Here is a 288,358-nt window from a genome sequence, read left to right on the forward strand (position 1 = left end):
TAATGACATAGCATTTTCATAAAAATATATTTGAAAAGTATCTGTTTATATTTTTTCAGACAACCTGAAATATGACATCCACCCTCTTGTGTTCAAGGTCTCTGAATTCCCTCAGAAATCTTGTTGTATATTCAACATCCAGCTCTGGGGGCCTCAGGACAGGAAGAATATTTACCTGTTGTAGCAAGTCCAGAGGAGGCCACCAAGGTAACTAGAGGAATGTAACACTTCTCCTGTGAGAAAAGGCTTAGAGGACCGAGTTTGTTCAGCCTGGAAAAGAGAAGGTTTCAGAGTGGCCTAATTGCAGTCTTCGAGTACCTAAAGGGAGCCTACAAGGAAGGTGGAGAGGGACTTTTTACAAGAGCATGTAGTGACAGGACATAGGAGGATAGATTCAAACTGAAATTATATTTAGACTGTGTATTAGGAAAAAATCCTTTACTGTGAGGGTGGTGAGACACACAAACAGGCTGACCAGAGAAGTTCAGGATGTCCCATCCGTGGAAATGGTTGGATGGGGGTCTGAGAAACCTGGTCTAGTGAAAGGTGTCCTTGTCCATGGCAGGGGTGTTGGAACTAGAGGATCCTTAATGTCCCTTCCAATCCAGGCTGTTCTGTGATTCAGTGATTTATTTCCTTGACAGTCCAAAGTCACTCAGATTGGCAATCATGTGGTAGCCCTAGAAGAGCTACAAAATGATAAGATTTTGCTTAAGTTAACATGGAAATGAATAACAAAATCAGACCAGTGTGTTTTTTATTCTTTTATTTTTATTGATGCAAGATTTTTTTATAATATACCATCTGCTGTGGGATAGTCTTAAAGATAACATCATGTGAATAACATTTTAAAAATTAAACTGAAAATATGTATTCACTGTTACAGAATTGCCACAAGAAGCCTAGAATTCTGGTGTTTGAGCCCATACTGGGCTCATACTCTGCTTATCATTAAGAAGTACATACAATTAATTTCAAAAGTAAGAGGGTCTCACTACAACAAATGGCAAGCTATTCTCTGTGAAAAGGATAGTTCCCACTTCTGCTGAGGCTCTGCTACTGCAGAGAGAATAGAGATTCATTGAACAAAAAATCTGTCAGCTCTTCTGTGTTGGAAGACACTGTTGCTGTCCCTGGCAGATGAGAGCTGTACCTTCCTTGAGTGCCTAAAATAAGTTCTTCATTCTTTCCTGTGACTATTCAACATAAAATGAGTCTGTCCTTAGAACAGGCCTGGGCCCCCTGATTTTCCCTCTCTGCCCTACGTACAGACTGGAACATGCAGCTACATTCCTGAAGCAATAGGCTTGGAACATCAGGTTAAGTATCTTGCTATAGGTTTTCAGCTTCTGATACTTCATGGATGGAGGGATGCCAGAGATGCCAAGATTAAAACCCCTTGGTGACGTATGGTATTTAAGACATACTTTTGTTGTCTTAAGCTTTGTGCCTCATCTTTTCTGCATAACATTTGCAGTGTTTGCCTCCATCACACAGAGTACTCCAGGGATCTTTTACATCTCCTCACTGAGCATATCATCCCAAGGAGTTTAGAGTTCCATGAACACAGTATTGAAACTGCAGGTAAGACTTCGGATTCCCTTGTTCCATCAGGCATAAAAAGATAAATCTTACCATGCCAAAAAGGAAGGAGCCTCAGTCTCTTTTTTAATAATGCCTCTATCCCCACAAAGCAGTAGGTTCATCAAGAGATGATAGTGTCCAGATTAAAAAAAATTAGCTTATGGCAATAAATATCTCTGTAGCTTTGCATATCTTCACTTCTGTGAGCAATAGAAAGTTTGTGAAGACTTGAATTTTGATATCTGAATTTGCAATAGGTTAAGTTCTTCTCAAAATGATAGACCTGCAGGTTTGCAAAATATCGTGGGTTCAGTTAAAGACAGGATAAATCCAAAGCTGCAACCAAGAAAAAATGAGACAGCAAAACTTTCAAACAGCAATGCTTCAATGAACATCTGACACCATATTAGCCACTACAGCTTTATAATCCAAGGAACATTTTGGAATATGAGTGCTTTTTCTGAGAAGGACAGTTACAAGACAACAGGACCTCTTCTATAACTCTCTTGATTCTTTCTTTAAGCATAGTCCATTTGGCTGACACACAGCTGTATATAGGTTGGTCTGTGCATAGTATAATTATACTCTGAAAAGAAATATTCGTATGAGAAAAGGAAACTGCCTTATTTAATTATGGTTGGAAATAATTAAGTAATGTCAGTGATAGGGAAAATTTTACAGCAAGAATTCATAACAGTGACAGGTTCATAGTGAAAGCTTTGACATAAAGCTTGTGTCACTGTTGGCTCAATAGAGGGTTAGTCACTCTGTATTAGTAAGCACTTGACTGTATGATTTCCTAACAGAAGATCCAGAACACGTATGGACAATTTTTAAAATAGCAAGAATTCCTTTTTCACGTTGTAGAGCCTTGATTCTTCCTGGAGGCAGGAGGGAACATGCAGTGCAAAGCATGATACTTTGCAGAAATACATATCGATACAGATATGTTTCTAATCTGTAGCTGCTGTCCAGCTCTGCTTTCATTAGCAGTCTGTCAGGCTTCTCCTAAAACTCTCTATGTTCATTCTTCATAGCTCAACCTCAGAAAAAATTTGTAACATTTGGGGAAAATCTCAGCCTCAGCATGGGTCTCACCTTACATTTAAACCAAATATTAAAAACAACACTTTAAAAAAAAATGAAAGAAAGACCACAAACATATTAAAGAGATGCACTGAATTCATAGAGAAAATACACGATTGACACAGAAGGCTAAGTTATATATTGTATGCTACATCTAGCACTCAGGTATTGAAACAATTTCCTACAGTAGACCATCTTCCCATGCTAACACTGTCTTCTTGTGTACACATGCAGTAAGGCTGAAATTGTGACTGGGTTGGGCACTAATTGTCCATCTGTGCCTGAGAGAATCTGATCTTTGCAGCTCAGTCTCCTCACCACTTACTACATACAGCTACATGCTGGACTACTCATTTTACAAGATCTTATGGTAAAGTAGATCTAGCAGATATAGGCAATTCATAGATAGTTCTACTATCCAGGTTTCTGATAAGCTGAAGTTTTTCCCAGGCTTGGGAAAGGGTAGAGGGAAAATGTAGCAGAAACTTGCCTTGACTAATGTATTCATCCGGAATTATATGCCATGAAATGTTGTTTCTGGGTCCTTCTCTTGGCTGTGCCTGAGCTAGAACCAGGGAAAGGAAGAAGTGGAGGCTATGCCAGCACCATCTTTATCAAATACCCCACCACACAAGTCCTCCCAGGTGAGCAGGTTCTATTTCTTTCACAGTGCCTGCCTGGCTGGTGCAAGAGGATGGAAGTAGACAGACCTACTTCGTCTTCTTATTCTACTGCAAAAACATACACTGCAGGGTTGCTGCATGCAGTACAACAGAGACGGGAAGAGTTCTTGTCAGTTTTCTTTCATCTCAAAAACAGTCCTCAACCTCAGTATCCTTAGGCACTTCTTAATGACACATCACTAATTAAAGAGAGATATCTTCCTCAAAACACGTGAACAAATTACATCAATCAGGCTGGTCATACTGTCATTGTAATGAAAAATAAAGGGCTGAGAGCATGGTACTCAGGGATCTACGGTTTATTGGACATAGATCAAGAAAAATTTCTTGAGCTGTAAGCTTCATAAGCTGCAGTGATTTAAGCTTTGTGCCTCATCTTTCCTGCAGAACATTTGCAATGTTTGTCTCCATTATATCCATAGATTTTCAGATAAGTTCTCCATATCTGTGCACTCTGATGGGAGCAGTGGAGCTGAGTCTACAGGGGATAAGAGTTCAGTTTGTACCTCAGTGAATGTTAGGCAAATTTGTTAATTTACATGATGGTTTACATACTGGGTTTTTTTAAAAAATAAATCCTTAATTGTAATTAAAATGTGTGTAATGCAGCACGAATTTACAGAAATATCCCAAGCTATTCAAGCAACCTTTTCACATGGCAACTAAAGATTTTACCTCTGTCTCCAGTAAAACGAGATGCTACTGACAGTTGAGAATTTTTTGCAAAAGCAGCTACTTTTGCTGCAAATACAGAGTGATAATGCCACAAAACATTACATTTAAATAGATACATATTTGTCTTTACATTTGAATAGATACTTATTTGACTGTGTCAGGGATTACAGCTTTAGCCACTGTTAGACTTTTCAGTTAATGTGGTTATCTTCAGTATCAGTCCATGACACCCAGTGGAATGCATCAGAGGTCTTCCTGCATCATGAACATATTCTAAAGAAGGAAAGCATAACCATATTTTCAATGGCTAGAATTATGATTAGGTCATCCAAGTGAGTGAATTATAGATGCTTCCAGAGAATTTAGCACTGCTTACTGATGTAAAAGAGGTACCTGGAAAAATTAAATCTCAATGACCATTTAAGAGGAGGCCTTCTTTTTGATGTATAGATGCAACTCAAATTTGCATGAATTAGAATTATTCTTGCATCATGAAAAAAAGTGACACACCGTGTGCAGGAAACTACCCAGCTAAAATATTGTGTAAAAATAAATAAAATATTTGTAACATTTAAAAGAAGACTGTTACCACATGGAACCATTGTGTCTGGTATATTTACACAATTTTCAACTAGCATTTTTTCTCTATTTTCAGAGATCATTATCAGAGAAAATACATCTGCTTGCTTACACCTGATTTTCTAATTGTAACACAGTTTCTGCCACGTTCACATACTTCAATCACTACATCTCTGTGGATGAATGATAGAGATGTACAATTTTTACACGGATGACTTAGGAGACACAGGACAGGAAACTTAGCTCAAGAGGGCCTGAGAAAAATGTTTAACATTAAGAAACTGTAACAATAGTGGATAAGGCAAGAACCCACTGCAGCTCACAGGTAGCTCCCTAGAGATCTCATACGTTGTTTTTCAGTAAAAAATTACTCCAGTCTACAATGCTTCAGCTACATCTCTCTCTAGTTGTGGATGCTATAAGAAAGGAACAACATAGAATGATTATAACATGTCCAGACTGCAATTTACACAATGAGGAATCCCTCAGGTTTCATTATGGAGACTTTTCACTCCATCATGGAGGCATTAAGAGCCACAGTGTATGGAAAAGGAATTCTTCTCAAAAGCATTTTTGTTTAAGGCAAGTTACAACAGATATCCAGGTGCTACATCCAAATTTCAAGCACTGACTCCCATGCAAGCTAACCACAGTGGAATTTCTGCAGTGACGATTGCATTCATAGCACTTAACCGAGATGTGAAATTGATAATTGTAAAAGAATTTGCTGCAGTTTTAGACTGTTGGTTAGAGTATTGTTTTCCTTGTTTGTTAAGCATATTTTATATTTTTATTCTTCTCTTTCCCCCAACTGCAACTAGAAGATGAAATGCCAAAGGCAAAAATGTTGCTCTTCCTGTATTTATGACTCCGACGTAACTCACAAAAAACCCCAAAAACAAAACAAACCAAACTTTTAGATTTTGTTCAAAAGAATTAAAACAATTTCAAAATACGGCTTTCTAAGCAATTTTCCAGCAATGTGAACATTTAAGAGTTTAGTCTTTATCTGAACTTTATGTAAAGCTGGCTCATATACCACACTGTAGCTGAAAATGGTGTTAATTGAAGGATCATCCAAAGAAATTAAATTTATATTTACTCCTAAACACAAAGGAATATGTCTAAGTTAAAACACAACAAGTTGTACTTCTATGGATGCACAGACCCTAATCACTTGCACAGGCTGAATACAGCATTTGTGGTTGGTTTAAACATGCATAAATTTAGACAAGGATATGAATTCTGTCTCCCCACAGTTCCTCATCAGATAGTTGATTACTCTGGTTTTGTGCCTTTGTTGTGAAAAGAGGACAGAAAACATGGGGGGCGCAAAAATTTATATCAACCATCATAATCAACTTCATAATGACTGTTACTTTTCCATGTCCGTATCAGTGTCAAGTGATGGGATTTAAAGATGTCAGATCAAATTAGTCTAAAAGAAGTATGGAAAATGAAGCTTTATTCCAACAGGCATGATACACTTCTGGGAAAAAAAAAGGAAGTTCAGCAATTGCTTGAAAAAAACGCACCCAGATTTCATTTCTGCCACATTGTGTTCTGTCTGGCAACATAATGCAACATATTTAGCAACATGTATGAAATACATGGCACGCCTCAAAATACCTTGCTATTTAGTTAAATGTATTAATATATATAAAGAAAAAGAAAAAATTCAAAGAGAGCATTTGTTTAGTGCTTTCCATTCAAAGAAAGCAGTATAAACATTATTATTATTATTAATAATAATACAGTAGATCTGATTTGCAAGCTAACTGCTGCAACAAAGAAGGGTCCAGCCTTCTTGCTAAAATATATTAAAGAGGCAAGTGCTATGAAAGCTGTTGAAGCTGTTGAGTGCATGACAATCAGCAAGTAACAGCATCTCCTCTTTTTTTCTACCTTTGTTTTAGTTTTCATTATGCTACTACTCCATAATCACAACTCCTATTCTTCAGAACTTGTTATAAATGCTGTTTGGGAATTCAGTGAATGGACATTCCTGTGCCAGGCAGCTGTTCCTGTGTCTGGGTTTTAGTGTCATGGCCACATCAACGGATTTAAAGTGCTGGCAGAGTGCCAGTTTCACATCTCAGTTTTTACTGCTATGTTTTTATATATGGTAGTATAGGAGGGAAAGGTGTTTTGTAAAAATGTAAGACAATTTTACAATGTTATATCCAAGTAAACTATAAGGAACTTTTCTTTACTCCCTTTCTCTTACTGTGCAAAATAGGTCATTTTTCGTAGTTGCTTTTCTAGATTTCAATCTCTCAGGCTGTTATCCTGCAAACACTCATGCATGTGATTAACTCTGACTACCCACATGTGTGAAGTGTTTTCAGGCTGGGAGCTTTAATTTGTTGTGACAATGTCATGGGGAAGGGAGCTAAGTGGCAATATGTGAGGAGAGCTGCATAACTGAGGCCATCAAGAGCAGGCTGCGTTAACCCTATAGTGGGCAAGATTTTGCTAATGACTCCTACATCTCCCCAGACCAGTAGTTCATGTTATAATGTGTTTTGTTCCTAGAGATGTCAGAATCACTATGAAGAAGCTCAAAGGAAAACAAAAGGAAGTTCATTGTTATGCAAATTTTTGTTTTGAAGAATTTTCTTTCCCAGTGCCTTTCTGTTACTGATTGACTTGAGATTTACCCTTAGGACTGTAATGGTTTTGCTTGCCTGTCTGGTATGGCAGGACAAAGACACATCCAGTGTTTGGCATTCCTGATGTACACATAGTGAACACTGTACCTTCTGCATTTATGCAGCTCAGTGCTATGGCCTCTCTCTCTGTCCATGACCTCTTGTACCAGAAGCACCTGGGCTGCAGATTAGGGTGACTCCATAGTTGTTTGCATGTATGACAGAAAGCAGGAGAGAAGCCACAGTCACACAGCGTGTGAGTTGTGTCCAGTACTCAGAGGAACCATGCTTTCCCTGATTGCAGTTTAATGCCAAAACAACATATAACTTGCTACAGGACTAGCCCCTACAATGTGAAGATGAGATATCACATGCAAAATAAAATGGTATCCCTACCAGGAAAAGATTACCATGTTATCTCATGTGCTAGAAATACTGATAACCTGACACTTACATATCCAATTCATTTTCAGTCATACCATTTTACAAAATGATGCCTTTTTTGAAATTCTGTGGGCTTTTTTGCCCTAGAAAATTGTATTATTACTGTTTGTTATGGTTTATAATTGTTGGATTCACCATACATGACTATCTCTTCTGTTTCAAATGAAAGTTCAGTATTACTTTCTTCATCTCAAACATTGCATGACAGAGTAATTTTTCATTTTAATCATAATGTAGTGAGCCTTGGTAGACAATGTTAAGGTAAACTTGTAAGAAAATATTGAAATGACACTAGGAGATGGAGAGAGAGTGGGCCACAAGCATTTCTTCCCGACATTCACTAACACAAGGAACTATAGCTTGCTGTTGTAATTTAATCAGAACAATTCTACAAGAGCAAAGAATATAACTTCTAGAAATATGATTAAGACTTATTTATCTAATAGGAATTGAGGAACAAAATGCAAACAGGTAAAATTTTAGCAAACCTCTTATATAACTCCCTGCTTCATTGGGCTGTGGGTGCCTGAGGATATTCTGTCATCACAGTGTATTATCAAGTGCTTTACCTGCATAGAAAGGAAATCAAAACTGCCTCTAAAATAATTTATTAATTCTGGAAGTGTCTCTCACAAAGATACAAGTAATGCCAGAAAGGACTGTCAGGTGTCAAACTGCAAACCAAAAGTTTCTAAGAAATATTTAAATTGCTGCTTAAGAGACTGAAAATAATTCAGGGCACTACCTCACAAGAACTGTGTTGCAATGAGAACCAAAGACATCAGCCTCCTCTGATATACAGTATGTCTACATATGCTCAAGTGTGCCATTGTATAATGTGATAAAAAATGAAGGATGCAGTTTGGCCTAATGTATCTCAGGTTATCCCATTTATGAAGAAGGGAAAATCTGAAAACTCTGTCTGATGGGTCTTACATTTTACAGGATTGAATCATAGAATATCCTGCGTTGGAAGGGACACACAAGGATCATCACAGTCCAGCCCATGCCCTGCCAGGACAGCCCCAATAATCCCATCATGTTCCTAAAACCATTGTCCAAACACATCTTGAACTCAGACAGGCTTGGAACTGTGACCACTTTCTTGGGGAGCCTGTTACAGTACCTGATCACTTTCTGAGTGAAAAGTGGAGTCGGTGAAAAATGTTTAGAATAGCTATGCTCTTTTAAATTGTTTTTGTCCCACTAGACATTCAGAAGCAGCTATAAGCCGGCCAGGTTTTGAATTTCCTTAATCTCTTATTTTGGATTTCCTTAATCTCTTATTTGGCCCATGGTAACAGGATCTGTTTATTGACAAAAGACAAAAAAATCCTTTCTTTTGGCCAGTCAGTACAGTTTTGCCAGATGAAGAGCTGTTATTCTCTTGTAGACTTTACATGAATAAAATGGGGTTATGTTCGCATTAAAGAAACAATTTAGCACATTCACATATAAATGAAGAATCTGTGATGCAAACAAATTCTCTGAATTTGATTTTAGAAAATCAAAATATTTTCTGTTTCAATTCTAAGAGTTTACTCCTTCTGAAGTCTTTTACTAATCTATTCCCGCAAAATTTGCTTGCAAAACTAGGCTACTTGTCCAAAGATTCAATTTGGACATTCAAATTCAGTCACTAAGTAGACATATTACATGATGCAGTCCAGGCCTGCATCATGATGTTACAGGTAAGGGGCAAGTTGGAACATTTACCTGATCCGACACAGATTAGATAACATGTGGCTTGAGGAGACACAGAGTTGCATTACTACGCTGCTACTACAACTAATCTACCTAACTTCTCTTTGCTGTTTAATTAGGGTGTAGTGCTGTGCTGACAGAGCAATTCTGCATCCAGTTCTGCAGTTAGTTTAGATACCTCTACCTGTCATTGAATTGGAGGGTGTACACTCGGCAAAATCATTTCTAGAGAATGTGATATTGTTCTGTGTTATTCTCTTCTTAAGTTCTAATTCATCAAAGCTCTTAGCATATGCTTAAATTCCAAGATGAAATCTTTTTTTTCCTTTGTCAGAGCCTTTTATCACTCAAACATAGAGACATAGGGAGATGAAACAGATTACCACATACCAGATTTATACCCTCCTACATGTTGCTTGGACAAATTACTTGAATAGCCAGCAATACTTGCCTAATAACAAAAGTAAAAGAAGATGGAAGAAGATGACTTTTCACATCTTGAAGTTTATAGTGCATCCCTTTGGGCCTTTTTACCCATTGCCCTTCCAAAAAGAAACCCAGTGAATATTTACACCACCTCTACTCAATCTACTGCCAATATTCCAGGCAGCATAACAGATACCCAGACAAAAAAACCCGAAACTAAAACAAAAACCCAAACAAATCCAAAACAAAGCAAACAAAAAACAAACACCTCAAAAGCCCCAATTTGTATCAAAAGTCTTTTGGGTTAAGTATTTAGGGTGGGCTTTGGGATATGTATAAGTTTACATCCTGAGTGCCCCATATGAAAGGCTTTCCCCTGAAGATGTTCAGACTCTGAGGATAACTGCTCCCCTGTAGAATATCTCTCCATAGTCATACCTCCAGGGCTATCATTTTCTTCTCTCCTCATCTTCTGAAAATAGGGATTTTAGTTAGATTTTTACTAAAATGTGTCCCCTGCACTGATATGAACACTGAAGACAGCATAAAACAAGCTAACTTGAAAGCGAATAAGTCAGCTAACTTCTGTGTACCTTAGGTCTTTTCCAGCACTAAGACTTAAGTTAGCTGGCTGAAATTAGCCAGTTTAAATTAGCCCATTTCTAAACTCCCTCACTGCCCCAAACACAATGATCATATCCCAAATGACTTTTGGGAATTGTCCTCAAATTGTGTTATTTCCCTTGCAATGGTCAGGTTTGGCCCAGAGATAACTGTCTTGGGTTAAAGTGTGCTCAAGTCTAATGATCTAACCGTATGAACAATCAAGTTTCAGTGCTCAGGACTGCTGCCTAGCACTTTTTAATTTAATTTTATACAGGAGTCCAACAATCTACCGCTGAGAACACAAACATCAAAACAGGTGTATTTACCTTGACTGTCTAACAGGGCTGAGCAGTCTGAACTGAGCTCTGTGGTGCAGCCACAGAACTGTTAATCAAATATTTAAAGACACTCTAAGCTTCTATTTTATAGATATGTCCTTATATCTTCCAATATATCTACTGTTCCCTATCAGAAAGGAAACTGCAAAGACACTGTGGCATGAGTGGCCCCCAAGACATCCTTCAGTCTGTACCCACAGCCTTCTCTAAACCTAAAGTGCCAAGTGCTATGCTGTATTACCTGACAGGAATGACACTGAAAGTCCTTCTGCAGTAGACTACATTAAATGTTCTTGATTCCAGATGAGATAAGGCTATCAGCAGAGGCTCAACCATTTATGTATTCTGATCATATAGGAGTGGCACAGTAACAGAGCAGTCCTGTGGAGACTGTTTAACACTTCAGATAGCTGTACTTTGTTACACAGCGGTACACAGTTAATACCATGGGCAATCTAGATAAACTATCAAAGAGGTCCTTTTGCAAGACTGCGATCAAACAGTGTTTCTATAAATACTTTAGTAGTCATCCCAGAGCTCTTTCTGCCCTAAATGTTAGTCATAGGGATGAGTTACTAAGTTATGCAGACTATGCCCTGCCACACACAATGGCCAGCATTAGACACCGCAAGAAAGAGGTCTGAGAAACACTGTTACAGGCAGTGGAAGAATAACTTCCACTCTCAGGTGATCATCAATTGACTCACATTCTAAAGCAGCAATCTTTATACCTCACCTGAAGAACATGCTATTTTTAATATTATTGTGGATTATTATGCTTGTACAAGAGCCAAGTGGCTTTTGAATTTTTTTCCAAGTCTGCTTCACTACATCTTTTGGCAAATAGTTTCCCAGGCTTAATACCTTTTCCTTTTTAATCTATGCTGCAATTTCAGTGTCACTGAATTCTCTCTCCATGGCATGTTCCTTGATTAGGAAACAGGACCACACAGTTTACTTTCACTCAACTACTTCTATCTCTACCATCTCCCTCTTATGGTTTTCTTGCCTAAGCGTTGATGACATTTTCCAAACTAGAAGGAAACTCTTTCAATAATACATACTTGTTAGGATATGTCATACACTCCCTGCAGCTCTACATCAAGAAGATTTGCATCATCTGTGTGGATTTATAAGCACCATCTGTGTGTACATCTCTAGAATTGTAATAATTTAGAAAGAATTTGGGATTTTAATCCAGGATTTTTGGGTTTCCTTTTTTATAAAGGATGAGAAATCTCACATTGAAGTTCAAAGAGATATATTGTTGGGAGAAATCTTATTTATGTTGTCTGCTCAATAATAATTGTAAGAAAAAACAATAACAGTAAAAACTAACAAAAATAGAAATTATCAAAGATCAGTCATGAGACAACAGAATGCTACCTCTGTCCACATGCATATGTTACACAATGTCTATCTTTATGCTTTAAAAGTCAATCTGAAGTGGAAAGTAAAGAGAATTCTTTTAAAAAAAAAATTATATATTCTGCCTGAGAACAAAATAAACACAGGGTGCTAGCATTGCTTTTTTTGTTTTCTTCTCTGTAAGCTTAGTGACAGAAATAACAAAGGCTGTAAACCCTGCTTGGATATAAACACTGAAGGATTTGCTGACACAGAGAAGTAACCTCAAACAGCTCCTCCACAAGAGGTGTTCTGTGACAAGTGCCTCTTTGAATGGTTATTTTGGAACTATTTCTCCAGGTACAGAAGCTTTTAAATGTCACTTTATTTCCTTTTATCCATCAACTTTAAGTGTAAACAGCGTAAGAATCCATGAAATACAAACACAAATATCTACTGTTGAAAGAATATGCTACCAGAGAATTCAGAATAATAGGCTAAAATTGGTCTTCCGGATCTAAATCTGGTCTCTAAGAAGTCAGCTTTAGATCATTTTCATAGCATAGCATAACTCTTTTCCCTACAAAGAAACATCAACATACCTGTTTTTAAAATAAAGAGGATTTACATGTAGGCATATTCTATATCTTTATTTTATAAAGAGCATTTATGAGGATCAGAATCTGGTCTTTGGTGAATATTGTTTATAAAGAGCTGGAAATATGTACATAGGTCCTTGGCAGAGAGTAATACCAAAGGAGAGGAGGCCTCTGGTAGGTAGAACCTCTTAAGAACATCTTGTAATGGAGGCTTCTGTTTAGGTCCTGTGGCTGCAAGCATTAATCTCTATCCCACTATAAATGTCTGAAGCTCCAGACCTCAGTCTGAAAACTCCATGCCTCAAACAATGAAGAAGAGTATCTTCTCGGACAAAAATCCCATGTATAGAGGACAAAGCAGGAGAGAGCATAACATGGCAAAGATAAATGCAGTGACCAAAGGCTGCTCCTGAAGTGGAACAAACATCACTTTAAATTCAGACAAAAAAAAAAAAAAAGAGACTTCTGCAAAAGTTCATGTCCCTGTAAAGTGAACAGAGCCATATAGAGAACTGGGAGATTTGGTGTATATAATATTATAACATATTGTAATATAATATTATTGTCTACTGTCAGGAACAAATTCACATTCAAAATACTGACAGTTCTTATTTCTAGAAGCCTTTTTTTTTTTTTTTTGAGACAAGTATTTTAAAACCTTCAACAGATAAGAAAACTTTCTGCCATGTTTTATATATGTTTTTGCAGAAAGAAAGTACAGAAAAGTCCAAACTACCAGAGAAAATTTCATGGTGATAATGGTTAATCAAAATGGAAGGGAGAAGATACAAGGGACAAAATAAACAATTTTTTATTGTTTAAGCAGAGAGGAAATGCCAATTTCAAATCTAAATTTCTAATTTCAAATGTATGAAATTTAATATAGAGATAGAGATAGAGAATGTTTGGAGATTATATGACTAATGACACCAACACTGTTGTTTTAAAGTAGGTATTTACATTTCTAGATTATTGGCCAAAGATTTTACACTGTTCTACCTATTTTACTCTGCAAGGTTTTGGCAGGCAGGATATGCATGGCTCTGAGGTCAATTTGAATCAACATACCACATATGCATAGGGATTTGTGTGTTTTAATTTCAGATTATTACATATATAAAACATATATACTATTGCATACATAAAACATATATATTATTACATACATATAAAAGTTCTACAGACCTCAAAGTCATACAAAAGTCAAAATTACTTATGCCCTCTTCCATGTTATGTGTTAAGCATTAGATCAGGAAAAGCACAAAGTCAGTGTCATTTTCCTTTTGAACCTCACACACACTCCCTCCTACTGAAAAGGCAGCAGCAGTACCACTGCTTAATAAGTGCCAGCAGAACAGAGCTCAGACTAATCACTGAATTACCAAGCACTCAGTAGTCTTGCAGTTCATACTGGGCTCTGTGCTATTGATATTCATATCAGGCAGTTTACACTACTTTGTTACAGTTACAAAAAAGGCAATATCAGCTTTACAGACTAATTACCAAAGTGTTAATACAACCAACCATCAGCATTTTCTGTAGGCTACGAGGTAACATCATCATCAAAATTCAGGTAGAAAACAAATGCAGTGCTACAGACTACTTAGCATGGCCTACAAAACTTCTGTGAGCCACAGGAAGCACTGATTGAAACACAACTCTGACTTAATTGATATTCTATGTGAATGGAAGAGTTGGAGGAACTGCAGAGATGGAAGATGGTATGTTGCACCAAAGTACTGCTGACAGAGCTTCTACCCTGTCAGCCAAAGGGCGTATCTGCATCTGGATCACTGAAAACAAATTGATTCTTTGTTTTTATTTGTATTTCTATACAAATGACTACTTTTTTTGTTTGCTTTCAATCATCCTTCCCAGTCTTTGTCAATAATTCATTTTATAGCAAAGTAGGGAAGTCTTTATCAAAGAGGTAGCAAATTGTGAAGGGTGCAATATATAAATAGAGCCATCTCTGGCCTATAGAAATCACTGTAAATTAGTGATAGTTTCAGGATTCGAGATGTATCAGCCTTTAATCCTGGGAAGATGAGAAAATGGGTCATCCTTTTCATGTTGTTCTACAGGGAGTAAAATCTGGTGAAATAACATGAGTTTGTTAGATTTAGTTGATAATTTCTACCCTCTTCACAAACTGTCAAATCAGTCAGCTGAAAAATGCAGTGCTAAGGGTATAAGAGAATAATGCAATCAGGGGAAAAAATACTGGAAGATATTTTTAGACAGCTCAATATAATGAGGAAAAAAGTCACTGTGTATTGTTGAATAGAAGTTACAGAAAATATGTCCATTCCCATATGGTGCTTGAAATCTATAGCAGAGACACCATGTGTTTTATGAGTAAATCACAAATGAATTTAACTTTTCATTACGGAAGGAATTTTTCAAAGGTGGTTGTTAAATGTAAATTTAAAAAATACAACACGTAACATTAAAGAAACTAATTGCCCAGCTCTTCATCTAGAGCAGCTATTTAAACTTCAGGTACATGAGACAAAGAAATTTGTTACCTCAAATATGTGGTGTTGCTTTAGAAACAAAAAGAAACCTGGAGAATAGACTAGGAACTACTAATCCTGAGGAACTCATAAATCTGTCAGTCTCGGTCAGACACAGTGCTTAGTTTTTCCTCTCTCTTTAGTGACATTTGAAATTATTTGAAATTAGAGGCCTATGAGATTTAATGAAATTTAATGAAATTTAAAAATAAAGATATTGCCCTTTTTTTGGTTCTTCCTGTATTTTAGTAAGTGATCAGAAGTCAGCTTAACCAGCAGCAACAAGCAAAACAGCTTCCAGGTGGCCTGATTTGTGGCCTGATTCCACAGCATCCAACAGATTGGAAGTGGCAGCACAGAACCGGAGCATAACAGCCCCCACACTAGATTACCCCCTAGATTACAGTTTTACCTGCAAGATGCTTCCTTTGCTATCAAATTATAGTTGAATTGTCTTAGAGTTGCCTCAGATGTGGCTTCTATACAGTAACCTTACTGGATTTTTTTTTTCGCATCCTGTCTTATGATATAAAGAAATCCCACTGTAGCTAGCAAGGAACTGTGCCTAGAAAGGTTGAGTATCTGAAGGGTGCCAGGCCTGATTTCAGTCCAAATAAGCAGTGTCCAGACTGTTTAAATAAAAGGGTGCATGCACTCCTGCATTAGATACTCACATTGTGTTAGCCCAGAACACAGCAATAAGATGTTCAATTACTTTGGGGGAGAACAAAAAGCTTATTAGCATATTTATCATTATACATAAAAATAAGATTGAATACTCGTTAAACATGCATAAAAGAATGTAAATGAAATTAAATTGTCACAGGCAATTTTCATACACAGAACTTCCCACTTCAACCAAAACCTTTTGCCACAGTGCTCTGTTGAAATTAAACATACATGTAAATGGAAGTTTTTCCACTGCCTCTGCAAAACAGCAATTACATTTGCAGTACTTACCTCCCCTTTTGACCCTGCTACCACCTTTTCATCTCTACTGGTCAGATGATATAAGTAGGCTACAGTCTCTTTCTAGTCCAGCTCTCTACAGCCTCCACTAATAGGTTGCTTTCAGTATCAATTCCTGAAATCATTAGGTATTCAATAAAATCTTCAATTTTTCCCTTTTGTGATTTAGAATCTATTCAGAGTAGTAAAGGGTGATTCAAAAAATCATGTTCCTTCTGTGTACTCATCTATGAATACCTTTGTTAAGGAGAACAAATTAATTGTGTTTTTTTTAATTACTGCATTTAGAAGCTAAATTTTTCCTGAGACTAACACCATGTATCAACAAAATAAAACAGCCTGTTGGTTTATTTGCCAAATTTATATTTTTATTATTTATTAGGTATACAGCTTCATTGATGAACAGAGTGCCTTAAACACAATTACAGATGAGTTCAGTTTTCCATTGGTTTGAGTTGTCACAGGAGTCTTGCATAATAAGTTCAAATGCACAGGTTCAAGCCCAGCTTACTCAAAAGCGGGAATTTTCCTTTTTAAATATCCCTAACTATGCTAAATTCGCATTGCAACTCTACAGTTTATATTTAGTAAGAGTATTCTTTAAACCTGCTGTATTCATCACTAGGAGTTTGTCTGGAGAATGATTGACTAAAAGCTGAGAATTTTTCACAATTTGGACTAATGTCAGTAAAGAACATTGAAGGAGTAATCCTAGCCCTGAAATAATCTCATTATCAAGTATGAAAGATAGAAAATGATGTTAGTTTTGCTCAGTTGGCACCATTTATGTCAAAAGAGTGGTTTGTTTATAGATTAAGAAATTAAAAATAGCCTCCCATTTGATAACATACAATATTCATTTAAATTGCAACTATAACTACAGAAAGGTGTAGAAAAAGACAGTGGTAAATAGGTCAGGGAAGGTGGAAAAGTACTGTATTGATGTTGCTGCTGTAAAGAATTACTTTACTGCGACACACTTCATTATTCATGCTGATGTTGGTTAGGCACAGGAGAACTGTCAAATATGTAAATTTGATCTAAAAAGCAAAGGCTAAATAGGAAGTAGCTTACATTTGCTTAATTAATGACTGTATTCCCGTACAAAACCAAAAAAAATTCAGGTTTTTTAGAAAGAAAATTATCAATATATTTGCAGTAATACTGTTAGAGAATGGATAATTCCATTAGAGCAGGATAATTCCAAAAGATTCAGACTACTAAATAACAGATGCATATACTGGACAGAACATGAAAACCATCTGTATTTTTACAGAAAAAATGATGTTACAGTAGATTTGACCTTGAAAATATAGTGTTTATTATCCTTGTTTTATTAGTATAATGCTTTTTATAAAACTCACAGCAGTGTTTCTTAAGTCTTTGAAATTCCTGATTTTATTATTTCAAAATATTAGGTAAAATAAATATCAAGTTTTTCTCCATAATGAAAGACTTAAAACTCAGTAGTAAGCAGGCAAATTCAATTAATATTCTGATTTTACTGCGAATGTTTATTTCATGTTTGAAACACTAAAATACAAAGATTAAATTTTTTTTTTAATTGCTTCAAAAAGTCAAGCCAGTAAAAAAGGTCCAAAGTAGTCTGAGGGGGAAATTTTGAAACAGATTGAAATGTTAAAATACTGAGCACTGAAGTGTTAAACCTTAGTAGTTTACCATAAGTGTGATCCACAGTCCCAAATTAAGCACAAGGAAAAAGTTCCTCTGAAAGCCTCTGCCAATCAGGCATAGAACTTTGCCAGACTCATCAACAAGAAATATTGAGAGGGAGAAGTGTTAAGCTTCATACTCCTAAAGGATTTGGATAACTTTCCCCAATTTTTCTTATCGGTTAGGAGGTCTGAAACTTCACTTCAAAGTAGCAGCCTTTCTCCCAAAACTTTACCAGTAGCTTCTCTCTCTGTGCCAGTAACTCAATGAACCAAGAAAATCCAGACTGTTGACCATCAATCCAGCAGCAGATATGTACCAAAGTCACATCTATCACAAGTTTTGTTTCTGAATTCAGCTGCCGAAGTTGTACCTACTGAAAAGGGGCTTCCCTTCTCCTTCTAAGAACAGTTTTATCCTTCACTAGCAGAAAGGTCTGTCAAGTACTAGTGTGGATTGGGTAAGCAAAAACTCTTCACAATAATACCGCAGCTCAGTGGAGCATGGTCCACCAGCATGGACTGTGTATAAATCTCCACACCTAATAATCCTTGAGCAGTCTATAACTAGAGAAGTTTGACAAGGCATGCCAGAAAATAGAGAAGGCTATTTCCAGACTGTGAAAGGATAACATTTACATCATATTATCTGACTGGCAGAAAGAGAAAAAAAACGTGCCAGACAGCATCCAGGAACATTATGCTTTTACAATTCAGTGTGGGATAATACTATACATAGCATTTACAAACCACATTTAGGTGGGAAAGATTGTTTAAGTTGTGATCTGGATCAGTATTAATCCAGTTCAAATACCAGCGAAGCAGAGCAGAGAATAAGACTGTGTTGTAGGCAAACAAATTCAGTGTTTTATGAGGAACTCCAGAGAGTTCAGATGAAGGGGAAGCCAAAGGGATGTGCATTCACATCAGAGCTGTGTGATTTCTTTGTAAGCAAACTAAAAAAACTAAGGAATAAAACACCAAAGAATCAGTTGAGATAGCAAGGAAAGCAGCTAATAAAGAAGCACAGAAGAGGTAGCATGCTTCTCAAGTCATCCTATATAGTAACAGGATGTACTGTATTAAATAACTAGATCTTTCTTAGAATCAAACCAAACCAACCAACAGACCAAAAAAAAAAAAAGAAAAAAAAGAAGGATTTTCTCATAAATTGCAGTAACTTGCTACTTTTCCTAGTGTTTAATATCCCACATTTCCCTATCAGAATGGATTGATACAGAGTTAACTATGTTTCCTGTACAATAACTCTAAAGTATCAGATTTGCTGGGCATGTGCAGTATTGTGTATTTGTTCATATTGTTCTCCCACTTGAACACTTGTAAAGGCTGAGCAGCTCTGATATAAGAAGATATTTCCTTTCTAAATTTAACAAGATTTTTGAAATTAATAATATAGCACTCCTTCAGCAGAAAAAAGAAATGGAGCCATGTTCAAATAGACTAATTTACATATAACTTGTGCTTTGGTATCGGAAGGACCAAAATATCCCAGGAGGCTTTGAAGATACAATCAGTACACTTAGCACAGGAATCAGCACAGAAAGGAAAATAAACTTATCAAGAATTTGCACCTGAGTGTGAATTTGAATAATTAGACAGGATTATTTGTATTAGAAGGACTAGTAAAAACTAGGAGAATTCATGAAACAGATCAGGTACAAGCAGCTATCATCACTTTCCACAGCTCAAAAAAGGCAAGCCTTATGCCTCACACGAGACAGTAAGTTTTGCAGTAGTTCTCACAGATTTTCAGAAGCAAAACTTTGATTCTTTGTTCCAGAGCTCCCCTACTGTATATTTAAGCCATGCTACTGGCATGGGAGAGGCATGGAGGGTATTCTTTGAAGTGTACTCCCAGGTGCTATGCATGAATGGAAATTCACACTTCAGAGGAAATGTTTAGAATTTTCCATTTGTTGCAAATTTAAAGTAAAAATACTCTAGATGTGGAATTGAAGGTTTCAGAGTTAGTGGCAGAGTCAGTAAGTTAACATAGATGGGCAGATGATCACCACTGCCTGTTCCGAGCAGCCTGAGTGCAAGCCAGCTCCATCCACAAGCTATATAGCTATACCATAGGTGTCCTTGTCAGGGTGTCCTTGGGATGACAGCTACAAGGACCAGATATGATTGCTTCTGACAGGCTTCAAGCAAAAGGAGTGTGAGCCCATCAGCTTCTGCCTGTGAAAGCATTTTCTCAAAAGTGGTATATCTGGACTTGATCATGCCTTTTATTTATGCTAATGGTTCACTGATCTTATTGGTGTCAAGCCATATCACCACTGAGATGTCTTATTCCCCAGGTCTGTGACCCTGTGGTCTATGTTCCCTACTTTGCCAGTGCCAGCAGCCTCTGTATCTTGGTCCAACAACAATCTCTGGCTTTTCTTCATCTCATGCCCTCTGCACAGGGTACCTATCCTGAATCGTTTTGCAAGCTTACTGTCCTGAAAACTCTAAGGTTCATTCCCTAGACACTTTTCTTTCACAATACCTCAACAATATTAGCAAACGGGACATTACATCTTAATTAGAATAAAACAACAAATAAACAAGCCCTCTTAACTGCATTATACCAAGCACCATCCCTTGCCAAGTGACCACATAATCTTATTGTTGTTTCTCCTGTCATTCCTCACCACCTTACTACCCAACAATTAGTTGGGTAGCCTATAATTAGTTCACACCGCTGCAACAGGAGATACTAACTCAACACCTTGAGACTGCCTGAACATTTCTAAAACCAGAAGGATTTTGCAGGGGACAGCAATGACTGGTGGCAACTGCTTGGAAAATCCCTCACAAGAAGTGGTCCCATGTCCTTTTGCTTCAGAAAGACACTTAGCATCCCTAGAAACCAACAGCACTAGCTGCATTCCTGCTATCTCAGGCCCTTACCTAATGAAATCTCTGGCAATAAATACATCTTCCCTTTTTCAGTGCAGTTCTCCTGGTATCAGTGGAACTGTTAAAAGTAACTCAGGTGAGCATGATTTGCTCATAATAAGCACCTAATATAATAAGGAATGTCTATTCCATTTAAATTAAGTAAAGATTTCACATCCCTTCACTTTTGAGAAGCATTCATCACAGACAGACATTCCTTCTTAAAATGAGACCAGTAAGTCAAGCTTGGCCAAAACGATAAAATTTCTTTACATTTCTTTATTGTTTTATTTAGAAAAGAAATTAAATGTGTGCTGCAATTTGCTGTGCAGTACCTGAAATACTACAAGTTTTTTCTTCTAAATATAACCTATAATCATGTTATGGATTTACTGGCATCAAGATAATATTAGGTAGAGTTATTCTACTTGTTCTCTGTGCCTGCTATAATCTTGCTTTGTAAGCATTCTTGAAAGCATGAGATTTAAAGGACTTAGAGCTTTATAGTTGGTTTACATCTGTTGACTAGTAGGAAATATTGGATAGCTGGTCCCTTCTCTCTAGTGATCTCACAAAGCCTTTTATAAGCATTATTGGAATTACAAACACAAAAATGTTCTTTTTTAGGCTATTAAAGACAGAATTAATTTAATAAAATTTCTAAACGTCTTTTAAGTGATAGACAATACACTGATTATATTTTACTCTATTTTCTAGTTTAACAAAGCCCAAATTGGTTCAAAACCACTATTTAAAAACCTCTGCAAATGAACATAATAAAAATTGCAATGTCCCATACTCAGCCTTAGGAAATGGTAGAACAAAGGTTATTTGTACACCATAAACTGGAAACATAATTACAGGATCACTATTTGTTTTTCTATGACCCTGGTTTCAATAAGACCACTGCATAAATCCACAGTTTGTGGAAAGAGTGAGTGTTAAGTAGAAAATGCCATGTCTGTTCATAGGATCCTTCCATGGGTTTGGTTGCTTTATAATTTCCCTCCACCAAAAGCAAGGTCATCAAGTTCCCTACTCTCCAGGTTCTGACTCTGAGACCTCAGGAATGTGATTAGGAAAAATGCTGAACAAGAAGAGGAGGATAAACAAATTCCCTCTGTACTCCGACTTACTTTTGCAAAATGGGTGTGTTAGTGTCTCTTGTCTGACATGCGTATTCCACAGAGCAATGTGTTAGTATCCAGGAAGAATTTGTGGAGTGGAAAACACTGCAGAAGAACCCTTAAATGCTAAGGAGATACCCTACGAAATCTTCAGCAATCCAGGTGTGAGCTGGATAGATACAGCACTGGTCAGAGCCAGCAGGGCTTTATGAGAGGAAAGGCCTACTTATCAAACCTGATTTCCTCTTATGGCAAGGTAACCCACGCAGTTGATCAAGGGAAGCCATTTGGTGTAATCTTTCTGGATTTCAGTAAAACTTTCAATAGTGTCTCTCACAGGATACTTCTGGACAAAATGTCCAGCACAGCTGGATAAACACATCATGTGGTGGGTGAGCAATTGGATCACGGGTCAAGCACAGGGGTAATGGTGAATGAGGTAACAATCAGACTGGTGACCTGTCACTAGTGGGGTTCCACAAGGCTCCATCTTGGGCCTTGTGTTATTCAACATCTTCATAAATGACTTGGATGCAGGACTGAAAGAGATACTGAGCAAGTTTGCAGATGACACAAAAGTGGGAGGAGCTACTGACTCCCTCGAAGTCAGGGAGACTCTGCAAAGAAACCTTGACAAAGGACTGAGCAATCACCAGCCATATGAAGTTCAACAAGGGAAAGTGCCAAACTCTGCACCTAGGACAGGATAACTCTGGACATATGGACAGATTGGGGAATGACATGCTGGATAGCAGTGCTGTGGAAAGGGACTGGGGAGTCCTGCTCAACAGCAAATTGAAAAAAAGTCAGCAGTGCCCTGGCAGCCAGGAGGGCCAACTGTGTCCTAAGGGTATCAGGCAAAGCTGGTCAAGGGAGATGAATATTGTGTGCAGTTTTGGTCACCACAACATATGAAAAAGATATTAAGCTATTGGAGACCTTCCAAAGGAGGGCAACAAAATGATGAAGGACCTTGAGGGGAAGCCATATGAGAAGCAGCTGAGGTGACTTGATGTGTTCAGCCTGGAGAAGAGGAGACTGAGAGGAGACCTCATTGCAGTCTACAACTTCCTTGTGAAGGGAAGAGGAGGGGCAAACACTGACCTCTTCTCTGTGGTGACCAGTGACAGGACCCGAGAGAATGGCCTGAAGTTGTGCCAGGGGAGGTTTAGGTTGGATATTAGAAAGAGGTCCTTCACCCAGAGGGTGGCTGTGTACCGAAACAGGTTCCCCAGGGAAGTGGTCAGAGCACCAAGCCTGACAGAATTCAAGAAGCATTTGGACCCTCAGGCACATGGTGTGACTTTTAGGGATGGTCCTGTGCAGCATCAGGAATTGAACTTAGTGATTATTATGGGTCCCTTCCAATTTGGCATATTCTGTGATTCTGTGAACATTTAAGAAGTGGGACCAGATCATGAGTCACAGAGAGAATAATCTACAGGCTCTCATTTTTGACATGACCCTTGTTTCATGTTGTTGTTACCCTTTTCAGGTAATTCTGTTTCCAATGCTCACATACCTCCTGGAAAACTGTTTAAGCCACCAACTACTTGTATGAACAAAATTTTTTTGATAACCTTAGCTGTGTGAGCCAGGAAACAGGAAGTTTATTGTTTTCTTTATTTAAGTTTGTCTCATTGAAGAATAGAAGTTTCTACTGCAGTTCTACATCTGAAACTGTAGGAAAAGGGAAAGCTGAGACAAAAGAAGCAATCTATTAAGAAGACACTAATTTCACTTACAGATAAATTAGAAAACAGAAGTTATTTATTTGGGTAGACAAATAAAAACAGTAACAATCAAAAAGTCAGAAAATAAACCATAGTAAAGTACGAGGACATGAGAAGCTCTTTCCATTGCAGGTAGCAATCCAGAACAGGTACAGCACACAAAAAGTCACTAATCACCATCACTGCTGAAAGTTTAGGCTCAGAAAATCAATGACTGGTTCTAAAAAGGGCACCCATACCTAACACATCCCAGGCAACAACCGCCATTTCCCTAGTCACCCCAAATACTCCACATAGTCCATGACCAGTCAGGAGCAACTTCATGGAAACAGGGTGTTTTAGTTGTCATGCCTGTTGTTTAGTCATTAGCCTTCTTTCCTCTGAAGACTTCCATCAAGGATACCAATTAATGCAAATGGCTTGTAATTAGCAGTGATGATTTTTGTAATGTGGATACCTTCTCAGTGTGAACAGGAATGAGCCACCAACTCATTTCACATGAGGCAACCTCAGGAGGTAAAGATTTGCAGTTAATAAAGGCCCATGTGAGAACGAAACTGGTGACTCAGAAGAGTAATGCATTGTCTTGCAGCACTGGTCCCCAGTGCTGGCACCACTAATCTAACTGGATCATTGTTTATCCTTTGTTTTAGTGAGAATGTGAAAATTTTCTAAACACTTACTTCACACATAATTTCCTCAGAGATGTATGTTGTATGTAATAAGGCTGCTGCCTCCTGACAGGGCATCTTCTCCATTACTTGGAGGGGAATTTAATCCCTCAGTATGCCTTCTGTTTTCACCTGTCCGGCTCCACTCCCGTCTCATGCCAGCACAATGCCTGTCTTCTGCCTTCTTTTGCACTGCTAATCCTCCTCTTGACCCACTTTGGCACCACTCTCCTGGCTCTCCTGGAAGCAGATGTACAAAGGCCACTAATAAATAAGTTCCAGTATCTCCCTTCTCTTCTCAGCTCCACTTAATGTGACCAGGGTCTAATTTTATTATGATTTTGAAGTTCTTCACTTGAGTCATTCCCTTTTGTTCCTTGATCCCTGCTACTGTCTTTTCTCTAGCCACAACACTCAGTATTTCACCTCTGGTCCATATTTGCATTTATCACCTGTAGAACATGCTGGCTGCCTTCTCTGTCTTCTGACATCCCCTTAAACACCTTTTTTTGACACAAAGTATGAAATAACACTGGAGCTTGCTCCACTGCCCCAAACATATGAGCTCCCACTCAGTCCTTCCTTCTCTTTTATTGGCTGATCATGGATCAGTTATCATGGATCAATAATCCCTTGTGGCTCCTAATTGCTATTTTTTTTTCTCCCTCACAGACCACTCTGCTTTCTCTCCTCAGCCCAGTGATGACTCTCTTGTCTGTGTAGCAAAGGTGGCTAAAAGCAGACCTCCCCCACTCCAGGTCCTATTGCAAGGGTACCTCGGACCTCCCTGCTCCAGGGTAGGAGCTCCCTGCTACTTGGACCTGCCCTGCTCGGACCCTGCTCCAGGGTGGCATCTACAATCAGAGCCACCCTTGGGCAGCCCCTGGATCCCTCTGGGCCTGCTGTGGGCCCTGCCTTGGACCTGCCTGCCACTGACTGTCTCCTGACTTGCTGCCATCATTTCCTTTACATGTTTGCTTTGAGGGAGGGTTCAAAATGGAGGCCTCTCTCTCCCAAGATTCCACCTCCACCAGCTCCAACCAACCCTCCCTCATGGTTCAATCCCAGGTCTCCCTCCCTGGAAGCATGGCTCTGCAGCACCTTCTCTTCCTCCTGTGTTTTGAGCTACTTCAATTTTTCCAGAACCCCTCTGTAAACTCAAGCTCCCACATACCTGGTCGTGCTATGACTCACCCTGCCAAGCTAACCTTCTAATTATTTGTAATTAACAATAACAAGAAGGAACTGACATGAAGTGGAGATGATCAGGTATGAGTATGAGTTCAGTGCAAATGCTTAGAGAGACACAAACAGTATCATATAAGACTGAATAATCCTATAATCATTCTGTGTACTTTCATCTTTCCATAACCACTGCCTGACACCATCATGCCCAGTGTCCTATCATGAAATACCTAGCCTTGATTTTAAGCAGAGGCCATCCACTTTTATATATACAGGTGCTCAACACTAAGAGAGAGGTCAGGACAACTGAAAATCAGGCTAGATTTTTTAATTTTCTATGTAGAACAACATCAAACATAACTGTTGCTGCCTGTGCTAATACATAATACAAGGCATTTCAATTACCTTGAGCTTGTCTCAGCTGCCTTGGATTTCCTGCACTAAAAAGTCCAGCCTTTCCTGTTCTATCCACTTATTGCACCTCTCATGCATCTTTTACTGCAGACATCCATAACTTAATGTAATGGCAGACGTAAGAATCTGGCCTTGAGGAAGATATGCAAATTGCTTTTTTTTTCCATAGAAGATTAAACTTGCTTTGATGGCACAACTTTGCTTCCTTTTTCCCACTCTCATTGACTTTCTTCCTCTGCCACAGTCTACTTCATAATGCAATATACTTTCCCCTTCTTCTCCCATCAGAATTCAGTTGTCTTAATCCACTGGAATCAGAAGCTCACTATAAAAGCCCTGTAATTTTCACTTCTCCAGTGAAGGTCATTCCAAACTCATAAAATGTCTTTGGAATTTATTTATTTATGGAAAAGAAGGAAAAAGTCTTATCATAATAAGTTATAAATTACAGACGCTACTGTATCAGCAGAAAATTTTATATGTGTAGAATTCTCATGAATTGTCAGAGTTTACTATTAATTTGATTATAATTTTTGTTTCTGTGAATCAGTGAAACATGACCAGGAGTAGGTGAGGTCCCCCTGAGCTGGTAGTAAAATTGGAAAAGCGACATCAAAGCTTCTTTTATTTATCTTAACACCATTGCTGTGTTGGTCATTTGATGTGAAATACTGTGAACTGAGTCCTTCAGAAGAAAGGTCCACAAGAATGTCCAAGGTGTTTGAGATGACCAGGTTTTAAAGGGGTTATTTGTATTACCATAGTGCTTTGGAGCATTTTGTTTAGGCAGACCTAGTTCTGTGATAGGTTATCAGACCCAAAGTTCTTAAATCCAGGTAAACAATTTACATGAGCTGGTCTCGTTCCCCAGGGTGAGGAATGAGACAAAAACCAGTCCACCCCTGCCTAAGATTCTCAGAGTATGGAAAGACACCCATGCACCCATTCGCTCACCCATGGAGAACACTTGTCCCACCTTTTCCTTTGTCTGACTTTTGAAACTGTCAACAGAAAATAAGCAGTCATTTTCATGATCACTCAGTATATGCAAGGGAGGCAGAGTGTGGATTAATCTTCATTTCTAGCCAGCCACATAAGGTCAGCCCCACAATCTGGCAAAGTCTGGGTGAGTTCATTCAGTTCTTCCACTCAGAATCCTTAGTGAAGGCAACAACGAAATGCCTTATTGCTTTTTAACCTCTGAAAAAAAGAGTTTAGAAACTGCTCAGCTGGGACAGTTTGGTACTAATAATGCCATTGTGTAAGGTACTGTTTCCATTAACTCTTGTATGTTTTCTTTATGACAAATCAAGGTGTTTCTTCAAATAGTAGGCAGAAAGGGCACTAAAATGATCAATCGGGATAACACCTTACTCCTGTTCTGGTCACATCTACTTGAGATAGATAATGGACAACGGATTTTTTCCCCATGATTTCACAGTAGAGGAAAAAAACAGTTTCAAATGTAGCTTATGCTATATCAGTACGACAGAATCTTTCAAATCAGTTTTGTTTCCATACTGAAGCTAATTTACATGGATAAATCCCGGAGGCTAAATCTTCACTTTCTATTATACTAATTTCCAAATAATCATGATCCATGATACTTGTCTCGAAATTTAAATGGATTTAAATATGTATATTTTAAGGGAGTTTAATCTCTTGATTTGTATGTATTGGTCTAACATTGTAGCAATTCAATCAAAGATATGTCTGCTGGTATTGATATTACTAAGGCATAGAGAGTATAAAACCAGACCAAAAAAAGAAAAAAAAAAGCTGTAGTCTGTGCCATGCATGATTCTAGTTGAATCCTTGGGTATGCTAGGGTTTACTTATAAGGACCTATAATTTTTTTTTAATTCACATTTACCTTTAGAATCCACTTAGTCAGGCACAAAATTCTCTGTTATTTATGGGCAGCTGAAGGATCCATATGACTATTTGCAGAAATAACAAAACAGCTTTAAAGTGACAGAATCTTTTCCTAGTTTCCTAAGTAACCTGGAGAACGTCGGAAACTTTGTTCAGTATTGCAAAGTACCGTACACTCAAGCTCTTTTTTTTTCATATATACATCACATAAAGTGATTTCATGAAATGGAATAATTTCAGAACCCTTAAAAGGATTACAGAATGCCCTAGAATATTTCAGTGACTAGTGGCATCACTGGGTAATATATTTTGTTAGTGTTGAATCATGACCTGTTTGAATAATTTTCTTGACTTATTTGCTACTGGTAAGTTAGTGCTCTGGGTCGTACAAGTATGTCTGTATATTTGCAAAATATATTTTAAAACTTCATAAAGATGTTTTGATGAGAGAGATTTGATAAAGGATTGTTTTTTTCCTTTTTTTCCCTTGGCAATGTCACTTCCTGTGCCCACCACTCACGCCAGAAAAACGTGTGTGCTAACTTTTACCTGATCTTTTAATCCCTACCTTTCCATTCAAGTACATATGCTCCCAAGCTAAAGTTTTATGCTGTGTTTTCTCTTCGTTTCAATAGAAAACATTAGAAGAATTGCCTGACAAGCACAAAATGCTGACCATGTAAGTGTCTTTCAAGAGAAGGTAGGACATTTGTCATATAGAGGATGCAGACAAATACCTTTCTAATATTAATCTTCCAATATGCAGAATTACAACAGGGATGTTATGTGTTTAAGTAAAAAATGTCAAGCAGTGCACCACAGTGTCTTATTTAAGACAGGATCCAACTTGGGAAAGAATTTGAGAACCTTTGTTCCTGATGCAAATTCTAATACTAAGAATTTTTAAGTGGTTTTCCCTCCTTGGGCTCAGAGTCTAGGGCAAAGGTGTACTTTCAAAAAGGTATTTCTCCTTAACCTGATCTAAACATCTTATTTTGCAATATGAAAATAAAAGCAAGGGAAGAATACAGAGCAGAAGCTGCACTAAGCATAAAGTTACATAAGGATTTAGAAACCACTCAGCACCCTGGTTGCAAACATAAACACTGCATACAAATAGCTGATCCACTTAACTTATTTTAGCGAGGTATATTTCAAATGTCCACAACCAACAAGCATCCTACAGCAGGATTTGGGGCCTTTACATTCAGTTTTAAAAATCCTACCTTTAAAGTCTGTTTATTTGCTTACACCAGCCTCAATTATAGCAACACAAACATGATTTTGGTACCCAAAGAAATTACAGTAGCTGAAATAAAGGTTTGTACTTTTTCCAGCACATAGACAATCAAACTAAAAATGCTTTTTCCATGTCAGGAAGTACTATAGCTCAAGTAAAATTTCTGTTTCAAATGCACATAAACTGTATGCTTATTGGTGTCATAAACAAAAAGGGAAATCTTACTTTGTAAGAGAAAAGGACTCAATGGCAGCTGTATGCATGCAGGACAGTTAGGAAAGTCATGGCCTCCCAGGAATAAAATCAGCCTTATCTCTTTAAGAAGGTAGACAGCTGGGAAGCTGAATCCTGCCCACTATAGCACGTATATATTTAACTTCACTGAACTGCCTAGAGTTACATTAACAAATCCATCTGAAGAACTCAATTGGGTCTTCCTGTCTAGACTTGAGAAGTAAATAAATATTACCTAATGCATGGTATTCAATACACCACCACCAATCACGTTTATACACACTTGCTGCAAGATCAAGCAAGCCAGTGATATAACTCCTCTACTCACTATTTTGTGTTGACATCTGTAGTTTGTTTAGTCTGCATTTTATTACTCTGCCTGTTCCTTGCATTCAGCTGCTTTGATCAATTCACTGATGGCAATTGATGTCTGCATTTAAGACCAGGCCCTCACTCTAAGTTGAGTAAGCAACTGAGCTACTGCTTGCTGTTGCATCAGAACAGTTACTTGAAGACTGCTATGTACTTATATATGTCTAGGAGATACGCAATATCTAAACAGAAATCAGTTCAGCTCCACAAGGAGTCATGAGTCCTCCCAAATCCTACCTCTTTGCATGGTTATAACTGACAAATGGCATTGCCTTCAGTTTTGGAAAGCAATTACTCTTTACTCTTTTAAGTATATGCTTAGCAGCGCTGGGAGGGCAGAAAATAGCAGGCTACCACTGTGTTGTTCACAGATATTTTGAGCTCCTTTACAGAAAACTTACTGCATACCATAAATCTTAGTTGCAGTTGTTTAATGGCATCAGTTGGGTAGAATAAGGCCAAATTTGACACTAAGTCACCCTTTAATCTTATTACCCTTTTAATTTTATTTTACTGGGTTTACTATTTGACATAGTAAAACACAATAGAGGGGCAGTGATAAGTATAGTCAATTCATTCTACCGTGGAGGTATCAGGATACTCACTTTTTGGTGGGTAAGAGCAGTGCTTCCACAGCAATTAGAAGGGAAAACTTACATAGTTCATTATCATAGCTACTATACACACCAAGTATTATCCTGAAGAAAGGAGTTCTTTTCAGTGTGAAACGTGAATGCTGAGAGGTAGCGTCTTGAAGAAATCCATGTTTTGGTTTTTAGCCTCTAGGACCATAACTAAGTGTGAAGGCCTACATCATCACCCTAGCAAGATCCACAAGCAGTTGCTTTAGGGGTGTAGTTAGAATTAATAGCAGTGTACTTGTGTTCATGAGGGCAAGTGGGCATAGAAACAGACAAGCTGTTCAGGGTAGCACCTGTCATCCATACCCTGACCCGTAGCAGACTTTTAAAAGATAGCATAAAGAAAGCAAAACCTGCAGCATTTTTTGTACTGCAAAAGCATGGTATGCTGCCTTATAGTGCAGAAAGAGTAGAGAGCGTTGCTTCAGATTTCTATTTTCTTTATTGCCAACAGATATTTAAAATGCCAAGGTCCAAAAAACATGTAATAAATACTTCACTTTAGGCTGTAATAAATTAAAAAAAATTAACAAGGAATGCACTTTGCCAGCCACAAGTGTGGGTATTTTTGAAAAGTAAAGGGGGGGAAAAAAAAGTATGGCCATAGTTCACAGTTAAGCAACCAGAAGCTGCTTGTTACAATTATCCCCAACAACGGAGCTCTCCCTTCCCTCCCTTTCCAGATGTGTATTTCACAGTTTAAATCCATCAGAGATGCTCTTTTGCAGAGCAAGCAGACACTCTCTGCTCCGAGTTCAAGTTAAATATATCTTGAACACACATGAAGCATGGAAAATCATGATCCAAAGAACTCCTTGTCACAACAGTTTAGTCCAAAAGTAGGTTTAGGCTTCCAATAGATGTGTGCCCAGCACACTAGGATAGTCAAGTTTTCGTACCACCACACATCCATCAATAGACTAGTTGCTCCATCATCTCCACTGTAGATTCACAGTGAACAAGAGGGTCCATTTGGTTTAACTGAGCCAGTGCCTTCAGTTATATCGCTGCAGCAGCATGTTCAGAGCATATTCCATTCTGTGTTTTAGTTCCAATGAACATCCAGAAACCAAAAGAGTTGTCAGACGAAACGTTGTTGACATCCTGTCTTCATTGATGTATGTAAGGAGATACTCCTCACTCTGATTGCAAATTATGACTTTTGTGTGATCATGATAGAAATTCACCTGCAAAAGAGAAGTGAGTTCCTGTTTGTATACTTTCTCTTCTCATTTTGAGACTTAGCTAGTTTTATTGCTAAAGTATTTTAAGAAATATTTTCTAGAGTGATGCTACCATACTTACTTGAAATGTGCCATCATTGAAGAGCATCATTAATGCTTTATCAGATTTGAGCCACTGTAAGAGATAAAGCCTAGGCCTGCGTACATCTGTTAGGCTAGGCAAGTCTCCTCCCTAGGAAAGCAAACAGCCTGTGTTAAGTACTCAGTTCACATTTAGTGTACTTTTACAGCTCAAGACCTAAAGGTGCTGAACTTACATCCATGAGGTTCTCCTCCATATAGTGAGAGAAATACTTCAGTACAGTTACTTGGCTAATGAACTGTTCAGGAGCCTCTGTGGCTGAGAAGACAGAGCATTGGCCCAGCTCAGCATAGTAGTGCACTGTCCTGGAAGAGAAGAAAATAAGGAGGTTAGAGATGAAAAACAAGTATTTCATGTCTAAACTGCCTTACCGAGTTGTTGGCTTTGTAATGATTCTTACTTTTTGTCTGGCAGAAGGCTCATATGTGCCCCATTGTTGAAAAGGACACCAACGGTGTGGTCTGACAGCTGGTACCCAAAGCCATACTTGTTAGAGTAGTCCACCCATTTTGTAACCCACTGGAAGGATGCTGTCAGCTGTTCTTTGGGAATGCTGTCTGCTTCTGGCATATTCTCCAGACATCCTCGCAATACCCTTGCAACTGTATCAGCAACACTTCCCATGGTACTGTCTTCCAGACCTGAAAAGGAATGGTTAATTATTAAACTGACAAGAGTAGATAGCAAATTTTAATTCTAAACTTCTCAGTTACCTAGATTTTAATTTTAAGAAGTTTAGCTTTTATGGCTTGCCAATTTTAAATTTTCAAAAATATTGGCTGTAAGGTTTAAAGCATAAAAAATAGGGGATGAAAGCAGACATTTGTTTCAAGCATTAGAGGTATGAAGAAAATTAAGGTGTGATTCAGAATCAGAGAATACATTTCGCTGCACTTACATTCGCTGCTACTGCTGCAGCTTCCTAAAGTTCCTCTGACTATCATCCGAATAGAGTCTCCAATCTGCTTAGTTTCTGGCAACGCTCCCGGCTTTGCTACTGTTGTGATAAGAGGCTGGATCTCCTAGAAGAGATGTCAGACATGTAAACATCAAACATAACACAAAGGCAAGGTTTATACACAAGTTTTGCATGGCTCTCCTGTTTCTCAACAAATGATAAATTATAGGGAAACTAGCATTAATGTTTCCAGCAAGTACAAAGAGCTGCTGTTAGACTGAGCTTAGACCAGCATGCCAGGTCTTTCCATTCTTTAGATCTTCAATTTGCATCTCACAGGCTATTAATCAGTTCTCTGCTCTCCTGCCCTAGCATGGGAACAGCTGTGTGCAGGTCTGAACACCAAATGGCATGAGTTAGATCTCAGCAATATATTCTTTTAAGAAGTCCTAGTTAATCATAAACTGAAGACCTGTATTTGGAATATTGAGAAAGAGCACCTGGCAGACAAGTTACCACATAGCCAACAATGGAGTCTAGGCAGATACTATAATTACTCAAAAGCCAAAATTTATAGTCTCCCTACAAAGGCTACCATACCTTGGAGATGCTTGGTTAAGCCCTCTTAGAGTAACTCGGTTAATCATTTAAGCTTGATTACACTGTGTACAGTCCCAGCTCTGATATACAAGTCAAATGTAATTTAATTATAGCTACTCCACCCAACTGTTACTGGATTTGAATCGAACTGAACTTGCGCATACCTCAACTGTTCTGTGTTTGGGGGGCTGCTGAGTTATTGAGGTCTTCTTCAAATCATGCCTGAGCCTGTAGATTTCTTCATCTTCTTTAGCTAGTTTGTCTGCAATACAGAAAAAAAAAAAACACTGAATTTGGAAGCGCTGTTCAGTTACAGAAGACATAACAAGTTACCTGCGGAAAAAACACTATCCCCCTTCAGTAGCTTCTTCTAAACATCCCACAGTCTCCAAGAATGGAGATGCCATTATACACAAGTCACTAAGAGAATAATCTTCAACACACAGTGCAAACTAACAGATGACCAATTTAGATTGTCAATATGCCATAAGAAGCATTCACTTATGTAAGCTGGCGTAGGTGGGCAGGCTACCATCTATACTTAAGAAAAAAGAGGTCAAAATAACCCACGAAAACTCTGAGACAGATGTAAGTGCTCCATTGGTATCTCATAGATGTATATTACCAACATGACCCTGATGCAATAGAGATAAGTTTTAGGTCTAACTAGAATCCACTTACTGTGTGTGTCAAAGTATCTGGCTTTATCCTTTTTACCACCAAAGAGAGCAGCAGCTGCTTTTTTGAAGAAATTTTTAGCAGGACTCGATAAATGGAAATCCGGAATGGTGTGACAACAGCTAGCAGAAAGTCTATCAGGAGTAAAGCCCTATGGAAATACAATACAAAAAAATTTTAGAACAGTGCATTTTTGTGTGGATACTTTTTCAGCTATAACACTACAGTACAAACCTGTAAAAAAAATTCATGTTGAATTATTTCATCTAAACTGGGCCGATCTTCAGGGTTTTTTGACAACATGCTAGCAATTAAATGTTTTGCAGGTGCCAAGAGAGATGAAGGCAGGCTGTATCTTGCTTCCCTTATACATCTGTATGTTTCTTTAAGATTTGTAGTCTCAAATGGGGGTCTTCCCAACAGCATTGTGTACCTGTTTAAAAGAAAATGAAAATTATTTTATTTTACACACCCACAGTACTTATCTACAACTACAAAAGATGCTTCATCTGTCTCCTACTATGAAGGAAAATTTCTGTACTTAGCCTACACATGTACAAAGGGCTGCAAATGGATGCAGTACTGCATTCCCTTTGAACTCTTAAAAGACTAAGCCAGTGATAGAAATATTTCATTTCAAAGGCAGTGAAGTACTTACATTACACAGCCTAAGGCCCAGATATCAGATTCACAGCCGTGCCCTTGTTTGTTGAGGACTTCTGGAGAGAGGTAATTTGGTGTACCACATATTGTTCTGGAAAAAAAAAAAAAAAAAATCAAAGAGGCCACAGAGCTGGTTAGTATTTCCAACAAAAAGAGGAGAGAAGCTATTTTTCATAAGGCAGGTTTTTCTCTCAAGTTCAGACATGAATTTAAGAGACTCCTAAAAAGGAGCTGTAGGAATTTCAATAGCATACATGTTTTCCATTGTGCTTTATGATACAGGAGGGACAGACTCATGCCTGCACTATTTGTCAGTCAGTGCCCAGCCTCTGGCATTTGCTACTATTTAAAAGTAGAAGTCAAAGCATAGAAGCCCATTTTCTTGACGGAAAAGTCTTAATCTCAGAAATAATTAGTTTTTGCTACGTAACAGGACTTCTCATTTCTTAAATGAATCTGGTTTCATTTACTACTAGACTATGCAGTTTTGATGCTCCTACCTCCTCCTGTGCTCCAGTGGTTCCAGCCTAGCTGCCAAGCCAAAGTCACCCAGTTTCAGTTCCATGTTCTCATTGATGAAGAAGTTACCTAGCAAACAGAGAAATACCATTTCTTGCAACGCAGTAATGCAAGAATTTGCCACAGGTGCTGAGTCATACTTTGTTCAAAGCCAGAAGCGAGCTAAGATTTTATTTTTTTTTCATTAGGAATGCTTAGTGTCATCCCTTAAGCACTCCAAGTTTCCACTGTAAAGACAGACTGAGCTGATTTTACTAATTAAGTTATCAACATACAAGAGTAAAATGCTATAATGCTGACAGAGCTGCAGGAGTGTTTTGAAGTTGGCAATGTGCAGAACTTACCTAGTTTAAGATCCCTGTGTAAGATTTCCTGTTCATGAAGATACTTTAGCCCTGACACAATTTGCCTGAGGTAGTATCGTACTTCTGGTTCTGTCAATACCTTCCTTGCTTTTAAGATGTGAGCCATTGACTGCAGAGAAAAAGCAAAGGCAGAAATGTCAGTGAACATTCATGCACAAGATTCACCTTAAACGAAAGTAAATGAATACATGGAGAAACAACAACTAAAGCCACAAAAAATACCTTTTACACATCACATATATAAATTAGTTGCAGATTCCACGTAAGTAAATACTGAATTTCTCCTAGTTGATGCTCACCCTTCTACTGCAGTATTCCAAAAGAATGTAAATATTCTCTCTGTCTTCAAAATAATGGTAAAACTGCACAACATGTCTATGATTAAGCATTCTGTGCAGCTCAATCTCTTTATCAATCTGAAAAGATAAGATAGGGGAACAAAAAAAGGTGTTAGCCTTACTTCCACAACGTTGAGCTGACAGCTCTATCAGAACAATTTCAGGAAAAGGGCTAGGCAATCTAGCACACAAAGAGTTTGAGAGAAAGAAAAAAACATTAATGCATACACACCTTCTCCCTTTGATGAGGTTTTGCTACTCTGCTGTGAGGAATGATTTTTGCAGCATAAACTTTATTTGTTGTTAAATCTGTCATTTCGTAACACTTGGCAAATCCACCCTAGAAAGACATAGGAGAAAAAGGCAATTAGAGCAGGTATGAAAGCAGTCCCGCACTTAGTCATTCACCAGCTCACGTATTAGTCAAGCAGGGCAACTTCCTTCGCACTGGTCAATTTGCTAAGTATCCTGGGTTCATCGTCTATCTGAAGGTTCACGCTCCCCACTCCGCAGCATGCAACACCTAAATCATTCCCGCGGCTCGCCCAAGCCGAAGGCACGATTCCTCTAGTATTTCGAGGCAGAGACGAATCGGGGGCAGGAAGGGCGGTCGGACCGGGCAGATCAGGGACGGCAGGTCGGCTCACTCCCGCTCGTCGCGGGAGCGCAGCCCCACAGGGACAGGAGAGAGCCCGCCCCACCGAGAAGGGCGGCGAGCCGGACACAGCGGCCGCCGCCCCGGGACGGCTCGGGGCCCGCCGCGGCCATTACCTTTCCGAGCACCTTGCCGCGGCAGTAGCGCTTCCCCGTCGTGGGGTCGGTTATAATCCGGGAGACCTCGGCGGCGGGGTGGCCGTGTTGGTGCGGCTCCTCCGCCTTCTTCCTGCGTGACTCGCCGCCGGCCGCCCTGCCCGCCGCTGCCTCGCAGCACTTGGCACCGCCGCCGCCCGGCGGGTGCGCGATAGTCCGTAGCAGCTCCATCACCGCGCCTCGCCTCGCCTCCGTCCGTCCGTCTTCTTCTATTCTGCTTCACCCACCGTGCCTTTACCTCCTCCAACCCTCCTTCCCGCCCCGCTCCGCACACAACTGATTGCTCTCCACCCCCCCGGCTCGCCTTTATAGTGCGGGTGGCGGCTCCGCCCCGGCACTGTGGGACGGCCCCCGCCGGGGCTCCGCTCCGCCCTCCCAGCTCGGCGGCCCGGCCCCGGGACGGCCCGAGGAGAGCGGGGCCGTACGGGGCTATAGTTCTGTGCTCTCCGTTGCCCTTGCGACGGGAGTGGGGTACCGCAGCCACGCTCTTGTTCCCCTGCATCTGCCGAGGCTCCTTTGACCGCGGCCGTCCCGAAGGGGAAGCTGGGCAAGGCGAGCTACATCACAAGCTGTGTTTTTCCTCACTCGAGGAGTGCTCCGTGCGGGATAGTGGGAGCTGGAGATGGACGACCCGAGCTGTGAGCCTGTTGCTGCACATGAGGAAGGGGTTTTTCTCACCTGTGCCGAAGCAGCTCCATCACAGCAGAGAGACGGGGCCATCATAGACTTGCTCAGACGGTGCAAGTCATCGGGGCACATGCCACAGGGGCCATCCTGTGCATCCTTTAGCAAGGAAAACCCATGCCTAGGGACATCCCAACCACCACCACCACCTCTCTGACAACTCTTTTGATAAGCAGAAACATCTCAAATGCAAATCAAGTTTGAAGACACCTGAAGGCAATTGAGGTAGTAGACCTCTGGTCTAGGTGTTTGTGTACAGACAGTTGTTGAATAGTGAAGTGTGTATCTGGGAGAAAAAGTAATAAAATGTGAAACAGTTTTGCATTTCTCCGTTCTGGAGATGCAAAAATGCTGGAATTCGTTACTTTCTTCGTGTGTTATGCATTTCTGAAGTAGTATTTGCTTGTTGGCACACACTAAGAACTTCTACCTACTTTCATTGTTGGTAAAAGTCAAAGACTAGTTGATTTAATAGGAATGGCTCTCAGAGCATATAAGTGTATAAATTATTTTAGTGTCAGTCTCTGAAAACCGATCATTTCAGATCTCAAACAGAAAAATATACTTATTTTACAGTGTCACCATCAGGATACATGCCTTATCAGAACACACATATACCACCCTCCCCTCCCCCCCAGCTAAAACCAGCAAAAGCATTGAATAACTATATTTGATTCCTTCCACTGGTATTGCAGTATGAAGATAACAGTGCTCAAAGGTTAAATATATTGGATAGTATACACTCTACTTCTACCCATCTGCAGTCTTTTACTGCTCATGTGCTTCTGCATTCAGGTATCTTCCTATCTCACTCTGCAAGGTCTAGTCAGGTTAGGTTAATATAAGCAGTGATTAACCATTGGGGTAGTGGTAAAAATAATAAGAACATAAAATTGGGAAATGCAGACACTGCTCAGTCCTGTCCCCCCTCACTCCTTAGCCTTACAAACATTGACTTCCTAGACAAATGTTTGTTCCCTCACGCATCTTTAACTTTTTCCAAATTAGTACTGGTTATTGCAAAATAAGTTACTTAACGTGAACGTGATTTCTCGACGCTTTGTTTACTGTCAGTACCTTCCAGCAGAAAGGCTTATGGGGAGAGTGGAATATAGTCAGAATAGAAGGGCAAGTTTTCCCTCCACTGGAAAGAAGTGGTATTGCACATGGTAAAAAGCAAATGTAAGAAAAACAAGCTTTGTCTGGTAAAGGTTTAGGGAAAATTGTTAAGCTTGACTTTAAGAGGACACAAGCACTTGGTTAAAGCTAAGTATACAAAGTGTCCTGCTAAGCAGGAGTGGGACTATTTGTTCTTACCTACTTCACTGAATCATAGAATCATAGAACTAACTGGGTTGGAAGAGACATCCGAGATCATCAAGTCCAATCCTTGATCCAGCCCCACTGAGATTACTAGATCATGGCACTCAGTGCCACATCCAGCCTCATCTTAAAACCTCCAGGGACAGTGAATCCACCTCCTCTCTGGGAAGGCCATTCCAATGCCTGATCACTCTCTCAGAAAAGAACTTCTTTCTAATATCCAACCTAAACCTCCCCTGGCAGACCTTAAGCCTGTGAAGAGACCAACCCCCACCTGGCTACAACCTCCTCTAAGGGAGTTGTAGAGAGTCATGAGGTCACCCCTGAGCCTTCTCTTCTCCAGATCAAATAACCCCAGCTCCCTCAGCCTCTCCTCATAAGACTTGTGTTCAAGTCCCTTCACCAGCCTGGTTGCTCTTCTCTGGACCTGCTCCAGCACCTCAATGTCTTTCCTGAACTGAGGGGCCCAGAACTGAACACAATACTCAAGGTGTGGCTTCACTAGCACTGAGTACAGGGGAAGGATCACTTCCCTGCTCCTGCTGGCCACACTGTTCCTGATCCAGGCCAGGATGCCATTGGCCTTCTTGGCCACCTGGGCACACTGCTGGCTCATGTTCAGCTTCCTGTTAATCAGCACTCCTAGGTCCCTTTCTGCCTGGCTGCTCTCCAGCCACTCTGTGCCCAGCCTGTAGTGCTGCAGGGGTTGTTGTGGCCAAAGTGCAGGACCTGGCACTTGGTCTTGTTGAACTTCATCCCACTGGAGTCAAACCAACTCTCCAGCCTATCCAGGTCCCTCTGCAGAGTCCTCCTCCCTTCCAGCAGGTCGACACTCCCTCCCAACTTGGTGTTGTCTGCAAATTTGCTTATGATGGACTCCATCCCCTCATCTAAATCACTGATAAAGATTTTAAACAGGACTGGGCCCATCACTGATCCCTGAGGAATACCACTAGTGACCGGCTGCCAGCTGGATGCAGCCCCGTTCACCAGCACTCTCTGGGCCCGGCCCTCCAGCCAGTTCCTAACCCAGCACAGAGTGCCCCTGTCCAAGCCATGAGCTGCCAGCTTTTCCAGGAGTATATGATGGCAGACAGTGTCAAAGGCTTTGCTGAAGTCCAGACAGACACATCCACAGCCTTCCCCTCATCCACCAGGTGGGTCACCTGATCATAAAAGGAGATCAGGCTGGTCAGACAGGACCTGCCCTTTCTAAACTCGTGCTGGCTGGCTCTGATCCCTTGTCCATCCTGTAGGTGCTGTGTGATTGCACTCAGGATGATCTGCTCCATAACCTTGCCAGGCACTGAGGTCAGGCTGACAGGCCTGTAGTTTCCCAGGTCCTCCTTCCAGGCCTTTTTGGGGATCAGCGTGACATTCACCAACTTCAATCATCTGGGACTTCCCAGTGAGCCAGGACTGTTGGTAAATGATGGAGAGCGGCTTGGCAAGCTCTTCTGCCAGTTCCCTCATCACCCTAGGATGGATCCCATCTGATCCCAAGGACTTGTGTGGATCCAGGTGGCTCAGTAAATCACTGACTATTTTCTCCTGGAACACAGGGGGGCTATTTGGCTTCCTGTCCCTGTCTACCAGCTCCAGAGGGTAGTTGTCCTGAGGGCCACCTGTCCTACTGGTGAATACTGAGGCAAAGTAGGTGTTAAGTACTACAACCTCCTCCTCATCCCTGTTAACTTTGTTTCCCCCCAAGTCCAACAAGGTAGCAAAGTCTCTAAGCTGTGTTTCCTCTGAGTTACAAGAGGCTGCCAGACTGCCCCATGCAGCAGTTACTCTAAGACTGCCTCTCCCAGTTTTGCATAGGGAGGATCATCACAGCTAGGCTTTGTGAATGAAGATTTGAGAAGGGCTCTACCCACACTTGCTACAGGCACGCTGATGGCTAAAAAGGCCAATGCGAGATAGACAAGTCCGGTTGCAGAAGGCACAGCAGAAAGACTCCCCAAGTGATATTGACGAGACGCGATTCTTTCTGCGTTGTCTTTTCTCCTCGAGTGTGTTCTCAAAAGCAGCAGCAGCGTTATAGATGGTGTGTCTCCAGGCCTCCCGATTGGAGGCCAGGGTAGACCAATTGTGATGATCGATATGGCTAAGGCTGAGGGATTGTTTCAGGCAGTCCTTGTATTTCCTCTTCGGGGCTCCTCTCTTGCAGCAGCCAGTGGCAAGTTCCCCATAGAGCACGATCTTAGGGAGGTGGCAGTCCTGCATCCTGGAGACAGTGGGGCGGCCTCATTTGGGGGGCTGCAGGTGGGCACTGCAAGGGGGAGCTTGTGGTGGTATGTTGGGGGATGAGGTTTGGGGTGGGTAGTGGGTTTCTCTGGGGTTGGGGGTTTTGGGTTGGGTAGGGGCTGTGAAGGGTGCCCAAGCCTTGGGTGGATGCAGGGACCTCTTACACGTGTGCCCGCCCTTGCCCAGGGGTATGCCGGGATCGCTTCTCTTCGGGCATTGATGCTGTGGGAGTGGGATATGATGGGCTTGGCTTGCTTGTGGCTTCTGCCCAGGAATGTCGTGTGTTTTTGTTGTTGTCATTGTCCTGTGGGTTGTGGGTTTTTGTGTGTGTTTTTTTTATAGGGAGGATATATTTATATCAAAATGCCAAGGTTAGGATACCATTTACTGTGAGGTTTTACAAAGCAAACTTTTTTCCTTCTACAAGTGGTCTCTGGGATGAAATAACAATACTGTAGAGGCTTGAAACTGACCCTTTTAAGTCTTCCAAGGGAAAGCCCTTGGCTTTCAGTGCTCTGTAATATCCCACTTTTACTTCCAAATTACATTAACAAAGTGCTGAAGCTTTCCTGCAGCATGGACAAGAAGCTCACGTCTAAGCTAGCTAAGAGAGCAGGAGGTCTGTAGCCAAATCAGTAAGCATCAGTGTAGTTACCCTGCCAAGAAACAGGACAAACCTAGCCCAAATTCTGGCTTCAGTCATGTGTTCTTTCTCTGTCTCCAGATAAAAGTAATCACTTAACCATACAGCTTCATTTTGACAGAAGTGTACAGCTGTTCATAAAAGCCTTATTATTGAGGGTCTGGGAAGCCTGGATGTGCATAAATTCCTGATTTAGGTGAGGAATGGAAATTTAACAAAATCATAAGCTGCCTAATTACAGGCTTATGGGAAGAAAGTCTTGGCAGGAACCACATTTTCTTACACTAACATAGGGAAAGTAAGGTGTTCAAAGATGTAAATCTCCAAAAAGAAGTGCATTAAGTCCTGGATGTCCAACTCCCTTCATACTACAGAGGCTTGGCACTGTGTTAGTGGCCATGATTTTGCCAGGGCAACCAAAGTTTTATGTGAAATCAGGATCAACACCATCTACCTGGTTTCCAGACTGACTCTCAGCTGACCTTCCTGAGTATTTGGTGCAATGAATATGCCTTTCCTTCCCCAGTATCCCAAACTGAGGTAATTCACTATGCTCCTACAGGCATACACAGCAATAACCCTGCAGTCCATACTGGGTTCAGGTGTCAGTCCACACAGGTTTGGCAAGCAGCCCTGACCTTTTACCTGGCTGACCTCATCCTTTGCTTTCTGCTATTAGAACATCTCTTTCCTGCCTCCTGTTAGCTTTTGATAGGACTGTGTTTTTCATTTAGCTGGTCATGGAGTGCCCTCAGCTGCTGAAGTGAAGTTATGTCAGTTTGTCCGAAAAGAAGCATATTCTTCTTAAAGATGGGACAGACTAATGAGTTCCACAAATAGCATCTTCACTTATAATATGTGTGAACATATATGGGTGATAAAAAATAAGGAGCTTACTTCTAGAACATCACCCTACAGAAATTATGTTATGGAAACTGTGGCTTTTACACAAAGTGCCTCATGACCTTTAGTGACTTGTCTTGAGAAACTATTGGTAATCTTACTTGACTTTAGATATTGACTAAGTCTCATTTCTCCCCTTGGCTTCTTCTCTGACTTATCCTCTTCATTTCCATTTCCCTACCAGCCTTTTCCCACCACCTGACATGGGTCTGTACTTTCTCTGGGTTTTTTTCGACACTTTCCCTGTTCTCCTGTGTTTCCAGTAAAGTACTGGAAACACATAGTCATCTTTAACAAAATATAAAACACATAAAAGCTGGACTAGATATAAACCTAAACATTTGCTCTGATGCTGCCATGCAGTTTTAGTCCGTCATTTCCCTGTGGGATTTTATTGTCATAGATTGTCCTTACACACAGGCATGATACCATTTTTTCTCCCTAAATCATTGCAGAGCTAATGTAAAGCACTTGTTTCTGCTATAATTCATGTATTTTAATTTCCTTTGTTTGAAGCTTGGCAAAGTTTCCAAAGACCTAAATTCTTTTGCAGTTTCATTTGAAGTGATCTTCTAATTAAAAAGCAGGCAGATTACCAAGAGCTTAAGGCAATCATATGTTTTCCCAGAAAGACCTCCAAAAAAAAGAAGAGGGTGCTTAGCCCAGTCGTCACACAGGCTGTGCTAGCTTTTGGTTTCTTCTAGAGTGAGGTCAAGGTCTGTTCCCACCCTGCCTGTCTGGTGTGAGTTCGCTGGGGCAGGAAGGCAGGGTTGCAGTTGTGGTGGTTATTGATCCTGTATTAGGTCTCCAAAAGACACAAAGCTCAATTACCTGGATTTTAATGCGTACTTACATGGTCAGGATTGATGGATGGCTCTGAAATGTGTTCCCCCAGTGCAATGATAGAATATGGAAAATAATATAGCTCCAGTCAAGTGTCAGTGTCAAGTGAAGACAGTGTCAGAGAGACTCAGTTTTCTTTTATCTCTCACTACTCTTGCCCTCCTTTCTGTGCTTCTTGGGTTGAGTAATGTCTCACAGCTTTATTTCAGGTAGTAGCCCCTGCACTCAGAAAGTGCAGTCACACCTTCATACAGCACCTGCTTCTAAAAGTGAAGTCAGATCACAGGTTTGCACACTGTGTTATTTTTCTCATTTTGTTTTTTCACACCTTGTCTTATTTTTCTTCCATATGCCAAAAGAAAGGTTATACTAACCTCAAAGTGAAGACTACTGCAAAAGTTAAAACTCTAAAGCCTTTGCCTTTACCTTTAAAAGTCAGCAATGTGTTTGCACAGAGAATACTGTCAGATACATAATTTCTTCAGAGAAAATATCTATGGCCTCTACTTGCCCCATTGCAATGCACTGAGGAGAAGAAAGAGTGTCAATTTTATTACCTATCCATAAGAAACCTAATGACCACAGACACATGCAAACACTTCATATTTGTGTCCCATAGGAACCACAATTACTCTGCCTCTGCCTGCAATGTGAATGCTCCTAAGTGCTCACTTAGTCAAAGAGCATCTGTCCATAAGGTATTTAGGGAGACATCCTGGTACCATCTGGTTTGCCAGTAGCAGCTTTTTGCAGATTCTGCCACTGTTTCTGGTGATTTTTGGTAATCCGTTTAAGGTGGTTGAAACTTTGTGAAACCGGGACTTGAGACAGCATGTGCCAGTGATGTAGTTGTTATGGTCAGAACTAGCCTGCCTCCCACATAAATGACCTCTAGACCTATTATGCAACTGCATCAATCATGCACTAGGAACAAAGATCTGTGTGATGGTAAAGCATCATGCCCAGTATTAGAGACACTTAATTTCAAACTTGAGGAACAATCGGCATAGTGTTTTGTGTGCCAAAAGAACTGTCTCAGTTCATTTGTGGGTGTTTATTTTTTGATTGGTTGGTTTTGGTTTTGGTTTGGTTTTCTTTATTTAGCCTTTCTCAATGCCCATATAAATGGCCTCACATACAAATCCTCCTTGTTAAAGGGAACAGTGTGAAAGGGTAGTCAAAATTCTCTAAACAGAACAAAGTCAGTACTTCAGTCAGTATGTTTCCTTTCCATTTTCAGTCTTCAACTACCGCAGGACACAGGACAGGAAAGTTTCATACCGGCTAGGTTAAGTGCTTATTTTCTTTCTATGGATAGGAATGTAGTTTTCTGAATCTTCAGAGCAGAACTCAGTTTTAATGGTGCTCTGATAACAGAGACAATACAGGAACAGTTATGAGATATATGATGCCAATGTTAAAAGATTATCTGTCTCCATGACACTAATTTCTGTCAAGAACAACCATATCTGTTTTTCATACACATGCTGCCAGTAACAAGATGTGCATAGGTGACTTCTGACTATGTATAACAAACACAAATCACAAAAGAAGAGAGAAAGTATTTAGGAGATTGAAAGCACTTGTTGTCTTGTTTTCTCTAATTAAACATGATTGCAGAACAAAACAGCTACAAAGAAATAAATGTTCTGGCAAACAGAAGTCATTATTCCTAATCCTCAATAGTTGAAGCTAATGTTCGAACTAAGCAAGACAATTATGCATGTGTTAAGCATGTTTAGGTTTAGAGGAACTCTGGGGAGTTAAAGTTGAAGATAGGAGAGTACAAAGTCTACAGAAAACTGAGTTACTGAGGAATTAGGTATAAGCCAGCACTTCCTTTCATCACTGTAGGTACAACAGAAGCTCATTGCTACCAAAGCAAGACATGCCAGAAGCAACCCTGATTAGAGCAGGAGAGAGAGTCTGCTCAGGGAGGGAAAGTGGACTGAAAACTGCTGTGGTCAAAGGTAAGTGAAGCAACTACCTCATCTATGAAAGAGGGGTATCCTGTGTTCTTTTGCTCATTGGGATTAGATTAAACTCAGATAACATTTATTATCTTTCCCAGATTTTTTCTATGCACCATTCTAACATCAAAACAATAGGATTAAAAAAGAACACATAGAAAGGAGACTTAACTACATATGTTACCATCAAAGTCACTGTTCATCAGACTTGACATGACAGAGGCATGTGTTCAGAGATTCTGAGGAAAGCTGAGAACCACACTTTTCAATAAGGTTTTTTGTTGGGGGAACTTTACAATATATAAAAAGATGTAGAAGTTGTAATGTTGTTTAAAGTGAACATGCTTCCAATATGGCTCTTGTAACTTGTGCAAACTCACCTTCTTCTTCCCAGGATTCTCAGTCTTCATCTCTACTTTGGAATGTCCTGAGAGATACCTGAAAGTCTTCCTATTGCTTGTTAACCCTTTGTTATCATTGGTTGGTTTGTAATACCTCTTGGGCTCCCAATGGTCACTCTGTAATCCCCCCCAAGAGCTATTTAAGCAATTACCCAGAACAATAAAGCTCTCTCTGCCTGCTCTCCCTGCTTGCTGCTGGTGCCCTGTGCCCTCTGCAAGGGCCATGAGACTCAGCGAGGTGGTGGGGGGAGGGGAAGGGCATGCCCCCCCCCCGGAGGTAGGGGTAAAGGGAAAAGCCTCCTGCCTGGGGTTCCCCCTCCCTATCCACCTTCAATGTTCGTCACAGTTTTTCCTGTCTTACATACATTAGAAGGGTTTATTTAACCTTAAGAAGTGTTTCTTACCTTGTTTTATTCATAGATCACTACTGTTTTTCCGTATAAGAGTACTTTCTACATTTATGTAAATATTTAAAACTGACTGGCACTATATTTAGTTTATTAGAATTGCACTTATCCTGACTGCTCATCTGAAGAGTTGAAGCATGTCATTAGTAAAGCTAGTGTACCAAGTAAAACTAGATCACATGCAAAAAATGGCCTCTAAGAAAACTTGAGGTATCTAGGAAACAGAGACATATAAAATCTGGTCTGCTGGCCTTTTTAAGAATAGAAATGAGAGCAGGTAGTAGTTAAGACAGGACAGATAGAAGAAAAGATGAGCAAAAGGATGCCCTAAATAGATAGTTGTTAAAGTCAAAATCCCCACTAGATTTTTTCCAGTAACTCACTTTTATCTTTTTGTTCTAGCATCCTTCTCTCATTAAAGCTATTTTTAATGACAGCTGCCAAGAGAAGGTAGGTAGACCAGTGCTGTAGTTTCCTTTTCCTGAGTTTTGTTGCATGGTCCATCAGTGGTCAAAGATCTTAAGCAGTTATTGGACATCTGCTTTTTAAACTAGGGAAGCCAATACCTTGAATAAAGCTACTCATCAGGGCAAATTAAAAACATAGGGGAATGTATTTGACACGTGCCAACAAAGCCAGAACTATGACCAAAAACCTGCTGGCAAAATGATAAATGCACTAGCCAGAAGGGTAAATGTTGCCATCTGAACATGGAATATCTGCCTGAGTGCAGTCACTGCACCTCCAGACTGGACACACACTGAGAAGTCAAAAATCTGTATGCCTCCAAGCACCATATCAGATGCTTTTCTGCACATCTGTGCTAAGAGGAGAGAGTCAGGAGTACCCAAAGGGATCAAAAGCTTTCAGTTACACAGCTACAGACTAACCCAAGAATTTTGTCCAGTATAGAGGGAATGTTTGGGGATAATTTAAGTTCTATTTCAAATTGATGCTTTAAGCAGGTTTGGGTTGTGGTTTCTCAATTGTCCTTTAATGTTCCGTATTACTTGACAAGAGGCAGTTGTTTTCAAGATTGAGAGCAGTTCAGATCACCTACCGCAAATTCATTATGTAACAAGTACACCACACTTTCATGTCTAAAGTGCCCAGACTAAAAGCAAAATAATGAAGAAAGATAATACTCAACAGAACTTACAACGAGGTAAAAATGTGAGCATAAATAGTTATTGAGCTCTGCAATGAAAAGAGGAGTTGTAGCATCTGGCAAAGGGGGCCCTAGGAAAAGAAGTGAAATGCAGCAAATACAAGTTTAGTATCAGCCTACAACATGGATTATTGGACTTTTGAGACAGGGCTGAGCTAATTTTAGGTCTCATTTCAAGTAAAGGAGAGCAGTTCTTTCAGTGAAAGAGTAGCAGTGACCTTCACAGTGAACTGTGAGGTTTCTCCTATCAAAGTCTGCATTTAGCTTTAAAATTTTCTGCTTCTATTTTAGACTTCCAGAAGGGCTGGTGTGCCGAAAGAGCTGTCACTTTTTTTAGATGCATCAACCTGAGTATATGAAAAATATTACCTCTCCCTTTCCTGGTTTATATATATCAATTCTCATGGCAGAGATTCTGTTACCAGAAGCTTCCTGATTTTTTTTTTAGTTAAGTTACTAAGTTACTGTTAGCCTTAAATTAGAGATTTAAGATTAGTTGAATCAGCAAACTCCTGACTTTACAAGGCATGGACAGTTTTCACTCATCTGTCAAACAGTGAAAAGGACTCATGGTTAGCATTCCAAATAATACCCACTTGGTAAGTAAAATGTAGGAACGAAATCCTCCAATATTAACTTGCACAAAATATACCTGTTTTTAAAAATTAGAACTTAGTTTTCCTGTCCTTTGGCTCCTTGGTGATGGTATTTCTCATTAGAAGTACAGTGCTGAAGGAAACATGGCTGGCTCTAGACAAGCAATGCTGATTGAGAGAGGCAAAGAGTTCCTGCCCTTGCAGCAGTAAGACAGGATGTTCACACTTGTATGTGTGTTGCAAAAAAAAAAAAAAAAGAAAAGATCACTGAAGTGGAAAACAATGTGGTGAGTGGTTTTTTTTAACTATCTTAGAGCGCTTTAAAAAGTGCCTTTGTGATTGGAACAAATGTTTTCAAACGCCATGCATCACTACAGGCCTGGGGAGGAGTGGCTTGGGAGCCGTTCAGAAGAAAGGGACCTGGCAGAATATGAACCAGTGTGCCCAGGTGGCCAAGAAAGCCAATGGCATCTTGGCCTGTACCAAGAATAGTGCAGCCATCAAGATTAGGGTAGTGGTCATCCCTTGTACACATAGCACTGGTGAGGCCTCACCTCAAACACCGTGTTCAGTTTTGGGCCTCCGATTTCAAAAAGGACATTGATGGGCTAGAGCCTGTCCAGTAAGGACAACAAGGCTTGAGAAGGGTCTAGAAAACCTGTCTTATGAGGAACAACTGAGGGAGCTGGGTTTCTTCAGTTTGAAGAAGAGGAGGCTCGAAGGAAACTCATTGCTCTCTACAGCTACCTGAAAGGAGGTGGTAGTGAGGTGAGGGCTGGTCTGTTCTGCCATGTCTACAGAGAGAGGACATGAGGAAATGGCCTTAAGAAGAGACAGAGGAAATTCAGATTAGATGTCAGGAAATTTTTTTCACTGTTAGGCTGGTCAGCATCGGAATAAGTTGCCCAGGGAGATGGTGGAGTCACCATGTGTCAAGGTGTTCAAAAAGCATCTGGAAATTTGCATTGGACTGACATGCATTCATTGTCGGTTGAGAAAGAGACTTAGCTGTTAAAACTTCTTTGGTAAATCTAATGGAAGAAAACTTCTGGAATAATGATTCTACTGCCTAATTTTTTCCTGCTTCCACCATCTTTGACTCCCTTTTGGAGGGGATGTCTTTTGGGTTTTGTTGGTTTGGGTTTGGGTTTTTTGGGATTTTTTTGGTTGTTTGGTTTTGTGTGTGTGTCTGTGTGTCTGTGTCATTTGCTTTTGGGGATTTTTTGTTTGGGGATTTGGGATTTTTTTTTTGATTGACTGTTTGGCTTTTTAATTTTTTTTTTCCTGCTTTTAATCTGGTTTACCTTCTCTTTTAATTTGGTTTACCTTCTCTTACCACTGTGTCCCTCTTATGATTTTTAGTTGGTTAATATTGTCTGCTTCAGTGATGTCTTAGCTAAGATGGCCTTCATGGGTCAGTCTCTCAGGTAGCTCTCAGACCCTCCTCTCCAGCCTAAAACTTCCTCAACAACTGCCTAGGGGTCTCTCCCGCTTGCATTAATTCAACATGTTCACTTTTCTCTGGGTAAAGTTTGAAAAGAAGCATCATCTTTTGGTGGAGAGATGTCACACTCAGAAGAGTCTTGGGAAAAAGCTCAAAACTGACTTTCCAAACATCCATAATTCTGATGTAATTACCTCCTTAACAGACATAATTTTCACAACGGAATATGTTTTTTTGAGACATAGCCTCCCACAGGTAAGTGAGAGATTCCAGTCCTCTCTGCTGAAGAGCTGGTTCCACCTCACCTCTCCTAACCCAAGGAATCCTCGCCTTTTCTCATATTTGGAAGAAACTATGCAGAAAGGCACAGTACTACGAAGACTTCCTATAGAAGTTTTATGTTTTCATATTCTCTCTAACTTCTTAGCATGGTGCCTTCGTACTGATCACTCACGCTATTATTTTTTGTCATGGGTTTGCTGACCAGCCCCCCTGGGTCTGAAAATAGTTTTTCCAGATGGATTTCCGAAGCAAAGCCAATCAAAAGTTTTAGTAACGCCTCTGCCAATTACACATTTAAGAAAACGGAAGAGAAGCTGTGGGGGCAGAAGAAATTAGGTGCCCCGTAGAGGGAGGAGGCAGGTCCCAGGTGTGGGCCAGGCCCCTCTCCTTCCCCCAGCCCTGGGCTAGGGCAGGTGTGGCACTGAAGCCCCCCCTGGCCGAGACACTAACAGAGTGGAGAAAGAACTCTAGAGAGAAACTGCCCGGATGGGACGTGCTGCAGAAGGAACACCAGGCAGAGAGATAGCACAGCCTCCAATATTAAAGGTGGTAGCTGGAGGAGATGCCTGAGGGGTAGCACAGGCTCCTTCTCTCCCTTCTCTCTCCCTTCAATAGGTAAAAGACTGAAAACTAAAAACCCCTGCCATCTGTGGAAGATTACTGAGTGAGGAGACCCCCTGCAGCTCATGAAGGAGCCCATCCTGAAGCAGGTGAATGCATGTGAGTGCACAAGAAGGCTGTGACCTGTGGGAGGCCTAAGGAGAAACAGATTCCTGCTGGAGACCTGAGGCCCATGGAGAGAGTGACCTACTCTGGAGCAAGTTGTCCCCACTAAGACTTGTGATCCCAGTGAGGGATCCATGCTGGTGCAACTGAATTTGTGACCCTAAGGGACAGCACAGAATGAAAGAACTGTTGCCCACAGGTGGACTCACGCTAGAGAGGTCCGTCAAGGACTGTCTCTCGTGAGGAGGCACCCTGCAAAAAACAGGGATGAACTCAAAAGCCATTACCCCTTGTATTTGTGCTGAAGACCATGGTCAGGTAAGTGTCCCCTTGCAGTCCATGGAGGACCCCACAAGGCCCAGGTAATCCAAAGCCTCTGATCTTAGCCTAGGAGGGGGTAGGCCCAGCCCTGAGGTCGACATAGAGAGGAGAGAGAGAGAGAGACAGTTCCAGCTGCGATGAATCGGAGCTGTCATCCTAGAGATAATAGAAGAGGAACTTTCAAGTGCTGCAAAATTATTTAGAAGACTTGTAGCTCTGGAAATGGAAAAGAGACTGCTTCTTCTCCTAAACTGATGAGGTGAGGAGGGATACTTCTGTAAATACATAGCACTTATGCCTAGTTAGAACTGTTGTATATATATAGTTCTTCAGTTTTTATCTTGCTAGTAATAAATCCTAATATTATTTTCCCCACATTAGATCTCTTTTGTCTGCATAAACCTTATAGCAATTGTGTCTGGAGTGACAGAAAATTGGCCCAAAGTAAACTCATGACATTTTTATATAGGTAAACTATAGCTGCAATAGATAATAACATATCTACATAAGTTTTAAGAAGTTAAACATTAAAATATTACCACAGGTGAATGTTAATTTTTAATTAAACTATATTTGTCACAGAGAGGATGTTGCCTTAATATCTTCTAAATCAAAGGAGAAGAAAACACAGCAGCTATTTATTTAGCAGCTGATTGACTATTCTTTTCCATTCAAATAAGAAACTAGTAAATGGTTTTAAATATGTCTGTACAAGGCTGTTTTTCTTAATAACAACTCTATTACACTCATATTGCATGTCTTGACTTGTCACATCATTGTTTGTAGGTAATAACGTATGTGTTTGAGTTTTCCATACTTTTGAAAGAAGGACTTCGTGAAAAGCAAATATTTACACTAAAATCATACACATATGTCCCAAAAGCAAGATGCAAAAGATTAATAGCCCTGTTAAGAGGGCTATTAACCATTAGTTCCAAGTTGCGTTATATCACTTCCTGATTTCAGCTTATTCGGTCATTGAAGATTGTGGTTTTTTCCTGCAGTATGCAACTATATACCTTTAACTATATATGAAAACATTTATTTTCCTCTTTATACTTGACAGTAGTTCCAAGTCACAACCATACTATTCAAGTCCCTCTATGATGTGCCATTTTTAATAAATAGCAAATTCTCAGTAAAAGCAAGAAGAGCTATTTTTCTCCTTACTCTCCTATGCTGCCCACAATTTGGAGCAGAACATTAAATACTGTCAGTGTTGAGTTCAATGTTTTCAGACATCCCTGAAGTGTGATGGACTATGGTGACAAACATTTTGGAAGAATTACAGAATCACAGAACGAGTCAGGTTGGAAGGTACCACAGTGGGTCATCTGGTCCAACCTCCCTGCTCAAGCAGGGTTATCCTAGAGCACATGGAACAGGATTGTGTCCAGATGGTTCTCGAATACCTCCAGGGAGGGAGACTTCACAACCACTCTGGTCAATCTGTTCCATTCTTAGTCACTTACACAGTAATGTACTTCCCCCTGTTCAGGTGAACTATAATTCTCAACTCACTCATTATACTCACCAAGATATAGCTTGATACATTCTAAGGGTTGTCTCACAGAGAGTGTAACTCCAGCACAGTGTCTTCCTGATGTGTCTCTCTTAAACAGCATTTAGCTCTTCATGACAACATTTCAGTCATGTGAGCTATCCCATCACGTTCACATAATAGCAACGAGCTCAAAGCCCTGTGACTGTCCACAGATCTCCAGTTCATGCTGTTTGCTCCCCATACTGTGTGCATTGGCATACAGGCACTTAATAGAAGTATTTAATGGTGTCAGTACCATTAAGGGCACAAGGTGATGCCCCACAATCCTGTCTAATGGTTGCATCTTTGGCTGCTTCCCTCTTAAGCTTTCTTTTGCTATTAGGGTGTTTCTCTGGTGTTTCCTTATTGGCTTCTATTATCTCAGGAGTCTTTGGCTTGTCTCTGTAAACTGCAGGTGGGCTCCTGCTATTGGCTATTACATCTCAGAGTCACCTGCAGAGGGTCCTGTCCCTCTAACTTTTTCATACTATCCCACAGTTTGCCAGGAACAAGCCTAATATTGTCTTCCTCCCCTATCATATCTAGTTTAAAGCTCTGCCAATGAGTCTCACTAGTTCCTGGGCAACAACTCTCCTTCATCATTGAGAAAAGTTGCTCCAGTCTGATGCAAGCATGCCTGGTACTAAATAGGCCATTCCATTGTCAAAACTCCCAAAATTTGGGTGGTAACATGAGCTGTGAAGACATGTATTAATAGACTCAGCCTGTCTGTTTCTTCCAATACTGTTGCTTTCCACTGGAAATATGGAGGTATCCTAGCTGGAGCAGCCAGGACCAGTTCATCACTGTGTGGGTGTAACCCAAACTGTGTATTCTACACCCTCCATGTCATTTCTCAGAAACTGTTAACAATAGACCATTTGCAGCAGCTGCTCAGAGCACACCTGACCCCTCAGGCTATAAGCTGGGTGTTAAGAAGCCTGTGAGATAGGAGGATGTTCCTGCTCTCACACCCATGACTCACAATCACCCATTGTGGAATGTGCCGCCCCGGGGGAGGTGCTGGGCATTCCTGCCTGAACCTGAGTGTATATAATCTTGGGGTCTTGGGGACTTCTGGTACTACTTCTGGGATCCAGAGGAGGACCAGAACCTCGACCAGACTGCAACCACCACTCCCAACCAGACTGCGATCGCCGCTTTCAACCAGACTGCAACCATCACTTGCACCAACAGGTTCTTCCTCTCCTTCTATTTTTGAACTCAGGGGACCCATGAGGAGCTCAGCATGGGAGCCAACAAATTACGAACGTTGAAGGTTGGATAGGGAGAGGGATTCCAGGCTAGAGGTTTCCTTTTATCTCTAGTCCTAGAGGGGACCGTGCACCCCACCCCCCTCCCCCCAACCACAAGGTCTCCACAGCCCCCGCAGAGACCACAGGACACAGCAGCGAGGAGAGAGGCAGAGAGAGTTTATTGTTCTGGGTAACCACTTAAATAGCTTTTGGGGGTATTATAAAGTGACCATTGGGAGTCCAGGAGGTCTTACTAACCAGTCAATGATAACAAAGGGTTAACAACCAACAGGGAGACTTTCAGGTATCTCTCAGGACATTCCAAAGTAGAGATTAGACTGAGACTCCTGGGAAGAAAAAGGTGAGTTTGAACAAAGACTGTAAAAAGCCATTTTGGAAACATGTTCACCTAACATTAAAAACCTCTGTTTTCTCTTATACCTAAAAACCCACTGCAACAAACAAACACCATTCTGTTGGTGCCCCATGGTACGGGGTTATACATCTGGTTTTTTGTGGGTTAAAACTAATTGTTCATCTGTATAATTGCATTTATTGTATTATTTTATTAAACTGTAATTCTGATATATAATCTCTTTTGAGTTGGGTTAATTTCTCCTGATGGTTTGCCTTTAAACCAGAACAGGAGGAGAAAAAAACCTGTGCCCCAGATTCACTTACAAAATGTCCCAAGGCCCTGAAATTCCTTTTTGATTGCTCTCAGACTATATGTTGCCACTTTCTCACCCCCTTACATGGAAGATCAGTAACAAGTCCATGGGCCTCACCAGGCTTGGAAGTTTCCTGGTGGCGTCCTTAACCCAAACCCCAGAGAGACCCCTATGGGTTAGGCCTAGTTGGCATATCGGGTCCTCTGTTCCCTTTAGCCTGGAATCTCCTACAGCTAAAACCCTTTTCTTTCTCTTGGAAGAGGTTGTAATATGGCTGGAGTGTGACATTTACTTTCTTACAGACCTCAGGCATGTCTTATGACTGCTATGGCCTTTCAAAGTTGGTTGAGAATGGTCTAGCAATGACACTCATGGATGTATCCCATCAGGGCCCATGGACTTGTGGATGTCAGGTCTCTAAATGGTCTCTAACCCAATCTTACTCAACAAAGGGAAAGTCTTCCTTACTCCAGACATTTTCCCTGGTTTTCTGAGTCAGAGACTCCCAAGGGCTGCCTTGTGGAAGCCCTCCCAAGGGCAGTGGAAACTGAAGCAAGGAAGGTGTCTCTGCAACCTCTTTTGAGAAGGACCATGTTCCATTCAGTTGTGAGCCACGTTTTCCCTGGTATTCTTTTTGTTACTGATGTATTAGTATGGGAATCTGGGGCACCAGTTATGATATCCTCTGTATTTCCAGTTGAAGGCAGCGAGATAGGAAGAAACAGATTGGCTGAATCTATGGTTCAGTCATGTTTCCATAGCTGGTGTTATCACCAAAATTTTGGGGTTTTCAAGAATGGAACGGCTCACTTTTCTCACTGAGGAAGGAGAGTCTTTGCTCAGGAACTAGCAGGACTCATTGGCAGAGCTTTAAACTAGATGGAGGAGGGAGAAAGTATCAGTCTTGCCCTTGGCAAACTGTGGGATGATATGCAAAAGTTAGAGGGAAACGGTGTTAGCAAGGGGGATGATATGCAAAAGTTAGAGGGAAACGGTGTTAGCAAGGGTCCTCTGTCTGACTGTGAAATGTGCTGGCCACACTGGAACATACTTGCAGTCTTACAGAGACGAGCCAGCAGCTCCTGTAGCAGAAGCCAATAGGGAAACACCAGGGAAATATCTCAAAGGAATTCTTCTCTAGGTAGCTGACATGGCTGACAGCACAGCTGAAATGCCTTTAAACGAATGCACACAGCACAGGCAACAAAAAAGAGCTAGAAAGGTGACCTTCCTGCCATTACTGACAGTTGGAGGGGCGAATCCCATGACTGTGTGACTGTTGATGGCTAGAGGTTGTTCAGAAGTGACAGGTAAGAAAGGAGAGGTGAAGGGCTTGCCCTCTACATTAAAAGTTGGATTGAGTGGGAAGAGTTGTTTCTGAAGAACAGAAGAGCACATCAAGAGCCTGTGGTAAGAATCAGAGACCAAGGCAGTAAAGGAAACCTTGTGGTTGGTGTCTACTACAGACTGCCTGACCAAGAGGAATCTACTGATGAAGCTCCAGCTACAGGATGCATTGCGCTTACAGGCCCTTGTACTGCTAGGGGACTTCAACTACCCTAACATCTGGAAAAGTAGCATGGTGAGCTGTAGGTAGTCCAGGAGACTCCTGGAATGAATGGAAGATAAATTCTTGATTCAGGTAATAGACAGCTCTACCAGAGAGGATATGTTACTGGATCTGTTGGTCACTAATGCAAGTGAGATAACTGGGGATATCAAGATTGGAGGCAGCTTGGGCTGCAGTGATCATACACTGGTGGAATCTGCAGTCCTGAGGAATGTGGGTCAGGTAAGGAGTAAAGTTAGGCCCCTAAACTTTAGGAAAGCAAACTTGAAGCTCTTCAGGGAGATAGTCAATGGGATCCCCTGGGAGACTGCCCTTTGGTGCAAAGGAATGGAACAGAGCTGGCAGATCTTTGAGGAATTCTTCCATAGAGAGCAAGAGCTAGCAATAGCCAGGAACAAGAAATTGGGCAAGGAAGGTAAAATACCAGCATGGATGAGGATGGAGCTACTGGAGAAACTAAAGAGAAAGAAGCAAATGCACAGGCAGTTGTAGCTGCGACAGGTAACCCGGGAAGAGTATAGAGATGAAGTCTGAGTAGGGGTGGGTCAAGAAGACCAAGGTGGAGCTGGAGCTGAGCTTGTAAAGGAATGTAAAGAATAATAAGAAGGACTTCTACAGGTAAGTTAACCAGAAAAGGAAGATCAAAGAAGAGTACCAACCCCTGTTAAACAAGGCTGGAAAACTGGTGACAAGAGATGAGAAGGCTGAGGTAGTTAGCAACTTTTTGCCTCAGACTTCAGTGCAAACCTCAGGATGGGGACTGAGGGAGCCAAGTCCCTCCCACTGTAAGTAAAGATCAGGTTCATGACCTCCTCATCATGATTCATCAGGTTCATGGCCAACACATAAGTCTATGGGACCTGACAAGCTGCATCCCAGAGTCCTGAAGAAATTGGCTAAGCCATTCTCCATGATATTTCAAAAGTCATGGTAATCAGGGTACGTTCCAGGTAACTGGTAAATGGGAGACATTGTACTAATCTTTTAAAAGTACCCTTTAAAAAGGGTAGGAAGGAGGACCATGGAAACTACTGACCTGTCAGCCTCATCTCTGTGCCTGGGAAGATCATGGAACAGATCCTCCTGGAAGCTGCACTGAAGCACATGAAGGATAGGAAGATGATTCAAGACAGTTAGCATGACTTCACCAAGGGTAAGTTCTGGCTGAACAACCTAGTAGCCTTTTATGATGGAGTGACAACATTAGCAGACAAGGGAAGAACTATGGATGTCTTGGACTTCTGTAAAGCCTTTGACATGTTCCCCCATAACATCCTTCTCTCTAAATGTGAGAGAAATGGATTTCATGAGTGGACTGTTAGATTCATAAGAAAGTGGCTGGACATTCGCATTCAAAGGATAGTGGTCAACAGTTGAGTCCCAGCAGACACCAGTGACAAGTGGTGTCCCTGAGGGGCTCATACTGGGACTAGTGTTATTTAATATCTTCATTAATGACATAGATGAAGGGATCAACTGCACCCTCAGCAAATTTACAGATGACACCAAAATGAGTGGTGCTGTTGAATGCCATTCAGAGGGACCTGGACAAGCTTGAGAAGTGGGCAAATGGAAATATCATGAAGTTTAACAAGACCAAGTGCAAGATGCTGCACCTGGGTAGGGCCAGCCATTGGTATGAATACAGGCTGGGGGATGAACAGCTCAAGAGCAGCTCTGCCAGGAAGGACTTGGGGTTGCTGGTGGGTGAGAGGCTGGCAGCCCAGAAAGCCAATTGTATCATGAGCTGAACCAGACGCAGCATGGCCAGCAAGTTGAAGGAGGTGATTCTACTCCTCTGCTCTAGTGAGATGCCTCTTGAGTGCTGCATCCCCAGCACAGGAAAGACACTGACCTGTTGAATGAGTCCAGAGGAGGACCACCAAGTGTAGAAAGATAGAGCACCTCTACAATAAGGAAAGGCTTAGAAGGTTGGAATTGTTCAGCTTGGAGGAGACAAGGCATGAGGGTGACCTAATTGTGACCTTCCAGTAGGTCACAATTTTGTCCTGAAAGAAGATAAGGATGAAAGAAGATGGAGAGAGCCATAGGAGAGGTCAGCTATAGAAAGCAAATGGGGTTTCTGTGTTTTCTTTAGCAGCGTGCTGGTGTGTAGTCTCAGGTAGATTGGGTTACATCTAAGATGAAAACTTTGAAGAAGAAAGAGAGTATGGTAATATTTTCCTCAGGCAAGTGAAGCTTGGAGTAAAAAGAAAAGCATTTCTGGGTAGATCCTAATCCTTGTCTAACAGTTTCTAAAGTGCTTTGTTTCTCAGAATGTACTAATACATGTTTTGTTTTTTTCCTTCTTTTGACGCAGGAGTGACTCATAATCTCTAAGAAGAGATGATGTTTGTATTCACGGTATTAGTGTGTACCCTGCATGCAAATAAACACGATAAAATAAGCTTTCTATTCTTCTGAATAGACAAGGTGTGAGGAGGAAAGCACAAAGAGAAAGATACATGCTTTATTAGTGACTTTTCCAGAATAGCTTGATTGTTTTTACTGTTACAGCCTAAGCACAATAACACAGTCAAACATGGGTTGGCTGTTTTGATAATATTAAGAAAAATCGAATATATGATGAGATTATACTGAACATATTTTAAAGGGACTAGAGATAAGACTTTCTAGCATCTAAATGAGATTGTGGAAAGAATTAAGCAGATTTTTTAAGTACCATCAGCACCTAGCAGGAAGGTTATATGTCTCAAAAATGGTTTATCTGTTGCCTTCTTCCAAAAGCCTAGCTGCCGACGGCCAGAAAACTAAGCAGTGCTCTGGGCAGCAGGATGGTACTTATAACAGGCAACACTCCCAGTTGCCAAGGATGAACCTGGAGGTCGGAAATCAATGAATTTTACTGTGAGGGAAATACAAACCTTGTTTTGAGCTAAAATGGTACTGGGTTTATTCTATCACCAATATTGCTATGTTGGCTGTTGAAGAATACATGTAGTGCAGGTAACTTGGTGTGCAGTTGCAGCTCTGGGTAGCAGGAGCCCGAGGCAAGAGGCCATGAACCATTTGTACAACAAAGGGCATGAGGACCTGTGACACCAGCCAGGGGACTGGACACTCAGAATCACAGCAAGAGCTGATGACTCCAGACTGTCCTGTGCTTGGACTGTGAGGGGGTCCTTTGTTCAGGGTTCCTCCTTGGATGCAGCAATTTGAGCTATTATTCTGGTTTTGCACCATGATTAAAATTACTTTACGGTTCCAGACATATGACACTCTGCAATGGGAAGCCTGGGGTTGAAGCTGATGAGGAAATGTTTCTGACTGTGTGAGTGTGCTGTGTGTGGAGTCAAGTGCTGTGTATAGGGAGTCAAGCTAAAAAGCAGCTTTGGTCCCAGTAGTTAAAGTCCCTGAAGTGTGACTGTCAGAGTGCCTCCTGGATGGTAAGACAGGAAAGTTTATTTACATGGCAATAGCATTGAGAGAGTCTCCCCAGAATGGCTGGGGGCTGCAGTCAGTGTCTTTCTTTCATACTTTACAGCATCATGATTTATTACCTATGGATGATGATGTTGAATCCAAGGGCAATTTTTTTTATGTGGTTTTTTTAGCAGGGTAATAGTGGGCACAGAATCATGGAATGGTTTGGGCTAGAAGCTGCTTTTAAAGGTCAACCAGTTCAACCTCCTTCTATGTGCAGGAACATATTCAAATAGACCAGGTTACTCAGAGCCCTGTTCAACCTGACCCTTAACACTTCCAGGGATGGGGCATCTAACAAGTTTCTGGGCATTGTGTTCCACTAAGGGTGTTTCATCACCCTCATAATGAAAAATCCCTTACTAATACCTTATCTGAATCTACCTTCTTTCGTTCAAAACCATTGTCCTCTTTCCTACCACAAATGTCTTTGCTACACAGTGAGTCCCAGTCTTTCTTATCAGCCCCCTTTAAATATTGAAAGACTGTAACTAGGCCTCCTTCAAGCCTTTTCTTGTCCAGGCTGAACAATCCCAACACTCTCAGACTTTCCTCACAAGAAAGATGCTTCTTCCCTCTAACCATCTTTATGGTATCCTCTGGACCTCCCTCGTCAAGTCCATGTCCTTCCTGTGAGAGGGACATCTCAGAACTGGATGCAGCACTCCAGGTGGGGTTTCATGAGAGCACAGTAGAGGAGAAGAATCACCTCCTTCAACCTGCTGGCCATGCAGCTTTTGATGAAGCCTAAGATACAGCTGACTTTCTGTGCTGCAAGTGCACATTGCCAGTCATGTCCACTTTTTCGTCCATCAGTATTCCTGTAAGTCCTTTCCTGCAGGGCTGCTCCCAATCCCTTCAGCCTCCAGCCTGTATTGAAACCTGACCCAGGCACAGCACCTTGCACTTGGCCTTGTTTCATCTAGTTTGTTTCACATGGGCCTAATTCTCAAGTTTTCCCATGTCTCTGTGGATGACAGGAACACCTGTGACTTTGTTCAGGAAAGCTTTCATTCAGGTGGGGAGTCTTGATTTGCTCAGTGCTTCAGAAGACGCCTCCATGTTACAGACCTTGATTCACGGCCTTTGCACCAGCTCTTCTTTTCAGAGAAGAAACAGCAATACATTGAGGTTTCTGTTTAAACTCAAGTGCTCTCATTCCTACCTCTTGCCCTGTTCAGGGCTTCTTCATGCTATTGCTTCAGGTTTGATGAGAATGCCCAAGGGTGCAACTTTCTCATAAAATGTTTTTTATTTCTTTTATTCAGAGTTGTAATTGTAGAAATTTTGTTATATGGTGTTATTATTTAAATGTCTTCCTTTTCTTAAAAATGGCAATATCACACATTCAAAAATAATAAAAGAAAACAAAGGTATGTTATGCTCCTGAATAGAATTTAAATGAACTGACTTAAGGACCAGATCTCATTTGTAGTCTGCTCACTAGAGGCCACCAAGAGAAGATTGTCTCCCAGTCTGAGATTTATGTCCATTTGTCTGGACTTCTCAGATAGGCTTCAACAGTTCATTTTCCTGCTCACCAGCAGGCATCATTAAAAAGACCTCCCTCTTGTTTTGGATTGGTAGAATAAAAAACATCTGATACAATGCATATAGCCCATTATAGCTCTGAAAATCAGAGCTGAATATAAAACAGATATCAGATATCTGATCTCTCCTTAAAAATTACTTTGCTCCCCATGAAACCTAATCTAGCCCCTATGGTATTCATCTTAAAGCAGCCCAAAATTATAAGAAGTGTACTTCATACATTATAGAGGTATGGTTGACTTAGACTAAGAAATCCTTATATAAAATCATGCTTCCTATGATGACTAAAGAATTAATATTTTAAGATTGCCAAGATTGCTTGGCATTTATTTTTACTGTTCTCAGCACTTCACAAAAATGACGGTTGTCTCACTGAGGACTGCTTTGACAGGTACAAGAGTGAAATGAAAGTTTGCAGGTTTCTAATGGATACTTCCCCAAGATAAGAAATTGGGTATGTGCAGAGACCATCAAGAACCCAGTGACAGAAGGGAGGGCCCCTTCCTATTTGACAATGCCAGGCTTTGTGACACCACCTGGCTAGCTCTCTCACACTTCCATTTTATGGTTCTCCTGCAGGAACAAGTTGTAAGGAAAGTCTTGATGCCACTTCAGGCAGTTAGTTAATTTTAGGATAGCAGTGGTTTGAGTGGCAGCTTGCACGCCTGGCAGCATTTGTCTGATATCTTCCAGTTCACCTCATAAAAAGTCATATATAAACAATACACTGTTTCATACTGGATCCACCATACTGGATTTGATGTTTTGGCCCTCTATAGGTGAAATTTGTTCAACCCAAATTAGGGTCAAATCATATCAGGTAGACCCACATTTATTTCAAAAACAGGGCAGGCTAAGGCTGAAGGGAAGAAAAAAGGGTTGTCTCACTGAATTTTGTACATCACAAAGCACACTGTTTGAACACAATAAACAAATCAGGGAAGAGAAGAAGGAATAACAAATTAATGTAGAAACTTAGGTTTCACTATGATGACAATATTTTGTTAACTAGTTTAGATTTCTACATACGTAATAACTTCGGCCTGAGATCAAGAGATGTCAAAGGGTTGTGTCCATAAGGCCCCTCCCCCTATATGGAACAAAACTCTTTGCTTGGTAAAAGCAGTCTACCTAAATGGTCTTAATTGGGTAGATAATGAAGGTTTCATTATCTGCCCATAACATAAGATGCACTGTACTTTAGTTAGGTATTATGTTTCATTTAGCAGAATTAGTAAGTGCCTTCTTAAACTTGTATTATTTAATTAAAGAAATAGGTAGATCATCAGGGAAAGATTTGCTAGAAGGTTCCAAAGCCTAACCTATTTTAAAATAAAGGGTAGTTCTCAAAGGGGGCTGACTAGAAAATTAAAAAGTAGAATATATGTGCTGCTGTAATCCTTTCAAATGCTTCAATTCTCCCCCATGCCCCTTTTTTAGGAATTGCAACATTTGATACTTTCCCTGAAGCCCTTCAACGGCAACAGGCCTCTTAAGAGAACCGTAACCTTTCCTGCAGCTTGGCTCCCTCCCAATTCCTTTTCCTAACATTCCTCAGCACCCTGGTCTTGCCAAATACCAGCCTTTCACAGCCAAACAGCTTATAAAAGAAAAAATTTTCTTTTACAGTGCCTGGTGATTCAGTTACCTACCCAAATCATACAGGTGCTGGTCATCAATGATATCTCTGTTGTTAGTCCTTTTCTAATGGTGGGAACTGGGTGATTTGCCAGTTCCTGATCTTCCTCCTAAAACACCCAGATGGTAAACCTCAAATCTCCTTCCTGATACACTTTCATGCTCTACAGTTAGCAGGCTGATCTGCAGCTCTTATGAAGAAAGTTTCTTCTTGTCTCAAGAAACTTTGTTAATTGTTTAAATATCTATGTCTGAGCTTTATTTGAAAGGATAAGCTCTCTTTAGGGGAAATTCTGAGCCCAGAAGAATTGGTGGCTTTGCTGATACAGGATGGATTCCTGATGCAGGGCTCTGTGGCTTACAATGGCTTAGCCGTTTATTCACAAGCAGCTTCCAAGTTTTAGATTACTTTGAAGTTACTGGCAACTATGAAACAAAATTAGAGGATATGAAATATTCAGATCTTCTATTTCCATTGTTTTGGGGTTTTTAACTAAACCCAGCAATGACCCAGATTCCTCATCAGATTTAGTGTTTGTTTTTGTTGCCTGAGAGCTGGAATAAAAATTGCAGCTGTCTGGTGCAAATCATGAGTCCTTTGCCTTGATTCTAGATGTCTAAAAAAGTTCTGACACCTTTCAGAAGCACTTCTGCAAATAGTGAGCAGTATAAATATGCCAATTCCATTCTCTGGTTTTCCTCGGCATATTGAGAAGAGTCAGTGATATTAAAATGCACTTCCATTTTTTCACCCTGGACATTCTGCAGACTTTCCTACATTTACATCTGCAGATGACATATGTTTGTTGTGATGCTGAAAGACATAAATGAGATTTTTATCTCCTCTTCTTATGGAAATATACAAAGAAATATTGGACAAAAGTGTGTTACCTGCTTTTGCTAGATAAAAATTTCAGTAGAGTATTTGAAGACTGTCCCAACTGTTTTGTTTTCTCAGTTTTTAATAAGATTACAAAGAGACTCTGATTTAGGTGGGACCAGTTCTGCGCATTTTGTGCCTCACCTAAAAAATCCACTGTGCAGACTCGAAGGACATATCCATATTTGTAAAGTCCTGTAGCAACAGGCCAGGTAAGTGATAAGGTGCAGTGGAAGCCACAGACCCAACCCTGCAGGGAGGTGGTTCAGGACATTGGTCACCTGAGACTGATCCCGGAGGTGACAGTCTTGTTCATCAACATCCTGAATGACCAAGCAGCCTTTTTCAAGGAGAGCACTGCTTATTCCACACAGAGAGGGACCTAACCAAAAGGTGGCCTAACCAAAATCTCATCTCCACTCTTCACCCCGTTGGTTAACCGTGGCCAACGGGCATCTTCTGTTACGGTCAAATAAAGAGACAAAGGCATACACCTGCCTCCAAAGGTGTGTTCAAATTGACACTCACATGCTGGAACATCAGAACCACCCTTGATACTGTGGATAGTGGACATCCTGAGCATCATTCTGCTCTAATTGCCCACGAACTGTCATGACTTAACATTGACATTGCTGCTCTCAGTGAAGTTCATCTCCATGAGGAAGGCAGCCTTAGAGAACATAGTGCTGGTTATACACCCTTTTGGTCAGGTAAACCCAGAACTGAAAGACATCTTTCAGGAGTTGGCTTCATGATTAAAAACTCTATTGTCTCTAAACCTGAAAATTTGCTGACAGGTCATTCCAATCACATTATCTCCTTACACCTCCCACTACACAACAAGCAACATGTTGTTCTCTTTAGTATATATACCCCAACTCTCCAAGCTGACCCTCCCAAAAAAGATAAATTCTACAACGACCTGTGCCGCTTTATCCAGAAGGTTCCTGCAGATGATAAGATCATTATCCTTGGTGATTTCAACACCAGAGTAGGAAAGAACTCTGAAGCCTGGAAAGGAGTACTAGGCAATCACGGGGCTGGAAACTGCAATGATAATGGTCGCCTTCTGCTAGAGTTTTGTGCGGAATAGCAGCTCACCATCACCAACACTATCTTTAAGCAGAAAGATAGTTTGAAGACAACCTGGATGCATTCTTGATCCAAACACTGGCACCTCACTGACTATGTGTGACAGAGAAATGTTCCCGATGTTTGTCATACCTGTAGGATGCCTAGTGCAGAATGTCAAACAGATCATCACCTTGTGCGTTCTAAACTTAACTTCCACTTTAAGCTCAAACCTAAAAGGGGTGGTATTCCAAGGAGGAGACTTCAATTTAACAATCTTCAAACAGCTAAAGTGAGAGACAGCTTCCAGGTAAATCTTCAAACTAGACTCAAAGATCATTCCTTTCCCAAAGCGCTTTGGCAACATATTAAAAATAGCATCCTGCAGTCCTTTGAAGAATCCTTAGGGTTCTATTTCAAGAAAAACAAGGACTAGTTTGATGAAAACAATCAAGAAATCCAGGAATTGTTGGTAAAGAAGAGAACTGCTCACCAAGCACATCTTGCTCAGACATCTTGCTATGTAAGAAAAGCAGCCTTTTGTCTTGCATGCAGTAAACTCCAACAGAAACTTCGAGACATCCAGAACAAGTGGTGGATCAATCTAGCAGAAAAGATTCAATTATGCACAGACTCAGGTGATTACAGAGGATTCTATAAGGCCTTGAAAGCAGAGTACGGACCAACGCACCAGGTTCAAAGCCCTGTACTAAGCGCACATGGTCAAATGCTTCTCACAGATAAAATTTCCACTCTGAATTGATGGTCTGAACATTTTCAGACTCTTTTCAGTACCAACCATGTAGATCAAGGCTCAGCAATTTAGTGTATTGCACAACAACCGTGAAAAATTAATTGGATATTGCCCCTACTATGGGAGAAACTCTTAAGGCCATACAGCAGGTGAAAACTGGCAAGGCAGCCAGGGTTGATGGAATTCCATCTGAAGTCTGGAAGCATGGAGGCCAAGCACTGCATGCTAAATTTCACGAGTTCGTGGTGCATTGTTGGGAACTAGGCGGTTTACCATCAGATCTTCGTGATGCAGTCATCATCACCCTGTATAAGAAGAAAGAGGATAAATCAGACTGTTCAAATTACCGAGGCATTACTTTGCTCTCCATTACTGATAAAATCCTTGAAAGAATACTTTTGAACAGATTAATACCTGCTATCACAGAAGAACTTCTACCTGAAAGCCGGTGTGGTTTCAGAGCCAATAGGGGTATCACAGACATGGTATTTGTTCTCAGACAACTGCAAGAGAAGTGTAGGGAACAGAACAAGGGACTCTAGGTGACTTTTCTCCAAAACTTTTGATACTGTGAGCAGAAAAGGTCTGTGGCAGATTTTGGAATGATTAGGATGTCCTGCCAAGTTCCTCAGAATGATCATTCTGCTTCATGAGGATCAGCATGGCCAAGTCAGATATGGCAATGCACTTTCTGAGCCCTTTCTAATAACCAATGGTGTGAAGCAAGGCTGCGCTCTTGCATGAACTTTACTTACAGTCTTCTTCAGCATGATGCTTGAAAAGGCCATGGTAGACCTCGATGAAGAAAACAGTATCTACATCTGATATAGTACCAATGGAAGCCTATTCAACCTAAGGCGACTGAAGGCCCATACTGAGACTTAAAATCATCTTGTCCATGAGCTGCTTTACGTTGATGATGCCACCCTCATCATCCACACAGAAGCAGCTCTGCAGCATTTAATGTCCTGCTTTGCAGAGGCTGCTGGGCTTTTCAGGCTGGAAGTCAGCTTGAAGAAGACAGAAGTTTTCTATCAACCTGCACCTCAGGAAGTCTTTCATCATCCCCATATTATCATTGGTGAATCAGAGCTCAAGTCAATCCAGCTCAGTCAATCCTATTTGGGAAGTATTATCTCCTCGAATGGTAAGATTGACAAAGAGATAGACAACAGGTTAGCAAAGGCATATAGAGCTTTCAGAAAACTCCATAAAAGAGTTTGGTGTAATAAACACCTGAAGAAAAGTACAAAGATCAGCATTTACAGAGCCATTGTACTGTCTACTCTTTTATATGGATCTGAATCATGGGTCATTTACCGCCACCACTTGCGTCTCTTAGAACGCTTCCATCAGCGCTGCCTCCGTACAATCTCAAACATCCACTGGACGGATTATGTGGCCAACATGTCTGTCCTTGAACAGGCAGCAGTCACAAGCATTGAGGCCATGCTGCTGAGAACACAGCTGCGTTGGGCAGGGCACGTCTCCAGGATGCAGGACTACCGCCTCCCTAAGATCGTGCTCTATGGGGAACTTGCTACTGGCTGCCACGAGAGAGGAGCCCTGAAGAGGAGATGCAAGGACTCCCTGAAACAATCTCTCAGCCTTGGCCATATTGGTCATCATCATTGGTCTACTCTGGCCTCCAATCAGGAGACATGCAGACACGCTATTTATAGCACTGCTGCTTCTTTTGAGAACACACATGCAGAATCATTCTTGAGAAGAAAAGACAAAAAGAAGGAGATTTCCAGCTGTGCTTTCTGTGACTGGACTTGTCTATTTCACATTGGCCTTTTTACCCATCAGTGCGTTTGCAGCAAGTGTGAGTAGAGTCCTTCTCAAATCTTCGTTTGCGAAGCCTAGCCATGATGATGAAAATGGGGGTAGGAGGGAAATAAAGAAAAGAAAGAAAAAAGAAGTGTCTGATTACCAAAAGCAAGCATGAATTTATATCCTTTCCCCTTGTGTCCTAATATAAGACCAGTTAAATAAACATCCCATTGTTTCATTTTCTGGTTTCAGAAAATGTACGTGTAGTATGAAAATCACAAAAAAGAACATTTTAGCCTGAAGACCAGGGACTGAAAGGACGATCAGTTATTACATATCTTCCACAGAACCCTTCACTATATGACAAGAACAATCCTGGTTGAACTCTGCGTTTTAGCAATTTGTCCCTTCCAGTCTCAACTGGTGAGTCACCCTTCTGAGAAATACAGAAATCTTTTTCCATGGTCTAGGGTATGAAATGCTGGGTGAAATGGAGGTTAAAGGAGGCAAGTAGTGACATTTTTAGTGTCAATGTATTCACACCATCTGCCATATGTAGGGCCCATTTCAAACTTGTGCTTTATGAGAGAGGTGTAGTTGGTAACATTGAACTAGAATTTGTTGCAATTAGGAAGAGAATCAATGACACCCAGGCTATTCTTTGCAGGTTACTGTCCATCCTATTCACAGACAGACATCATTAATGATTAGCCTTTATATTACAGCTTTCCTTGTGGTCAAAATTTTGCTGCAGTATAAGCCTATTAATCCCAATCCCATTTCTGGTGAATAGAGAGAATTTTTAATTTTTCTCTTTTTCATATATTTGAAGAGTGTTTTATTGTTTCCCAGTCTCTTCTTGGTTAAGTGAACTTAATTTTTTTTCCCTTCCTCACACAATTTCTATACCTTTGCCCATATTTGCTGTCTGGACCCCCCTGGATTCTTCCCCATTTGCCCAGAAGCAGGATCACCCTGTTAGGACTGCAACCGAAGCTCTGTAAATGTAGTATGCAATGGGAAGACTATGTGGTATGTCACCCAAGCTATGCCCTAGGTTTCATGTTTGAGCTGTTTCCTCTTGCTTCCTTTGAGCTCAGTGATTCAAAATACCTCTCTGTTTTTTTGGTGGTAATCATTTGGTACTGTTTATGCTCTGGATACTCTTCAGCAGCATGCAGCATAGTCAGTTCCACAATAAAGAGCCCACGATCTTTATTGCTCTTATTTCCAATTGTGGAAATTACTGCTTTCCCTTTACTCATTTAATCTTGTTTTTTCAGTTGACTCAATCCTGTTTGACTTACGATGTAGAGCAGAGGGAGGGGAAAAACTTTGCACAGTTTTCACAGCTGATATTTTCAATAGTCTAATTGGGAAAAAAAATCCTCTTTCATAACTTTGTTTTCTTGTATTAGGGCAATAAGCGGTAAATGCTAGAGAATTTACCACATGGGGAAAACCTGGGTGATATAGAGGAAAAGGCAGGAACAGGCACACACACCCTGTTAGCTCTATCTGTGGTGATGTTCCACACACGAACATGAAGATCACATCTCCAATTTAGATAGGATCTTTATACTCCAGAAATCCCTACCCACCAGAGAAACCACATGGCCTTCTGTATATGGTCGTTTGCGAAGAGTCCCATGCCTTTCCCAAGACTGTGCCTAGGCACTATCTAAAGGCTGCAGACTGGCTGTGCTGGGGAACATGCTAATACTTACGCACCTGGGATGGCCAGACCCCATTCCTGTGCTCAAGCCCACGCCTAGTTAGGCCTATTGCAAATATGTAGCTGCAGATTCCTTTGTTTTTTCTACCTTCCTTGCTGTTGCACTGTGCACTTATTATTCAACCTCCCTGATAATCATGACTAAGGAGCCGAACAGCTCTGAATCCTAGTTTTGGAAGGATAATATTCATCTACAGCGAAAATTCTTGTAGATAAAGTTGTGGTTGATGCTGGCTTATAAAGTCAGCTTGCTGTCCTGAGCTAGCCAGGACTGACAGTGACCTACAATGTGATAGCACGAGATAGATCTCTGCTTTGTTCTTAAATCAATTCAAAGGTTCAATGTCAATTCATCTGGCACTGGACTATTATAGGACATGCTTCTCCTTACATTTACAGGTGATGAAAATAGCCCATAGTGACTTGCTGGAACAGTGCACTTAGCAACCATTAGCCGTTTAAAATCCCAGAAATAGGTATAAGGTTATTATATCCCCTATCCTTTGCCAATTACTGTCACTTCCACTAAGAGCCATGGTGGTCATTTAGTTTCCAGAAAAGGCATTGTTAATTCAGCAGACATGCAGGAAAAAAGTCCAAGAAAATATCTACACTGAAATGACAAAAGTGTCATGACGGACAGAGCTACCAGATTGGAAAACCAGAATTTATTTAAATACATACATACATATAAATCCTTCACGTCATTTTGCTTGTGTTTTTTTGAAAGTAATTGTACTCATGAATAAGACAATTGTACTGAAACCTTTAGGGTTTCACATGGCCACTATAGTACCTTATTCATCTCTAAAGCATATGCTGATTTTTATCAACAGTTACTGCATTCAACAGGATTCTTTCTCTCCTTAAGAGTAGTCCTGAACAAGACTAACCAAAACATTTGATCAGAAACAAGAAATACTGGTTAAAATTAGCTTAACCTTTTAACCAGAAAATCTTTTCCAGCTAGGGGAACATTTAAAACAAGGTTGTCCTGAAAGGATCTAGTGGCTCAGAGCTGGTTGTTGTTTTCTTGTTGGGTATTGTTTCTTCAGGCAGTTTTGGGGCACTTTGTCCAAAGGCTGTCTCAGAGCAGCTGACAAGTAAGATTGCCATGTGTGAGAGTTTGCATTTATATTCCTTATACTAATGTCAATAATAATGACAAGAGATGAGCTGTAACTCTACCCTTTGACCTACAAAACATTTACATCAGACTTTTTCACTTTCGCATTTTGGGATGATGGATACTATGGGTTGTCTCAAAGTGAAATGAGTGCCATTCTCCCATCATATAACTGTGTGTACCATATATTAATAGCAGTTCACCTCCTGAAGCCTTCCTCCAATAGATAAACTCATGGATAATCTGCTTTGTGTCCCTGGGGTTTTCAATTTTTCCTAATTGTCTTCCTCCCTTCCTGCTGCTGGTCTCATATTTCAGCATTTTCTTATTGGTTTTTAGTCCAAAGAATGTCATTTAGTCTCTTCTTTCCTAAAAATAAAGATCAGAGAATTTTGCCTAGTGATATTTCATTAAGCCCTAACTAACTTTTGCTTGACCTACTGGTTTTCAGTCAATTTGTAAAGTCAACAGGTGATGATGATTGTTTTCAGCCACTTGGAATTCTTTGTATCTTGCTATCACTTTAAATGCTTAATTGTTTTTTCTGTTAATCTTGCATTATCTCCAATTTGATCTTTGATGACTTTGGCTTCAAACTTCTTATGTCTTGCCTTTCTCTACTATACCGAAATAATGTGCTACCATCAGCTGTCAGCAATATCTGCAGAGTGCAATGAAAGCATTCTTACCCTCTTTCTCCCAAGCTAAATCAATTAGGAGTTTGTCAACTGTTAAAAACAAACAAACAAAACCAAAACCAAACAAAACAAAAATCACCATCTAAAATAAAAACCACCCACAAACCACCACATTTTTTTGACATTTCTAAAAAAAAAAAGGTCTTCCAAATCCAGTGTAGTTCAGGGATATTAAAGATACAGGAAGGATATATAAGGGAGACCCATATATATAAAATATTTTGGTGAACTTACATGGTATGGCTCAGTCTCTGACCTTCCATATTACTCTGTCATATGTGGAATAGCACGAGCATATGATGTCACAGTACCCTTGTGCCAAAGGCTTCTTTGTATATTAAGACTGTCTAAAAGACGATAGACAGTGTCACCTTAAAAAGCCTGATGTTTTAATACTTTGAAAGCCTATGTTATGAGTTATTTTTAATATAATGACAGCATCTGCCACTAGAGGCCCTTCACGCCTAGGAGACTGGCTGAGCCAAGGTACTATATACTATTCTTCTGGCTTGATTTAGCACACTCAAAGGGGAACTATCAAAATGATAAACCACCCAGCTAAGAAGTGACATTCAGAGTGTCAGTGTTAGGTAGCTCTGAGAGGATTTCATCTCTTCTCAGCTTTTGTGTTAGTCCAAAAACACCCTTGATATTTAAGTCCCTTTACTCAGGCACATCTTTTCATTTCCATCTCTTCATCTTATTTTCTCAGTTGCTTAAATTGAAGTGTAATTGCTGATCTTTTACACTGCTTCTAGAGTTAGTCCTCAACACACCTTATCTTGAAAGCAGTAGGGGACTCTGAGATCCAGGTGGGAAAAGCAGGATCAAGGCCCATGTCACACTGCTGTATGTATATCCTTCCCCAGCAAAAAAAAATTAGATTGGATTTGTCACAAAATGGGTGTTCAAATCTGCAAATGTTTATTGTGAATGCTTAGATGGAAGAATAAGAGTCATGTCATGGCTCTTTCTGATTTACTCTTGGGAAAGGGGACACATAGTGAATTACAATTCTTTATGTTACTGCTGTGTCAGAGCTTCAATAGGAATTGGGGTTGTTTTTCATGCTGGATGCTTTTAAAATAATAACCTGTTTTGTTGGCTTATGATGCTGGTCCAATTTTAGCTCTAGAGGGTAGAGCTTGGGATGTACTGATATATTGAAAAAAGTGTTTGCCAGAAGAAAAATGATCCTTTGCCTTGTAAAATGACTAATACCTTCTCTAGATCTACTTCCTGAAGGCAAGTAGTGCCTGGTCCATTGTCTCTTTAACAACAACACACAAGTGACAAAGGAAAAACCTAGTGTGTCTCAGCTGCCACCTGTTAGGTTTTTTACTGTGCTTACCTCTATGGTAATTAATTATCATTGCTGTGGTCTTTAGTGTCATATTCATGTAAAAAATTAAAACAATAGGATCCCAGCTGCAGAAACAATGACTTTTCAAGATTTTAGTTAAGTGAAAGAGAAGTTCTTTCAAATGACTCCCACCTTGCTCAGGATCAAAATAACCCTTTGAAATAGCCCGGCAAAACTTTGAAAAGCTGGTGGACCAGAAGAGTCGTTGAGCTACTCAGACCAACAATAAGAAGCAGAAGGTCTATGTGTTATTGGGAATGTTATAACATATGAATGATAGAGTCATTTCTCACCATGCTAACACCACCACAAAAGAAAGCAGATCTGTGTGAAAGAAGGACACCAAGCTTCAGAAGGACTAGAAACACATTACTCAGTAACATTCTAAAACATTGTAAGGAGTCAACAATTCTGTTAAGTGTGGACAGACTGTGTGCTGTAAACAGTGTGATTAATATGGAGGGCCCGGTAGAGATCACCAGCTTTAGAGCTTTATAACAAACAAACCATTCTGTGATGAATATATGTGCCCAGCTTTGTGTTGTTCATTAGTCTGTATTCCTAGCCACAGAATGGACTTTGACTTGCCTAGAAATACTCACTGACTGAATGGAAAGCAGATTGCAAGTGACATGTAAACATGGGGGGCAAAAAAAAAAAAAAGCTACTTTAAACTTCCTAAACCCTAAACGTACAAGTAAAAATCATGGTGGAGGATACCTATTTTACTGCAACATACATGTATTCAGTGCAGATCTACCTTGATCTTTCTCCCTTTCCTTTATTATCCTTCCCTTTACATTTTTCTCCCAGATTATCATGGCCGGGCATAGTCAGAAGGAGGGCATTAAAGGGTTGAAGGTTACCAGCACTAAGTGTAGGAGCTGTCGCACATCAGCTTTAATGACCAGACATGGCACGGCCTGCATGTGAAATATGTCATGAGCTGAGAAATGTTGGTGTCTGAAGGGGAGTCCGTGGACTCCCAGAGAGGTCCTGGGGTTTGTATTGCAATGAAGGTAGGGGGAGCTCTGGTATTTATTCTTTGCTTTATTTAGCTGTGCCCTTCTGAGACCTTCTTTCCTCCTGGAAAATCAAATAAATGTGGCCTGATGAAAATTCAGGCCCCTAGGAGATGGAATGGACTTCATTTCTTTCTGTGTCATGATAAAACTTACCTGTGCCTTGTCTCTGCCGTGATTTTTCCAGTGCAGGCAGACATCATGCTGTGAAAGAAAGTGTGAGATAATTTTCTTCATTCCTTTCCATCTCTGTCCATTTGCCCTGTCCCAAGTGTGTCTGTGTGACATAAATGAGCACGGGTGTTTGAGGTCTTGGACAAATCTCCTCATTCCTTTGGACTCTCCTTTTTAAACACAAGTTGAGGTAAGGCATGTTAGTATTGGGCAGAAGAGCTAGGAAGACTACAGGTCTACAAGATCTCCTAGAATAGAGATGATAATATCTCATATAATATTTGCACAAAACATAGTCATCACTGTGAACGAGTGGAAAAGACCACCATTTCTCTGGAAATATCAATCTGTTTGGAGATCCAGTGTCTTCATGGATTATATTCTTCCAGATCAGCTTGTACAAATGCATATAGTTAGGAATTTTTACAATATCAAACTGCATGGAATGAGTACCAGAAAACATTATTAATAATACATGTCATATACGCCAAAATAATAAAATTGAGGCTGTCTATGCAATATAATTCAATCTCTTTGTGTGACTGTATTTTCGATAATCTTCTCCATTTCAGATTGCATGTGTTTTTTCTACTCTCTTTGCATAGGATAGGCATAGGCAGCACTCAATTATTATGAGCTTATATTTAGTAATTATTGCCCACATGTCAGAGTCTGCCCTGAGGATAATATTATGAATTTTCTCCTTGGTTTTCAATAGCTCTTGTCAAATACATGAACCTGAGAAACTTAAAAAAAAAGCTGGTAGAGTTTACTCATTCCCATTTTATAGCTAGTAGCAGAAGGTTTGGATAAGAGAATACGCACCTTTTTTTTTTTTTTTTTTTTTCTTGTATGCCCAACCCTAGATCTCTTGGATGTAACCTAGAGAAAAGTAGCAGCATTCAGTTCTTGTGACCTAAACAGTTTCATCTTGGGTCAGCTCTGCTGCTAAGCAGATCCTATATTTATGAACTTAACAGTGCTATTAGTAGATTTCATTCAGTTTTGAGAAAATCACAGTGTTACTGGAGGACACTGGATTTTTAATTACATTTTAACAGGAAAGTGTAAAATTATTTTGAGATATTTTCTGTCCACAGAAATGGGGCAGATCAAATTTCACAAAAATTAGAAGCTGATGACAACTGTCCAAAAATGGTGGGTGTCTGGCAGTGCTGGAATAAGCTGTGAGTCCCATTTCCTGCAAATGCAGGACTTGCTGTGAAGCAAAATGAAGATAGCTTCTTCCCTTCTCTCATTTTCTTTTTCATTGTAAGAAAAAAAAAAAAGGAATAGAAAAGGGGGGAAAAAAATCAAGAGTTTGATCATAAAAAATTCATTACACTTTTATCAAAATGTTGCCAAACCCTTTATGAGTAACTCGCACTTTGGACTTGCTACCTTTTATCAAAGCTATGACTGTTAGGAAGGAAACAATAGAAAGAGTTTTACTTCCCAGTTCCCAGTCTTCATCTCTTGAAATTGCTATAGCTGCTAGAACTGAACCTGGGAAACTCATGTCAGGCTCTTCAACTTTTATTGATGTCTGATCTTTAAGGCATTTCTTTTAAAAGCAATTTTCTTTACTTTATTGTGCTTTCCCCCAGGGCTCAAACGTACATTAGTTAACAGTTACTGAGGATGGTTTAATATGGAGCTGTGTTCCTGCATGCAGTAAAAATATACATAGTCTTTGTTGATAAAGTTATCATTTAATTGAATAATCTTTTAAGCAATGTATTTAATGAACAGTTAAAAAAAGTGATCAACAATAACTATTACAAAAATGAAAGTGTGTTTACTGTTCCCAAAATGCGAGTTAGAAAACAAAACCAGCCATTGCTTTGGAAAATTGTATGAAATGAATGGGGTTCAAATTCTTTTAGGTAGAAAAAAAAAATCTTTTTAGCCTATCTTTTAATTGTCTAAGTCTTCTGGCTTGCTAACATTATATATATTCTGGAGTGTTCTTTGTTTTCTTTTGTGACAAAATTCCTTGTCTTAAATTAAAATTCTTCATCAGTGTAAGTTAAAAAACCCAGGATTATCCACATGGAATAGAACTAATCACCTTTACCTTTTCAATTTTTTATGTCTGAGACCATCTCAGGATTGTTTAGTGGATGTGCAGTCTGCCTAACACAGAGTTAAAGTCTACTGATAATTAAGCTCTTTAATAACTGAAAAAGAATAAAGATAGCATGGGCTAGGCAAGATTGGCATTTTTTAAGTTATCAGATTAATTGTGCTGAGGAAATTAGGATGCAAAAAAAAAATTTTAATAAAAGGTATATTTACCTCCCCTGAAGGACAGGCACACAAGACAGTAGGAAGACTAGGTCTGTAAGTTAACAGAAATAAAAATAATAAATGGTATCAGTGTAAGGGGGATGAACATATGAAGAATATATGAAGACACCAGATGAATGGGGTCAACACTGGAAAAAGAAAGAAGTGATTGCAGTCAGTGAAATCTGGACTGACACGTCAGAAAAGGGCAGTGTTAAAAGAAAAGAAATTGTCTGCATGTCTGTAAAGAAATGATATTGACAGGAGCGAGAGCTCCCTGGATGAAGGTATCTTTGCATACGTGGGCATGAAAAGCATTCTCCTCTTCCAAGAGACTGTTATACCAAGCCAAATTTCAGTTCTTTGTTTAGGGATTGATCCAGAAGATGGAGTAATATTTTAGCAAGTATTATACCGGCAAAGCTCCCTGTGCACATTTAACTTCCAGTAAGAAATTAATAAACCCAGAAAATTTTTGCTAATAGATTTGTGAAAAATCAATCTCCTAACTAAGGATTCAGCAGTACAGTGATTACTGACAAAGGAGAAATGAGACACCAGACCACCTGCAACAGGAGAAATAGCAAATAGCTTCTTAGGTATCAGGTTGCTGCAAAACTAGACAGTTAAAAATAAATGAAGAAATTAAGAAACCCAGTCAGCATAGTCTTGGCTGATATGTTACCATATTTTCTCAGTTTGGAGTTTAATGCCACAGATTTTTTTACACATCAAATTTCTGTGTTGAGATTATTTTCTTACTTCCCTTTAACTACTACAGCAACACAGCCTTTAGAAAGGAGAACTGAGAAACACTGACAAATTGTTCATAGGACATAGAAACGCATACAAAACCGAGAACTCTTAAAATTGGATGGGATCAGAATTTGATGATCTGCTGAAAAAAATACTATGATGTGAAACATCTGTGAATACAAACTTCAGGTGAAATATTAACATGACAAAGAGATCAAAGATACAAGTGGTCCAGATGTCCACCCCCTCTGATTTTCACCTGGCTGCACAGTGTGGGATGGAGGAAGAGATTTTCCTTAGGGCTTTCCATCACCAAACTTGGGAAAAAGGGCAGCAAAGTTAAAAAACTGCCTGGGTGTATATTTAAAATGTGATGTGGTATCACAATACTAATATTAATCTTTTCATTAGCTCATAATGAAGAACTCTAAATGAGAATACTGGAAAATAATCTAAAGTAAATACTGGAGAATATTCTGAAGAAGAAAGCAACTTAAGTATTTGAAGGGTGCAAATGGTGCAAAGCTGTTGATGATCTCACTTAATTGTCATCAGACCTGAGTGTTTTGAGGGTAAATTTTCAAGAGAAGAACATTTGTTGAGTAGCTAAATGCAGTGAACACTACCAAATACACTAAAATTGTTTTGGAGATTAAGCTTTCGTTTAGAAAGTGTTTAATTTGAAACTATGTAAACAAGTTGGATAATGAGATTGAGTCAAATACAATGGGAGGTTGCAGGAAGCACTTATTTTCTCTTCTGTGCATTTGGGGATTTCTATGTCTTAGCTAACTCGTGTAAAGCCACAGAATGAGTTAGATAGGAATCCCTTGTGAACCAAATCCCTGTGGCTTCAAAGGGCAAACAACATCACAGAATCACAGAATCAACTAAATTGGAAAAGACATCTGAGATCATCAAGTCCAACCTATGAAGTAACCACCTTGTCAACTAGACCATGGCACTAAGTGCCACATCCAGTCTTTTCTTAAACACCTTCAGGGACAGTGACTCCATCACCTCTCTGGGCAGCCCATTCCAATGCCCAATCACCCCCTCTGTGAAGAAATTCTTTCTAATACCCAACCTAAACCTCCCCTGGCACAACTTAAGACTGTGTTTTCTTGTTTCCTGGGAGAAGAGACCAACCCACACCTGGCTACAACCTCCTTTCAGGTAGTTGTAGACAGCAATAAGGTCACCACTGAGCCTCCTCTTCTCCAGGCTAAACAGCTCCATCTCCTTCAGCCTCTCCTCATAGGACTTGTGCTCCAGACCCTTCATCAGCCTCATTGCCCTTCTTTGGACACACTCCAGCACCTCAATATCCTTCCTGAACTGAGGGGTCAAGAACTGGACAAAGAACTCAAGGTGGGGCCTCACCAGTGCCAAATACAGGGGAAGAATTACTTCCCTTGTCCTGGTGGCCACTCTATTCCTGATCCTGAAGGTCAGGATGCTACTTGCCACCTTGGCCACCTGGGCACACTGCTGGCTCATGTTCAGCTTCCTGTCAATCCCAGATCCCTTTCTACCTGACTGCTCTCCAGCCACTCTGTCCCCAGTCTGTGGTGCTTCATGGGGTTGTTGCCAAAGTGCAGGACCTGGCACTTGGCCTTGTTGAACCTCATCCATTGGATCTGGCCCATCTATCCAGCCTATCCAGGTCCCTCTGCAGAGCCCTCCTGCTTTCCAGCTGATCAAACTACCCCCCAGCTTGGTGTCATTTGCAAATTTGCTAAGGGTACATTCAATCTGCTCATCCAGGTTATCATTAAAATATTAAACAGGACTAGGCCCAGCACTGATCCCTGGGGGACATCATCAGTTGGATGCAGCATTGTTTACCACCACTCTCTGGGTCCGGCCATCCAGCCAGTTCTTAACCCAGTGGAGAGTGCACCTGTCCAAGCTAGGGGCTGCCAGCTTGTCTCAATTTAAATGAGACACAGGTGTTTAATTGAGGATGAGTTATGAGGAAGACCCAGATTCCTCCCTCTAAGCAACTGTAAATCTTAAATTAAGGGGAAATTGAGGGGAAAAAAATGTGTGGAAAAAAGAAAAGTGTGGAAAAAAGAAAAATAACAGCCCTTTATGAAAGATACATGTGTATTGGCAGAAACAATGAAAGAAAACAAGTAAGACAACCAAACAATACTCCTATACCCACAAATAATCCCCTTCAAAACAAATCAATAAAGAAACAAAAAAAAAAGTAAACAGTTCAGTTTGAGCCCTTTGGTGCAATTCTAACCACAGTCAACAGGGGGTGCTGTTGGATCACTGGAGATGCAGAGCCTGCAGTGCTTTGTGCTGGTCCACAGGGGGCACTATGGAATCACTGGTCCTTGCCACGTGGGATGACACCCTCTGGGGTGTATTGGAGAAACTGAAAATGGGTTTCCCTCCCATCCCACACACACTGGGAAAGGGGAGAGAGAGGAGGGAAAGAAACAACAAGAAAAAGTCCTGCCCAATGGGAAACTCACTCTGTCCTGCTGACCGAATCGTGCAGCACAGTTTTTCCCTCTCCCTTTGATGTACACAAGAACCACTGCTAAGGAAGAAACAAATGGAAAAACCTCCCAAAACAGTTCCTCTATGATGAAAATCCAAGCAGAATCCACAGCTGACAGCCAGGCTGAACTCTGAACCTTCATTCTGGCCTTGTTCCAGCTTCAGCAAGCACCTGAACTCCTCCCCCCTGTTTTCCAGGAGATGAGAGGGAAAAAAAAAGTAAAAAGGAACTCCTCCCCCTTCCCCAAAAGCAAGATTCTGAGGGTCATTAACTAGGAATGTAGCCTTACCAGCAGTTTCTTTTGTGTTTCTTAATTGCCCATTTAACAGTCCTCCACTTAGTGGGCAGGAGGAAGGAAAAAATTCCTGCTTAGTTTCTAAGAACCAGCAAAACCATGACACAGCTTTTCCAGGAGAATGTAGTGGGAGCATATGTCCATGAACAAGAACAACATGAATTCTATAAAATTATTCTGCATTCTATAAAAATTATTCTGATTAGAAGTAAAAAAAAAAAAAAAAAGAGATTCTGAGTCCATTTCAAAAAGTGCTGTTCAGTAGCAAAGATATGCTAAACTCATAGAAATTAGTGGAAAAACTATTGACTTTTATGGACCCAAAATTAATTCAGCTGCATATCTGAAGTAATTCTAGAACTAGCTGTAGCAGGGAGAATGCCAAAACTGAAACCAGTACACTGTTGAAAGCTAAACAAAACAATATTTACCACAAAGAAGTAGCCAACAAAAAAAGAAGCAAAGAGACTGGAAAAAGAAGGGAAATAAGCCCACAAGATAACCCCCTCACTCACTCAGGTGTTATTTATGAGGTTGTCTTACCAACCCCAGAATGCTTAAAATTACCCATAGCAGAAGCTGCATCCCTGGAGTGTTGGCAGGCTCACAAAATGGCAGGCGTCCCTGCAGAGGCAACATTGTCCTCCATGTGAAGCAGGAGTTCCACTCCCAGCAGGAGCTATATGCTTTTTATACAATTAACCTATGACATCTACCTGGGCAAGCACTGCCCAGCTACGGGCCTTTGGTCCCTCCCCTTGTTATGTAACATGCGTGTGTACATTGGAATTCCTCTGTACCTGTGTGCTACACCTTGGGGGTCTTTTCTAAATGAGTCTGGGGGCTTACTTCATCCTCCTCATTTTCTCCTTCAAATGTCCTTGGAGGGCCATCGGCCAGTAGTAAGGCCCCAGTTAATTTCAGTTTATACAAGGTGCTTCCTTTAAGGACGAACTTCTCGTTTAGCAGTGCTTGTTTTCTCATAACTTGCCAGGAAAAGAATAGACTCTCAGAGGTGGATGAGCCAAACACAGACCAAAAGTAGCATTTAATTAAGCATAAATACACTAGTTCAGAAGCAGAATGCCATATGCTTTTTAACACAACCTTATTAAGGGCATAATCTCTGCAACGTAAGCAAACCAAGTGTACTGAGGCATCTGAAAAGTCAAGGAACCTATTACACTAAAGGCATGTTCACAGCCATTGGCACTGATGATTTAAAATTCTGACAAATGTTCCAAAAGTATTTCTGGAAGAGCTTCTGACAAAAGAGCAAACTAGTAGCATGAGGAAGCAGTGCAAACTTTTAAAGTCCCAGATAGCTTAGTCTGAAAAGGGGAAATTCATTACTTCATTTAAATATACAATGCTAGCCCTCACAATAGGACTGTCAGCTTGCTAATTAAAAGCATTTGGATATTATGTTTAACTGCACAGTTTGAAACTGAGGAAAGACTGACTTACACTAGCATATGTAACCCAATCATAGAATGGTTTGGGTAGAAGAGACCTTTAAAGGTCATATAGTCCAACTCCACTGCAATAAGTGGAACCATCTTCCACTAGATCAGGTTGCTCAGAGCCCCATCGAACCTGACCTTGAGTGTTTCCAGTGAAGAGACATCTGCCACGCTCTGGGCAGCATAGTGTTTTATCACTAGATAGCCAAGCCAATATAGTTTAGCCTGTATAAACTAAGCATTCACTTAGCTTATAAAGACAGGATTTCTTGGGTGAAAATGTGCAAGCAAAGAAAAAAAAAGTTGTGTTTGGAAATCATAGTTGCACAGCAACTGAACATTATGTTCAGGATCCTAGAAAGAAGAAATTGAAGGAGGTCATCACTGAAGGATAATGAGATTAAAATACTCATGGATTTTTTTCCTCAATTTATCTCAGTTACTGGAGGAGAAATCTTCAGCAGAGGACATTTTGTAATGGCATAAATAATATCTGTTAACACAAACCAGGAGCTTACTTTAGCTGCTTATTATTTTCTTGTTCACTGGTTCAATCTATTTTCTTCTGTCAGTTACCAGAGAGTCCACTAAAGGAGATAGAGTAGTAGAGTTTGAGTTGCAGCCATCCAAGGCACAGTACAGATAAATATATTTGCTGGACATAATTACATGTGAGAATTCAATTCTGATTGCTTGGGGTCAATTATAGGTGAATGAAGTAATGATCTTGCTTGGTAATTTGCTGACAGTTCAGGTAATGCAGATTCAGACAAAATCACATAGTGTTCAAGAATGACAACAATAAGCTACCTTTTCATTTCCTGCCAGGTGAGAACATTTAAAGCAGCAGCACACATGATCCAGCATTGTCAAATTCCAATCTTTTTTTTTTGTACATGAGAAGACTTTTGCTGTTGACACTGTTCCTCCAGAGAAAGTCAATGAGAAAGAACTTGCCAGTTTTCCATTTGAAAGTAAACACAAATGTTTTCTGTTAGCAAATGGAGGAAGAGACAGTACAGGAAATGGAGTAATGAATCTGAGAGCTGCTTAAAGGAGCTATATCATTATATTAGCCAGCTCAGATGTGACATCAACCCTTACCAGAGTTCTAAGAAAGAGCTGGCAGGAAGGGAATGTATAGGATAAAGACTGTATTTTAAAGTATTTAAAAAAAAAAAAAAATTCTGCAATGCCCTCATGAGGTTTAAATAATCTTCAGTACTCTTTTTCAAAAGAATTAGGTTTTATATTAAAAAATTATACTGATACCACTCACATATTTATCACAGCATAATGGCTTGACTCTGACTTAAAATGAACACCCTTTTCCTGAGTCATCTATAATTATAACCTTAGTCAAAGTAATTCCAAAAGATAGGAAACATATATTTTATTGGTGTACACAGTAATTAAACACTGGCTTGCGTTAAACTGAAGTCAGTTTAAATTATACATAGTTAATGGTACTGTCTTTGTTATACCATAAACGCTAGCCAAAAAAACCAAAGAAATATCCTGTGATAACTACACATCTATTTTGAAAGATATTGCTGACTTGATGCTAATAGTAAGCAAAATTTTACTAATCTAGTATAAGCATTAATTTATTACCTTAAAACACAGACTTTTTTGATGCTTGTCTCTTGTGTGTGTAAGAGAAGACTTGATTTTCTTAATAGTTTGATCTTTGTCTTCAAGCAGTTGATATTGCAATGGATACACAATATACCTATATTTTCTAAATTTCCTATCATATAGGAAAATTATCAATGAACAGTTAAATGTTATTAATTGCCTTTTTTATTTCTGATTCTAGCACAGATGCTACAACCTACTACAGCATAAATACAGCACAACTACTAGCATTGCATAATAAAGAGCAGGGAAGTCTGACTTCTGTTACTTAAACTGATAACTGCAATGCTCAAATATGCAATATGAATGTAAATTAAAACCTCTATTTTGTCTGTTCACAATAATGTATGTGTGATCTAAGTCCAATTCTGCTTAGCACAGAGAAAAATTTCCCACATTAACTATGCCATTAGAGCTTAATTCTCTCTCTACTCAGTGCTTTTACCAAGAAGCTGATTATTAGGGAGAGATGACCTAGAGAAAATCATGAGGAAAGCTGAGAGACCATGGCAGGAATTTAATATCATGTAGGTCAAAGTTGCTGGAGGATAGTATTCACTCATTCTTCCTTTGTCAGCTGTGCTGCAATAGTAAATATCCTTTATTACTAAATGCACTCAACAATGTTGTCTACACTGCCCAGGGCCTGACGCATTGCTATGGAATTACATATTAAAACCTTATAGTGCTATAGTCCTATAGCCCCCAGAGCTAAGGACTAAGGAAAAGTGGAAGTAGTTTTATAGGAGCAAAAAAAAAAAAAAAAAAGCTGTGTAACTAGATTTGTTCTCTTATGAGAAGGTGTTGTGAAGTAGATGGCACTAACATAAGTATTTGGATTTGAATTTGAGATGGTTTTGCTAATGATGTGTGGCACTTACAAACTACGTTTGTTCTCAGCATCAGTTGGTCTTTTTTTATCCAGAAAGCATTAAAGATTCTACTAAAGAAGGATCCCGAGGGCATGAAGAGTTTGTAATAGCTTTTCTCTCTTGTGGTAATATGTGCAAAGTGCTCAACAGTCTGGGCAGTAATGTTTATTTCATTTCTTGCATTATCCCACCATCATCTCCCACCCAGATGCAGAAAGGCAAACATGATCAACTTCTGCATAAAGTCATTACAGAAAATCCATTTCCACTGATTGTCCACTTTTGCATGAATTTCCAGTGCCTCAGTTGCTGAAGTGTTGTTGAAATATGTGTGTTTCTCATTCTCTTGTTCATTGAGAGCCTGGGCACTGCACCACTGTACTTTTGTGAATTGTGGAGGCAGCTCAGGTAGGCTTCTTGAAATTCTTCCCTATGATAACCCTCTCTTTTGGTAAATACTGTTGCTGCAAATCCAGTAGAATATATAGCAACTTTCTACTGAAGAATAGGAGCAAGTGACATCTCTGTGATAAACCTCGACTCTGAATCCAGAAAACTTATCTTCTTAAAAACTGTTTGGCATGGCTGACTCAAGAGCTGCTACATATCTACAGAGATCAATACATCTGCTTTTCCTCAGTATAAGTGAAGCTCCTGTTGGCTCTAATCTTTACTTCCTGATGCATTGCTTTTAGAAAGCAACATTATGTTTCTTCCCTATGTAAAACCAACTGTTCATGTAGTGCAACTATGTCCATTTGAGAAGGACTTGCTGCAAAATTCATTAAGCATCACTGATAGAATATACATGGATGTAGCTTTCAGGTAGAATAATAGGTTCAGCCTTCTCATTATTTTCTGTAGAAATTAAATCAAAAAGTTTGAAAAACACATGGAAAACAAGTTTTCTGCTTAGTTACATTCCAAGCTTTTTGATACCAGATTTTTCAGATAAAATATAAAATATATGAGTTTTTTGTCAGGTTCTTTTAGCTAATAAACAAAAGGACAACTGGGTCTAAGAGATGACTTCTTTCTTCAGCTCAGTTCAAAGCAAGTCTTTGCCCTGGTTTCTTGCAAGCTATTAGAGCTCAGAGGTATGATGCTGTTGCAGTTTGGTTAAGGCTTGTCTGGAGCATAGGCCTGAAAAGGCCCCTGCCAGAAACAAGTCAGGGCTTGTCAGAACTAAGTTGGGACTGCTTAGACATTAAGGCTGTGCTGACCAAAAAGAAACAATAAGTCAAGCAGAACCGAGACAAGAAAAATTTGCAACTAGAGATAGGATGTAATCTGGTGGTGGGATTTAATTACACGATGTTTACAGTTAGGTAAATGGATTAATATTTGAATATAATCAAAGTGATATGTAAGTTTATGTTTAACTGCTATGTCTCCTGTGAAATGTAAAACCAATCATGTAACCTTGCTTGGAAAATAGTATAAAAGATGCGTTCAAAATGTGAGTCTTTGGGTACCTGTCTTGGGACAGGAGTCCACAGGGACCCCGGGCCCTGAATAAAGCACCGCATAAACTGACACTCTGTTAGTTTGTGTTCTCATTACGGGCAACAATGCCAAAAGACCAGTGTGTTTAAGTATGTGTTTCTCCGCTGAATGCATTTTTTCTCCCTCTTTACCAATGTCTGACAATGCAGGTTTGACCACTCTAAAAAATACATATTTCAACAGTAGCACTCTTACTGCAATGCTTTGCCTATGTGTCCTTAACCAGAGTGTTCATTGCTATTGTTGACTGACTGAACTCGTCATATATTTCAGTAGTATCATAGGGCTGGAATGATCTGTGATACTGGATGTCTAAAAAAAAAATGTTGCCATTACCACATTCCTTATGTTTTTACTTTACAAAGCTGATAGGTGAATAATTATGAAGGCAATCCTAGTGGCAAATCAGATTACTAGCCACAAATCTACATTTCACATTCTTGAAACTAAAGCCATATGACCTTGTTTTTGTGTTTCTAGCCAGATGAAAATAAAAATGTACTAAAATCTGAGGAAGCAGATACAGCCTTAAGTAAATCCTTCCTTGTGAATGTATCTAAACAAAGAACATAAAGAATGATTCATAAGCTGTCATTAATCATGTAGGGAAACTGCCAACCACTTAATATCTTTACTCTGGTGAACAAATTACTAGCTGCTTTTAAAGACTCCAAATATGTTTATGAAGTTGATCTGACATTTAAGGCTGAGCTGGGGCTCCTTTCTTAGTTTTGATTTTCAGTCTAAATCCTCAGACCTGAGAGAAGGTGGATGCCTCTAACTGAAAGCTAATGAGATCTACAGCATCTCACAGAATTACAACCTCACATCTGACCTCCAGAGGCTTATTTTTCATATACCTGATAAAACAGGACTGCTGTCTGAGTGATTGGTGTTTTAAGTACCTATGCAGAATAGAAAATCAAGCAATGATTCTTTTTCTTCCTGAGTCATTCATAGCTAAGGGATCCAAAAATAGCAATTAGGTTGTTTCATGCCACAACAGGCTCTTCTAACACAGCTGCAGAATATTCATGAGAAGTACTTGATAAAATCACCACGATATCATTAGCAGTAACTGTTCCTATCTTGAAATGATTCTCAGATGTGAAAAAGCAACTAAAATTAAACTATATATGAGCTAGATGTGAATATATTTGTTTCCTCCTTAATTTTTACATTTCTGGCTGAAAACTATATAATCTGACCATATGCAGTTCTTTTAACTAAATGTTTCTTCTTTTCACCTTTTTTTTTTTTTTTTTTTTTTTTTTTAAATTTCAATCTACAGTTACAATAGCAGAAACTTTGAAAACAAAATCTAGTGAACTGGAGAAGAATTAGTGTAGCAGTACCTGTTTCTGTAATTTCCATTATTATTGTAAGATTTATGCTAACATCATACTGAGGGAAGACAGACTAGTCGGATGCAAAATGAATAAACACAGCACTCCTAGAAGACTCCTTGACTGTGTGAATATCTGACGAAGCAGATAAGATTCTTGCTTTAACCAACTGGACTGTCATCAAGAGTAGAAAAAAAAAGCAGCCTCCTTGGTTTTAGAGCCTAAACCCCATTTTTTATGGTTTCTGCTTCCCTTGGCCATTCTGCAGAACTTTAAGCAGATTAATTCATTACACAGCATTTGCCACTATGATGTTTTAACAACTATTTTGGCAGTGCACAAATGATTTGACAGAGGGACTGTGTGAAAATTCCTACCAGAGCAGTAGTCCCAGAACCCCTCTTTCTTGATCTAATTGATCTAAATTGTTGTCAGCACTGAGCTGTTAATGTCATGGGGTGTATCAGAGACCCAACAAAATTATTTTGTTGGCCATATTTAAAAATTTTCATGCTTGATAGAAATTAATGCATGCTCTTCTCCACCATCAGAGCTTCCACTTGTCTAGGACAGATCTTGTGACAAAGAGGTATAGAAATGCATGGACAATAAAAGAACCATTTTTGAACATAGAGAAAATTTAGGATGATGATATTTCACCAGGAATAAAAGGCCTGTTGCAAAAGCATTAAATAAGCAATGCATTTGATATGTAATGTAAGGGTATTTTTTAATCTGATGGTGTGTGCACTGCTAGGAAATATCTCTACAGATATCGCACAGTTCCAAGAGTGCACTTTAATTCCATGAGCTCTATAACTCTTATAACCTGCCCATCGTGATGAATATACACCACTTTGAAGTCCTCTTGAACGGTTCGCAGGCTCTGAGCGTAAAGCCCTTGTTCAGGAAACAGCTGGGCAGACACTTAAAAAATTTGGAAGTTACCAAAATCTGTGTCAGAAGACATAGTACTGCCACCTGCAGCTCCAGCTGGCATTTTCTCCCCTACCTGAACAGGTCTCTGGACATGTAGATGCACAGTGGTATGAGTGCTCAGATCAGGTGGTGATATGTTAAGAGTAAGAGGTTTTTGTTCTTCAGCCCCAGGACACAGTATAGGGAGATGCCTTCAAAGGGAGGTGTGTGAAATGCCAGTTTGACCTCCACAGATTTGCATCACCTTACTGCAGACAAGAGTATTGTACTATACAATAGGAAATTAAAATCATAGCACAGAAAATCCCTTTTCTACATGCCAGTGAAACCATTGCAGAATACAAGGATGCAGGAAATATGATGGTCTATCTGGTGCTGTGACCCAGTAGCCATGGCAACAACAGTGCAAAGACAGATTACCCTGATGCTCGTTTCCATCAATGGCAAGTGATGCAGTGATTTATGCTGGCCCCTCATCCACAAAATGAAAAGCTGCATTTCTGTTTTATGTTACAATTCTAGTGGTAGCAAAGTTAAACAGGGAAGACACCAGTAGTATTTTCTATTCTGAGAATCAGAAGAAAAAAAACAACATCACTGACAGGAACCGTTTGGTTGTCCTTCATTGTAATGCAGACCTGTCAAATCTCATGTGATAAGTATCAGACTTGTTCTTTTAGCAACTGCTTTCTCATTCCCTACTGTGGCATCTCAAGTTCATGCATCAGCAGCGTGCTGTCATATGGCCTGATGTGCAAGCCTTGTCTGCTGGGATTTTAAGGATTTACAGAATTTGTCTAGGCCACAAACCCAAGTATCTATACAGCAGTGAAGCATCTTCATCTGCTGCAAATACAACTTCCATGGTTTACCCCATGACAAGATTCACTGTACTCTGTCTTCTAGCCTGAAAAGAAGTCCCCACAGACCTCAATGGGTGTGTATCTGAGATCTGTGCTTGAGACAGATTTTGTCTTTTTTCAGTGCCACATCTTCTGTCAACAGAATTTCTAGCTTCATTTTAGGACTGTATTTTGTTAATTTATGCTAGCCTTCTTGATGAAATAATGTTTAAAACTGGAAAGAAACTTTCCTGAGATCTTTGATCACCATTTTCTTGCTCCCTACACTTCCTGTTTACCTAGCTAAAAGATCCCATACTTTTTTTTTTTTAAAAAAAGGGAAAATCTCAATAAGGCATATCTCAATATTTACATTTTAAAATCATAATCCAGATTTGAAAATGTGGCAGACTGAGTCAGGGTGAATGGCCTTTATTCTTCATAAAGGACCCGTGATTCTCTTTTTTTTCTGTTCTCTGCATCCAAAGTCCAAGTCCAGGATTAGTCAAATGGCATGCAGGAATAAAATAAGTACTGTTTTCTGAAAGGTCAGCAGGAAAAAGAAAGCTATATGACATTAAGGAAGAGAACATGAGAGAAACCATTGTCAAGGGGTACAGATGTTTCAAAATGGCTGGCTTTTTTTTTTCTTTTTATCTAGCAAGCACCTTTATTTTCTTAAACCAAAAATGGTAAGGATTTCTAAATTAATCTAACAATTACAAAAAAGGAACTATGATCATTATTTAACTGCTTTTGTGTTATTATTCTCCATATTAACTCAGGTTTCTTCTACTTCTCAGTCTTACTTATTTGTGAATTTAACAGCATGGCCTACATTTTGAAAGTTTTGAAAGCACAGAAAATATTTACTCCTGATACACGCACTGAACTTGTGAAGTAAAAGTTACATTGTATTTGCATTATCTTTACTTATACAGACCTCCAGTGCAAACCTGAGAAACAGCTTTGTTAAATCTCCATCATTCCAGAATTCATGCATACAAAACAACTCTCTTGGTCACAAACCAGTCTCCTGTTACCTTTATTAATACAAGTTTTCTCATATTTCATATGGAGCTCTGAAAGTTATTGCTGTGTACTGCAGAATTAGTGTTTTGGGCAAAAAACAAACTGTGTTACAAAGATAGAAAAGTGTCATAAAAATCACACCGTTCTACATCTATATAAGTCAGATTGACTGTGCTAACTGTGTCACAGAAGTATGTTCATTCCAGGTTAGCTTTTGTGATGACTTACATTATTTGAATGACTATTTGCCACCACCTAAGAAGAATCAGTATTTCTCTTATTTTCTTTTGTTGAATTAGCAAATAGTAACTAACTTGTTCTGTGAATCTCATGATCCAGCATTTGGTATGAAAAAGAAAAAAAAAAATCAGTCCTGTGAGTGCTAGCAAATTAAAAGGAGGTAGTACAATCAATACAGCTGAAAATCTGATGTTCATAACTACTTCTGTGGTGTTCCTACCACTCCTGGTTAAATGAATTAGATATTATACTAAACTGGGTCCCTTGTATGTTAGAATTTGGTGAAAATAGCTGGCTCATACTAATTACATTTAAAAGGGAACTTCAAGTACACCATGCTCCAAAAATGTTAACATACTGTGACCCAGTGACTATTAATCAACAGAAACTCCTGCCTGATGAAAACGGTGCTCTGTGGACAGGATTATCACCACAGCATGACACTGGACTAAGATGTTTGAGGTAAAAAAGCTTACTTATCGCTAGCACCATACTATTTAGTTTCAATCCACTTCTTTCCAATGCCCTCTTCAAAAGCCTCTGAAGAAGATAGAAAGGAAAGGGTAAATTTTCTGCAAGACAACAAATAATAGACAAAAACTGAATAGTAAAAAACCACCTCACTATCATCTCTTCAATCAACACACAAAGAAAAATAACAGGGACAGGCTGGATGGAGCCCAGAGCACACTGGTGTAGTGAGTGCCATCCCTGCCCATGGCAGGGGTGTTGAAACCAGGTGATATCTAAGGGCCCTTCCAACACAAACCACTCTACGATTCTATGAAATTTCAGTGTTAATTGTGCATTCTTATGACTTCAACAATTATAGATATAGAAAAGTATTGTTTACGCAGATAAGCTGTTTGACATTTTCAGCATAAAAAAAAAAAGTCCATGCTTTACAGAAGGACATACAGCAACATAAAAGCAACACAGCTTTATATTCTATTGACAGTTCCCTGTATGGAGGTTTTAGGTGAGAGATTACTTCAAAACTTCAGTGCTGAGATAAATGCCAACATTTAAAATATGTGGAGGATCTTTGTCTTGGGATAAATTTCAGAACCTGGTATCATTTAGGTCTTGTAATTTTTAATGTGTCTGCAGACACCTACTTTAAAATTCGAATAGAATAATAAATCCATAGTACCCATTTTCTAAATTCTATAAACAAAAACTTGTCTGAATTCTTGAATACTTGAACGGGTCCAGAGAAGAGCAACCAGGCTGGTGAAGGGACTTGAACACAAGTCCTGTGAGGAGAGGCTGAGAGAGCTGGGGTTGTTTAGTCTGGAGGAGGCTCAGGGTTGACCTCATCACTCTCTACAACTCCCTGAAAGGAGGTTGTAGCCAGGTGGGGGTTGGTCTCTTCTCCCAGGCAATCAGCAGTAGGACAAGAGGGCACGGGCTTAAGGTCTGCCAGGGGAGGTTTAGGTTGGATATTAGAAAGAAGTTCTTTTCAGAGAGGGTAATCAGGCATTGGAATGGCCTGCCCAGAGAGGTGGTGGATTCACCGTCCCTGGAGGTTTTTAAGGTGAGGCTGGATGTGGTACTGAGAGCCATGATCTAGTAATCACAGTGGGATTGGATCAAGGGTTGGACTTGATGATCTCGGAGGTCTCTTCCAACCCAGTTATTTTTATGATTCTATGATTCTATGATCTACTCTTTCAAATATCTATTCAGCTAAGATTGAAAATTACATTCCAAAATGTGAAATGTTTTATGAAAAGCTATAGTTTAATATATTTAGGATTATATTATATATTTATAATACTTTCTAAAAACAAAACCTTATAAAACAAAGCTTTCACAGGAGAAGCTCTGTTTTTCCCTAACTGATTGATAATAACACAAATGATAAAACAAAAATGATAACACAAATTGATAAAAACACAAATGCCCTGCTCACAGAGGGAAATCGGTTGTTACTCATAATTTTTTCCATAGATATTCATCTAAAATCAATAGTAAGAATAAATTGCATGCATCAAATAATAAATCAACTCTTAGCTGTCCATACATGCATGCACACATACAGATAGCCTAAAATGCCGAGCAAATTCATGATTTACATGCCCACAATGGCAGAAAGAGCAACATTTCATGTTTCATGCAGGAAGGAGGAGTGAGCTGCAAAAAGAATGCATGAGGTCTTTAAAAAATACTCCACTTATTTCCTATTTTCATATTATAGTGGGGTAGGTATAAATAGCTGCAAATGAAATTAAAAACAGAGCTAGAATGAAATTTCTTCTGGCATCCACATTCATGTCTCTATTATGCAGTTTGCCCACGTCACAGCTCCCATGGGTGATTGACTTTATGCAATACCATGTGTACATAGAAGTGGATAACACACAGGGCAAGCTGTTGTTTCCATGCTGCCTCAGCCACTGTCCCTGCCCTTTCCTCTGTCTGGGATGTGACCAGCTCTCAAACCTTGGGCAGCCATTGCCAGAGTGAGTCACCCACACCTCATCTTTACCCTTTCATTAGAGCAGAATATGCCAAATCTTCAATTTGGCTGCAACACCCTTTATGCATTTTCCTACTCTCTATGGACCTGCACTTTTGGGCCAAAGGTAAATATGGGTTTTGCATTAGAAGATGGGGTTACATGAAAAGTGCCAAGAAGAGATTTAAAACATCATCTTGGACAATAAAAACCACCACTTCATAATGACCTTGCTACAGACATCAAAACTATTGCCACCCAGAAGCGATGGCCCCATGTCCACGGGGGGGTATTGCCATCGCACAGCAGCACGGCCCTGCCGTCTGCTCCTGTTTGTTCACCACCGCAGAAAATCCAAGCGAGGCAACAGACAGCAAGACATGGGGGTGCGATGAGGACGAGGACCAGGGACTGTCATTGTGCACAGCGCGGACATTGACGAGTCGAAGGGCGCTCGGCCTCGCACATCCCCAGTGCCGGCGGCGGGGCACGAGGCGCGGCCGGCGGAACGGGACCGGGATTAGGATAAAGAGCCCGGAGCGGGGATAAATGGCCGGCAACAGCCCCGTGGCACCGGCACTGCCGGCTCTGCCCTCCCCCGCCCGCAGAGGGCGCTGTGCAGCGCCGCGCCCGGGCCCGGCTGCGCCTTTCCCGCTGCATGGAGCGCCTCCGGCAGCCCTCTAGCGCCGCTGCCAGCGCTGCCCCGGCGGCAGCAGCCGGCCCGGAAAGGCAGCGGGACCGGCCCCCCCAGCTCCTTCCACGATCTCCGCCGCAGCACGGGCACAACGCGACATCCCTTCCCCACACCTAGACCAGCGCGCAAAGAGCCACGCGCGCCCCGCGGCCCCGCCCGCCCCACGGCCGGGCGCTGAGCACCCTGGGAGATGTAGTCCCTCCTCCCCGACCCGGCGGCGGCGGAGCCGGACAGGAGGACTACGACTCCCGGGGGCTCGAGGGGCGGAGGGCGGGGCGGGCAGGGGGCGGAGCGGGGACAGCTCCGGTGCTGACCGCGACGCGGGTTTGCCGGGAGAGCCCGGGCGGGCGGCGGCGGCTGCCGGCGGGCGGGTGCGAGTGGCGGCGTGCGGGCGGCGGGGCCGCGCCCGGCCATGAGGCACGAGGCGCCCATGCAGGTCGGTGCCCGGGGCGGAGCCGAGCGAGGGGAGCGGCGGGACGGGACAGGAACCTCTTCTCTCTTCTGCCGGGGGGAGAGGACGAGGACACCCCTGCCATGTCTCAGGGGTCCGTGCGAGGGGCCGTGTCCCCGTGAGGGCTCTGCCCGCCGCGGCGCGGGGGGGCGGCGGGTCCTCGGGCGGCACAGGCCGCGGGCGGGTTTCGAGGCACATTCGGGCACATCGGGCTCGCAGCTCTGCTGTGACTGGGTGTCAGTTGTTGGGTGTATCGAGGCCCTGTCGGGATGTGCAGAAAGTTGGCAGGACGCCTCCATCTGTTTATTAGAGGAGCACTTATCCATCTGCATCGGGCAGAGGTGGCTCTTGGCTAGAGCAGGGTGTAGCAAAAGAGGTGGCCCCTTTTCAGCAGTTTTTCTATTTATGGAAAGATATAACACCCCTCAGCACTGGAGTAGAAAGTGCTGTATAGATACAAGTTACATCACGCAGAGTTTTTAGCAGTTTCTAGATTGTTGACTCTAAACAGTTTATGCTGGTCAGCTGTACTTCAGTTATGAATTAGGACCTAGTTTGTAATCACATGTAGAAGCTCTGGAGCCCCCAGACTATACATTTGAACACATGACTGGTTTTTAGTAGAAAAGTGGATTGGTAACCATCATTTTGCAATCAAGTACAAAGAGCACTTTTGCAGTCTGCTGTGATTTAGGTGATGAACTGCAGCCCTGTCAGCTAATGTTTTTCATGCTGGATATCTACTCTGACATAATAAAATTTCTGTCTGAAGGGAAGATCTGCATCCTTTTGCATGCTGTGTGCATATATCAGAATTGTTTATGTAGTATTTTTTACTTATTCATGCATGTTTATTGAGCTACTGAAGACGTGTTTAGTGTGTATTGGTTTTGGAGAGCATTTCATTAAATGGAAATTTTGCTAGTAAAGGGTGAAAACTGTAGATTGGTCTCTACCATATCTGACATTTTTGTCAGGTTGTTGAATTCACTAAAGTTCTTAAATAGTTGTGGAAAAAAGTGGTAGTGCAACATTAAAACAGAATCTAAGGAAAGGAGAGTCCAAATATAAAAAAAAACCACAAAAATTGTACTTGACAACCAGAGAATGCCTTCTTGGCATTTTTATGGATTGTCAGAACAAGTGGAATTATTGTTAAACATAATTGAGTAAAAGTCAGTAGAAAACACAGCCTCAGTATAAAAAGAGACAGCAGAACTCTATAACCCTGCCTGTAAATTCTGTTTTTTCAAGACTTCTGACATTGTCAGAAGTCCTTTTTTAAGTGTCCTTTTTTAAGTATGTTTCATCCAAAATTATAATTATACTCGTCTGGATTCTTCCAAGATGTGAAAATGCAGTCTGGCAGAGAGAGAGTTTGATTTTCAGTTGTAGTTTTGAGGGTTTGTTTTTTTTTTGTTTCTACTACTTACACTATTCCTAGCATAATAAAATATTATTCCTGTAAAAGATTCCAGTAAGACAATTTTCTTTTGTGGATTCTTCTTAAGAATCTTGTTTTCCAGCATTAGGCTAACATGGTTGAACCTTTTTCAAATGGGCTTTAGACTGCCTGAACTAATTGCTTGATTCATCTCTTTTAGTTATGTGATTTCCTATTGCATGAAACAAATGTAGTTGCTTCTTTGCACACAACAGTATTATGAAACAGTCCGTTGCAGAGCTATCATCTCTGAATTGTAGAGCAAGGGAAAAAGTGTTCAAGTATATGTCTTTTGATCATGACAAAAACAACTTGGAGGAGAGTAAGCATTTTTTTCCATTTCCACCAAGCAATAATTTAAAAGAAAACTAAAATGTTAAAATATTTCAGTAGGATGAAAAAAACCCAGACTGAGTACTTTCTATATTTGTGAATTCTTTCAATTGCATTTCATGCTATTTCTCTGAAGACAGAAGTGGCCAGCAATTACCACAAAGGCAGTCCTTCCAAGAAAGAGTGGCCTAGTGTGAAAGTTTGCTGTTGTCATCTGCTTCATGTATATGGATCTGGGTCACAGCTGTGACTACTTTTCATTTTTCTAACCATTTTTTAAGAACAGATATCAGTCTTGGTAGTGCTTATGGTGGTGGAGAGGTCTTAAGAAGTCAAAAGTAATGAGTTCTCTTTTCTGTGAAACATTGAATTCTGTATGGTTTCTGCGTATTCTTCTAGGATTTGGTTTGAGTTACTTGAAATGTCTATGTATCTCTCAGTAGTTTCCCTAAGGGTTTCATGGTACTTTCAAAGGTGAAGGTTCAGTGGGAAATTCTCAGTGATTCACACACCCATTCACTGGCTTCTAGTTTCATTCCTTATCTGATTGTCACCATCATGGCTAGGCTTCACGAATGAAGATTTGAGAAGGGCTCTACCCACACTTGCTACAAGTGCGCTGATGGCTAAAAAGGCCAATGCGAGATAGACAAGTCCGGTTGCAGAAGGCACAGCAGAAAGACTCCCCAGGTGATATCAACAAGACGCGATTCTTTCTGTGTTGTCTTTTCTCCTCGAGAGTGATCCCGTGTGTGTTCTCAAAAGAAGCAGCAGTGTTGTAAATAGAGTGTTTCCATGTATCCCAACTGGAGGCCAGAGTAGACCAGTGGTGGTGATCAATATGGCCAAGGCTGAGGGATTGTTTCAGGCAGTCCTTGTATCTCCTCTTCGGGGCTCCTCTCTTGCGGCAGCCAGTGGCAAGTTCCCCATAGAGCACGATCTTAGGGAGGCAGCAGTCCTGCATCCTGGAGACGTGCCCTGCCCAGCGCAGCTGTGTTCTCAGCAGCATGGCCTCAATGCTCGTGACTGCTGCCTGTTCAAGGACAGACGTGTTGGTCACACAGTCAGTCCAGTGGATGTTTGGGATTGTACGGAGGCAGCGCTGATGGAAGCATTCTGAGACGCAAGTGGTGGCGGTAAATGACTCATGATTCGGACCTATATAAAAGAGTAGACAGTACAATGGCTCTGTAAATGCTGATCTTTGTACTTTTCTTCAGATGTTTGTTTCACCAAACTCTTTTATGGAGTTTACCAAAGGCTCTGTATGCCTTTGCTAACCTGTTGTCTATTTCTGCATCAATCTTACCGTCTGAGGAGATGATGCTTCCCAGATCATTAAACTGCTGGACTGACTTGAGCTCTGTTTCGCCAGTGGTGATATGGGGATGATGGGAGACTTCCTGAAGTGCAGGCTGATATAAAACTTCTGTCTTCTTCAAGCTGACTTCCAGCCCAAAAAGCTCAGCAGCCTCTGCAAAGCAGGATGTTATGGAGCTACTTCTGTGTGGGTGACGAGGGCAACATCATCTGATTGTAGCATGCAGATTTCCCACATACCTGCACTTTGCCAAAATACAAAAAGAACTGTAATTTGGATAACCTGTTCTTAGTATTTATTAGTGCATATGGACATCAATGGTAGAAGTTTGTAGAAAATGTAGATAATTTTTTCCTTAGCTTTTCATATCCTGTTGTCACTGGCAGTGGTTATGTAAGATAGATTTATAACAGACACATCCAAACACAATGGAGAAGGGCAATAACAAACAAAAAGGCTGCCTACAGATATTGAAGAAGTATTATAAAATTGTGATGGGAAAAACCAATCAAATCTATTAGATGCAAGAGTTTGCATGGCAATTCAGCTCCCATCACTCTGCAGAATTATTGGATATGTCAGTCTCAATTCAAATTAGAAGCACTGGAATACAAGAGCCTGCCAAGCCACTGACTCCACAGAAAAACTCATATACACCTTTTTGTTAACTGATTAAGCTGCATCTGGAGTCTGTAGTCCTTTTTCTGTCATTACCTACTTTTCGAAGTGTATTGTAGAAACTCACTCCCTTTCTGATTAGATACTTATTATTCTCCAGCACAGAGGCACTCGGGGCTAGTTTATACTCACTTATTAATGTCCGGTGTCTGCTTCAGTTTACACCAGTCCAAATAGTTCTCATTGCATGATGGCCAGATTACTATCTAGAGAAACAAGCTCATGTTTTGCTTTCTGTTTTTTGGACTTTTTGTTTCATTTGGTTTTGATTTTTTTTAATTATATTTATTTTTTTGTCATAAGGTAAGCTCTTCCTTCTTGTAATCTTTCTAATAACCTTTCTGTGTATTTTCCAAAGACAGATAATGGCCCAGCCTACATTTCTGCTTCCCTTGAAACATTTTTTGCAGTGATTTAGATTTTCCTGTTTGAAAACAGGTTTTGTAAATACATTTGACCAGAATTGTCACTAACACTGTCTCAACAGGGCCCTAGACAGTGGCATTAGTGTTTCACTTTGTCTCTTGGCCTGATGGAACTGCTCTGGCAAGTGAAAAGTTGCACAGTCTTTCCTAGTCTCATGCCCCTGAGTGCTGTACTAGGTGGAACAAATGACAGAAGCTTTAACCATCTTGTCTTCATTTTCTTTTATACCCCCTGGTAAATCCAAATTTCTCCTGGAGTACCTGGGCTGACTCAGCTTTTATTTTTTATTTTCAGCGCTGCACTATTTTGGTGGCCTCTGTGTTAGACTAACCTATATGGGACTATATCTTTGGTTTTGCCTCTATTTGGAAAACAGCCTTTTAATGTACTACCTAGACTGGTAACTAGAAATATGGTTCTTAAGCTACCCTTTTCATGGAGAAAGTAAATTTCCAGAACTGTTTTTTACTTACCCTAAATTCTGCTGTTCTGGGCAGCTGCTACCAGTGTGACCACATTCATGATAGTTCTGTTGATACGAAGCAAATAGAGCTTCTTTGAAGTGTTTTAGACCTCACCTTTCAGTATCTTTTTGGTATATCCCAACTTGGCATTTCAGCTACTTAAAAAAACCTTTGCATTTCTAACTACATGATTCAGACTGGGTAGTGGGATGTTTACAGATATACATGACTCTAACCTCATAATACCTTGAAGCAGATAAGCTTCTCCTGATGCTACCAACTACATTAGTTTACAAGCTGTGCTCTGCAGATGTCTGGCAATCAGCAAATTCCAAATAAGTGGCCGGTGCATTGTCTACTGAACTCTGTTAAGCCTTATTAATTGGTAAGTTAAAAAAAAGATAATAAGGATTTGTGAGAATTAGCTGTATTCTGCATCTGTGGATACTTATGTATTTGTTGAGATCCCACCAAAAGTACAGGAGGTTAATTAACTTGCCCAAGACGTAGAAGAGAAGAAAACAGAAGTCATAGGATGCCTCTGAAAGAGTTAAGAATAAAGTCCAATCTCTAGATTATTAGTCTGATATTTTAACTAGAAAATAATTAATTTCTTCATGATTGGGTTATATTGCCACAAGGTATGTGTGTGTGTATATATATATATATGTATGTGTATTTATATGTATATATATGTGTAAGAGTTTTGGAACATTTTAGCTACTTTGATGATGCAATTTGATCTACACATGAAAGACAACTAATGTGCAGTGTCACTCACTTGCACATCCTGTGTACAGTTTGGTGAATTACAGTCATCGAATTTTTCCATCGTATTTCATTGTTTCAATATCCATTTGTTATGTTTGACTAATCATATTTTACAAAGGCAGAAAGATCACCTTGCAAAAGGCTGCACGTACAGGGAACTCTTTTTTTATTAAAATACCAGGTAAAGTCAATTTCTTTTTAGAAGCAATAGAAATGTATATATCTACCGTGTTTCTAGAAAAGGACTGTTGCTCTTTCCACTGCAACCAAATTGTTCTAAAATAAACCTGCCATTTGTGTCTGGTCAATGTCATTTCACTTTAATCCAATTCCAAGGATCTGTTAAAAAGAACCTCAGTTACCCCTCCTTCAGGGATGGGTTGTAGCAACACTGTTTATAGGAAAGTGGTCTTGCTCTTTGAAAAACTGTAAATTACCTAGTCAATGTCTGTCTATCCTTATTGTAGATAGAAATAAGGCATTTTCCCTGGGCTTACTATTGATCTTTTCCTTTCAGACATGCCTGTTATTGGAGTTTTTAAAAGAAAACAGTATATTTGTGAAAGGCATATAGGAATGAATTTCAGTATTTTCAGTCTCAGGTTTTCTTGCCTTTTGCATCATATTTTCCAGGGGCAATTCATCCTGCATTAAAGCATCCATAGTGGAGTGCACATAAAAGTGCAAACTAAAGTCATGTGCACTCCAAGGAGGTCACAGCATGCTGCTGTGCTGAAAAGCTGTTCAAATTCTATCAAAGAATGAGGTCCTCTAAGGCATAAAGAATAACACGGCCAAATGTTTTGTTATGATTATGAAGGTGGCAGGTAAACACACAGTTTTTCAGACATTTGTCCTCAACTCTGTGTTTTCACCTCTTCTTTTGAGATCAAGGAAACAGCTGAGCATGCAACTTGAAAAGTATCTGGATGTGATGTAGAAAACTCTTCTTAATGATTAAACTTGCCTATGCCCATAAATAATCCTTATTAAAGGAATTTAGAGATGTACTGGAAGCAGGGGAGCACAAAAGCTATGTTTTTTTGTCCTTGCACCATATTCAAGCTGGCAACATACCTCCTTCCAGCTTTGATAAGGAACAGGCATGTCAGACTTCTTGACTGTAGGTTTTCTGTTTGTTGTCTTGAGATTAGATTTCCCAGTGGACTCTCACGTCTGTCCTAAGTCCTCTAGGAGGTGGCTTGAGACTGCATTTGTTACTAACACCCTGATGTATGTAGGGATATGAATAGGGACTCATTCTACAAAAAAACTCAAAACAAACCAAACAACCAAGTCTGCAATTTGCTAATGAAAATAACCTTATACATTTTCTCTTCAGTTTTACTAATAAGGACCAAATTGTACCGAAGAGAGAATTCAATGTGTTTAGTTGGAAGTAATGCTTTTTTGATATATTCATTTAATATTTGAAAAAATAACCTTGTCAAAATAAAGGTAAGAGTTTTGCTTTAATGGAAATATAATATTATTAGAGAGATTTATTTCGTTCTCATCTATGTATGTAATGTTTAAATAGAGGTCGGAACAGGACTTTTCTAGTGATTGTTTTCAGCATCGTTTTGAAAGGAGGAACGTAGCATCAGCACTTACTTCTTCACGTTTCTTTTACAAATGCCTCCAGTAGTAGCGACAAGCGCTGTTAGGAATGAACTGACATATTAATACATCAGGGAGTCGACTACAGTGCATTCCATATTTACTTTAAGTCAGCAGCTTTCATTTAAGAAGGAGAAGCACTTCTGGCTTATTCACAAAGCTTGAGAGGACCAAATACGTAGACTTCCCTTGCAGCAGAAAAATAGAGATTCCTCTGGAGTATTGTTCAGAATGGGAGCCTAATGTAAATTGTGCTTGGAAGAACATATCTCTTTGCTTACTACAAAATGAGTGAGTTTTGGAAGTAATGGCAAAGCCTTAGCACCTGTACGGAGTTTGATGTGTCTTGACACTAGTGTATGCACTAGTACTTTTCTAAAACTCATTTGGCCTTTGGACATAAGAAAGGATTATTATCCATAGTCTAGCGAGACTGGCTCTCTAGGCTAAAGTTAGTCTCTCCAAACAATTTGAATTGCTAACAATACCTCACTAATCCTGTTGGAGAAATTAGTCCTTTCTTATGCCTTTTTTTAAGAAATTTTAATCAAACTATTGCATGGATAGTGCACATAACCACATTAATTTAGAGGAGCTCTGAAGTTTCTCTGTAGGTGAAGTCTATGTTTAAAACTATCCATGGGAAGCACATTCTTATTCAGGAAGGCTACACAATGTATGAGATTTAGTAGGACTGTTATTAGATTCCAGATCTCCCTAGTTGTCTGCTCACTGAATCATACTGTTTCTGAAGTGTTAGGCATTAAAGTAAGTGGGGATGAATTGTAAGCCACATAGGACTGAGGGCAGCAAATAGAATGGAAGATAAAACCTCTTTTTGTAAATCTTAAGCAAGTTGAAGAAGCTACATGGAAGTCTTCTTAGGAGATAAAATCAAGAAAGAATATGATGCTCCTTCTTGTAACAAATGGTGACTCTTGGCTTCAGCTGCTGCATAGCAGAGAGAAGCCAGGAGGGTGATGAAACAGGCTACTGGGGCAAGGACACAGGTTGCAGACCCTGGCATCCACAGCCACTGCACTCTTTTGTCGGATGGACTTCATTGACTTGGTGTAAATTGTACGCAACCTTAGCATGGCCTTTACTGTTTTATAATCAGTTGTAATTAGACTGCTATAAACAGCATTTGATTTTCTCACATTCTCAGCAAAATATCCCCAAATAGTTATACATTAAGGGAGAGTAGTGAAGGTTTTTGTCTTTTCTATAGAAATCAGAAAGCTAAAAGATTAGCAATGTGTATGTTTGGTAATATGTAGGGTTTTGAACTAAAGCTTCTTTGTTGCATGCCTGTGGAAGAAGTGATTAAATTTCAAGGCCAATGCAAATACTCAGGTTGCAAGCATGTAGGTACCCAAGACTACATTTAATGAAGAAGGTAATTCTGAACTCAAAATCTGAAATCAAATGCTCACTACTGTATTATATATTAAATATATATCTTACACTGAATTTTTTTTTAAAAGCTTCCTACTTCCATTGTCTTCTTCAGGACTTTTTGTCCCTACTATTCCTATAAGCCTCTTCAGTAGTCCAAAGAAGCTGGCATACTGTTATTTGTGCTATGAAACAGCAGAATTAGCTCAGAAAATTTGTGCACTAATTAAAATTCTGATGAGAAGGTGCGTCAGTGTACAGCCGTCACCCTGGTTCTGGCTGTCCCTTCTGATTGCCCAAAAGGACTCTGAGATGCCTGACTTAGAAAGCTTTTACATGAACTGTGTTTCTGTAAACCTTTATGTTAGGATACGGTGGCTGTCCTTCTGTCTCAAATCAGTGTGTAAAATCACATTCAAAAAACTTAAGGTTTGCCTTAAGGATTTCAAAATACTTGAGATTTTTTTCTTAAAAACCACGTGAGGTGTCCCTGTGCATAACTGCCACTTATGATGATGTTGTATTAACACTGGAAATTCAAAAAACTGTAGAATATACTAGTACTAGAAAAAAGTCAAGACCTTATTTCAGATGTGTATACCCAACTCACTGTTCAATCGTATAATAATTAAAATCTGGTAAAGGCAAAATGCTTCGAGGCATGGAGAAGATAACAACATATTTACAGTAAAATGTTTCAAGAATTTTATTAAGTGTAAAACTTACTCAGCTTTTGCTTGGAAATACACCTACAATGTCATAAAGCTGCACTGATCTCTTATTTCGTTCTTGTACAATTGAAGTATCTTCATCTATACTCTGACCGTCTGTTTCATTCATCAAGTTTTCTGAAGTCAGATCTTTTTAGTTGTATACTCATAAACTTCCGTGCCCTGGATTTTTAGTATTATTGCTTTTTGTTTTGGTACTAGTCACCAGTGATGCTTACATCCTCTTTTGCTACCAGAACTATTACTACATAAATTAATTATAAAAGAAGAGTTAGACTTCTGTGAACTTCTTCTTGAAGTTTATATTGAAGTGTGCACATTAGTAATATTTCAAGTAGGTGTTCTTCTTGAACTTCATTGATACATGGTATGAAAAACTGCAATAAAATCTAAATGTCTCAAGTTTTGTATGATACAAGAAACCATAAACTGTTTCTTTTTATTTTGAATTACAGATGTCATCCGTTCAAGATTCCAAATATGGCCAGAAAGATACATCTGACCAGAACTTTGATTACATGTTCAAACTGCTCATTATCGGCAACAGCAGTGTTGGGAAAACCTCCTTTTTGTTTCGATACGCTGATGATTCCTTTACGTCTGCGTTTGTAAGCACGGTTGGGATCGACTTCAAAGTAAAAACAGTATTCAAAAATGAAAAAAGAATTAAGCTACAGATTTGGGTAAGCTAAAAATAATAATTCTGTGAATTAAGAAAGCTGTAGCAGTCTGATAGCATTTACGCTACTGCAGGTTTACATTGAATGTCATAACTTTATATATAGACAGCGAGAGAGCACAGTATTGGAAAAGCACTTAATTATTTCCTGTGTAATCTCTCTATCTTGAATAATAGAATACAGACAGTATTTTTAAGGTATTGAAGTAGAGTAATTATATATTCTGAATTAAATTCCTTTAGGAAATAAAACAGGTTGACACATATTGATATCTGTGAAGTGAGATACAAAGCACTGTGCAATATATATATTTCAATGTTATATTGAAATACCTTGAAATATCAGTTTTAGGTCTGGTGTATTCCCATAAAAAATTATGAATTCTTGTAGGAGCTATGATAATGAATGCGTAACAGAAGGTGTAATTTTTTGCTCTGTTAGTTATGTTTGTCATCCTGATCATCTGAAACATCTTCCTTCTTCAGCTGAGGAATAGTGCAAAGGTATAGTGTTGCTAAGGCATACAAAACCCATCATTCCTTGCCTACACCTTAGAGATGATAGAAGGATACCCAATGTAGAAAAGTGTGATGCTAGGGAATAGGTAAAATGAAATTATATCCAAAAATTATTTCATAAAATCATAGAATATTTTGAGTTGGAAAGGACCCTCAAGGATCATTGAACGCCTCACCTGGCCCTGCACAGAACAGCCCCAAGAGTCATGCCTTGTGCCTAAGCACATTGTTCAAACACTTCTTTCACTCAGACGGGCTTGGTGTTGTGACCACTTCCCTGGGAAGCCTGTTCCAGTGCTCAGCCACCCTCAGGATGAAGAACCTTTTCCTAATATCCAACCTAACCCAACCGACTCAGCTTCAGGCCATTCCCTCAGGTCCTGTCACTGGTCAATACAGAGAAGAGATCAGTGCCTATCCCTCCACTTCCCTTCGTGAGGAAGCTGTAGACTGCAATGAGGTCTCCCCTCAATCTCCTTTTCTCCAGGCTAAATACACCAAGTGCCCTCAGCTGCTCCTCATATGGTTTCCCCTCAAAGCCCTTTGACATATCGGTGGCCCTCCTTTGGAAGCTCTCTAATAGCTTTATGACCTTCTTATATGGAGGCATCCAAAACTACACACAATATTCAAGGGAGGCATCTAAAACTACACAAAAAACTACACCAGTGCAGAGCAGAGCTGGACAGTCCCCTCCCTTGTCTTGTCAGTGATGCTGGGCCTGATGCACCCCAGGATTTGACTGGATTTATGGCAGATTTGCTGATGCTTACATCTGCTAGCTCTTGGGTGAAACTCAGTAAAGGAGAGGGAGGAATAGCAGGGCATTTCATAATGTGAGACCTGGAGTTAAAGCTTCAGATCTTTACTATCTTCCTGGGGTGCTTGAAGATTTTGAGCAGTATTTCCTTGGTGAGACATTCATAACAGCCTTAAACCACACATTTTTTGTTTGAGTTATTTTTGGTTCATGAATACAAGTAATTTAAAATTCATTTAATGATGGGCAGTCATTAAATCTCAGAAAACCTGAGATCAAATCTGAGCAGTTCTTCTAACATTATTTGAACAGCAGATATATTATGTATCTTTTTAATATGGCACAAAGGAGAATTTTCCAGAGCTTACTAGGGTCTGTCTCATTCATGTTTTTTTAGATAGGCTTCAGCCCTTGGTACATCAATTTGTTGTTCTGTGCCCTCTAGGACCAAAGAATTTTGCTTCTCAATCTTTTTAAGCTTAAGTTATTGCTATTATCATTAGTGAAATAGCATTACATACTAGGTTACTGTATATCAAATGCATGGTTTCACTTTAGTAACGTGCTAGTTTCATTGTAGTAATGTTGGAGATAATGTCAACATTGCCATTTTTTTATAAAGGAGCAATTTAATTGTGTTCATATTATAGTCTTCACACAGTTCTTTAATCACCAAGTATCCACTACAATAGATTTTATTGTTCATGTCTCTCCTAGCAAGAGCAGCAACGCTAGATTATAATGTTGTAGTAATGTGATTAGCATACTTTTCATCTCTTCATGTCAGACTTCAAATGTGTGCTTGGTTCAAAGTTGTCCAGCGATCTAGATGTGTTCAGGTCTATCCACAGCATAGAGGGGATGTAGCAGTAGAAATCTTTCAAGCTGGACTGAACTTCCAGGTCTAGCAAAATCTTCATTTTGTTGTTCTTTGCATGATATTAACGTTCAGAGTCCAAGCAGGACTCTGACAGTCCTTGCCTGAAAAAACCTGCAACCAAAATGAGTGAAACAAACTCAAGAACTCCATGTCCCTTACAGAAGAGGAATGAGAGGCACAGAGCATAGAAGAGACCTTCCTGCTTCAACTTGAGGTGAAGAGTCACATACCAGGATGTAGGCACATGATGTAGGATTAGAAACAAGACTTCAGATCATACTTTCATGCTAAAGGTTTTTATCCTAGCCAGTGTTGTATCTTTCTTTGTGGTGGTGGTGGGGCGTTTCCCCCCCTAAATTTTTAATGCCAGTTCTTAAAAGGCCTTGTCATTGCCAAATCAACTCAAATTGCACAGCTCACTATAGCTGTTTAGATGGAGTATTTTGCATTGGAGCATTGTTTTGCAGTTAACCTTGCTAGTAAATTGGTTGACTGTTGCACTTCTGGGACCTTCAATAAAGTCAGTAAATAAGTAAAGAGTCTCAGAAAGCTATTCTAGTGCACAAAATCAGAAGTAGAGCACTATTATCCCATCTCATAAGTTATATCAACAGCAGTATTGTTCTTAATATCTATATATGTAACTTGTGTCTGTATTATATTATACTTTATTATTTTTCTTGCGTTATGCAGATACCTTTCTAAAACGAAGAGTACTCCTGTGATATCCATTTCAATTTCAAACTGCATGTTTGAAAGAGCATTTATATTAGATAAAATATAAAATTGAATGAGTCATAGTGAGTGTGATTTGATGTTAATGCTGAGTAGAACATGCATGAGGTTATAACACTTCCTTCAAAATCAGTGGCAAAGTATTTGATAACATCATGTGATAATGTATTCAGCATAAATGAAATAAAATATTATCAAAAATCCAACAGTTTTATATAGTCAGAAGAAACTGGAAGTGCAACTTTAAAATATGTTCTGAATGACAAGATCAGAACTGAATTACTTTGCCATACACTTAAGTGAAGGAATACATGGAATGATGCTGCTCTGATGTCCTTGCCTGGCAGTAGAATGCAAAAAGTGTAAATAGTAATGCTGTTAAGCCACTAAAATTCCCTAGCTAGAGCACAGTTAATCCAACATTTGTCCTGTTAAAATTTTTACATATTCCTCTAGGGTAGACATTTCAACTTCCTGTTTAATAGTGCTTTCAGCATGATACTTTGTCTTCAACGTGGAGTATGTTTCCAGAGAATAAGATTCTCATGTGCTTAGCAGGGAAGGATGCAAGTTTGTTGAAAAGTCAATATAGGCATTCAAGGAAGCAGAGTTATTTACTTATTAGTTAATTTCACAATGTGATTATCACAGATGAACTAGGAAGCGTTAACAGGTTGAAGGAGGTGTATTCTTTCATATTCAGATGCCCTGCAGATCTTTTGTTTGTTTGAGGTTTTTCTTGCTTGGAGGGAATGGTATCTTATTTTTGAAGTTAATTGTCTTCTTTCATTGTTCGAGTCAGGGAGGATGGGTCTCAATCTAGTCCTTGTTACATCTATTTCATATGGTCAGAAGGAGCCTGCTGGAAGCACTGTAACATTTGCTTGTTTTCCTCCTGATCCAAACACCTTCTTTCAAACAATATTTATTACTGGGTTTGAGAGAGGTACAGAGTTCAAGTACAATATTCATTAGTGATAGCACATTACCAAATCATAGGACCACCAGCAGGTTCTGAAATTTTGTTTAATTGCATATTATAAATGTGACAACCTGGTATGGATATTAGGAAGACATAATATTAACATATTTCTTACCTTTTAGAGGAGAGCAATCCATAAAAATTATGGGTTTACATCAAAAGGTATTGATTTCTCATTTGAAACTAAAGAAAAAACAAATTAAAGAAATTGTGTCTGGATGCAGCACATACATGCATAGGATAAAAGTCTACTAAAGAGCTTTAGGGTGCTTTACAGAGTCAAATAATAAGAAGCAATATATTTTCCCTCCCTTGAGCTAGTAATATTAAAGGAAAGGGATGGAACTAGAAGGCCGTAAGATTCTCTCACTTTAAAATGCTAGATTTCACATTATGTTGAATTTTAAAAAAAATATCAATACCAATTCAGACAAAATTGCACACTAAATAAAATTAATAAAAGATTGAAGAGGTGCAAATTAGAAAACAAAAACAAACTTAACCTTATAAATCTGTCACTGTACTAACTGTATAAATCCCTATGCTCAGTATATTCTGTAGCTGTGATTCTAGAAAGGTTTACATTACCTTTGTGAGCTCTGTCAATGGTATAATAGAAATAATAACCTGAAACAGCTTATGAAGAAAATACAGACTTATTTGAACAGTAGAATTTGTTAGCTACTGTGTCAAAATAAACCATAGAAAAGGGAGGGAAAAAAAAAAGAAAAATAAAGTCTGGTTCCTAGAAGAAAGAATAAGATTTACAAATACAGCACTAGCCTTAGACTTGAAGGACTAGGGGCAATGATCACACATATATCCTCCCAGAGAAGGCAGGGTAAGACCTGCTTGTGTCAGCATATCCTTCTTGGAAGTGTTTGTGATAGTTTCATTTGATACCCAAAATGTTGCTGCCTTCACATCAACAGTTTTCTATAAATTATCATAGGCCTTAGGGACTAAGTGACTACTAGGTTTTGTAAGTTGACTGAGGAAATCCAGTGTTATCATTCAATAATTAAAACTATAGTAGCTGTTAAAAAAATCAATAGGTGTTGGGCACCTGTTTTTTTTTCCCCTAAAGCTTCCTAGCAGCCCTTTATCAGCAAAAATAGTTCACTAAAAAGAAGAGTGTGTGTGTGTGTGTGTGTGTGTGTGTGTGTGTGTGTGTGTGTGTTAGAAGGGTGTGTAAGAGTACCAGTATCCACGAAAATTGCCTTGATACTGAAGTTTTTAAAAGTAAGTTACAAGTAAGCTACAAGTGTGGAGGCAGTAAAATATTGCAGAAATACCCTGTAACAGTGACTGGCTATAAGGATTAGTGCAAGAATCCCTAAATACACTGGTTCAGCAGAAAGGTGGTGGAAACTGAAGCAACAAAAGTGGAAATTAGAGTAACATGTGGAGACAATGGGTAGGGAATGTGGGAAGAGTTTCATAACTGAATTTTCAGGTCCTGACTTTGTCACATCTGACTCATCTAAGTGTTTTTAATTGGCATGACAGCCACTGCAAAGTTTATTTCATGAATTTATTTTATTTTTTAGTTTATTTTCAAAGTTTCTTTCTCAGCTGCTGGTCACAATGTGTAGCTGATACTTTGAATACATAGCCTTTTTAGATGAGGATAGTAAATGTCTAATATTGAAAATGAAATTTCCTCATCTCAGCATGAAAATCCAATGTGTATACTGTAATAGACAAAATAATTCCAAGTAGTGCAGAATCTACAGTAATACAGAACCATAGAATCAGAGAATATACTGAGTTGGAAAGGACCCATGAGGATCATCAAATCCAACTCCTGGCCCTGCACAAGATACCCCAGTTATCACACCATGGGCCTGAGAGTGTTGTCAAAATGCTTCTTGAACTCAGACAGGCTTAATGCTGTGACCACTTCTCTGCAGAGCCTGTTCCAGGGCTGAAAACTGCAGGGATTTGGGATTTCTTTGGATCCAGCTATATTAGTAAATTGAGCGTACCAAAACCCTCCTTTGGCATTGAATTCAGTTGGCATGGAATAGCTTTTGTTCATTTGTTTAAACTCTTTCAGTCTGTGAAAGAGGATGGACACATCCAAATCTGTCTTTAGGTAAGTCCTGGTCCCTCCCCAGGAAGTATTAGACATAGCGCTAGCAACCTGGGTCAAAACCATGCCAAAAAACATGCTAGCAATATCACAGAATAGACAAATTCAATAGCCTTGAAATGCTCCTTGGCACAACTGAATTTGCTGTTACAGACATGGCCTGAAAGGGCAGCAGCACCAGCCATGGGTAAGGGTGACCTGTTTGTTGTTTGATAAACAGTGCAACGTGTTCACAAATGTTGGTCTGTCATAAGGCCCTAAAGGAACCATTCCTGAGAAAAGATGGGTAATGAAGAATGTAGTTGTGACAGACACAATGCAATCTCTTTCTGGACTTTTCCTGTTAGCTGAAACAAGGTGAGATTCTGGGAAGCTTTTGTTTAATTTTAAGCTACCCATCAAGAGATGAATGTTACCCCAGTTGTAGTTGGATATAGTTTGCCTCAATTATTTCCTGTCTTCTCCTCTGCTTATTTCTACACAATACAAATCTTTAAAGAGTCTGAAAGTTTTGAGATAGGACCCTATTTTCATACTGCCGTATTATTTCATGTGGTGCTTCTTATATATTCATTGTGAGCAGTTCCACTTATGTACAAGTCATATTGGGCATACTTTATTTCTCAGATAAAGATTCATTAATCATTATTTTTCATTATTTTCCATTATTTTTCCATAATTGTTTTTTTCCTATTTTTCATAGCATCTGGAATTTTCAACAACAGATACTGAAGAGTTGTACAGCCAAAGGACAGCCTATTATAATATAGACAGTACTATTTTGTTCAGATCTCAGTCAGAGAACTGCCCTAAATTTTTAACCTTTGTAAGCTTGAGAGGACTCTTAGTTACTTCCAGAAGTTGTATGTTTCCTGAATTTAGGGATTTGTAGTGCTCTCTTTACCTTACCCTGTTTATACTGTTCTTGTTTTTCCATTTATATTAAAGTTACACACATGGATCAAATTCAGCTCAGATTTCCATTGTTTTAGGCAAGTAGCCAAGAAAAAAAATGGTTGAATGATTCATTCTCACCTATAAAAGTGGAAATGAACAGCTAGGAAAGGGAGATACTGCTTACCTAAAAAGCAGAAAAGACTGCTTGTCTTCTCTCTAAACTTTAGTAGATGCTAGTAATTTATATAATCTTTATAATCTAAATAATGTATAAAAATGTAAAGAATTTATGTAACTTAGATGTTAAAAGCATCAGAGCATAGGGAAATATAAGTAGAGACTGGAAGACAATATATGCACCGCTATTTGAAGTTTGACTGCAGTTGCTCATACAATGAGGCATGATGTGAGACAAAGCACTGAAGAGTGTGAGTGAAAATGGGACTAAGAATTTATGAGACAGGGCACCATAAATGGTGTAAAAATCAGGAAAAAACATAAAATAGTGTAAAAATACAGGAAAAAAACCCCTGCACTCATTGAAAGTTTTTTGCAAGAAATGCTGCCTTGGCATCTACTCAATGGGTAAAATATAGATGCATCCATTATAAACAAAACATGTCTTGTAAAACTAATTCTATTTCTTTTATAGAACCAGGGCTCGATCTGCAGTGTGAAGGAAGATTTTGTAAATGTGAAAGTCATGTTCATCTCAGACAGACTTCAGAGCAAAGAGTGCATGCTGTACACTTTGTGAAACAGGCCATGCTGGCCAGTGATGGCACTTTTAAAATTGGTATGGTTTTATTTGAAGTCTAGCACTGGTTGTTCAAATATTGATGAGATATGATTTTATTGCTATAAAAAGTGCCTGTCTTGAGGGTTTCATAACTGACTCTAAATCCAACTCAGAAAAAAGGACTGTGCCTATTAATTCAGCACCCTATCAAGAGAGCCCTGTGTCCTGATCCTATGTGCTTGCTCTAAAATACACATCAAAGTGGTTGCAAACTCCTGGCTTCACGTAGTTTGGAGAGGAAATGAGAGGTAAATGTGAGTTCTCTAACTGCAACCAGCATTAAATTCCCCTATTTTCTCAGATATGCCAATGGTTTTTTGAAAGCCTTCTATACTTTTTGGTCAAAGCTTTCACTCTTTTTTGAAGTTCTGTGCTTTACACAACCCTCCATTGCACATTTAAACAGTTTTGCTGCATAGCTGTGCTTGCAGCATAGAAATCTGGTCCCTGTGACCAACTTAGCACTATATATATATATATCATTGCTGGACTTTTAAAATATTCTCTGACAAAGACTCCTGTTATTAGTAAAATATGTCTGTATTCAAAGGCAAAAAATAATTGTAAAGAAAACGTGGCATTTAGCATAATTTAGATTCTACATAAGGCTTATCTCACTGTTGAAGTGGAAACTTACATGGGAATTCTTTAAAAGAAACTGAGCTAGTGCAAGATGCTTTCTAGAACACTTTTCTATAGTGTGTCTTAGGCAGTTTTCTTCATTGGACTCCTGGGAAATACATACTGCCATGATTTAGGCCAACAAATTATCAGACTGCCAGACCTCAAATAATAGCAGCTCCCCCTAACCTTTGACCAGGCAGTCTGGCATAACATTTTTTCAGCTGCCTTTGCCTTCCACATTGTTTTCCTTATTGTTCCACAATGATCCACATTGCCTTCCACATTCCACTTTGACTTTGGCAAGTCAGCAGCTTTTCGCATGCCAGGAAGCATATACCAGTGGAAGAACTGTAGTGATCCAGCACTTACATGTGTGCAAACATCGTGTGAATGCTACATAGGCTTCCTAAAAACTGGTGATGAGAAATGGAAAGATAAGATAGAGTGTTTCATACATGTGTACCTGAAGAGCAAGATCTTTGATATCGCTTGATGGGATTTTCCTTCTCATCCTTCCCAGTCAGAATGGGAAGGAAATAAGGAACAGAATGAGTTTGCTGTGACAGGGGTCTGAATCAAGAACAATAACATTGTATTGAATATGAAAAACAGTTAAGCTATTTTAACTGTTCAGGCTCTATAAAATCCAGAGAAATCTGACTGTATACTTTAAACTGTCAGTGTAGCTTATACTTACTAAGCTATCATTTTAAGAAGCAAAACTAAGCCTATTTCTAAAATTAAATTACTGTTGACAGCATTCCTTAAAGTGCAGTCAACGGTGCTGCCAGTTCCCCTGAATGTTAGTTATGATATCTGTACAGCTGCAGTGAATTGACAAAGAAAAAAAAAAAGTCCGTACAGGCTCTTTGCTGAATTTTAATAGGATTCGCGTTGTAGATTAGAGTGAAATGTTGCACTCTTACTGTGCATTTGCTTCTTTGAAGTCACAGGACCAGAGCCTTGGCCAGGAGGCATAATGTAAATATCATGAAAATAGGAGTGTAGAAATAGTATTTAAAACTCACTTTTGCCTTCTCCTGCTGCTCAGTACAAGCTATGATTGAACAGCTTGAAGTCAATCTGAAATTATGCTGGGTTGAAAGGGGCACGAGTGACTGAGGGAGGATGGTGGGGGTCGCATGAAAGCAACTCATTTTTATTTTATGTTACTCAATTTGCATTATGTTCTGGAAGTAAGCTTAAGTGCATTTTTTAAGAACCCAGAGCCATAAGGGGCTCTGTTGTAACATCAGAGTGTTTGTAGTAGCTTACATATTATGGCCAGTGCACACAGATTTTACAAATAAAATTATGATACTAAACAAAACAGCATCCCTGGACAGCTGAGCTCTGTATTGACATTGCTATTTCTTGGTTCAACTAAGAAAAATCAGTTAGGATATTAGTTGTATTTTTTTTCTAGTAGAGAAGTTGCTTTTTCCACTTTTACTTTCTTTCCAGTGTCATTGAAGGCTAATCTCCTTCAATTTTTTTCTGAATAAATATATTGTTCTTTTGTAATCATCCAGGTATTTTCTAGTTGAATCCAGACTGTTTTATTATTCACTGCTCATAAAAAATTATTTCCACAGTTTTTACCTGTTATGACTGTATTTATTCATTAGTTGCAATTTGAGAAATATAGAGAATTTTACCTCACTGAATTCAGTCAATAACACAAATGGAACTTGTAAGTGGTATAATTTGCTGACTTATTTACTCTTCAATTAGGATGGTACCTATATAGACAGTTCTTACTTTTCTGCCCATTAGGTTTTTATTTATGTGTATTTCTAAAAAGAAAAAGGAATTTCCTGTCTCAGGAAATCAGTTGTTCTGTTCTGACAGCAAGAATGATACTTGGTGGACATTTTTTGCCCTATATAGATTGGATAGTATTGGCTTTGGTTTATTGTATTTGGAAATAAAGCCAACTCTGCAGAAAGGAATATGAAGTAACTCTCACAGGGCTTTCTGGTTTTCTTTTCTAGGTGGTTTGTTCTGCCACACTGACTAGCCTATATTCATATTAATGAATGATTCTAGAATGAACTGAGCTAAAAAAAAAAAAAAGACCTGGATGTATAATATTTCATAATTCTATATTCACCTGTAATTAGGATGTACTTTCTGCAATGTCTTGAAATATTCTGGGATTGCTTATTTCTGACCTCTTCTCCAAAACATATTCAAATTCTAGTCACCTTACAAGACTTCCTAACAGCCATTAGTGCAATTTACCTCAACTGTAACTGCCTTGGAGAAATCTATGATGAGAGTTTCTAGACTTTAGTGGATATGATAACACATGAGATGGCATCACCTATGCTAACAGTGAACTAAAAAGGTAAGAGTAAAATGTGGAAGCATCCCAGTTGGCTGGAATTTTTTAACTGTGGGAACAAAAGGAACCAAGGTAATTTCCTGGAGAAGACTGAGTTTAGTAATTGGAAGAAGGGCGGATAAGGACCTAAGGACAAGCTGTTTTAAAAGTGAGAGGACATCAGAATTAGAATGCATTTTGAAAAGGTTTTAGGACTCAAATAGTGAACTTAATAAATAGTAGGTATATGCTAATAAAAGTTGTTAATGTTGAGAAGTCGCGAAGTATAGAAGAGGATCAGTATATCATACATTAAAAAAAGACTAAAGTGTCAGGTAAGAGGAATAGAATTCAATTGAATGGTACTAAATCAGGTTCTTTAGCAACAACAATAAGAAACTACTTTTTAAATTAGAGGTTATTTAGTTAGCAACAACTGAATAAAGGCACATCTGGGTATATGAGAAAATAAAAGGATTCTTACTAACCATCCAAGGAAAAACAGTTGATATGGCTCTTGCATCTGCCTGATAAAATATCTTTAGAGCAAATAGGACTTTTAATTACATTACGTACTGCACTGGAGTTATTTCATATGGAGAAAGGAACTTCAGCTGAAGGCAGATGCAGAAAAACTGTATTGTATTGCATAGAGGAACTAAAGGAAATAGAAGGAAACAAATTATGTGAGTTTTTTACTCTAGAAAACAAAGGCTTTGCTTTTTGATAAAGTTCTTTTTTCCCCAATAAAAACACTTAATTTTGTCCAAAATGCACAGTCCTCCTTTGAGAAACAGTTTGGATGAGAAAAAAATATGTAGACAGGCTTGTTATTTACCTGACATCAGTGTGCTGAAGAAACCTGTAACAAGTGAAAAGGATGGTCTCTTTAACAGACAAAGGCATTCATTGATTGGCTTAGAAAGCATGTTTGGAGTTGAGCTGACAAGTGGCGCTTGAACCTTTCTAAATGCTCTCCATTGTGTGTTTGTGCAATATTTTGAATGTAGTGGTGGTATTACATACAGTACCAAAAGAACTCAGGTATTTGTCTTGATTCTTGTCCAAGGGCCACTAACTTCTTATTTAAAACCAATTTGCTTTCAGAATGTCCGTCCTTTCAGTTACTAGTAATGGTTTTTTTCACAGTACTTCTTCCTTTAGGAATTTTGATGAACTGAGGGAGTCTGAAGAGTGTCTGTGCCTGCCTGCATCCCATAAGATAGAGTTGGTAGCATGTAGAAGAGTCATGACAGAAGTATGACTGAAGGGTGATCAAAAGGAAATCAATTAGGTTGCTGGACATGGTGGTCTGGTAGGCAAAGAAGCTCTTTAGACAGCAACTGAGCGTCAATGTTTCTGTCTACTGTGTTGCAGGGAGGATGTATCTATCAAGGCAGGAAGACATTAAAAAGATCATGTAATGGCAAAGGGGTTATAGTGCCTTTGGCTGGGAAATGGAAAGGCTGAGAAAGCCAGTATCGTGCTAATTAGAGGGGAAGAGAGGAAACAAAGAGTCCTGTGAAAATTAATGTCAACCTGAAGCAAGATAGTAATTATCAGTCTGAAGGATAAAAAGACCTCACAGAAAAGTCAGATAGTTCAGGAGAAATGCGTTTATGCTGAAATAATGAATACCATTATGATTGTGCAGTAACAGGAATCTTAAAAGCTAAATGGAAGATGCAATGATAGAAGATGGTATTTCTGTATAACACTCTTAACTGTACATCTGTCTGGGGATTAAACTCACATATATTTAGAGCTAAAATGAAGAGCATTTCTTGCTTTATTTGAAAGGCTAAGCCTCCCTAAATAAATTTCCTGCTGTAAACCAGCCATCATAAGGGCTGGTCTGTATGAGAAGAATGAGCCTGTGATTTTAAATGGGTAGAAAAAAAAAAACCTTGGAATTTTTCATGCATTCTGTCAGTCTCTTACATGTAGATAAGCAATGGAAGATCTTGATAAAAGTTTACATGAATTAAGAGAAGTCGGGGCAAACCCACTGAGATACTTAAGAGATATTCACTGAGCATATTTATTAGACATAGAAACTACTTCTAGCTCAGGAAACTATATAACTGCATATGGTTGGAAGTTGGGGGGATGTTTAAAAGAACGATCATATATATGTCCACCTTATTGCAATTTTCTCTAAATATTTAATCAACACTGTTGCAGAGGATATCGACTAGCTGTATTGTTTTTGATCTGACCCAACAAGGCTGTCCATACATATATGTTTATTTACCTGTAAAACAGATCAGTTCTTTGCCTTCTTCCAGGAAGGGCTTCCCTGCTTTTTACGAAGCTGTGTTTCCTAGCTAGAAAAGTGCAAGAAGAGTCAGTGACATCCATTTTAGTACTCAGACTCTGTCATGTACAAATGAGTCTTAATACTTTGAAAATAACAAGATCCAGGCAAGTAGGAATTTTACCTGCCTGTCCCTTACAACAAGTTTTTTTGGGAGCTATGTGGTAGGAGTACAGAAGTAATCACAGAAGAGGCTGAAGGTGAGGCAGGGCAGGACTGTAGTCTCCTTCTTCCACCATGATGAAGGATGCAGAGATGGGAATTGGGTGGATTCCAGGAAATCTTGTGGTAATACTTATGCTTTGATTCCCATTTTTAAATATTGCTAAGAGGATAAATTTTGTATACATATCTTGTAATTCTGTATAAATTACATAATAGCGCTTTTTTTCTAAATTATAAAATTTACCTTTTTTGATGTCTCAGATATCCCAGTCTACTTCTATCTGAACTCCTTTAGAAACCCTAGGCCCCAGTGCACTGGTTCTTAAGCATTTGTATTTGGGGAAAGCCATACATGGTCTGTGAAATGACTGCAAATATAAAATACATTCTCACACATATAAGCATGGAAACAAAATTATGGAAAATTAGTACTTTACATTAATAATAATAATAATAAATTAGCCCAACTAATACACAAATAGATAATACACTAGCCTAGTGTATTTGTCTAGAAATAAAACCTCTTGTGGGGCATCTCAGAAAAATAATTTGAGCAAGCTTGACTTATAAAACCCTGTTTTCCCTCTGCAAAGATAGGAGCACTACTGTCTCCTACCTACTTGCAGTGGCCATTCTCTCTTGAGCTCTCAGTTTCTTTTTTTCTTCCTTTGTATAAACTATGGGGTTCACTCTGATCACAGAACAGCCCTTGGGACTTAGTTTTTTAATATTTTCTGGTTTGTGTTGCCAGTTAGGAAGTGAAATGACATTGCATGACTTTCCTTTTCTGCATGTAAAATAAGTAAATAGGTACACCTTCTTTAAGAGTGGGAGATATTCATGGAAGACTGGCTTAGGTATGGATTAGGAGATTGTTGTATTTTTAGTGTATTCTGGCAGGGTGCTGGGAGCTGTCTCTGTTGGCAGTGATGAAGACACATTCGTCTAATACATCTTTTGTCTCAGTGCAATTGCTGTGCAAAGCAATGTTTCCAGCACACGTGCTGCCACAGGAAGGGTCTCAAACATGAAGCAATGAAATGGGAGCACAGCATGACAATCCTCCCATAATAGAAACTGAAGGTGTTTTTCTAAACTTTTTTAAGTTTGGGGACTTTTGCTTTTTGCTTTTTTTACCTGATTTACTTAAATGTAGCACAGTGAGAACATAAAGAGTACCCTGTGGTTGTCCATAATTTACTGCCCAACTCAGATAAATTGCAAATGCAGAAGTAAATTTTGGAGTTTTTGCCCTGTGTACAGGAGTTCTTAGAAAATAGGGATGTTCTCCACCCCAGGAGAACTCACTCCCTGCAGATGTTTCTTTCTGATCTTGCAGAAAGGGGTCTGTGTTAGTAATATGCCCAGGTATAACCTTCAACAGACTAAAATAAATGTATGCCTCTTGTGAGTTTTCAAAAGTAGAACTCACCTCTTACCATGGCATTTCTTTTGGAACCATATAGTTAAATCCACAGGTACAGTCCAGTAACACAGGAATATCTTCTTTACTGTAGTTGTAGACATGGCCTACATAGAATAGAAATACTGAAAGTTTCTTTTATTTTACAAATTTTTAAAAAGATGGATAGGGTCACTCACATAATATGTCCATTAGTATATTTTCCATTGTTTTGTGTCATTAAATATAACTACAAACCGATGTAATACAATATCAAAGGTTTACTTGTTCTAAAAAACCAAGCAGGGGATTTTTCTTTCCCCTGCATTGCTGTAAAAGAAAGATGTTGAACGAGGGAGGGTAGTTTGCCTTGGGTGATTGGCCCACACAAAAGAAGTAGACAACAGATCCACATTCCAAGCTGATGGCCCTTTGAAGACTGTGGGGAGGGGTGAGGAGGTTTTTTCTTCTCTACTTGGAAACAGAGGCACTTCACTTTTGCCATGAACTCAGGGAAGGTGTGTGTTGTAGGGGTCCAAGGTTCACTTAGGTTTTGACCTGGTCACCTAGCTATTTCTGGCCCCGGTTTGCCTCTGCTTTTCTGTGCCCTCTTCTGCCCCCAGCCCAGACTTGATTGGACTTCATCAGAGAGGCTCCACCTGCAGAGGAACCTTTTGGGGAGCAGGTTTTCCTTTCCCTCCTCCACTCCCGTGTTGGCAGTGGCTTCTGCCCATCGATGAAAGGGGAAAATCCCAGCCACAGCCAGCTGCAGACAGTGTGAGGTCATGGGAAGAGCCCCTTTCTTTCCTCTTTTCCCCTTTTCAGTGTGGGGGGGAAGATCTCCATATTCGGCTTCTCGCACGCACTGGGGCCTCATGCAGCTACAACCAGAGCCCACCAGCGCCCCTGCTGGCCAACACGAGCAACTGCAGGCTCTGCTCCCCCAGTGATCCAACACTGCCCCCTGCTGACTTTGGTGAGAATTGCACCAAAAGGCAGAAAGTACTGAACTGCTTCCTTTTTAAAGGGGAGTTTTGGGTACAGGATTATTGTTTGGTTGTTTTTGTGTTCTTTTGTTGTTCTGCTAGTACACATATGTCCTTTAATAAAGGGCTGGGTTTTTTTCTTTCTTCCATACTTCCTCAATTGGAGCCTCTTAATTTCAGATTTACAATTGCTTAGAGGAGGGAGTTTGGTCTTCCTCATAACTCATCCTCCTCAGCAAAACACTTCAGTCACATTAAACTGAGACATACAGGATTTTTTTTCTGACTGTCTATGGATTTTGTCAGTGGTGTATGAACAAGGGTTTTAAACATTGTTGACTGTTTCATAGTTTTTTATCATATATGTCTTTTAATAATAGAACAAATCTTCCTCTATGGTAAGTCACTTCCAAGTCTGAAAGAACCAATGTTGTTGAATTACTGTGATTCATCCCCTTGGTAACCCAAACTCAAGGGCTGCCAGATTTCCAGCATAATAGGCTCTAGTTTCTATTTCTGAAAGGGAGTTTGAGTAGGATAGAGAGGAAAGAAACAAATTTAACAGCTTTTAATGCCCTTGAAAGTCTCAATTTAAGTGATTGACTGTACTTCATCCAGAACTCAATGACCTGTAAATCTGGCTTAGCTATTACCTTATACTTTACATATCTTGTATCTTGTACATCCAAACTCCTTAAAATGAAGTAAGAATTTAGGAAATATTTTATATTTCAAAGTGTAACAGTTTTATTAAGTGCTGTGGCAATTGTGATTGAGTCAACAGCTACATTATATCAAAGATGACCTCTGACTGTTGTATCAGAAGAATTTTCACTTACACAGCTAAGTTGAACGATATTTTCTGGACCAATGCCAAAGAGATTTCCACCCAGATTTCTCAATCTGGTAACCTCATGGACAGAACTTCCAAACCTGATTGTATGCATCCCATCCTCCAGGTGCGTCAACCACACCACGCAGCTTAGTGTCATTGGCAAACTTGCTGAGGGTGCACTTGATCTCAACATCCATGCCATCATGTGTTGTTTGTGATGAATGCTTCCCATGGAGAAAGAGGTTATACTTCCTTAAATTTTATATTTTATAAAAATTTCTGGGCATGATTTTTCATCAGCAAAAGCTACCTTTTTTATGGTCAGTGACCCAGTGCCTTATAAACAACTTGCAAAGGAAGTTGCATGATATCTTCAGTTTCTTAGAATTTTCAATTGGTCATTTTTTAAACTGCTTTTAATAGCTGTCTTCTTTTACCAAAATCTTCTACAATTGTGTATGTTTTCATATTTGGAAAAGGATCACATACCTTTTGCCAATGGCGGTAAATTAGATCAAGAAAGAACTTTAGAACAACCTGGCAAAAATTGTTTTGTTTTCACCTGTTATCTGTAGGAGTGAGCAGGAATCTGTGCTTCATAACCATAGCTTAGAAAGAAGATTCGTAATTAATTTTCCCGGTGGTGAGTTCTGCTTACCAATTCATTTTCTGATTTGTTTATATTTGTCAGAGAACACTGTGTAATGCTTGCTGCCATTCCTCTTACTGTTCATTATCTGGACCGTAATTTAATTTTTTTTGTAGTGTTCTGTATTAGAAATATTAAATAGGTTTTTTTTTCTAAAAACCAGACATTTCTCTTGAACAGAAGCCAAGACTTTGCAGCATATGATTTAATGAGCTGCATGTGATACTAATAATTTTTGGTTTGTCTTTTTCAGTCCCTAATAGGCTTTGGCACAAATCTGTACTTTTCCATGTCTTTTCAAAATTATTTCTGGGGCTCTTCAAAGTCATAAATCATTTGGCCTCCTTGCCAGTATGCTGCTAATGTGCATGAAAATAACATGCTTGCCTCTACCATCCACAAAGTACTGTTCAGAAGAAAGTATGTTCTTTGTCTTTGCACTACTTCCTACTGTCCGGAGCTTCCACAATCAAAATCACTTACAAGTGAAAATCTTAATTTTAGATCTCAGTTCTGCATCCTCTATGACAGTGATTCCTGCTCCCACAAATTGGACTATTGCAAATAAAGAGTTAACTTGGGCGAATAAGGCTGAAAGACAGGTCCATATTACTTACCCCCTGAGGTCTGCAAATGTTATCATCAGTTTATCTCATTCAATTCATGATTAAATATATTTCTGTCTAGTAACAACTAATTCCTGGTGGCAGCTACTGTTCTCAAATCACATTTTGCACCCATGTGCCTATAACACATGTAGTTAATTATGACAGAGGACCTAGAAATGTTATTAAAGTCCAGCCACTTAGAGACCCTCACTAATTTCATGCAGGGCTACCTGTAATTGGTTACATTGGCCATTGAGTATGATCTGTGTAGTATTGAGTCTGTATAGAGAAAAATCAAGAGAACTAAAATGGAGAAAGGAAGTGTCTACTTTTTACTCTGTGAAGGAGAAGAATGCCTAAGGATCTTAAAAAGTAGGGAGAAAATCATGTTTATGTTTCTGGAGCATCTAATTTGGGATGGAATATCTGAAATACTGATGTTAGATGAATGCATGTGTTCCTTTCTCTTTGTTATAAAGAGTTACTGTGTCATAAAAAATTACTGTGTTTTGTGAGGAATAGTAGTGCTCTTTGGGCTCCCTACTGAGTTTTTGAGAAAGGAAGGAGGGGGAATAACATTAGGTAAGAGATGGACTTACACAGACACGAAACCTCCTGCTTTCCACAGCAGAATGTCATATCTTCAGGACTTCTTAGTTTTGTTGTTTGTGCACACATCACCTGTTTATGTAGAATAGGGCTAGGGTGAGACCTTCTTTTAGCAGAAAAAAGGTAAACAAAGACAGAATAGCAGCTAGGTAGGATGAAATAAGAGACAAGAAAACATATTTAGGGGTAGAATTATACTATGGAATTTTTTCCCCCTCTTATAATATTCTCAAATTTTGAACTGTCTCCTCTTTCATTACCATTTCTTTCTGTCATTGTAACCTCATGTTACACTGGATAAAGGAGACTTAGTTGCTGAGAATGGGCTTTTGGCAATAAGGTAGATAGTAGTCTCTTCCCCACAACGTTGTCAAACAACTGAGGCCCAGAAGATTGTCAACAACTTGTTCAGGATTACAGATCAAAGCTGTAATCTTCTGTTTTTTTAGGCTGTTCTCAACATTACCATTAACCTCTCAGAACATCTGTGAAGAAATCAGCATATGGCCTTCCTATGTGATTGCTAATGAGCTTTTTAAAAGCTACAGCACAAAATTAAAGTTGCAGGTGATTTTTGCCTTAATTTACATTGGGCTTTTAATTACTAAATTTCATAACTTGTTCACTTTGCTGTGTTATTCCCTAACGTTATTTGAAAATAGGGAATTAAGTGTGCAGGGTGTACTTAGCTTGACAAAGAAATTTGGTAACTTTTACTTAGAGTACCATTTCTCCCCAGATCTTTGCTATAAAGAAATTCTAGACAACAATCCTAAGAGTAAAACAACGGATTCTGTAGAAGTTAGGTGCACCAAAACAGTGTATAGATCTTATGTTAATTCTTTGTATAAATAAATACCATTCTTGATCTTAAAATGACATCTCGATATCAGAGTATATTCATCATCATCATCATCATCATCATGGCTAGGCTTCGCGAACGAAGATTTGAGAAGGGCTCTACCCATGCTTGCTACAAGCGCGCTGATGGCTAAAAAGGCCAATGCGAGGTAGACAAGTCCGGTTGCAGAAGGCACAGCAGAAAGACTCCCCAGGTGATACAGACGAGACGCGATTCTTTCTGCGTTGTCTTTTCTTCAGAGCATATTCAGGGACTATTTAAATAGTGAAGAATTTCTAGCAAAATTCCCAAGGATTTCCCATAGACTAGCAAAAGTCGCTGAACTGGCAGATTACAGGTTTGTTGCCACATTGTGTGTCCCATATGGGCAGTACAGGGGATCAGTCTACTGTATCCAGGGATGCAGTCTACTTAGTTATAGGTTGTCCTGAGAAAACCTCTGCTGTGTGCTGCAGTACTGAAGAGCTTGATTTTACTAACAGCTCTTATCTCACTCCTTTTCCCTACAAGATGAAAGGAAGACCAAAGAAGGACTTGCAGTGTTTGAAAGGGTTGGAATAACAACCTCTGAGAGGGGAGCAGTCTGCCAGCAGGTAGAAGGTTTTGAAGCAGCTTTTGATAGGAAAACAGATAAAGCAGAAGAGTGGAAAGAGTCGTGGGAGCCAAATTTTGTTGCCCAAATTGGCAAAATTCATAGGTATGTTCCTGTATGATGTATATTATACAGAGGCACTCAACACCTTGTAGCAACCAACTCTATCTTATTTATTAGAAAATTTAAGTCCTGCCTCAGATGACCATGTTACTCATACTGAGCCACCTGGATTTTAATATGTTGGTAAAATCTACCTAATGTAAGCAATGTTGGAATGAAATGGTAGAAAGACTGTTGGCTTAGACACAAAGAATTGTCATATAATGCTCAAGAGATGACAATTCATAAAGACTGGTTCTGTGTCCAGCTTTGTCACTTCCTTTGGAGAAGCAATTGCCTGTTTGTTTGTCCCGTGTTTAAGGAGACTTTCTTTAGCGGTGATCTTCCAACTCTCTGATGCAGTGGGGAGGTCTTTTAACCAAACCTTTTGAATTGACTTCTCCTTATGGAGTAGAGAAGACCTATTTCCAGAGGGACATTTTTGGTTGTTGTATTTTACTCAGCCACATTTGGATTTGGGGTTTAGTATTTCCTGGGAGAACTTTAGGTGGAGGAGAGCAACAATTCATTCTGTAGTCAAAGTGAAATATGGATGATATTTTATAGTTCTGTTGAAGCTCTGAAGTAAGAAGAAAAACAGCTGGGTGACATATTGGTCCATTTCATAAAAATTTGAAGGAGAAGTGATTTTATTTTCACCTGGTTTCTATCTGTAGGTTCCTTTCTGAATTTAACATTTCTGTAATGTGAGATGGAAAGCTTTCCAACATATTTGGCATATACGGGCATGTTTAATCATGTGCTGTATATAGCATTTATATTACACATAGTGCAGGCAATGGCAGTTCCACAGAATTTATGGCAGCACTGTCCTCTGCACGTCTCCCCAGAAATTGTGCCGATGTTGCCTTCATCATCTGACATAAGCATGGGAATTGGAATAATTTTTCTCTTCTCATCTTGTTCATTTAAGTTGAGAAGCTATATATATATTTCACACTTCTCAGAAACATTTTTTGAAGCTGCTTGTAACAATCATGAGTTTTATTTTTAAACCTAATCCCTGTTTACAGAATGTATGTTGGCTATGTGTTTAAAAAAGGGGGGGCCTGATGAGAGGAACAGAAGAATATCCAAATACTTCATAAATCAGGTATTCAGTGAAAGTATTGTAACTGTGGAGGCAATAGCAGAGAAAGATTAAACCATCTGCCCTGGTTGGTGAAGGCTTCCTTCTCTGCTAAGATTCCGTATACTTTTATTTTTTCACTCCTTATTTAACGGGGATTATCAGTGGACTTATTTTAGATGAGGGTATTTTTAAAGGCATTCATGTTATCTGCTCTAGTGGCTTGTGATGAAAATATCATTATTTAATCTTTACAACTAAAAATATCCTTTCATATAAAATGTTTTTCAAGTCACTCCCAATGTAATAGAAAACTATTCAGAGGCAGTATGTGTAGAGTAAGCAGCAAGCAGTGCAGTCAGTCAAATTTATATTCTAAATCTCTGATTGCATCATTGTCCCAGAAGTAAAAAACATTTTAATTATTGAAAAAATAATAATCCATATTAAAAGGTCTTCTTTTTCTTGATACTGCCTGGATAATTTTCAGTTGATTTGATAGTGATTAAAAATGGACTTTCTGTTACCTTTTTTTTTTCCCACTGTACAAGGGATTCTTTGAATAAAAAATATTCAGCTTCCTTACCTTATTTTTTTACTCTAGGTATTTTTCTATATTATCATTATATCAATGGAGAAATAGTATCTTTTCCTTTTATGATACTTTTAAAGTGTTTCCCCTTTGCTAGTAAATGGAAAAAGGGCTTTTCCTCAAGGCAACATTGTTCTTGCTGCTTCATCTACTAGTCAGTTTTGAGTCAGAGGCAGTTACTGATAATAATGCAGCAAAAAGAGGTAATTTGGGGACAGATGATGAATCCCCAGGACTATTCCCACCTTAGTGTTCCTAAAACTGCTAACAATACAGATCAGTGATATCTTTCAAAAGGTGTATTTTTGTACATTTTTTGATCCAGAAATATATTGTACACAAACCCTGTTCTTAAGTAAGTGAAATACATTCTGGACACTTAGTAAAATTGATGTTCTTAATTCACTGTGAGCAGAAAGATGATGTAGGCTACATTAAATCTCATTCCTTGACTGATGATATCTGCTTTTCAAACAGCTCAGATATATTCTTAGTGAAGTACACTCTCTGTTTGGCAGACATCATTCCATGAGGCATCATGGCTGAAAAAAAACCCTCAAAAATTTATTTGAATTCTTTAATAACTGTTAATGTAGTTCTGGCCCCTCTCATAGCATCACAGAATCATTTAGATTGGAAAAGGCACTTAAGATCATTGTTCAACCACTAACCCAGCACTGCCAAATACACCACTAAACCTATCCCCCAGGGTCACATCTACATGTCTTTTAAATACCTCCTGGGATGTTGATTCAAACAGTTCCCTGAGCAGCCTGTTCCATGCTTGAAACCCTTTCCATGAAGAAACTTTTCCTAATATCAAATCTAAACCTCCCCAGTGGAACTTGAGGCCATTTACTTTCATCCTGTTACTTGGGAGAAGACACCAATCCCTACCTGGCTGCAACCTCCTTTCAGACAATTGTAGGAAATTGTAGTCTCCTCTGAACCTCCTTTTCTTCAGGGTAAACACTCTCAGCTCCCTCAGCTGCTCCTCATAAGACTTATTCTTCTGTTGCCCTTCTCTGGACTCACTCCAGCACCTCAGTGTCCTTGCAGTGACGGGCCAAGAACTGAACACAGGATTAAATGTGCAGCCTCACCAGTGCTGAGTACAGGGGACAATTATTTTCCTGATCCTGCTGGCCACACTATTTTTGATACAGGCCCAGATGCCATTAGCCTTCTTGCCCACCTGGGCACACTGCTGGCTTATGTTCAGCAGCTGTTGACTAGGTCTTTTTCCACTGGACAGCTTTCCAGTCATTCTTCCCCCAGCCTGGAGCACTACCTGGGATTGTTGTGACCCAAGGGGAGGGTCTAGCACTTGACCTTGTTGAACCTCATGACCTTGTTGAATCTCATACCATTTGCCTCAGCCTTTTGATCCTACCGGTCTTGATCAGTGCTTGAAATCAGTAATCTTGTGCATCTTCATTCTGTGAGCCTGTCCTTCGTTTGCTTAGTTTTGGAGTTTGGTTTCTTTGGTGGCTTTGTTTTGTTTTGTTTTGTTTTGTTTTTTCAGAGGTACTTTCTTCTTTCCCCAAGTGGTAATTTTGTAATGAGGACATGAGTGAAGACACAAAGATAGCTGAGCAAGCAGTATCATATTTCACATATAAGCAATCTTTCCTCACACATATTCCTATGATACTGTGTTGTTTTCATAGCAGTGACATTTCTTCCCCACAAAAAAATGTAGTTCAAGGACATTTGTGGAAGAGGCAGAAAAAGGAGAACAGAAGCAACTGCATTCCAACCAGATTCAATTTAACTTGTTTATGAGTAACTATTTTCCCTATTGTTCTGGATCTGCTCCTCAATAATTAAAACTGAGGAAGGCCCTAATCTTTTAATTAATATATGAATATATTACAGAGTTGAATACTAACTCTGCGTGTGCAGATAGCCATCTGCACTGTGAACTGTTACACTTTAGTTTAAATGGAAAAATGCAGGATAACTCTCTAGAATATAAATGTCTCTATGGACAATGAGCTTACAAAAAGTAGTTATCTGTTCTGGCAGAAAGAAAGGTAAAACTGATTATTTGTGTCCTGTGAGTGGCTAAGATGAATGGGAAGCAGAAGGCCCTGAAAATTCTTCTGATGATAGAGACTGAAAGTTTCAGAGTTCAATTGGTATTTCTGTTGACCTTAGTTTGGAAACCCACAAAAAGGATATGATGTTCTGTTTATAAAGCATCCTTGTTTTATTACAATTATTCTCAGAAGAATAATTCTGCAACACTTTGTGGAACATGAAAACTGTGTACCACTTAAAGACTCTCTCCATCAGGCTTTAACTCAACTGCCAGCCTTTCAGATAGCTTCAGCTGGCATCCTTAGCAGCTGACAGTCTAGCAAATCCCTCCCAGCTGAGGACGGGCTTAGACACCTGACTTTGTCTTCCTCCTAATGATAAGGAAATCGCAGTTATTTCACATTGTTATTCAGATGGTTTCTGGATTATATTCTTTTCAGCTTTTATTTTATTGCACCTGTCTTTGGCTCTGTACTGATCTGTATATCAGCTTCCACACTGTGTTCTCCCAACCAACTTAATTCTTACCTTCATCCTTGCTCCTAATCTTGTTTTCTGTTACACTGGTGGTGATACATCTTCCTGACTGACTTTCTTAGCCTTTATTCTGTCATGTCTGCTTCAAGCTGAGGACCCTGTGTTATTCTGTAGTTGGCATTCCTCTCATTTTACCTGCCTTCAAACTGTATCTGGCCTTGCCACATGTATTCACCTCTGCTTGTGCACCTTAGCCAGAGCTTTCATAATTCTTTCTCTTGACCATTTAGCTTTTCCTTTTAATTTGGGCACACTTTTACTCCTGCTTCTTCTCTCTAGGGCTTCTATTCAAGTTGGAGAACACTAACACTAAAAATTTCCCATCCCAAGTGCTAGCTTACTTTGTTGTTAGTTAGCCTTCAAGTTCGAGCTCCAGCTGTAACTGAGGATGAAAATCAGAGGATGTCAATGTTTAAAAGATAAGGCAAGAAGTTCAGCAAATTTATGTGGAGAGCACTGTTTATGTGCATATATCTATGAATTGACTAGATATTATCAGATCTTCTTCTGGCCTTTATATTTTCCTAACAGCACGTCCATAAGTTTTCTCAATATTTCTTCTACAGCTTTATTTTTCAGGCCCCTCGAGTTCTGTACAAGAGTCTTTTAATGTGGATGAGCTCTCACTTATTTTCTTTCCACTTCAGAGCTTATTTTCTGTCCCCTTCAAAGGTTATTTTAGACCAGCTTTAAGTGGAACATCCAATTCTGGTGAATTGGGAAAATGCTTCAGGCATTGTGGATTTCTGAGAAAACAATGCTGTGTGTAAAGCGCTGAGTATTGAATTACAGTCACGACCACACCATTGCTTATAGAAAGCACTGATCTTGTATAAACCTATGTGGTACCAAATTGGTTTGATAAATGTTTGAGATCCTTTTGGATGAGACAGTTTTATGTCATATTTACCCAAGTTACTTCAACTTTAAATTAAATCAGTAGTGTCTCTCATTCTGCAAATTATATACAATCATGATATCAAATTGATCTCTGTAAAAGTTCATTCAGGATAATTCAGTTGTGTTGAGGTGCCTGTTCAGGGTCTGAATAAATTTTATACTTCCATGTGTTCTCCTATACTTGTGGAAGCATAAATATCATTAGCAAATAACACAGAAGTTCCTAAAAATGTAGCTGAAAAAGACAAATTTCTAGCAGAGTCCAATTCTTCTGATAACTGCATGTGTTTCCGCAAGTTTTGGTAAAACAAACTTTATTTAAAGATCAAGCTGTAATGCACCAAAAGACTACCTTTGTAGTATTTAAGATCACTAAGGAGAGCAGTGGAAATGCATTAATTTGTTACTATCCTTGGGACACAGACAGATGCAGAGAAGATGGATATTTGCCATACTGAAGTATAATTGCAAATATAAGCAAATTGTTCATCACCTTCAGGGGTTTTGTCTACAACAAAAACAAACTAGAAAGACACCAAAAAACCCCCAAACAAACAAAGCAAAACAAAAAGGCTCCAATGTGTATTATCACTTTAATATTCCTTAAACATAGGTGTCATTTATAAAAGGAAAAAATGGAAATTCAGTATTTTAGTAGTCATAGCAGATTGAATTAATATAGCATGTGTTTCTATATATATCTCTATATTTGTTAGGTATTCAGTGAAATATCCCGTACACATCTCTGAGAATAAATATAAGTAATATAATAATGGGAGTCATCCCTTTTTTTCTGCAATTAGGCATTGTGTTTTAAATGTTTTCTTTATTAGAGGAAAGATATGTAATGATAGCGTACAGTAGATTTTACTGCTTTAGGAGCAAATGAACTCTATGCTAAGGATTTAGTCACTCTTCTCAGGAAGAGAGAGAGTTGGAAGGGAAAAGCTGGCACAGTTATAAGACGTCTTGGATTTAATATTCTATGCCAGTATACATGGATAATTCACTCAATCTATTCTGTGTTTCAAACACTCCACCTGCGAGATATTCAGTTTGCTTGTACTTGCTCTTGTATTATAGAGATGAACACTTTATACATGCTCTAAAAGTCAGAAAGACAGAGAGGAAAACATATAATGTTTAAAATGAAAAGTATAGCTGTTGTATTGAGCCTTGAGAAAGAAAAAAGTGCACCCTACCCAGTTTTTTCTTGCTTTAGTCTTCAGCATTCTGTTATACTAATTACTGAATTAAAATATAAACAAAGAAACAAACCCCAACCAATTCTGTACATTCTAACTTAAGTGAGGTTTTAATAAGCCACTGCAGCGTAGTATGAATGATCTTAGTTCATCAGTAAAGACCCATGTTCATTTATTGTCCCTGGTTCCTCATGATGTCGGACCCTTGCCCATGCCTCATTCTGCATTTGAGTCAGTTCAAACTTCACTAGCCCTGATTGTTCTGCATGGATCCTGGGGTGATGGTCAGTAGGGAAGATATATATTTGTTTGGACCTCACAGGTTGGAAGTATATCACCTACCTTAGAACACTATATTTGTCCTCTGGCTCCCTGTCTTTGGTAAGATTTAACCTATATTATTGTATATAAAAATGAAACTGACAACTTTATGTTTAAACCTGTATATTTCTTTTTTTTTTTTTTTTTGAAGGAGGGCTTATGTATAATATATAATTATATAGAATAGATTTGTTGCTAAGCACTTTTCTACTTGCCAATCAATTGGAATTGATATAATGGGCTATTTTCAGCAATGGTTCCAAAGACTTGTTAATTCACAGTATTTTCTGATAAAATACAGGGTGACTCTGACATTCCAATTATTCTATTTTAGATAAACATATGTTAAGTCTATTTAAAGATTCAAGAGCAGAGAATGATTTTTGTGTTTAGTAATTTTGATCCAAGTTCAGTTAAATTGAGCTGTGAGATTAAGATCATTCTTGGCTATATTGACTAAATGGAGTGTATTTTCCTTAAATTTGTGAATATAAGAGTATTAATTAGTTAGTAATTAAATCTACTATTTCTATATATTATGTTATAAAGTACATGTCATACTTTATTTTGAAACATCCATACTGGAACTACTTGAACCTTTGCTATATTCTGTCTGGTGATGAGTCAATGGTTTGTTTAATCCTTCTGTAAACACTCAAGTTGTTTTTGCTCTTGGTATATGTGCTTTGGAAAAGGTCTGACCTGAAATAGCCTCTTTAAAACAAACAAAAAAAACCCCAACCACCACATAGTTTTGCCTTGGAAGTTAACATAATTAAAACTGCACAAATGGAACACTACATTATACATTATATATTATATAAAAGGATAAATGTTATGGTGAGTCCATCATCAGTGGGAATAAATTACTCAAAATTTAAATTCTTTCATTTTGGAGATCTTCACTTTGATTTGTCTAGGTTTCATTGCGCTCTATATGTTTGTTTAATTATTTTGTGTAACTAAGAATAGAATTGTGCCTCCTTTCTTTTAGATTTCAAATCCTATTAATCACTGATAATTCTTTAGTTTCAGTCTTCTTGAACACCTAATGATGACTTACAGAGCTGTCCTCATTCACAGTTTTGAAGACTGGTTACCTAAAGTACTCAATTCCCCCTGTACGTAAGGGAAGTTTGATTTTTAGAAGTTTATAAGTTTGGAGAACATGTAACTTCCTGCAGCACCCAGTAACTTGGCATCAAAGCAAATGTAGTACAAAAGAAAAGATTGTAGGACATCCATCTTAGCCAAAATTATGTGTCGTACAGATCACATTTTCATCATACTGAAGATTGAAAGGGGAAAATGGTAGAAAAATCACTTCCCCACATTTATTTCTTGCCTCTCCTTATTGGTAAAGGTGACTGAAATCCAAAGCACATTTCAGTTCTTCTAGAACTGAATATAATTTCCAGGTTTAAGAAGTGAGTTCTGTCATGTTCTGGGATTGCTGTTTGTGATGCAGGTGTTTGGAAAGGGCTAATTCTTCTCCCTCCCCAGTTGCTAGCAGGAGTTAGACTTAGCAAAATTAACAACTTGTGTTTGAGCTGTGTGCCGCTGGCTGAAACACAAACCCCTGGGAGCCTATATGGAGCAGAGTAATAAACAACCCTGGCAAATTATCCTTAAAGCAGCAGTCTTTGATTGTGCTTACATGTGAAATTAACAGAATTAAGATTTTGTGGGGTTTTTCCCCTCACAGTATATTAGAAACTATATATTAAAAAAACCCCAAAGTCTCCTTTCTGGGGTCAGTTCTCACTTTGATGTTTATTCAGGTCTCCATTTTTGCCCATCTGCCTTGTCACTCACAGTAACATTTTTTCAGCTGATGGAGGATAATTCAGTTATGTCTGCACAATGAAAGAACATGTCCCACAGTTTAATCAAATCCGGGTAGAAATAATCTTCAGTTTTTATCTAGGATCAAAGAACACATGGTTAAATGTCTAATAATGCAATTTCCAGTTAATGTGCTGGTCAGTATTATAGTCAGTGAACAGATTACTGGGCTTTCTATTAAAGCTACAGCTGCCAAATGCAGAGTTTGCAAGAAGGAAAAATACATGTCTGCCCAAAAAGATGTCTTTTGTAGTAAAAGAAGCCTGGAAAGGTGTTGTTAGAAGAACTTGAATTATGTTAACTCTGCTATGTACTTGATACCTGCTTACTCAAGGGATTTCTTAACATGGCTTTTGAAATTAATTTTGCCTAATTTGTATTTGAAAAAGATTAATTTGATTTGCTATCATTTACATTTTACTTTATGTTTGATTTTCTTTGGTAAATAATGTATGAATCCAAAAAATTTGCAATGCCTTAGTATGCTTGCATATCCAATTCACAATCCTGAGTATAGCTCTTTGGTAAGATAACTCTCCTCTTTGTTTATAATTAATGAAATGTGAATGTATAGAGGAACAATTATGCATAGGTATATTTTCTTCTTCTCACGGTTTGATAAGGTCAGTGAGAATTCTGGACTGTAGACAAAAAATTGCCCTGTGAAAAATTTGCTTTATTCTTCCCTGACATAAAGACATAATACTTAGGTCGAGATTGCAAAAAAAATCTTTATATCACAATAGAGTAGTGTAATATATATATATATATATAATAATGTGTAATATATATATATCTTTTGTTTATGTTACACACATATTGTCATATTATATACATATATACTTACAAATTTCTGTATATACACAGAAAAATGCACCTTTCGGACTATATTGTTGACAAGTTAAGGAACCCTGCTACTACTGTAAAACCACTATTATGTGACTACTAGAGGACTGGGAAGGAATGGGATAGAGATGCAGTGGAATATGGTGGCTTCCAGGAAGTATGTCTTAGTTTTACTGATTTTTTTTAAATTACAGAAGAAATACCACAGTGTACAAATAAAAGCAGAATTGTTGTGATCAAACATCCACTACTTCAATGTAGTCAGTGCTGCACCATAGGTAGCGAATCCCTTTGAAAGTTATTTTACACTCAATTTGCTTTTAGACTGTTCTTTGACTGTATATAAGCCCAGTGTCCGGTTTTGCAGTAGCTAGTGCTTTAATGTAGCTCTGATTATAATTGTACTTGCTACAGATTTCACAGCTGGTCATTTTTCTGCTTCCATTAGATGGTAATTTACTATTCCTTTAAGACAGAATAACTCTGATTTCTGGAAGAACACCTGTAGTTCGAGAATCACAGCTGAAGAATAGCACTATTGCATGTGATCTAAATCCTACCTCTAGAAATTATTTATGCCAGCACATTTTATTTTATTGAAATATTTGCATTCAAAACTTTAAATAAACTATGGCAATCATTCTATCTGGTAATACAAATAAGAATTATATAATTTTTTGGAAGGAATTATACATTTCAGTCAGGCCTTCTTGCCTAACAAGTCTAAATTTCTTCATTGCATTTTGCATTGGTATTTGATTTCATCTCTTGTGATGACGTTGCTATTTCAGGATTGATAGAATTGTACTGCTTTAATCAACATAAATGTTTTTGGATCTTCTTAAAAGGTTAATTAATTTAGTAATATAATGGTCTAAGTTTTCTGAATATATATTTCATTAGTAAAAATAAAATTTGTGGATATAATGTTACCATTACACCTACAGAAGCAAGAAGACTTTTTTCTCTAAATGTATTGTGCTTGAAAATTTCATGTTAATTGATCCCATAATTCACTATTTCACTTGCTTAAAATGTAAGGCAAAGGGAGGTAATATCAGCAGTGTGAAATTGGAATTTTTGTGAGTTCCTCAGGAAACTAAGAAATCTATCTGCTTGGATTCAAAAAGGATCATTTGTTTTTGGGTGATGTATAAAAGTGAGTTGCCAAAATCATTGCATAAATTCTCAGGTGTAAAGTGATAGTGCGCCTCTTGGGCCTTTGTGGATGTTGTTCTTTATAAGCCTGTAAATATGAACTGGAAAACAGACGGAGATAGTTACGTCTGCCATATCCAATAGTGAATGTTTTTCTGATTCTGCTACTCCATGGATCTCTACAACCTATGACCTATTTCTGGAGGGAGTTTTTTTGTGGTTTTGACCATTAATTCCTTGATGCGCTGGATTTGATCCAATTACCTGCTGTAATCAAATTTTTCATACAAACATAAACTGAGCAAAAGTTAATTTGAGTAGTCCAGCATTTGCCAGTGAAATAATCTTGCATCAAAATCCAAAGGTCCAGTATTATTTCTTCAGTCAATCTATAAGTAAAATAATGAGGATTTTTAGTCAATGAAAATTTTGATTTTTCACAGCAAACTGGTCATCACTTCTATGTGACTGACAATTTCACATTCTTTTTCTGAGTTTCTAAATGCTAGGTTTTATAAACCATTTTAATCCTCCTCCCTGTTTCTTTTCTTATATCTAAAAACCCAGATTTTTGTAAAAGTCCGAAAAAAGACTCATCTAAGATTTGATCCTAGAATATGATTACTGTTTTAGTCATCATCTAGCAAAGCACCTGAAAGCTTGAATTCCTTAGAGAATTTACTTCTCTTTGTTGAGTCTTCCAGATATGTCTCTTTCTCAAAGTGCATCAGCCTACCTATGCATTTATAAAGTTTGTCATACACTTTTGTTAAGAACTGATTCTAGATTCTCTTGTCAAGTTCCAGAGGCACTTGTAAAGTTTCAAATCTTATTCTTTGAACTGTAGAAATTTTACTGTTTTGTTTACCTGATGCTTTTTGAAATATGAGGAAAATTTCCTAATTAATAACTTCATCCTTTAATACCTGTTCGTTGCTTCACTTACCACTCTGTTGAAGAAATAAATTTCTTTTTCTGAACTTTTGTTGAAACAACTGTAGTTCATCCCTCTTTGCAGAAAAAAAATAAAATCAGATTTTCTAGCAAGATTTTGATAATAAATGGTGCTACATACTAGTTTTGAGCTTTCTTGAATATTTTTAAGATCATAAGAATAACTATATTGTGTCAGACTAAAACTCCAGTTAGTCCAGTACTACTGCTATGGTGTTTGCCGGTAATGGATGCTTAAGAAAAATGACTGAAGAACAGGTAAATGTATTTCTACATAAATAGACTTTAAAACTGCCTGTCTTTTAGTAGTCCAGAGATGTGAATTTGCATACTCACACCTACCTATGTGCTTATGTTTTTCTCACAAAGGTTATAGTTTGCGCAGGAAAGTGTTGAAACCTAACAGGCAGGTGACAAATGTACTGAAGTTGTATTGGCTTCAGGAGGCTGGAAAGTGGCCAAATATTTAAGCCCAAGTATGCAAATTATTTAGACATTTAAAAGCATGGCACATGCAGTAAATCCCACTAAAAATATTTCATTCAATTTATATGATTGTTCGTTGATAAAATCAGGATCCAACTTTAATGACCATTTTTTTGGAAGAATATTGCCAGTGGTGGTTACAGTTGGAGTCAAATCCTTATGAAATGAAATTAAATGAAAGCCTATATAGCATTTTTAATACCAATGTGATTTAAAATGCTTTTAAAAACGAAAAATAAATCTCTGAAGTAATAAAATAAATTTGCAGTGATCAAGAAAGTAACACCACGCATTTCCTCTACTTACTGCTGGATCATGAACTGTCTTTGTGTTAGTGGGGGTGTTTAATGTTCTGCTTACAAAGATAGAGGGAACTTATTTGTAAAGTAAAATTTGCTAATTTTTTCAAGATTTCTTTGGATAAAAACCTAAAGGAAAAAAATGTGACTGTTTCTGAGAGAGTAACTGAATGAGATAACAAATATTTTATTCTGATTTATATATAAGCATATATGCCTGTAATAGTCGTACCAATACCAGCTACTGTACTACGATCTGTTGCACAGTGACCAGGTCTCCAAAATAGCTTCCATATTTAAAAACATTTAATTTGAGCTATGAAAATAATTCTTTCCTCATGACAAGGAAATATGACTGATAGTATCAAAATAAAGCAAGAAATGTAAATGCTTTATTTTACTGTATTTAGATTTTATTAAAGTTTATAAATTAATGATATCTATTAATAAATATATCACTTTTAAAAAGGAAATTAAGGCATTTGAATACATCGACAGGAGAGCAAACTGCTTGAAGAGCTAGAAGGCATTCCCTGTGAGGCGCTGCTGAGGGTTTGTCTAGTTCGGGGAGAAGGAGTCTGAGGGGGAAACCTGATTGCTCTCTGCAGCTTCCTGAGGAGGGGAAGTGGAGAGAGAGCTGCTGGCCTTCTCTCCCTGGTGTCCAGTGATATGACACATAGGAATTGTTCAGAGATGAGCCAGGGAAGGTTTAGACTGTATTTGAGGAAGCATTTCTTTACTCAGATGGTGGTCAAACACTGGAACAGGCTTCCTGGAAAGGTGGTTGCTGCCCCCAGCCTGTCAGTGTTTAAGAGGCGTTTCAACAATGCCCTTAAACAATGCTGTAGCTGAAGCAATCAGGCAGTTGGACAGGCCTTTCCCTTCCCTTTCCTCTTTCCCTTCCCCTTCTTCTTTCCCCTTCCCTTTCCCCTTTCTCCTTTCCCCTTTCTCCTTTCCCCTTTTTCCTTTTCCCTTTTTTCCTTTTCTCTTTCCTTTCCCTTTCCATCTATTCACAGTTCTGGCAATTTTGCTTTCTGGTGAGACTGTTTTCCTCCAAAAGTCATTAGAATCACTAAATATGCTTATACATATGCTAGGCACACAGTTCTCAAATAGTCTGACCTAAAAGAAAAAGAGACCAGTGGGCAAAAAAACCAGCAGCTTAAATGAAATCTAATTTAATGATACCACTTTATGGCAGAACTCCCCACAAACAGAATGCAAAGGTTAAGGACACTGTACTTGAAGTAATGCAAGATTCATAGATTAGTCACATATTTAACTTCTTCTTACAACTCTCTCTTTAATAATTTACAGTTTTGAACTAAAACAACATAAAGGACAATTGGTGTGCATTAAGCATCATCAGCTGCTGACACATTTTCAGAGTAAATGAATACTTTCTTGTTGGAATAACCTGTGCTGTCTTCAATTATATGTTTCTTTTGAAATACCAGCACATTAGAGAAGTGTTTTAAGCATAACCTTTTGAAATGTATCCATAGGGCAGAGGTATTTACTGACAAGCAAGAGAACACAGTGGTCTTTTGTTTAAATAATAGATTTTTTACATAAAAACTCATCCTCTTATCATGTAGTAGATTAAAGGGTTGTTTCTTGTTGGCATCTTTAACCTTTCTTTTCTTTAGTGAAGAGATTTTAGGGGTGCTTATGGTGTATGTAAGAAATCCATCTTGCTTTGAGGAGACTTTTTTCCTTGGTGACCTCAATCCAATTTAAAGTTTCCACAAATTAATAGCTAAATCCTACCTAGGTGTAGGTAATTCTAGCAGTACATTGATAACCAAGGTATCTTTATGTTATAAGGTATGTGTCCTCTTGATTCTTACACAAGAAAACTAAAATAATTAAGAGCAAGAAAAATATGTTTTTCCAGCATCTTGTAATAGTAGTTAATTAAAAATTAGCTTTGAAAAAACTAGAGAAGCCATTCAAAGTCTAAAAGCTGTAGAACCAGGTTCTTGGTCTTTCGTGAATCACCTTTGTGTCACAGACTGTCTGGATGCCATGGTGGACTCCTATGCTGTAGAAAAAAACTTTCAGCATCTCAGGCTATCATCAGCTGTCCTGTGCCACATATCCTTTCTCTGTCTCTCCCTTTAACACAGAAACATTCTGGACAGGTTCATCTGTATGTGCTGAACACACTGTATACCACCCGTCATTGCAAACCTAAATTATTAATCACTACAGTCAGACCCAAGAAAAAGAAGAAAACTATGGTGATGGAGAATTGAAATATCCACTGTCAGGTATTAAGGAAGTGTTTGGTGATGGCAGACTGTTGTAAAGCAAAGGGGTTGGAAGTGGAAAAAAGGAGAGTTTTATGGAGACTGTCCTGCAAACACACCTCTGTAGTGTCAGTGGAAGGAAAAGCTCCCTGAAATGCCTGAAGGAACTGCATTGCAAGTGGAGAGACGATGGTGGCATTCTGTGCCTTCAGTACATTACTGGTGAAGTTCTCCAGGAAATAGCAGGTGCTTTTTCATCTGAGCCTTTGAATCTAAAACTACCTGCCTAAGGTATGACATGTAAAGAGCTTCCATAATTTCTTAGATACCTTTGATGCCTGCCCCATAAGACGATGGCTGCCACAGTCATAGAAGGAGTATATAGAAGTATATAAATCTTCCTACAAGGAATCCTCCAGACACCTCTAAAGAAGCATTATGTTGCCAAGGCAGGAGGAAACTGTTTCATGACAGACCACACTGTAGCACAGTACTTTTATTCAGCAGGTATTCTAAAGCACTAGGGTGTGCCTTTTACCATTGCACATCTAAGTTCTGGATTGGATTGGACTTCAGCCATAGCTGAACTCTTCCAGAAATATTGCACTTAAAGTTTCTAGCTTAAAACAGTAAAAATTTGTCTAGTTCTGTGTTGCAGATTGTCTCCTTCCATTTTTATAGGTAATTGAGATTAAAAAAAAAACTATGTGAAAAGCATAAGTTGATAGTAATTCTAGTGAGCCTTTAAACATGTTTTTTATACTTAATATTCTGCCCAGAACTGCATTCTTTTACTCATCAGAAGTTTTGGAAGGAATTTAATATTTAATAGGAACGTTTCTGTAATTTGTTCTAAATGAAACTTCACTGCATATTTAAACACAGAGGTTTATTGCAAGGAAAAGCAGAGGTGGGGAGAGTTTCTGGTAAGAACGCTTGGTTTATAGTTTAAAAAATGTCCCTTTTACTAGTAACTCTTTTTTCTCTTAGAGTTGGAGAGTTACAGAACTGTGCTTCTAAAAAAGGCCCAGAATAAATTGTGCCTAGCTTGCCATTGCCATGAGGAAGGGGTTGTTTTCATAGCTCTCAATAGCTAAGAGGTACTGTCAGCTACTCATTGTCCAGCTAATCAGTGCACAAGGATTTGCATAATATTGTAATATGATGACACTATTATGCAGATTTTTTCAGTGTAGTGAGCCATTAACATAGACCTATTATCAAAATGGCTGGGCAAACTTTTCTCTGTCCATGGATCCCAACTCATCCTGAATAATAAGGATAAATTAATTAAATATGAGTAATGAATATTAATAGAGAAAGCTCTGTAAGAGATGCAGAACAGGACAGAATAACAAGAGGGAGAGAAAGATGAAAGGTTATTATTCTTATTTTATAAATAATAAGTTCTAGAGAGAAGCAGTTAAGAAGATTTATAAGTACATAATCAAAGTACAGAAATGGGAAGAAGAATGTACTCTGGCACTCCAATATACCTCTACATTTTTCTCTGTTTATATAATAATAATCAACTTGACTCTAAGCCTTGTTTTGTAGCTTAATTTTATTTTTTTTCTGCTCTCTGCTAAATGAAAGGCATCTATGCCTATCAATGTTCCAGCTGTGTATGAAAAAGCTCTACCTCTCTTTTTCTAAGTGTCACAGCATTAGGACTGACCTTTCCAATCTATTCTATATCACTGTAAGTATGACAACCACTCTTTAGTGTCTATATTACTGAGTACGAGACTCTCAAGGAGAAAAGACAACGCAGAAAGAATCGCGTCTTATCGATATCACCTGGGGAGTCTTTCTGCTGTGCCTTCTGCAACCGGACTTGTCTATCTCGCATTGGCCTGTTTAGCCATCAGCGCGCTTGTAGCAAGCGTGGGTAGAGCCCTTCTCAAATCTTCGTTCGCGAAGCCTAGCCATGATGATGACTGACTACGACCCTGGAGCTCAAGGAGACTTTCTGTCAAATCTGAAGATTGTCTATAGTATATCTGAGTGTCAGGTTTCTAACATTACCATTCCTTGTAATGTTATTATGGGTCTTTAATTTCTTCCTTCTTTCATTCAAAAGCAGGTTGCTCTAATGGTCTCAAGATTTGCCAGAATTCAGTGCCTTCCAAAATTTTTTTTGTTTTAGTAAAAGTTTTAATTCAGTAATTTCAGTTCTTATTAAAAGCCTTTTAGTTTTTTCATTATACACTAGGACACATTTTTGGTGTCTGACTACAAAGATTAAAAATAGAAAAAAAAAATGTTACTGTTCTTGTACCATCTCAGGTCTCTGGGAGCAGAAGCTTTAAAAAATAAAATATGACATAACTAAGAAAAGCACATGTTTTCCCACTTCTGCATCCCATATAGTAATAACTTCCTGTAGAACAAAAATACTTAACAGAGCTTTGCTGGTTTTGTTTGTATATAACTATTTTTTCAGAACGTCTTTCTGTTGCTTCATTATTTTTCTGAAAAATGTGATTTACAACTATTTACAACTATTTTAAAATAATACAAATGGAAAGATATTTAAGTCATTTTTTTTTCTGTAGCTGTAGTGACAAGCTGGGCTCCAATATTCATTTAACTTTTCATTTTACTTCTAAAATATACTTGCATTATTACATGAAGTGCAAATTGGATTTTTTAAATTCATTGTTTCCACTATACATTTTTGGTTGCAGTACTTAATCTTTGTTTCTATAACACACTTCATAAAATGAAATTAAAAAAGGAACCTGAAAGCAAAACTTGAGCCTTTCAAGAAATTCTTCTCAATCTTGGTTAAAATATAAAGTGGTGCCTTAATGTGTTTTACTTTTGAAGATAATGTCAAGTTTAACTGATCTAAAGTATATCCAAAGCTGGGAAAGAAGGACAAGAGAAATTGATCCTCACACCCAACAAAGTAGGGCAGGCTACAGGACCAGGAGAAAGCTGCAGCTTGTAGTGGGAAAAGAGGGAGGCATGAACTGAAATGGCACTGGGACTCAAAATTGAGTCTAGAACCAATGGCAACTGAAGTCAAGTTACAGTGGTCTAGAAACGAGATAGTGCTACTCTGGCTTTCCTGAGTTGCTTCTAACATAACCCCTTAGCTACTCTTCCTGGGTAATTAGTAGCAGGCTTCAGGTAGTTTCACTTCTGTTTTCCTTCTATCTCAAGAAGATTTTGGAGAAGTGGTCTCCTGCCCCTCCTACTCTCTTACTGTATGTTTGGTTGGCTTTTTTTTGTTTTTTTTTTTTTTTTGGTTGGGTTTTTTGTTTGTTTGTTTGTTATTGTTTTATTTTTTGTTGTTGTTTTTTTTTTCTTTTTGTGTGTGTGTATGTGTGTGTGGTTTTTTGTTGTTGTTTTGGTTTTGTTTATTAGTTCCAGCAGAGTGGGCAGGGCACTGGGTTTTGGTAGGTTGGTTGGTTGGTTGGTTGGTTGGTTGGGATTTTTTGGCGGTTTGTCATACCTTTATGTTTATCCTTTTTTCCTGAGATCCCAGAGATCAGAGGCATCTTTTGTGAAATTAGACAGAGTTACTTTGATGGAATATATAAATAACCTATGTGTAGCAACAACAGCAATAAAAAAAAAAACGAAGCTCATTAAGGAGCTGAAGTTATTGATTGCTGGGCCAGTTTTGTTTACCTTAACAGAAAAATTTGGCCTGCAAAGTGAGGATTCACCCAACTCATATTTCTCATTTTATCTTTCTATTTGCCTTGTCTTCAAATATTTTGGATGTGAAGCAGAGATATAAACACCATCCAAGAAATCCTCTACTCTTGCCAGGTTTTTGGCACCTAGCACAAGCTGTATCATGATATGAGTAAAACTTGCAGTGAGGAAGTGGATCTAAAAAATATGTATATTTAATATGCAGAACAGAAATGCAGAGACAGAGTCACTCAAGCATGCTAGAAAACAAGTTTGTGTTTTGCAGAGTGAATTCCCTCATGACAGGCTCATTAAAAGTTCTTGCTGCCAAATGCTGTTTGCTTTCACTTTCAGAACTGTCTGTCAATAATGAGCAACTCCATTTGCAAGTTATTTACATAAATTATTATTCCTGTCAGCGGTGTAGTGCTACACAAGGGTGAGAGGGGAGGCTCACACTCAGCAAATGAATTAGAGGGCCTAATTTAACTTATAGCTCAAAAATTTTGGTGTAGTCTAAGCTGGTATGGCACATTCTAGATGAAGTCTAGCTTAGGAGGACTTACCAGTGAGGGAGATTTATTTCGGCTGACTGTACTTGGCTAAGTGTACTTGGCAAAGCTAAATAGTTAATATTTTAGGATTACTATCAGAACCTTGGTTTCTTTCTTTTGTATTTTGATAATTTCCAGTCCCATAAACTCTTCACTTTATGTAACACAGATTCTTCTTGAGTCAGCAAGCTTGCTGTCCTTAAGTGTTGCTACTTGCACAGGTGGCTATTACATGATATCTCCCAGTTCCTCTGGGACCATTGTTGTCAGCAGCTGGTGCATTCCCCATACACTAAGGACTCCAATGATATGGCAGTTCCACAGTAACAATAAGAATCTGTAGGAAATTTCCTATAACATTATTAGGGGATTGATTCAAAGGAGGAGAACAGGAAAAACGTAGTTACTGTAGTTACTGTAAAAATAACATATCTTTCTCTTTTTTATTGTACTGTCAAATTTCACAGTGTTAAGTTTAACTCAAATGAACAGCCAAGGTAATCTAGAATTAAATACAATTTGATACATTATGATAAAGGAGAGTTGGCCAAATACATACCAGATTACTGTGTTCATCACGAGCCAGAATCAGATATTTTTCACACAGTCTATACCTCTACCATTCCTCTTTCCCTGCCTATAGATGTAGATGCTTATTTGAGGTCTTTACTGGTGGAAAAGCTTTCGTGTTCCTTTTAACTATTGAATATCTGGCAAAAAAGCAATGAATTTTTCTATTATGAAATTACGCATAGTAGAATCTGGAACATGAAAATGTTTTAAAATAACTAATTTCAATTATAAGTGAAAAATATCAATTAACAAAAAAAAGCCCAACGAAACATACTAGAGACATCAGAGCACACAATGGAAAATTTTGCAAGTCTTCCAAATAGTTGACTATTGTAGGCAATTAGCCAGTGTGCAATGTTTAGAAACTGGGTAATTTCTAAAGTACTATGACCACTAAGACCTCATAACTCTGTGATTTAATGTTTAAAATCTAACTCCTACTAAAAAATATTCAAAAGATAGGATCACCTAACCAGAAGCCAGAATTTATGGAAGTGATTATAAGATTTGAAAATACTTCTTGCAGCTCCTGAGACCAATTTTTTTTGTTGCTTTGGCTAAGATTTTTAAAATACCTCTTTTTGTCTTCTGTCTGTGATACTTTTCATAAAGCATTCCCTCACTCTCATTCATTCCCCTCTGTTTTTCCACTCTACTTGTTTAATCAGCAATCATCTGTTCTTACCAGGCAATAACTACATGAAGGAAAAGGCCCCCAAATGACTTATGTGTCTTGTTTTCTGCCTGTCAAAGATGGAAATTACTTGCTTTGATTAAAATGCCAGTCAGTAATAGGCAAAATTTTATTCTTTCTCAGGCTTATATTACTTAGTTTGCTTAGAAATAAACATCAGTCAGTGCAAATACATATGTTATATTTCAGAATTTAAATCTAAGAAGACAGTCATCATATGAATTCTGTGGTCTTGCAAAATGGACTATGATAACATAACAGCAAACAGTAACTATACCTGAACTGGAAAAGGTTTTCTTGAAGTATAAGTATATAACAATACCTGAGGATACATGGTGATTTACAGCTATAGTGATTTACAACTATAAATATTATAAAATATGGAAATAATTTCTTTTCTGCTTAGTTCTTCTATAAGAATAAAAGCTAATAAACAGAAAGACCATGTGCGTTGTTGCAATACCTGTTTCAAATAAATGAAATAATTGTAATAAAATACAATATTTAATATTTAAATTATGTGATTTTTCTTTTGTGCTCTCTCTGCTGTCAAAAGGTATTTTAGTTCCTTAACAGTCATACAGAAGGATCTATCTTTAGGGCACTTACGCATATATTCTGGTCTGAGTACAAAGGAGGTGCTTATGAATGTGTGGAACAGAAAAGTTTTGACACGTTGTTACTGATATTTGGGTTTATTTCTTACATGATCATAAACAGTGCATAAATTAGGCCTATTAAAATGTTCATTAGTTCCTTATACCAAGTGAATATAAAATAATAGCAACAGGAATCTGTATCTATATTTGAAAATAATAAACTCCACTTTATTCATAGTCATGAATAGTATAGCATGAATATAGCATCTGTTATATACTGAAATATCACTTTAGAAAGTCTTTTTCTTAAGCATCCTATTCACATACCATTACCTATGAATTTAGAATTATTAATTAGAATTTGAGAAGAATCCCAAATATGTGGTTCCTTCTCAGACTGACACGAATCAAATGCCTAGCTTCAGAAGAGCACCTTCTGTCCCAAAGTCAGTCAGTGTTTGGATCTTCATCTGCAGCTTCCTTACACTTTGTGTAAAATCATTTAAGAACTTTTCATCTTGATTTGTCTTCCTGTACACTCATTTTTTATCTTCTGTAATCAAGAGTTCCTAAGCCCACCCTACCTAGCTTTAATACTGCGCAGAAAATAGTTGGTGTCTCAGAAATGAAGCATCCCTGACTTATGTCTTTATTGCTATGGCTGTTCACTCTTACATGCAGGAAGGCTTCAGTAGAAATCATATGTAGCAAAGTAAGATTTGCTTTGGTAGCAGTGGGCTCCCACTTCTCATACTGTTGTACATACTAATCAAACATGCCTCGGACTGAAAACCAAGCTGATAGATGCTGATAAAACTTGTTTGAAAGTCATCTCTCTTCTGTACAGAAAGGCTGAATGTGTGCTATAGGCCATATTTCCCTTTTTCCTCCCAGACATTTTCTCTAATAACAAACCAAATAAATGAAGCTGAAAAAAAAAAAAAAAAGTGAGAGTAAACCTCTTTCATAAATGAAATACAAAGAAATTCTGTTAAATAATAGCAGATGATGTTCTAATTTCTGTTAATAGATCATTTTACTCAACATTTCAACGATACTTTTGTCTCGTTGTCAAACTGACTTATTGAGAAAGAACTGACCTCTGAGTATTAGAATATGGATAGGCTTAGTGCAAGTTTTAATACCTTAATATTCAGTAACACAAGAAAATCTGGGTGCAGCTATCCAACCTCCAGGCAACAGTTGGTACAGTCTCAGCCAGCTCAGAGCATAAGTAGAAAAGTTTAAGTTTGTCTGGCCTTCTCACAAAGACATGACCTAACTTCCTGTGAGACCTGTTTTCTACTTCAGCTTTTCATCTTGAATCTCTGAAACCACATCAAAGTAGCAGCTGTTGTAATCCAGGATGAACAGCAATTATCTATTTCACCTTTTTTGGATTCACTAAACACCTTGGATATTTTTTGTTTAATCTAAAAGTTTTCTATTGTGTGTAAAATCTCCTTATTTTATCAGTTTATAAGATGAATTATATATGTGTAAAGAAGGAGGCCTGCTTAATCTATTTTTCTGTTTTTCACAAGAGACTACTACTAGCCTAGGACCTATCTCAGAAAACACACCAAATATGTTTGCCATTTTTTATTCTTTTTACTCTATAGGAAGGTAAATTCAATAAATTTAATTGTTTTGTTAAGTAAACTATTTCCTGTCTACTAAAAAAATCAGAAATTATATTACTTTTCAGTTTGTTAAAATTAAATATGCACAGATATAAATATGTGAGTTACAGGATTGCACTGAAATGTTACATATGTCTCATCTAAAGTTTTTAATGTTAATGGCTTAAAAATACTAAATAGGTATGCTGGAAATAGTTATGTGTTTCCTGTATTTCAGATATTGCTTTTTCTCAATTTTTGTGCAGACATAGGTGACGGTATCACAGAATCACAGAATTGATTGGGGTTGGAGGGGACCTCTGGAGTTCATCTGGTCCAATCCCCCTGCCAAGGCAGGGTCACCTAGAGCAGGTGACACAGAAACATATCCAGCTGGGTTTTGAATGTCTCTAGAGACAGAGATTCCACAACCTCCCTAGGAGGCCTGTTCCAGTGCTTTGCCATCCTCCTTATGTTGAGATGAAACTTTTGTTTTAGTGTATGGCCCTTGCTCCGCATCCTGTTGTTAGGCACCACCGAAAAGCGTCTGGCACCATCCTCTTGACACCCACCTTTGAGATATTTATATACATTAATGAGATTCCATCTCAGTCTTCTCTTATGTAGACAAAAAATTATGCTAGGCATTGCATATAAATGTATTAACAAGTAGTCCCTACCCTGAAAAACTTTTATATGGTAGTAAGTAAAGCACAGAGTAGGAGAAAGGAGAACTTATATTTCTTTAAAGGCAATTGATTGAGTTGCAAAGACTGAGGAAGAAAAGTGGTTTGAGGTAAGAGACTAATAGTATACTCCTTTTTTTTGTTCAGATATCATCCTCATTTTAAAAACACTGCCATACAGAGTTTGGTATTTTTGTGGGGGGTTTTATTTTTTTGGTGGAGAGAGTTGTGGGTTTTTGGTTTTGTGGGGTTTTTTGTTTGGTTTTGGTTTTTTGTGTTTTGTGTGTGAGTGTGTGGTTGTTTTGGTGGGTTTTGTCTTTTTTTTTGGTTGGGGGTTTTTGTTTGGGTTTTTTGTTTGTTTGGTTTTTAGTTTTTGGGGTTTTTTAAGTAAGCAAAAAGCTGTATTGGTGCTAAAGTTGACATGAGCACCAGTGGCTTAAAATCACAAGAACAGGACAATCAGACATTGCCTTTTTGGTCAGGATGTTTCCTGATTTCAGGAACCATCCTGGTCTTATAGTGAAGATCTTAAGGATGCTATTTTGTTTCAGCATTCTATCCAGCACATGAGATTTTACCACTGACAGACTGGGAAGGTACAGGGCAGGAAAGAAGGTTCTTGCCTGACTTTCAGATTGAATAACATGAATCAATGATGACTCAGGATATAGGGCCTGACAGGGGGCCATGCCCTTCTGCTTCTCTCCACTCTCAACCTCATGACATAATCAGTGTGTCCCTCTTATTGTAATCCAATGTAGAATTCTTTTTGTTGTTTTTCTCAGGATTGCAGAGTTGTACAATAACTGTTCTCAGAGTTTTATTTCTATTAAAGAAAAAATAATTTTTCAATTTATTTGCAATGTGTAAAAATTTTGTTTGTTATTGTTTCAGGACACAGCAGGACAGGAGAGATACAGAACAATTACCACAGCTTACTACCGGGGTGCAATGGGCTTCATTTTAATGTATGACATCACAAATGAAGACTCTTTCAACGCTGTGCAGGATTGGTAAGTAAAACTTGGAATTCATAGTAGATATCAGAGAGAATATGTGCTATCACTTTTCTGCTGTGACAGTGTAAATTATTTTGGAAAACTTATTTCCGAATACAGTGCTTGAGCATTCCTATACCCAAATAGGGGCATAGGAATGTTGTGGGTTTTTTTAATTCAGGAAAGACAATAATACTTTAAAATGTGTTACATATAATTAATTGTAATAATCGTGTTTGCTGTGATTTCAGTTTAATTTATATTATTTATACCACTGAAACCAGCAACATGGTAGTGTGGAGGATAACTTCTAAGATACCAGAAAGTGTTTCTATATTTCATGGGAAAATTGAGATACCATGTGTGAGGGTCATCTTTTAATTTTTCATCATGTTGCTTTTAACCATATCTAGATATACATTATGCTGTCTGTTTTGTTCCTCAAGTGTTAAAATGAGCAAACTTTATCACAGTAGCAGAACTTGGAATGGCTGAAACTTACATTATCTTGTGTTATGTGAATGTCCAGATGTCTCCATAAAAGTGGGTTTTTTTAATCCCACAGGGGTCAGTCAGCATCCAAACAGTCTAAGGCTTTTTTAAGTAAAGCTAACCTCAGTGATTTGTTCCTTAACAAGTTATTTTAATATCTGAGAGCCTTCCAGGAGTGCTCGGAGTAATATGAATAATGTTTGCCATGTGTGGTCCACATGTCTCTTGTATGCAGTTCCCATGAGAGAACTGTGTTTGTGAGAGGATTTTGTTCAGAGTTGGTATGATTTGTTCACTATGTTTCTTAGGCTTCCTTAAAATTTATTTTAAGATATGCTCTACTGTGGACTTCTGTCAGGACAGATAAGGTCAGAAACATGTTGCACACATGATGCTGTGATGCCTGTTTTTAGCGGGAGTTGTTGCCCAGCCTCAGATTGTCCAAGAAAACAACTTTTTGTCTTTCACACTCTTCTGCTTACCATTGTTATAGAAAGTGTCATGGAGCCTACTGAGCACCTTCCCTGTCAACATCTGGAGTTTTTTGGTCTATATAAGCTGAGAATGGCCATTTATCACTCTGAAAGTAATAACTGAGAACCTTAGGTTGATTCTGGTCTAAATAGGATCTTGAGTTGCCTAACATTTCCTTTGTAAGCACTAAGGACGTAGTCATTCAAAGTCCTCCAGGGAAAAGAGGCAACTCCAGACTGTGTCCCACCTTCTCTACGTTGTTACCTGTACAACTCTACACCAAATTGCTCTTATTTATGAGAGAATTTCAATCTTTCCATTTATGAGAGAATCAATAAGCTTAACTGACTAGTACAGACTGGACAACTGTCTTTTGGACAATTGAATGTATCTGAGTGGAATCTCTGCTTGATACTACAAGAAGATGGCATGTTTGTTCCATGTTACTTGTTATGCCAAAGGGATGCTCTGCCCATGTTGTGCAAAAGCTGGAAGCATCATGCTGAGTACTTGCTGTAACACATTTGTGCGAACTGTTCCATTCAATAGCATGAATCAGAATCTCCTCCTTAAGAGAAGATAGCTGAAAGCATTATTTATAGATGCTTCTATGAAAGTTTAGCAAAAACAGGGAATCAAGCAGTACATCAAAATCCTAGCTGAACCTGCAGGTGTGACTACCAGCACCACTGCTTCCTGTCCCTGCCAGCTGAAGCAGTCTTGCTCTGCCTCTGCTTTTCTTTGTCCATGGGCTGATACTGTTCAAACACTGGGTTAACTGGGTGATAATGGCTGTCTAGGATGAGCTGTGATCAGCAAATCTCATTGTCCCATCTGTAGGCAAACCAGATGGCATGCCATATATTATCTAGCTTCCTCTAACACAAAGATTTCTTTTATAGCAAATGTAAATAGGAATACTTATTATTAATTTTCCCACCTGTTTGTTTTCCAGTCTCCTCAATCTGGTGTGTTTGGCACTCTTTATCTCCTGGCAAAGGAACAGGGCTTCATACTAATTAAAAAGTCATTGTAAAATGAAGCAAGAAAATGTTTAAAAGCTATGGAGTTCTTAAGTAGGTTTATAAAATATGAGTTTTGCATCATTTTTATCTAGAACCTTTATGAAATGTTGGCAGATATTATAGAAATTTGGTGGAAAGATGTGGTTGCAGTATTATGTGTCAAGATCTACAATCATCTGCAAGATGAAAGGAATGACAGATATGCTGAGTTCCTCACTTGTCAGAATGAGACATAGATTTGCCTGTTACAGATTTTTAATATGATACGCCCAGTTGATGCTTTGCTGTTCTTCCTCTGTTTTGTTCCTCCCATCTCAGAGCTGATAATTGATTTTGATTACCCTTGATGTCAATTCTAATAGTAATTACAAAACCAAAGCTTGCTTCTGAATGTGAGAAAAGTTAAGAAAAACTCAAAATTACCAATGCTGCAGAAGAGCAGGCATGGGTATGTGCAGGTACCTGCGTCTTTCTGAAAGATATGGGGGAGAGAGTGGGAGCTGTTAAGCCTCTCTGGGGCTTCAAATGCTTTTCTCTGGATAAATATGCCTCTCCAAGCAGTAGTGCCACTTCATATACATGCACAATGGGCCAAATCTAAGCTCAAATCATATCAGCTTCAAGACTTGATCTAGAAACTGCCCTGAAGTCAGAACCATGAATCTGCAGGTAGCTTTAGAATTGGATAAAGGACTTCAGTTTAAAGTGTGTGTTGGGATGATTCTTTATATTAAAAATAATTTTTTTGAGTCTGAAATCTGACTGACATTTCTCCTTTATAGCTACAGATCCTGTAGTTGTATCTCTAGATGCTAATGCTGCAAGATGTGTACCTGGAAGTAGTTTGATGTACATTTATCATGCCCCCCTAAAAAGATTTGGTCAATATATTTATTTCCTGTAAAGAGGAACCTATTGTAGAGCATCATTTTCTGCTTGCCTGAGTTCTAAATTAGAAAGAGGGTATAATCAAGTAACCAAATGTTCCCATTTAGTTGAATTGTTTAGACAGTGTTGACATGTTTTAAGTAATTGGCCTAGTGGGATCTATTTTCTTTAGAAATTCCTTCTTATTAAAGCTGAAGGGGAAATGGAAAAAGAAGTGGCACTGTGACACTTCAATGCTTATTTTTTTAGTTCAGTTGTAACATCCAGTGCTTGCATTAATTCCTGTTTTATGCTACCACTTGTAGCATCTACATTTGTTAGCCTTTTCCATCTCTACATTTCACTAGGAGCTGTTATGTCCCTTTTCCTCTTAGTGTTTCCGTCCACATAAGGTGTGACCTTTATGGCAGTGGTACCTTTTGGTAGGAAGGAGAGGGTAAAGGCTTTATACTATCTTTGCAAATCAGCTTTGCTATCAACTCAATATACTGAGTTCTACAGAAGTTCCAGGAAAATAAATGCCTCTGAGTTGAAGTTAAACCTAATTTTACAAGTACAACTTTTCTAGTCTTCTAATGACTGAATTGGAAGGAACTGAAATATCCTTATACCCCAGTTATTTCTAATGCAATATCTCCACCTAGGTCAGAAACAGCAGGTATGTAAACCATGATCTAAAAGCCTGAGGGTTTTTTTCCAGGTTGAAAGCCTAGACTTGAAACTTCTCTTTGTCTGAAGGCTAGACAGGGATAGAGGACATTGTATATATTTGTTTACACAAGTTGCTCCTCTACACCTGAAAACATTATCCCAGCTACAAGTGTTTGTGTGGCAATATCTTTATAACTGTCTGGTGACTGCTAAAGGCGCTGTTGTGAAGGGCTTCACTCTGTAGGAATTCAAAATTTGAGAATTCCACACTGCTGAAATCTCAGGTTCAGGAATGCTTCCTCAGGAAACACATAAGGCTGAAGGAGCCTAAGAGGCTTTGAATTATTGAAGTTTTTAGATTATCTGTGTTTTGTAAGCCTGTCAAGGTCTACAAAGAATCAGTTCTTCCTCCATTTTTGGCTAAGGCTTATGGGAGCAGGGAAGTATTCTAGGAAACACTTTGATTACCCTCACCCTTTAAAAAATAAAGTTTTTACCAAAAATTTTATGATAGTTTTTTTAAATGCTCTGGTGGAAAGATTATGGTTACACACATTCTTAAGATATTCAGAGAATCCTCCATGCAAGATACTTCTCTTTTTCTCTAAATACTGAACTTAGTTCTATCATTTAAGAAAAATCCATTATTTGCTGTATGTCAGGGAACAAATCTGGAAAGTGCTTCTACACAAATTTAGCCTCCACCTGCTATTGCCAAAACACGTGATGTGCTATGCAGCGCAGTCCACATGGTTCTGCTGCACAGCACACAGACACATGCCATGTATGCCATTTCCCATGCATGTTCTTGGGATCCCTGTTCTGAGGGACTCTGTCTGGACACAAGCTGCACTGTGTACAGCAACAATCTACGCACAAACTGGGTGTCTGAGGAAAGCTGTGATGTAGTCGCCATCAGTAGCAAAAGGAGGGGCGAGGAAAACCTCCATTCTTTGTTGGACATGGCAGGGAACACAGTCACCAGACATGAGGAAAAGGCTAAAGTACTTAACACCTTGTTTGCCTCAGTTTTCAACAGTAAGATAGGTTGTCCTCAGGACAATTGGCCTCTGGAGCTGATAGACAGAGACAGGAAGCCAAATAGCCCCCTGTAATCCAGGAGGGAACAGTCAGAGACCTGCTGAGCCACTTGGATCCTCACAAGTCTGTGGGACCAGAGGGGATCCACCCAAGGGTGATGAGGGAGCTGGCACAAGAGCTCTCCAAGACACTCGTCATCATTTACCAACAGTCCTGGTTCACTGGGGACGTCCCAGATGATTGGAAGTTGGCGAATACCATGCTGATCCACAAAAAGGGCTGCAAGGAGGACCCGGGAAACTCCAGACCTGTCAGCCTGACCTCAGTGCCTGGCAAGGTTGTGGAGCAGATCACCTTGAGTGCAATCACACAGCACCTACAGGATGGACAAGGGATCAGACCCAGCCAGCACAGGTTTAGGAAGGGCAGCTCCTGTCTAACCAACCTGATCTCCTTTTATGATCAGGTGACCCACCTGGTGGATGAGGGTAAGGCTGTGGATGTGGTCTGTCTGGACTTCAGCAAAGCCTTTGACACCATCTCCCATAGCATTCTCCTGGAAAAGCTGGCAGCTCATGGCTTGGACAGGAGCACTCTGTGCTGGGTTAGGAACTGGTTGGAGGGCTGGGCCCAGAGAATGCTGGTGAACGGGGCTGCATCCAGCTGGCAGCCGGTCACCAGTGGTGTCCCCCAGGGATCAGTGCTGGGCCCAGTCCTGTTTAATATTTTTACTGATGATCTGAATGAGGAGATTGAGTCCACCATTAGCAAATTTGCAGATGATACCAAGCTGGGGGGGAGTGTTGATCAGCTGGAAGGGAGGAGGGCTCTGCAGAGGAATTTGGATAGGCTGGAGAGTTGGGCTGATTCCAGTGGGATGAAGTTCAACAAGGCCAAGTGCCGGGTCCTGCACTTTGGCCACAACAACCCCTGCAGCGCTACAGGCTGGGCACAGAGTGGCTGGAGAGCAGCCAGGCAGAAAGGGACCTGGGAGTTTGGGTTGACAGGAAGCTGAATATGAGCCAGTAGTGTGCCCAGGTGGCCAAGAAGGCCAATGGCATCCTGGCCTGGATCAGGAACAGTGTGGCCAGCAGGACCAGGGAAGTGATCCTTCCCCTGTACTCAGAGCTGGTGAGGCCACACCTGGAGTGGTGTGTCCAGTTCTGGGCCCCTCAGTTCAGAAAGGACATTGAGGTGCTGGAGCAGGTCCAGAGAAGAGCAACCAGGCTGGTGAAGGGACTTGAGCACAAATCCTATGAGGAGAGGCTGAGGGAGCTGGGGTTGTTTAGCCTGGAGAAGGGGAGGTTCAGGGGAGACCTCATCACTCTCTACAACTTCCTGAAAGGAGATTGTAGCCAGGTGGGGTTGGTCTCTTCTCCCAGGCAACCAGCAGGAGGACAAGAGGGCAGGATTTTAAGCTCTGCCAGGGGAAGTTGAGATTGGATATTGTAACAGGGGGATTGCCGAAGTGAAACCAGTGCACTATTGAAAGTTCAGCAAAACAACATTTATTACAAGGAAGTAGCAAACAAAATGAGAAACCGAGAGACAGGAAAATGAAGGAAAACGAGCCCCCTAGACAACCCCCCCACTCACTCAGACATTACTTATGAAGTTGTCATACATACCGACGCCAGAATGCATAGAATTCCCCATAGCAGAAGCTGCATCCTCAGAGTGTTGGCAGGCTCACATGATAGCAGGCGTCCATGCAGAGGTAATGTTGTCCTCCAATGAAGCTCCAATGAAGCTTGCATCCCCTCGCAGCAGGAGCTATCTGCTCTTTATACAGTTAAACTATGATGTCTGGGCTAGTGGGTTGGCAAGTGTGGCCAGCACCACCCAGCTAGAGGCCTTCGGTCCCTCCCCCCGTTATGTAAGTGGTACCCCTTCTGCGCATGCATGTACACGTTAGAAATTCCCCTGCACCTGCGTGCTGCACATTGGGGGTCTTTTCTAAATGAGTCTGGGGGCTTACTTCATCATCTTCCTCTTCACTTTCTCCTTCAGATGTCCTTGGAGGGCCATCAGCCAATAGTGAGGCCCCAATTAATTTCAGTTTATCTAGGATGCTTCCTTCAAGGACAAACTTCTTGTTTATCAGTGCTTGTTTTCTTATAAGTTGGTAGGAAAAGAGCAGAATCTCACATGTGGCTGGGCCAAAGAAAACCAAAAATTAATAGAGTCTATTCAAGCACGAATACAGGCATTAAGAAGAAATTTTTTACGGAGACATTGGACTGGGCTATCCAGGGAAGTGGTGGATTTACCATCCCTGGAAGTTCTGAAGATGAGACTGAATGTGGCACTTAGTACCACTGTTTGGTAACCATGGGTGTTGGATCAAGGGTTGGACTTGATGATCTCGGAGGTCTTTTCCAACTCGGTTGATTCTATGATTCTATACATAATAACTTGTGTTTGATGTCAATGGAAGTGAATTCTCTGGGATTTTTGACATATTTGTAGTTTGCAGCCAAGTGGGAACAAGAAGTTTCATTCTGGTGGATAGTTTCATTCTCCCATTTAAAACAAAATAATGAAACACTAGTATTTCACAAATTATTTGCTGTGGAAAAAACAAAGTGAAATTTAAGGATAAATATTTCAAAAGAATCACAGTTTGATGTATTTTTTAACTTTTTTCCAGGTCTTTTTTCTGTACAATAGATAAGGGGAAAGGGAAATGGAGTTATTTATGGACTTAAATATATGGAGCAAAACTGTATTTTACAATTTGAAATACTGTTGGTTGTAATAATTGGTTGCAATAACACAAAATTTGCAATTTTTCCTTTTAATGCTGGCTGTTGGAAATGTACTTTAGTTAGGCACAAAATTACTCTAAAATTATTTTCACTTTTTTTTTTTTCTCTTTAGCACTGTAAGAAGGACTAAGGCTAGGGGCAAAATAGATACGTTTTCTAAAAATGAAATTTTCTCATTTAAAAGTACTACAAAGACATTTGTGAAAAAGTGGAACCAATTCGTTTTAAAATATTTAAAATAAATATTTAAGTAAAGGTCTATATTCTAGACCAGTTTATTTAGCCATTTTTCACACATTGTTTGCTATGGAATTCCTGTTGTAGTAGATTGCATATGTGAAACTTAGTTCTGTGAGATGACATCTTTTCCCTCAAAGGTCTGTCATCAAACTTTGTCTCACAAATGCTAAATTGGTGCTAGCTGAAACAATCTACATGCTTTCCAGTTTTACAGACCCATTCCAATGTCTTCCATGATGTTTCTCCCACCATATCCAAAAAGACTATCCCCGCATTTCAAACTCAAGAGCGGGGCATATCTCTGAATATCTGAGGAGCAGCATATACTGCAAATGAGTCTTCCTGAAAAAAAAACAAAAAAGTATTTATGATGGAAAGGAAGGAAAATTATGCAAATAGATTAATTTATGTTTTTTACAGTTCTGTAATTTTCAGCATATCACTCATGACAGACCAACAAAAAATATTCAGTGTCATCCAGAGTATTTCATATCATAGAGTCATAGAATCATAGAAACAGATGGGTTGGAAAAGACCTCTGAGATGTCAAGTGTAACCCTTGATCCTCTACCACCACAGTTACTACACTATGGCACCAAGTGCCGCATCCAGTCTCATCTTAAAAACCTCCAGGGACGGAGAATCCACCACCTCCCTGGGCAGTCCATTCCAATGTCTGATTATCCTCTCGGTAAAGAATTTCTTTCTAACATCTAACCTAAACCTCCCCTGGCAGAGCTTGAGACCGTGCCTTCTTGTCTTACTGATCGCTGCCTGGAAAAGAGATCAACCCCCACCTGGCTACAGCCTCCTCTCAGGGAGTTGTAGAGAGTGATGAGGTCTCCCCTGAACCTCCTCTTCTCCAGGCTAAACAACCCCAGCTCCCTCAGCCTCTCCTCATAGGAATTGTGCTCAAGTCCCTTCACCAGCCTGGTTGCTCTTCTCTGGACCTGCTCCAGCACCTCAATATCCTTCCTGAACTGAGGGGCCCAGAACTGGACACAGCACTCAAGGTGTGGCCTCACCAGAGCTGAGTAGAGGGGAAGAATCACTTCCCTGCTCCTGCTGGCCACACTGTTCCTGATACAAGCCAGGATGCCATTGGCCTTCTTGGCCACCTGGGCACACTGCTGGCTCATATTCAGCTTATCTGTATCATCACAGAATCACAGAATATGCTGTATTGGAAGGCATACACAAGGATCATCACATCCAGCTCCCAGCCTTGCCAGGGACCATCTCCAAGACTATCACCATGTGCCTGAGAATATTGTCCAAACACTTCCTGAACTCTGTCATGCTTAGAGCTGTGACCACTGCACTGAGGATCCTGTTCCAACCACCCTCTGGGTGAAAAACTTCTTCCTGATATCCAACTTAAACCTCCCCCAGTTTAGTTTCATGCTATTCCCTTGAGTCCTGTCACTGGTCACAAGAGTGAAGAGATCAGTACTTGCCCCTCCACTTCCCCTCATGAAGATGCTGAAGACTGCAATGGGGCCTCTCCTCAGTCTCCTCTGCTCCAGACTGAACAGACCGAGTGACCTCAGTCACTCCTCATAAAGCTTCCCCTCAAGACCTTCTAGCATCCTCATGGCCCTTCTTTGGATGCTCTCTAGTAACTTAATGTCTTTTTTACATTTTTTACATTGACCAAAACTGCACATTATATGGAGGCCACACCAAAGCAGGATAATCAGGCCGCAAAGCAGAGCAAATCAGTCACCTCCCTCAACCAGCTGGTGATGCTTTGCCTGATGCCTGATGCCCCCCAGGACATGGTTGGCCCTCCTGGCTGCCAGAATATACTGCTCAAGAGGTTTGGATGTGCCAGAAGGTAATGTATTAGTCTCTTATCTCTGTCACTGGCAATACATGGCTTTAGGAAAACTCTCATTAGAAAAAACCAATCATATGGCTGCTTTTCTAAAGACTTTTCCTGATAACATTTGATGTAAGGATTAAGCAGCACAGTAGCCTGAACAACATTGTTTTCATGAAGATACTTTCTTAGTTTTTTTTCTACTAAACCCTGAATTTAAATATGCATATTACCCATAGGAATTTATGCAAATCCTTATAGAAGTGTGGGGGGTATTACGAAAATAGTAAATCTTTGACTTAAAAGTTCAAACCTCATCAGAAAGTATTTTCTGTAGGTTTAATGTCCAAAAAATAATTCATGCAATGTAGCAGTTAATCAGGAGAGACAGCTGTTAATTTTTCAATGGCATTTTTCATTCTTTCTTATCTTTATGTCCTTAAACGACAGAAAGAAACAGTCTTATGAAACAGAAATTTTCCTTTCTTGGCTCTTACACTTCCTCTTTCATTCATTTTTGAGGGGAACTTAGGGCTTCTGCTGAAGGTCATACACCTCTCCCTTGAACCTCCTTCTCAGTAGATGTGACACTTTCTTAGATTCTGAGCAGCTAGCCAGTATCAGGGTGTCCATTCAACTGCCTTCAGCTACATCAAACCATATTAATGCTGCCAGTGATAAGTCTAATAAGAAAAGGGAATAAATACCATCTGGACAAAATTCTCTCAGGGTGCTCCATGTCTTTTTTATCCCTCAAATATGAGAGCAGTACATTCATTAAGTTGCTGAGAGTAATCACACACCCAGGTCCTGCTCACTAACTGGTTGTTGAGTGCAGCTCCCCAGTGGATCTAGCCTCAATAATATGTTTCAGGAATTCAACAGCAAGATTAAGTCACTTTTGGCTTCCTCTAGACCTAGTTGGCCCAGTGAGTGGCTTAAATTAATTGTCTTTTTTTATTCTTTATTGCAGCTGACATGGTGGTTGGTTAGGACAGCTGTTGAGCATGACTAGGCATAAGTTATTAGCATCACACATTGCAGCTGCACATAGGCAACTATATCATGAGTGTGGCTGCACCTCTTCTATAGCTCCTACCACTGCAGCTAAGGGCTGAAGTTGTGGGGGTCAATTTCTTCTTTTCTTGTTAGTGCTGGTCAATAATAAGGAAGGCTGCATCATTCCTTTCCTAGGACCTTTTTCCTCAGTCATAAAAATGTGGTAGTCTGTCTGATGTGAAGCAACCACAATCTTTTATTTGGGAAAACATGAAGAACTAGCAAATCATGCTTGGCTGCCACCTACATCTGGCAAGAACTATTCCCATAAACTCTCTTTGTTGGACTGAAAATTTCACAGTGGAGTTTCACTGCACAGCTGATGAGGCAGCATCAGCCATTCAGAGAACTGTTGTTTATGGACGCTGAGAGGAATGGAGCTGCACACCACAAAGAGTTCAATTTCGGGATTTTTCCACCAATCCTTTTTGGTGTTCCCCTTTTTATTCATATTCTCTCATAAAGAGCACTTGGTGTTTTTCTTTAGTTGACCACAATTCCCAGGATTGTCCTAAACCAGTGCCTTAAGCCCACACATTCACCTTGCATCATGTGGTGGTTCTGTTCAGCCACAAGAGAAAAACACACACTGTCATGCAGACAGTGGTTTTCCACTTGGAGAAATGCAACATTTTCTCATTCTCATTTTCTCAAAGCACTTAGCCAAGGTTGGTCCTCCCTTTTGATTTCAATTAACTAAATGCAGATGCAGAATGACTCAGCTTGTTCCCACATTGTTTAAAAAAGGAGGTGTCTTCCAATCTGTACCACATCCTGCTCTTCAGGTATGGACACTGAGGTACATAAAAGCAAACCAGGTGATCAGATTAACATCTAAGTGCTGCTGTGCTGAATTGCTATCCATTAATTAGACTGTACTAATACTATACTCTTAATGAGATTTTCAGTTTTGTTTGTTTTTTCCTATGATAACACTTTTATTTTTCAAAAGGTAAATTTGAAAATGCCTCTGACAGGCTAGTGGTGTGCTGCTTGAGTTAATTAGAAAGATAAAATTTGGGATGGTAATATATAACTGTGTGCTACAGTAGGTATAAGAATAAGAATATTTAGCTAGTCTGTCTATTTTATAGACAGCACAGTCAGTAGTAAAAAGACTAAACCTAGCATATTATAATCAACAGAGAGTGTTTATTTTTATAGTAATAAATGTCATAAAATCTTGTGGCAATAATAGTTTTTCCTGGCTGAACAGTAACTAATATATTCTTTTTTATCTCCTGTAAGTCTATTGCACTGTTGCTCAGTATTCCCAAATGAAAGCTGTCAGCCAACAAGAGTCCAATCAGTGACTTAGTAATGTCCCTAAACAGTTTCCACTCTCAGTTCAAGCTGCAGATTATTTACTTTTCTCACTACTCTAAAACTCTGAGTCTGTTATTCTTAACTTCAGGGCAATATCATGGTCCCTGTACCAAAGGTGAACCTTGCTGATGGAGCTGTTCCTTTGAGGATTTCACTTTTGCAGATATCTTCTGTGGGTTGGGATGTATCTCAGTAGCACTAAGAGCTGCAGTTTCAGTCATGCAGTCTGGACGATTTTTGTTCAAAAGTTCAACAAAACTAAGACACTACGAGTCAGCAGCAAAGAAGTGTACGATCTCTGACAGTGGGCAGTATGAAGTTTAATAAGACCCTCTCCCTCACAAACTTTCTCACCTCTGTTCCCCTCACCTCCTTTCTTCTACACGTGATTTCAAGATGCCATGGTTTGAGTGTGCAGCATTGGCAGTTTTGCAAGTGTATTAGCTATGTGAGATACAAGCTGTACATGGCTGAGTACAAAAAGTTTTTTTCAAATTCACTCATCTGATCAAGCAGGAAAAGTGCCATCAATGTTCTTATATTGAAACACAAACGAAACACAAACTGCAAAGTGACAAGACTGTGTAACAACCCAGTGGTAGTGATTATTTTCAAAGCATAACTTAATGATATTTAGCTCTGACCTGCAAGTGAAGCAACCTTTAGGTTTTCTTTCATCAGAATATTGCAAGGCTTTAACCATTAAGGTAGGACATGTGTAGTGAATACTTAATAATGAATGTTTTCAATTTTTTTTTTATTTTTTCTAAGTCCATTTTTTTCCAATTCCATTTTTTGTTTTGTGCAATACTAATCATAAAATTCTGATAAGAAAATAAAGCTTTAATTGTAACCACAGTTCTGTCAAGAATCTCTAGAAGAACTTGTCTGTTCCCTTAGTGTCAAGTGACAGTGTGTTAAAAACAAATAAAAATTTCTGATTTTATAAGTTTGTGAATACAGAGTTATTATAAAATAGGTAACAAGGGAAAATATATTTTTAATCCAAATTAGAGCTTTTTAACTTCTACTCAGTGTTCACTCATGTTTCCCACAATACAAGCAGCATTAGAGCCTTTTTCTTTCTGGAGAATAAGTAGTGAACCCTGACAATGAAAGCAGTGAACCCTGGAGGCCACCAGCTGCTGATAAAACTTCCCAGAGAAACCAGAGAAAGGTTTCTACTTTAGTCCTTCTCTGTGCTGACCACAAAGCAACAGGGCATTGTGGTGGCTGAATATTTTGCTGTTGCCTTTGGTGTATAATGCAGTGCTGCACAGAAAGATGCAAGCTAACTGAGATGGCCCAATGAGATTCTGGGATAACACTGTTTCCAATATGTAAGTTAAATTGCGTCACCCAAACTTGGATATCACTGTGCAGTGCTCAGTTCTGTAATACAGACTTTGAATACAAGTTATTGCTGCAAAGTTATTGCAGTTCTTCCTGAGATTAAAACCAGCATAAGTTGCTTCAGCAATTTAGGAGTGACCATCATAAGGGGTAAAACAGTGACAGCTCAGTAGTTATGTGTGACAAGTATTTACTATGTCATTGCTTCAGAACAGATTGTGAACTATGGTTTTATTGGAGTTGGGGAGAGGGAAGTAGAAGGCAGTGCTCTGGGCATAACTCCTGGAAACAGCAAGGAAAATAGATGCTGTTATGTAATAGGTTAGTTCTAACTCTACCAAGGGCACTAGGGACCTCAGTCTATCCTTTTCTTTTCTTTTTTAAAAAATGCAGCTAAAAATTGATTCTCACATGAAATTGAGAGAAGAGCTGTAGGTGTCCAATGTTCACACACAATGTTCCCTCCACTTGTAGCAAACATGCTCTGCCATAAGTTCACATCCTGAGGAACTCTAAGGGGAAGAATAAATCAATGTTTTTTATCTTAAATTTCCTCCTGTATAAATCTCTATTTACACTGCTTTGTTCTCACAGGCTAAAAGAAAGTGTTATATCAATTAAAAACAATTCACAGGGAATGGCTCCCTTGGAAAACCATAATACTGACAAAACTGATTTCCGGCCTAGTTTGCCAGACAAATCTGCATGAAATTTCCAGTTTTTCCATATCTGCATGAAATCCCTAGATTGTGTGTTTTGTTGTTTTTTTTTTTTGTTTTTTTTTTTTTAAATGTGCCTGTCAGACATACACTAAACAAGGAAACTAGCATCTGTCATGTGAGGTGGTTGTTTTTCCTGTTATTCCTGGAGGGAAAAACTCTGTAGGAAATCCATATTAATTGAACACATGAAATTCACACTTAGATATGTGTGCACATTAGCAGAGGAAAAGTGTACTAAAGGAAGCAAAAGTAAAGAAAAAAACCCCAAAGTAAATTTTGTTTCAAAACCATTCTGAAGAAAGAATAAGACTTTAGCAGTTTCTTTTGCTGGTCAGTGAGAGGAGCCTGTGTATTGCAACTCACTTGCTTGTACAAGCAAGGCGGTAACAAAGCTGAGTGTTACAGCTTCAAAATATGAACCAGCCAGAATGGATGGGAATGCAAACGTTCCTTTGATGTAATATTTAGTATCAGTCCTTTCACTATAACAGAGCTGAATGTTACAACCTCTGGGAGAAAGGAAGAGAACAAAATATGAACCAGCCAGAACGGATGGGAATGCAAACCTTCCTTTGATGTAATATTTAATATCAGTCCTCTCAGTTTTGGTTACTGGGAGAGAATCAGCAAACACACCATTAAGACCCAATGACAAGTCACCCTCAAGAAACCTGCACCTGCAATTAAAAGAAAAAAGGAAACACATGGATTAAAATGATATATATAAGCTGTCGAAAAGTTGAAAGAAATAATAAGCGTAATTTCTGTATTGTATTTTTAGATTCCCAAATTGAAATTAGCTATTTTGACTTCTCTCCTTATTTAGTACAGCCTTTTTAATCTACATATTTTCTGAGCTTTTAAAGCACAAATGCTTAACTCTTTGCATGGCAGTTATATTTCTAAGCAGATTTAAAGACATTTCCTTCACAGATCAAGGAAAATCAATATTGGTAGTTCATCTTAAATACAAACACTTATTAATTTTTTATAATCTTCAGAGAATTTTGTTATCTATGTGTGTATTTGAGTGAGTAGGTTACAAAAAAAAAAAAAAAAGTAACTAAGAATTAATGTTGCCTTAAGCTGAAAACTCATACAGTATCTGTTCGGAGAGATTTATATTCTAAAAGTCATGGATGTTTAAAATTACTTTTCAGTCTCCATGGAAACTCTTCACTGGGTTACTGCAATCACAATTTATATATATATATATAAACAAAAGCATGGGTACTATGGCTAGAGGGGAAGTCTGGGTTTATGTGAGGTTTTTAAAGGGCTTTTCTTACTGGCTGCTGTAGTAAAACAGTCTTCCAGATCCAGTGTGCTACTAAGAAAACAAAAACTAATATTTTCCTCACATTTAAGTTAAGGTTTTAAATGTTTACCTTCCCAAGGAGAGAACTCCCAGGGCTCATGTTTTCAAGAAGTTTGGGATATGTTACAAGCTCTTTTATGAGACTATCTAAACTGCAAGCTTTAAGCTAAAGCTTAATTTGTTTTAATTCCAGTTCTATTCTTAAAAAAATATCTCTTTCCCAATAAAGTCACACAACAAAAATCCAGTCAGAGCTTACAAGTGCTATTCTGTAAGCTTTATGTGAAATGTCCCAGGAGGCAGAGGGGAGCTGTGGGAGGGGGTGACAAAATTCTCATTCTCTTTAAGATACTGAAAAGTGCTACTGATCCACTTAGCAAACAGGGAGTGCAGGCAAAGAGAATGAATGGTCTGAGGAACTGTTTTAGAGAACATGGCAAAATCCCAACTGAACAGAAAGGAAGTTTTTAAAGGAGGCATCTGACAAAGGTAATAGGTTCTCCAAGTCAGCCAAGGACAAGCAAAGATGTTTGTCAAGAGTGGCAGTTCTGTTGAAGAGTAGATATATTCTAGTAGTGAAGGACTGGAATGTGATCAGACAGTGAAGGCTGTGGATCTGGTCTATCTGGACTTCAGCAAAACCTTTTACACTGTCTCCCCTAATATACTCCTGGAAAAGCTTGTATCCCACGGCTGGCTGGAGGGCCAGGTCCAGAGAGTGGTGATGAACAGGGCTGCATCCAGCTGGTGGCCAGTCACCAGTGGTGTTCCCCAGGGGTCGGTGCTGGGCCCAGTCCTATTTAACATCTTTATCAATGATTTAGATGAGGGGATTGAGTCCATCATTAGCAAATTTGCAGATGACACCAAGTTGGGAGGGAGTGTTGATCAGCTGGAAGGCAGGAGTGTGGAGGTATACAGCAAGGCTGTGGAGCCTAGCAGCAAAGAAAGAATGTAAATAAGAGGTGAACATCCAATCTTAAGTGAAGGCTGGAAATAATATACAGATAACAGAGCTAAGAATAGTTTTGGTATGTAAGATTTTACTGTCAGAGTGTGAGTGCAGCTGTGTGAGAACAAGATGTAATATACTGAATGAAACAATAAAAAGCTGAATGTAGGCCATCATCATAAGGTGCCCAGTTTTTATTTCATGGTCGTCCTCAACACACAACAACTGGTGACTCCCAGTGTTACAAGCCAGGAGGGATCACAGCTAATACCGACGAGACTCCCACCCTCATCTGGAGTCAAAGTGGACTTGATCCCCGTTGAAGGATCGGAGATAATTCCCTGAGAGGAATTGAAGCCACAGGTTGAGGTGCAGTGAGGACGAAGCCCAGTGAAGCTTAGAGCAGCGAGGCGCTGCGAAAAAGGGGTCAGGACTCGAGTTTTCTTGACACCTGAGGCAGGTGAGCCACCGGGAACTTTGGGGGCATAATGGGACCAGTTAGAGTCCAGGTGGAAGTGCATAGTTGACGCTTGAAATGCACTGCTTAGACAGCGTGACGATGATGATGGCCGCTCACGACGTGAAGTTCAAAGAAACGATGGTTCTGAGCGGGGTTTGCAGTGGAACGGGGCAGGGGGCACTGTGAAGCGGCAGAGCGAAGTAGCAATGCTGTGTGATGAGCACTGGCGGGGCGGGGTGGCTCGTCTCTGCAGACCCAAGCCGGGGCCGGGGCTGGGGCCGCCTGAGATTGCGATCAAAACCGCTTCCCCCTGAACCCGCCCCCGCCATGTGTGCTGAAGACAAGCCGAGACAGAGATGCAGTGCAGGCTGGAGGGGTTCTGAGAAAATACGGGAAGGCAGAAGCCCAGAGTACCCTTCCCCTCCCCCCCTGCGCCATACTACAAAGGAAGGCATTTGAACAACACTATGCCGATATAAACACGGTCGCTATGGCAACCATTCACTGTGGAATTCCACCGAATGTGTAAAGCCCGCCCCCAACATTCTTTGAACTTTTAACAATGTTAATGAAATTGAACAAGAGGCAAAAATATGTTTGCTTTGCAAGTTATAATTTCATCACAACAGTCACTCACAGATAGAAGACACGGAGTTAAACATTACTACTCTAAGACTCAAAAACAAAGCTGCTGTGAGAGTTGAAGGGACATCTTGCTGGCAGTGCCGATCCAGGTTTGCTTTCCGGAGACAGCGGTGGGAATGTGGTTGCCTTCGGCAAGCACAGCCAGGAGCCTGGATAGCTCAGTTGGTAGAGTATGAGACTCTTAATCCCAGGGTCGTGGGTTTGAGCCCCATGTTGGATTCGCCAGAACAGCAGGTGGACTGGATATGGTCCCGAGGCTGACCCTGTCGTTTTTCCCCCCGCCCCATGCAGTCCCTCTGCAGAACTGCCTGACTCTCTCATCTGTTTCTGCCACGATAACTACTTAAAACTGACTGAACTATTAATGGGAGCGGTTTGTAAGCTTTTTGTTAACAGTGGAAACAACTGGAAGAGGCAGATGGACAAGAGCCGAGACTTAACTGCTTTCCATACATCGGAGATACCAACATCCGGAGGGCACGGAGACAGCGATGTCATGGAGCGCCAGCACACAGCGGAGCATCTATGCAAAACCGTACTGAAATCAGACCGGAGGCAGCGCAGGGCGAGCAGAGCCAGAGCGGGGCACACTGCTCCCTGACGGGATCAGGCCCCGCCGCCTGAGTTGAGGAGGGTCCTGGAGGACCTGCAGTGCTCAACAACAACAACAACAAAACTCAGCTGTTTACTGAGTTTGTCGCAGTTGACAGAGAAGTGGAACTTGATGAGGAATAGTTAAGAGTTTAGGAGATCTGCTAATGATCCTAGTTGCTGAGGTTTTGTAATTGCAAATTACACCTTCCTTCTTTTCCCCCTTCCTGGCATTACGTTAAGGTATATTTCAGCTGGGAATTTAAAATTACTACAAGATGCAAAATGCAGAAGTTCCTTAAGTTCCTTAGCTTTTGGTATTCTAAAACAGGGCTAACTCACTCATAGAACAAATTATTGTCAAGAGAGCATTTTACACACCGAACATATTTTCAAAACAAAAAAAACAGGGGAGAAGAATATGCATGCACGTAAAACAGGTACTGGATCAAAAATGGATCTCATTTAGGTTTGTTAAGCTTTATATTCCTTGTATTGATTCCTCTTCAGGACAGGTGCAGTTGCTGAACATGACCATCACAGATGGCAAACTGAGAAGCTAACAGCCAGTAATTCTTGGGATCTGAGATGTGTGGTTGAAATGCAAAAATATAATAAAAATTCTAGCTATGAGTGAGGAGTGATTGAGGTGACTGGGAAAAAAGCTGTATGAGTGAGAAAAGCTGTGTAGATATCTATGTGTATGAACTTAAAATACTTTATGAGTGTCAAGATTTAAGAGGATGTGTTATATAAATTTGATTATGGTAAGTTGATGCATGCTAGCCTTCGAAGATTGGAAGCAAGAATCAAAGAGTTGCAAGTTGATGCTGGTCAAGACTAGCTAAATAGTCTGTTTAGTAGATGGGAACTATCAAGATGACTTTTGTATATAGTCAGAACAAGGTTGCTTGTGTTGCTTACTGTTGTAGTTGTGCTACTGATGTTGCCATGTTTGGTGTCGTGTTTGCAAATGGCCCTACAAAGGACAACCTAGGCAATTTTTGTGGCACAAATACAAAAAAGGGGGAATTGTGGAGGTATACAGCAAGGCCATGGAGCCTAGCAGCAAGGAAAGAATGTAAATAAGAAGTGAACATCCAATCTTAAGTGAAGGCTGGAAATAATATATAGATAACAGAGCTAAGAATAGTTTTGGTATGTAAGATTCTACAGTCAGAGTGTGAGTGCAGCTGTGTGAGAACAAGATGTAATATACTGGATGAAGCAATAAAAAGCTGAATGTAGGCCATCATCATAAGGTGCCCAGTTTTTATTTCATGGTCGTCCTCAACATACAACAATACAGGAGGGCTCTGCAGAGGGCCCTGGACAGACTGGAGAGTTGGGCTGATTCCAGTGGATGAGGTTTAACGAGGCCAAGTGCCAGGTCCTGCACTTTGGCCACAGCAACCCCCTGCACCGCTACAGGCTGGGGGCAGAGTGGCTGGAGAGCAACCAGGCAGAAAGGGATCTGGGAGTTTGGATTGACAGGAAGCTGAACATGAGCCAGCAGTGTGCCCAGGTGGCCAAGAAGGCCAATGGCACCCTGGCCTGTATCAGGAACAGTGTGGCCAGCAGGAGCAGGGAAGTGATCCTTCCCCTGTACTCAGCGCTGGTGAGGCCACACCTTGAGTATTGTGTTCAGTTCTGGGCCCCTCAGTTCAGGAAGGATATTGAGGTGCTGGAGCAGGTCCAGAGAAGAGCAACGAGGCTGGTGAAGGGACTTGAGCACAAGTCCTATGAGGAGAGGCTGAGGGAGCTGGGGTTGTTTAGTCTGGAGAAGAGAAGGCTCGGGGGTGACCTCATGACTCTCTACAACTCCCTTAGAGGAGGTTGTAGCCAGGTCGGGGTTGGTCTCTTCTCCCAGGCAGTAGGACAAGAGGACATGGTCTCAAGCTCTGCCAAGGGAGGTTTAGGTTAGATATTAGAAAGTTCTTTACAGAGAGAGTGATCAGGCATTGGAATGGCCTGCCCAGAGAGGTGGTTGATTCACTGTCCCTGGAGATTTATAAGATGAGGCTGGATGTGGCACTGAGTGCCATGATCTAGTAATCACAGTGGGGTTGGATCAAGGGTTGGACTTGATGATCTCGGAGGTCTCTTCCAACTCAGTTAATTCTATGATTCTGTGACATCCTTCAGAGCTTTCCTCAAGCCAGTTTCTGCAGTAGGTGAAGGGTAGAAGCTCTTGCTGAGGAACACAGCACTCACAGTGGAATGGGGATCACAGGACAGTGGGAGATATCGCAGGGACCTGCAGGGACCAGAAAATGCCATTAATCAGAAGGAGTTGAGTGAGAGCTGTGGAATAAGGCAGCTTGGATCACACCCCACCTGTCTTTTAGACTGTGACAGGGTTGAAACAGGTGGGCTCACACACCAAAATCACTGGGGAAAGGCTGCTGGAAACTTGTCTTTATTAGGTATTTCTATTATTTATCTTTATTTAATTCATACATCCCCTCATGCTGATTTCCCTCCTTAGTCTCTACTGCATCACCTTAAAAATAATTTCTCACTACTTTCTGGCTGTCTTCCATATCCTCTGTTTCTTTTGGTGTTCTTAGTTTTTCTCCTGAATCAAGAACATCATCACCTTCTCAAGAATCCGCTTCCAAAAATGGGGTTTATCCCCTCTTCACTTAACTGGCAAAAGACTTCATGAGAAGGTACAAAGGAGGAAAGGAAAAGGCTTTTGCTAGCAAGAAAAACAGCACCACAGACTGAGAACAGTTTATAAAGTAGAAGGAAGTTTGTAAAATATATTTTAAAAAGTCTTGGAATTATTTTGTTTTCAGTTCTGGTCTGACAGAGCCCACTCATGAACATGTGTATTGCTGGAAAGTCTCTGATACAGATTTTTTGCATTTCAGTCTGATTTTTTATAATAAATTTTTGAGGTTGACTTTTCTGACTGCAAATGTTATCTTGAAAACAATGCAGCAAAAGAACAAACAAGGGTGTTTCAGTATTGATCTGGTATATTACCACAAAGCTGAAACTGTTGATGACAGTCTTTTCTCCACAAAATCATTTCCTGGGCACTAGTGGCTAGCATGCATTTTCAAAGCACACTCAGCTCCAAACAGCAGACAACTGTGTTAGCCTAGAAGCGCAAGGATGGGTTGGACTTTTATGGGCAGCTCCCTTCTATAAGAACATTGTCAGCTCCTCCCTGAGCATGAATGGTACCCACACTGCTTTCTGAAGGAACAGTTCAAGTACTAGAGTTCATCTCATGAGGTGATGAAAGCAAAGGTTTATGTTAAATAGCAGGTAGGTCAATGCAGTTTGTAGTTCCATGAGATGTGCATACTGAGGAGAGCTGGATAGTTTCTCCTATGGTCCTCTGACCCATTATCCTATACAAAGGAAATGTTTAAGTTTGCTTTTATGACTTCTAGACTAAAGCTGCCTCATATGCAGCCAACTTATTCCCAGCCACAGACTGACTTTGCTAGCTTCTGGTGCCCAGCCAGCCAAAACTGTGGTAGTGTTCTGAAGTGTAAAGCTGCACTGTATGCATATGTTGGATTAAAATGTTGTTGTAGTATCCCACAGACTGCATGTGTCCCTCTCACAGCTTTACTTCCTGGAGGTGGTTTTTGCCTTTGTAAAGGCAAATGTCTTCTGATGTGCAGCAGTCTCACCAAAATGCAACATATTGAAACCAATTTCTAGATTTCATTTTCTTTAATAAAGATGTTTCAGGAAATTAATAAAAATTAAGCTTTACAAGCTGCAAGACCTGTGAAGGCAAATTAAAATGTAGTCTCCTTCTTAGTAGAATACTCGAATACTTGTCTTATTTCCAAGATGTATGTATACGCCTAATATGTTTCTATATTTTCTAGACTTATTCACCCTGCTAATAGTCCAGAGCAGTCAACACTGGTCTCTCCTAGACTTGGATTGAGTTAGAGTAAAGGTCTTGATTTCAATTTTGTGAAAAAGAATTTTTTTGTCCTAGCAGTAAAAGCCATAAAGAGGTGAATGGCATGCTAGAGTAACTATTTTTGATATTTGAATATATTTGAGCTTTTTTTTATTAGGGATTACTGATATTACTCTTAATTAAAAACTCCCAGAAAAGATGCAGTCCTTTCTTCCGTGGTAAGATTTGAACAGAAAAACAGACTCAATACATTCTGCATGAGAATCCTAGGACAAGAAGTGCTCAGAAACACAAGTGTTTGGATTCACTTTTCAGCATTATTAAGTCAATCAGTCAATACAGATTTCATTACCTTCATTTTTATTGTATTGCTTTTTGGAGCTTTTTGTTTATGCTGATGGCACTATCACAATTTCCTAGGTAGCCTCTATTGAGAATTATTGATTCATTGCATTGGATGCTCTCCTTTTTGATTTTTTCCTTTTTACAGCCATGGCCAGTTCCATCCACATAAGAACCTGCTGTTCTCAGAGAATTTCTATAAAGAGTGTATACGTACCTTATCATGAAGAGTGTATACGTACCTGATCATTTGCTTCTGAGCCTTAGCAATGAAGTCTGCTGGGAATGTCTTCCCATTCTGATTAGGATTTAAGCTGTGGGGAAGTGAGGGTGGGATGAGAGCAAGCAAAAAGTATGAAGAAAATGAGATGGAATCTTTGCTGTTTTATCAGGTGACTAATAATTTTGTTGTGTTTTCTTCTTGATCTCTGCTCACGTGAAGATGTAAATCAGGTTATTTGGTGGATGTGGATTGTTTGTTTGGGCTTTGGCTTTTATGAAGATAATTATATAATGAAGAAGAAAAAAGTATGGATGCAAAATAAGAGGGCCAAATGAAATGGTGAAAAGAACGTGGCAGGGGTAGTGTGAGAGATGTGTTAAGAATGTGAGTAGTGAGAACTGTCCTTAAGAAGGATAGGAAAAATTGTAAGAATCACTTTATTGAAGAAAGAGAATTGAGAAATAAAGTGGTTCTGATGTGTTTTCATCAAGTCAGCAGCATTGTCTTTTCTATTCCAACAATTTTCTATTTTTTGGAACTCCCCATATCTCCACTGAAGGCTGACAAACAGTGCATATTTTGTGCTAGCTCACCATGACGGGAAAGGGCAGTGTTGCTCAGCCTGCTGGCCAGGGACAATTTAAAGCCAGAGAAGGTTGTATTTAGAAGCCACAAGATTTTTTCTGCTCAGCCAAGGCATATGCCAAAGCTGGCCAAGCTTCCTAGATTTACCAGCATGCTTGATGCCATCTTTAGAGCTTTAGACCTCCATGGAGTGGATTTCAAGGATATAAGACTATCAACTTTTAGACAAATTCCAGGCAAATTATAAGGCAGAGTGGAATGTTCACAGAAAAAAAAAAAGTCAAAATGTGTGCCTCCTGACATATGTAAAACTATGGAGATGAAAAAGGAAAACAAAATACAGTGGAGCTGAGCTTGTTTCTTCCTCCAGACATTTATCACTTGGTAGCAGCAATGAATATCCATATATTTAACCACAATAATATGTAATCATGTATCTGTAACTTTGTGAACAGGTGGCAAATGTATTATAAACTGGAAGCATAACAAACACCAGAAAGTCTGTTGAGCAAAAAAAATCCAACATTTGGTGTCTTACACACATTAAAGAAGACAGAGACACTGGGTTTTAAAGCATCTAAAAAAACTTCAGCCAGCATGTTGATTCTCATGGTGATCAAAAGGACATGCCCACTGCATTCCCTCAACAAAGTTAAGCCTTGTAGATCAGCATCAATGTTGTGGAATATTTTGTCTATACCTCACTGTTGTGAATGGGTGTTTTAGATCACTCAAAGAATGCATCTAGAGTGCTTTATGGTTATTTTCAAATATGTATGACTGTTAAAGAAGTACTTGGAAGATTACCAGTAAAACCCCATATTTCAATATCTGAAATTGAAGAACTGGGTTTCATCTCTTCATCTTAAACAACTCTGCTGTTTGATGTGCAGCCTGTCCAGTATCACTTTTCTTTCATACATTTCAACCTGTTTTTTGGAATGCTGATCTATAGTGAGTTATGAGATTAAAAAAAAAAAAAAAAAAAAAAAAAATCTAGGGAAGAACGTGCTTAGAAACATGAAAGTATTAGCTTGAAAAAGATTTGTTTTACATGAAGTGCAATCTGTGATGATACGTCATTGACAGATGTCCTAGACAGATTTAATCAGAATAACGGAAGGATATGAGAATGAGTGCTGTAAAATATAGTGCTTATACTTGTATGTTAATACATAACAGGAAAAGCAGAGAATTGAACTTTGGGAACATTATGAACTGCAAAGAAATTATAGCCTAATTGTTGACACTTCGTCCATATGAATGATTTTTATGATGGATTTTTAAACTCTGTTGCAAGAGTGTCAATAATTATCGGCTCTGAACCCAGTATACACTGAAGAAGGACCTAAAAATAAATGCTCTGATAATAATTTTAAGATACACTGTGCCAGAAGTGTGCCCAGTGTTTTAAAGACAGGTAGGTATCCAGGTAGGGAGCATATCCTATCAGACTGGCAGCTGGATACATCATTGGGCTGGGCAAGTCCTGATTCTGTGACCAAACTGGAAAAAAAAAAAAAAAAAGGTCAGTCTGACCATATTCTTTTTATCTCCAAAAGAATATTATTACCAAAGTATGATCTAAAGGTGGATGGAGGGTTGGAGGTGGGGTGAAATATCAGAGTGAAATAAAGACTTTGTTCTCTCTTAAAACTGGAAACAGTCTGTGGTGAAAGGGACTGTGTGGCTTGCCAAGGGCTCCAATTTGCTTTGTTTCCATAGATTGATGTTCTGAGGTACCTTTACACTTTTTTTTGGTGTTTTAAATGTTTTCAGACCTTTAATCTACCACAACAAGATCCATCTGTTCTCCCTGGAAATTATTAGAAAATGTATGGCTTCAGAAAATATGATATATGCAATGACCTAAGAATGACTCTAAAGATCACATTATCGTTAGTTATGGTGATGTGAAGTAACTCTATGTTAGGAAGGCAGTCCAATTATATTTTTACAGTATCACTTTATATAGTTTGCAATTATTTCCTTCCATCATCAGGTGCAGTTGAGTTTCAGTTGGTGAGTTTTTTGCTTTCCTTTCTTTCTTCTCCTTCCCTTGGTTGGAAAGCTTGGGCTTTCCATGATGCCAAGGAAAAGAGAATACACCCAAAATAGTTCAGACCAGATGATAGTTGGTATATGCACCAGTCAAGCAACCTGACTGCTTCTGGGATTTGATGTCATGTTTCTGTGTGGTGCTGCATTGCACTGTATAATTTAGACATCCAGACCTAGGAGGTTCCTTGAATTAGTGAGACATGATGCTGTACACATGCTCTCTATCTGCATTTGTGTGTGTATATATATCCCTACATTAATATTCCTTTCTTCTTTCCCTTTCCTATATCCTGAAGTTTATTAGGATATGATGAGAAAGGTAGATTGATGTAGTTATAGTTACCCTTCTGTCATTAATGCACTCAATAAAGGTCTTCGCAGAACAGGCTGCCAGTTATAATAGGCTTCATGGAAAAATGCCATGAAAAATGTTGGTTCTTAACACAAATAAAACAAAACTTTGGAGTTGAGGTGGTGGAAGACAAAATAATCCTAAATATCTGCATTTATCTCAGGAACTCTATCTCATATTCAAAGTTTTGTAATAGGATATGGAGTGGGTGTTTCCATTAAAAAAAATTTATCTTTATTAATTAAGTAGTTATTGTAAAGAAGAGAATATATTAACCAAAATGGTTTTAAGTGTTCACAAGTACTTCAAATACATTGGAAATAAATTCTTGTAGATGAGATTATGACATCTTTCTTCACTGTTGCTTTTCTGTTCTCAACCATCTGTCTCACTTCAAAGGCTTAAAGTACAGAGGAAAAAGAGTAATGCATTTAAAGAGTAAACAAAGAGTGTTGATGGGAAGACCTTTTTCTATAAACTTTGCAAATAGCTCCATCTTAAATCTATATACAGCAATTGAAAATAGGTCAACATTGAGCATCTTGTTGTTTGATGAAAGAATTCAAACCTGTTTCCAAGGTAACCAATTCCATCCTCTATAAACCTCTGCTGTGCTTCTACCTGTTTTCTAAAGCTGAATGCTTTTTTCATTTCCTGAAGTATAGCTTGAACTTTAACACACACACGTACACACACTCCATATGCTGTTTTGTTTCCATTGTGATGAAGGAGACATGAAAAGTATATAGTTGGTTAATATTTGAACTGTTAATGCAGGTGTCTCAGTAGCACATTTGTAGAGCTATTGTAAGTGATGCCAAGCAGCCCTTGAACAAATAGCTTTTACAGGAATGGCAGATTAATTTTGGATTAATTCCTAGGTACCTGGACATCAGGTCATTATAGTCTCCTTTGTTCTCTGCTCTCTACACAGACTAGGAAGGATACTCTGTTTTATAGAGTAATGAGAATGTGCCAGTAGAGGCAAATTATATTCAGTAATACTATTTAATGCGTAAACTGCCATCTCTCTGTTGCATTAGGTAGCTGGTTCACACATCCGATAACAGCACGTAAAGGCAAAACACTTCAGCAAGTTTTCTTTGCCATTCCACATGCTTCTGCATACATTGAAATATTTTCTCCAAAAGTTAAGAAAGATCATTCTTTTTTTCTTAAAGTTATTTTTTCTTTCGAGACAGTAAGCTCTTTGCTCTACGGAGAGCGTAGAAAAGTACAGAGTAAAGAAGGTACGGCAGGCAATGAAGATACTCTTGCAAAAATATCTTTTTTTATCTCAAAAAAAGTGTGAACGTGATAACCGATTAAGGACATCCTAAATTCCTACTTTAGGGAAGTTTTGTTGCTTACCAGCAAATGTTTCTGTTGGTAATGACTCAGGTCACTGCTAGTTTTTTTTTTTGCTTTTGATCTCTCTTTACGTTTCTAGTGCGAAGTTAATTTTTTCTCTCCTCATATCTAGCATCTTCAAACTCTTAAAGGCCTGTTTGCTTTCTATATGTATTGCATAATAGTAATGCAAATAATTCATTTGTCTTTGACCCTTCATATCTGTGTAAATTTCACTGATTAGCCTTACAGTTCATTATAATAGAATCAATCTCTCTTAACTTTACATTAGGTTTTATTCCAAGCTTGTCACCAAGGCTGTATTTATAATCAAATAAGAGAAAGAAGAATCTAGGAGGTGAAATTCACTTTCACATCTTTATACAGTAGAATGAACTGCTGTCTGCCATGTCCCATGCCTTTGCTTTGACTATGGTAGGAGTCACAGCATCTGGATTGGATGTCTAGGCTTTCAGAGGCTGAAGTTGAAAGTGTTTAATTCTAGCCTTGCTGTATTATGTTTGGGACTTAGGATTGCCCACTGTTCCATGAAGAAGCCATGTAAAAAAGTTGTGGACATTTATGATGAAAATGTCCCATCTGAGGTTAATAATTTATTTTTCTTTCTATTTGGTTTGGGGATTTTTTACAGCCTTAGAGTACTGTTATATTGCTTCTTCTACCAAGCTTTCTAAATTAAAATTATAATACTTTATTATTTGTTCACAAGTTGCTAAACATGTGATCTATCTTGTTTCTGTCCTCTATAATCTCCTTATTTGTCTCAAAAGTGTAGTATGAAAATGTAGCAGAAGTCCTGCAAATGCTGGATAGAATGAATAATCTTTATTCTTGGTAATACCTCGTAACTCTGCCAGGCATCATATTTGTTTTGTCACTGTGTAACCTGCATTCAGTTTTTGGTCGCTGCAGCCCCAGTCTCCTTTTCTTTAGAAACACCATCTTGTCAGTTATCTCAAAGCTCATACTTATGCATTTTCTCTTTTCTTCCAGTAAGTACCATGTCGTATTCGTCTGTATTAAATTCCATCTCACTGATTTCCAGTTGCTCCATCAAGTCTAACAAAACACTTAAAATTCTGATAGCATTCTCTGAAGCTCTTGCAAATGCTTCCCTCCATCTTGGTGTCTACAGAATTGATCAGTGTTTCCCTTATTCTGTCATCCAAGTCATTAATACAGCAGAAAATAGAATCTTATTGACAGCCCATGTTCAGCGTGCCTTTCTAGTTTCAGTGAATCATTCATAGCTAACTTGAGAACAAATTTTAATTTTTTTCAGTATCTCCTCTGCATATTTCCTTTGCTGCTTTATAGAAAATTCCTGTTATATGTTAACCTTACTAAAATCAAGAGGATTCTTATTCATTTTCTCCCTGTAACTTCCAGGTTATTTAAACTATCACTGAAGGCAAACAAATGGGCTTGACAATCTTTGTTACTGATGTAGCAATGTCAGTAGCACATCTGTGGTGGCTAAGTCTCATGAATTTGTTATACCTAAGGAGCCAGGAAACTGTTCAGATGTTTCAGATGTTTCCAGGCATTAAGTGGATTTACTGGTCTGTAATTTCTCAGGTTCTGCTTTTAATTATTTTTTTTTAATGTGTTCTATGCTTTCCTGTGTTTAAGTTCTTGGGTGCCTTCTCCACAGATGCTCAAAGATAATCTCTAATAGTTTAGAGATTATTTCAACAGATTCCTTAATGCCTTAGAAAGAATCAGGCTCTGCTGACTTTAACATGTCTCTAAAAATTTCCTGAACATTCATTAAGATCTTTGCTATTTTGACATGTATTTTTCTCCTGTTATTAACCTTCCATTATGCATAAAAAGTAGTCTTTATTTATAAAGAACAAATAAAATATGAAATACGGGCTATCAAACTGCACTTCGTCAGGTCACCAGGCCAGATGAGTTCCAGCTTATTTTTAATGCGTATATAGAATTTTTATTTGAACTTTATTATTTTCATATTCCCCACAATTGTGGGAGATGAAACTCTGTAAGAATCAGGTTCCTACTGAACCAGAAGGTCTTAGGTGGTTACTCATTAGCTTCGTTCCATGGAAGACACCTTTCTGCTTATTTCCAAACACTTAAAGGCATTTATGCAAATACATTTACTGTGTGGATATATTCTCCTACCTTTTGGCTACTCTGGAAAACCAACTGGGGAGCTAAGCACTTTCTTTAAGGTACACCAGAATCCCCATGATGCACTATCTAAATTAGGGACAAATTAGAGACACAAAACCCAACTCTGCTCTATATTTGATTTGCCAACTAACAACTGTTTTCCTGAGTGACTGAGAGTCACCTCATCTGCTATTTTTTCTGAAAAAAATTTGCAATTTTTACTGTAAAAAAATCCTATCCACTAAATCTTATCATAAAATGATAGAATGGTTTGGGTTGGAAGGAACCTTAAAGACCATCTAGTTCGCACCCTCCTGCTGTGGACAGGGACACCTTTCACTAGACCAGGTTGCTCAGAGCTCCATTTAACATGACCTTAAACATTTCCAGGGATAGAGCATCCACAACTTCTCCTGGCAACCTGTTCCAGTGCCTCACCACCTTCACAGTAAAGAATTTTTCCTTAACACCTAATCTGAATCTACTTTCTTTTAATTTGAAGTCATTTCCCCTTGTCCTGTCACTACACTACTCTTGTAAAAAAGTCTCTCTTCATCTTCCTCTTAGGCTCCCTTCAGGTACTGGATGCTACAATTAGGACATCCTGAAGGTTTCTCTTTTCCAGGCTGTACAAACCCAACTCTCTTAGCCTTTCCTCACAGTAGAGGTACTCCATCCCTCTAATCATCTTGGTGGCCCTCCTCTGGAATCACTCCAACAGGTTCATGTCCTTCCTGTGCTGAGGACCCCAGAGCTGGATGCAGTGCTCCAGGTGGTATCTCACCAGAGTGGAGTAGAGGGACAGAATCACCTCCCTTGACCTCCTGGCCACACTGCTTTGGATGCAGCCCAGGACACAATTGGCTTTCTGGGCTGTGAGTGCACATTGCTGGGTCATGTCCAGCCTTTCATTCACCAGCACCCCCAAGTCCTTCTCATCAGGGCTGCTCTCCAGCCTGTATTAATACCAGAGGTTTTGCCAACCCAGGTGCAGCACCTTGCCCTTGGTGTTATTAAACCTCATGATATTCCTATTTGCTCACTTCTTGAGCTTCTCCCAGGTCCCTCTGGATGGCATCCCATCCTTCAGGTGTGTCAGCTGCACCACTCAGCTTTGGGTCATCTGCAAATTTGCTGAGGGTACACTCAATCCCTTCATCTATGTTAATATCTATGAAGATATTAAATAGCACTGGACCCTATATGGACCCCTGAGGGAAATCACTTTTCACTGATGTCCACTGGGACTCTGAGCCATTGACCACTATGTGACCATCCAGCAAATTTCTTATCAATCTAACTCATGAGATCCATCCAGTTTAGAGAGACTTATTTTTTATATTAGCAGAAAAATATTAATGGGCTAACTGCATTTGATAAAAATGAATTTTGACTGAGATTAGACAAATGGTCATGCTTTGTACATAAATTCTCAGCACAATGTTAAAACTTCGAGGTGATTGACTTCAAAGGCTCTTGCCAAGGGATATCATAAAATAAGGATGTGTGATGGCAGTGGGAAGAACAACAATGCTTTGACTAGTGTGCGCTGCTCACTCCTCTGAGCAATACTCTGGAGGTCTGACAAGAAGAGCTTTGGGGTGGTGGATGGTGGATGAAAAGCTGGACATGAGCCAGCAATGTGTGTTCGTAGCCCAGAAGGCCAAATGTGTCCTGGGCTTCATCAAAAGCAGTATGGCCAGTGGGTTGAGGGAGGGGATTCTGCCCCTCTACTCTGCCCTCATGAGGACAACAAAGATGAGCAGGAGGTTGGAGCACCTCTGCTGTGAGGAAAGGCTAAGAGCTACAGTTGTTCATCATGGAGATCCTGGAGAAGAGAAGGCTCTGTCAAGACCTTTTAGCAGCCTTTCAGTACATAGAGGGGGCTTACTAATGAAGCCGAGCAAAGGCCTAAAGAGTTAACTTAGAATGCTTAGTTAGAGATAGAAGCTAGGTCTTATGAATTTTAAAGGATGGTACCTTGCATCCCAGAGAACTACACACCTAGATAAGAACACAAACAAAGAGTTTCTTAAGAGATAAGGGGAGAAATAAGGGCATGAGTCCAAGATCTTGCAAAATTCACCACTAGAAAGTCAGCCAAACAGAGAAAGTTGAATAGTTCAGGAGGAAGACTCCTAAAATATGACCCTCTTTGAGGTTGAAGAAACTGGAATGGCCACCAGAACAGCACTCCAAAAGAGGGCTCCACCCCAGACTCTGCCCAGACTCCACCTATTATGAATATTATGACTAGATGTTGCAATTGTATGAATATGCATGTATAGATGTTGTAATCTCTCACCAAAACTGTATAAATTACCTGACTTTTCACTGATAACTTTGGAGCTAGATTGTCCGGTGTGAGCTGGCTAGCTTTCCAACATTGCTCGAAATAAATACCTTTTGCTGCTAAAGATCCAAAACTTTCTCTGAGCAGTTTCACTGCGCCTTTTTAGGCATCACTAAAAAGCAGAAGAACAACTTTTTACATGGACAGACAATGACAGGACAAGGGGAAATGATTCTAAAAAAAAAAAGATGGAGATATAGATTAGATATTAGGAGGAAATTCTTTACTCTGAGCTTGGTGAGACACTGAAACAGGTTGCCCAAGGATGTTGTGGATGTCCCATCTTTGGGACAGGTTCAAAGCCAGTTTGGATGAGGCTTTGAGCAACCTGATCTAGCAGAAGGTGTTCCTGCCCATGGCAGGGGAGTTGCAAATAGGGGATCTTTAAGGTGACTTCCAACCCAACCCATTCCATGATTCTTTGCATAATTAGAAGAATTATTTGTAGTATCCAAACGGAAAAACACAGAGATCTGAGCAAATCCTTCATTATTATACACAAATCAACCCCCCAGACTTCCAGCATGCACAGGGAATGGTACAAGTGTTGTTGTAATTGGTAGTCTAAAGGCTTTAGTATGTGCCATCAATATACAACGGTGTTAATTTTATTGAGTCAGTGTATTTAAAAACGCAGAAAAGGCTTTGGATTGCCTTGAATACTCTAAAGTCAAGCCACAGTAAAGCAGAATAAAAATAGATATGCTTAAAATGCACAGTATTGTTACAAATATTTATAAAGGGAAGGGTTGTCAAGCTGAAAAAAACCCAAACGTACTTCGTCTGCTTACATGAAAATTAAATCAGAAGGACCTTCTCCCACTACATAATTTGTCTCTGTAAACCACCCTGAAAGTGCTCTGGCACTGGAAAAGTCCCTGCAGGATGTATTTTGCTGTGTTTCTCTGACTTCATAGTTATCTATGTAAGACAGCTGTAGAAGGTACTGACTAACTTCATGATGTCTGTCCCTTTTACCATGTAAAGTTATTCAAGCTCTCCTTCCTAACATCTTCAGACAATATCATGCTTCTGACATGAATGGATTTGAAGATTGTTAAACAGCTTTTTCCATTAATCTACAATTATTTGCAAACTTGTCCCTTCAGTGTTTTGGTTTTTTTTTCTGTAAGAACTACTTGGTGGTGGGAGGGTTTTAAAAAAATCCCTATTATCTATACTTGTCAGAAGACCTTGATTTACTTAACGCTGTACCCAAAAAGATTTCTCCACTTTTTATATGACAATTTTTATCACATTTAATGGGAAAAAATACTTGTTGAACATGAATAAAAGAATTCATTTCATGTAAAAGGCTAAGATCTGGAAACAATATTTTTAAATACTCTTTTATTTTGAGGCCTATAATTTTGTCTTGTATGTGTTTCTCAGATAAAATTATGCTACATATTAAATGAAGGTTCTTTTTTTGTTATTTCCATCCTTCAGTTACAACAAACTGAATGAAGACTTTTGGCTTGTGTACATGTGCCCTACGCTTGTCTTAACTCTGGCGTGCAGCTAAGACACCTGAAACCTTAGGACAGGCTTTCATCCAAGTACCAGGCAGTTGTAGTCTACTCAGTTATTCAGTCCACTATAAGGCAACAGAATAATTTTTAGTACATTTTGAAAACTTGAAAAACAACAGTTTTGCAGAATGAATATGACATGCTTTTGTCAGTGAAACTAATAAATTCATTTGTCTGAACCAAAAATAAAGATGAATGTAGCAATCATTTGTTTTAGGTACATAGGACACTAACAGTTCACAGGACATAAAAATTCCAATTTCTGTGTCATACAGTAATACAGTGTGCTTGTTCTCAGGTCTTGTTTGTATCTCCAGGCTTGTTTTATTTATACATTTCTATGCCAGAGGAACTGGAACTGAGCATCTTGTTCCGAGCAAGCTTTTGCAAAAAATTTATGTATTGGAGTTATTGGGGTTTTAGACTGTATATGTCTCAGTTTGGGTAAGATGGAACTTATTCTATGTATTTAAAGATAGAAGACAGAGAAACAGACAAAACAAACAAAAATAACCCCTCCAAACATGAAGTGTACTCCTCCAAGAAAATGCAACGAGTTTTTTGTCTAGGGACTTCTTTTGGGAATAACGAGTTTTTTGTCTAGGGACTTCTTTTGGGAATAGGCTGGTATAAGACATTTGGGAACTGTAAGAAAAATTAATACCTGCTATTTAATTCCTATTGTGATCTCAGCTTTGAACACATTTTCATCTGTAAAGAAACTGCATCCAAGTTATGTGTGGTACTGTCCTACAAAAATGAAAAAGTAAATAGATCAACAGAAACCTCCAGAAGAACCTTGCCTACAAAACCATGAAATTAGCTAACAGCCTTGGGCAAGAGGAGTTTTTTAGTATTCTTCTCAATTGTGTTATGAATGCAGCCAACATTTTGCTTGGTTATTTAGCTATTGCAGCACGTTGAGCACTGGTTTTCATTAGGCAGCTTGTGATGACACTTGAGGTTTTATCATTTATACTTCTTTAGAGAAGATGAGTAATGAAGATTTTCCCTTCTAATGAGCATGTTTTAAATTTATCAACACTAAATTTTAGGAAGCATGACTTTGTCCATTCATTTTGATTCCTTTAATCCTGCAGAATTTTTTTAGTTATCTTCCATCCTGACTACCTAACATGGATTTTCCATGTGTTCTCATATTATTTGGTTTTTCATAATGTTATTTTTACTGTTTCAAGTAAAATTGGAGGTATTGCTGCTCTTTTTTTACCAAATTAAATATTGGTTTTTTCTTTTCCTCACCAGCTCTTTTTCTATAATGACATTTTAAGGCTTGTACTTTACTGAACTACTTGTGTTTACTACACAAACCTCTGCAACAGCCTGAGACGTTCCTTTGCTGCATCACCTCTCTTTAACTGCTCTTCCTTCATATGTGTTGCTGTGTGTAACTCAGCAGAACAAAACAGCAGCCTAGATCACAACCTAGAGGCATAGTTCATTATCAGATAAGCCCACATACTACTTTGGGTGTAAATATCTGAGAGATACCACATTTAAGCTGTTAGACTAGACCAGGGGGAAAAGTAGTGAGATGACTGGGATTTAATGTGTACAAATCCTCAAACTTCTTTTAACACTTTCAAAATTTTAGCAGTTCAGCTGCTGGGATGATTTAGTGTTTGAATCTGTTTAATGTATATGTGAGCGGTCAAGCAGAGAATACCTCTAACCATTATGTGAGTATTCTAATTGACTCTAAGTGACTATTGAAAATAGACTCGTAAATCCATATTGAGGCGCTTGAACCAAGCTAGTTTAATAAAACTGAACACCAAAATTCATAGCTTAGGACAGCATGACTCCAAATTCTAAATGGCCTTTATTTGAAAATGTCATCAACTTTGAAAGGCCACAGCAAACAAACATTGCAAACAAATCAAACGAAACCAAAACCTGCCAGGATGCTACAGTTAGCATCAATCAGTGATTTATATAGCAATACTTCAGTTTAAAAACACCCAAACAAACAGCTTTTCCTCTTGTCCTAAGTCTGAGAATTAGAAGTTATGATATGTTTGCTTTTCCTTTGACCTCTCTGATCAAAGGCATTAGACCTCCTGCTCTTCACAATGAGTCCTTGGGACTACCTCTGCCACTTTACTCCCTGCCATGGATTTGCAGTCGGCACTAAGTCTGTTACAGTCAGGATTAGAGCCTAGGTGTCCTGCTGTTTGCAGATTTACACTTAGCAGGGCAAGCAACACTGACTGTTTTACCATTAATTCCTTAGCTAAAGATCTGCACACAAGGAATGAGAATGCTGCATGCCTGAGATACAATTTGGGGGAAAAACTGTTGGTACCATCTTTCAGGGCTCAGGATAGATAGCATTGTTCTCAGTTTCCTTCTACAGTGCTATAGTGGAGGTTTTGTCTCTTCCCCAGCCTTTAACATTTATAACTGCATTAAAGAAGTATTACATATTCCTTTTAAAACTCTGAACAGAGGTCATGGATAGAGGCCTATAGGGATCAATTTTGCATTGCCTGTTGATTGTCTGCATAAGGGTTTTATAGGATAAGTCATTTATTTGATGACTAGGTATGCTTAAAGTGGTTGACTAGAAAGCTTTGAACTTCAATGAAGCACAAAAAGCAACCTGTTCATTTAATCAGCACATTTAATTCATCCTGCTTTGCATGCTGTGCCACACTGTCTTCTTTCCATATAAGGATTCTGTAGTATCTTCCTGCAGCACCCCTGTCTCTCTTCTGCATACAGCCAAAGATGGCTTTGTGCATATTGCTTATATATGCTATAGGTCCAGCTCCTTTTTGGTGTGCAGTGTAGCAGCTACCTCCTTCTCATATATCTCATCTCTTCAGGTGAGATTTTTTTATATTCAAGGGCTTTTTTTTTCTTCACACTGACTGAGAGCATGTTCCTAATTTCTCTTGCTTTTAAATATTTATCTTTGCACTGCGTGACTATGTGGGAAGTGAATCAGCAAACTGAGTTTTGATTATAGTAAGAATTTATATCATTGTTAGGTGTGTTCTGCCTTTCGATATTTCTCTTTGTTTATTACTGGTTATTCATTATATTTCTCTTTAAGCAGCCATTGTTTAGAATGCAATGAAGGTTTTCTAATGCTATGCAAAAATTTTACAAAAACCTTCAAAGAAAGATTGAGGAGAGGGAGTAAAGATTTTCTAATTCAGCAATCATATTATATTAAGAAAAAATATAATGTATTTATTCTGGAATTTATTAAAATTAGGGCTATTTGTCTTTTTTCTTGGACTCATTCACTAACACAAAAATATGTAACATGCAATTTGAAAAAAAATAGGACCTTTTATGTTATATTCAGTAGTCTCTCTTTTTTTTAAAATCTGGTTTACCTTCTTATTCTAAATTGTCTAAGAACAGTGATGCACTTCAGCCTTCACAGTGTGTCTACCACAAATGGTAGATAAGGTACTTAATTATTACTTAGTATCTGTTCATGCATACCTCTATCTACTCAACTAGACAGCTTTCAGACAACTCATAATTTCCTTCTCAGTCACATCCTCTCTTCCAAGTCCTTCCCCTGCCAGATGTCCAGAGTGTAGAAGTTAATTTTTTTTTAATGAAATAATTGATCAATGCAGCACTGCTGTGCCAAATGGGAAAAGAGAATATAGATTTAAAAATAGTTGTCCAAAGTGGCTTTTCTATTTCCACTGGAAGACTGAAGCTATCGATGCTCACCTGGAGGTCATGGGATTGCTATGGGAAGCACGAGGTCTATGGGACAAGCCCTGTTTCTCTGAATATGCTCTTCATGTTCCCAGGGACTCTGTGGCTCTCAGGAAAAGAGAGTAGTTCAGTTGCATTCTGCATCCCTTTCCAAATCTCCCACATCTGTGCTTCAGGTTGGCCTTAGATTGCATAAATTTTTTTATATGGATTGTCTGTCTGGCAGGTAGTCATCATTTGAACACAAACCCTGATGAGACTGAACTCCCTGCTTGAAATTTCTTCCAGGTTTTGACTGGAGTTCTTTGTGTTAAATGAGTCCCACTCGCAGTTCACCCAACCTGGAAATCCACGATCCTTGTGAGTCCCTTCCAACTTTGCATATTCTGATTCTGCAATTCATCACACAAATGCCGACTCATGGAGGGCACTTATGTCTGTGAGCAGAGTTATCAGTAAAGTCCTTGTTTTAGAGAATAATCTGGATATAACCTTTTAGCTCTCTTGGGTAACTCTTGAAAAGACAGATTTATCCTCACACTGCAGTAAAATTTGGCACAGGCAGAAACTATTTAAATTCCATTCTATTTGTGGTCTGCAACCCCCATGCCTATAGGGTTAAATGAGCTCAAAGCAGCACACATTGCTAAGAAGACAGTGAGGGCTTGCTGAAGTTTCTGAGGTGTGAAGATTTTATACCCAATGATTTCTTACTCTAATCCCATCAGTTACTGACAAAAGTACGTATAAATGAAGCCAGGTTTGCTGTAACCCCCCCATTGGCCTGTGAACAGCAGAGACCCCACTTTCAAATGTTGCTATGTAGAATTTAGCTTCAGTGAAATCCAGGAATTTTCCTAGATTAAATCAGCCAGAGCCTCTCTTTGTTGTGGGACCTGGTGGTTAATACCATCAGGCTTTTCAGGCATCTTGCTTCCTCCCTTTCAGTCTTTCTTAGCTCTGCTGGTCAGTGTAGAAAACACATACCCACCAAATACACTCACTGTGACTGAGGCGCTGTTTATGAACAAGGAGATCAGATGATGAAAGGAAGCTGGATGGCAGGAGGTGGTGTTGTCTTGCCTCAGACTGTAAACCTTCCACTGTTCTGCCATGCACATTTCCTCTTTGAGTTGTAAGTACTGAACATACCTTAGGGGATTAGCCTTCCCTGGAAATGTTTCAAAACAGCAAAGCATATATCAGTTCATTAGATAGACCATCTCCTGAATTGTTTGCAGAAATCTTTCTCTGGTATGGGACAAATCATCTTGGACGTTTGCTAGTTTGTATCTGTGGAAGATATATGGGGAACTTCACCTGTTACTGTTGTTCTCTAGAAAAATCTTGTAGTCTCTTAGTGAGCTCTAACCCTGAAGACCTTGACAACATCCCAAGTGAGACCCCTCGGAAAAAATTTACCTGATACATTGCAGACATCCATATCCAAATTAAACACATGAGGATCTCTTCTAGTCAATGGCTAGAAACAGTCACTTTTTGTTCATTATTGACCTCATTCTAAATTACTTGTCTAGAATGACTAGATGAATTGCACCCAAAAAGACTTGTGCCAACCCATCTGCATCAGAGCTGTGAAGAGTTTTGACTCTTAACCTGTCTAGCTCTGCCAAGAAAAATCTAATAGAGCTATGGTTATACGGGCAAAAGTTTTACTGTTTTATTTTGACTTGCTATAGGATCATAGTTGGCATTGCATGATAGCTTATTACGTTCCAGGACAATACACAATTTTGTTGATTTAGTTACATATTTCCACACTGAAAACACCTTCTGGCACAACACATAAATTTCCTTTACTCCATGCCTAATAAAGACTTGGTCACGAACTAATTTACTCACAATTACTTGTTTGCAATTGTAGATTTTCATTTCTGGACTGTGTGAAGGAAGTGTTTTATTCTTCTGATTTTTCAGTACATTACTTCACTCTACTCCACAACACACAGCAATTCCACTGAAGACCTTTTGATTTTCTGATGCTTGTCCTTATAATCATTCCATACAAAGATTACTGTCTACCTAAGCATCTGTTTAATGAATGTGGTTATGTCCTCTGAGAGTGGTCTCCATCCACTGAAGTCAGTGACAAAGTCTCAATAAGACACTTTTATTATCAGAGAGAAGCTGTAACCTTAAAAATTTGTTACTTACCATAGTTTAAACAGCATGCTTTAAAGATATCACAGAGAGAGTGAGATTAACTTTTGATAGTTCAACAGGGCCCTAGGAGACATTAGGCTGTAATTTATTTAAATGCCACTGTGTTCAATTTTCAAAAGTGTTAGAAAGTTTTACATCTAATCTCCAAATTTTTTATTAAAAAGTTGTATCTATGCCTGCATGTGTTGCTGACAACTTCTTCAATACGTAGGATTTCCTTTTAAATCTGGGTTATCAGGGCAAGTCCTATACTTTTGTTTACAGAACTGTGATGGAGAACAAAATTCAAATATATACTAGCTGGGCCTTGAGAGACAAATAGATACATTATATATATATGTATATACACATGTATCTATAAACAGAGTTTTTTTTGATTTGTGAACCAAGTAGCATCACTACTAACATTCTGAATAAATACACAACTCTTTTTTTTTCTTTATTTTTAAACATATAAATAATATTTGAAGTGTAATGCCTCCCTCAATCCTCTGTTAGTCAGCAGGAATAAACCTGCAGTTTATTTGCTTGCATGGTGAGTTACCAAGACAATCCCGCCACCCTGTGCCAGGCAGGATGTAGACAGAGAAATGGTTTTTACTGTTGTCTGGCAGCCCTTACAAAATGAATTTTGATCAGCAGTATGCCAAAAGCAAAGTGTGATCAGATTAATGAAAAAATTACCCTCCAGGCCACAGAGTGAAAAAAAAAACTGAAACAAACCCAGTGCAATTATATAACTCATACTCATCTGGTTAACTACCATCAGTTAACAGTGGGATTAAGGTAGTTGCCATTTTGCCAATCCAGTTTCAGATATCTGTGGAAAAAGGCAGAAGCTCACGTGTTCAGATCAAAACTAGGACACATGTATTCTGACTCAGAATTTCAGACCTCGAATACCTTGTGCTTGCAAGCGTACTACCACGTAGGGAAATTATTTCCAAAACAGTATGGGTGCAAGGACACAGTAGTAGAATCAAAATTCAATGCCTAGGGCTGGAGTATATTTCTGAATGTTTCATTTGCTCTGCTTCCAGAAGATAACAAGCTAAGTAAATTTAAAGACAAAATGCTGATAGGATTTATATTAGTTCTGGTGTAAAACAGTATTAACAGAAGAAACATATCCTTGACGTTTGAGTAAAACTGTGCTTTCTGTCTTATCAAGAAGTAAAATAATTCACTATTACCCTGACATTTTCAGCTTGCAAGCTGCAGGAATCCTTAACAAGGATAGTTCATGATAATTTATCACAGGTGGTTTCAATGACCTAGTAATCTTTTTCAGTAATTAAAATTAGGTCTCATTTGTTTTAACCCCTTCACTAATACTTAAACACAGGTATTTCAGAACGTAATTTATGTGCATATAAGACTGAGTTGATTATGAAAGAGTTTATGCAAAATACCAAATGAGGAAAAAAAATTCAAAATTATCTAAAAAGACTGGACATAAGAGAAGCAATAGTAGAATCCTTTTAAACTTGATAAAATGAAAACTAAAACATTATAGGAAATAAAATCCAAACCAGAGAAACTTCAAAGTTGCTCCTGGTGATATGGGAGAAAGGGATTTAATAGCTACAAATAGGCAAGGAATTTCATAATGAGATTTGACAGCAAAAAGTCAGAGTAAACCAGAGTTTTTAAAGCAGAAGTTCCTTAAAATAAGGGTGCCCTATTGCCATATAATTGCCATATATATTATAAATCTGAATCTGGATTTGCTGTTTAAAAGAAATTAAGGAAAAATAACTCTGTGTGATCCAACTCGATAGCTATAGAACTCTCAGTGCTGTTAAAAAAAAAAAGAACTTGACTGCCTTTAAGAACCTCACTACTTCCAAAATGCCACAGTTGTGCAGGTGCTTTTTGGGGCTGGAGGTTACAGGCTTGTAAGTAATCCCAGAAGTGCAAGATCCTCTTTAATAGACAGTGCAGTCAAGGGTTAAGGGACTGTTGCTGGTGCAATGAAGAGGGAAGTATTAGATGAGTATCAGAAGCACTAGTATTAGTATTAGTATTAGTATTAGTATTAGTATTAGTATTAGTATTAGTATTAGTATTAGTATTAGTATTAGTATTAGTATAAGAAGCACGTAGGACCAAAAAACTTGCTCAGCATCAGTATTGCTTGCTTAACTATATGTACATTTTTTTAAATTACCAAAAGCCCATCACTAAGAGAAACAGCAAATGAAGACAGATACTTGTGTCTGATTCATTATATACACATTCTAATATATAGCAACAAAAATGGCAAGCAAAAGATACTGTTCAGTGACAGTGAATTGCTCATTTACTTGAAAGTGTAATATAGTCAAAAAATGCTGTAGTTGCTTTAGGAAATTAATTCAGAACTCCCTGCTTTACAGTTCTGTTTTTCAAATACCAGAGTTAGGACCAGCTGTATTGATTAGGGTCATTACTCAGACTTCCAGCAACAGTCTACGCAATCAACGTAAATTGGTTATAAATAGGATCATTCATTTGGAAGCATCTAGAACATGAAAAAATGAGGATAATCAAAAGATAATCAAGTGCAGACTGTATCTTGCCTTTTATTAATTCCATGAATACTATTTTCCTATAAATGCTTTTTTCCATCTCCTTTCAAACCCTAATTTTTTTTGGACTGTGTTCACTGTGCATGTGTGGTAGTAGCTGTGAAGGATGATAATTTACTGGTGGGTTTCACAGTGGGAAGAAAATTAAAATTTACAGCCTTTTGTCTGTGTGGTGAGTTGTTAAACCATTTGCCACAGTATGACACAGCCTGTGGCATTATACATGACATAAAAATTCTTCATTAACATGTGTCCCACTGTGAAAAATGTGCTGTATTAGTTGGTCTACCCATAAGTAAACCTTGTTGTAGGAGAGGATTTTGTACTCCTGTGAATAAGAATTAAATACTGATATGTATTTTACACTTTTATCTTGAAAAAAAAGTAGGAAGTAGGTGGAAGATCTCTCAGCCCTCAGTGTCTAACACAGTATTGTCTATTCTTCAGTGTTTGTGTAAATATCTGTTCAACTTTTCTAAACAAAACACTTGGAAAAATAGTATATACTACAAAGCAGAAAAGGAAAGAAATACAGTTGACTCTGACAGACAATTTACTCTCTTTTATGAATTCTGCATACCTTCAGCCAAAGTCCACCTTGCCTAGGAGTAGATCAGGAACCCGCCCACAAATTCTCTGTTACCTGTCTCCTTGATAAAACAGCAGGATAAAACAGCATGCCTCCAGCATGTGCTATGTCAGAGTGACATGCTGTGTGTGGTGACCTTACTCTGCCTAGGACCGTTCTTAGACCTGCTGCCAGCTGTGGTGTGCTTGCTGTGCAGGTACAGGAAAGTACCACACCTGGTGGGCTGCTATTCTAAAGAGATGGCCATCCCAACTCAAACACAGGAGGTACTGGGGAGGAGGGATGCAGAGTATAATACTAACTTAGAGCACAGCCATTTTTATTTATACTTTTTATTTATATTTATATTTTTATATATTAAGTTCATAATTGAGCTCCTGCTATACTGGTATCGGAAAACAGTTTCAAGGTATATTTGACAGGTGAAAAGAAAGCAAGATGCAGAGATTGTGTCAAAGATGCAAAAGGACTTCTGCAATCTGATTAACACAAATTGAACATGTCCCTTAGGCTTCTGATCCGTCATTGTAACTCCAACTAAAGAGATATACATAAAAACTAGAATTTGAGCACAAGTGTCTTTCATTTGATACCAAGACCATTATAAAGTGGATTTGTATTTTAGTGTCAGAAAATAATCTTCAGAGAGTAATAGACATTTGGTACTCTTATTTGAAACAGCACTCTACAGAAAAGGCACCAAAGCTAATACATGAGCTATTGAAAAATAATTGTATATTACATTAAAGATGGAATGTAATTCAATAAAGTCCTCAGCAGAGAATTCCGGATGAGAAGGCACTTCTAAGTGCACAGTAGAAAAAGTAAGAAATGGTTGATTAGAAAGACAATTCTGATTGGTGAACCTCTGTGATGCCTACACTTCATCTTAATTACCACACAGAATTTTGTAGGTATTAATGTTATGTTAGTTCTTATTGCACGGTGTTAAAATGCAGACCCAGAGTGGATATAACTGAGCAAGAATATAATTCCTCATTATGATTACGGTAATGGAATATAACTAAGAATACATACGAATAAATGTCATAAACACACAGGGAATATCAGCTCTTATATCTTCAGCTGTTATCTCCCCTTTTTTATTTTCTTTTTTTTTGCTTTTGAGTAATTAAACTTTTTGCAAAATATGTCATAGTTGCTTATAAAAATGCACATATTAAAGAGTAACTCAGTTTTATCTCCAAAGAACTGGATTCATTGTGATTATCTTTATAGCTTGTCAAAACTGAAATGTAGCACGTGGTTTTCTAAAATAAAGTTATGACTTCAGAAGCTTGTAGTGGAAGGTTTTTTTCTCCTTAAGGCAGATGCAATTCCTACCAGAACAATAAACACCTGTGAGGCTCTGGGTAATGTGCATTTTGACTAGCTCTCTGGCTGATAATGAACTAGAAATTTGTTAGTGTCACATCTGTCATGCAGCTTCCACATCACTGATGTATATTCCTCCAAGGAAAGGTTAAACATGTAGTCTTTCATTGCATGGTGTGCACTCTTTGGCTCTGCACAAGGAAGATAAAGCCTCTCAGAAGTGGTGAGTCATTGCTGTTCTTGTAGTTTCTTCAATATCAAGGTTTTTCTCACGAATAAGGCATTTTTCTATTAATTTGCCCTTCAATCCAGACAGAAAACACCGTATTGCATAAACAATAATTGACATATCAGATACAGTCAGTCTTGGCCAATATTCATATATCCTGCTCTGTTGCTAGCATAGAAGGGTTGATATATCTCTTATTTGTTATTATACCTATTAAGGAAACTTTCCTGTCTGACCCTTCAGGAGCCACTTCAGCAGTCATATTCACGTTGCCTGAGCTGGGACCGGGGCCCCTTCACAGCAGGAGGCTCCTGCTTGACTCCCTGCACACCCCACACTCACTCAGTCAAGTAAGGTTTCATCACGTGCCTGACCCTAGGTTTCCCATAGCAGAGGCTCAGATATCTGAATCCTTAAAATAACTTAATCATTGTGCAATAACAAATTAACAGCTTGAGCTGGTACCTATGAGGAGGGACCCTGGGCTTTTATACCTTCACACTTTATACCTTCACCTAAACACGTGGAAGTCTGGGACCATCAGCTCCTGCTGTGCCTCTGAGTGTCCAGTGACCTGGCTGACACCACAGATCCCCATGTCCATTGTTGTGCAAAGGGTCAGTGCAGGTTCATGGCCTCTTGAACTCTAGCCACAATCACTGAGCTTTTATGACCCTCAGATAAAGCACATCAGAATGATGAAATGAGTAGCAATAGTTCAAAAGTTGCAAGTATCCAGATCCTCCTTGTCAGTAAAGGAGGAAAGATCTGGAGCTGTTTCTCAAAGACAATTTTATTTCTTGGGGTTGTGTATGGCCCCAGCTATCAGTTTCAATTAAAATCTGTAAATGTTAGCATCATCTTTTTCTTATTACTGACATTATTACTAATTATTTCTAATATATTCCTACTGTGCCAGTAACTGTGGCCACAAACAGTCTAGTATTCCAGTGCTCCAGGACCCTTCTGTCCTGTTGTTGCTAAGACTGCTTCAAATTTTTAACCTCAGTACTGTCTTCAAAATTCCAATCAGAAAGTGGAGTTGGTGTTTTGGGTTGGTAGGTTTACACACTTTGAGTGGTTTATCTCCCACTAACAGTACATTTTTTACTGGAGAACAGTTGAAAGGCCTGAGGCCACCTCTCTGCCTGCCCTTCCTGCAGCAAGGTCTAAGCACCAAGTGCAGAGGAGCTGGTACAGTCAGATTCCAAATGACCATCATGACTGAGCACTGCAATCATTTAATGTGCTGTACAGAATAATCCTGCATATTCCCCATCTCCATCATATCCACAAGATGAGCCTGAAAGAGAGGAGATGGGTAAACTCCAAGATACAGGGGCATTCCTAAGGCATATAACCGATCAGCATTGCTGGGAATGATAAGGGTTAAGGAGACATGAAGGAGGGCATGGGGAAAAGAATGGAGCCTATGGTACACACTGAAGTATAGAAAACACTTGGTAGTATCAGGGAGACCTCAGACTCACCTTGTGGAAAAGCTGGCTTGAATGGGGAACATGTCAGAGCTCCTCACAGGCAAGGAGGGTGACATGATCCCATCCACTATAAAGATGGAAATGATAGAGCTTCCCCTTACAATCCCTGTCTGTGTAAGGGGTCAGAGAGGGCTGTGCTGTATCTTCACACATCACAGGATGGAGACTGGGGGAGGGGGGAAAGATATCCCTCATTGCTTCAGTTACAGAAGGAAAATGGTGTCTCCTGAAAATGCTGAGAACAAGCCTTCCTGCTCAGAGGGGGACAGGCACTTGCTACGCTCATTTGCAAATAAAGGCAGGAAGTTCAACAAAACTCCTCCAAACTCATAGCTTCTTCTCTGATACTTCCCCTCACCAAATACTTAAATAAACTGAGAAAATTTTAAAATAGATAACCTGGACTTCACCTGAGATCCCATCAGTATGCTGTAGCCTCTAATACTTCAGCTAATGGACTTTGGAGGTACCATGCTATAGACAAACATGGGAGAATTTTAATGATTAATCAGTGAACTCAACATAACAGTAACTTCAAAAAATAAAACAGATTTCGTAGAGGTTTTATTAATTTGGTTTGGGGCTGGTTGAGGGGTTTTTACTTAGTTTTGTGGTTTTTTCTACTTGTTTCGTTTTGGGGTTTTGTTTGGTTGGCTTGAGTTTTGTTTGTTTTTTTTTTTTTCCTGGTAAGGTGATGCACCCCTGTTAATTGAGTACTCATTTTCAAAACCAGAACATCAGAAGTGCAACATATTTCCTGAACTTGCTAGAATAAACATACACGCCCCCCCCCCCAAGCATTTTCATCAGAGTGCTTCTCTGCTGTCAGTCATGTGACTTCCTACTTAATTAACTAAAAGGTCTATAGAAACCAGCACCTCTAGTGTTGGCAAGCATCCTGGGAGGACTAGGTCCAAAGAGTGGTGCCATGGATTGAGGCTGTCTCTAAAAGTTCATATTCCTGCTATATTTACTGTATGGATATATCTTTATTGAATATATTTGTTTGCTATCCTTGCAAACAAGTCTGTGAGTGAGAATATACTAGAGTCTATTCCAGGTTATATGAGTATTTTTCTGGACATGAGTTAGTAAAAAATTATCATCTGAAGAGATATTCAGAGTGAACCCAAGGTATGCTGACAGGTACAACCACAAACACAAAGAGCATAAGCATCCTCACCCTGCTCCTCTCCACTAGTGAGTATATATACCTGTATAGACATGTACATTGTGGCTCCCTCCATCAGCTGGGCTCATACACTCAGTTTGCCAAGTAGCTGCCCCTGGATCCCAGTCTCCTCAGTTTCTGGCATCTGGACATGTAAGATTCAATTTTTTACCTGCATTGGTGGGTTTCTTTTGTGGACAATAGGAGTGAGGCTCTCCTAGAACAACCCTGGAAGGAACCTGGATATGGTTCCTTCTGAACCATTATTTGGGAACTTGCCTTTGTGCACCCCTGCTCCTCAAGGCCATTAGACATGGGCCTTGGACAGTCTGATGGCTCCTGCAATAGGCCTGGAAGCAGCCAGGGCCAGGATATTATTTGGGCTCTCCCACCTGCCTTCATCTCTCTGTGCTCCTTGCGGATGTACAGATGAGCTTTTATCACATAATTTAATGTGAACAGTCTGGTTTCCACAGTGGTAACCTCTCAGCAACTCTCCTGTATTAACTCTGTGCTATCTACCTTGGCTTCCAGCATCTCAGCTGCCTCAGCCAACTGAGGGGGCTGTATGTTCCTGAACCCCACTCTATCTCTGTGCGACACCCCTTGTAAGCTGCCCAAGAGCAAGCACAGGCACCTGGCCATTGTTTCCTGGGCACTTATTTGAAGATTTTACTGCTTTAAGATGAAACAATACCATTGCTTTCATTTGCATTCAGCAAGTGCTCTTTTCTGACAAGGAATATGGCAGAATTGCAATACAGGGAGAACAAGTCTTGTGTTGATCACAGAAAGTAAGGATCATTGAACTCTCCCATTAATCTGTCCCTCTGGAGACTATACATTATAAAAATTCAAGCATGATGCAGATTACCTGCCTAATATACAACTAGGATGTGAAAGATTTATAGGGTAAATTACTGTTGACATACACCAGGTCACTGAGAGCGAATAAGAACTGTTGTATTCAGCTTTAATGAAACATCAGCTTTGCCTTTTCATGTCTTCAATCTTCCTGAGGCTAAAGTTCTTTGCAAGAACCAAGGTTTGTGTTGTGTGGATTAATCAGAAGCCTCAGTCATTTGAAAGATCATGTATGCAAGGAACAGTGAAATCTCTTTTTTTAGACTATCTGTGTGTTGGCTTTGGTGGAGAATTGTGGGAATCAAAACCTACAGAAACCATTAGTGGAAATGTATGTCTAAAAGAAAACATAACAGTGATGAGCCTATTATATTCTTTGAATCAAGCTCCTACTGATGTGGGCCTGAGTGGGGATATATTTGATTTTCACAGTTGTATTTTTGCACTACAGAGTCTTTTGTAAAACATAAGCTTTTCGATTTGTTATGAAGGACAAGATCTCTCATGACTTAAAAAAAAAAATTATAACTAGATGAGAATTAAGCAGGATAACAAGTCTCAGAATAAAATAAGTTGCTTTGGTAATGAGAAGCATTTGAATGCATAGGTTCATAGTTTGTAGAATGAAAATTCACATCTGGCTGTAGTTAAAATGAAGGGAGCTTGCATTCTTAATCAAAGAAACTGATATAAGACTCTGGAGCAAAAGTCTTTAAAACAAGGCTGTATTTGGTATTTCTCCAGGTTGTATTTCTTCATCAGTTTCTTCTATTTCACTTTTGCAGATTATGTAAGTAATTTCTTCTGTAAACTTACTATTATTACTGTATATTTTGCTTTTCAAATGTCTTCAATTTCCTGCTGACATAAAGGGGATAAATTGACCCCAACTAATAATTGTTCAATGGTAAGCACTTTTAGAGCCATTAGTGGACTAACATCCTCTGACATTTTAGCCACTAGCATTTGCAAAATTCCTATGGTGACAAATGTAGTTCAGGTTAAAAAAAACAATAATTCTATTTTGCTTAACCACTCAGCAAGGTTCTAAAAGAACATTTTTTGCCAAAGTCAGTGCACAGTGCCCTTTTCTCTGAGTAAAGGTATCTTTAGTAAAACGTAAGTATACAGGGAAGTCTGACCTCTCTTTGATCACAGTACCTTACGAACACCTACTCAAATGTCCACTTACTGAAGAAAAGATGAGGGCAGGCCCAAGGGAACAGTCTGTAGCACAAAATGCCTGGGGCTTGCTTCATCTTCTTTTTGGTCATTATGATGAAGTAAAGCATTCCTAAAGGCAATGTGCTGTCTCCCCTTAAATTCCTCTGCCCAGCAGTGCAAACCCATCAGACATGGCCTAGAGCTGCTTTGACTCATGCAGAGAACCTGTGGGCAATGGCATTGGACCTAAGGTCCCAAAGGTAGCTGTAGCAGGATTTTACTGTGTCCATCCCTCTGGTTTTGTAATAAGCAAAGCCAGATGGGAAGATTCGATCTATTTCTTCTCTTTCACTAGAACCAGTTGACAGACTACATCATGATCTTTTTTGTGCATGTAACAGTTTACAGACAGGGATCTGAATATGTAGAGACAATGACTGTGTTATGAGAAGGTATTGCTAGTAAACTTAGCACCAATGCAGACCAGCTTCCAAAAGATTTAGGTCACAGATTTTTTTTTTAATATATTTCATCTTTCTCAAAGAGACTTAAATCCCTGATATGCCACAGGATTCCCTTCCAGGGCGTCCTCTCATAAATGTGTAGTTAGAGAGGTTATTTTCTATTCTACTTTATTTTACTAAGCACCCTGTATTGTCCAAGGAGAGAGGAATGGGGGTGGGGGGAGGGAGGGAAAGAGGGAGAAAGGGAGAAATGGAGGAAATAGTGTGGGAAGGGGTGGGGGAGACAGAGATGCTCTCCATAGTTTTTCTCTCTCCATCGATCGTATGGAGACAGATGAGATATATGAATATCCTACCAAACACTTGACTTGGAGCCTAAAGCCAGACAGTCACAAGTCCAAGTAAAAGGATAAGTGCTTAGACTAAGCTTGCTGCATCCTTCATTACCTTCCAGAGCAGGTATTGCTCTCAGATAGAAGGCGGTAATTAGCAGCATAACCTTTGGCTGAGCTTGGAGCCAGCTGTGGAGGTTTCCTTCCTACAGAGCAGGTCTGAGTATCACAAGAATGGTGCATCACATTTGAATTGCAGAAGAGACATTTTTAGGGTATGCTGTTTCACCACCAGCACTCAAGGTTCCATGGTGTTTCAAGGCCTCAGATACTCTCATTCAGATGCAGTCATGGTTAAGGCTTTTATAATTTAAATGGAAGTTAAATCAGAGTTCAAACTCAGCTCCTGTCCATGACTTAGTGCACAATGTAAATGTTGCTACACTTCTGCTAGGTCAAAGACCTGTAGAGGAATGTGATGGAGAGAAATAACAGAAGGAAGAGAGACTGGCTCTGAAGTTTTGCTGCTAAATTTACATGCAATTTTAGAAGTTGAAAGATAAATGAACAAGCTGGTGATCTTGTTTCAGAGGTGTGTTTTTGGATTATAAGGTTTGGATTAAATGTGAAAATACTTTTTTAATTGTATGGGAGAAAGTGTCATCTCTTCATAAAAATATAGGAAGGATGTTGATGGCAGGAAAAATATTTTTTTTAACAAGCAAAAATAAAGCTTATGTTGATATTATTCATGTAATAATAATACCTGACAGATAATCTTCAGTTTCTTTGAAATCCATAATTAAACAGAGTCATGTTACCCTAGTTGTCAAAATAATTATTGTCTGTCTTGTTGCAGTGGTGTTGAAATTGGTTTGAGGGGACTTTGCTTAGCTTTAACTCTTCTCTCTCTTCTCTCTTTTTCTTTTAAGGTCAACTCAAATCAAAACATACTCTTGGGATAACGCCCAGGTTATTTTGGTTGGCAACAAATGTGACATGGAGGATGAACGGGTAATCTTCAGTGAGAGGGGCAAACATTTAGCAGACCAACTTGGTAAGAAAAGACATGACAAAAGCTTTATGATTGCTTGTGAGAAAGCACAAGTTAATTTCATGAATTGCTACAGTACTTGTAATGAAATGTTTGTGATGCATTCACTGTAAAGGAATAGTCACACATTGCCTCCCTTTTCTTTCGGCATATCCTTTGTGATGTGGAGCAAGATCTGTCATGTGTCTGTACATACACAAAATGTTTAGGTAGTTATAGCTAAAGGCAAATATGTCCTAGAAAGGAAAAAAGAAAAATCAAACAATTCAACAACAACAAAAAGAGGAAAGGAGACATTGAAGAAACAGCTTATTCAAAATGTGAACTAGACTTTTTGCAAGTTGAGAACACTTGGGTTATGATTACCACTACCAGTAAGCCAAACCAGAAAGATGCTGATATCCAATTCCCACTGCTACCACTTCATCTGCTGTAAATTCTATATATACTATACATAGACAATATGATCCTCTATTTCATAAAGTCTTCCTCTGATAGTCAAATTTCTCTGTGCACACAGAGGAAACTACAGAACTCTGAACACCTCTATTCTTTCTGTTTCTATGCAACACTGTTATTCTTTTATGCCATGAAATGTTTTTTAAATGACACTACTACCCAGCTTTTTCTTTTCCTTCAGATTTGTTGATCTCTGCAGAGCAAGCTCAGCAGGTGTGCAAATCAAACTCTGGTGTCATTAGAGATCAATTTATGTGCTGATGCCCATAAACTATTGGCATAGGTTTGTTATTATTTTTGAAACTGAGTGTGGTAAAAGCTCAGTTTGATGAAAATATATGTAATGGGGATCTCGGTGTCACTATTGCCATGTAGGTGGTTAGATGAAAGGATGTTTTAACAGTGGATCTAGTCTCATGCTTGTGGTTCTTAACTTATGTATATTCATAGATCGCTAACCTTATTTTTTAAAAAATATTTTTTCTAGTCGTACAATTGTTTTTTCTGGTAAACAGTTTCATCAGAATAATATATCTTCCCATTGCATGTGTCTAAATAAGTGTTAAATATGTGTAAAAGCACTCCTTCAAAGTGTACATTAAAAATTACTATAAATTAGTCCATGAAAGGTAACAGAAAATATTTAACAGAAGGTTAAGTCCAGAAAACTTTCCAACATTTGTGAAGAACTGAGTTTCTAAAAATGTTTGCAACAAAACCATAACAGTTACCTTTGCACTTGCTTTAACAGAGGATATTTTTCTTTGCAGAAATACCTATCATATTATATATATTTCTGTAATCTTTTCTTTCCATTTCTAATATTTACTAAATTTACTAAGAGCTAGGAAAATGTATTCAGTGGAGAAAATGATCACAAAAATGCAACTGTATACAACAAATTTAGACCAGACGATAAAATGTCTGGCAATAACCATAAATTTACACTATTGAGTTTGAAGAGTTGGAGTTTTTTAACTTACAAAATTAATCTGAATTTCTATTTCTTGAACTATTTTCCTGTAAAAAGTTAATGTAGTGAACTGGCAAGGAATCACCAGGGTCATGACTTTAGCAAGACTAGAAGGAACTTTTCACGTTGTACAGCCAAGAATCCTCAGCTGTAACAATCAATGCTTGAAAAAAAAAAAGAAAAAGAGTAATGAAGTAGATATCAAAACTCATGTTTCAGGCTTTAAAGCAAAATTCATCTCCTGTGATTTAAAATTCAATCTTTATGGAAGCCAATTATCTTCTATTTCCATATTTATCTACTCAGGGGGGTTCCTTTCTCAGATACACATCCTGTGACTATCTCAAGGCCAGATTATTGTACTGGATAACTTGTGTCTCTGATCTAGTCATTTACTGTAGTCAGACTGCACACCCAAATGTTTACATGTTTTCCATACAGCTGCAATCATTTGTTAAATCTACTTAGAGACTGTGGGTGGTGTCAGGAAAAGCAGAAGAACGACTTTCCCTTAAATGTAGTAAGTGCTCTGGCCTTCTGAGTGGTCTGAAGGACACACATTGAGCCAAACACGTGGGACTGTCTTGTCTTTCTTTGACAGTCGGTTGATAACATCGCTTACGGACAAGTGTTAAAAATAACATTATAGATTTTAGTGTCTAGCAAGACATTTTAAAACGGAGGGCCCTTTGAATGCCATGGTCTGCACTGTTGATTGCAGCCACAATTACAAGCAAATACAACTCATGAGTGCTGTACGAAGAACATGTTGTGACACCCTCTGTTCTAAAGTGTGGGTTTATTTTCAGGGCTAGTTTATTTGAAGTCACTGAGAAAATGAATACATGTACATTTTGGGGTGGATTTTCAAAAGATCAAAAAGAGCAATGGGCATTTAACCCTCCGTGGAAACATGATGTTATGTTAAGAACAGCTTTATTGGAAAATTGTGTCTTCTCTGAAAAGTGACCTCTCTGAAATGTGTGGCCTTAAATTTTTTTACAAAGTGTAATCAATAGTTTCTTTAAATTTCAGTGCTGGCTTATTTTTCAAGTGTAACCCAAACAAGAAGTGTAGATCAACCATCAATAGGTCTCATTACTGGTGGAAGAGGTCTGGCTGAACTAGTCAGCTATCCTGTGGTAGCTCCAAGTACCTTTCTCATGAAGTTTCAAAGTTCACAAAAGAAAGGAGGAATAGTTAAGAACCCAGATCGAACCTTGAAGGAAAATTAACAGAATGCTTATGGGCCAGAATCTGTCTTGTTTCCATTAAAGATATTTTTTAAGTTTGTTGATAATGACATGACACTGGTGATACCACCATGGATCATAGCTACAAGTAGTATTCTAAATTACCTATGGTAATGACCATAAGTAGGTGTACTGTGAAACATATAAACTGGCAAACATATACTTTCCTGGACTGCAGGAAATTATATTTGTGGGTCTCATGAACCAAATGTGGTACATTTATATTCAATAGCCCTTTCACCTTTCATGATTTTTTTCTATGGACTTGTAGAAAGATAGCTTTGAAACCATATAAAGTCTTACCATCCACAACATCCTTTAGATATGCACAGCTTGTCTGTTACCCGCTTCTGCTGTGAATTGGCCCCTGATAGTTTTATGTTTCTTCACTTTCATTCTGAAAAACAGTCAAGAATTGTTTGCTGCTACATGCTCTGTAACACTAGGTTTCAGAGAGCTCTGTCAATACTCCTTTTTCTCCATGCTGAGATTCCCAGAACATGTAATTGTTCCAGACACAAAGACCATCCCACACTTTAGTCGTTCCTTATCACCCTATTCAGTAATTTTTTGTAAGCGGTACAGCCTTCTGTCAGAAATTAGTTCACGATTGTTTAACACAATAGCATCATTAAAAAACTAATGTTAGAATGATGTGAAAATAGATGGGTTCAAGTAAAGTCATGTAACTTCACCTTATAGAGAGATCATTCCAAGAAAATACAGAAACGTGACAAAGAGAGATAACTAATTAATGTAATCTTAATATTGATACGGGGATCACAGCAAACATATTCAAAGAAGTTTATTTGCTAATCATTACAAAAAAGGGTATGGAATTCTTATATTTTGTATCTTCATGAATGTTTGCTGTAAGCACTATGTGCGCTGGCTATTGAGTGAAATACCAATAAACCTTACAGGCTTTAAATTCAAAACACTTACATGCCTTAAAGCATTTTAGTAACACAGGCTGGGAACTTCTTACAAGCAAAATGCTTGCACACTTGGCAGTGAATTGCTAGCACAGCTTTTCTAAGATATTAGTCTTGTGCATTTCAGCTGAATTCATACATTCCTAAAAGTTTGGTGTCAATTCCCAGAAGAGAAATAGTGATTCACAGATGGCATAGGTTTCTTGGTTCTTCTATTTGTGGTTTGTACAATATATTGCACTTGTTACTGACATTCCAGCAAAGGATTAGCAGGCAGGGTGTACACAGAGCTTTGAACAGAGTCTGAGTAAGTGCACATGCAAATGAATAGTTGCATATGAAATCTGAAATACAGTTTCTCCATTTATTTTGGACATTCTGCTGTGCATGCAAATTAGGTATTTCAGGTTTTTTTAGTTCTTTGGTTTGCTTTGTTTGGATGCTTCTGTACAAAATCCTGTTTGCTATCTGTGTGTTACAAATTATTTCAACAATCAGCAGTTTTTAATTGCAAATACTGTCAATACAAAATATCTTGAAGTCCTGGCCCCCTATGGTTGCTGCAAAAGTACAATCCTGCCACAGGTCCAAACAACGTCTATTGTGCTGATGCTGCACGAGGTACTAGGGAAATACTGCAAGACCTGCCCCAAATGTCTGACCACCTTTTCTGTTAGATCTTGTTTTTCCTATCCCCCCTTTTTGTCTTAGATTGGCTAAGGCTCTGGGAAACTGAGTACTTTTATCATAGAAGTGTTGGTTGGAAGGGAACTCCAGTGATCACCTAATATGATGAACAACTAAAATATACCCCTGGTTCTATGTACCATCCATCAGTTTTCAGAGCAGTGCTCTTCCCTTCAGATTTTCTGCGCCTCCACATTTCTTATGCTCTGCTACCCAGGATCACCCATGGCTGGGTCATTCTGCATGTCTGAATATGACCTGGGGCGCACTCGCCTGTTTTCTAAATATATCCTGGCATGCTGTCTCTCCTAGAGGCCGAAAACTAATGTTAGAAAACAAAACTAAGCAGGCCCTCTCTGGGTAAGCTCTCACATTCCCTTCTGCAAGGTGTGGCAGAAGCCAACCCTCATACTGTACTCAGGGCACCTGAACAGGGCTCTGAATGTGTCCAAGATGAGCAGTGCTTGTGACTCCAGTGCACCTCCACAGCTTGTCACTCAGAGAGTCATTTTACCCCTCAGATATAAGCACATACCTTATCCTTTATATTTTGGTGTGCTTTTCCTCTCTCTATCCCTTCTCTTCGCATCTCTTTTGGGCCATTTCTCCCCTAAAGTCTCTCTTTCTTTCTTTCCTTCTTTCTTTCCTTCTTTCTTTCCTTCTTTCTTTCTTTCCCTCTTTCTTTCTCTCATTCTTTCTTTCCCTTTCTTAATTTCTTTTTTCTTTCCCTCTTTCTCTCTTTCCTCTCTTCCTCTGTTTCTTTCTCTCTGTTTCTTTCTCTCTCTTTCTGTCCTTCTCATGATTTCCCATGCTTTGAAAATTCACCAAAAACAAGAAGCAAAATTCTCACTTTAAACCAAAATCGTCCTTCCCTGCCTATTTTATTTTCATTTTGTTCTTGGCTCAAATATTTATGTATGTAACAGTCATGCTGAGGAGACACCGGAGACCCAATTGAGCAGAAATTAGATTTCTTCAAATTATACTCATTTAGCATGCCAGTAAGCCTGAAAGTAGAGCATTTGTTAGTGTTATGTGCTTATACAGGGAGCAATTCCATGTGATCTGACCCAGCCTGCAAGAGCAGACCAGCTGCTGAGGTGGGGCAGGAACATGACGGGTTTCTGACTCCTACCAGGTCTGGGGCAAAAGGCAGCAGCTCCCCAGCATCAGGACTGGAGTGCCCATTCACTTGCCTTGGGGTATGAGCCCTTGGGGGATAATGTGTACCTTAAGCATCTGTGGGTACACTGAGGGTACTAGGCAGCTGTGAGTTTAGGCACTGAGCTGAAGGGGCATTTTTAGGGCTGTATATTTGGCATCTAAATCAGGAACCAAGTGGGGGTTGACACATCAGCACACAGCTTGCTAGAACAGCTAGTTCTGTTTTGACTCCATGGCTGACTAGAGGCTGTGGTGCACAAGGTAGGGTCACACCCAGCATAGAGAGCATGGACATATGGCTGCATCTAACTTTACACTGAAAATGAAAATAATTGGGTTACGTAGGAACCTGCCTGTTCATACTTGCATCCTTCACTGGTTGTTAGCTCTTTTTAAAAGGCAAATGTTAATGCCAGAGGAAAGAGACAGACTGACAGCACTGACAAACACCAGTCTCCTATTCAGTTACAACACACCCAGGGTATTGGCAGAGCAATTAAAGACCCCTGTCCCCAAGATGTCTTTTAACTGGGAAAAATGTCAATTTCTTTAATGTCAAATTCCTTTCACATACTGGTAACTGCATTACAGCAAAGTTATTTAACTACACTGAGAAGCACGGGTTTGCTCAATGTCTTCTATAAACAACCAAAAAAATTCTTTGTCAGAAATCTAATTAATTGCCCAAATGCACTCATTTAAAGGGTATCTGGAAACTGCAACCAAAATCAGTATGACTGGAATTTAAATAAAATCTTCTATTCTGAAAAGTCTGGAAAAAAAAGGTGTTTGCTAGAGCATAACTAGTAACAGTCCCTCAGATCTGTCTGTTTTGTCACAGCTGACAGTCCCCGTTTAGCTTCAATTTTGTTAATAAATTTGGCCATCCAAATCCAAATACCTTAGCATTTCTGTTAGTAGTCTTTACACTAACTCTGTCTAGAATGGTGCTAAGGCACTGCTCTTCACTGACTTAATATGAGCAGAGTCCTGTTTTGGAGCTTAATGCTATTTTAGTACTTTTCTTAACATAGTCCAGCACTTGGGCTTGTATAGACAGCAGATGTCCTGCAGAGCAAAGCGCAGCATAATCAAATCTGCTGCCATAGTTGCTGGTGTAGGAAATACTTTGAAGAACAGCAATGGTCACCATCTACTTTCAGTCCAGTTTCCTAGGAGAAATGACCTTTGCAGTCATGCCACAAGTTTCGGTCTCTCTTTGTCTAAAAGGTATTGACACTTCTGAGGAAGTGGATACTGGAGCAGAGGAGGAAGATCTTACAGTTGCCTTGACTGGTAGCCTCCAATGTGAATGCAAACCTTATTAGATACTATTCATAGCAGGCAGGAAGGTAAGGGCCTGCCAGTGCCCCCTGCAGAACTGCTTGCAGTATGCAAATCCAAGAAAATAAGGCCTTATTAACTCCTTTCCTTTATACACTTTGACACTGTTAAATTATTCATTCCCATATACATACATACATATATATATATATATATATAAGAATTTGCCTTTTATATACCACTGTTACGAAGGTAGCAGCTTCCTGCAGCCATTTCTTGCTCTGTTATTGCAGTCTTCTACTACTCCTCACAATACCGGATTGAAATAGGCACTAAAATTAAAGAGCAAGCACTAAGGATCACATTTCAAGCTTGTCTTCATGGAAGGATAGTTATTGCAGGAACACACCCTTGAGGACATCTGTAAAAAAATGGTAAATGAAATTGTCTTGGTTGTGAACAAACACACTGAAATTAAAATGTCTTCCTGATCAACTGGTGAACATTAACATATCTTGTCTCTGTTGTCTGTGGAATTGCGCTTAAAACTTGCTATCTAGTATGTCCACTTTATGTCACATTTTCTTAGGAAGATGAGAGGGTGCAGAATGTTCTAGCCTTTGCATATGACTGCTTTCTAGGCTTTTTGCTTCCGTATGATTTAAAAGCAAACATAAAAACCAGGAGTTATTGAGCAGTCATGAAGGAGCCTCTGAAGAACCAGCACAAGTGTGAGACAGAGAGGAACAAAGTCAGATATTCTGGGTGTTTGTATGCTTCAGGGAAGCTATCTAAACTGCTCTTTGTGCATTATAGATCACCAGGTGAACAACAGCATCATGCCAGTGCCCTGTCAAGCCCTGTAAGTGGGTTGACCCTGGCCAGATGCCAGGTACCCACTAAAGCTGATCTATCACCCTCCCTCTGCAATTAGACAGAGGAGAGAGAAAAAATTATAAAAAACAGGTAAAGATTCATGAGTAAAGATGAGCTGGGAGAGATCACTTGCTGATTACCTTCACGGGCAAAATAGACTCAAAGTGGGGATAATACTTAAATGTATTACTAACAGTATAAAAGCCAAAGAGTAAGAAATAAAACAGTCTTAAAAACACCTTTCCTCCACTCCTCCTTCCTTCCATATTCTCCATTCTTCCACATCTCCACCACCCAGTAGTGCAGGGGGACAGGGAATTGATTGGGGTTGAAGTCAGTTGTTGTTTCTGCTGCTGCTAACATGAATCCACCCCTCAGGCAGCAGTTTTTCCCAATCTGCTGTCCTGTGGGTCACTCCTCCATGGGAGTACACTCCTTCACGGATGAGCTGTACTGATGTGGGTCCCCAACAGGGCCACAAGTCCTACCTGGGAAAAACCTGCTCCAGCGTGGGCTTCCCTCTGCAAGGGCCACAGGTCTCCCACAGGACCCTGCTCCATCCCGGGTCTCCCACAGGGTAACAGCCTCCTTCATGCATCCACCTGCTTCGGCATGGGCTCCTCCATGGGCTGCAGGGGCATCTCTGCACCCCAGTGTTTCTCCACAGGCTGCAGGGGCCTCAGCTCTGAGTCGTTCCCCTGCTCCCTGCTCCCGTGAGGTGCCTGCTCCCCCTCCTTCTGCACTGGCCTTGATGTCTACATTGTTATCCCATGTTCTCATTCTGCTCTTCCCTGGCTGGAATTTCTTCTGTGCAATGCTCCTCTATTCTTAAATATATTATCACAGAGGCGTTACTATTACTCCTAATTGGCTCAGCCTTAACCAGGAAGTCTGTCCTGTCATTGGCTCCATAGGACTGGGGAAGCTTCTAGCAGCTTCTAACAAAAGCTACTCCTGTAGCCCCTCCGCTACCAAAACCCAGCCACAGAAACCCATGCCAAGCCCTGCTGCTGCAATGCTCTGTAGGAGCTGGCAGCTTGCCAGCTTTCGTTGAGTCAGTAGTAGGGAAGGAGGCAGGTAAGGGAAAGAATCAGCAAGGGAAAACTGAATTAAACACAAAAGATGCAATTAAATTAAAATTTCCTGATGCATGTTCCACACACTTTGTACGAATGTTCAGACAACACTGATGTTTTGGATTTTCTTAGTTTCAGCTCTGTTCTGCTCTACCTACCTACTTGCCTCTTGGGCTTTGTCATGTCTTTGCAATACAATCTACTATACTCATTCTTATCCACATGAGCAGTACAGATCATCACAGGTGATGGGAACATGGTGTTCTTTGAGGTCTGCTTCTCTAAGCATCACCAGATAGTTGCCTCACTTCACGCTTAAACTTGTATGGAAAATCTCTCCATCAATAATGAAGAGTGGAAAAAAACCCTGAAGAAAATATTAAAAGTCATAGAACTGAGGCCTCACATAAGGAGTTTAGAAGTTTAGGGTGTCTAAGCACTTAGTAAAATAATTGCAAGATGAGTCAGGAGGGAAGGAGAGGTCATGGAGAAAAAGATCTGCAAAATATTACATAACAAAATTAAAACAATCAGAATTCAGGTGTTTATTACAGGCACACTCCACTAAGAAAAATGCTCTATGTCTCTTAGGAACTTCTCCACAGACAGCATTTCAATATAACAAACAAAAAGAACCAATCTAATTTATAGGGAGGTTTTGTATAAGTTAATTTCCAAGGTTGTCCAAAATTCCCACCTGTACAGTTCCTGTAAAGTGTTTGCTTTGTTGTGGAGATAGCTGGGAGATGAGCCATTTTCTCACAAGTCGGTGAATGGTCTGTTGTATGCAGCTGAGTCTAGCTGGAAGTTCCAGGCAATTAATGTCTAAGGGGATGGAATACCATCATAGCCTGATACCTACCTACACTACTACTATGATTGCAATTTCTTTCTTATATCAAAATTGTATCTAAAATTTCATGGAAATCACCATGCTGTAGTGTCTATTTTTATTTATTTGAATAAATTAGTTTGTGCTTGGGACTCTGTAACCCTCTATTTGACTTGGAGAATGCCTTAAGTTTTTCATGATGTTCTTATGCAAAATATTCTCACCATGACAATGGGGCTATTTTCTTGGTCCTGTCCGTGTTAGATGTTTCCCAAAATGGGTCTTCTCTCTCCTTTGTGACTCTTTTCACTTTCTGCTTTTCTCTGTCCAGATCTCTTACCTAGCTATGACATCTGCCATTTCACGATCATCTCATGTGCCAGTTATTGTCTTCTTAACTATAAAAACTGCTTCACTCATAAATGTCCTTAAGATTTATTCTTCTTCCTATCATCTTCTCCAAGGCTGGACCCAAACTGGACCCAAAGCCATCAAAATTCTCCATGAGAATGTGGGTGCCATTTCTCAGGCATCCTTTCATTGTCACTCAACCCTTCTGCCCAAAGCACTCCTGTCTAACTTTAGCAAATATCAAACTGCAAAATTTTTTCCATGTCTTGCTTGGTTTTTTACCTGTACTTTTCCAAACATAGTCTTCTGTTTTGGCACCAGCTATTTCCAGCTGAATAATGCTCCAAGGAACACAATAGTTAGAGATGGAGCAGCAGATTATTCCTTCCCAATGGCTGCATATATAGGGTGTTTCTAATATATCTCAAAACGACATGAATTTTTAGATTAGACTGTTTTAAAGTAGAGTTTATCTGAGGGAATATATTTGGAGCAGTCCTGACATTATCTGGCTTTATACAAAGCAAATAGCACTAGTGTATTTAATCTGATTGTGTTAAAATTTTAATTGCTCTTCTTTTATGTGTGCTTTCACATGTTTCCTTACTGAATGTCTCTCAACTCTTCCTTGGCCAAGAGAAGTTAGTATATTTGTTGGAGAAACTGAAATATGCATAGAACATAAACATGTTGTTTATTTTCTTAGGATTTGAATTTTTTGAAACAAGTGCCAAGGAAAACATTAATGTCAAGCAGACATTTGAGCGACTTGTGGATATCATCTGTGACAAAATGTCAGAAAGTCTGGAGATGAATACCACCACTGCTGCCAGCAACCAGAATACACGGCTAAAGGACACTCCTCCTCCACAGCAGCCCAACTGCAGCTGTTAATGCAGCTATCAGCAAAGGCTCCAGTGTGTTCTGTTGCCAAGAGTTTTTCAGAATGTTTATGAATGGTCTATATGCCTTTTTTTAATACTGTCTTATTAATTTATTTGGGAAAACAGTCTTATTTTATGTCAGCAGTAGTTTGAGTATGCGTATGAAGATGGAACAATTATTAGTCTGAAAGGATGATCCACATTTTAGTATCTGGCTTTTGCATGCAGGCTGGCTATTAATTTCTCTTTTGCTTTTACTGTTTTACATCACAATCACTTCAGCTGGTGCCATGTCGTCAGACCATATTTGCCTAGAATTGTCTCTCACTTCATCACTTTCCAGTTATATAATCAAATCTATAGGGTAGTGGCCAGGCTGTTTTAGAATAAGCCTCCTGATTCCATTTTTATATCCTCCTGACTGAAAATGAATTTAGAAGTATCCTTGTAGTGAGACAATCCCTCATTCTGTCCAGGCCATTTGTATAAGGGACACATACTGGAGCAAGTTGCCTACACTCATTACAATGTTACGCATCCTGGTTGACTGGAAACTGTAGAAGTTAGAAAGAAGTTAGTTCCTGGACTCAAAGCCACCAGAATTTTCTGTGAGTTTCCAGTTGGGTGGTATTTATCCAGACCCTCAGAGATAATACATACTTCATCCTGTCTGGATAGCTAGTGTGTTTACTTTTCCATGGGAGCTGCATGTCTATCTAATAACTTTCTGAAACTGTACTTAATTTCTCATTCCATCATTATGGAGATCCCAATCTTACCTACCCCTGTAGTGGAGGGTTGATTAACTCTTTCCATTTCTACCTGTGTGAGATATTAACCACAAAGTTCTATATTATCACTGACAGAGCCAAATCCATTGTGCCTAATTGTTCATAGCCAAGAATTTCCTTATCATGTTGCTGTCAAACCTCCATGCTTTGATTTTCAGAATTTAATCTCCCATTCAGTCACTGAGACAGCCACCACTGGCTACAAACACTTATACTTTACTCAGACTTGTTGCAGAAGAGCTGATGGTGTCAGTGAACTGAAGTTTGACCTCATTTTTTCCATCTGTTTTGTCAAGAGAATTGGAATTTTTAAAACTTTAGGAGTAATAAAAAATTGTCAACATTTCTAGTCTTAGGCTGAATATATTAATAAGATGAGCAAAAGGCTGTGAAGATAGCAGAATAAAGTACACAAATTATTTTTAATAAAGTGGTAAAATAGTCATATTTCACAGTTTTTACTCCTTTAAGTATATGCTTACATCTGTGCCCTGGAGTACTTTGTACAACTGCTTTACTTGCATTACAATGACATTTTTTAACTAAACAATGTAATTGAAGAAGCACTGACTATTTTATTATTCCAGTTAGGCAGAATTTAGGCCAAGGTTGATATTTCTTAAACTGTCTGCAGTGGGAAGAGGAAGATACACTAAAAAAAATAGAAGTAACATATGGTCCTCCAAATGGCTCATAACTGCAAAGAAATCCCTCTACATACTTTATGTTATTTGAAGGTAATTTATATAACTCTTGATACACAATAAGAGAAAATGATCCCTTTTTTTAGTCTGATTAAATAATCTACGTACACTTTGACACAGTTAAAATTCCTTCCAAACAAGGCATATAGACATACGTAAAATGGGTATGCCATGAGGGTGCCTACATTGGTTGCACAACTTAAATGAGTAAATATTCTTTGTTCAGTCTGGGGTTTTAAACCATGTCTGTCCTGTTAACTAGTTTACTTAGGCACTTTTTTCCTAGTAAACTTGGACACCATGAAGAGAAACCACTATCCTCTTTAGGGCCAATGAGCAGTCAAGCAGAAGAGGCATGTGCTATCCAAACCACAATCCTGTCTCTCTCTGGGGTGCTGCTTTTCCCTCCTTCTAAGGCAGTGTGTTGCCAACTGTCCTGAGAGACTTAGGACCTCTTTACCCACTACCATTAGTACACATTTCTACCAACTGATTTGAAAAAAAAAAGAAACAATACAAAGTTGAGGAAGCTTAGTTTGAAACAGTGGGCAGTTTTCCATGCTTTTATTGTTAATGTGCAGTTATTCCTGCTGGAGAAAAAGGATCAGGAGACCCTTGAGAAAGAATTCAGCTTCCGCTCTCAAGTGATTTAGAAAAACGTTATGTTGTATTATTAGTCTGAACCATCTCAGGCAAGGTGAGGAGAGAGAAGGATATAATCTCATCATCCCTGAGCTTGGGCATATCCTGCAGATGGCTAAAAGTGCATCTAAATGCACTGGCTAAAATTGGCTAAAATTGTCATCTCTTGTGCACAATGAAACAAAGAAAAAAAACCTGCAGTAAGATGCCCCTTACTGCAGCCACAGTATGCTTGTATTCCACTGCAGTGAATTTAAGACCCTCCCTGCCTCAGTATAACCATGTAGACTCTAATGATGGAAACAGATTATTAGTGTATATCTTTTTAAAAAATCTGAGTGATGGGTAAAGAGTTCTTTACATAAATGCAATTAATTAATTGCTTTTCATTTTGCATGGGCAGAAGAGGAACAGCAAAGTCAGAGGGCGATACTTCTCTGCTTCATGTTTCTGAGACAACTAACCTCCCAGGCCTCCGCACGTTTGGCCTTCTGCATGGGGTGGGGAGGAAGGGGGAAGCAGCTGCCATAGTAATGTTGTTCCTTAGAGTACCAAAAATGTCTTAAAAATTAAAAACTCATCTAAAGTACAGCAGCAGAACCAGTCAGTACTTGAAATCAAGGAATTTTGTGTTGACACTCAGACATTTTTGTGGAGTTCAGAATTAGATTAATTTTTAAAATTTTCTAATAAAATACTTGGAGTTTTTAAAAATCAAACTGTTTAAAACCCTAGGCAAATTGCTCGGACTTCTGAGTTGATACTGTTTTGAGTAGAAGGTTGGAGGTGTGACCTGCTGAACTCCCACCAAACCCAATTTATGTTATCATGACTTTCTCTAAAATTGAAAATGTGTGAAAGTTCAAGTAAATCTTTTCTTAACAATTCGGGTTACCTACTATTGGAAAAGTAGGCTTTGATTTTCCATCAGAGGTTGGCTTTTGCAGCCACATGCTTTACAGAAATACTGAATTTTGTGCTATAAAACTTGGTCACATGTAGATCATGAGCATCATGATCTCAGTACCTCTCTCAGCTGGAACTTACCTATTGTAGAGAAACACTAAAGACAAAAAAGCTTTTGAAAAGTCACTTACTATCCCTTCTCCAAACATTCTCAGAATTCTGAGGGGACTAGCAGTATTGGTTTTTATTTAAATTTAAATTCTATTAATTAATAATTGGGTATCCAAAACCAGTCTGTGTCACTCTGGCTTGGATCCTCTTGACTTTTGTGGTAGAACTGCAGTTTTTCTTAAATTTAGGAAGGCTGAACGTTTTGGGAAAACCCATCACAACTTGATCAAGGGCCTAAATTTAAACAATCAATGTCTTGTTCTTCACACATATCTAATAGTCACAGATTATGAGTTGTTGGAAGAGACGAGCAGGTTTTGGTTATATCCCTGATCTATCCTTTAGCGTGGCAGAATTCCACCTAGAGCAAGTACCAGGCTACAGAGCACCATATTTTACTAATGGAAGAGGGGATGGATTATTAAACTGAAGCCTGGGATAACAGATCCTAAACTACTTTCAGCCTCATCACAAATCTTGGTGAAAAAGTACTTGCACTCCTTGCACTAATTTGTTGTTACTCTCAGCACAGAAATAGAACTGAATATCACAGTCTAGCCACAGATACCCCCTTCAGCTGAGATTTATTCATTTGGTGAGATACAGCAGTTGACACACAGAGCATGTTAAATTTCTGAGATGTTAGAGTCCTGAGCTCCATAGTGCCAGCTGAACTAATACTACACAACCTGTTTTCCAAGTTATGATCTAGATTAAAGCTTATAGCAGCAGGCTAATTCTGTGCATGGCACCAGCCTTATCATGCTTTGATAGAGTGTTGCTTGTTGTACCTTCAAACTAGTGCTCAGAAAATGCCTTGGGAGCATATAGGAGCATGGGATTGACTGGTTCCTGCAGTGTCTCCTGGTAACAGCCTGCCAAACAGCTACCAAGCCCTGCTTGGTGGAACCTTTAGATGCATGTTTCGGTTTCTTTTAAGAGTTCATGTTCACAAGGTCTAAGTGCAACTAACCTAATGCTGTACCTTTTATTTTTATTGTTGGTGATTAGACCAATTTATTTATATTTTATTTATACTTGTTCATTTGCTGGTTTAAGTGCATATGAACTAGCCTGATTTTCTACTCTTTCTCTCTGAACGGCTGTGTTAAGTGTCTGTTACGTGGAGGTCTTTGTTCCTTTGTGCTTCTACTTAATGTAATGCCTAGACAAACTACCTGAGCAACTACATCTATGTGGCCTTTTCCAGAGCACCAGTCTGAAAGATTAAGTTTTCTTCCCAGTCTGCTCAGCTCTGTATATCCATCTGTACCACCTTCTTTATTTTAGAAATGAAATGCTATTTCAGGGTGCACAAAATTTGCTGGAGTTTTATCCTAACTTTGAAAACGCTTTGAATTTGCCATTTTTTAGAAAAAAATAGTCGCAAAAATTCTACATTTGATGTGGATGCATTTGTTTTGTCTGTAGCAGATAAATGATGCTGTAATTGCATTCAAAAAGAAGCCTTCTCACAAATTCCACTCCTCTCCAACTACTCTTTTTTATATTTGTTTGTGAGAGGTAAGTTTTATTATCTGCATTCTTATAGGCATCAGCTAAATTTCTGTTCTGCTGACAGACCGATTCCTTCTTGGCCTGTTTTATATAGACACACAGTGTATAAGCCTAGTTCTTGTTTAGGATGACAGATATGTGAGATCATGAGTTTGAACCTACATAGATGAGCCCTCAGGGTGTAAAGCATTATGTCTTCACCTATGCCAACAGGGGAGTAAGTTGTGTTAATTTACACCATTTAATCCATACATTCTGACTCCAGACTCTCCAGGGCTTGTCATTTGTCAAGTCCCATTTAAAGAGGCAACTCATTTCAATTATTTGAGTGAATTCTACCGGTTTTATTTATTTAGGGGTAAATGTAGTTCACCTCCACAAATTAAGCTTTCTTTCTTTTTTGGTTTGGCTTGGTTTATCCATGGATGTTCAGTGAAGCAAAACTTGTAACATATAGTATGCACATATACACAGCAGTACATCTTTGGTACTCATTCAATTCCCACTGTTACTTTTTCATGTACAGTGCCACCTTCCCTAAATGTCACAGTGTAATTTATCCATAAATTGTCATTACCACTGGAAATCAAATGTGTTACATTTGAAGACCATAGTTTTATCATCCACAGTTCTGGCAGAGGTAGATGGCTTATCATTTGTAGAATAAGGTATTTGGTATTGATCTTGGGGGGGAAGCAAAAATGCTAATTTTCCAATAACTTCAGGATCACACATAACATGCAGAAATGAAAGCTAGAGATTGCTTACTACTTCTGGTGATAAATTTCCTCGAGTAATTCTGACATGTACCTGCAACTAGTGATAAAAGAAATGTTTGTGCTGTAAGTCCTGTTCAATATTTTATCAGTAATGTCATATCTGTTGTGACTCAGTTGGACCGTCACAATGTGTAACCTATATACTAGTGTTCGTGGCTTTCAAATGTCTTAAATGTTGCATGAAATTATGTTACAAAAAATAGATATGTTTTCTGTTTTTGAATACCTCAAAACTGAGGGATCATGGGCCAATAAGTGCAATATTTAATTATTTACTCAGTGTATGTAAACATGTGTGAAAAGGAGACGCATCATGTATGTGTGATAAGCTGTTGATGATGCCTTTGTGGCTTAAGATTTCCAGTAGATGTACACGTCTTTTAGAAAAATTCTATAGTAAACACTTTACCAGTGTAGTGTGAGGATATTCATAAGTAACTTAAACTATTTTTCATATATGAGACAATGGTAAAAAATATTTGTATGTTTACTGCAAGTGCATGTCAATTTTACTTTTAGAGTTGTGATGTCCTTTTCTGAAAATTGTCATGTTACACCAACACTAGTGGGACAGCACTTTCAGTCAGAAGATGCCTGTAACCATTGCTAGATTGTCCACCCATATTTTAAAGCATGTTCTCTAGAAGCATTAAAAGAACCTCTTAGAGCTCAGCAGTTACACTGAGTTAAAGAGTCAATTACATGCTCTGTTTGCCTGTATTGTATAATATCATGTGAGCATGTTTTCTTTAATCTGATACTGTTAACTCATAATACTTATCTGAAATACTAAATAGGGGTACCCAAGATGCTTGCAGATGACTTGTCAAACTTCAGGTGGTGCCCTGGGTTAACATTTTGGGAACAGCTTGAAGGTCACACTCAGCAGCACAGCACAGTGGATGGTGACTTTAATTAAGTCACTTTTGAAATTAAGTTTCTTAACTTCTCTAGATTCTAAAGATGGAAGACATATCCTTAAATATATTGACCCGCATTCTTCACTCCACTGTTACATGTCACTCAAAGTTCAACAACTCCACTATTAGAAGTAAAGCTGAGGTACAAATGGAAACAAAATGCAGGTCAAAATCTAACCATGAAATTAACAGGAAACGTCCAATAATTTATTTTTACTTTCCTGCTAACCTTACATATTTCTAGTAGTTCTCAAAGAACACGAGCAGGGCCACCGGTACTCAGCAAAACCCTTGGGTACATTTTGGACCTTTAAACCCTGAATCACTGCTCTGCCATGGGTTCCCAGCCATGCCCACAGAGTCTGTTAATTCTTGCTACATCTTTGGTTTCAAAGGAATGTGTCTTCTGTCTTGGGAATTTGCTATAGATATAAATATAGATATAGATATAGATAGATATAGGCCACTGTGTCTGGGCCATGGGAGGAACTGGTTTTGCTGAACAAATTTCATAAAAAAGTATATTCATTGGTACCATACTAAAGTACATAAGAAGATTTTTAGTGTGGTCTGATGCATTTTTGTGACAACGTATAAGGTAGATTTAGGGTTTGGTTTTTAGTTGGTGTTTTTGTTGTTGTTGTTGTTTGGGTTTTTTGGGGTTTTTTTGTGGGTTTTTGTGTGTTTGTTTTTTTTTTTTTTTAATTAGCTTGATCAGGAAAATAATGAAACTCTTAGGCCTGCTGGAAACCAGTATCAAGGTTTTCCTTTCCTATGTCATCAGGTAGTTTCACTGAGAAAGCAAAATAGCCAGACTGCATTAAGTAGCACAGGACAGTACTTGCAATGACCTGAAAAGTCCTTTTTAAAATTCTCACTTTCTTTGTACCTTCTGCTATTAAAACTTCTGCAAAATTATACAGACCAGAGTGAAATGAAAATGTATATGGAGAGAAAATGGGGATCATTAATCAAAAAAAGGAAATTCTCAGCATCATTGTAGCTGAGCAACAGAAAAAGTAGTAGTCATGAGATACCACTTAAATAGAAATCTACAATATATAACGTGCTACAGGACTATGTAAACTTTTTATTGCTAAGTGACCTGACAGTTCAAGGGCTGGCAGATAATTTTACCTAGATTTTTTATTATTCCTCATAGGCATGCACAAAGATAAATGCTTACCTTGAAAATACTGTTCTGGTTCCCTCAAACTAGCTTGTTAGCTGAATTGTTCTTAAAGAAAAGTTGAAGTACTTGCTTAGGATACCTTCACGAGGGGATGAGACTCAATCTGTGCCTTCTCCCCTGATTCTTACTGCAATATAGTTACTGTGGTTTTAAAAAATATGTTAGTTAAAATGCTGCTGAGTGTCAGATTTTGTGAATCTTCTGCATACGTCCATGGGAGCTCTTTCTGAATGTGAAGTACAAATTTTATCTGTGTGGAGAGTTTTAATTCTGTGAGGATGTAGAGACCATATGTATTCTCAAAGGTATTCTCATTGGATATTCTGTTTGTGTGTGACTTCTGTATACCAAGTGGTTTTGTTTAATTTTTTCTGGATTTTTTTTCTTTTTGCGATTACAATAAATATTCCAGAGACTATACTCGTGAATCAGCTGTGGTGACATGGTGTTACACCCCACGCCATTTTTATTTTCATTCACTTACTAAGACTGGAAGAGAATAACTTCATTTTTGACAAAATGACAGACAAAATACCACATCTGCAATAATTAATTTCATTAATATCCTCTCAGTAGCACCGGGGATTGTAGTCCTGTATGAATTCCACAGAATTCACTGGAGACTTTACCCTAGAAGTCTGAAGGAGAAAGGCATATAGATACTTCCTTAGCAAAAGCATGCTGCTGTCTTCAGCCTATATGCTGACCATTTAAAATAGGGCAAAGTTTTTTCTTTTGATGTTTTACTGTCCAAACTGTTAAACAGCATATATACTTTTTGGATGCTGTTATTAGTTTGTCGGGTAATCTTTGTCCAAATGCACCATCTCAGTTGTGGGTGGTTATTTCACACAAATTGTGATATATGACTGTCCAGTTATTGTTTTTTTCTACATAAACAGACACACACAAACACATACCCCCCTTTATGCTAATTTGAACCCTGCTGTGACTCCTGAATTTATCTTTCCTCCACATAAGTCCTAATCTTCAATCAATCTGTTGAACAAGTTGCACTGTCCCCTGTGTCCTCCAGCTCCTGTGATCAGGCATTCATATACAAACTCTTTTAGCACATGTCCCCTCTTGTTGTTCTGCTGTGTTTAAGCCCAGTTCCCCTATTCTTCTGGTATATTTACATCTCATCTTCAAAATAAATATTTCCTGATAATTTTGTAATTCCCTCTCAACACAAGGTGCTTCCCAGCTTTTTGTTTGTGATCCTGTATCTCTAGACAGGTTTCTGCTGAAGGGCCTACCTGTGCAGCTCACTGTGCTCACTCCTAGAGCATCTATTTCTAGCAGAGACACTTGTTATCAAATCACTTCTGATGACACTGGCAAAATAGTGTCTTTTCCATCTACCTCATTTATGCCATTGCTCCATAAGATTCACCCTAATGTACTTGCTTCACATATTAGGGTGATTGGAAGACAAGAATGAGGTGTAAAAGGGGAAGGTTAACAGGGAAGAAATAGATGACTTCTGACAGATACCTTGGAATCAGAGAGTTTTTGAATTGCTGTTATTTTGAACATGCTGAAACTTATATAGAATTAAACTGGAGAAAATCACAGATGGGTAGATGAGAATGGTGATCTACTAGGATAAAACCTCAACGAGATATTTCTTACTCAAGGAAACCCATTTTTATCCTATTTCCAGTCAGAAGGCTGGAGACAGAAAGTTGCTAACCACCAAAAAAACACAACATACATCACAAATGTTGATGGGAAGGGGAGATGTAAAGTGACAAAGAAAAAATTCCCAGCTTAGAGTAAGAAAGGGAAAACAAAATATCCCAGTGAACAACATCAAGAAAGACAAACTGTGTGCTTGCACCCAACCGAGGGGACTCAGCAAGGTAATGGAAAACCAAGGCAGTTAAGTGCAAGGAGGGTTAGTTGATATCTGTATAGACCTGAGCAACTTTTGAGCTGCAAAGTGAAAAACCTTCAAAAATCTTCTGAACTGCCTTTCTATATCTGTGTGTCTGTTGGCATTCATGCAAGATCCTGAAGAACTAAACTGTAAGAAGATTTAGAAAAAAAGATTGCTTTAAGCCATGGTGAACATAGGTTGTCAGTAGCAGGCACATGCAGTGGGAAGCTGGTCCTATCCTCCATGATGTCCTAGCCACAAGGTCTGCCATTGGATCTGGTCCTAGTGCTCCACTGAGACTTGAGAATCTGAAGGTGCTGAAGGAGTGGCAGGATGAAGAGACATGCCAGCCCTGGCTAAGCCAAAGAGTGAGCTCAGGCAGCTCTGCAACTGCAGTGCGATGGGAAATGAGACCAGAGGCAACCTAGTAAAAATGGTGTGGAAGGGCCAACGCCCACCTAAACTCCCAGCTGTTAAGAAGATAAAAACCATCTTCTTGAAGAGTTAGAAAACCTAATATTACACTCTTCACTTCCCAACAGTTGCCCCAGGGGAAGATATCTGGGGTATCTGGGACCTCCACATGCAGCACCGTGCTCTTCTGAGGAGATACAGCATTTTCCTCATGTGCAAGCACACATGAAGAGTGACCTTGGACTGCAAACTGTCACCCTTAATGAGGCAGTGCAGCTTACCCAATACAGCTTGGCCAGCTACAGATATAAGCATGCTCACAGCAGAGCAGAGCAGCCTCACTCTGTGGCCCCTGGAAGGTTTTCTGAGGCCCCAGGAAGTGTGTCCTCACTTGTTTCAAATCAATGCCTGTGGTCAGAAAATAAGTCTATGAATAGCTGTAGAGCATCTGGGGATGCCACACAGGATATCTGCCTCTCACCAGACTCCTGAATTTTTAAAGTTTAGATAAGGGTTTAGGAACATAAGATCAGGAAGCTATTTTTTAAAAAACTCTGCCCTGTTTTTCTTTCAAGAAGATGTACCCTAAGAGATACAGCATATCTTTGTTTCTATTGTTATCTCTAACACTCAGCAAAGCAAGGAGAATGCTTATGCCCTGACCCCAGCCCTACCAGCCCCTGTGCAGGCCAGCAGCATGGTGCACACAGCCTGCTCTGCCAGCCATGCCCTGCAGCTGCAAGGCAGCTGTCAGCTCAGGCAACATCTGGTGAGTGTCTTGGGTGGAAACTGCCTTTGGGCAATCTCTTTTATTTCTGTTGGGGAACAACACTAAAAACTGTGTAGAAAATAAAGCCATTTCAAATTGCAGTTTTTCTCTTCGGTAATTAACAATAGGGAAATGAGTTTTCTGATGTCTTTGCTGCATGAGGGACATAACCATCCACATGCCACCTGGCAAAGCAGAAAAACACTAAGGGTATAACAACAGTCAAGAGGGAACAAATGTTACTTTGTGTCTATGCAAGATAAAAATACCTGCACTAGCATTACTTACAAGTTGATTAAATAGCCTCCTTTTACCTCACAGGGAATGGGGACCATCTACCAAGATGGAGGTACATGTTGTCCATGTTAAGTCTACAGAAGGTCACGTAACCTAGGGCATACACAGGATTTCAGACACAGCCTTTCATTTCAAGAGTCCTGTGCCCTTGGTCAATAGGCTGGCTGATATCTGCTTTTATTATATGAGTGCTTTCTATACCATCTTATTAGGGGACATAAGTACCTGGCCCTGGGATGAACATTTCCATCTGGAAATGGCCTAATTCTCCTTCTACATGTGACTCCCATTTTTTTCCCACTAATTACTTTCTTGAAATATAATAATAGGGATTCCAGAAGTATAAAAGCAGGGATTTTTTCCTATTTCCTTAGTATATAAAATTTTCACTGTTACATTTCAGAGGTGTCATGGTTTTGCCCAGCCAGCCAGCCCCTAGGGCTGAGGATGGTTTTGTCCAGGTGGATTTCCAGACAAGAAGCCAATTAAAACTCTCAGTAATGCCTTTGCTAATTACATATTTAAGAAAACAGAAGAGAAAGTGATTATGCAGTTAAAAATTAAGAGCAGCAGCCATGTAGGAGAGGTGGCAGCGGGTCCCGAAGTGAAGGCCAGGCTCTCTCCTCCCCCGGCTTGGGCCGGGGGCAGGTGTAGCACTGAAGTCCCCCCTTCTCTCATGTAAGAGAGTGAAGAAAAAAAACTTTAGAGGAGGACTGACTACTTGGACAGAAACCCCTGCAAAAGAATTCCATCAAAGAGATAACAAAGTGTCCAAGGTCAAAGCTGGCAGCTGCAGGGGAGAGAAGAAAAGTGCAAAGGGGGACCTGTTACTCCCCCCTTTCGCTCTCTCCTTTCAGCAGGGAAAAGACTGAAAAATAATCCCTACCACCTGTAGAAGTTTGTTGGAGTGAGGAGACCCTCATGCGGCTCACAGAGGAGCTTGTGGATGTACCAGGGAGCCAAGACTTCATGAGAGGGACTAAAATGAGGCAGAGTCCTGTTGAAGGTTTATGATCCCAAAGGGATGAGCCTTACGCTGAAGCAAAAGACGGCTCGAGTAACCTTGGGATCCGAGTGAGGGATCCATGCTGCTACTGAAGATTTGTGACCTTGAGAGAGCGAGCCTTACGCCAGAGCAGAAAACGGCTTGGGTAAGGATGTTAGAATCCATGTGTGGGATCCATGCTAAACCCATGTCGGAGAGGTCTATCAAGGGCTGTTCTCCCGTGGAGAGGGACCTCCATAGGGAAACAGGGGTGGACTCATAAACCATTATCCCCTGTAACCCTGTGGTGAAGATCCATGGTAAGCAAGTGTCCCCTTGCAAGTCCATGGAAGAGAAAACCTTCAGGGCCTGGGTAACCCCCAGCCTCTGGTCTTAGCCCAGGAGGGGGGTAGGCCCAGCCCTGGAGGCCAACACAGAACAAGAGAAAAAGAGAAAGAATTCCTGCTGCAATAAGAGTACTGCAGAGTTATTGAAGAAACCTGGAGCTCCAAGAAATGGAGAAAGAAACGACTTTTCCTCCTTGGACTGATATAAAGAGGGGAGAAGTATTTCTGTAAATACATAGTACTTTTACTTAAGTAGAATTGTTATAGATGTAGTCCTTTAATAATTTTTATTTTGCTAGTAGTAAATGTTAATACTATTTTCCCCAAATCCAGTCTCTTTTGTCTGCATAAACCTTCTCTCAACAAATAGTAATTGTGTGGAAGGTGTGAAAGGAAATTTACCCAGAGCAAAACCACGACAAGAGGAAGCCAGAAAGACAACTTATTAATCTACTAAACCTTCTCCCCTGTGTTATCAGTCTTGGCTAATGGTAATCTGACTGCACAGTCCCATAATGCAGAAATCACTAACTCAGACTGGCAGGTGCTTGGCAACTGCTAACAATGAAAAATGGAGAAATGACAGAACTACATTTTGGAGATGTGCTGGCAACACATCCAAGACATCCCTCCTGCAGTGGGCTCATTACTGGTTTAAACTCTTCAGCTGGGGTAAGAGGCCTTAGTGTCTCAGTGCTAAGCAAACAGATGCCTTCTCCTTCATTCACCACTTATATTCCAAATGGAAACTGTGACCTTTTAGTGCTGGGATTCTGGGAAATGAATAACCAGAAGAACCGTTCACTTTACCAGGAAAGATGTGAATAAATGCTGCACACAAATAATAAACCATGACATATGCACATGGTGATGATGACAGACAGCAGGGAAAAGAAGCTGGGCCTGTATGGTTTTGATGACCATAAGTACTGTTCAAGGCCACTTCCCCAACTATGAGCAATGGAAACTATGATCATGTGGGCAGCCACTTCCCTGATTGTCTGTTTGCCTTCAACCACCCTTCCTAATCCAGCTATAAGGTTTCTAAGCACTACATTTGCTCAGCCCAACAGTGGGGTATCACAGAGCTGAGACAATGGCCTCATCTCATAGTGCTAAAAGAAGGTATGGGGAAAGGGGAAAAGGAAGGTGCATCTATGAGAGTTGCACAAAATCTCGGTGTAAAGGCAATACTCTTTAGGAATAGGAGTAAAGTTAGTAAATCAGGAATTACTTAGTCCTTTTGTCCATTTCAGAGGTCCCATGGCTTTTGGCAAGTCAGAGCCCTGAGCACTTGGTAAAGCTTACCATGGATCTTATACCCTGGGCTATGCAAACCTAAGTAGAGAGATCCCACAGGGTGGTCAGTACAACTTGCTGCTGTAGCCCAATGCTGCCAGTCCTCAAATTAGTTGTGTTATTTCAGCATAACATTGAACTGCCTGGTGATAATGGGCTTACTAAAAATCCTACTTTTCTCCTTCTTTTTCCTTTTTTTTTCATTGAAATGAAAATCAGATGCTAGAAATGTCTTTTAGCTCATTTCTGTTATTAGCTGTCATTTCTGGTCTCACAGCAAGAACCTGCCAAAAGCCCATAGAGATGCTATGGGCTAAAATCTCCCCTGGCTCCTTCCCATTCCCTTTTTCTCCTGGCTCCTCAGGAAGGAGCAGTGGGTGTCTCTCTCTGTGCAATTATGGTTGCATTAGAAAGCCCTCTAATGTGTGTGTGCTGCAACTGCACTGCGCTGTGCAGTGCAGCTGCTCTTGGCTGCCTGGGAGGGACTTGTCCTATCTGCTCTCACCTGCCAGATAGCAAGAGGGAGATACAAGAGGGGAAACATTAACCTTTTAGTAATAAATTGCCAAGAAATGAAGACTTTGTAAGAGAAGGGACTTTCCTGAACACATCTGCAGGCTGAGGATCACAGCAGCAACTTCAACCATCAAAGCTGGGTTTTTAGAAACAGCGCAGAGATCCATACTGGGAGAAATCGGCGAAGAGGGCAGAGGCTGAGGCATGCATGGAGCAAGATGGGCACCAGCATGTACCCTGGGCACAGTCAAGGGGGAGGATGAAAAGGGTCAGCTTTGGGGTATGCAGCTGGAGCTGGGCAGCATCAGGGGAGATGTCATGGGCATGCAGAGGCATGGGGAGAGCTGGTAGACATAAGGACAGAAGAATGTGGACCTCAGGAAATACCTGATAAAGAGGGAGCAATCCAAGGACCTATGAAGAGCAGGAATGAGATGGAGGAGCTGGCAGAACACCCTGCTAATGGGAATTAAGAGTGATGTCTCACTGCAGAGCTGCTCACATCTGTGCTGCTACCAATGGATCTGAAGCTGAATGTCATGTTGAGATGTTCACAGGGGCTGGAATGGCTTACCAAATTTGGTTCAGCAAATGTGTATAAAATACTTTGATTAAGTCATGACAATTTTTTGTTTGAATTAAAAATGAGGATAAAACAAAATACTGTAATCCTTTACAAAGGAAATAAACAATCTGAACTTCTTTTGTTCAGTGAGGAAATCCCCTTCTTCTAAAAGCAAATTTTTTTTTAATTTTTTTTTTTTAGAGCACTTTGCCTTGGGAGAATTTTTCAGCTTTCATGGGAAGAAGTTTCCATTTTTAACACTCATTCAACACAAGGCTGCTGGTTCAACTTGGCTGATAGATTGAGCTGCCCCATCGCATGAAATCCACTTTTACTATTATTTTGATCTCTGTAGCTGAATGTTAGGCCTGCAAACTAAGCCAGACTGCATTTTCTGTCTCTGGCATTGCCTCATCTGTTCACTGTGAGACAGAGGGCAAGCACAGTCTGTTGGTAGAGGAGGGAAGGCTCCCTAAGAGCTGCTCTTCTAATGAGAGCAAGAGCTAAAGTGAGTGGTCAGTGAGGTTGCAATGCACATTGCTGCACCGTGTACAGTCACTTTAACCACCTTCCCAACCCTGGTCGACAGTGGCTAAACATGAGTCAGCAGTGTGCCCAGGGGGCCAAGAAGGCCAGTGGCCTCCTGGCTTAAATGAGAAACAGGATGGTCAGCAGGACTAGAGAAGTGATTGTCTCTCTACAATGGTGAAACCACACCTTGAATCCTGTGTTCAGTTCTGGGCCCTTCACTACAAGAAAGACACTGAGGTGCTAGAGCAAGACCAGAGAAGGGCAACAAAGCTGATGAAGTGTCTGGAGCACAAGTCTTATGAGAAGTGGTTGAAGGACCTCGGAGTGTTCAGCCTGGAGAAAACGAGGCTCAGGGGTGACCTTATCACTACAACTACCTGAAAGGAGGGTGTAGCAAGGTGAGTGTCAGCCTCTTCTCCGAAGTAACATGCAATAGGACAAGAGGAAAAAGCCTCAGGTTGAGCTAAAGGAGGTTTAGACTGGATATTAAGAAAGATTTTTTTTTTTTTTGCTGAAAAGATGGTCAGGCATTGGAACAGGCTGTTCAGGGACGTGGTGGAAACACCATCCCTGGAAGTCTTCAAAGAACATGTGGCACCTGAGGACATAGTTTGGTGGTGGATTTCGCAGTGCTGGGTTAATGGTTGGCCTTGGTGATCTTCGGAGTCTTTTCCAACCTAATGATTCTATGACTCTATTCTGCAATTCCTCCGCCTTACCCCACAGCTGTGCGCTGGAGGGCAAACTGTACAGACAAGCATCACTATATTCACTCAACAGGGCAGCTCTAAAACCGAGCCTAAACCCATCGCACCTGGTGAACGTGCATTTCGTTCAAACCCTTCCCGGGTGGTTCCCATTCCGAGTGCAGCAGGACAGGCGATAACTCGCACCGGGAGCAGGGGCGGCGGCAGAGGGAGCGCCGGGGCCGCGCAGCGCGGCTCAGCCAACACTTCCTCCCCCTTCCTCCCCTCCCCTGTCTGCACGCAGCTGGGGCTGCTGTGCCCCTTTCATACTTTGCCAGCATTTTTGTGGGTCGCTCCCTGCAGCTTGCCTTTATGTGTGTGCAAAAAGCTTTCCCCGTTCTCCTGCTCAGAAAGAGCGGGAGGTGGGCTGTTTTTTCCGCGCCAGAAATGAGCGGCCTCCCTTCGCCACAGTGTGGCGACAAGGCCTTTTTTTAGCTCTGTGCTTTCTCATGGATTCCTGGCAGATGCCCTTATCTGCTACCTTCACCTGCACGGATCCAAGCCTGAGAAAGATTTCTGCTCTACTTCAGCCTTCTCGTTTTTATTTCCACATGTACCCCATCTCGCTCTGCCCGCAGCACACATTTTGGCAGCAGCTGCTAACATTTTTCAACTCTGTCTTTAATTAAAGGTTTCAATAATGTCATTCTTCTAATTTCCCAAACCATGAGTCTGACTCCAGGAAAACTGTGAAAAAGGAGCCTAAAGCCATATAACATATTGGCTTCATCATTTCTATTGCCTGGTGTGTAGGGTTTCTTGTCCATACTCCAAGTGCATCTGGTTTGTGTGTTTAGTGTGTTAAGAGTTTCTGCCTAGGTGAAGGACAGAAAGAGCAAGAAGGAAAAATATTTCATGCTGTCAACTCTCAAGAAAAAGAGAAAAAAAGCTCTGAAGAAAAATGACCAAAGATGGTCTCACACCGTTCCTTGTGGGCCTCTGCCTCCCCATTTAAGCTCAGCACTGCAGTGCTCCATCTGCTTGTGATACCTCCCACAACCAGCCTTTCTGCAAGCACCAAAGACCAGAAATTCCCTGGAGAACCAGTGTCAAGAGACTCTTTAATCATTTCCTACCAGCTCCAAGACAAGAAATTATAGCTCCACAGCCAGAAAAAACTCAGCATTTACAAGCTTGGAGGCTTACCCAAACTTCTGCACTTTTTTCAGGCAGCAATGATATTAGTGCATTTGCAAACACTTCCAGGTGGGTTCACAGGGCCACCCAAACAGACTTGCCTGTTTAGGCCCTGCAATTCATCCAGAAGCAGGAGGTGCTGCTGCACAGGACCCATTGCCTGCAGTGGCCTGGGCAGGAGGCTGGCAAACAGAAAAAGCTTCCCACCCACAGCAGCTGCAGAGGGGGGAACATGCAGCTTTCATGTAGGCCCCATGATGCACAGTGTACTGTTTGTGTGAGCAGAGGTTTCATGTCTCTTCATTTCTCTGCCATTCATTGCCTCTGTCTTCTGACCCTAGGGATAGGAGTAGGACATGCTGGTTTCAGGGGCAAAACAGGAGACACCTTTCCCCATTCTTTGCAACCTAATGCATCCTATTTCCAGTGGGAAAAGTAGTCAGACATGTCATGGGAAGAGGTTTTGCCAAGATAGCAAAGCAAGGAAATTTTGCTCAGTGTATAGGCAGTGCCCTTTAGCACACTATGAATGATCCCCTCCTATTTTTGCTTTCCCGTGTGGCTGTCATGTGATACATGAGGCTGCAGTCTGCAAAAATGGTGTATTCCACTGCTAGGTCCCATGATATTATTGGATTTCACACGCTTTCCAGGATTTATCTTAAAACCCTAGCTCTAATACTAACTCCTCAGAATGCTCAAAAAAATGCTGACATTTTCCAAAGCATTTATTATACAGGTAAATTTTCAAACCACAATTTTCAAGGTTACCAGACAGACCCAGTAGTGAAAGAGCAGGAACATGGAAAGTGTTTCTTATTAACTCATTAACCAGTAGAAGTGGGCCCGCTGCTTACTTGTGCTCCCCCATCTGGGCAGTACACTGCATGGGACGTGGATGGATCAGGGATAGGGTGGTTCTACTCTGCACTGGGCAGGGACTGTGGGTATCTCAGACCTCCTCATCCTTCTGTCAACCCCAGATATGAGGGCCACCAGGTTTGGAGGTCTTGGGTAGGCATTTACATTAACTGAAGGTTTATAGCTTTGAGAGAGAGCAGAGATGGCTGCATATGCTCAACTAACCACATCCTAAAATATCTGGGGACCCTGCCTCATCCCTGTATGGGAGAAACAATTGCTTCTCTGCTCACATCTAAAATATCACAACCTACTGATCTGTCCCCAGCCAGCCACAAGGCAGGGCAAGAAGATACTCAGCTGGGACAGATGATGCACAATGCTCCTGCCCTCACCAGGGAGCCACATGGGTTTCCTGACCCCAGTCTCATGGTGTAGCAGGGCAGGCAGCTGAGAACATAAAAGCTCCCTTCATGTGGCACCTCGTGCTGTGCCCTGTTAAACTCTGTTGCATACAATGCCAAAATATTTCTCAGCAGGGCTACCCACGACGCGTGAATCCCAGTGCTGCTTTTCAGAGTCTGGAAAAGATGCCAGGCTGATTTCTGAAGGCTCTGGGGAGAGAAACATGTGCTCTTGCCCCTTGTGTGCCAAAATGGACAAGAAGGATAGCTGAGGGAAGCAGCACTGGCAGTGTTGCCACACAAAAATGTGCTCACTGAGTGGGGAGGGAGGGCAGGATTTATGTGCCACATAAAATCTACTAAAGCTATGGTTTTCCACCTCCCAGTCTTCCCCATTACTTCTCATTTAAACATGTGACTCTTTCTATAATCCCTTTTTTCTCCAGGGGAGGCATCCTGGCCCAGTCCACAGTTTCAAACAGCTATTTTGTGCTGGGGCTGTGTTCTCAGATCACAGTATTCTGTGTTTAATGTGGCTGCAGAAAGCAATTAAGAGAAATAGATCAGGTGTAATTAATATAGCAATGGCAGTGATCATTGTCCACAAGTGCATGAAGCACTGAAACCAGGAAATAAGAACCCTGATGTGGTGTTGAGACCGAGCAACTCATTTGAGGCAGCAGTTCGCTGTGCAGTGGCTCTTCATGGAGAGGGCTGCTCTGACTTGCCAAGGGACTCACCATGCCCCTCTTATGCCCCTGCTTTGTCTTGACCATCAGTTGTTTGCTGCAGAGGCCAAGGCTTTGTCTCTGAATGGTGCCTCTAGGAGATGGAGCCGTGTTGTAAAAATCATGCTTTCCTAGGGGGCCAAGAGGAACCTGGAAGAGCTCACTTCTACTCCCAGCACCATCCTGGTTCTTGCCTTGCCTGCAGTTTCCACCCTCTCTCAATTTCTCTGCTTAAACTAAGATGACTGGTGAGGTCTCACAGCAGAGCTGAGAAAGTCTGTTATTGTGATGACTATCTCTGTATCAAGTTCACAATGTGTAACATTTTCGCCTCTCAGCAAAGCCTCCTCAGAGGGTCAGCCTCCTCTATGCTATTGCTCCTCTAGCTCATCAAACTTTTCATAGGATCATGGGGGAAACAGAATCTATCTCCAGAAAAATGTAATTTTTAATGTAATCCAACTAAATGAAGACAAGCACTTCCCAAAGTTTTATATTGCTACATGACTTTTTTGTTCAGTTGTTTTTTGGGTTTTTTAAAATAGTTTTGCATCAGCAGGACAACAAAGTCTGCTGTTATTATGTGTTAACAAAGGCGCCTTGCTCCTACGAAAAGGTCAGAATTTACACAAAAAGAAAGGAAAAACAGAAGCATGTATAAATAGAGGTGTTCAACACAAGACAACAGTATTTAACACAGTGTAGAACATGAGTGCATAGAAAATGTGTGAAATCTGATTCACCTTTTAAACAATGTTAAACATGAGTTTCTCAATAAAACTTCAAATTAGCTACTGCAACATTACCAGTTCGGAGTGTTTTATTTTCAAAAAGGGCATTTTAGTGCTGTTGCATGTAGAATGAAATACAGGGTGTAGGTGTGTTACTCGCTTTAGGATATGGTAGTGATATAATGCCTAACCACAAAATCCTTATTTATTTAAATGCTGTAGATTACTCTCACTCTGCTATTTATGTGCATTGAGATCTGTGGGTGTGCCTCAGGTGCATATTTGTTTAAGATTTAGGAAACCAGATGTTTCCTGCCAAAGCCTGTGCAAAACCAAAGGACACACAGAAAGAGACCAATGCAGGTGGGTCTGATATAATCAGATTAACTTGATTTTGAGGGGAAGGAAGACTTCAGTAATAGTCAGGAATCACTGCAAGATGTAATTTGTATACTTCATACTCCTGTACCTATTCAGTCTTCAGCTACTCCTGCCTTCACAAAGACATTGGTATCAGGTCTGCAGCTATCCAGACAGGTGTCCATGTACGATAATTTCATAAAAAGCTCAAGCTATTGGTGGTCTTGTATTATCTCTCTAGTCAACCAGAAACAACCACATTGGTATTATTTTTCAAAGGCCTGCTTGGTGTATCAGCTCTCCTCTGTCATACAGCATAGGATCAGGAACCTGCACTATCCACTTCCTTCCCCAAAACCATTGCACCAAAGCATTACCTGTATATGCTTTCCCATGTCCCTCTTTGCTCTCCAATGAGGCTTTCTAGGAATTCAGATTGTCTCTGTACCATTACGCTCTGTAAGGTCCTCAAAGATCCCTCTCTTTCCCCCACAGAGATGCTTTGTCAGATTTAGGCAGGGCGTTGACCATGCTCATATACTTTTTACACAAACAAATCCCACTTTAATCACGCACTGCTCAGCAGCACTGTGACAGCTGCACTGACTGATTCCTTAATCAGCATGGAAACCTGGACAATGTGTAATGTAGAGACTTGAGGTGGGACTTCCTAGTCCTCAGTAACATCCTTATGCCCTTGCTCAGACAACAAGGGGCTGTCTTGCCAGCTCAGACAAGGCTTCAGCATATAAGCGAATTTCACTTTTGAAGATGATGATTAGTAAAAGAATGAATCATAGTGCAGCTGGGAATCCTGTCAGTCCTGCTCTGACAAAAATTACTCTCTAGAGAAGGAAGTCTCTTCAAAAGAAGCAGTTTCTCCAAAAGAAAGATAAAGCACTTTGTAATAAGAGCTTAAAAATAAAGTATTCCAGCTACTTGAATATAATACTGGAAGATTTTCTTTTTTTAGTCAAACACTGCTTTGAGTAACTATGTATAAGTAAATGAGGGGGGAGATGGGGGTTTTGGCTCTTCTTAATCACACCAAGGTCAAAGCTGCCAAGAATTCCTGCCTCCTCTTTCACTATCTGTGGTGTTTCCATCACCAGGGTTAACAGTTTCTTCCACACCAGATCATGTCATTGTTTTTACCAGTGGATTCACATGTTGCCTGGTTTGTATAGGACATGCTAACTAGAGAGCATCTTTAAAACAGGCATTTATGAGTCACTTGTTGTTCAGCCATACTATCAAAAAAACACAGTTTGAATACATAAGGGCATGAAAGAAACACTCTTAAAACCTTGAATCATTTTCCCTGAAACTGTCATTCTCAAGCACTCTGAAAATGCTGGATTTTCCTGGAGCAGTGTAGCCTAGTTTTATCTCAGCAAGCACATCTGAACATGGGTCAGGGTTTTTTTATATTCCTCAGGATGACAACTTTGACCAGTACCTCTGGAAGCACGAATCAAATCTCAAGGCAACATGCCCAGCTTCCCTGTGCTGCCTGCTGGGCTGGGAAGCCTCTCATGTTTTCCTACTGCAGGAGCTGCTAAAAGCTGGAGATATCAGGTAAAAAAAAAAAAAAAAAGGATTGAAAAAACCTCATGTGCCTACAAATGTGTATACTTCTGGCTTTCAGCTTGTTTGCACATGGTGATATATTAGAGCACAGGTTCTCAGTACTTAGAGAAAATAATTTCATAAATGAATTAACTGCTGTCAGCTTCCTGAAAGTAAGCTTTAATCACTTTTCCATGTCAGGCATTTAAAATTCTCCATATTTCTAAGCCTGCACAGCTTCAGATGGAAGGAAAAAGCATTCTTTAAGAATGTAGCTGTTTCTGTGTGTGCCCCGTGAGGTTTTACTTTCAAGATTTTTACTTTCAGTTGACTGAATAATGTTATGATCAGGTGACAGGGACATTCCTTAATGCAACATATGATGCTGGTTGTGTTGGAGGTGATTCAACAGAGACAATGAGCTAAAATTATAACACACACTCTCTGGTTCCTGTTGTTCTCATCAGGAGCCTGAATTTCCAAGGTGTATTTATGACTCTACTTCTAGAGTCATCTAGACAGCTAGATGAAATTTACACCTACTCAGGAGATCCAGGAAGACTGTTCCACTTACATCTCACTTTTAAGCAGTGTTTTGAACAGCGTACTGGTTTGTAATGGAAAGAATCACACCCATTTTTGCCACTGCACACATGGTGTTTTACAGTGGTCCTGCCAGGTCACAGCAGAGATTCAGACCTAACCATGATCTCCTGGGGTAAAGATGTTATCCTCAGCTCTGTGTTCTGTTCCAAACAATCCAAATTGCTGGGAGGACAGGGTGCTGGCCAAGCTAGACCTCAAGCTTCTTCAGGGTCTTGGGAAAAATGGACACATCAAGCCACAATATCTTCTTCCTTATGCTTGTTCACAACATCAAATCATGAAGGAAGCAGGAACTTATTGCTATGTGCTAGCCTTCCAAGTGCTGTAAGAGTAAGTTGTAAATAAAACATGCCTGGCACGATTGTTTGCTTTCATACCAGGGTATTCTGTGTAGCTGAATTAAAAGCCTCGGTCAAGATGCAATAGTGCTATGGGAAGTGAAGTCTGAGGCTGTTGTGGAAAAAGGATTTGGAAAGCTGGGTAATGGATATCAGTCCAGAGGGAGGCTGGCAAAAAGCTTTTCCCCAAAGTACAAGGAAGCTGTGTCTGGCCATCAGCAAGTGGCCCAGACATGAGCAACCCAAGGTAAAGCTCTGCCATGGTCAGACTGATGCTGCAGAAAAATGGGGAAAGGAGGTGATGTAATTTTGCCTTGGACAGGTTGGCACAGCTCCCACTACTTTAATGGGCATTGAGCGCACTCACATAAGAGCCCTTGCACCTGAGACCTGGTTCAGGCTAACAAAAGTTACCCATGTTTGCCTTGACCTGCCACTGCTGCTTCTATACAGATGCCTGTAATCATCAGATGTCACAATGATAAAGCAGAAAATGGAAAACCTACCTTGTTTTTCCTATCCATAAAAACTCAACAATTGGTTATCCTTGCTTCATTCCCCCATTTCTTGGCAAGCTACACATACCTGTTCAGAAGATAGAGGTGAGAACAGAGAGTGGGAGGTATCAGTTGTCTCTTCAAATGGTTTTGCATTAGCATGTCACCAGTGTATCAGGGGATTCAACAAAGTCAGGAATAGCAGGTGACTCACAGGCAGTGTGTCTGTGCTTGTGTACATCCCTGGTTCAGGTAGTATATTTGCTCATTGTATTTTATGTGTCATGCAAGAGAGATGGGGGATTTGTCAAAAGCTGAATGCACCTGGGGTTGGCTGTCAGAGCAGAGAGTCTTCACATGCTGCAGCTCCCTGAAATGGTGAGTCCCTAAGGCATGTATCCTACTTGCAGTTCTGAATGGCTGCATCCATGACACAGAAGGGCACAGTATGCATCGCCCTAGGAGGAGCACTTGTTCCTGCACTGGCATGTCCTGTCCCCAGAAACCAGTGGGAATGCACTGCCTGTTATACAGGGTAGGTGAAAGAGAGACACTGAAAGGGTAAGAGGAGGCACTGGGATTTCATCTCCATTCTCCATGAATCCAGTGCACCAGAACAGTCGGCAGGAACATCAGAGAAGGTTGTTTCCAAAAGACTCAGAGACACAAGAAGAATGTTTGTCCGTTATGTACCAGTATCACTGTAGGTATCTATTCCAAACAACATAATATGGTAGAGGTGAGTTTTCCTATCCTAGCAATAGCAAAGAGAGCAGACCAACAGCCTTTGCAGTGCCTAAGCAAGGAAGTTGAAGGTGTGAGAGTATCGAGATGACAACATACAAAGAAAGAAATCTTGCAGGACCAGGGAAGGCAAGGGTGGTTGAATGCCTCAGCCTAAAAGTAAACAACCCACACATGTAGCAAAATTTTGAGAGTTCAAAGAAGTACTGAAAGATGTAAGCAGTGATAATGAAATGTGGTAAATACGCAGTTAAATGCAGCTAAAATACAGTTGACAAGTGGTTTAGTTCTGCAGAGCTGTGAAAGAAGAAGTAGGTTTGGAGGGAGGTCAGACTGAGGCTATAGCCCCTCCTCCAACTCTGCACCCTCTTCTAGCTCCTTCCCTCCTCCCAGAGGGTGAGCGCTGCTTTGGGGAAGGGGTTTTGTTGCAGGCTAACTACTGGAAGATGAGGAGATTTTTAATTCCTCTTCCAGTGCCTAACAGAAAAAGAAGGTAACATGTTTGGAAATGGGAGAGCAGAAGCTAGGAAGATGAATATACCGCTAACAAAGCCACAGTGACAACCCTTTGCTCTCTTCTCATAGTGTAAGATTGGCAGAACAAAAAGAGCACTCTGTTATTAAAAGTGCCCAGGATAATGTGCATTATATATATATATATATATATATATCTCTGATATATCTGTGCTTTATCACACCAAACATAGATTATTTCGTATGTCTTTCACTGATAGAAACATAATAACCTTTCCAAAGGTACCAGTTTCAAAAGCTTACTTAAGTAATAGTGATTTTTGTACTGTAAAAGCTTTTCGGAAAGCCTTGTTAAGGTTTGCCGACATGCAACCAACTCCGTGCTGAACTAAAGCTTGTTAACTGTTGTTAAACGCTAACACACCATCCTGACATGGACAATAGCTCAAACTAATCAGACAATAATTTCCCTCTGTATCAGAGGCAGTTGTTACTTTACTCTTGGTGAGAAGATATGATAAACTAAGTTGTAGAGGGACTAGCATAGGATCCTAATCTACCATGACCATCGTTAAGGTGTTCACCACTGTTGTCTTCCAGGGCTTGACTTACTCCACACAAGCTATCCTTTAGATATTCCTCCAAGGATATTTCCCCTCCACCTCCACAATGCAGGACCGTGAGAGCAAGAGGTCCCTCCCTCACCTTGTAAGTAAGCTGTGGCCTCTCTCTCTCAACATTTGCTGGATGTGAAGCTTGACTGCTACCCTAAAGATGCTCTCAGCATCCCTTTATTCACCACTCTCCCTGTGCTAAGATGTGCACTATGAAATAATTCCTCAGCCAGAATTATGCTCCCCTGTACTTCCCTCAATCAGCCCTCCCTGAGAGATACCCAGGTGGGAGTTTAGGGCCAGGCAAGCAGCAGAGCCAGGTACCTTTGCAGAGTGGGTTCAAGAGGCTGGGAGGCACCAAAGGCTGGGCAGCCCCCTTATCTTACTGCAGACTGTCTCATGAACAAAATCAGGCTTTTTAAGCTGTTAATTAAGAGATTCTCAGAGGGCTTGTGCTTCCCTCTCCTTTAAAAATTGTGCTGCTGTGTGAACTGTGCTGCAGGTGTCAAGGTTGTGTTTTCTATTGTGTGCTTGTTTTCTCCTTCTGGGAACATTCACTTCACCTTCTATGGTGCCTTCACTTTTGTCACCTAGCACTGTTAGCTACAGCAAGAGGTACAGATTTTTGTTCACTTCTCTTACACACTCAGCTGTCCTTTCCAGAGCCTTGATGTAAGAGTAGCTGTGTGGATCTGCAGACATGCTCTCTCTCCGCTTTGGCTGTGACAGAAGACAATACAGCTGAGCCCCGCTTCCCCACTGTATTAATGAAGCTGAACCTAAGAGCAGTTCATCTGAAGTAGCACAAAGGAGAAAGGAGTGACTCATACCCACTCTTGCTAATGCTTTCAGCTTCGCTGGATTTGCAGTGACCCACAATTAAATCTCCCCCTTTTTTTTTCTAGATCAGGTACAGAGCTCTACCCTGCTAGATGAAATTTCAGTTTCAGCAGACTGGTCTGTATATGACACCATCAGGTCACCTACAAAGCAGTCCAGTAGCGGTACTGGAAATGCAAGATGGGGTCTGGGATATGAAACCTACTTCAAAGGGTTTTCTGATCTTTTTTTCACAATAATATGTTCTGTACTGAACTGAATGTGTAGAGATTAGCATGTGCCCAAAGCAGTGTCTTCCTTCCACCATGAACACCAAAAAATCCCATCATGTCAGCCAGCGGCTGGCCCAGCTGCTCCTTTGCAGTGCCGTGCCAGTAGCACAGCAGCAGGTTGTGCAGCCCAGAGTTGCAGCACAAGTGGCAGCACCCCTGCATCGAGAGTCCCTGCAAGGGCATGTCCTGTCCCCAGAAAGCAGTGGGAATGCACTGCCTGCTATACAGGGTAGGGGAAAGAGAGACACTGAAAGGGTAAGGGGAGGCACTGGAATGTCATCTCCATTCTCCCTGAATCCAGTGCACCAGAAGAAAGCATGGGTACCACCATGAAGATACCTTTTGCTAAAAGGAACCAAATTCAATACTAATGGTGCTTGGGGAACAAGCACCATTATTAATGCCAAGGAGGGCTGCAATAACGAGGAGAGCTGCCAGCTTCTGCGGAAAGCAGATACAGCAGAAAGTTGTTCAAATCTATCTTAAAAAAAACCCTCCAAGCTTTTAAGGTTGGCTGGGGGTAAACAACAGTACAGGTATCCCAAAACACGACTTGCCACGTCGCCTCCCACTCCTCCCCACAAAACAGTACCATTGCACTCGGTTGTGATTTTCACCAGTCTCCAAGCAACAACATATTTTAAAAAGGGTCACCACTAGTGTCTGTGGACAGGTACAGACTAGTGAGAAGCACCAGTGCATATTAATATTTATGAAGGGAATTCTGGTGGAGAAAAAATGGACAATGGTATCAAATATTTCTAATAAAACATGAACTTGAGAGTTATTTTGCTTACCCGCAGGGAAAAGAAGCCAAACCATGACCAGTTCAGTTACAAGTCATGCCACTGAAGGCTTTTTCAGTTTGGACAATTTAATGGATAACTTGAATACTAATGGTGTTCATTATTATTAATTACTGACTGTGGAGGAGGGCACTAGGAGGCAGCCTGGGTCTTTTGGCCCTTCTGGGCACATGGCCTGTGGCATCATATCTGCCCTGACCTTGCTGTGCAGTTGAGTGTTGCAGATGAGAGGCTGTAGTTCACTCCAGACACACCCATTTTGGGAAATACGATTTAAAGATTTTTTAAATTTACAGACTGCTCCAGCCAGTGCTGGCTGGCTCCAAGCCAGGAGGAGGCAGCAGGGGCAGCAGTGCTGCATGGCAACCCACAGGAGCACAGCAGGTTTCTCTCCACCATGGCTGCCATTGGCAGCATCTAGGATACATTTGGTTCCCCAGAGAAGTGGTCACAGCACCAAGAGTGACAGAGTTCAAAAATCACTTGGACAGTGTTCTCGGACATGTGGTGTGACTCTTGGAGATGGCCTTGTGCAGGGCCAGGAGTTGGACTCAGTGATGCCTGTGGGTCTCTTCCAACATGGCATGTTCTGTGATTCTATGGTTGAGCCACTCCTTGAGTGAGGGCTTTTTTTTTCACTTCCCTCCCATTTCTCCTTCTCTGCCCACAGCATACCAGCCCCTCCACTGCTTCTGTGCACAAAGGCCCAGGTGCCTAATGCATAGGGGGACTTCAGAGGATAGCCGGAGGTTGTATCTCTACTAAGAAATGTCAAAACCCTGAGCCAGATTACAATAACCTCTTTTCCAAACTTTCTTCCCTTTTTTTCCTCTATATTTGCTTGAAATATTTCCCCTTTCTCTCTCCTCCCTTGTGTGTTTCCCTGAGGGTTTCATACTCCACTTCAAGGCAATCTCAGGCAGACCACTTTTGATAGGTTTCAATGAAATCTTGTTGTGGTTTAACCCCAGCCATCAACCAAGGAGCATGCAGCCACTCACTCACTCCCCCACCAGTGGGAACAGGGAGAGAATCAGAAGGGTAAAAGCTGGAACCTCATAGGTTGAGGTACAGACAGTTTAATAGGGAAAGCAAAAGCTGCACAAGCAAGCAAAGAAAAACAAGGAATTCACTGTTGCTGATGGGCTGGCAGGTGTTCAGCCATCTCCAGGAGAGCAGGACCACGTCATGTGTAATGGTGACTTGAGATGACAAATGCCACAACTCCAAACAGCTCCCATATAATATGTCATATGACATGGAATATCACTTTGGTCAGTTTGGATCACCAACCTGGCCATGTCTCCTCTCAGCTTCCCATGCAGCTCCAACTTTCCTGCCAGTGAGTCAGTATTAAAAGCAGAAAAGGCCTTGGCTCTGTGTAAGCACTGCTCAGCAATAACAAAAATATCTCTATACTATCAACCCTGTGTTCAGCACAAATCCTAAACACAGCCCCACTGTGAAGAAAACTAACTCTATCCTAGCCAAAACCAGCATGGACCTCATTAGCTATCTGCTCATGAGGGTGACTTATATGAGTAATCTTCAGCAAAACTGGAGTTATTACAGAGATACCCTTTTCCTGAAAAACATGCTATCAAAAAATCTAAAGAAAATGCCAGCTGATACCTGTTGTATCCTAGGCGTGCTTCTTTTACATGCAGACACTAAACAGTTAAATGAAATGGAAGTGTATCACAGGGCAGCATGCACTGCCCCACACTGCATCTGTCCTCACTCCATGTGGCACCTTCCCCCTTCCTGAAGGCTGGGAGGTGGAGCAGCTCAAGAGGGCATCTGTCACTTCTTCCATATTTAGGATGCACCAGGAGCCATAGTGCTTCTTTACCAGGGAAATGATGCCTCCAGCAAAGCAGCTTCTTCCTCAGGAGTCCAGCAAGCAGCTGCTAATTTTAAGCAGTAGTGTCCCTGTGCCCCGTCTCCATGGATCACAACCCACACCCAGCTGCCTGCAAGGGTGTCCTTTAACTTTTGAACTTGTAAGCCAAATTTTACCACAATTAATGACATATATTTTTAATAGTTTTCATTAAAATAAAAAGCCAGCTGGAGAGGAAAAACCCCACGTGTGTATCTACCTGCGCACAGGAAGGTTCAGCCAGGAGCTTGCAGCTACAGAAGAAACACCAGCGCAGAAGAAAACCGTACTCATAAGTTCTGCAACTCACAGAAACAAGTGGTTATCTTATGGCAAGTGTTCATCTCCCATTGAGGAGCCCTTGAGAAGCTGTGACATGGATTATGATTTGAAAATTACTGTAATAGAAAAAGCTTCTCCAAAGAGCCATTCTCTCTCTTTCACCACCCACCTCCTTTCTATCATCTTCACAAAAGACCAGCCCATTCTTATGCAAAGTGAAACCAAAGTGAATTGTATACCACCAAGCACCCGTAAGGATGGGACCGTGGCACTAAGAAATGCGTGTAGCTCCCAGCACACACAGTACATGGTTCACTTGTAACGGTGTTATTTTCCTGGATCCTAGTTCCTAACACGTTGGTTGAAGGCACAAAGAGTGCACAAAATCAGCTGATGCAGTAGCTCCTTCCTGCAGCCTGACTTTGTTACGTTAGCTGTGATGTGGCTGGCTTTGCCTGCTAGACAACAAAATGGACTGAGGGACTATCATTTTTCTGTCCCCACATGATCAAACCTTATCTTAACTGTCTCTTGGATAAGTTAAATAGGTCATATTCCTGGAATCCCACTAGACTGCAAGATTCCAGGTTGCTTAATTATTTTTCTATTGCACTTTTTTGTCCTCTCGAACTTCATCTTCAAGCATCACTACCAAACTTGAACACCATGCTTCCAATAACAACCTTAATAATACTAAAGGTGTTCAAATATTCTCCCATTTACTGCTTCTCAAGCATTTTTTTAGACCTTTTACCAGCACAGCTTTGTAAGGAACATTTCCCTGCAGCTTCCATCAGCACACCAGCATTGCACACAGGCTGTATGACTGATTCCCTGATAGTCTCTCACATGATAAATGTGTCCCACACTCTTGATTTCCAGATGCATGTGGTTATTATGGACATACTACCCCTGCTTATGGGAGGGAATGAGAGAGAAAATGAAATGGCAAGCAAGATTCTTTCAAGCAGGGCTAGGGCTGCTTCTTTGTTGGCCACAAGCTTTGTCTTTGTAGTACATGCAATAAATAAACATAATTTTATAATTCCACAGAGCACTTCTGTTGTCTTTTCAGAAGAAAAGACATGCCATGGCAAGAAGCCTAAATCCAAAAACTGCTTTATGTGGGACCCTGTAACAAACCCGGGTGCCAGAGGGGGTCCACAGGCATCTGGATGCCTGTGGATGCAGCTCTACATCAGCTGGTCCTGCTTGTCTCATTAGAGGAAGGGCACTGCATTCAAACAATCCCTTCTATCAGGTAGACTTTGTATCAGACTTCAACCAAGACCATTGTTTAGGACCCAGTTCAGGCTGCAGTCAGGACTGGCAACGTAAACCACAAACCACAGTCTGAGAATGCAAAGGGCTGGCTGTGCACAAGTCTTACTTTGGTTAGTGCTGCAGTCAAGGTTTTGAAGACTTAAGTTCTTAAGAGATTTGGCTATCAGTTTTGTGGACTTTCAGCCATCTGAAGATACTGAAGTTTTTAAGCCACTTTTAACCATCTCTGTCTAGCCCCATGTAACGATGGCTTATGGGCATTTGTTATAAACATGTCCTACACATGCCCAATGCACATGCCCAGTGTACTTTGACTACTGTATGCTGCACAACCTGTATCCTGTTTTCCAGACTTCTTTAGATTAAAAAAACAGTGGTCTCTCCTCCATATTTGAGATAGTGATACCGTGGGCATCTGAACTGAGCAGCTATTGGAGGAGGGCAGGTTGGAGGTAACTGTGCAATATGACTGATGAATCTCTGATCTGCATGTGCTGTCTGCACAGCTCGTCAGCATTAGACACTTAATGATATCTGGTATCCTGTACCTTCTCCTTCTTGCTCTCACAAGCGGCTGCTTACTCAGGTATGATGCTGTGGCAGCTGAGCACAGATCCACCAGTTTGAGTTCAAGCTGGCAAACGCGTTTACTGGGAAACAATCCAAGCTCATGTACTCCCTCCCCACACTCAGACAGGGCCGCCTCACAACAGAACACGTGACCTTCCCAGCCAATCACGCTCAAGCCCGTTCGGTGGGCATGCTCAGCCGAGCACTTTGGAGACTACATCTCCCATCATTCTTTGCAGCAGTCTGCCTGTAAAATGTTAACCCTTTCCCAACATGATGTCTCCCAAGTTCGGTTGGATATTAGGAAGAAATTTTTTAGAGAGAGTAATCAGACATTGAAATGGGCTGGGCTGCCCAAGGAGGAGGTGGATTCACCGTTCCTGGAGGTTTTGAAGATGAGACTGGATGTGGCACTGAGTGCCATAGTCTAGCAACGACAGCAGTGCTGGATCAAGAGTTGGACTTGATGATCTCAGAGGTCTCTTCCAACTCAGTTGATTCTATGATTCTATGTTAAAGACTTATTTATCTGAGACAGTCATCCCACCTTTTTAGTCTTTAAAGCTGAGCTAAGCTTTGCATTGCATCAAACAATCTTTTACTTTTTAAATGTACATCTTAACTACACATATAGTTCTTGCCACCATCACAATAATATTTGCTTTGCAAGGAGGCAAAAAATACAGCTTTGCACCCAGGGAACTCAGACAAAAATCAGACTCAAACTCGGTTTTCCTAATGTCCATATTCAAGATATGGGATGTGTTTGACAGGATGAGATTATGTTAGTTGGAGGGTATTTCTCCCTGGCCAAGTTTTGCTCCCAATTTGTCTCCTTGATTTCTATTTGGACTTCCTATCCCCCTTTATTACTTTTGCAGATTTCTCAACCAGTTTGACAGAAAGAAGCTAGATATTGTGTTTATCTTGCAGGATAACTAAACTGAACTAACTAAAGGGTTAGTTCGTCTTTGAACTTTTGTGTTTGTTTTTTCCCCCCTGGAAAAACTAAGCAAAATTAATCACAGCTGGTACAAAAATTGGACTGATCATTCCAGTAAGCACTACGTGTGCCAGTAGCTGTAACTTTAATTTTCCAAGCAGCAGAGAGATTAAGCAAACAAAGCTGCAGCTATTCAGACTGTTTGTCTCATTAGGAAAGAAAAGAGTCATTTGTTCAAAAATACACTGAACTTCTACAGCAGCCGCTATCTGCAGTGAACTGGGATACATTTTGATTTTTCTCTGAAACTTGCCTATTCTGATTCATAATTTCCATGCACAGAGAGTGACAAAGTGCTGACAGAGGATGCAGGAAGCAGTGGGCTAATGCTGCCAGCTTCAGGCCTACCAAATGCATGTCTGCAGTACCTGACTGCTTACTGAAAAGCTTTTATAGTGCCAACAATAATCTGGGACTCCTTATTCCTTTGTAATAGCCATGATGTATGCACTTCTCAGTAGGGCTGCTGGGAGCATGTGAGGAGGAGCCTGACAGGAGTGACAGTTCTGTCTGCTCATGGCTCAGTGCAGCATCCTTCATCTTCCCAACACAGCACTGGTCAGCCTTTTCTGCCACAAAAGTGTGACTTAAAAGGAGTCCTAAGGAATTGGTACTCCTTGCAAACTAACCTCCAAACACAAAGAAGGATCTAGGAGACTTAAGGAAAAAATGAACATAGAATTTTTTGTATTCAACCATAAACTGGTTTCAGTTAAGCAAACAACCCCACAGAACAACAGAGACTTGCACTATCAAGGAAAGGTGCCTGAAAGCCAGTGCAAAAGATGACCCTGCATTAAGACCATATTTCTTCCTCAAGAAAAAAGCTGCAATTTATGAATTTTATTTTAAAGAGCAAATTCTTTTTATCATCCACTTGGGGCAGAGATTATGACAATATTTAACTGATAGCCTTTTTTTCCCCCTACTTTGTGGTATCCCAGCATACTGCTCCTCTAGACAATCTCTAGATTTGTAGGTTTTTTTAAAGACATTGAAGGAGTGGTAAAATTTCCTGAAAACTAACAGAATGCCTTTCCAAATAACTGCATATCACATCTTCGTGGATTAGACTTCTGTATGAAATACCATATTTGACTGACTTTTATTATTTACTCATGTTTATTTTGTATTATCTATGCAAAACAATATTGTGACAAAAATATGGTAATGAAATTATTCTGGAAATATATTTTCTCTTAAGATGTCAAAACTATGGGATATATGTTAACAAAGTTAACTTGCAAAAAAAAAAAAATCAAATACAGTAACTAAGCAGAATCAACACATGCTTTTATTTCCATTGCATATAAAATTTCATATGAAGGTATTGATGTACAGTACTATCCCATAGGCTGTAAGAGAGGCTAAGAAACCAGTGAAAGAATAGCTATGTGCAGTGTTCACACAAGTTGCCACTCTCAGGACATCCCCAAAGAAAATATTGAATTAAAACAGTAACAAGAAGTTGTTCAGGATTTCTGTTGTTATAGTGTCCCTTTTATACCATAGAAAACAAAAGCATTTGATTTCCTTTGGGCCAGGGCTGCTAAAATCTACAGTTTGTGTCAAAAAGGAGATTCTGTTTTTCCTTGAAAAGGAATCTCTCCTTTCATGAAGTCACAAGTTACGAGGGCTGGGCATCACTGGAATGGAGGAGAGGTATCTACCTCACTCTGGCAAATTCAATGATTCCAGCTCTAAATAGCCTGGAGCAATGTGACAAGTCAAACAGCAAGAGATGCTCAGTTCAACCTCCAAATCTAATAGTAGTGTTATTGAAACATCTGTTTACCGCTCTTCTGCAGAGCTAGTGCATTATGCTATACACATCTGTACAAAGCCTTAGCTACACCTATATAAAATAAAACTTTGGCTATGAATAACACTAATATTGGTGTTGGAAAGCATTTCCAAGACTGAAATTGTCTTTTGTCCTACTTTACGTATTCTGCTTATATAGTGATAATTTGTGCTACTAAAGAAGAGACATTACAGACAATTTTAGAAGTGTATGAGTTATAGCCTTTTAATTCTCATTATTCCACTTCCCAATATGCATTGAAATCAAATGCTTATCAGAGATGCTTTCCAAAGCTGTTTCAGTGCAATTCAGTACTGAAATGCAGCATCATTTATTTTTTAGGAACAAAAACCAGCTGCAATAATCCCCAATGACAGGCTGTAAAAAGATAGTAAGAGAGACAATACAATTACATTACCAGAAGTCTGGAAAAGGTTGAACTTCCAGCAGGGTCAAGAATGATCATTTATTGTAGTATCACATATATTAGCTCGTAAGAGTATCCCCCATCAGTTAGCAACTAAAAATATGGTAGAAATGCCCAGCCCTAGCCCCAAGGCTACCTTACTTTCAAATGCAGCAAAACAAGAAAATATTGTTTAAAGTTAAGGCACAGCCCTGGGACCAAAGACCTGCAGCTTTTTTAATTTATATATCTTTACGTATTTTATACTTTTCTTGAATCTTCCATAAACGAGCTCTATGGTGACACTGAATATATTACAGGAGAAAAAAATGTACAAGGAATATGTATACACAATAATCATTCTCTCACCAAGAGTTTCCAAATACAGCAACACCATCCTGACAAGGATGATGTTATAATAGGAACTGATAATTTACAATTAACATTACAGTATGTACATTACAATAAATACATGGTTGTAAACAGAGACAAACAACTGTATTACAGGTAAGGTCATTTGGTGAGAAAAATGCATGGCACAGAAAATAAATAATGCATTTGAAAGAACTGTCAAAGCTTTCTATAAAATCTATCTCATTCAAGTTTTTTAAACTTCTGAATCCTATTTGTTCTGTCAATATTCTTTCATTATTTTTAATGACACAAAACAATTTAAGAATTTAAATACAGCATCACTGAATACAGCAACTTGCAAGCTAAAGTGTACTGCTATAAACAAGGTGGTTTTTCTTTTTTCCTCCCACTCATTACTCACCCACTGCATTTCTTATGGCAAAATATTCACAACACATAAAGCCACTCGTAAATTGTATTGTTTTAAAGCAGTGTACAATGCTAAAATACACTTTGGCAAAAGAGGAAAAAAAAAGATTGTACAGTGCATTATATCCCCAACTCTAAGAAATTATATCATTTTCTATGATTTGATTGTCCATGTGTATAGGTGTATATCTCACAATATGGTCTTATGTCTATTTACTTTCAATTAGTGCAGATACAAAACCTTCCAGGTCCTACTGGTTATTCTGGAATTTATATTGCTTTTCCATTACTGAGGTTCCAGGCACTCTAGGGGACTGAAAGGATTTTTAGATGGATCAGATTCAGGAAGAAATAATGAAGAAAGAAGATTACAAAAATAAAAACGAAGCATGAGAGAAGCCCCATGAATTATCTTCATTCTTTTTCCTCCTTCAGCATCTTCTGTGCTAAGGCCCTGTGAGGACTAATGGCAGAGAAAACTATGACCTGGACATAGAAGAATGCAAAATGCATTTAACAGCTCAATTATTAATATTTTAAATTATTCTAGATCTCTCACAGTTTAAAACCCTTGTATTCATATCTGCAAATTTGCTACAGAATGAATCCAAAGGGAATATAATGGCTGTTGCTATCATCTTTTGTTAAGAGATTATCTTGGTATCGTAACTTTAACAGAATTTTAGTGTTGGAGTTTGCTAGCCTCCAAATGCAACTATTTCCCGTCTTCTACACTCAAAACTACAATTTCAATCAAGAGTAAAGCATAGGAAATAAAATTTTTTCTTCTTTCATGTGAGGAAGCAACAGTACTGGAAAATGACAAACGAATTCCGACCTCCCTTTAACTTTCCAAGTTACAGAAATTTGGTACCAATCAAACTGGAAAGTGGGATCTGTTAGCACAAGCTGGATAAAGCTAGAAAATATTTAAGCTTGAAAAAATATGGTGTAAACTACAACTCTGATGATGCTCATTTACTTAAAAACATAAAAAGACAAGACTGGCATGGCTCTTTTTGCAACAAAGACATGAAAAAATAATTATTATTTTTATGTTGTACACATCTCAGATTAGCAAATGGTTTAACTAGATAGCTACCCAGATTAAAAGTTACAGAGTCAAAATTTGAAATATTACACTAAACGCTTTTTTTCACCAAACAAATATTCCATACATTGTAATAGCCTGTTCTGATTTAGCAGTTTGTGTCTCCTAGCTAAAAATAGTCTGAAAACCCATGTTTCAGGGGAAAAAATTTAATAGTATAGCAAGAGAGCTGCTTTTGTACTGATGACAATTCATTACTCTTTTTACAGGCTCAGATCCCGTAAATCTTAATGTTGGTAACTGTAGTTCACATCAACAGGACCACTTCTTGTAGTAAGACAGAACTGGCAGGATCGCGCCACTATGAGGGCAAAAGCACTATGTAAGTCCACTAATTCATTTGGTAAAATTGTGACTAAAAACAAATAAACAAACAAAAAAAAAAGCTATTGTACTAAAAAATGTAACGCAAAGGATATTCATGGAACTCACTAATATATAAATTAGACTTTTACAACTCAATAATATCATGAGATTCTAAGGTAAAAAAACCCAACAAAACCAAACCAACCAGCCTAACCCAAAACAAAACACCTAAACAAAAAACCAAAACAAAAAACCAACCAAACAAAAAATAAACCAAAACAAAACCCTCATTAAACCAAAATCAACCAACCAAAAAAAACCCAAACAAAGAAACCCCTAAAAGTATTATCCAGTGTAGCACAGATTTGTACTGAAAACTTGCAAGTTCCTCTTTGGAAAGAAAATAACCAGTGGCAGATGAAAATGTTTTTTTTTGTTTTTTTTAATATAATACCTTGGTACATTTAATAAAAGTAAGATCTACAAAAGATCTCTCTTTCACGTATTATACAAAATGGAGAGGTTAGTGTAACCCACTGGGTCACACTTTTTTCAGTCATGTCTCAGGAAGACTTGAAATTAGAAAATTATGCAATTTTCACAGCTCATCTTCCTGGTGGTAACAGAATCATGTGGCGTCCCATCATTTACATGAATTTGTTTTCCAGTAGGAACCTCAATTTGTTTTCTGTCTGTTTCCTCTCAAGATGAACATTATCCAATGCTTTGCTTGCAAAATACAATGAATTCCAAAACTATTAAAGCACACCAACAGGTGGTACTCCTCTGAAAATATTTGCTTTATTTAATTGAATCTGCCAAATGGAGAGCTTATTAAAATGTAGTTTATGGATGTTCTCCCCCTGCTTTCTGATGCCATTGAGGTGAAAATTCTGGTTACAATATTCCTGAGTGCCAAACTGAGTCATCAATGTCAGTTGTGATCAACAATCATCCTGGCAGATGACAGCAAGTTCTGACCATGGTCGTAGTATATGACATACACTTTGGAAACCATTACCTAAATAATAATTAAAGAAAAATATCCAAAACAAACCAAAAAAAAACTCAGAGAGAAAGAGGAAAAGAAAGGGAGAGAGTAAGAGAGAAAGAGACTGCATCTTCATTGTTACGTGTCAGGAGAATGATCTTCTACCACACAGGGTTCTGCTTGGTTCTCTTCCTCTTCTACTTCTTCCCCTACTTGCTCATCAAGAGGAATTTCAGTGGATTCTGAATCCTGGGTGCAAAGAGTCTTGGAGTCACTGAAGCTAGTGTCTTCTTCTACTTGACTTCCACTGTCCTTTTCAGTGTCTGACTCACCATCTTCCTCCAGTGTTAGTTCAAACTGGAATTTTTCAGTTTGACCCTGCCTTCCCTCTTCCTGCTCATCAGGTGCGGGAGAGGGACTTCGAGGGATTGTGCTCTGGTACCATTCTCGATTGTCCTCCAGTGTATCTAGGATATCCTGGGCATCTGGGTGAACAAGATCTGCCCACGTCTCCCACAAAGGATGAACAATGTAGTCTATAAAACCCACCTGTTTCAAATAATAAAAAAATAAAATTATTCATAAATCCATAAATAATTATGCTTATAAGTAATGAAAAGTATGAGAAATAGAATGCTATTAAGAGACACAATATTCATCACCCTTAAAGTTTGCTGAAAGGAAACCATAACAGTTTATGTAGTAAATAAAGTCTTTTACAAGTCTTTTACATTTCAGAAGTCTGATTCAGGATATTGGATAAGGGCTTGGAAAGGATTTGTTTTCAAGTGAACTGTTCATTCCAAACAACTGTACTGCATCTAGGGAGCCAAATAGCTGCTTTGTATTTAATTCTCTTTTTGAAGGAAACCCTAATGAGCAGCTGTACAATAATCTCTTTTGATGTGTATGCTGCATTGCAAGTCATGACAGTGATGGAATGCCTTCAGCAAACACACTGACATGCACTATGTTTTCACAGTAAAAAATCTCAGTTCCCCGGGCACTTACTAGACAGGAGCTGAATTAATTAACTCAGTGGAAAAAAAAGGAAATAGTGCATTCTGAAATTATTCAAAACATGGCTATGTACCATCCTTTTCTGTCAAAATGTTTATGTGACTACTCAAATCAATTACCTGTGATTTTTCTACGGATGCATTGTGCTTATCACACATGGGACTTATCTCCATTCCCCTCTCTCTTTCCCGATCTCCCTGACGGAAAAATTCCTCCATTATTCTGTCTGTCCATTGGCGGTAGAGATGGAGTGGCTTGGTTGGATTGCTTAGATCTGCACAGTGCACCATATTCTGAAGAACCTGAAAGAGATTGAACCTGTGGTGTCATTACACTTCAGAACTGCATCTCCTTTTCCACTTACACTTCTGGTGACTGTGAAACCATCTTGAAAATGTAGTAAAAGATTTATTCTAAACAGCAAAACCTTATGTGCTTGGGTGTTTTTCACACTTGCAGTAATAGCCATAAATTACCTTGCTTCTGCTGCTTCTGCCTGTATAAAGGCCAGGAAATCTTTCTGAGAAAGACAATCACATGTTGGTAATTTGAAGGGAAGGCCAAAACCTCATTTAGACCAGAACCACTCTAGCACTTCTTTACTATCTGAGGGAGTCACTTTGACAATGCAATAGTTAGGAAATGGAATTAGCAAGTCATGGTGTGAGAGCACACAACTTATCTAATTCATGCTAGAGAATGGGAAAGCCAACGTTATTAGGTATGTAATTAATACAAGTGACCAATTGCAGATGAATTTTCTTACCTGAATCCTGTCTGAATAGTTATCAAGAAGTAGGACACCAGAACTGGTCACTTTTTTAGTTTCAACCATAGTTTTTAAGTCAGCCAATAGATTCATATGCTTAGACATATCTGTTGCAAGCACCTTGAAAGAAACAAATGAAAAATGAACACTATGTAAATTATTCTGTGGGTTTTGGGTTGGTTTGTTTTGGTTTGGTTTTTTGTTTGTTTTTTTTAAAACCCTTTGAACATTTAAACACACAGGTTTTTGAGGAACCCATAATTTCTGTGTCTGAATACATCCTGAAAGTCTGACCCATGTAAGTAGTGTCCATAATAGTAGGATTCCCTTTTAGTTATTTTAAGAATAGGATAAAATGATTGTTCATAATTGTTTGAGATGATCTGGTCAGCCTAGATGCACCATCAATTCAGTACCCAATTTCTTACTGTGATGATGGAATGACACACATGTCAGTACAAAACCAGCTTGAAACAGAATATACTTTCTAAAAATTATTGATTACTGAAACTTAAAGGAACCCACTATGCATGTTTGGATATGACATGAGAAAACTTCAAACTTTTACTTCATTGTTTATGTGTGTAATGACATCTAATTTATCATAATATGCCTCTGCACTTCATTATTCAATTTACTAGCTCTATGGAAAATGGAGTCTCAAGCAGAACTCACAATATCAATGACCATTTTCCTCAATGACTGCCTCTGTTTTTTGGTCAAATTCTGGAAAATGTCACAATTTTCTTCTTGCAGCAGCTTGAAACCCACAGCTAGGTGATGATTCTCCAGTACTGATGAGTCATTGTACATCAAGGCGAGTTCAGAATCTGCAATAATGATTGCCGGGCAGAACGTTACCAAAGCCTGTGCTTCTACCAAATCCCTTAAGATTTTTTTTTTCAAATTCATTTACATTCATAATAAGAATTACAGATAATCTTTTAGAAACAGCCTTCCTGTAGTTCACACAGTATCAGAAGTTACAGAATTAATGACTCAACATCTTAACAGATCAAGGGAAAGCATGTTGAGGAAAACAAAGAAAATGGTTTGCAGTGATGCGTATACGTGTGCCTCAAGTGGCAAGTTAGAAAAAAAAACCAAGAAGGTGATCTTCAGAATACATTTTCATATCTGCATGTAGTCACTTGGAAAATATTACATGCATGACATATGCATAAACATACCTCAACTAAAGCACACTCTGATGTGTTCTCATGCCTCCCTCCAACACAACTAAAATTCTATTGTTAGTCAAGTTTCAGCTTTCCAGCATTCAGATCTGGGAACACACAGCTGAGGCTTTGCTGCAAGTCTGCTGCAGCAAGCACAGATCTTAGTTTTCAAATAATTTCTTTCTGCAGTTAGCTAAGACACTCAGATGCCTACCAAACTAGGCCTACAGTCATTAGTCCATCGCAACTGGGTATGCTGAGAGGAGGTTTGTTAAGATGGTAACAGCTACGCCTCTGGTCTTGTAACATCATATGGCTTGAAAATGCACGCAGGGGCCTTGCCTGCAGCCTCAGACTTGAGGCACAGTCAGTGCCTGATGCTGTTTGTACTGCTGCCTTTTCCAACAGAAGTATTCTTAACTCTCTCACCCCATATGGCTGTGAGAATAATGTACACCTTCACATACCTGTGCTAAGGCACACCGATAAGGTTTACATTTGTCTGCTTAGACCTGCTGAACAGAAAGCTCAGACAAACAAAAGCAGTTACTAAAACTTTCTGCACAGCTTTAGCTTCTGCTCAGGAATACCAAGCAGTCAGCTTGCATATGCTTTAAGACAGCTTGTAAATAAATCTGTCATAAAAACCTTAATACTTTTTATGCAATCATACTTGTCATGTGCATTATTAACTTCTATTTATTACAGCTGTTCTATCCCAAGTCTAACCATACATCAGTCTGTTCTACTTTTTCCCTCTTTATTTCTTTTACAGGCAGCTATGTTTTAAAATGCCTCTGGCTCAATGGGAGGCCTCTAAAATATCTCATCTCCAGATTTCATTAATCTCATTATCTATTCTCCTGCTTTCTTTTTCTCCTCTCTTGAATAAATCGATCTGTTGAATCAGGAAGCTCTTCCTCTGTCATTTCTTATCCCAATGGTGGCAAAACTATAACAGCAGAAGTAGAAAGAAAGCAAGTTTGTAAGATGATCCTTCATTTTTCACAGAACACATACAAAGCTTGCCTACTTATTTTTGTTACAAAGGTGACTTTCCTTTTAAAAGCCTTCTGATGAACCACAACTGCAAAACACTCAACACTGTCAAAATACTTTGGAAGTGCCAGAGCTACACACACAGAGCTCAAATGTACTAAGCTTTGAAATGGAAGTGAAAATGGAAGAAAGTTCCCCCTTGGTAACCTCTGTAACACATTATAAGCTTCAAGAATATTTTTCTGGAAAGACAGAGTTACAGTGATCAAATAAGCATCTCTGCTGATGCTAATGCAATTCATATTTTTTTATTCTTTAACAGCATTCAAGAAGATCAGTTTCTTTGACAATTCTGTAATAGATTTTAAATAGGAAAGAATATTCAGAAAAATCATGATACTAATCATAAAGAATAAGCCGAAAATATGATAAATAAGTACATACTTTAAATAACTAAGTCTATTATGTTTTTTTTTAATATATTCTTATACTTAGTGAAATCTTAATACATAATAAAGTTCAGTAGAAAACAAAACCAGAGGTTAGAAAAATTTTGAATTTGAGAGACCTACATTAGATGGTCTTTTTCTGTCTCTGTCCCTACAGTTTATTCCCAGTACACAGAACAATTTAAAAGGGACAAAATGTTTTTGTTTCTTCCATCTTGGCAACAGCTGTTCCAATTATTGACTGACAGCTGATTGACATAGGAACCTCCTCTATCAAAAGCTGAACTGAAAAAAACAAGGTATTTCTTCTAAGTACCAGCATCAGAATGACTGATAATCTTAGCTGAATTTAAACTGTCTGCCTGAAAGTGAAATCTTTATGTACCACTACTCTCCCTTCAACTAGTCAGTCTTCCCACTTAAACCTGAACAACTCTGTTATTTTCTCATAGAACCTCAGAGACACTAATATATCCTGATACTCAATTTCAGATTAAGCAAGCAGAGAAAAACTTTACTTACATATGCCCACTCTTAAGAATTCAGGTATTATACATTGTTTTGTGCCCAAAGCTTGATTCACTCTCTAGCACCTATGTTGCTGAACTGCACTGGTTACCAATAAAGCACAAAAAAAAAAAAAATCAAGAGTCAATCCCAATCCTCCTCCATGCAGATGAGTCATCAAATTCCATTTCACTATAGGGTGGCCCTCAGGCCATTAAGGCAAACAGAACTGGATGCAGACTAAACTGGAATTAATGTCCTATTTAAATATTCAGCAGCAATGAGCCAGAGAAGGAGCTTCCTTCTTAAAACTGTACTGTTGATTTGAGGTCATTCTATTTTAGCACCAGTGCAACATATTTACCCATGTGCAAAAGTGACAGTATCTGTAAATGTGCAACCAGATGGCTATGTTTCCATTTCTGTTGCTTTTTCTTCTGCTATGGTTGGACTGCTGGCATTATTTCAACTCTAAACTTCTGGGTCAGTTATCATAAAAGAAGTCAGACAGCAAAAGAAATAACAGTATGATGGAACTTGTACTGGCCTACGAAGTGCTACACTCTGATCATAGTGACATATGCCAATGAAATCAAAGCAAGTTATACTGGGGCAACAAGCCATTCAGTAAATGTGTCACAATCGGGTTCAATGAAGTTAACAGTGTCTTTCTTTCAGTGGAAGACTAAAAAATAGAGAGAGGTTCAACAATGCTGCAGAGAACAGCTTTGAGAAATGCAGAAGAAGTACACTGGGTTTAAAATCTGGAGATGACATTAGGGTCAAAAAAAAAGAAAAAAACAGATTTGCCAGAGTCTTCAGGAACAGGCCTGAGAAAATTCAGTCCATTAGGCATGAGAGATGAAAAGCCAAGTACAGCATCCAAGCAGAGAGAGAGAGATGGGCCTGACAGTTAGTTTGCAAAAAAGAAACTTGTTTTTCTGAATTTCTGTCATTGGTCGTATGATATGCTTCCAATGAAAACACATTGTCTTCCTTTTTACATTTTTTTTTCAATCTCCATTTTTCTCCTACAACTTTATTTATTTAATGTAAATTACCTATTTTCTGGGAGAGACTACATCCAATAAATTGAAACAATGTGAGGTTTACAGTTCTTAGTAATTCTTGCTAGAGGGTACTATGTAAATTATTTCTAAAGTTACAAGAAATGCAAAATAACATCTAGGTTAAAATACAATACCTCTCTATTTACTGAAAAAAGTTACAGACAGAAGCAAATAAAGAATGAACTGTGTATTTTTCAGATGCTATGTGCAGATCTTGCAGCAAATTTTTGAGAAAACCGCTGAACATCAGACTTACTTGTGTTGATAAGAAACTGGTTTGAAACCCCAGGATGATCTACATCATGTATTGCACTGGCAAAAATTGCTGCAAGAATCTCCAAATCAGTGAACACTGCCTAGAAATTCATGAAACAGAAATGACAATCACTGATCAGTGAAAAAGGGTTTTCAGTAAAAGAAAAAGATGTGATATTTTCTGAACAATATTTACAGGTAAATAAACTTTGGTCCTCACAAAACGTCAGTAAAAGAAAAGAACTCATGAAAGAAATGTTAAGATTTCTTTAAAAAATACTGCTGAAACTAAGATTTAGTTTAGAAGACTCTCAGTATGTCCTCTTCTCTCATGACTACCATTTTTCCTCCTCAGTGTAGTTTACCTCTAATGCTGGGGTTGATAGTAGCACATGGGTTGACTGAACAACATCTGCAGCATGTATGTTATTGTGATATGCCACATCTGCATGGTAATGGTCTTCAAGGGTCATCAAGTAAGTTATTAAAGTATCTACTGGAATCTTAAAAGTTTTTAACAAGTCCCGTTCCTTTAAAAGCAAAAGAAAAACAATTAGATTACAAAGCAGAGAAAAATCTCCAAGACAAGCAAAAAGCCTCATGGCTGCTCCTACTTGCCTGAAAAATAGTATGCATGATGACAGTCAAAGGTCTGTTTCCAGATAATTCTGCTACTCTGAAAACCTGAAGGCCCCATTTGTTCACATCTTCTAGTTCCTAAAGCAGAATCAAGCAGTAAACAAGTTGAAATCTAGCACACAAATTCCAGCAATTTTTAACTGAAACAATTGCAAATAGTATTCATGAAGATTCAAACCTTGGCACTAAGAAAGTTACATGCTAAAGTTTGGAATGGCTAGACTCTGCTGCTGATCTTGCAATATTGGAATTTGTATCTACCAACCTTTCAGATTTTAATTCAGGGAGTAGGAAAGAATACCTTTTCAGTGGTATTCTCCAGAGGGAAACATACTACAGTATCTTGAATGAGTTTAACTAACACACTTTTCTATCTCACTGCCTATTGACTACAAAGTTCAGTGAGGAGAAAACCTCGAGAGGTGCTACATTTCTGCTGCTCTCTCCTCAGAAACACTCTTCCAACAAGAATCCTGAAAATGTAAGGATAGGCACATTTTACAATGCAAAACTCAATAAAAAATGCCTTCATTCCAATTTTCTATTATTGCCAAGTAGTTAGCTGCTTGTGCAAAAACATCATAGGAAATTTCACTAAGAACAACCCTGCTAAGGATGTACATAAAATGATACAACTAAAAATAGGAAGGATAACTCTAGTGCTATATACCAGATATGTGTTCTTAAAAATTAAGGTTGTTATGTGTATCATTCCTGTGACAATATATGGTATATTTACTCTTCATTTTTCAGACACTATTTACAAATAAGCAGTTTTATTAATGCATATACAAATGCTAATTTACATTCCATCTCCAGATGAAATCCTGTTCATGCTGAAATTAACCCTTATGGCCTGATTCCAATTTTACTTGCTATTATTCCACTTCAACAAATTTGGATTATTTCACGTGAGACTTATTTCAGTGCTTGGTGCTACAGCTTAAAATCAATGTTTATAAGCAGAGGATGAAATCATACGGACAAGTCCATGCTCTATTTTAATTCAATGGTTTAGATTCAAGAATTTATATATTCTCTACCTTGGCAAGGACATCTTCTTGGTCTGTTTTAACTCCAAATCTGGGAATACTGGAATTAGTTAGGCTAGAGCTGTGCATGAGTTTTTTGACTCCGCTGATCTGGGACATTGGTCTCTTCTTTTTCTCTTTCTCTTTCTGTGTTGGAGAAGGGATTTCAACTTCATGTTGTTTGTCTTCAAAAGAATTAATAAAAAGATAATAATTATGAAAAAAATTACAATTATTATAAACTTCACTACTGAGTTGCATTGTATGGATATTGTAATTCTTAACAAAACCTTTTTAATGTTAGGAGATTTTGCAACAGACACTTTACATCAAGAGTGGTGAAAACATGAAAAGACAGACCTATAGATAGACCTATACTTCATTACAAGCAGATCTCTATTACTCAAATTGCCTTAGTATTTCTGGAATAGCTTTAAAAGCAACTTGTCTCTGTCTGATTACCACTTCTCCTGCACCCCTAGTGCTGTAGAAAGGGTCAATCTTTTAGTTATAAAAGTGTTATTACAACTCAATATGAATCCACTTTGGAAGAAAATTTAATTTTTTTTCTTTTCCAGGAAAAATACTCTCTGAAGTTGTATTTCGAAAGCAATCCAAACAGTGTCTTCATGTAAAGCTTTAAAAACTTTTTCAGGGCTCAAAGGATCTAATATTTGGGGACTGGTCCTGTCTACTAAGGACCACGAGACTTACAACTTGGAAAGCCTTTTGTCAGCTGCATCTCCTGCACTTTGTAGAGGCAGTTCCTGTCATTAACGCAGTGTGTTTCTGCACCTCCAAACCAGAGTCAATAATATTGACAAAACGACTGCTTTGCTAAAGCCTTGAGGGTTTTTTTTGTGGGCTTTTGCCTCTGTAGCAGTATCAGTAGCATCCCTTCATATAGCTTCAGACAAGGATTAAACCAATAGTAAAGTACATTTAGGCAACTGCAAGATGATTGCTGTAGAAGCAGTATGGGGTTGTGGAGCACTGAAGACATTTGTGGTCCCCGAAGAAACCGAAGTTAGTTCAACAAAGGATTCTCTTGCTAAAACTGGTTGGAACTTGCATTATTTTTTGATCCTTTTATTCATACTGTATTTCAATGTAGACTTTTAATTATTCCCTTCAAATTATCTCTTCTTAGCTGAAATGTACCTCCACTTTTTCTAGCCCTCAAGGAACATACCAGTAAAACAAGGAAAATCCAAAAAAGATGTTTTTAACACAGGAGGTGAGACAAAACAAATTAAAAAAACCCTTAAACCAAAATAAATTTAAAAAATGAAAACAAGAAATTTTGAACTTTTTAAAATATGTCTGGTTTTTTTCCTGCAATATTCATTTTCACTATAGAGTCTGAAACCAGATGAGGTTAGCAAGTCCATTTCTAATTACCAGCTTGTTAAGTGTTTGCTTCTTCACTTTCTTTTATTCCTTTTTTTTTTTTTTTTTAATTATCCTTTAGAAGCCACATTTATGGACACCTCACAGACATCACCAAGTTTTAGCCTGCAGTACCAAGTTACCTGATTGCCCTGATTCTTCACCATTCTCCTGGTATGGAGAAAAGGGGAGGTGGAGCACTGTAGCCCTCGTCTGGTACAAACTAACAGCAGATGAGGAGCAATGACTCGTGTTTGTGCTTTGATGTTTATAGTTTTGGTCAAATGCACAAAGTTTAGATCCATCAAAGAGAGGTCTGTAAGCTGAGCTGTCAGACTAACTCAAGTGGAAGGAAGTGTCTGCCTGACTGACTTTAGATCTCCAGAGAAATTAGATGGAACTTTTGCTTTTGTAACTGAGCACACGGGCTGTGCCCATCTGAGCATTCAGAGAAGATAGCTTCCCATTTTGACTCTGTTTGTGCTATGCTTAATAATAGGTTCTCAAACGTTTTCAATTCATAGAAAACAAATTAATGATTCTGCAAAATAAACCCCTCAGATATTATTATAAGCGATGTAGGAGCCTTAATTCTTACACACAGAACGTATCTGTTGTCAGTATAAACAGCTGCACACATGTGATATAGCCTATAGAAAAAGAGTCCTTTTTTTTTTTAAGTATAAGAAGAACAGAAAACCTTGATTTTTCATGACATTTTCTAACCTACAAATGTGAGACATTCTGTAGATGTTCAGGAGATAGATTATATATTAAAAAAAATAAATCAGACATTAATAACCAGAGTTATTAGTCTCTATTTAATGAAACTAATAACTAGAATCATTAAATTTTTCTATGGAGAGAACATCTTCCCTCTTTACATAGTTGCTCACAACCTATATATTTAGACTGCATATTTTTAAAATATTCTATTTAAGCAATACATATGTAAATGAGGTGCTTCCACCACTGTATTGTTCTTATGCCTACAATTTTAAGTATCCAAGTTTTTCACGCAGACACAAAACAGTACCCACAGTTCAGTAAATTAGAAGTGACTGCGTTTCCAGCCTTCTTGCTGCTCAAAATCTCATGCAGAAGGCTGACAGATGCATTTCCTTACCCTGTCAAAGTAAGTCTTAAGATTTCAAGTAAAAGCAAGCAGAAGCTGACATCTCAGTCTTTTCAGCCTAAGTGGGTCATTCTCTCAGGCAACTGTAGACTGTGACTTTCAGGGCTTCTGAAGCCGGGCAGTATTGCCTCTTCTCCATTACAGAGGCTCATCCCCTTCTCACTGTCTGTAACCGTGCTGTGCTGCAGCCCTCGGCATGCTCCTGCAACCATGGGCCAACTGAACAGACACGAAGCAATTCATTCAGGACATGGTGAGAGGATAGAATGTACTTTTAAAAACTCTGCTTCTTTCAAAAAAAACCCATAAAAAGCATCAGCTATTGTATCTCACAGAGAACAAGATGGATCTTAACATGTATGACTAGCACTTTGTAAAGGACTTGTTATCCTAACCGAGATGTAATCAGCTGTGCCTCTTCTTACATGCACAGCCTTTATGAATAAATGGTGTTTTGTTCAAAGCATGTTTGAGGTTGGTATAGTGTCTTTATCTTCATGTTCAAAATCAACACTATGGAATGAAGTTTTATTGATTTTCATGAATTTTAGGAAAAAAAAAGCCATAGAGGAGGAACCACGCTCTACAATATTGCGTTACACTTCTGTTAATGCTCACATCCCACCATGTCAGGCTCTTCAGCTGCACAAATTTTCCTGGCAAAAGTCTGTTCAGATGCTGACTTAGTCATTCATCTACCCACACACGTGCAGGCAGGCAATACCAAAGTATCTTAACTGCATGGTATGAGGATTTGTGAGATTACTTGTTCTTGCGTGCTTCTAACACGCAGAAACCTCTGCTGCAATTCCTGTAAGGAAAATACAGGGGAAGAACACTTCTTAACATATAATTAATTCATTATATATTACTTTCTTAATATGGTAGCAATATAGTAGTTGTAATGTTATAGGAAAAAATATATATGAATATTTATCTGTAATTGCATACACAGGGAAATCACATACACACCCCAACTGAGCTGTGAGGAAATGGATCTAACCTGATCTCTCTGTAAAAACTGAACAATGAGATGCTAAATGCAGTTTCTGAAAGCAGAAATTAATATGGAAAGCCACTTGCTTTCAAGCTCTAACACAGCCTAGAGAGATATAAAAAACATCCACAAGGCAAAAAAGTTAACTCTTCGTAGTCTTACCTAAGAATGTGTTTGATATGTATTCTGAGACCTGATTGCCTGACCTGCTCATTTCAGATAGGTGGGTTAGTTCCCGGTTGAGCATTCTTTTAAACTGGAAAACAAAACAAAACAAAAGTGTAAAGTCAGTGATTAAGATGTAGATTAGGATAAGAAAATGCAGTCAATTTATAACATGACATTATGAATACATACTACAGTAAGGTAACTCTGAAAGCAGAAATCCACGTAACGTCAACCTGCCAGCTTATTCATGGGTTGGACAACATCACTCATCATTCTTAACCACCTAAAATATACCACAGGGATTCAATGTTCTACTAGTAGCTGAAAACTCTAAGACATACGTATATACACGAATAATGTTATTGTCTTTCCAGTTTTTTGATTTTCATTTGGAAACTAAATACAAAGGTATTTATGTAGGACCTTGTTCTCTACTAGCTTTCTCATCATATTTGTAAATTAAGCTACTTGTGCATTTTTTGCAATTCATTTGTTAATATTTCAATTTTACCTTACCTCTCCTTATTAACCTACTCAAATGTCTTTGCCAGCATTGCTTAAAACAATCAAAATATCATAACGATTTCCTACAAGCCAGTATGAACAGATGTACATTATATTGTCTCTGACCTAAAATTATTATACTCAATAAGCCAAATGATTTGACTTCAGAAAACTATATTCATCTCTATGAAATACTGGGGTAGAAAATACCCACCTGTGGAAACACCTTCCATTTCCCTCTAAATTAGCAATTCATTCTAGGCACTCCAAAGGGTAGATACTAATATTCCATGAAACGCATCACTGATTAGGTACTCATCACTGAGCCTCTCTTGATTCCTTGTAGACTCCAGGGTGAAATGATATATTGTGTCATTATGCTTGACAGGTTAATTGCATAATACAGCTCTTGCTATCTTAAATGCATTTTCACTGACTATAGCTCTGCCATGATATTGTCAACAAACAGAACTGAGCAATACTATTAACAATTCAAACAACTCTTGCCAATGCAAATTAGCATGCATCTGTCACTACTAAATTTTGGCTCTTATTGTGCCACCCTTTCATTTTGTTGTTAGATTTCTCAGTCATCTCTTAACAAAGCCAAATGGTTTGTGCCATTTTCAGAATCTTTCACCCTGTTCACCCAGTTATGAATATTTCTTATATATAGCAATAGCTATCCTTACTATATATATCTATAAACATTCACCTATGTTGAAAACTGGTAATTTTTAATTTATTCTTCTTCAAAGAATAAACCACTGGATTAAACATCAACCACTGCCTTTCCATTCTGCCAGAATTATCAAAGAAGCCCTCTCTTCAAAGAGGCCTTGCATAGTGAAAGGCATTCTTTTCTTCACAATATCTTTTTAAGTCACCAATTACTGTATTGCTCACACTGTATGAAATAAAAATTACCTTTACTATAACACTAACCATTAGCCAATACATTCTCCTGCCATCTTGACATGCCATCAGCTCAGGAAGTTCCAGAGCTACAAAGACTGAATCCTACTTTAGTCATAAGCCAAAGGCTCAGCTTTGATCTCAGATACAGCTGTGTGCTAGCAAGTGCTCAACACATGTCTGAAAATTAGGACCATACTCCAAATACAGCTACACACACTGAGCTACAGACCTATACATTCTAGACAAAAACAGTGTCAGCCTCTTTAGCAATGTTTAATGTTTATCACTAATGTCAAATGTTGAAAAAAGAAGCCAAGTTTGCTAAGCAGTAAAATGACTTGTCCAAAAATCCCAAGACCATTTTTAAAAGTCTGTCTTTAAACTTAACACACTTGTAATAAGTAATAGTAGTAGTAGTTTAATTTACTCATCAAATTAGTAAATAGTAGTTTACTCATTAAATTGTAGTGTATGTTATATTCTTATATACATATATATGTTATTATAATCACTGTTCTGTTATGGTTAGGATACTGTAAGTTATAGAATGGTTCATTAATCTATCAGCATTGTAAGCTGATAGGCATGCAGCTTGCAGTTCTTAAGCTAGAAACAAATTATTGTGCTTTGTTGAGTAAATATTTTTGTATCTTATTTTTCTAAAAAGCTCATTGTCTCATAGCACGCATAAAGTAACGAAAGGAAGGACAAGGATCAAAGGGTCGAGAACTAAAATGATACAAAGAATCCAAGATGGATACCTGGAAATACCTAACACACCAAGTTTCAAGGACTAAAGACTAATTAAAACTATGAACAGGAAAGCACCTGGCAATTAAAACGGGCTTGCAGAGAAACCAACCAGAACCAGACCTGCAAACTCGGATCCAATAGAAGGATAACAAGTGACTATGGGAAGGAAACTGATAAGGGAATAAAAGTTACTGTTTTTGCTTACTGCGCTTGTGTACCATGAGTGGAGCAAGGGTCTCCCCGGCTGCCCAGCGTGCTGTTTTGCTTATTTGCATTTTATATAAATCTTCAATAAATTTTATTACTATATTTCAGCTCAGTTTCATTTTACTTATAACACACTTAAGTCAAGCTTGCACACTTTTTCTTCTGTTCCCATGAAAATGAGAAATGGAAACTGAAGAACTAATGGAATAGCTTGTCTCCAGACGGCATTCAGAAACTGCAGCTTCTGTATTTATCGTACAGATGTGCACAACAAATGGAAGGTACGTAACAGTCTTTTCTGATGCTGTGTTCCCCATTAGTTTGGCACAAACCCTCATTTTACCACCTTCCATCACCCCACAAGTCAGGAGAACATAAGAACTCAACCATCTGCATGAGAATTTGCAGAACAGTCTGTGTTACTGCTGAACATGGGTGTACAGTAAAATAAGTCCCTCAGCTTCTGCAAGGCCCTCCTGCTAAGAGCAAATTCAATTGGAGAAGCCTTTGACCTTGAAGAGCTGTAGCTGCATGATTTGCTCAGTCTTTCATGTATTGCTGACACCACAGCAACAAAACTTTAACTGACTTTTTTTTGCGATCATCTGGACTAAGCAGAAGTTTAGAGAACTGTTTTGATTTTCTCATTATATGACAAAGCCTTACAATTCTCATCACCAGTGGATCAGATAAAGTTGAAGACTGCATGCAGACCACAGTTTCTGATGCAGAACAATAATCATCTTTGAGAACATTACAAAACCAGAAAACCAAACCAAAACCATAAGAGATAAACAGTGATCAAGATATTCAGGCATTTTGTTGGTTACACCCTGTTCCAGTATATCTGCATGTTACTTAATCCTCTGATTAATAACTTGCCTTTTGGAGAAAAAAAAAAATCCTTTTTCTCAGAAAAAAATCCCTCAAACCAAACCAACCCCCCCCATACTTTTTCCTGATTTTACCTATTTCTCAAAGATTTCATTGGGCCCAAGTGCACCCATAGTTGCTCCTTCAAAGATCCACATATTTATACAACCCTGCACAATTACTTTATAATAAAATCCTACCTCTCACATGGCTCCCACAAGATCTCATCGCCAATCAGAGAAGTTTGTTACATCCATGAGCCAACACTTTTTCAGTCATCCAACAGACACCCCTAAGTGCTTGAAAACTGGCTAGACTTCATACTCATAATTTGTCCTCCTAGAAACAATACTTTACACGTTACTCAAAACAATTCAAATGGGACCTGAAACCATCTTGCCCCTAATAGTAGTAAATCTTAAGGATACTATTTTAAATAAGAATTTTAAAAATCTGAATGCCATATACTTTCCTAGTTGATGAAAATAAATCATAATGACCAAAGCTCTTGTTATTAATAAACACACCATACACTTCAATTATGATATTGTCAGCTCAGCATGGGGAGGAAGCAGAGGTTTTTGACTGATCTATGCATATATTGTATTCCTCCTCAGACAGAAAGATTTTCCCAGTTAGGACTAGGCACTGTTAGGTTGGAAAAATGACACATATCCTTTTGGAATACTACAATCCTTCACTGTAGTCTTAGAAATTCCCCCTAGAAATGGAGAGGTTATAAAATGTGCATTAATATACAGTTCTGCACTGCTGAATACTGATGTCCCAGCAACAAAGCCATAAAAAATTGTCTAAAAAAATCCTAAAAATATTCTCTTAAGCAGAATTTGTAAAATTTCATTTGTTTCTATTGATTTTAGTGATTTTAATCTCAGCTGGGGTGTGTGGTGGGGGGAGAGGATAAGAAGGTGCAGAACCCTCAGCACAAATACAGACAGAACATTCAAATAACTTTACAAGTCTCTCCAAAGTGGCAAAAGTACTATGCAATTTTACCTCCATTTAAAAACCTAGGAAGTCGGCTGGAGTGAAAATAATATATAAGAATAAAAGTGCACACACTGATGATAATGATAATGAGAACAATATCCCAAGTAGTGTTAACCTCTTAAGAACAGGTCTGTAGTTTAGGTCCTTCTAGGCTGAAGCCCAGTGTGTGTGTATCTCTGGTTATATATATTACTGTTGTCAACCTAGGATAAACATACATTTTTTTGAAAAAATAAGGTACACTTCTAATGGCAGCAAGACAGGTAGAAAAAGAAAAACAGCAAGTATTTGCAGTAACCATTTTCCCATACGGTAGCACAAGCACTGATACATTTTTGGGAAGACTTTGTACATATAGTATAAAGAAATTATCAATTCCAAGATCTAACCAGAGTCAATACATGGTCATGAAAGAGTTTGGGCTGCATGCTTAATATATATATGGGTTATTGTTTGCACTTAAGAACATTTTACAAATTTTGAATAAAGTTCTTGACTCAGTAACAAAAAGCTTAAGTCAAAGAAGCAGCCAGCAGCTAGTTGTATTGAGAAAAGAAGCACAAAGAACCACTCTCAGGGTAGACACCCTGTTCTGGCAGGGTCTCTTCCACACACACTTCCTGTTCCTCAAAGGAAACGTGAAGGAGTGTAAAGAGGTTGCCTGTACTACAGCCTCTGGTACCAGTACTGAAGGTGAAGCAAGGGCTACTCAGCAGTCCGTGGACCGAAAAGCTCCATCTTGTCCTTCATTTTGAGCATTAATCAAGCTCCAACTCCAGTAGAGGCTGAAACAAAAATGCTCCAGATCAACTGAAGACTTTCATTGCCCTGGTTCCCAAACCCACATGGCCACAGAACCCAGTTTCAACCTTTCTGGTTGCCTCTTTTCTAGGCAACATTTGTAAAAGCTTACATGAATAGAATACACCCATGGAACATTCACTCAATACTTGGAACATTCAACTTACCTGACTGTATTTTGTTTCTGAAACAAAATTTTTTTAAAAGACGTTTAACTCAGAATAAAATATATCATTTTACTGGATTTGAAAAGTCTTGTATTCTACAATAAAACAAACAAGGAATTTAAAGTAGGTCAGCCTTACAAATTAATCTAAAGTTTCTGTCTATATTGCTTATCAATGCAAAATTATCTTGGATTTTAGCAGTATTCCTAATACATGAACAAGATTGTTAATAGCTTTAGTTTTGGGTTAATTAAAGAACTGCATGCGTTTAACTAATATGAAGGTCAGACACTGGTTTTTATACATAAGTTATGAGAGGCCCACGTCTCTAGGGATAGCATTGTGATAGTGGTGCTATCAAGAAAAAATACTCAACAAAGATGGAGGATAAATACTCCACATGACAACCATTACCTGAAATAAAATTCACAGGGGATAAAGCACAGCCCAAAGCATACCAAAATATATAGATAATAAGGGACGTAAACATGTACAATGATCTCTGAGAATAAGATATTTCAATCTTTAGAATTTCATAAATACTTTAAATGATCGTTTTGAATTTCATAAAAGCCAGATCATCTTTTCTTCTCACATTTTTCCTCTCTTTGTAGTGTGAATTCAAAAAGCACTGTACTAAAATTGTGCTCAAGCCCTACCTAGCTTCTTAACTAAAATCACTGTCTATAGACAGTATAGGACACTGTCTATACAAAGAATATTTTTTGTCACCTGTGTACTCAATTCTAGCTACCCTGCTCTCTGCTGAACTTCAATTAGCAAAAAAAGTCTCTCAATTTAAAGGCCAAACAGTAAGATGAACATTTAAATTGGTGATCGAATTTTTCCAATTTAGCAAGGAGAAATGTGACAGCAGCTGCTTGGAAATGCAGGAAAGACTTTCTAGTAAATTACAATAAATACCTCACTTTTTGCTGAATGCAAAGTAATTTCATCTTACTGTTTTGGTAAGCAAGAAAGAAATACACCTAGCTAGCTATCCTTTTTTTCACATATCAAAGGATCAAAATCCTTGAGAATATATTGTAACAACTCAGCATTAGCTGACAATGCTCACAATCGGGCATAATCACCTAATGAGGGTTTTGCATTTCCACATTAAGAAATATATATCTACCATAAAATTAGCTATTGATACAAGAAAGCTTTAAGAGATTCAGTCATGTGTGAATATAATGCTTGTGTAATTTTTAGTAATTTAATTCAATACTTGCATTATTTAGTTCAGGAGAAACCAGAATTTTCTTTAAAATCAGATGATTTGCTACAGTTATTTTATGTCAAGCACAGGATGATGTTTGGTTTTTTGTTTGTTTTGGGGTTTGTGGGGTTTTTGTTTTTTGGGTTGTGGGTTTGTTTTTTTTTTTTACAACTTGATAATTATTATAACTACAACATCATTTTTTTAAGCACAAGCATAATTTTTTAAGGCTAAAACAAAGCTCAAGTGTGGTTTTCTATTTCATGGATTTCACTTCTGTGACTGATAGGCATATTGATTTGATTCCTTGGTGCAAAACTTTTCCATAAAAGGAGATAAAAGCTTATTTAATTTCATTTTCTAGTAATATTGCAGTTTCAAGCTAGTTCAAATCTGCCCTACGTAAAATGTAGATCAGTATTAGAAGATGGCAATTTCCAGTGTTTTAACCAATAAGATGTCACACCACATAGGCTGCCAGAAAATGTTGTTGAAACATACTGTTGATAATTTCATCTTTCTTCAGCTATTAAACCAGGATGAGTCATGCATCCACCCATTATCCTCAGTTTCTTTACTCATGCCCTCTCCCATTGTAATGGTATCACAGTTTTCAGGGGGCATTTTTTTAATCTTTTAATGTCTAGAAATACAGTTTTGTAGCAACCTTTTTCTTACAGGAAAAAAACCTCTGAATTTCTTTGGCTTTAGATTCAATCTCATCATTCACTGAAGGAATGTTATTTTAAAAGTCCCAGCACAGTTTCTAAGAGACTGTATACTGTGCAGTTCATTTTTCTTGCTGAACAAAGGCTTGTTATCTCATTTTTTACTTTATGTTCATAGTACTCATTATCATATCACCCACAAATTACCATGCTATCCAGTGATCACGCAATCACAAACCACAAATAAAGGTTCTTAAAAAGTAAAAGAAAATCCTACCTTTATGTAGCCCCAAGAAACTGAGAGTAAATAGTTTGCCTCAGGCATTTTTGATTTTTTTTCCTATACTACCGATCTAAGCTAATCAGTTCTTCTCTATCTGATACTGCAAAAGACTTCCAAGAATAAAGATGCCTTCTTTTCTAATTCTTCTTGCTAATCTTCAGGTTCTCAGTAACTGTCCGCACAGGAGGCATTCTGAAACGAAATCCAAACGTGTGGTTTTCCGATTGCAGAAATGCCATTTGTGAAACTCCAAGCATTCAGAGGCAACGTTGAAGACACATATTGTACAAGCTGAAGAAATTTCTGAAGAGCTAGGGATATGCATATTTCCTGAACACCAGGACTTAATGAATAATGTATGTCAAGATGCTCGGCTGCTCAAAGACTTGCTCTATCAACAGCTACCAAATAAGGACCTGAAGAGGAAGCCACAGACAGTGGCAGCGATCCCTCCCATAGAGCCTAACTAGCAGCCAATAGTATATCACTCTAAAAGATATAAATCCGCAGGGCTGGTATAATGATGTATGGTAATTTCCCATCAGCCAACACTGGGGACTCTCCTGGGCATAGGGTACCTTTTTTTTTTTTTTTTTTTAACAACAGCAAATGCCCTTTATTAATGGCATGCCTGCCTGCAGCCATTCAAAAATAATTGGACTATAGTCTCATCAGTTCAGCAGCATTTAACATTCTCTTCAGTGGACGCACCATCCAAGCAGTTAAAATGAGCACTGTGTATATCCATGTGGATTGCGCAGTGGTTTTAGTTTCTCATATGGAAGAAAATTATATTTTCAGGGTTTCTTAAGGGGGAAAAAAAGGCAGAACAAAATAAATAGAACTATCTGGTTTCTGGAGAAGTTTGTGATGAAAATTTTTTTGGCTTTTATGCCATCTAGATTAAAAACTGATCCACCTCAGACTACTGAGCCAGGTTTCTAGTTTCTACTGGTTTTTTATTTTGAGAGATAAAAGTAGTTCTTATTAAGCTAAAGTAAGTCACATGTCCTACAATTCCCAGTGAGTATTAAGCTTCCACAGAGACGTAAGAAGTGAGTTAATAGGAGTCCTCAAGAAGTGAGTTAATAGGAGTCCTCAAATTCTCACTGTACTTATTCAACTTTTGCTCTTTCCACCTCAGCAGATTACTATAATCAATTACAGCTAGACATGATAGGGGAAAAAAAGGGATTAACTGAAAGTGGAGTGTGTCAATGAGCTGACTCAGGCATTAAACAAAATATCCCACCATCTGTCACTCAGAGACCAAAACTTCTGCCCACAGCTTGGGGGTTGGAACTAGATGTTTAAAGTCCCTTCCAACCCATGTCACTCTATGATTTTATGATTATCTTGCACCATTCTGTGCAATGCACATGCACAACTGCAGCAAGTTTCTGAGTCTTTTTTGCATCAAAAGAAGGGAGAGTTTTCCAATATGACAATGGGCAAAGCCTAAGGACAAACTGAATGAGGTTCAGTGTTCAGCTTAATTCTACACTGCTAATTCACTGGAAGATGCTGAGAACGGTCATAAGACAGGTTTTGGCTGAAATAGTCACTAACACTAAGTGCTTGAAAAAGAACTGAACTTTTAAAAATCAATAGGGCAAAATATGACATCAACAAATTTCTTCCTTACAGGAAAGAAATATATAGCAACTGGATACAATCAACAGATCATCAGCACTTAATGTATTTTTATTTGGAAAGCATGCTGTTTTCCTTAAAATAGATAACATAAAACATTTCTGACAAATTTCCTATTTAATATGCACAGTTACACTTGTTCTGGATCTATGCAGCCAGATGTACATTAAGATGTAAATTAAGCTTTGAAAATAAACCTGGAGTTACTAGAGACTCAGCATGACATTAAAGAAGCCAAAAGGTACTTCTGGAAAATATTTATCCTGATTCTTCCAGCTCAGCTTTGTAACACTGCATATAAATCTTGTCCATGTCTGTGTTGCATTGTTTTCTGATCACCCAGAAGAGAGCACTGCTGCCACCTACCCAGCATCAACATTGAGAACTGAAAATATGCTGCCTTTCTTCAGAAGGAAATTTCAAGCATCACTTAGAAAACGGTAAAATAACAGCCACTACACTTTTGGCAGCTTTAGGAACAAGGCATGAACTATGAAAATGTGGTTGCAATAGTTAGTATTAGCAAACATTGGAAAGCCAAGTTTTAAATTATTTTCTCTTACTTTGCTACTTTCATGGCTATTTCCTCCCCAAATATTAACAACTGTTCCCAAAAGCACAGAACTTGAGTCAGATAAGGAATATTTAATATGGCTGGCATGTAAATTACACTAGTTGTTTAGCACGTATTAAAAAATCCTAATTTTTTTAATCCCTCACCAATGTATGAAACAACGGTACATCCGTAAGAATTACAGGATTATGGCATTATTAAATTTATTGAAGAATGATGTTCGAGTTATTAGTTAGATCCTTTTCGTGAAAAAAAAAAAAAAAAGAAAAAAATTTCCTCCAGTGTACTTATATGTTACAACAATTTATTCTAGCTGCATATTAATTATACTACTAATTATAGGTTACATCTGATATTTGCTGCTTACTATTAATTTGTATAATTTTTTCAATAACCACAGTCCCAACATCATAAACTATCAACTGCAGTAATGTAATATAATTTTATGACTTCGCTGTCTCAGAAAGCATGCACTCTGACTTTGGCTACATGTAGAAGTAGGACCTTGGACATTTATAGTCGGGAAAGTCACACCAGCACTGATTTACAGGAATCCTTTTGGCTGATTTTCATGCTCAATTCCCAGACTGCAAAGAGTGAATAATAACTAAATACTGAGAGGAATTTAAGTTAAGAAAAACAAAAGCTGGAGATCTTGTTTTTATACAGACATACATCCATGAAGATAACACATGGGGAAGAAGGGCATAATGACATTTTCTACAATGCTTCCAACCAAGTAAAGAATACGGAAATGAGAAACATATAATTTGAAATACAGTAAGTGACTAATAAAATAATTCAGGAAAAAAAGGGAAGTTTTTAATGAGCACAGTTGTGTTTTGAAAGAATTAAGACCATGACCTTGAAATGCAAAAAGATTATGAAGTCCCTTAATACCTCCAGCATATGTTAGCTATTATTTAATCAATGATCCGAGACGACTTTCTCCAAAAGAGTCATAAAAAGAGGTGGCAGAGATCCCAGGAGCTGTGATGTTCAGCCATAGCACACTTTTAAAGACTGCAAAAATTTTAATTTCTGCCATTTAAAAATTGCAAGCAGGACGGATGGGTAACTTCAGGCCATTTCACAAAACATCAGTCTTGAATATAATAACAGAAAAGCTGAAAATACACATATTCTAGGTATTTGCTTGAGAAAGAACCAAGACATAGGAGTGTAATTAATGCCTGTCAATATCATGTATGTATCTGAACGTGTAATATTCTTGTACTGTTGTAGGGCATTTAAAAATATTCTGCAACAACTGACCCAGTGTCAACAGAGGACACATTAAATAGGTTAACATTTTGATTATAGACCCATATCTAATGATCATAAGCAGGTTGACTTCATTTAATGGGACTGCTTTAAATGAGGTTCTGCAAGACTTGAAACTATTTTATGATACTCAATTTCTTAACTGGTGTCTGCAATTAAGCCGCTACCATGAAAACTTTCAGAGAACAGAAAAACTGGGGGGAGGGGTGGTTGATGGGATGAACTAAAAATGTTCACACCATTCATGTAGACTACAGTACAAAGAATTTAACTGCAAAGATACCAGCAATAAGAAGCATGGTCCATGAGTACAAAATGGTAAACTACACTGAAGAAAGCAGAAAACCTGAAGACTTCATAGTGTCTTGACAGGACATTTCATAGTGACACTGTTACCCCCAAACATCTGAATCTTCTATGATGCTAAATAAAAAAACCTGATACTCAAAACCTCCCATGCTGCCAACTCTAGTGATGGAACAATGCACAGAGCTTTAGTGTCTCTGTTTTCCTAACTGCTGTCATGTACGTCGTGTAGGAAGAAAATTTACAAATATTATTCAGGGGCCAGAGAAAATTTTTTGTAATAAAAGAAAAACCTCAAGCTGCTTAACCTAAAATCCCACATCTACTGTGTAGAATTACTACAGTGAGAAAACATAGCAAAGCAGACCTGTTTCACTAGCACCGAGGAAGCAACAAGAAGCAATGGAAGACAGTTGAACTCGCCTCAGACTTACTGAGCTGAAACCAACTCGTGAAACGCACAAGACTTAGGGAAAGCCAGTGATATCTTGGGGTGCGTAAGAAAGAGCACTGCCAGCAGGTCAAGGGAAATATCCTGCCCCTCTACTCAGCCCTCCTGTGGCCTCACCTGGAGTGTTGTGTCCAGTTTTGGGCTACCCAGGACAAGAGAGAGAGTGAGCTCTCTTGTCCAGGAGCAGGTTCAGTAGGGGGAAACAAAGATGATTAAGGGACTGAAGCACCTCTTTTACAAGGAAAGGCTGAGGGAGCTGGGCCTGTTCAGCCTCAAGAAGAGACAACTGAGAGGGGACTTCATCAGTGTGTATCAATATTCGAAGGGAAAGTGCCCAGAGGATGACACTGAGCTCTTCTCGTTGGTGCCAAGCAATAGGAAGAGAGGCAATGGGTAGAAACTGATGCACAGGCAGTTCCATCTGATTATGAGGAAGAATTTCTTTACTGTGGAGGTGACCATGCACTGGAACAGATTGCCCAGAGAGGTGATGGAGTCTCCCTCGCTGGAGATATTCAAGAACCACCTGGACACAATCCTGTGCAATGTGCTCTGGGATGACACTGCTTGAGCAGGGAGGTGAGACCAGTGACCCACTACTATCGCTTCCAATATGACCCATTCTGTGATTCAGTTGCAGTAACTTCCTAAAGGTCCCATGAGAAAATTACCATCTGGGTCTTTCCTTCTACAGGTCACTGATGGGTAATACAGGAACTCCAGAAACATACTTAGCTTTGAGAGGAGAACAGTGCTCTTCACTGCAATCCCCTAGATCGATTATGAAGTTGTACTAGGAACCTTCAGAGACATGTCTGAGCATTAGTCCTGAATACAAATGTGCTGGATGTAGTGCACATTGTCTAGTAAGCAGTAAAAATTAAAGCAAAAAGGAAGACAGCTAGGGGTATCACTAGTTTTAGTTTTCAAAATTGTATGCATTACAAACAAGAACAGATAGCCTGAAGAAATACCATAAAGCAAAGAGCCTGTCTAAAAATATTAAAAAACAATGCTGTGCCAGGCTGTTAAAACTAGATAATGCTTAAGGTCCCTTCCAACACAAACCTTTCTATATTTCTACAATCTTAAGGCTGACCTCCAGATAACAGGGAACAGCAATAATTACCCATGTCAAATTCGACTCCTACTTGTCACAAATACAGCACTGTTTTCACAGTATTAGCCAACTCCATCCGAGTTTATGCTGGCACAGCAGAAAGCCTCCCCACAAAATAGAGAGTCTACTCAGTGCTGGAAGACCAAAGCAGAAAAGAATGGTCCTTTCATTCAGCAAGCAAGGGCATGCGGATGGACTCAATTGGGCCAAAAAACAGAGCTGGTCTGGAGGAAGCAGCAGGACAGCTAGGGACAAGAAAACTCCAATGAATCAGCCAGCCTCACCAAACTTCTCTGCATCCACATAAGACCCCCTGACTAGAAGAAACAATGTAGAACTTAAGTAAAAATCCCAAACAAACAATCAGGAATTTTATGAATATGAGTAAATTGTTCCAGATGCAGCAATCAGATGTCACCCACCAGGTGAGCAGCAGCGGTAGAGACAAAGCTGGGTCTTGTGCTGATATCAAGAAAACTTGAACTCCACTGGTGGCTGAGAACCGATACCTCTAATTGGAACAAATCCCCAATTCTTCTGAAGAAGTCTCAGTTTTAAGGATGCCAAAGGCAGCCCAATTATACTGCTTTAAAAAGGCTTTCTTGGCAGCCTCCTGCCTGTCAGAATTACATTTATTAAAAATTATGGAATAGTCTATGTTGTATCATTTTTATTTTACAGATCTTTTATTTGCGAATATATAATTTGTATGCATGAAATATGAGAATTTTATGTTGCTAAACAGATTGAGATGAAAATGTTCTTCTGAACTATTCTAGGGTAAATATGTAGTAAAACTCAGGAGCTGAGTTATTTAATCTTGTTCCTTTATAATTTTAAATTAATTAAAATAAAAAAAGAAAAATATTTTGTGGTAAATACATAATTCAGTGTTTGTATTTACTGCCCTCTAGTGATAACAAAAGCATTAGTATGAATATATAAGATGATACTAAATTTTTTTCAGACCATAACTCTCACCATGTGGTTCAGTAATTTTCAGTCACACCAGAGCAGTGTCTTTAAAGGTACTCTCTACAACTGCAGTATTTTCAATAGACACTCCTGAGCATTGTTGGAGTGAGGAGACCTCCATGTGGCTCACAGAGGAGCTTGTGGACGTACCAGGAAGCCGAGACTTCATGAGAGGGACTGAAATGAGGCAGAGTCCTGTTGAAGATTTGTGACCCTGAGAGAACCTACACTGGAGCAAAAAATGGCTCGGGTAGGGATGTTGGGATCCATGTGCGGGATCCATGCTAGACCCATATCGGAGAAGTCTATCAAGGACTGTTCTCCCGTGGAGAGGGACCTCCATAGGGAAACTGGGGTGGACTCATAAGCCATTATCCCCTGTAACCCCATGGAAGAAGATCCATGGTAGGCGAGTGTCCCCTTGCAAGACCATGGAAGGAAAAACCTTCAGGGCCTGGGTAACCCCCAGCCTCTGGTCTTAGCCAAGGAGGAGGGTAGGCCCAGCCCTGGAGGCCGACACAGAGCAAGAGAGAAAGAGTTCCAGCTACGACGAGAGTGCTGCAGAGTTATTGAAGAGACCTGGAGCTCTGAGAATGAAGAGGGAAACTGCTTCTCCTCCTTGGACTGATATAAAGGGGGGAGAAGATATTTCTGTAAAAACATAGTACTTTTACTTAAGTAGAACTGTTGTAGATATAGTTCTTTAGTTTTAGCTTGCTAGTAATAAATGTTCATATTATTTTCCCAAATCAGGCCTCTTTTGTCTGCATAAACCTTCTCTCAACTTACAATAATTGTGTGGGGGGTGTGAAAGCAAACTGACCCAGAGCAAAACCACGACAATCATGTTTTTAGACACATGTCAATATATGGATACAAACACACAAAATGTCTGCATCACAACAAAATAAGCTGTGAAACAACAGACCTTAGTTACTTATACTTCTGATCTGGAAATGCTTTGAACAAATACCTTCAAACAAATAGCCTGGTTTGAGCAATGTTTTGGAAAATTAGGCTTAACTTCTTGCAATGTTAATATAAAAAATCCTGGCACAGAAATCAAATCTGTGGTCAGCTTGCATTGGACATGAGGGACAATGGAGCAAACTGAGCTTTCATATTTCATATTTTTCACATCTAATTCATATGCAAAAATCAACTGTATTTATGCAATCTATTTTAATGGCATGCTTCTCTTGCTGTTACTCCAACCAACTTGTCAGGGATCCACCTAAGCCAAATCTTTCAACACAGTTCTGGAAGAAGCCACGGAACACTACCACTAGAGGGCCTGGACTCTCATCATGATTAGTTCCCTTACAATTTATACCCTGGCAGCATTTTGTTTGCTTTACAATAATTCTTGTATTTTATAGGAAGTATAATTTGGATGGAAAACCAGAAAATAGAAATTATTTAGTTATCACTTTCCCTCCACGACTCGCCCTATAACACCTATTAAATGAGCTACTCAGGCTTTACTGTGACCAGATCTTAAAACCAAAAAGTTTGATACCCTATCAGATGATTCTGGCCTTCCAACCTCCTTTTAAGAATAGTCCTCTCTTGGAAGAACAGAAGAAGAATCTGTTATATGTGAAAGGAAAAAAAAGTTTATTGTCCTCCCCTTAATGCTTTTATTATGTAAACTGTATGTACAGGTGACTTGCACAGGACAATTCCCAAGATGGAAAAAAAAGGAAAGAAAAATAAATCAGGCATGAGGCAAAAGAAATAAATAATACTTTCTTCTAAAAGCTCCATCCACATGTATATCAATTGACAGCATGTCAGCTCATTCTTAGTCACATTCTTTTATGTATTTTTTCTTAGAGACTGCTGTTGGGGATGATCTTCCACTGTCATTTCTGATTTTTTTTCCCATTCTCTTACTCAGTTTTTTTCTCCTCATTCTCTCTATTACACACATCCATTCCTGACTTGGGAGCAATGACAACTAAACAGACAAAGTAATGCTTCACTCTTTCCCCTTATCTGCAAGGAAAAAGGCATCCTGCTTCTCCACCCTCTCCAGGCAAAGTACAGCAAGGAAGCTGGGTGGAAATCTCAGCCTCAAATATAGCTGCACAGTTTGGCTTATACCGTATTCTATGTTTCATTGAGTTGCCATTTCTTTGCCATACTTTGAGTACGGACATTTTCCAAACAATATATTGATACCCACTCCCTGCTTCCCAAAGCGTAGCTCTAGCCAAGGATGTTTTGCCAGGGCAACTAATATATAAAATTGTCAAGCTTTGCTCTAAGTGGAGGCTCAGGGCTACTCCTGTGTTCCTCAGCAGTAAGCTCCTATGCTTAATAGACACTTGAACGTGCTCTACAGAAAACAAACAAGTAAAGATCATCTAACTCAAAAGACCAGTGTGATCCTCCTATATGCACCTCCTCTGCATGGCTATGCCTATTTGAGTGCAGCTGTCCAGAGACTTTTAGTCCTAAGTCATTTAAGAGAGGAAGTGTAAACTTAACAGAGGTAGTGCAATGACCTTACACTTCAATAATGCACCCAAAATTACGCTATACCAATGCTGATGGAATGCAGCTGTTAATAAATATATTGTGCCATAGAGATCTAATACATATCATATATATATCATCCACAGAGAGATATAATAAATATATTGTGCCACAGAAATACACTCATAGCTGCTGCTAAACACCAATGTCCCGTGGCACAGAACTTTCAACAACTTGTACCTGCTACCTTATCTACTGAAGATGACTTTCTACAGCTTATTTGCATAAATAAGATTTATAAGCTACATCAGTGTTAACGCTATATAAGGACACTTTTATTTTGGGAGAAGAACACAGTGTAGCTTAAAACTTTTCTAAGACTTCCTGTACTAAATACATAAAGGTATCCATACTAGAGAAACAATGAAGGTGATTTATTCTAATATCAAAATTCTCCCCCACAAAAAAGCACTTGGACATTTAAGTATTGTGAAAAGAGAAGTGGGATATATTTTTTTCCTAAAACTCATTTATAGGTAATCCTGACAGTTTCCTTTCTATCAAGTGGAAAAATATGACTATAAACGTGTCTGACAAAGACATAGATATGTAATAAAAGGAATACAAAATTCAGAATCATCTGAATAACTTACTTCTATTTTTATATGTATATGCACCTTGCAAGTAAATATGCACCCCATAAATATATACCATAGCATGCTCACAAAAGAAGTTTATACACATATTATGCATTTTTCCAGACAGCTATATCTAGCAAATGTGCAAAGAGGTGTGATGCTTCATTCAGAGCTGAGATGGTACACTCATCCTAAGACTGATACAACTGTCACAGTGAAAACTGAGAGTATTACCTATGTCACACAGAAATCTGGCTTGCTAGTAAGGACAAAAGACAGTTTCACAGGTATTGTCAGATTAATCTTACTTCTCCTGTAATGTGACATACTTATTTTAATGAGGCATTCCTAGTACAGACCTCACCAAAGTCAAGTTTAAACAGTTCATCAGAAATATTGCTGAATGGTTGTAATTTCATACTAAAAAATATGAATCTTTCAACAGTGTCTTTGCAGGTATGAAAACCAGCAATATTCCATAGACAAAAGCAGAGAATTGTGGACTGTGAAGTAAGTTCTAATATGGCAAAAAGCTCAGTATAGCTCTGATATAAACACATCTTAGGAAATGCCCACACACTTTAGATACCAACATTCAGAATGCAGATGGCCACTTGTTTCATACAATTTTTTTAGTTAAGACTACAGTTCTCATTAAACCACGACTGTGGTTGTGATAGTGCATGTGATAGTGTCATTTTTCTTTCAAGGAAGATCATTCACTAATACTCATTGCAATGTGTCCTTCATACCTTTCATTTGATTTTTTATTTAGATGCTCTAAAGAGGCTCTGCATCTATGTAGATACACAAAATAATAAAGATTATTCATCTGGAAGAAGAGAAACAACTAATCTCACCCATTACATGCCTGTCTCATGCACAAAGGGAGACAAATTTTTTTTTTTTTTGTCTGAGCACTTCACCTGAATGCCTCTAGGTTAAATTAAGCAAACAAGCACAAAACCCAAGTGGTTTTCAGTCCCACAGTCAGGTGTACTGTGAGGTTAGGTTTACATGTGCACACAAGAGAGATGGAGACAAGATAACATAATCGGGCCAAAGGCAGCTCTGTAGTTTCCTGAATAGCCTACTTATTATCAGCATGATTTAAATCCCTCTTACAAGAAGTCTCAGTATCTGCATGAGGAAGCTCATGGTATATCCATGTTTCCTTATTCCTTGTCTATGGATACCAGTAATTTGCATCTCATTCTACACACAGAATCTGAGCACCCATGTCTCACTGTTCCTTTGGGTTTGGCAACCCTGTTTAACCTTGTGCTGCAGCAGAGCAGTCAGTGCTCAGTCTCATCTGAGCAGCAACCAATAGCTGAGAAGTAGAAATGGACTATTAGAACTCTCCATTTTTAGCTACTAGTGTTTCCACATAGCTCACCACCTGAAATACAGACAGGAAGGAGCATACTTGCTCAGGAGAGAACAGCTGAAGGTCAGGAGATGTAGTTGGATGCCTGGTTCTTCCATGAGTGCAGACTTGCAGCATCACTCTATTCTATGAGTGGGCTATTGTGAGACGGGCATTCACCTAGAACTACTCTTGTGCTACAAGGTTTACAGCTTGCCAGCTCAGACCCCATACAGAGCTACACAGATAGTTTTGCACTAGGTTTTATTTAATATAGCTACAAATCACACAACTTCTATTAGTCTCCAATATAGTCATCACAAAAGTTGAAAGAACTTTGTAGGAGCCCTCTCCTGGGTGAATTTTGCTTCTTTTTATAAAACAAAACTAAAAATAAAGCAAGCACCAAGGTTATCTCAAATCACACATACATACGAGTATAAACTTATGCATTTCTCATTACTATTTTAGAAGTGGATTTCAGGTGAGAGGCACCCTTTCAGTCATTCTCCAGGTTTGTTGGGTGTTTTTTTTCAACGTTTTTGCATTATTCACAATGCAGTTTCACAACTGACTGTTCAAATGTTGAAAACACTTTTATGCTAAGTTTTCTAGAAGAATAAGTGTTGCTCCTGATCAACTACAGTTTGACAGAGAATCAATAAATCCATACTTACAAGTAAACAATTTTTAATTTTTAAATCAATATTTTATTTGAAAATACTCAAATGTGGCCTGTATTTAGCAATTTCTAGTATGTACAGTAACCCTGTACAGTAATCCCCTTTTGCAAATACTGCTTTTAGCCATGGCTTATAACCAGTTAATATTTTGTATTTAAGAACGGTTAAAACTAAAATCATAAATTAATATACTTCAGCATTGATAATTTATTTTACTTACAAACTTAGATAGCACATCAAAACCTTAAAGAAAATTTCATTTGAAATATAAAACTTCTGTTTAATCAATAATAATTCACTATCACTTTTCTGAACACTAAACTATAATGAATCTGGCTATTCATACAAAACTTGAAACCAAAGGTAAATTAAAAAACATGAAAGTTGTATCATGTCCTGCAAACTGATTAGGCTCCCCTAACAGAAGTACATCATTAGACTGAGGTATATTTTCTGATGAACTTGCAATATGGATACAAAATACATTATTTAAGTAAAAGATTTTCTATTAACATTTCATTATTAGTAGGTATTTTATCAAGGAACAAGGCATTTTTCATATTTCAGTCCTCTTTAATAAATACTTTTAAGTCTCTATAAAAATCATCCTCAGTTGGGAAAAGATCTTAAAATCAAACAAAAGCAGTAAGGTCTAAACATATATGGCATCATCATCTTTGGTTTACATTTTCAATAGTAAAAAAAAAAAGCTGGCAAAATTTCGCTGCTGGAAAAGCTCTGAGCAGCACATGAAGTGCTGGTAAGACCTCAGCAGATGCAGAAAGACACCAGCCTCTTCATTTATGTGGACACACATGCACAAGCCCATTTTGTCACAACAAGGACAGAAATGTTAAAACGGCTTTAGTCTGCAACTAATTAAACTTCTTCCAGTCTTCCAAAGAAGCTCTTGCTTAACAGTTGATTCTATCAACTCTTTATCAAAGCCAGAGAAACGACAAATAAAACCAGCCTTGGGCTCCATCTATAGCCTGATGAAATAAATTTGAAGATACTCGCTAGCTCCAGCTTGCTGAATTCACATAAACTGCTCAAATTCCTCAGGTAACAGGAATGACGCTCTAGTACCACCTTCCAGGTCACCCCTTTCTACCTCCACCCCTCAAGTCCAATGCCGTACTTTTGTCCAATTTCCAAAACAAAGAATAAAAATGGAAGGGTGTAAAAAGTGCAGTTCAGCTGTATAGGACTGTATAGTTAAATAGGGAGTTTACGTCTTGTCTAAGGCATATTCCATTCAAAATGTGATGTAACATTTGACTACAGTAAGTATTAAAGTTAATTTCATACTCATTTCATGAGATTGATATACCTATTCTGTTAATTACTGCTTCATTTACTGCCACAGGTGTAAAAAGCATAGTCCTAGCTTTTAAAAACCAAACATTTTTCTGATTTTTAGACTGTTTTCTCACCATGTATTAGGTGGTAAGACTTCCCAATATTTCCCAGTTCAGTGTAAGCACAACAAATGACTACCACAAGCATTTGCCTTGTCTGTTATCCAGTGAATCATTATATTAATCACTTCATATCAAAATACCAGTATAAATCCACAAAGTTCTCAGGTCTTGATTAGAAAATTTCCTGAGAGGAAAAGGAATTATGAAGCAAAGCAAAACTATTTGTCCAAGTCTGCTAACAGACTCTTTGAAGTCTCCTGGTAGTCAAAAAGTACAAGTCAAAATATCACTTCCACTGCTGTGGCCTACGAGTCCATCAGCAAGCCACTCAGCAGATGCAGTACAGGTCAGTGTGACTTCTGCCATTCAAAAAAATTTTGTGCATCAGCAACGGTAAGACATAACTGCTGGGCAGGACGCAGGGTGAAAAGACAGACTGAGGAACAGACAGATTTGTGTAAAGTGTGCTATTTCACAATAGCCAAGGCATTGTAGAAGGAAACAAAGAAAGAAAACAAAACCAAACCCCATATAACTCCTCCCTCAAGAACATTTAAGGCACTGTTTCATACTTAGGCACACTATTCAAATGACAGAGTGTAACAAAAAGTAAGACCCAACACCTGACCTCTCATCCTGGCTCTGATCAGTCAGGCAGTTTTAGTTTTCTATAACCAGAACATTTTTCAAGCTCTGATAATGATTTTGAGAACAAACCTAAACTGCCTATGTACATCAGCATGCTACTATTTATACCACACCTATACAATCTAAAAGACCCATAAGAACACAGTATCTACCTGGAAAGACAAAATGTATAGATGTGGTATAAATAGAAGCATGCAGTTCCACTTTATCGCAATAGCATAGTTTTATTTTGTGTTGTTATATCATTCCTATAACCTATTTATCTTTCACAGCCCTGTGAAACAAAGATCAGAATACAAATGTATATTCCTGACCACCAAAAATAACAGAAAAATATTTATTTTAGCCCCCAAATGTCAAGATTTGTTTCTGCACAAGTTTTCAGAACACTTTCTCATCCTGCATTTAAACTTTATCTGTTCTATTTTAAAAATCAAGGTATGTGCTGAAAGCTGAGCTAGAAATGCCAAGCTCTGTGTATCAAAGAACTGTATCATCTTCACAGTGATGAGCTTGAAGGAGTTTTCCTACAATAAAGCCTCTGAAACCTTTTCAGCAACCAAAATGAGCTTCACAAAATCCCTCTCAGCTAGAAAATATACATATTTGTTTTTACTGATGCTAAGAAACAGAGAAAAAACAACTACCAAATCATGAAATGCAATTTTACCTGGGTCCAATATTCAGACACACAAAACTTTGGCCATACTCCATAGTACAAGAAAAATACATTAATTTTACTGAGAAATCTAGGTGTTGGACTTTAAGCAGCCAAAGAGATTGGTCAAATAATTCATCACATTAATATTTCACAGGAGTAAATGTGCTTATTAATTTTCCAGCTAAAGTTTCTGTTGCAAGTGGAAAAATAATTCATTTAAAGACACCCTTACATACCTAATTTCAGATTTTGGTTTTTTTGTAAGCTGTCTTCTTGGAAGTGGTGCATTTCAGAAAACCTTTGACACGCACATACAGAATAACTTTGTAAATCTACCAAAGATACTTTCTGGCTTCTTACTGAACCACAATAGCCTGCATTTACTCCAAAATGGCACCCTCGTCTCTGCTTGTTGCCATGGCCAACCATACATGGGACTTGCACTTTTTTCCCCAGGACCTGTTTAAGACAGGCCTAGGCGCTTCCCATTAGGGTGCCTGGATTAACAGGGCAGGCATTCCCAACAGCAGGGCAGGCATTCCCAACAGCAGGGCAGGCATTCCCAACAGCAGGGCAGGCATTCCCAGCAGCAGGGCAGGCATTCCCAACAGCAGGAGCTAGCACCGTGTGCCGAGGTGATCAGCATGCAGCAGGGGGCAGAGATGCTGAGGAATCCAATCACGCTCCTGCAACACTCCACACAAGGGCTGCTTCCAGACACCTTACAAGTCATGCAAAAAACGCATCCGGATTTGGCTGCAGCAGTACTTTTAACTCTAGTATTCTGTGACAGCAAAAGCTGAACACGGGTATGCTAAGGCTAAGGAAGAAGAATTCCAGGGAGCTACAAGTTTAGAAAGCAAAATAAAGCACTACCTTGCTATTTCTTTTTTTCTTCCTTACACTAACCTCTATTGTGCCTTCTGATTACCATTCTTTTCTGCTGCAGTTGCACTATTTTTTCAGTGTCCCAGGGATGAAGTTTATAGAAACACTGCTAAAGGGCACAGACAAAATGTCACCTAGGGTGTTTATCCTGTGTTCTCATCAACTCTGAAAACTAAACTGCTTCCTTGTATCAGTAAGTACACATGAATCATATCCTCACTAAATTGCTCTTCATTTGGAACACACTTTGAATCGCCAAAGGGGGCCTGATATATTATGAAAAATCATTGTTTCTATATAAAATAATCCTCCAGGATGAGGTACCCTTCATTTTGTATTTTAGAATGCTGAATATAAACTGATATCCTGAGAAAGAGTAGGAAAAAACATCTAGTATCTTTTTATCTAATCCCTGCAACTAAAATAACTTTTTCAGTACCAACCAATGCAGTGGTGCCTTCCTGAATCTATTGACTGGTATCAGTATACAACAAGAGAACCATATTTCGTTATAAAATTCTATCTATCATCTTTGGGGGCTTCTTAGAAGCTGATTTATGGTAATTAAAGTATCATTACTGTTATTCATCTTGCTCTTTCCTGGACACTAGAAAAGACAACTTTGTTACAACTGTTAATTCTGAATCAGAAAAATCAAGTTTACAAAAATGTTAGTATCTCAGCTGGCAGTGTGAGGTTGTCTGTAATTCTGGGTAAAATTATTGCATTAAGTCAACCTTGACCACAAGAAGATCAGATAACCTGGTTTAAATACATTAACACCTTCTTTTACAGGTTCCTTCAATCATGTAAACTAATTCAATTAAAAAGCACTCATCATTATATCCATCAAACAATACTCCTACAGTAATGGTTAGGAAGCTGCAGTTAACCACATACATTTCCTGTAAAGTCCGGCCATTTATTCCAGAATAAAATGAACACTGACTTTGTTTCAAATGCTTTATATGACTTTGAAAAAACTGCCTGTAAATTTATTCATGAAGACAAACCAGGTAATAACAAAATGTCACTGGTTAGCCTACGGCGCTTATGAACACAAGCAAGCAAAACCATTAACACATATTAAACTAGTGATGGCGAATTATGGAAGAGCCTGAAAACCAGCCTGAACTAATGTACATTAACACAATTGCTACCTCGTTACCTTTTGCCAGTATCAGTGTTGATGAGAGGGGATTGCATTATGATGTTCCTGAAACCTGCTACTGATCTTCCTATATGAAAAACCTAACTTTGATGTGAATGCAGCAGGGAGCACAGGGAGCCCTGCCACTGGGCTGCGCCGTGCAGACACTGACCAGACAGCACACCTGAACACGTGAAAGCAACAGCACGATCCTCTGAGGTACTTGGACTCTGAAGCCTTGGACTGCCACAAACTCATCTTAACCACTCGGCCTCAGTTGCCCAATCTGCAGAACAGAAATACTTTTGTATAAATAGTGATGTGAATGTCATTGTGTGTCACTATGTGTGGCATAGTACAGGGTTTTTTTTAAAAACATAACTTCCTGTACAAGTAGAGGAAAAAAGGACCTAAAGATCCATGCTGTTTCACAGGTAAAAAGCTAGCTCAGATTTTGATGTTTTATACTGTAGACTGCCTTTACATAGATTCATAAGCTGCTTCCATACTTTCTGTACAGATTAGAAACTATCCTTGGCCAGGAAAGATGTACTATTACTAAGAAAAACTACATACATGTATTATTTGCAAGTCTGATATTTCTTAGTATAATAAAAAAGCAAAATCAATCAAATTTATCTGGAAGATCTGCTTCCAGTTTAACTTTCCTTTGTCCTCTTGCTTTAAATAAAACAAAAATAATGCAAATAAAACCAACAGCAAAAATGCATAAACCAGCAGCCTTTCATATAGCAATTATGGGCAGAATTGACAGTATTGGCTTGCTGTGGGATCTTACAGGAGTATTCAGCTAGCTCTATTTCATTATCTGATCATGTATTAGTGGGCTACAACTTAATACAAGTAGCAAGGTGTTTAAATTTTATTTGCAGATAATCTTGTAAACAAGTCCTATACATTAGCTTGCTTCAGTGTTGCTCCACTGCTGGTGGTTTACAACAGGTGGTACTATTGCCTGTGCAGCTCCACTTCAACACCCAGAGCAGGCAAGCACAGACAACAACAGGCAGAACTTTCACTAGCACAGCAGTCTCCCTTGGCTGGAGATCCAGAAGAAGCAGTAGTCCCCATCCCAGCACATCACTGCCACCAGGCACATAATAGGGCAGCCACAGGGAAGCTGCAGCTGAACTGCTCAGAGGTGAACACAGCTCAAGAGGTACCCTGCTCACATGGTTTCAAGGCAGGGTGAACGTGACTTTCGTCATACCTTAGCTTGCCTAGATTCAGTTTTGTAGCTCCCTGCACGACTGGTTGCAAGTTAACCAGAACAGGGATCAATTTCTATTGAGATATGCTCAAAGCAAAACAAAAAACCAACCAAGCAAAAACGCAGACCAAAAAATATCCATCCACAACACACTTAATTCTGTAGTAAGTCTCCTAAACACGGAAAGTTTTGGTAGATGATATCAAAACCCCCACTAATGTAACTCAATCAGGACAACAGTTTCTTAATGCAGTGTCTTTATGAGACAGAATCTAGACTGATACTTCAGCAAATGCCATATTTGTTGTAACAAAGCTTCATATAATAGCTGCCTCTTATTTGGAAACACAAAATTTATGAAGAAGAAAAAATAAAAAAGAAAGAATGGCCACTGCTTTCCAAAATGCTTCCTATCTTAGTCTAAACTTAAGCAAAGCAGCACACTAACATGAATACAATGCAGGAGTCTTTGACTCTAAATACTGCCACAAGAAGCCACAAGTATTTAGATACTTATCATACCTTTCAGTTGCCACAAATAACACCTTATTACTAAGCAAGAAGTTATTAAATACTCATTCCTGTGAAGAACCTTTCCAAGTAAGACCTTCAGGGGGGAAAAAAAAATTTTGTACATGTCACAAAAAGGCACTTTGATGAGACATTTTAACTTTAAGTAATTCAACTCCTGGAAAAACTTCCTAATTTTAAAATCCTTTATTATGTCAGTTTAAAATAACATTATTTTCCCACATCAATTCTAGTTATTTACTCCATAACATTTTGCTGTATTATTCTGTCCCATTATGCTAAAAGGAAAGACTCTTTCACACTGTGGCATTTCCTGTAATTAAAGAGGCTACAAAATAGAGTTGTTTGTATGCTGGCATGGACCATTTGCTTATGTTTATGAAAAAATGATCCAGTTACTAATGACTGGAAAGCTCAGCAATCCTAGAAGCAGCTAAAAACTTGGAAAGTGTTAAATGATAGCAAGCCTCTGAGAGGCACAACTCTTAGTACACAGCTCTTGCATCCAAGACCTTTCAAAGTGCACTGAATAAGAGATGCAGAAATCTATTTTCTTCTAAAATTTAAAATACAGACAATCTGTGACATTAAGGGTTTCTTGAAATGCCAGTGTTCTTTCTATCAACTAACCCTATTGCTAGGCTCCTTTCCACTGGCCCAGAAAACAATATCCTGTGCTAGGTACTTGTATTTGAGAAGAATCCCAAAAAACAGCAGAAGGGGCTCACCCCATCACACAAATAAGATGTTTCAAAATCACAAATGCTTGCTCGTAATTGCCCAAGGAGGTCAATGTTTGCCATCACGCACCCACACAAGGAATAAGGGCTGCTTACAAGTCAGTTACCTTGAGCTTAACCCACCACATTTGCTTCTTTCTCGCTAAGACCTACAGCTCTATCACTCTACCAAGGTCCCAATTACATATCCTAGCAGAAAAAAACTATGTTTTATGACCTCTCTCATTTGGCAGCAACCCAACAGCCCCTATGGAAACAGCATGGATTTGCACAGAAGAGAGTCAGCCATAGCTGAACTGGTGCCACTACTCCATCCAGTTGTTTCTGAGAACATGGAAGTGTTCATAAATTATAAGGGCAGGTTTCAACATTTATTTTGCTGCAGCACATCCCTGTGCAATTTAGATGGCAGAGTGCTATCTCCTTTTATATCTATCTATATACACACAGACATATCACTCATCACTGCAGTTACCCAAGGGCCCTCCAGAAGCAGGAGTGCTCTTACATGATGACAAATAAGGTTGTGAACAGGGAACTGCACTACAGCCCATAGGTCATAAAATCCTTTCAGGTTGGCTTCAGTACATAGAAAAGGAGGAGCGTTCCCAGAAAAGCAGTCCTTCCTTATCTACACAATACTTTTGTCCTGTTCTCTTGCTATAAAGTCCAACGAAATTGGGGAAGCTGCACAAATATGCATTAATTAAAATTCAGGCTTACTACCTTATCAGAATCTCTTTAATTCTGTCACTATAAAACTGAAATCCTTAATGAATAAAAGATTTTCTGATGGTGCATTCAACAAGCATTTCCTTGCTAAGAGCTGCCCCTTAATCATAATCGTTATCACAAGCAGCACTCTAAAGAGCTAACCAAATCCTCAGATTTCCTAGAAGGATCTGAGAACATAAGACCCAATTAAGCTATCATGTCGGCCAGCCAAGTGTAATGGCACTGCCAGACATTATATAAGAGGACTGTCACATAACAAACCCCATATATAGTCATGACAACAACAAATTTCTTTTCTACTGTTACATTTACAGCACCTATTTTTCATGTGCAATATTTGAAACACAAGAGAATGACTGAAGTTTAAATCCACTTAAGTGGATGTAGAAAATTATCCTGTCCCTCAACTGGAAACAGGTGGCTCTAACCTGAGGCTGGGAAAGAAGAGGTTACAACTTTACTCTGGCTGAGCTTCCACATTTGAAAAAATCATTGCAAAAAAATGATACTTTCACATATGAGAGGTAATTTCTGAAGACAAACTCCTAACGGTGCCATGAACCTGCCTCAAAGCAAGAACGCAAAAAAGACAGCACTAAAAGCTAGCCTCTTAATAAACAACTGATCCATGTTTATTCGTTCTAGACACAGCCTATCTAGGACCATAAAACAGTACCGAACACCACAGTACTTAAGCTTTTGCAAAGAATAAGACAAAGATAAAACTGACCAATTGATTAAATCAGGAGTCAGAGCCTGTCATCAGCTCTGGGCATAGGTAAACCCAGAGAGCTGCTGTCAGCCTGTATCACAGTGACGCCTCTCTATCCAGATGCTTTTTTGATGCTTCTCACTCACAAAAGTGAAGTGCTGCCAAGAGGCTAGAGGTACTTTCCAGCCCTGCTCTTTTCACCCCAGCCATGCCAGAATACACTTTAGGATCAAGAAAATGTGATTATAAACCAGCTCACATTGGCAGGGAACTTTAGGAGAGAAAGTAACTGAACAAATTTCAAGTTGTCTTTGTTTCCTTCACGTATGATTTTAGTTTATATTAAACATTTGCAGGTAGATCATATTTTAAAATAAAGTTTGAGTGTACATAGTGGGTGTCAAGTACACAGCTATAAATATAAACCAAAATTCCACTAATCTTTGTGCTGTATTATATTGTGTTATACTAGGGTAGTTTTTCAGTGTTAGCTGGTTGATAACATTGATGCTTTGGGCATCTTCAAAACACTCAAAAAAAATCTCACAAAGTATTTTTTTTAATAGTAACTAGTATTGTAAATAGAGTTTTAATCTGTAAGCATTTGCACATACTGGTATACAAGCTGGAAAACTGCAAGGTAGTCTATCCTTTAAAAGTACATAGCAGTTAACACGGTCCAACTAAATGAAACCTAAATCTTCTCAGCTTTGACACCTAAGTTTGTAGTAGGAAAGAAGTTCCCTGTTAATTACATTTTCCAGACTCTTGATCATTACCGGTCATTAGCAAATCGTGCAAAAACCATCATCTGCAGGAGACTTAAAACTGAAACAAAAATTACAAGCATTGAACCTTTTTCCATGTCTCAGTTCATATGCTCAGACACACAGAAGCAATAAGGATGAGATGTTTGTAAAATCACGATTGCAAAAGTGAAAATATGCTTTTGCATCCAAGTTTTATTATAGGTATTCCTCGACATTTGGCAAATCTGCAAATAATACCACCTAACAGAAAGTGGTTGCTCCATCTTTATTACTGGAATTCTTAATTTGTTTACTGTCTATCACAGCATAACTCTCAGATCCAGAATCAGGACCTTACACTACGTACTGCCAAACTGTGTACTGGAACAAGATAGTTCTTCTCCCAGAGAACTTAAAATCTATTAAATTTTACTTTAGTATTGTTTGGTAGAGAAAAGGAACAGGGCATTACCCATTAAAAAAAAAAAAAAAGCTAATTATTTTAAAAAAAAAAAGAATTAAAAAAAATTATCTCTGCTACCTGGAAATTTTTAAAACTGTTATTGGCTTGTACATGTGTATCAAAGTGTAGCTGCAAATAAAGTTAGAAATCACAATCAACAAGCTGGTAGTCACCTAAAAACTACATTTTTCAAGAGATATTACTCACAATTCAGTTTAGCAGAAACTGATATGGGTTAGCATCTTTGGAAATCAAAACAGTTATACAGTGACATCTAATTATGCTTTAGGATCCTATCTTTATGACCCAGATTTGTAAACTATTTCCTAAAATTACTTTTGAACTGTTCAAGAAAGCATGATGCAGGAAAACACAATACAACCACTGTCCACTGATGTTAGGCAATATTAAATAGTATAAAAAATCAGGACTAGTTCTCCAAAAATGAAAGACATTTTAGTCAATTTTCTAAATTTAAGGTCTTGCATGTTTTTTCACTTTGGAATGTTTCAAAACTTTAAAGGGCTTCTAGAGGAGTACAATGACAAACTTCTTACGCCTTTAAAAACTGGTTTTGTCTTGCTAGTACCTAATTCCAGAAGCTAGAAATTTAAGAAAACACCAACTGTAAAATTCATAACATAATGACAATTGACAATACATCTAAATACTATGTCCTTTTGAAATCACATTTATTTACAAACTATGCCTATGGGTGCATCATGGATCTATCCATCAGTTAGTTCATGTGCAATGCCTACAGGCACTTGGAAATCTGCTTACCATAAGGATGATATTGGATATGACTGGATATTACAGTCATACTGGTGTAACTCAGGCAGCCAAGCATCATGGCTAGCTTTCTACAGAACAGACCTATGGCACGTTTTCGAAGTTTTTTGGGTAACACAATCCCACATGATGAGAGGGCTCATCTGGAGACTGCACATAGCACTCTGTGACTACTGCTTCAAGCAATTTTAAGTGGGGAGAAAAAGCATCTCATCATATATCTACATCATCCTACTTTCAGTCATCCAAAGCTGTGAGCTGGCATGTCATAGACTACTGCTAGCATGCAGGTATCTAGACAAAATACCACTGGATCGGGATGTGCTAATGCTAGTCCTATGTAACCATTATGATGGTAAAGGGATTCCAAACAGATGCAACCAACAGTTTAGACTGCACGAAAGGGACTAAAGGTAAGACTTACTCCGTGGCCTACTTCAAGCATTCAGGACACAAATACTGGTTCCACCCTGGATTTTTTCCTTTTCACAATGTGCAAAAGCTCTTACCTGCTGCAGGGCTCAATTCTTATGGACTCCCTATGTCTCACATGTGCTCCCATAAATAAGGAAAACTAATTTAATAAATGGCCAGTCTTCGCGAGCGAAGATCCGGGGAAGGTCTTTCCACCTTCCAGCCTGCGCATTGGATTTTTTAGGTGAGACACAGTGTGCGCGGAACTGAGCCCACCCTTTAATCCTAAGGTTCATCTGCCGGGGCCAAGCGAGCTTGGACGGTGGCAGCGAGGTCCTTAGGACGTAGATGGGTTGCCTTTTTTTAAGGGCTAAGAGCTCCACCTGCCCGGGAATAAGGAAAACTAACACTGTGAAAAAGCTGTTATATGCAAAACAAAGGGAAAATAAAGGTTCCACGACAGGGGCGGGGGAGGGAACCAAAAACAATTAATCAGTCTTTTGGGCTGGTTCATAGAGAAACCCAGAGAAAAGAGATAAAAACAATGAGAAACCATGTTCTGTACCAACAACCTTTCTTTTCCCGCTTTTCTCTTCTGATTTTACAGATGTAGGGTACTCTTGGATATTCATTGTTGTACTGAAGTCTGTCCTCAGCTTTGAGCAAGATTTTTCTACTTCAGTTTATCAGTAAGCTAAAATAGTATAATTTACTTGTATGCTTCATTGAGATGTCGCAGTTTGTAGTTACTGTATTGCAAAGTACAGTATTGTATAAATGCTGGATATGTTTTAGTAATCAAAAGTAAAACGATTCTTTAGAACAACCTACTATACATCTGAAACTAAAATCCTCATGCACTATATTTTCTCAAACTATTATATGGGCTTGCTCTTTCATATTCAAAACTGTTCACTTCATGGTTAGTGGCACAGATTTACTTTCGTAAAAGTTTCTTAACAAACAAAACAGAACAAACAAACAGTGGAAGGTGACAAATTTCTATACAAAGGAGCAAGCTTCCCAAAAAAGAATGAAGAAGCTTAATAATTCAAACAAATACAAACCGGACATAGTATCAAATGTATCATGTCTGTGCCTACTTATAAATGCAAAGCAGTGTTCAAATTTTATTTTAAAACTGTCCTTCAGTAAAAACCTGAATATACTTGGCGAAACTTGAAGACACATTGATAAGTTTTATTTTATCCTAAAAACAGTTTGCCCTTATTGTTCATATATTACATATGTATATCTGCTCTCTTATAGGGCGTAATAAATAAATATTCAAAGAAAGTCCAGCATCGTACAAAAGAGTGGCTATACAGACATCACAAGTTAAGAAACTGATAGGTGTTAAAACTTGTTAGCAACAGGTTCTCCAAAACTCTTGACTCTGTAACTTGTGGATACATACACAATACAGACTGGGTAACAAAATCTTTCAAATGGCAACAAAAACTGAAAATGAAGTTCTGAGAATACCATGATGCCAGGCAGAAGAATTTCTTTTAAAAAGGAATGAAATTCATGCTAAGAGTCTCTAAAGCTAAGAAAAGCACAGGGAATATTATATTTTGGAACTAAAGTATGACATTATGGGCCTAATACCTCACATCTGATGTGCAGCAGAGTTGAAGAGTCAATAACAAACAGCAGATACTTGGAAAGGGCAGTCAGAGCAAAACAGTAGAATTTTAGGAAGGCATAAGCTGAGTAAAAACAACTACTTTTTGAATTAAAAAAAATTACTAATTGCAACTAAAATGATAATGCTAAAATATCTTTCATCAGTTGCTTTTGAAGACATAAGAGATGGAAAACTCTTTAAATTAAAGCTTTTTTCCCTATTTCTGATTGTATATCCAGCTGTCCGAATATTCAGATGATGACAAATATAAAAATAAATTCTGAGAAAAGACAGCAGGCTTATTAATTAGTCTTTAAAATTTAACTCCAGAAATCTAACTACATATTCTTTGCAAACTAAAATCACGAAAGGAAATGCATTTATGAATGAGGGACATGGAAACTCGATTTCAAATTGCAAAACAAATGTGCATACAGACCACAGCAGATCCCAGCACAGAGTTCCCAGATAATGTGCATCCTCAGCTTCCAGGACGAGAAGGAAGTGCTCACTCTGTATCAGAAACACACCCGGGGATGTAGGTCCCTATTGTGATGGCACCTCGGTTCCGAGCATGTTCGTTCATAACAAATAGCGCTACGAGAGCTGTCAGCACTACTGTTTACAAATAAAATCCAACGTACAGCGCCCCTGGGATCAAGAACTACCTTTATGACCTTTACATACTAGTTTATACACCATCTCCAGGAAAGTTCCCTAGCTCTCAACGGGATGCTGTGAAAAAAAAAGAGCAACCGAAGGGATTATCGCCAGCAGCTCTAAACAATCTCTTTTTGCTTTTAAATTGAGACAGAGCAGCAGTGTAGCTTTCCAAGATCTGCATCGCTTTCGCAACTTGCCCTGAAATTTCAGGGAACGGTGTACAAAACCGTAAGAGAAGCCCCTCCCGCACCCAAACCCGAGGACGGAGACTGCTCGCCTACGGCAAGGTCCCCTGGCCGGGGCCGCTCCAGCCCCCTGGACCCTCCGGCTGTCCAGGCCGCAGCGACCCCGGCCCTACGGCCGCCCGCGCAAAGGGAGAGCGGCGCGGCGGTGCCGAGCCCGCAGGCTCCTACCTTGTTCGAGGCCATTTCGCTGACGGAATGCCTGGTCTGCAGGGTCTCCAGTTGGTCCAGGCACCAGTCCAGCTCCTCCATGGTCTCGCTAGCCAGTTTTTGATAGGCCTCCTCTGCGAAGAGACAGTGAAAGGCGCACTCAGTTCGCAAGCGTTTCACAAGGCTACCGGCGAGCTCCAGCGCGCCCATCCCGCTGCGCTGCCCGGTGCCCAGACATGGGTGCTGCTCCCTCATAGTGCTACCGCGGACAGCGACCGCCGCAGCCCTGCCCGTCCGCAGGGCAGCGCTACTCTGCGGGCCACCGGCGCGGCGAGCGGCCAAAAACTTCACTCCGGCCGGGCTGTCCGCTCGCCTCGGCAATGCCTCCCGCGCCGGAGCGCGGCCAGCCGCGGACCCGCCCCCTCGCGG

The 288,358-nt window shown here is 39.1% G+C and overlaps 3 protein-coding genes across 9 annotated transcripts in view; 1 reads left to right on the plus strand and 2 right to left on the minus strand.

Moving 5' to 3' along the window:
* Positions 1 to 30,702: 30,702 nt before the first annotated feature.
* PLK2 (polo like kinase 2) lies at positions 30,703 to 36,714 on the minus strand. Its single transcript, XM_050330083.1, has 14 exons — positions 36,438 to 36,714; positions 35,899 to 36,006; positions 35,628 to 35,744; positions 35,308 to 35,437; positions 34,945 to 35,032; positions 34,440 to 34,535; positions 34,016 to 34,214; positions 33,785 to 33,932; positions 33,268 to 33,365; positions 32,504 to 32,627; positions 32,006 to 32,246; positions 31,781 to 31,910; positions 31,585 to 31,695; positions 30,703 to 31,466 (listed from the first exon to the last, which is right to left on the minus strand). The coding sequence occupies exons 1-14, from the start codon at positions 36,645 to 36,647 to the stop codon at positions 31,275 to 31,277; spliced, it is 1,992 nt and encodes a 663-aa protein (XP_050186040.1). The 5' UTR covers positions 36,648 to 36,714; the 3' UTR covers positions 30,703 to 31,274.
* Positions 36,715 to 91,886: 55,172 nt separating this feature from the next.
* Positions 91,887 to 214,225, plus strand: RAB3C (RAB3C, member RAS oncogene family). The gene is made up of 5 exons (XM_050330123.1): positions 91,887 to 92,033; positions 101,690 to 101,917; positions 145,459 to 145,577; positions 195,287 to 195,411; positions 206,005 to 214,225. Exons 1-5 carry the CDS (start codon positions 92,010 to 92,012, stop codon positions 206,190 to 206,192), a joined length of 684 nt encoding a protein of 227 aa, XP_050186080.1. The 5' UTR covers positions 91,887 to 92,009; the 3' UTR covers positions 206,193 to 214,225.
* A 25,205-nt stretch (positions 214,226 to 239,430) lies between these two features.
* The window catches only part of PDE4D (phosphodiesterase 4D), a 388,091-nt gene continuing 339,163 nt past the window's right edge, over positions 239,431 to 288,358 (minus strand). For 6 of the 7 annotated variants that reach the window (XM_050330054.1, XM_050330055.1, XM_050330058.1 and 3 more), the window contains 10 exons: positions 287,951 to 288,063; positions 255,160 to 255,253; positions 251,489 to 251,661; positions 250,425 to 250,523; positions 250,172 to 250,336; positions 249,808 to 249,907; positions 246,024 to 246,178; positions 245,346 to 245,468; positions 244,699 to 244,881; positions 239,431 to 244,108 (listed from right to left, as the gene is read on the minus strand). In XM_050330054.1, coding sequence (XP_050186011.1) covers positions 243,698 to 244,108; positions 244,699 to 244,881; positions 245,346 to 245,468; positions 246,024 to 246,178; positions 249,808 to 249,907; positions 250,172 to 250,336; positions 250,425 to 250,523; positions 251,489 to 251,661; positions 255,160 to 255,253; positions 287,951 to 288,063 — 1,616 coding nt within the window. In that variant the 3' untranslated portion in view covers positions 239,431 to 243,697. Of the gene's footprint in view, positions 244,109 to 244,698; positions 244,882 to 245,345; positions 245,469 to 246,023; positions 246,179 to 249,807; positions 249,908 to 250,171; positions 250,337 to 250,424; positions 250,524 to 251,488; positions 251,662 to 255,159; positions 255,254 to 262,566; positions 262,959 to 287,950; positions 288,064 to 288,358 lie in introns of those variants that run through there. The other variant, XM_050330060.1, reaches the window with a different exon arrangement.

This window comes from Myiozetetes cayanensis, unplaced genomic scaffold (genome assembly GCF_022539395.1).
Source record: "Myiozetetes cayanensis isolate MyiCay16 unplaced genomic scaffold, myiCay2020 scf4, whole genome shotgun sequence".
Classification (NCBI taxonomy): Eukaryota; Metazoa; Chordata; class Aves; order Passeriformes; family Tyrannidae; genus Myiozetetes; species Myiozetetes cayanensis.

What these genes read in the sequence shown, in the direction of transcription:
- PLK2 (XM_050330083.1), bottom strand. Translation starts at nt 36,647, where the DNA reads ATGGAGCTGCTACGGACTATCGCGCACCCGCCGGGCGGCGGCGGTGCC. An exon ending in AACCTCATCAAAGGGAGAAG is followed by an intron (nt 35,745 to 35,898) that starts GTGTGTATGCAT and finishes TTATCTTTTCAG; the next exon opens with ATTGATAAAGAGATTGAGCT. An exon ending in TGGGCCTTAGGCTGTGTAAT is followed by an intron (nt 34,215 to 34,439) that starts GTAAGTACTTCA and finishes TCTTTTAAACAG; the next exon opens with GTACACAATGCTGTTGGGAA.
- RAB3C (XM_050330123.1), top strand. Translation starts at nt 92,010, where the DNA reads ATGAGGCACGAGGCGCCCATGCAG. An exon ending in GAATTAAGCTACAGATTTGG is followed by an intron (nt 101,918 to 145,458) that starts GTAAGCTAAAAA and finishes TTATTGTTTCAG; the next exon opens with GACACAGCAGGACAGGAGAG. An exon ending in ACATTTAGCAGACCAACTTG is followed by an intron (nt 195,412 to 206,004) that starts GTAAGAAAAGAC and finishes TTATTTTCTTAG; the next exon opens with GATTTGAATTTTTTGAAACA.